The sequence below is a fragment of the Macaca nemestrina genome, chromosome 10 (assembly GCF_043159975.1).
Source record: "Macaca nemestrina isolate mMacNem1 chromosome 10, mMacNem.hap1, whole genome shotgun sequence".
Taxonomy (NCBI): Eukaryota; Metazoa; Chordata; class Mammalia; order Primates; family Cercopithecidae; genus Macaca; species Macaca nemestrina.
This window is the reverse complement of record NC_092134.1, coordinates 126,136,650-126,425,007: the sequence shown is the minus strand read 5'-3', so window position 1 is coordinate 126,425,007 and position 288,358 is coordinate 126,136,650. Positions and strand designations below refer to the sequence as shown.

The following is a 288,358-nucleotide window of genomic DNA, read 5'->3' as shown; positions in this document are numbered from 1 at the left end:
GCTGCTTCCATGGAAGGGAATTGGTCAGATCAGGAATGGGGAAAAAAGGAAACATTTTTCAATGCTATTCTTTGTCATCTCGTAAATTTTTTACTCTGTCAGTCTATTACCAACTCAACTATGAAATATGTTTTTTAAAAATATAGATGAAGATAACCCAACATTTATCTTATTTTCTGAAACCCCAGGAACCGGTTGCTGTTTCTTCCCATGTCGTGACCATCTCCAGCCTTCTTCCTGCCACTGCCTATAATTGTAGTGTCACCAGCTTTAGCCATGACAGCCCCAGTGTCCCTACGTTCATAGCCGTCTCAACAATGGGTAATTATACACATTAGTGGAATCTGGTCTTTGGAAGTTCTTTCCATATTTTTCTCACTTTTTCTTTTTGAATATATATATGTATTTGTGCCAATATTCCACCAAGAAATCCCAAGCTTCGGGGTCACAGTCCTTAATTTCAATGCCAAAGTGCACTTACTACCTATGGCGTTAGAGAAAGACATTTGGTGCCTCTGAGCTTTTTTTTCATCCATAAAATTGGAATAATAATATGTAACTTTCTGAGTTGCTTTGAAGCTTAGAAATAAAATACTTAAATCCTTAGTATGTGCTGTCTAAATGCTAGCTGCTAACTCATCTCATCTTCTTCAGGAATAGGCACAGTACTCCTATCAATCCAATTTCATCTATTTAGCCTTGGTCTTCATCTGTCACTGATCAGAGAATGACATAATTATAACTGGGTCAAAGCAAGAAAGTTTCCAATCCAACCAAAAGTATAAGTGGGAAAATTAGAGATTAACGAAAGGTCTGGAATGATGCTGTTTATTTCCTTATTCTTTCTTAGTTGTATTACATGTGTTACTCCTAGTTTGTTAGAGTCTGATTCTGCAACCTGAGACCCTCTATGAAGCCTCTTGTAATAAAGCCACTCATAATTTTACTGGTTTAGTTCCATTTCTTTTTTTTTTTTTTTTTTTTTTTTGAGACGGAGTCTCGCTCTGTCGCCCAGGCTGGAGTGCAGTGGCCGGATCTCAGCTCACTGCAAGCTCCGCCTCCCGGGTTTACGCCATTCTCCTGCCTCAGCCTCCTGAGTAGCTGGGACTACAGGCGCCCACCACCTCGCCCGGCTAGTTTTTTGTATTTTTAGTAGAGACGGGGTTTCACCGTGTTAGCCAGGATGGTCTCGATCTCCTGACCTCGTGATCCGCCCGTCTCGGCCTCCCAAAGTGCTGGGATTACAGGCTTGAGCCACCGCGCCCGGCCATCCATTTCTATAATATTAGTCATATACTTAGCTGCTATATTCAGGGATGACTGGAGTGGACTATTTTCTTTTTTCTTTTTCTTTTTCTGTTTTTAATTTTTGTTTTTTCAGAAAAGAGGACAAAAAATATACCTGCAAAGTATTTTAATGGTCTCTCATTCCTACATCCTTGTACGCTTTCTAAAGTATACAGTTGGTCATGAATAATGAGAGAGTTAGAAGTGCCAACCCCTGCATAGTTGAAAATCCACGTATAATTGTTGGCTCTCCCAAAACTTAACTATTCGTAGACTACTGTTGACCCGAAGTCTTACCAATAATATAGACAGTTGATTACACATTTTGGTATTTCACACTTATTATATATTGTATTCTTACAATAAAGTAAGCTAGAGAAAAGAAAATGTTATTAAGAAAATCATAAGGAAGAGAAAATACATGAACTATTCATTAAGTGGAAGGAGATCTTCATAAAGATCTTCCTCATGGTCTTCACATTGAGTAGGCTGAGGAGGAGGAGGAAGAGGAGAGTTTGGTCTTGCTGTCTCAAGGGTGGCAGGGAGAAAAGATAATCCATATATAGGCGAACCTGCACAGTTCAAACTCATTTTGTTCAAGGGTCAACTGTACCTTAATGCCCATCATTCCTTGTCAGCTCCATGACACCATAGCACAACAGGTGATATTATTAAACTTATTTACAGATGAGGAAAATGAGGCCCACAGAAAACAGATGAAATGGCTTCTCTCCAAATAGCAGTACTCAAGTGAACAAACTCTTCTGACCATGAGTCTATTATTCTTTCTGTTTAAGCACTCTACTCATAAACTGGAGCCAAGCTGGCCCAAATGGGAAGTAATAAGTACCCAAAACCTTAGGGATCAGATGCACCCACTCATTCTGTGATTTTATGATCAATGCAAAAGATCCTATGAGTCCTCAGGCCCATTTTGAAGAGTTTTATAAGAATATTTAACTTATGTTCCTGCCTTTGATATCCTGTTCTTCTGTGTAGTATGAAGAAGTAGACAATGTGTAAGTGCCATAGGAGACAAGTCTTTATAGAGAGTACATGAAAAGGACATGACCCCTGTTCTTCAGGGCTCTACAACCCATTAATAGGTTTAATCTCTTGAGTTGTGCAGATGGAAAACCTCTAAACATATGGCCATGGATCATCAGAATGCCTGCTTCTAGTAATGTGTTAAGTGCTTCAGCAGATGGTAGTTTGCTAATGTCTTTTTCATATACATTATTAGTGGTAAGCAAAGTATACAATTGTGCTTTCTGACTTCAAAATCATGGGCATAGAATAAGAGGTTGCCATCCTCTAAGCTTGCAAAAATGTTAGAAAATGATAATACATGATAATGACTTCTATATTTTTAGCTTTCACATGAATTTGAACTGTGGCACAGGTATTCTTCATTCTTCAGTTTCCCTGTGTAAGAATATCCTGCAGGCCTTTGAAATGGACTCAATTTTTCCAGATACCTGAATACCACTTATCAGTCTAGTTTGCTAAGTTACAGTTGACCAGGAAGAGGTCATTGTTGGCTTGGGGAACATGATTGTTACTATTATTGGTATCATCGTAAGTTCACTGCTCTTAAGACTAAATGAAAAACAATGAATGGTTCTGTTTGGTTCCCTATAACAGAACCTATGATGAAAATGCACGACTTATCTCTTTAGTTACAGAGATGAATCCCAATGTGGTAGTGATCTCCGTGCTGGCCATCCTTAGCACACTTTTAATTGGACTGTTGCTTGTTACCCTCATTATTCTTAGGAAAAAGCATCTGCAGATGGCTAGGTAAGTTAAGTTTTACTAACCTTTTATCTACAATCTTTAAAATATCTTTATCTGTCATGTATATATTGTTTTTGCAGACCTAAGTTGTATAGCGGTATATTTGATTTTAGTTTTCAGTGTCTGTTTCTATTTTGTGTGTTTTCTAAATAGACTTTGAAACATTATATTGGAAAATATTACCATTGAAATGAGAAAGCAAACGATTGCTTGTTTACACAAAGTCAGACCTCTTGCTATCAATCTTGGCATTTGAAGTAGCCCATATATAGGGATCCATTACATTTGGGTACTTTCAGAACACATTTGGAGTAAAAAAAATATCTATGTCTGTTCGGTATAATTAATGAAAAAAGTTAATAAAAATGGAGATGACAAGAAAGAATGGGGAGGAAAATCCTCTCCATAATTTTAAGCTGTTTTATTGGAAAATATTTGTATGCTTTCTGATTAGGTCCATTAGCAGTCTCTATTAGTTTTATTCCTGTTACTCAGAGTTGCAGCCAGCTTAGCTTTTCTTGCAATTAGAAATGCCTTTGATTTATGATTTCAGTGCTTCCCTGTTCCTTTGACCACTGATGCATTGCTCATCAGAGCACATTCTCAAGCAGTTTCTGTGGCCCCCTGTATTATCAGAACAATCGACCAATTCCCTTAAAAACTGTTGCTTATTTGACTACTACTTGGTTTGAGAAATTTGATTAACATTTATATTGGCCCAATGTTAAACTGCTGAATTATAAATTAACATTTTTCTCCTGTCTCAGAGGTCTTTCACTGACATATTCATAAATAAATTCATCCATCCAATAGTGATCTAATCAGTGCCTGACATGGCATATCTAAAGAAAAATCAGACATCAAAGCTGTCCACGAGGAACTTACCTACTTAGCTGGATATATGAATAGAATAGATAGATATATTTAAAGGCATAAGCTGACATGTAGCATAAGGGGAATTAAAAACAGGATGCCATGAAAGTAGAGAATAAAGACTAATTCTGAAAGTCAAAATTAGCTTCTTGAAAGTTGGCATTTGAATAAATCTTAAAAGGATAAGAAGAGATGTGGGATTGCACTGTAACTACAGTGGAGAGCTCTGAAATTACATTCCTTGAGATCAAATCTTTTTTTTTTTTTTGAGACAGAGTCTCACTCTGTCACCCAGGCTGGACTGCAATGGCGCCATCTTGGTTCACTGCAATCTCCGCTTCTCAGGTTCAAGTGATTCTTCTGCCTCAGCCTCCCGAGTAGCTGGGATTACAGGCACGCACCAGTAGGCCTAGCTAATTTTTGTATTTTTAGTAGAGACAGGGTTTCGCCATTTTGGCCAGGCTGGTCTCGAATTCCTGACCTTAAGTCATCTGCCTGCCTCAGCCTGCCAAAGTGCTGGGACTACAGGCATGAGTCACCATGTTCGGCCTCCTTGAGGTCGAATCTTGACTTCCAACTTGTGGGAATTTGTGTAAGTCACTGAAACTTCATGTGTTCATATTACAGATAGTGATACATATATGACAGTATATGAAACAGACAAAAAAATATGTGCCTTCATGGAGCTCATATTCTAGTGGGAGAAAAAGACAATAAACAATAAAGATATAAGTAAAAGGACTGCACCTTATGTTAGCAGGTGATAAGGAAGGGAAACAAAGCCAAGTAAGGGAGATAAGCAGTACCAGTGTGGGGATAAGGTTCCTGGGAGGTGAGTAGGCTCCACTGAAATAGTGGCATTGGAGCAAATACTTGAAGTACATGAGGGAGGTAGCCTGTGGGAAGTGTGCCCAGTAGCAAGAACAGCTGGTGTAAAGGCCCTGGGGTAGGAGCACAACTGGGATGTTCGAAGTGTAGCAGAGGGGCCGTTGTGACTAAAGCGGAGGAAGACAAGAGTAGAAGGAGATGTCAAGTTATACAGGGCTTCGTATGCCGTTGGAAGGACTTTGGCTTTTACTCAGTAAAATGAGCAGGTATTGCAGGCTCTGGGGCAGAAGATTGACAGCATCTGACTTAGATTTAACACTTTCATTTTGACTTTTATGTAGAAAACAGGCTGCACTGAGGCAAGGACAGAGACAGGCATATCAATCATGGTAGCCAGGAATCCAGGCAAGAGATGGTAATAGTTCAGTCCAGAGTAGCGACACTGAAGGCAGAGAGAAGCCATCAGATTCTGGAAGTATGTTGAAAATAGGAGCAACAGGATTTGCTAATAAGTTGATAGGGAATGGAAATGAAAAAAGGAGTTGAGGCTGTAATGCCAGCATTTTGGGAGGCCGAGTCAGGCGGATCGCCTGTGATCGGGAGTTCGAGACCAGCCTGACCAACATGGAGAAACCCTGTCTCTACTATAAATACAAAATTAGCCGGGCATGGTGGCGCATGCCTGTAATCCCAGCTACTTGGGAGGCTGAGACAGGGGAATTGCTTGAAAACAGGAGGCAGAGGTTGCAGTGAGCCAAGATTGCACCATTGCACTCCAGCCTGGGCAACAAGAGTGAAACTCCATCTCAAAAAACAAACAAACAAACAAAAGAATTGAGGCTAACTCCAGGTTTTTGGCCCAAGCACTTGAAAGGATGGAGCTGCCATCAACTGAAAGAGGATTCCAGGTCAGAGTTGGGGGAATATCAAGACTTCAGTTTTGGAAATTGTATTACTCAGAGATCTCTAGAGAGACAAAACTAATAGGATATATATTATATATTATAATAGGATATATATATTAGATATTATATATATAGGTATATGGGAGTTTATTACATCTTAAATTCCACAATCACAAGGTCCCACAATAGGCTGTCTGCAAGCTTGAGGAGAAAGGAGAGCCAATCCGAATCTCAAAACTGAAGAACTTGGAGTCCAGTGTTCAAGGGCAGGAAGCGTCCAGCACAGGAGAAAGATGTAGGCTAGGAGGCTAGGCCAGTCTCTTCTTTTCACGTTTTTCTGCCTGCTTTATATTCACTGGCAGCTGGTTAGATTGTGGCCACCCAGTTAAGGGTGGGTCTGCCTTTCCCAGCCCACTGACTGACTCAAATGTTAATCTCCTTTGACAACACCTTCACAGACACACCCAGGATCAATACTTTGTATCCTTCAATCCAATCAAGCTGACACTCAGTATTAACCACCATAGAAATATTAAGTTTGAGATAACTTGCAAGTGCAAGTGCAGAGTCGCCACCTGAATATAAAAGTCTAATGTTTGAAAGAGAAGTTTTGGTTGAAGATATAAATTTGAAGAGTTGTTGACTTGGCACGGTGGCTCACGCTTGTAATCCCAGCACTTTGGGAGGCAGGCAGATCACTTGAGGTCAGGAGTTTGAGACCAGCCTGGCCAACATGGTGAAACCCCGTCTCTACTAAAAATACAAAAAATTAGCCAGGCTTGGTGGCAGGCGCCTGTAATCCTAGCTACTCAGGAGGCTGAAGCAGAAGAATCACTTGGACTCGGGAAGCAGAGGTTGCAGTGAGCTGAGATTACACCACTGCACCCCAGCCTGGGCGACTGAGTGAAACTCCATCTCAGGAAAAAAAAAAAAAAGAGAGAGAGATGTTAACATATAAATTGCATTAGAGCTTTAGACTGGATGAAATTCAGGGAGTAAATGTAAAAGAAGGTCCTGCATTAATCACTGGAACAATCAGTATTAAGGTTTTCAGGGAGAAAAGAAGACAACAGAAAGACACTGACTAGAGGCAGCCAGTGGAGTAAAAGGACAACTAAGGGAGTGTGGTGGCCTGGAAGCTAGGGGAACAATGTGTATGCAGAAGAGATGATAATCGCCCCTCCATTAATGGATACTTAGGAGCATTAATGCAGTAATAACATAGCATAATACTCAACTCATAGGAAGTGTGCAGTAAATGTTAGCTTATAATAGTAATGATGGAGGAGGTGATAATAGATGTAGTAAAGCAAATAGTGGTATTTTTGAGCATTTTTTGTGGTACATACCAAAGATATTTAGGAGGGGTGGTTCTGATTCTTTCAGCTAGTTATTAAAACAGAGATTCCCATCATTTTTCATGCCATGATCCTTTTTGGCAGTCTGGCGAACTCTCCTAACAATAGTGCTTCCATTTTATGTGCCTAAAATAAAATACATAGGATTATACAACTATATTGAAATATGATAATCATAATATTTAAAAAGCAAATGTGTTGTATGCTTTTTAATTAGTACATTAAATGTCAATATGTAATAGTCTAACAATTTCATCATGGTGATGAATATGACTAATATTTCAAGATAACTGCAGCAAGTCTATTATTAAAAAATATGTAATCTCTATTGTTAGCAAATCACACATGTGGATATTATGATGGTTTGGTACCTACTTTAATCATAGAAGAGACTGCTAAGTTTAGTCACAGGTTGTGAAAATAAATGTGTACCTTTTTTCCACATTTGTTCATAGAGCCCTAAATTCTATCTTTGGAACCCCAGATTAAAACCTTTGAGTTAGAGGTAAAACAAATCCCATATATAGGAAATCGACATAGGAAAATTCATTAATGAGGTATAATTTATAATACACGATGATATTATATTAGTGTATTTTTCAAAAGAAGAAAATTGTTCTTGGAACACCCTAATAACAGGTAGATAATTCAAGTAATTAGCACATTGTGCCAATAATGTTAAAATCTCTGCTTCAGTTCTGAATATTAAATCCATTAATTCCATATAAAGAAAAAATGAGATACATGAGCCCCAGTGAGCTGTTATTCATGCATGAAATTAGCCAAAAGGTAGAGAAGGCATATGTTTACTTTTTCTCTACTTTTGGAAAAAAAAAAAAAAACTTCAACAGTGTTTTTCCTAGCAGATTAATAGGCCACATTTCGGATAATAGGCACACTAGAAGCTTGCCTATTTCAGTACATTCCACTCTTTTATTCGAATCTCCAGTGATGAATAATACGGGCATCACAATATCAGAGAAAGATTTCAGAGGAAGTAAACAATCCACTTGATCCACTATCATTGTAGAGAGGAAATGAAAATGCCATAAAACAAAACCCTATGAAGAATTTTTGCTAAAGATGGAAAATGCTGAGTTTCTATATTACTATTAAAGGCTTTGTAAAAAGTAAATAAATATTATACCCCAAATAGTTCAAATATTTATTTTAGTATCATGAATGCCCTTTGGAAAGGATTGTGAAGTGAATTCTTTTGGCTCAAATAATTGGATTTGCAACCTTGCAAAAGATCATTTCATTTCATCTTTCTGTTTTGCATTGTATGCCAAAGGGGAACATATGGAACTTGTATTAGCTTCTTTTTATTTATTTATTTATTTATTTATTTATTTATTTATTTATTTTGTTTTTTCTTTTTGAGACAGAGTCTTGCTCTGTCCCCCAGGCTGGAGTGCAGTGGCGCGATCTCGGCTCACCACAACCTCCATCTGCCAGGTTCAAGTGATTCTCTTGCCTCAGCCTCCCGAGTAGCTGGGATTACAGGCACTTGCCACCACGCCCAGCTAGTTTTTGTATCTTTAGTAGAGACAGGGTTTCGCCACGTTGGCCAGGCTGGTCTCCAACTGCTGACCTCAGGTGATCCGCCCAACTCGGCCTCCCAAAGTGCTGGGATTACAGGCATGAGCCACTGCGCCCGGCCTAGCTTCTTTTTATTAATTTAATGCTGTGGTGATAAGCTAGTAAAGACTCTCTTTACTTTTATGTCAATGTAAGAATGCTTTGTCACGCAGTAACCTTGATTTTGTGGTTCCTTTAAAACAGGGAGTGTGGAGCGGGTACATTTGTCAACTTTGCATCCTTAGAGAGGGATGGAAAGCTTCCATACAACTGGTGAGTATTGTTTTGGAACAAGCTTCTACATAGTTTAACTGTGCTGTGTGTGCTCCAAAGTCAATTTTACTATCCTTTGGGGAAAGTTTCGTCTGATTATCGTTTTGTAGTTTCAGTGATGGTAGACTTCACTGGCTGGATCTTCACAGAATATAATGGTTTCTATAAGCTCAGCGCAGTTCTGAAGTAGGGAAGACATCATGGTCTGCTCTGTGTTTACAATATTAAACAAGGGACTGACACAGTGGTGCACAGGAGCCCATACCTGTGCTGAAAAAGGGCTTAAATGCAGTAGCCACACTGAACAAGTGGTGGCTAAACACAAGAGAATAGATTCCAGTGAAGCAGCTTGAGACAGACCAGCATCTCCATTTTATTTTATTTTATTTTATTTTTTATTGTTTTGTATTTTTTGAGGAGAAAGAATCTCCTTCTTTGGTCACCCGGGCTGGAGTGCAGGATGATCTCAGCTCACTGCAATCTCTGCCTCCTGGGCTCAAGTCATCTTTCCATCTCAGCCTTCCGAGTAGCTGGGACTACACACATGGACCACCAAATCTGGCTAATTTTTAAATATGTGTAGAGACGAAGTCTCACTATATTGCCCAGGCTGGTCTCGAACTCCTGGGCTGAAGTGATCCTCCCACCTCGGCTTCCCAGAGTGCTGGGATTACAGGTGTGTACCACCATGCCCACCCAGCATCTCCATTTTAAACTCACATTTCAGTGCCTGAGGCAATAAGAGCCACCACTTCTGTTAAAAAATTATATAGCCCAGGCCGGGCGTGGTGGCTCACGCTTGTAATCCCAGCACTTTAGGAGGCCGAGACGGGCGGATCACGAGGTCAGGAGATGGAGACCATCCTGGCTAACACAGTGAAATCCCGTCTCTACTAAAAATACAAAAAAATTAGCCGGGCGCGGTTGTGGGCGCCTGTAGTCCCAGCTACTCGGGAGGCTGAGGCAGAAGAATGGCGTGAACCCGGGAGGCTGAGCTTGCAGTGAGCCGAGATCGCACCGCTGCACTCCAGCCTGGGCGACGACTGAGCAAGATTCCATCTCAAAAAAAAAAAAGAAAAAAAAAATTATACAGCCCAGCATTCAGTTCTCATGCTTACAGATAAATAAATATCAAAGCCAGGGAAGTTTCATAAGAAAACATGGCTTCATTTTTCTTTTATGCTTGAGTATTAAGGATGTGGAGGGAGGAAGTGTTCGAATTTTAAAGAGCGTTGTCAAGAGATTAAATTGGTTGACATTATACCTGACAATGATAGATGAAGATTACCAATCCTACCCAGTTCAATCAATGCCCAACAAAAGTACTAATTAAGTAAACATTTAACATGAAGCTGGTACTACTTACATGATCTAGTTTGTTTCTTTTGCAAGAAACTATGCAAAGTATATGCAAATGAATATGTCATATTAATCATTGTTAAGTTATTGCTTTCTGTTTTCTAACTCCTAAAATGGTTAATCTTAAAGAAATACACATGGGAGATTGGAAATTTTACAGAATCAATGAGGGAGGGAGAACTTTATTTAGGATATAAATTTTACTTCCCTCAGTGTAGCTGATACTCTAGTTGAAAATCTAGTTGAAACCAGATTTCTTTTAATAAGACAATATGTTGTGCCACTTTAAAATTTTAACATGAATAGAATTTTGCTATTAAAAAACAACCCAACTGTGAAGAAAAAGAAATCCATCAACCCTTGACAGTGAAAAGTTAGGAAACATTACTAGGTTTGTTCAAATATATTAGTACTCTTTCCAAAATGAAGAGATTGACTCACTGATACTTGTTTCTTGCCTGGTTCACCCTTTTAAAAGGCCCAGTGGGAGACCGGTGATGAGTGGCCCATCTAGGAACCAATCCGATTTTATGTATTTAATACTTGTGACTCATGAGAGTTAGGTATTAACTAACTTCACAGCCAGTCACAATTCATAGAATTTATGGGAGACCAGTCATGGGAGAACTGCAGCAAAAGAGAATTCACTTCAAGATCTTTCTATAAAATCAAGCACATCTTGCAGCTCTTCGCAAAGACAGTTTTGCCGACTCTAGCATTTTCTAGCTGACTGAGAATAGATATCTCAGTGAAGAATTGTAATAAATGAAGTGACAAGGTGACAATATTTTTCCCCCTAATTCTCAGAATAACTCTAGATGCAGTCACAGGGTATTTTTAAATCTATATTAATGGGTGTTCTGTTTGACAAGTGGTTTGAATATCTGAAACCAGGCATTTTAAATCAACAGTCTGAATTAGAATTAAAGTGAAACTAAACTATTTTGCTCCTACTTAGCTGAGTATCAGTGAGGTCACAGACTAAGTAGTTGATGAACTACTTATCTTGAATGAATGATATTCGAGTATTATCCATACCTCTGTTTTAAGGGTTGTATTTACAAATTGTATAGTAATTTAAAAATAATACAGAAAGTCACACTTAGTAGTGCAGCTTTGTAAGAATGTCTCTTAAAAGCTTAGTCTTCATCGGAATCAGTATATGTGTATATGTAAACTGACCTTTCTATTTTTTTTTGAGATGGAGTCTCGCTCTGTCGCCCAGGCTGGAGTGCAGTGGCACGATCTCGGCTCACTGCAAGCTCCGCCTCCCGGGTTTATGCCGTTCTCCTGCCTCAGCCTCCCGAGTAGCTGGGAGTACAGGCGCCCACTGCCACGCCCAGCTAATTTTTTGTATTTTTTTGGTAGAGACGGAGTTTCATCGTGTTAGCAAGGATGGTCTCGACCTCATGACCTCATGATCCACCCACCTCGGCCTCCTAAAGTGCTGGGATTACAGGCGTGAGCCACCGTGCTCAGCCTAAAGTGACCGTTTTTATTTTCTCACACAAGCTGCTGTTTAGCTGTCAAATGATGTTATAGAGGTTTCTTAAAATAGGCTTAAGCATAGGAAGAATAATATGCAAGAATAAGCCTCAAGATAACTAATGAGGCATTTAAGTGCTTCATTTGACTGAATGCAAAATGTAATCACCTGGTAGCAGACTAATTGACACAAAATAAGTTGAAAGAAATATATCTGATTACAATAAGGTCATGTGTGAATAAAAACTGATTTTGTCAATATTGTAGCATTTAAGCCCTCACATTTATATTTTACAAAATGGATTAATATTTAATTATAATTAAGGTGCTTGTCATATTAATTAATCCCAGTAGGTAATTTACTTATATCTATTCACAGTTTATATTACTAACTCTTGCAACTTTTTCATCTTTCCATCTGTTATCTATTAATGCACACAGGCGTAGGAGTATATTTGCTTTCTTAACCCTGCTACCCTCATGTCTTTGGACTGATTATCTTTTGGCATTTTATATTAATCCTTGGTAAGTGATTTTTTTTTTTTTTTTTTTACTGTTTAACACAAACTCTTTAAAAGTCAGCTTTCAAGAAGTAAACAAAAAGGAAAGTTTCTTTTTAACTATTTTGTATGTTCAATAACATCTAAAGTTATTAATCATGTATTGAAGTGAATTAAAGCAGTTAACGGTATAAGGATGTTAACTATAAGGTTTTCTGTTAAATTTTTTTCCTTGATGTTCTTGGCAAGCCTATTTTCCCGTTTAATACTAGTTATTTGCTTCTTCATTGAGTTAATCCATTGGCCTCTCATCTTTGCAAATAATGCTTTCCATTTTCCATTATCATCTTCATCCATTAGAGAGCTCCAAATTTCCAAGAAGGTAGAAATGCATTAAGAAGGAGAAATCAGAGTCTATACAGTTCTCTGTATCTGAGGCCTCCTTGTTTTTATAATAATGCTAACTCAGTGACTAGGAAACAGCTGACTATATGCAAGCCTCTTTGTATGATTATCTTATTTCATTCTCCCCCACAATCCTGCAGAGAGTATTTTAGTCCCATTTTAGAAATGTGGAAATGGAGGCTTAAGGAGATTAACTGTCTTAATAGCACATTCCACTATGTACAAAATCCAGGTTCCAAACTCAGGTCTCTCTGAAATCTGTTCTTTCCTCTGTAAAGAGCAGACTCCTTTAATTTCTTATTTTCTTTAATTTCTAGATCATTTTAATGATCAAATCTTGAAGTGTTCCTTTGACTTTTTAATAGGTAATAATAATAGTAACCTTGAATTCTGAGACTAAAGAATCAAGAACTATTTCTTCTCCTGTGCTATAAGATAAAAGGTAGCGGTTTCCCAGGGAACTGACAAAAAAAGTCATTGTCCTTAAATATTAATACCTAGTGTTTAGGTACTAAATTATGTATAGACAGATCCATAAATGTGGACAACTTGAAAAGGTCTCAGAAGAAAACAATAAAAATATCTCATAGACTGGAAAAAAATAGCTTATGGGGTGGTGGTGTGGGTATGAGCAATCTGGAGCATTTATTTATTCAAAAAGACAATTGACCAAATATTCTTCAGCTCCTCCAAGGACAGAATAAATACGGCTGGCAGAATTTAGGATTTCAAGTTGCACTGGAAGAAACATAAAAAAGGATTTCCTCAAAATAGAGATTGTTAATTCCAGAATTCATATCTTCTTTAAAAAAAAAAGAGACTAGAGGAAAGCTTTTGAAACAAAGTAGACATGATGTATAAGTAATTAAGTCAAAGGAATGTGCTAGATGCTGAGGACCCATTCACTGTTATTCTAAGTTCGTTGTTATTATGGTTTTTAGTATAGGGCTTCAGCACAGTCAACTCCATATTTTCAGTATTTGACATCAAATAGTTTTCAGGTATGAATAGCACACATAAATTCCATTTCGACCTTCAAAATATACATTTACTTTTAACTGAACATCTACTAATCATCCTCAAATAATGTGCCTATTGTTAAAAGACTGATAGCAAATACCCATAAAGTATCCCAGATTGCAAATAAAATGAAAGAAAGATGCATAGATCATTTCCTTGCTTAATTCTCTGAGACTTTCTCATTTTTCACAGCTCATTTTTAAGCTTCTGTAAGGTAGGCGTGTGCTAATAAGCAGGTATTCCTTAATAGGTCTCGTTGATGAACATATCTTCAAATTTCAGCAACCCTCACAAGGTCTGCTATTTATAGTACCAATCAAATAGCATGAAATCCAACTTATGGGGAGAAAATACCCTTCAGGAATTTTTAGAAGAATCACCTTGAAACTGTAAATGGTTGTCTCCAGGTGAGAAGAGAAGGTAAAACATAGAGCTCCATGCTTTCTGTCACTCCAGTAAATTTCACACATACCAACTAGTGAAAACATACTGGATATAAACTATGTTCTCAGCCCTTTTGTACAATGCCAGATACAAAAGAAGTGAAATTCATATTCCCTGCTCATTGAAATACAGCTTCTACTCACACAACCACTCCAATTCCCTGTTGGCTTCATCTAATAACTTGTGGTTATTTTCCCCTGCTTTCATTGGCTAAAGAGTCATTTTAATCCTCCTAATGATGTGTTTGTCTTCAGATTTCACCTACCCTGTTAACAACAGCTGTTAATAACAGAGCCGTCTCCCCTGATGCACACTGCCTAACACACTGTCCAACTTCCTTTCTAAACTGTCGATTTCTTGGAAATATATATTCCTGTTGATTTTCTAAAACCCATCTGATGTCACTAGTGGTTTGTTTGGAAATCAAAAAAACTCTTTCTCTCTCTCATAGTGTTGCTCGAATCTTTTCCTGGGGTGGTAACAGAATCAGTGTGGAGCACCAGTGCCCAGTTAGGTTAGTCTCAGGATTGTGTTCTGCAAGGATTTCTGACTTTCATAACTTAGAGTGTTTCCTATTGAAAGAAATCATCTAAGTCGAACTAGCTATATCTAGATTTAGTGTTAAATCCTTTTTTTTTTAAACTGCCATAACGACCCTCATGCTTTACTCAGGTATTCATCTGCTTGTTCTCAATCCTAAGCAGTTGGCATTTTAAGCAATAAGTGGCATTTAGTTGAAAATGCTCAGCTTTACTCATGGTGATTGCATGTTCTATTTGAAGAATGATATAATCCTAAAGTTCTTTTTAAGATTTGGGGATGGTTTCTGCTTACCTCATCAAAGAGTAAGCAGCACTTACAAAATTGGAGACTTTTAGAGTTTTGTTTTGTCTTATTTCAACCATTATAAATCCCATGTCCTTGCGATTGCTTTTTTGGAATGAATTGCAGTGTGGATGGCTTTCCAAGACTGTCATAACCATGACTAACTTATGCAGAATGTATCTTAACTTTTGAAGTCATTAGGATTTTGAACCTTCCTAATATAAGTGAAAGAGAAAAAATTACAAGTGCACAATCGTCTATGCATATATGCTGTATGTATGTCTGATGGGGGTTATTTATTGATTTGGAAAATCTTTTGCAATGAAAAGGCGATACCCTACATGTCCCACAAAATCGTCACTGTAACATGTGCACATATTGGCTCCTTCCAGAATGTGCTTAAGTTAAAATTGCTAGCAAAGTCTTAATCTGCATGAATTTTCCCCTGGTTTTATCTTGTTTTAGTCTTGGAATTAGCACAGCAACTGAAAATATAGGAACATTTGATCAGTGTTGCTGTGGAGTTTCATAATTCAATCCTGTCATGTTCCACAGCCTTAGGATACAGAAACTCTTTGGAATCAGCAAGATCTAAATAGAACAATGCAAATTGTATACAAATCATGATTACTTATGCCAATAAGTATATGATATGTCATACAAAACGTAGTATAATTATACATTATATTGAAAGTTCATTCAATAATGAATGTGATTGAAAGAAAAAAATGTGTCTCTCCTCTATGAATCAAGTTTCTACACAGTACACAACTGCCGAGTAGTAGCAGCTTAATATTTCAGCACTGAATTTATTCAGTGTTACCCTCTTACATACATTTGTTACTTCCTAGTTTCCTTTAAAGCCTGTTTGGATAGGAAAGTATTTTTTTGTTCACTCCTGATCACAAAATATGTTGGCAGCCTCCTGACTTTACCAGAGCTGTTAGTCATCTCCGCTGACATTCTGCTTTCCGAAAGCACTAATGTAATTGGCACTTACTACAAGAAGTAAATATGGAATTCCTAAAACTAACTAAATTACCATCACGGGGCTGAATAAAAAACACTATCAATAAATATTCCCTTAGGTTCCCAAACGTCTATAATATACAGCTATGTCCAACATGACAGTGTTTTTTGAGGGGATCAGGGAGAGGCAGAGTAAAAACTGGACTGATTTTTCCCTCTAAATGTCAGGTATGGAAGACAAAGAGGATGAGGGAGGAAAAAATAGAACAGGAACCATTGAATGGATTGTTTTCACTTAGAAGTGGGAGGAAATTAAAGCTACCTGAAAACCACAAACACCACTTGCCTTCGTGGATGTGTTGCTACATTTCCTGACCTGCATTACTTTCTCTTCATCCACAAGTCCCATCTTTTCAATCAGAACATCACAAGCCCAAGTCTAGTACGCAATTGTTAAAGGAATCATTAAGTGAAATTCTGAGGGTAACATGGCAGAGATATTTTGTTTCAGTTCAACTGAATAAGCGTTTATTGACCACCCACTATGTGTTTCATTAACGATGCTCAGCCCTGGGGGGAAGTGATAAAGTGAGTGTAGCAAGGTGTGTACCTGCAACTAACAGTCACACAATGTGAGAAACTCTCCGTTTGCAAAGTGCTGTGAAAGCACAAAGTAGTGCTTCATCCTGCTAAAAGCTTTCAGGAAGTGGAGATATCCAAACATTCATAATTGTAAATATAAATAAATATTTGGACACATTAAAGTACTAAGATTACAACTGGTTATTTACTATAGACTGTTTATTTTCTGAAAAGCGGGTGCTTCCATCAAAATTATGTGAAGACCTCTGAGAATTACTTACAAAAGTTTGCTATAATGTCATTCATACAATCAATCATGTTTCAACATTTATTATTTATAGAAGACAATAAGAATAAAATCACAAAGTGCTTCGATAGATACTGTTAGCTTTAGATAACTTAGGTGAGTTATCTTACTTGGTTGAGTGAAAACCATTACCGTAATTATCCCCCAAACAAATACAACTAACTAAAGCATGCATTAGCATTTCTTGTGTTTCAGCTTATAGACTAGTAATGATGAAGAGCAAGCAGGAATAGGTCCAGTTCTTCAGATAGCTTAAAAATTAGTTCAAGATGAAATAAAAACAATGCCATAGTAGAACTGTATAAGATACATGACCACACTGACAGCACACATTCACATCCCCAAAGAAAAATGTCAGAAAAAGTTATTTTAGTCTTTAACTAAGAAAACAACATTCCACCCTCTCTTTATTAGTTCTCCATTTCATTCCCCAATTCTTCCTTCCTGACTGTAGAAACTGGAGTGTGCAGGTGGTAGATAAATACTTCTAGACATTTACAAACTGCTCTAGCAACTTAATTGACAGCAGTTAAAAATTTCATTTCTAGAACTCAGTTCTTGGCAAATGGAAAGTATAAAGTGCAGATATGTTCATGCAATCTAGTAGAGTTTTAAAAAATGAATCTGAAATTATTATTATCTTCTCATGAAAGGAAAAGTAATTAAACAAACCTGATGTGTGTTTCATGAAAATTAAATAAAACTGAGGTACCTGATGTAATTATTTAAAGCTCTTCAAGTTTAATTATTATGTTAATCAGTTCTTTTGCCCAGATAAATTTGTCTTTTCTTTTTTAATTATTAGGAGTAAAAATGGTTTAAAGAAGAGGAAACTGACAAAGTAAGTTTTTCTTACTATGTCATTTAAAAGGATGTTTGTTATAGTAATCTTAATGTTCCAATTAAAGATTGTTTGTCTTCAAATAGAAGAGATGCTTAAGAAAGAGGCAAATGCATATTATGATAGCTAAGCACAGTAATGTATCGGTCGTTTATGCCTGAGTGGCAGTGGCCACTAGAAAAGTGTATCACAGAAATCACATCAGAAATAAGGATAATGTTTATCATTTCAAATCTGAGAGAGTGGATCATTAGTAATTTTTAAAGTCTTGGAGGAGGAAATATGGTATTCTAAATACAGTATATGAAAACCTAATATTTAACTACATCAAAGAGTTTCAAAAATCCTGTTAGTATTTTGAAATTCTGTGTTTATTGCAGGAAAAGGCTTTTACTCTATTTGATATTATAATAAATACTTTGATAATGCTGTCTCAAGAAACCTGTATAATAAATAGAGAAGATAATTAACCTAGCCTGTGGTTTTCCTTATCTATTAAACCATTGAATCAGAAGAATTACGATTGTGGTGAGTGAAAATTAACCCCCAGTTGATTTCAAAAGCCTATTAGATTATCACCTCCATGCCTTTTCTTAGTTATATTTCTACCTGTGAAGAGTGGAACTTTCCTTTATATAGAGTTTGTTCTTGATACCTGCCTATATAGAACACTGGTGAATTAGTACAAGAAGGCAATTAGGGGTCCAGCCAGGTCTGTGGCATCTATGCTTATGGAAAGAAATCATGAGTAATCCATGACATAATCCAAAAGAAAAGTTGACGTAAAAATGTTTCTAGTCAGTCTTGAGTGGCATATAATTTTATGGCATATATGAAAACAGAATAATTTTTTCTAAGTCAATTTCATTTTTTTAAATTTATTTTTATTTTTAAATTTATTTTATTGTATTTTTTTGAGATGAAGCCTCGCTCTGTCACCCAGGCTGGAGTGCAGTGGCACAATCTTGGCTCACTGCGACCTCCATCTCCCGGGTTCAAGTGATTCTCCTGCCTCAGCCTCCCGAGTAGCTGGTACTACAGGCACATGCCACCATGCCTGGCTAATTTTTGTATTTTCAGGAGAGATGAAATTTCACCATATTGGTCAGGCTGGTCTAGAACTCCTGACCTCATGTGATCCACCCTCCTCAGTCTCCCAAAGTGCTGGGATTACAGGCATGAGTCACCGTGTCCAGTCTCTAAGTCAATTTCAAAGCAGCACACATTCCATTGGCTCATACCAACTGATGTAGGAGAGATAAGACCAGACTGAATAGAGGAGAGGGTACCGTCAACTGGGAGGGATGATTTCACAGAAACAGAAAGACTTTGTTACCAAAAACTATTAGTTGGGTTGGCAGGTGAGCTAAAGAGGCAGAGTCTAGAGCATTTTGAAGATAGTGTCCTTGGACAAAAAGGAGAGACTATCAAGGCTTGCTCCTCCCAAGACCCAGGCAAAGAAAAGAAGGAGAAGCAAGACCCAGACAAAAGATATGGTAGAGATTAGGAGTGGTAGCACATACCCACATGCAAAAACAACTCACATCAATTCAGCTTCCGCCTTCCCCCTCTCATTTTCCTTTGAGTCCTCTCTCCTTCTCTAGAAGACAGTTCTTGAGAGGCTTTCCTCTCACCTTTTTATTTGCCTTCTCTACCATTTTTCTTTCACTCCAAATGCCCCACCACTACCGTGTCCCCCTGGTTCCCATTTTCTGTCTCCATTTGTCTTCATTCCATCCTTCCTTTCCTTCACCTCCTCTTTTTCTTTCTCCTCTGTAGGTATTTGTCCTTTTGGTCTTTGCTCCCTTCCAGCTTTCTTTTTCTTCTCCTGGTCATTCTCGTTCTCCCTTATGTCCATTCTTCTGCTTGCTATTCCTTCCTCTCTCTCTCTTTTTCCCTCTGCTTCTTGCTTTTACTTCTTTTAACCCATAAATACTTTGTCTGGTTTGCCTTCAGTGTACATGTGCCCATTTTCCTAGTAACAAGATGAAAGCCAGAGTTGTTAAATCCAACTTTAAGGCCAATACACAGCCCAAAGACACCAGCCAGAGATTGCCATTTTAAGGGAGTTCATTCCAGGAGAGGAGTCCCAACTTTAGCCCATTATTTTGGAAGGATAACAAGTTTGAAGTGGGACAAGTTTTGAACTAGGACTTACTCTCCCTGGATTCCAGTGAGAATTCTACTGCTTAGTAGACATGTGATGTTGGGCTACTCATTTAACTCTCTTAGCCATGGCTCTCTCAGCTGGAGCTTGGAGCTAATGTTGTCTGTTCCTACCTCAGGGATCGATTAAGCAAGATAACGCATGTGAATATTTATGAAGTGTAGCATGTTTTATAAATGAGTTATTATTATTATTATGTAAAAACATTTCAGTTTAAAGTATTCTCTGGAAGATATAATGCCCTCTAAAATTTACTAAAATATTAACATAAATGAATTCATCAGATTAGCTAATCAACAACTTTAAATGAGCATTATTAAATACTATGTATTTGCTAATTGGACATAAGACCACAGTTAGGCCGGGCACAGTGGCTCATACCTGTAATCCCAGCACTTCGGGAGGCCGAGGCAGGTGGATCACTTGAAGTCAGGAGTTCAACACCACCCTGGACAACATGGTGAAACCAAATCTCTACTAAAAATACAAAAATTAGCCAGGCGTGGTGGCACCTGCCTGTAGTTCCAGCTACTCAGGAGGCTGAGGCAGGAGAATCGCTTGAACCCAGGAGGCAGAAGTTGCAGTGAGCCTAAATAGTGCCACTACACTCCAGTTTGGGTGACAGAGCAAGACTCTGTCTCAAAACAAAACAAAAAAGACCACAGTTAGATGATATAGGCTGAGTAACATGCCACAAGACCAAGGGAAGGGTCAACTATAAGGACCCTGCCAAAGTGGAAAAGCTTGAGTTAGATGACAGAATGTGGCATTCTGCAGAAGCAGAGAGCTACTTTAGAGAGCAAATTGGTTTAGGTAGGCTCTAGAGGAGATAAGCAGCTATAGAAAACTACAGGAGATAAAATTGGATTCTTCTTCTAAAAAAAACGAAGTGAGAACTGCTGCTGCAGATGCAGAAACATAAGCTCAGATGTGTTACTTGATTGAATCTAGATATGCAAGCCTCTAAAGATGACACTCCGGTGAGACCCTGGGAGCTTTCTGGACAAAAGTTTCATCCCACTGATCCTGCCTCTGCTTTGGAGAGACTGTAGCTAGCAGCACAATTCCTTACACTTGTAAAGCTGTTGAAACTTACAAAGTTCTTTATATACCGTATGTCAACCTCGTAGCTATAACTATTGTATTTTATGGATAAGAACATTGACTCTGAAAGAGTTAGGTGATTCTCTAGGATAACACAGTCAATAAAGCAAAACCATAATTGAAACAGGTCTTTGAAATCTATTCCTTTGTTATTTTCCATATGCCAGAGTTTTCTAGAGGCAACATATATGGGGATGTTTATATGAATATGCATGTATATAGTACTGTACTGCTAGAGTAAGAGTCAAGTGAAAATCTAGAGATTTCTCCTCTCAAGGAAGCTGGATATATATGCCCTTCTTTTCAATTGCAATATATTAAGGATTGGTAACTTGAACTATAAAAAAGAAAAAAATAATAAAAAGGTAAGTGCTAACCTTAGAGGAGTAAAACTTCTATTTTCTCCAAGAAAATTAAGAAGTATGATATTAAACAATATATTATACCTATCAGCAAGAATTTTAAATTGTATATATATTTCTTTGTGTTTGGCAAAGCCCGGTTCAACTGGATGACTTTGATGCCTATATTAAGGATATGGCCAAAGACTCTGACTATAAATTTTCTCTTCAGTTTGAGGTGAGTTGGTTAAGGCATTTTCTACCTTCTGTAATGGAAAGGGCCTGGGAATTGTGGGTTTTGTGTTGGGATCAAGTCCCTGCTCACTGGCAGTGCTTGTGATGTGTTTGCATAACAAAAAGGGCGTTGGCCTGGGCGGGGGTGGGGGGGGTGGGGGGGGGTGGGGAGGGGGGATGGGGGGACGGGGGGTGCTGATCTGCTGGTTCAGAGCAAGGGCTGTCAATCCTTGCTTACTGGGCAAGGCCTCAGGTGGCACAAATGAGGGGAAGAAGAGAATAGGTGCAGGTACTAAGGTGGCAAACATAGGTATAGTAGAAGTCATCATTGAAAACCAGGGAAATCGAGAGTACAAGAAGAAAAATGCAAGCTGAGGCATGAAGCCTGAGGCAGAATTTCCCTTTCAGGGGATTTATAGAGTTTCTCATGCTTCTTAGGCCACAGTAGGGGCGGATCATGGATAAAACTGACCCCCTTTGTGTCCTGGGCGTATAACATCCTGGAGTGTGGCCTTTCAAACTATAGGACTCCCGGCATTCTACTTAATAATTTTTGTGCAGTTTTATTTTCTTTCCTTGGACAAATTGGGAAGATAAATTTACACATGATTTGTGTTAAGAAAAAGATTGCCAACATCTCTTTTTTTTCTGAAGGACACATATTTCTTTGGATCTAAAACCATGTGTCAGAAGAGATGGAAGTGAGTCTAAGATCTCAGCAGTGTGGGGGAAGATAATTAGTTCTCACTTTTTCTCTCCACAAATTTTATAGCTCATAACAGTCTAAATGGCCTCCCATCCTTCAGGTTTCTATAGCATGGCTTGAGTGTTCAGTGATTCAGGGAAAAGGGGAAGATAAAGTGATTTTTCTAAATTCTTCAGTTTTTTTGTTTTTTTTATAAAGCCTTTTAAGTGCTCTTTTCTACTAAGGTAGCTGCTTTTTCTTCATTTTTTAAAATCATTTCTCCTTTCCACTTATCAGCCAAGGACAGCTGTAGTCTGCAAAAAGCATCATGGTCCTAGTGTGGAGACACTAATGGTGAATTTGAGGATGAGAAGAATCTTATACATTACCAAATACAAAGACCCCTAACTACCACCTGTGTCCTGAAAAATTCTACACAGAGCCTGCTCACTTATCCATTGCACGCAGGTGCATAGGAAATTATAGATGCTACACCAAATGCTATACTCAAAGACGTTCAATTTGAATTGGAAATGAATGATGAGGATGGCATTTCGGAAAGTATATCAAGGAAAGGAGGAATTTTTTTCTAAGCAAACATGAGGCAAACCTGAGAAAATAAATAGCTAGATGATTCTGACAATGGTGATAGAAATTATGGTGTAGCTACACTTTTAACCTTATTAAAGTCACATTTTCTTAATTCCTGCATGCCCTTGGTGGCACAGCTAGGATCATTACCTCCGCTGGCAACTCACAGTTTATGTCTTGAAACCCAAGTGTAACTATCACTGTTTCTGAATTGTATGATTATAAAAAATTCAACCAGTCATTTTCCAGTAAACATATTCTTTTAGTTGTGAGTGACAAAAACATAGCACAAACTAGTTTAGACTAAAGGAAAGGGGGTTTATTCAAAGCATACTAAGGTATCTCACACAATCAAAGAAAGGGTTGAGTAGTTAAACCACGGAGAGGGAAGCAGCACAGTTTCAGGGATGACTGGAGCCAGGGACTAGAGCCCTGCAGGGGCCCCTCTATTTCTCTCTCTGCCTTGGTTTCACTTTGTTTCACTGAACACCGAGCTCTTTTTCTTTCTTTCTTTTTTTTTTTTTTTTTTTTGAGACAGAGTCTCGCTCTGTTGCCCAGGCTGGAGTGCAGTCGCACGATCTCGGCTCACTGCAAGCTCCGCCTCCTGGGTTCAAGCAGTTCTCCTGCCTCAGCCTCTCGAGTAGCTGGGCCTACAGGTCCCCGCTACCATGTCTGGCTAACTTTTGTATTTTTAGTAGAGACAGGGTTTTACCATATTGGCCAGGCTGGTATCGAACTCCTTACTTTGTGATCTAGCTGCCTCGGCCTCCCAAAGTGCTGGGATTACAGCCGTCAGCCACAATGCCCAGCCCAACCTCTTTTTCATAGTGAAAAGGGGCCAACAACAACCTTTGAGCACCACAGCCTTTTGTTTCCATGGTTTCCAAAGGGAACTATTATCTCTCTTGTTCGTAGTTTGAAAATTAACAGGGGAGGATTTTGATGGACAAGGCTGTGTCATGGTGCCCATTCAAACCAATCGCAGCCAGAGAGGGCAGATGCACAGAATCTCTAACTAGAACCATGTGGTCAAGTAGCAAAACCTAAGAAGGGCATTATCTCCCAATAAAGAGAGGGTATTGGGAGAACCAGGCAATAAGTGATGAGCATGCTGTCTTTAGATACCACAAAACTGTGAAAAGCAGAATTATAAATTGTATGTGCTAAATGTTCAATTTATAATATGCTGAGGGCTTCTATACATTCAATGGATAAATGAATACATTTAGCCTGACTTCATAGGATTTATAAGGGAGTCAGGAATGTGCTAAACTAGGAATCTAAAAACCTGAATCCTCACTACAGTGTGGCTACTAATTATTAACATTTTCAAAAACATGTTTTTTTCTTAACCAATTGATACATAACGAGTTGGGGGGGATGATGTATTACCTACAGATTTTTTATGTAGTGAACATGCTCATGTATAAGTTTCAATTTATCCAACTACTTTGTTGGAGTAATTCCTATGGATTGAAACTGCCCAGGCAAAGTATATGCAAAATCTGCATTTTGAGTAAATTTCCCATAAGTAGAGTGAGCTTTCCCAGTGTTTGAGTGTTCCCCACTTCCTAAAACTATACAAACAGTAGATATCCACATTTGTCATCACTGATAATGTAATATTACAAAGAAATTACTTTCTCATCTGTTAACAGTAAGCTACATCATCTTCATATAGCGCTATTAGTCATTTGTGTTACTTCATTTTCCTCTCTTTCTTTTATTGTCATGTACCTTGTAATCTTCATCATTTTGTTACTGATTTCTAATAGCTGATTTATGATTCAAGAGGTTAACATTTTGTCGAGCACTGTAAATGAAATACCATTTTTTCTCATTTTTTTATATTGGGGTTTTATTTGGAGTTTGTACAGAAGTCGTGTGTTGAAAAATAATCATGTTCTGCTTTTTTTAAGTACATTTTCTCATCACCTTAGTTTCTTTATGTATAAAATGGGTGAGTTGAACTAGATCAATGGTACCCAACTGGACAAGGACCAGTCAGCCCCCAGAGGAAATGTGAAAATGTGTGGGAGTGTTTTTGGTTGTTAAAATAGCTTAGGAGGAGGATGCTCACGGTATTTTATGGAAGAGGGACAGGGCGTTAAATGTTCTTCAATGAGTGGGGCAGTCTTGCACAATGGAGAACTGTCCTAGACCAAATGTGTTTGAGAAATATGGGTTAAATATGGGATGAGGCTACAACCAAGCTTTATAACCCATGTGTATTAGTCAGGGTTCTCCAGAGAAACCAATGGGATGTTTATATAGAATGAATATGATTTACATAGAGAGAGATCTATTTTAAGGTATTGGCTTATGAGGTTATGGAGGCTGGCAAGTCTGAAACCTGAATGGCAGGCTGGCAGGCTGGAGACCCAAGGAAAAGTTGAGGTTGCAGTTTTGAGTCTGAGGGCAATGGGGAGGCAGAATTCCTCCCTCCTTGCGGGACCCATCTGTTCTCTTCAGGCCTTCAACTGACTGGATGAGGCCCAGCCACATTACGTAGCATAATCAGCCTTCCTCAAACTCTACTTATATAAATGTTAATCACATACGAGAAAAACACCTTCACAGCAGCAGACTGGTGTTTGGCCAAGCAACTGGACACTATAGCCTGGCCAAGTTGACATATAAAATTAACCATTACACCATGATTTGAAGGTCTTTAATATTGTTATTTATTATGATGCTCTCTTCATACATTTCTTTTTTGTTGTTGTTAATTTATTTATTATTATTATACTTTAAGTTGTAGGGTACATGTGCATAACGTGCAGGTTTGTTACATATGTATACTTGTGCCATGTTGCTGTGCTGCACCCATCAACTCGTCATTTACATCAGGTATAACTCCCAATGCAATCCCTCTCCCCTCCCCCCTCCCCATGATAGGCCCCGGTGTGTGATGTTCCCCTTCCTGAGTCCGAGTGATCTCATTGTTCAGTTCCCACCTATGAGTGAGAACATGCGGTGTTTGGTTTTCTGTTCTTGTGATAGTTTGCTAAGAATGATGGATTCCAGCTGCATCCAAGTCCCTACAAAGGACTCAAACTCATCCTTTTTTATGGCTGCATAGTATTCCATGGTGTATATGTGCCACATTTTCTTAATCCAATCTGTCACTGATGGACATTTGGGTTGATTCCAAGTCTTTGCTATTGTGAATCTTAGGACATTATTTGTCATATATGTTATTAATTGGGTGGTAAGTCCTGACATTGTTTACATGTTCTGGTGGGAAAATACAACTTACTCTCTAGAGCTCTGTTTTAAGTCACAGGCTTAGACTGTATTTGGGACTAACATTTGCTCAAGCAGTGGCCCACTGGTCCAATTTACTTCCTTCTTCATTTGACAGACTTCAGGTATTACCAGTCCTCAGTCCCATTCTGCCCCCTACATCCTCAGTGTCAGGGTTTCCTTGCTGATTTTCATAGAAGTATTGTGCTCCCATGCCTGATTTCAGGGCGTATGCTGGACCTTTCATATGGCAGCCCTCAAATTTTCTTGAAATATATTGATAGCTAATTGAGGCTTAAGGGAAAAAATGCTCCTAGCTCTAATGAGAATTCAAGAGGGTATGAGATGACCGAATCACCTTGGTCTAGATAATTCCAGCAGCTGAACTTTTACTTGTTCTGTTTATATTAATGCCTAGTATTTGTATTCATTTTTATGCTGACATTGAAATATCACATTTGCATTGAGAAATTACATCATTTATAAGCATTTTGCAAATTGAAACCAATGTCTGGATTTACATATACTACCAATACAGCTGTAAGTCATACATGAAGCTATATGAGTTACTTTGTGTTTACTGAATAAATTTCTTCTTCCCTCTGAATCTGATTTTAAATCTGCTAGAAAGATTGATTATCCTTCTGATAAAAATATACACCTTTCCTTTAAAAGCCTTGGGACCCAGGGATTAAAACAGGTTCCTCATTTTTTATGTTTCACATGGGAAAGATTTTGAAGAACCAGACTTTATAACCGAAATGTGAGAGTCCAGAAGACATATCACATGTTGCTCATTCTGCTATTAATGTCTGTACTTAGTGTTTGATCAGGATACTAGTAAAGGCCCTCACCATCTCTGTCCAGACATGTGGCTGCAAAGATAAAAAACAAATAAACAAACAGGAAAACAAGCTACAGAACTGGCCATGCAGTTCACAAGAGGTGACCTTTGATTTCTGGTAGTAGAATTTACTTGCTATACATGGAACTTCTTCTGTCAACACCACTGGCACATTGTTTCTCTTCACTTTTTCCATGCCTACAGACAAGTAATCTAGTAGTCTGGTTCATCTGGCTCTGATGTCCAACCTATCCCAAAGCAAACACCAAAAGCAAACTGACACTGTTACAAACCCTAAGACCAGAATACAGATTGTGCTGTCCTCAGAAGATGATGTTGCAGGTTATGGGCTGAATATTTGTGACCCCCCAAAATTCCTATGTTTAATCCCTAACCCCCAAAGCAATGGTATTTGGAGATGGAGCCCTTGCTAAGTAATTAGGATGAGATGAGCTCATGAGGGTGAGGACTGCATGGTGGGATTGTTGCAGGACTTTTCCTTAGTTCAGCTAAAGATGAGGTCCTTGTCCATCCCACAGCCATGAAAATTTAGGTCACAGGCTGTTTGGAGGGTGAGTAAAACAGGGTTTTATTGGGTGAAAAGGAAGAAAAGGGAGAAACAGGGACTCTCACTAGGCTGGAGTCCCTGCTAGAGCACTTCCCACCGGCAGCTTGAATCTCAGGTTCCACACAGGAAGAGGAGAGACCAGGCTCCTTCCCCACTGCAAACATGGTGAACTTCCCAAGGCTCTACCTCTGTCAGCAGGCTAGTTGGAATTTCTCCAAGGACCCCCTCCTACCTGACTGTCTCAGGATTAGCCAAGACAAGATGCCTAAGAATGAAATCTACCTTGTTGGCATCTTGATCTTGGACTTCGCAACCTCCAGAACTGTGAGACATAAATCTCTACTGTTTAAACCACCACTCTCTAGTGTTTTGTTATGGCAGCCCAAGTCAACTAATATAATGTATATGCTTGTGCTTTGCTTTCCAAGACCCGTATGCTTCAAACACAGCCAACAAAACGTAGCCTGCTATTGGGTTTGGGTGACCATATTAGTTCCTATGGCTGCCATAACAAATTACCACAGTTGTGGTAGTTTAAAACAGCAGAAATTTATTCTCACAATTGCAGAGCCAGAATTCCAAAATCAAAGTGTCAGCGGGCCATACTCCCCTTAAGGCTCTAGGGAAGAATTTTTCTTTGCCTCTTTCAACTTCCGTTGGCCGCAGTGACTCCTTGGCTTGCATCTGCATAACTCTGATCTGTCTCCATCTTTACTTTCCTTTTCCTCTACTCCAGGATGATCTCATCTCATGTTCTTTAACTTAATTACAACTGCAAAGACACTTTCTCCAAATGAGATCACATTCACAGGTTCTAGGGGTTAGGACATAGATGTATCTTATTGGGGATCACCAATCAACCCACTACAGATGACTGTATAGCCTAGAAAAAAAGGGTGATAAATTATATTTAGAAACAAAACTGACAAAAGAAAATTCAAAAATGATTTATGTGGGTTTCAGGTTTATCACTCCATACTTTGTCTTCATAAAGATTTAAGCCAATGGAATTTCCATATGGTTGGAAAGAAAATAACTTCAAAGCTTTGAACTGGAAACTTAATATTTTATTTTCCACTTAGTGACAGGCTAAATTACAAAGGCTGCTAAGCATATTGTGTTTACATGCAGTTCCCGCTTTGCTGCAATTCAACTTTGGCAACTTCCACTTACAGTGTTCAGCCAATTAAACCTCTCTTATCAACTTAGAGTATTTACAGCAGGAAGGCAACACACAATTAAAGTTCTATCAGTTTAGTCAGTTTCCACATGTGCTCAAACACTCAGCCTCAATCTGGTTCCACAATTCCTTTTGTATCTGAGGCCTTTTCCTGTGGCTTACCAGTCTGTCCCCAAAGCAAGGAAACTGGGGGAAGAGTTATTGGTCTGCTGGCATAAATGGCAAAGGAGGAAGAAATTGTGGAGCCAGGCAAAGCAAAACAAAGAATCATCGCAAAAGTATTTCACAATGATTATCAATAGTGCTGTATTAGTATTTGTTGAGTTAAACTATTCCATTTGATAGTCACTATAAAAAAGGAAGGTATGGAGAAATTACTAGCCTTATCTTACAGGTAATTGAACTGATGTTAAAAAAAAGAAAGTTAACTACCCTTCCATGAACATATAGTTTATTAAGTGGCACATCAAAATATGTGAGATATTTTGAAAAAATATCTATGCAGGCATTTTCTAAAGGAAGTAGATTTCTAAAAGAATTTAAGCAATTTAAATAAGCTTATAACCACCAAAAGGAACTAACCTAAACATTACACTGATTTAGTTGAAATTTACTAAAAATAAGTTGCTTCTTACAAGAAAAATATACTCAACCTTTGAATACCCTTTAAAATGGAATGCTCCATTATAAAGTAACAATGGCAAGCATCTACCTAAATATATTTGGCAAGTAAGTGCTTGAGATGGAAGAAAACCAATTTTGTGAGTTGAAAATCAAATGTAACATAGTTTGTATGTAAGACTAACATCAACTTAGTCCAAAGAACTTGAGATACTGTCATCTTGAAAAGCCAAAAGTGATGAGAAATCAAAGGAAGAGAGAAATCTGGGCAAATTTTGTTGGTTCATCCATGTTGGCTACAGTCAGGCAACCCAATGCCATTAAGCACAAGGTAATTTGCCACCATGGATCTTCTATTTAAAAGCATCAGAAGACTCAATAACTTGATTAATAAAGCATGTGCTTTGCAAAGAACACTTGAATAAAGACACAAAGGGCATGAAAGAGATATCCCTATTCAATACTAGAACATGGTCCAATGTCTCCAGTTCTCTTCAACAGTGTTAAAAGATGCTCCAAAATTCTTCTCCCAGGAAAGTATTCCTCCAACTTTGATTCCTTGAAGTAATAATTGGGAGGAATTATGAAGAGTAAAACTTGGGCTCAATATTAACCTTCTATAAATGTAAATAAAATTTCTAATAAGCGATTTCTGCCTCACTTAATAGTCTTATAGAAAGATGCATACTATGTGGGTAATCCTGCTTATACACAGTTATGTACACTGTTTACTAATATTCCTCTAAAATTTGTATAGGAATATAACTAGATCCACTGCATTGGCTGTGCATTGTACAACTCCAGTGGACACCATTCACATAGACCACAATGTGAATGATGCCTCCAGGAAATACAGATGGCCTGACCACAATCCCCTTGTTTCCTATAAGATACACGGCGTAGCAACTTAGAAATCCCCCTTACCCCATAACATACCATTTTTGAAGTGTGACGGTTATTTATATAAAAATTTCCTATCAGTGCACCTTCTGAAATGAGGTTTATAAGAGTACCAATATATGGAGGCAGACATTTGAATGTTCTTATTCTCACTAAAGGATTTTCCCCAGCAACTACAGATCCATCTTTATGTTTGAGGTTTCATCACCAGATATTCAGATATTTATTACCAGATATTTAGTGCCTGTTAATCCTATACTTTTTTTTTTTTTTTTTTTTTTGAGACGGAGTCTCGCTCTGTCGCCCAGGCTGGAGTGCAGTGGCCGGATCCCAGCTCACTGCAAGCTCCGCCTTCCGGGTTTACGCCATTCTCCTGCCTCAGCCTCCTGAGTAGCTGGGACTACAGGCGCCGGCCACCTCGCCCGGCTAGTTTTTTGTATTTGTTAGTAGAGACGGGGTTTCACCGTGTTAGCCAGGATGGTCTCAATCTCCTGACCTTGTGATCCGCCCGTCTCGGCCTCCCAAACTGCTGGGATTACAGGCTTGAGCCACCGTGCCCGGCCTAATCCTATACTTTTTAACATGGAGATTGTTCTCTACTCCTTCCTCGTTCTTTTTTACTATTTTCTCTAAGTCTCATTGCCTACAAGAAAAAAAAAAAAAAAAAGTAGATTCCTTCAGAGAATAGGAAAAGTTTGTACAAATTTCATAAACTTAAGTTACCCTATTCCTCCAAAAATCTGAAAAACATATTTATTTTCAAATTTTTCATACCCTGAGTGTTATACATATAGCTGTTACTTCTCCAAATGACCACTAAGTTATCCAAGGTATTTATGTGTTGTATTAGATAGCTATTACCACAGTAATGCTATATGAGAAACAACCTCAAAATCTCTACAATAACATTTACTTTTCTCACTCACGGGTCTGTGGAACAGCTGGGGCAGTTCTGCTTCAGGCTATGGGTCAGAGTCAGGTCTGCCCTCTGTGTCTCCTCATTCTGGGACTAGCAGCTTCCCTGGTCATGTCCTTTTCACGGCAGACAGCAGGCACCTAAGAGGGCAAACCAAACAAGCAAGTGCATTGAAAGCTCCTGATTGGACTTGATTTCTACCTAAGATCATTGGCCAAACCAAGTTGACAATAGTGGGGTGGAAGAGTACACTCCGCCTCTAATGGGAGTCACTGCAGTGTCATATACCAAAGGGCTTGTGAGCAATAAACCAGTGTGAACGATAATCCAATTCACACCATGTGTGGAAATCTCAAATCCATTCTCTGTCCTTTACAGGAGTTGAAATTGATTGGACTGGATATCCCACACTTTGCTGCAGATCTTCCACTGAATCGATGTAAAAACCGTTACACAAACATCCTACCATGTAAGATCATCAATTGTGCCAATCCTACTCATGTCTTTTAAGGGTTGAAGGACTGTCATTGCAGATTAATCAATTTCACCAATCTCTGACCACACCCAGCTGTGGTCTGGATCTCAAGGCCACGTCTAAGATTGCATTGATCTCACTCTGCTTTGATGTCTTTAGATCTTATCATATGGAGGAAGATTTAATTATTGTGCTTTTAAGTGAATTGTGTCTGAACAAAAAGACTGACCATTTGGCCCTTTGGAGATTAGAAAGCCATAGTCAAATTGGGGACTGGATCATTTGTACTCTCATAAAATATTTTCAGTCAATTCATTGATAATGGAAAGAGGCAAATTGAAAGGCAATGCAATATATTAAAATTCCTTCTCTAACTTCTGACAAGTTATATAGTTGCTTAGCATTTTGTAATAAAAAGCAACATTCAAGAAAAAAGGTAATATAAAGTACTTACAAAACAATCAAAATACATTCCAGTTTAGATTTCACTTTTCTCTCTGCTACATGCTGTAGGAGCTAGGCACGAATGGAAAAGTGAGAAAAGGAAGGCTGAAAACGCTCTAGAAAGAGAAGTCTCTTCTTGATATGGTTTCTTGATGAAATTAGATATATTATCATAATAACACTTCACATCTGTCCACAGTTCAGAAATTACTTCTTTCATTTAATGTCCACCTACAAAAGAAACCCATGCATCTTCTCTTGTCTAGGCTTCCTTAAAGAAGTGAACTCTCTGGACATCTCTAGGTGAAATGCAAACTGTGTGCTGAGGCTACATACTATAGCTGTCCAGTCAGTCTCACAGATATTTTAGTTCCTGAAATACTCTGCACAACCCCTAAACAATCCTGGAAACAGTTCTTTCAAGGACAGGAGAGCTGGTAGTGAAAAAAAAAATAGTGGTTGGAAGATATTCACTTATTTAATTAAACAACAAACTAAAGTTGAAGAATGGCTAAAATATCAGGCTAAAAATTATTATCTACCTACCCTGTCACTGACTTATTTAACTTAATACTGGATAGAGAGGGTCAAAATAGTTTTTCCTTCCATCCTGAATTTTAATCTTTTTTTCTCCTTATTCTCTACAGATGACTTCAGCCGTGTGAGATTAGTCTCCATGAACGAAGAGGAAGGTGCAGACTACATAAATGCCAACTATATTCCTGTAAGTAGAAAAAAAAATCAGGCACCCCAGTGCTAACCCAGCCAGAGAAAGACTAGCAGGGCTATACGGATGTGTCAAACAGTTCAAAAGAGAACCATTCCCAACCCAGCAATTGAATTCTAAAAAGTTTGCATTACCCCATTTCATAATAAAGAATACCAAAAAAAGTCCATAGACTAGTAATGTTTCTATTTCTTTATAAAGGACCAGTGAAAGGGAAAGTAGAAAGGCTAAAGATCACCTATCTTGTGTTTAAATTTGTTTCAGCAACCAAATTCAAAGGGTTCCACGCTAACACCTGCACTTTTAAAATATAAAGATCGTTATTATTGTCATAAAAAGGTGTGGATGTGATTTTTGCAGCCTTCTGGAGAACAATGCTTACAATCACACAGACTAATTATGGTCAGTTATCTGATAGCCTCTTTGATTAAAAAAGGAGAAAACGTTACATAGGTGTGTGATCCTTTGCCAATTTTATCACCAGTAAATTTTCATTTTTTTTCCCATAGGCGTTGAGCAGCATTTGGTGTTGACAGTGGCTGGTTAGGTGATAATTTTGTCACTTATATTTCAGGGATACAACTCACCCCAGGAGTATATTGCCACCCAAGGACCACTGCCTGAAACCAGAAATGACTTCTGGAAGATGGTCCTGCAACAGAAGTCTCAGATTATTGTCATGCTCACTCAGTGTAATGAGAAAAGGAGGGTACGTACTTACTGAAGCAGTTCCCACTTAGCAGCAAAACCTGCCCCAGCCTCTGCCACTGATGAAATGCTTGCTGTTTTCAAAGTCAAATAAAACGTAGAGACAAAGCGCTAAATTTAAAACATTGTATTCGTGAAGCAAGAATTACAATTTGGGGGCAAACACACAGACCTGGTGGTCTTTGCAATGTTCAAAGGAAAAAAGAGAAGGTTGGAAGTCTTCTAAAGAGGAGAAATACTGCATATTGTTTTGCAGGAAAGTTCATTAGCACTAGTAAAGTTTTGGGGAGCTGGCAAGCTTGGATTGGTGAATGGATGGTGGTGGGTAAAACTAGTCTCAGAGTCGCAGGAGGTTGTTTCAGTTGCTATTAGATAACACTGGTTTCAAGTTACTAACGGCAGTTTCAGCAACCAGGGCTTACGGAGAATTATATTCCTGGAACAATGTTACGCGTTTTGAGTGCTTTTTTGTTGTTGTTGTTGTTGTTGTTTTTGAAACGGAGCCTCTCTCTGTCGCGCAGGCTGGAGTGCAGTGGCGCGATCTCGGCTCACTGCAACCTCTGCCTCCCGGGTTCAAGCGATTCTCCTGCCTCAGCCTCCCAAGTAGCTGGGGTGTTCTCAGTGCTTTATCCCCTGACCCCTCAACTCTGTTTCAGTTAGGTATGATAAGAATGACCCAAGTCATGTGATAAGAATTCACACTATGTAGCAAAAACGATTGTATTTGCTTTACGTTTCATCTTCACCACGGTCCTATCTAATTCGTCACAGGCAAATACCTTTGTTTTCCCTAAGTGAGCACAGGCTTAATTGCTTTCCTAGCCCGTTTGTTTTAAACAATTGTTTTGTCCTTGCTCCAGGTGAAATGTGACCATTACTGGCCGTTCACGGAAGAACCTATAGCCTACGGAGACATCACTGTGGAGATGATTTCAGAGGAAGAACAGGACGACTGGGCCTGTAGACACTTCCGGATCAACTATGTAAGTCACCAAGCAGAGAGCAGGTGCTGTCCTTGTGCTGCCACCTACCCCACCACCACCGGGCAAGTGCTGGGAGACCGCCCCAGTGAGCACTTGGAGCTTTGCAATGCTGCCTCCTTCAAGAGGAAAAATCCACTTTCAGTGTCATTGTTCCCCAGTTCATCAGTGATGGTGGGGATGATATGGTTGTTCTGGAGAGGCTGAGAAGATGCAGTAAAAAGTCTGCACTAGTTCATCTCAAATTAGCTCAGGATCATAGAAGACACTGTTAATCATTGCTTATCAGGCATCATTGAAGACAGAAGTGTTCTCATTACTTATATTAATCATACATGAGTATAATTAGGGTCTATAAGGCACACTTACATTTTAAATTAAATAATTAAACCATGAGTTAGTAGTTTGGGTTTTGTTGTTTGTTTTTTCTCATTTTGTTCTGGTTTGGTTTTCATTGTTTGGAAGGTACTTCTAGGTCTTATTAATCATAATTCCCTATCGCTCTTGAAGGGCTATTGATTTCTGATTGATAACACATCCAAAAAAAAAAAAAAGTCTGTTTTTCTCACAAGGCCTGCCACCTTTCTGCTGACAAGTCTCTGAGCAAACGCTGAATATTTCTGTGACAGACTTAGGCGCTAACATCCATCAAAGTCATGCCATTGACCTCAGCCTATAGAATGTAGAGTTTTTACTATTAATAGCCCTCTCCACTTGAACATGCTCTCTATGAAGGCAAAATTGAATAGGAAAGTTCTCACCGAGATGTTCTTCCCTGCTTAGAAACAATCCTTTCTAATAGTTAAGGAAATAGCAAATTGTAGCCTGTGGAACAAATTTACCCACTGCCTGTTGGATAAAGCCCATGAGCTAAGAATGGTTTTTACATTTTTTTAATGGTTGAAAAAAAATCAGCTGAGCACGGTGGTTCATGCCTGTAATCCCAGTACTTTGAGAGGCTGAGGCGAGCAGGTCATTGAGCACAGGATTTCGAGATCGCCTAAGCAACACAGGGAGACCCCATCTGACTAAAAATACAAAAATTAGCTGGCATAGTGGTACACACCTGTAGTCCCAGCTACTCAAGAGTCTGAGGTGGGAGAATCGCTTGAGCTCAGTGGGGGGAGGTTGCAGTGAGCCAAGATTTTGCCACTACACTTCAGCCTGGGCAACAAGAGCAAGACTCTGTCTACACACACACACACACACACACACACACACACAAATCAACAAAAAAATATTTTATATGAAATACTATATGTAAATTATGTGAAATGTAGATTTCAATGTCCATATATAACATTTTATTAGAACACAGCCTGCATTGTTTATGAATTGTCTATACTGCTTCTGTGCTACATCAAGCTTGAGTAGTTGCAACCGAAACTATATGATCTGCAAAAACTAAAATATTTACTAACTGTCCCTTTGTGGAAAATGTTTGCTGACCCTTAAAATAGGCAATGGAAACAAAGATTGCCCATATCAATACAACGTAAGAACTTGATACTGCCTACTTATTGATATGTACAAGAGATAAATCACTTCTTAATCATTGTTAACTGGCAGTTAACAATGTCTTTTATGACTAGGAGAATTTAGGCAAATTCCTGTATAACTCAGACTGTGTTTTGTGTTGTTTCAGTCGTTTGAAATTCACATTGCTTCCTTGTTAAGCACGTTTTTACTCAAATGCAGTGTTTCAGCTTAAGTGTCACCTCCTTTGTGGAGTCTTCTCTGGGCTCGGACACCATTAGCCCTTTCCTCCACTGGGGCAGAGTCTCAAGTAAGCTGCTTTATCACAGCACACCATAGATAGTTACAATTCTCGCTTTTTGTGTCTGCCTCCCCAGTATACTGTGAGTTCCAGAAGCAAGTGCTCTATCCCTGTGGAATGAATAAATCAGTGAATGAAGGAGTTATTTCAAAAATAATAAGGCACTTGTAAAGCATCAATAGACTTTCCATCAGAGGAAATATTTGTCAATCCGAATGCCATTTGAACTCTGTTTTTTGTTCTTAGCTATTTCAATTGAAAAGCCAGTGCAAACTGATAACCAAATACAGTACGAATCTGTCCCTAGGTTTGCACATAGGAGAAAAAATTTCAGAGCACAAAATAGGGTCTGTTCCACTGCCTAGTCTGTTGACAAAGAAGAGTCACATAGATTATTGCATGGTCAGTACTATGCTTCTTGTCCTTGGTCTTAAATGATGACCTATCTTTCAATGACAATCATGTGAAGGACTTGAAAAATAGGAATAAAACATTGAACATAGTGTTTGCTTGTAAGGAATTTACTTGTTACAAGCATCTGGTACCAGAGTGCCCCCTTTTGGCCATAAGCATGATGAATCTAAATGCTAAGCTCCTACAATGAAGGCTAAGTTGCCCAAAGAACATTGTGCTGTGCTAATTAATATATTTTTCTATTTGTTTCACTTTTTTGTTTATACCCTTCCTTATCCATTCCATTTTGATATGTGGAAACTTTCCAATTACAAAAAGATAAAATTACATAAATAAGGAACTCAAGGTAAGAGAAATTTAGGAATAGCTAAGTAAGATAAAACCAGAAGAGTTTTCTCCTTTAACAAGAAAGGAGAAAAATGACCATAACACACAACTTGTCACTTTCTACTACTTGGAACTTGGCACGAACTGAGTGAGAGCTGGAGACTAAAGATCATGAAAAACCTGTTTGTTGCCAGGGACTTTGTGCCTTGCTATTCAGGTTGCTATTCAGGCTGACCCCAGTTCCAGGACCCCTGCCTTGTAGCTGTGGAGAAACTAACTACAATTTAATGATTTCCTGATTTTAAATGATTTTAAATTATCTTGCACTTTTTTTTTTTTTTTTTTTTTTTTTTTGAGACGGAGTCTCACTCTGTCGCCTGGGCTGGCGTGCAGTGGTGTGATCTTGGCTCTCTGCAAGCTCCGCCTCCCGGGTTCACGCCATTCTCCTGCCTCAGCCTCCCGAGTAGCTGGGACTACAGGCGCCCACCACCATGCCAGTTAATTTTTTTGTATTTTTAGTAGAGATGGGGTTTTACTGTGTTAGCCAGGATGGTCTCAATCTCCTGACCTTGTGATCTGCCCACCTCGGCCTCCCAAAGTGCTGGGATTACAGGCATAAGCCACCGCACCCGGCCCACCTTGCACTTTTTAACTGAATACATTTTCACCTCAACCGTGCTGGAATATATATATTGGCTACAATGTACATGTGTTATACAAATTATGATCCGCATTTGAACAGGGCAAGCATTTTCTTGAACTTCCCTGGCAACCAAAGTTATTTGGTGGCTGAGTATTCTTAAATCCTCATGACGTTGCATAAGTAAATTATTCTGCACAATTCATTATGCCCAAGATAGTTTCTCAACATACTTCCTGAAAAGAGCAGTGAGGGTAGCCAGTGTCTTTGTAGACTTCATGTTCTGTGTGTCTAAGCCAAAATCCTTGAACATAGTAGGGGAGGCGCCGCACGCTACTGGGGATATATTAGGTGCCAAGGGTACAATGGGTGTGGGGGAGGTAATAACTTATGCATATTTAAATAAATCTTACATATTTACTGATACATTTTATTTTTGAATTGTCTTTATACATTTATTTTCTGCCTAAGACCACTGACTCTTTGGAATTCATTTCTCTTTTAATACCTGAGCTTAAACCTTAGTTCAAAACTGACAGCGAGGTCAAGCTTCCCTCCTTCGCAGTTAGGATATAGTATTGCATCCTCTGAGTGAATTCTAGGCTCTTCACAAGTTTGAGGAATGAGGGATGAATCAGACCTTCATGAAGCCTGGGTTTGGGATATTTCTGACAGTTGATAACAAGTGGAGAATATATCACTCTTACAAATTAGTTGGAACTAAAAAGAATTGATCTGGAAAGATCCACCTTCTAGTTAATATGTACTCAGTTCAGAGGGAACAGCAATATATTTGATGTATGGGTTAATAGAAGTAGGATACATATACAAGTTATACTCACTTGTATATCTGGGAATCTAGGGATTCCCAGAACCAACCATACAATTGCATGGAGCTGGATGACAGTGAACGATAGTAATGAGGTACTAGTAAATAACAATATCACAAACATGATTACACTTAATCCACACAACAACTCTTGTTATAAGTATCATTAGGCCACTTTTAGATATGAGAAAACTGAAGCTCAGTGAGGTGGTTCCTCTAGTATCAAAGCCCAAGACAAGGATTCTCATATACGTGATTTTGTGAAAGTGCATTCTTGGGGAAATTCCATAAGGGAGCAAGGGAAGCAGATTGATAGAGAAGAAGCCCTACAGATAATTCAGCTGAAGTCTCACCTGTGCTGGATCCCACAAACAATGCTGGGGCATGAACAGCACCATGGTATTGTCTCACTCTGAAAGAGGCTGGATTTTTGTACCCCACAATTAGTCAGGCATTAGCTCTGGGCTGCCCTCAGCAGGAGAACGCAACCTCTTAGGCATTTTCCGTCGAAGCCCCTCTGTGCAGTGGAAGGCAACTATCAAGAGATGGGTACTGCTGTGCTGTTAGCAGCAACTGGGAAAAGTGTGCCTCAGGCTGGCAAAGGTATCTAAAGGGCGCCAACAGCACTTTCTACAGTGTTTAATTCATTAGCCAAAGCTGATGCAGCTTCTAAATGACAGAGCCAGGATGCAAACCCTAATCTGCTTAAGTTTTGTCCTTAATTACACAGGTACAGATTAGCCTACTTATCCTACTATTTGAAGCTTTATATAATTAGCGTGTTTTTTTTTCATTACCTATTTTATGCCAGATATGGTGCTCAAAACTAGAAAGGATGGAAAGTGTATTGACCAGGTGTGGAACATGGCTCTACCTTTTTGCATGATTAACCTGTGATCGCTAGTGGAGTCCTGGGTCATCCTAACAGTGAACTGAAAAATTAATGCTTGTTTTTGGCTTTTTTTTCTCTAAAGGCTGACGAGATGCAGGATGTGATGCATTTTAACTACACGGCATGGCCTGATCATGGTGTGCCCACAGCAAATGCTGCAGAGAGTATCCTGCAGTTTGTACACATGGTCCGACAGCAAGCTACCAAGAGCAAAGGTCCCATGATTATACACTGCAGGTAACCTCATCAACTGCACAGTCTATTAAATATTAGGAGTTGATTCTGTAAGGGGAATAGCTCACCATTCCATAAGCCTTTATCAGATTTAGTTGAAAATTAAATGAATTCTGATTTTTTAAACTATGATTAATTGATGTCTTATTATATACAATATTTATTATGGCTTTCTTGTATCTATACCCTATAAGATAGATGTTATTATTCCCATTTTTAAATGGAAAAAAAAATAGAGAAGGGTAGAGATGTTAAGGGATTCACACAAGTTCATGCAACCAGAACATGGAAGAGTTAGTATTCAAATCCAGGCATGCCAATCTGCAAAGATCATGCCCTTCATATGTGATATTATCCTGCCCCATCAAGAATTCTGAGTAGTTACAACATGGACAAATACAAGGTCAAATTATAGAAAGCTGATCACAGCTGGACATTATATAAATAGACATAAAAACTAGAAAAAGAAAAGAAAAAATGAAGATATTCAGCTTATGAAGATATATTTGCTATGCTTCCTCTTTAGCATTGTCTCTTAAATTTTCAGACAGTAGAATGAAAAAGGATATAGGATGTAAAAAAATCAGGGTCCACACTAATTCCCAACAGGAACAGTTATCATTAAATTTAATTCGTTCTTCCTACTATACGAACAGAGCTCCATCAAAATCTCTCTCTGTGATACAATACTTCTGTAAAATCCTTATGCAACCTCAAAAGAATAGGGGACATAAACATGCTCCAATGGCATGTGGCAGGTGGCGGTGGGATGAAGATGGGAAGGGAAGCATTGGCAGCCATGCCAACCTAAGCAAATAAATCTACAACCCCAGACCTACTGCTTTGGCCCTTGTGAATTAGAATGGCTAGAATGAGGATGTATGTGTGTGCATTCATGTGTGTTTGTGTGGAGTGTGCATCTCCCTGGAAAGGAAGATGCTTCATAAGCTAGTAAGTTTCTGTTTAGGGCCGATATCGTTGCTGTCAATCCACTGTAGGCATTCACAGGTTAAAGGATGTGCTTTAGCAGATAAGATTATCTGTTCTCAAAATGGTTTTTTTCAAGAGCAGAAAATGAAGCTGTTCAACTCTGGGGTCAAACTCATGGATTCCTTTCATGGAAGATAGTAAGTGCAGTTCTGGATATGACTTTACAGGCGCTTACTCAGTGGCAGATCATTTTATCTGAGAAATCCTGGGAGGGAAGGGTTGTCTAGTAGAAAAAGCAACCTTACACTCAAGGTTTATAGAGTGGGATCTTTCTAGCAAACTCCATATAATTGGCTTGAACTTTCTCTTTTCCCATCATTTCACAGGAATTCAAAGCTTAGAGCCATTTGGCTCTTTGCTGCGGATTGGAGGGAAAAAAGGGCTGACTTCAACACATAGAACTAGGGACTGTGAAGGGCAGTTGGCCGGCGCATGTCCGTCCACTTCCACCTGTGCCCTGAGCACTGGGATTGGGGGACTGGCTGAGACTGGGTCCACATTTTTTCATGTGATTTTAAGGTAACTATTTCAAAGGTCCCTGTGAGATGGAAGCAGGCTCAGGACCCACTAAAAGGGCAGGTGTGCTGTAAGACAGGTGTGGGGTGGTGAACTGAACTTAGGGTTGAAGATACACAAATCTCTGTGGTCCCAGAGCTAGAGTTAGAGTATGGACATCTCAACTGGACTTTTGAGCTGGTCTGAGGGCTTAACTCTGATGGTGTTCAAAAGACAGGGTATTGTTTATGTGTATCAGCTCTCTGAATGCAGAAATCAGCTCCTGGGAGTACTCAACGTGGAATCCCTACTTTTCTCCAGAAGCAGAGACCCCGAAAAAGGGTGTGGCCAATGCAGTGCAAATCTCTCTCAGGAAGGTAGCCATGACAGTCAGAAATGTAACATCAGAAGGAACACCAACCACAACTGCATACTTAAAAATCAGTTAAGTGGAAAATATTGTCAGGAGCTTAGACTTCTTTTTTCCACGAGGGTACTATTTGTAGTTTTTTAGAAATCATCGATTTTATTTCAACAGTAAAGTAGCACCATCTGGGCCGGCCGCGGTGGCTCACATCTCTAATTCCAGCACTTTGGGAGGCCAAGGTGAGAGGATCACCTGAGGTCAGGAGTTCGAGACCAGCCTGGCTAACATGGCAAAACTCCATCTCTACTAAAAATACAAAACTTAGCCAGGCATGGTGGCGCATGCCTGCAATCCCAGCTACTCGGGAGGCTGAGGCAGGAGAATCACTTGAACCCAAGAGGTGGAGGTTGCAGTGAGCTGAGATCACGCCATTGCCCTCCAGCCTGGGCGACAGAGCAAGACTCCGTCTCAAAAAAGAAAAAAGAGAAAAAAAAGAAGGACCATCTGAATAATGTGCCATCGGAACATTCTTTTGCAGTGCTGGAGTGGGACGGACGGGAACATTCATTGCCCTGGACAGGCTTTTGCAGCATATTCGGGATCATGAGTTTGTCGACATCTTAGGGCTGGTGTCAGAAATGAGGTCATACCGGATGTCTATGGTACAGACAGAGGTAGGAACATAATCTATATGTATTTTTAAAATTTCCCTGGACAGAAAAACTTACCATTATTCAATGGTATGCTTGAAAACAATTCTCTCAAACTTCTTTGTATCTGTCTTTCCCATTTTCTTATTGTATATGTTCAAACCGCTTTGAGGCATAAAAGAAAGACACTAGCCTCCAGAAAACCATTTGGTGTATAGTGATTACACTTTTATTGGCATCATAATTCAGAGTGCATGGGTAGATTCCTAAGAGTAAAACCTCTTTGTACAGACTCAGAGTCAATTGCAGATAACAGCCATCCTGGGTAAATGCCACCAAATAGAGACTGTAGAACTGGTGCAATTTGATTTATATTTGAAATGTTGGATTCGATTCAATACATTTGTCATTAGTTTATCCTCCATGTGACTCTATCCCAAATTCACTTTTCATGATGATTAGAAGTTGGATTTAAGCTACCTGTCCCTTTTATGATTTTAAAGATTCCCAGTCCCCAACCTACCAGCATTGCCAGTTCCCTTCATCTCAGTGATGAAGATTTATTATTTTAACAACATGGAAGCATCCCCTGAAATATCCAACCGTGTTATGTGCTCCGTCTTCCTCCTCTTCTCCCAAGTCCTCCCTCCCTGAAAGCCTGAGGACGCACTTAGTCTGAGGTGGCATCCCAAGGCAACGCTGGCAGACAGCACCGCCTGTCTCAGAGCAGCCGTGGGTGTGTACCTCTGTGGGCGGAAAAATCCAAGTACAATAGCTTCTTCATAAGCCTCATCACCCAGCCATACTCGCGACTTCTTACCCTCAGTCTTACAACAATCCTTTTTCTCAAAGAGGGTGTGTGGGTGGAACACTTGGGTAGAACACAACCTGACCTGACCTGTATCAGGATATTTTAAAAATGCTTTGATCTTCCTCATGCTTTTCCTACCCACCACCACTAGATGTCAGCATCACTTCAAAAGCCCAGAGTAATGGCGGCCGTCTCAGCTCTGTTTCTGCTTTCCCACTGCCTTTGCTTTTCTTTCCTCCTGGCTCCCCAGTCTTACCTCACCAACTTTTGGCAAGGCTGTTTCAACGCGTCCATTTCTGAGCTACAGCAGGATCATACCACTTGGGAAAGAGTTATCCTCGTTAATATTCAGACTTCTCATTAATAATTAGGAAGCAAGTACAATTGGTTTCCTCACTTTCTTGGTTTCAGTCATGCTGCCTGGTAATTTAGTGTGGTGGGGACATCAACATCACTTTTTAATCATAAGTTTAAAATGTCTGGTTTCCCAGAGGAATCCACTATCTGGTGAGTAAACAGTGCTTTATTAATCACTCCATGTTTTTGGCTTTTACTTCCATAAATTTGCACCCTGATACGTGATTAAAACTCTACCTTATGTATACGAATCTCCAAGCTTCAAAGAGCCACACCTTATTTTAAGTATTTTGTATTTGATGAATTGTCTTCCCAATTTACTTAATTCATACCTTTTAAAATTTAATAGATTTTGGGGCCAGGCGAGGTGGCTCAGGCCTGTGATCCTAACACTACAGGGAGGCCGAGGAGGGCAGATCACCCAAGGTCAGGAGTTTGAGACCAGCCTGGCCAACATGGTGAAGGCCTGTCTCTACTAAAACTATAAAAAAATTAGCCGGGCGTGGTAGTGGGCGCCTGTAATCCCAGCTACTCGGGAGGCTGAGGCAGAAGAATTGCTTGAACACAGGAGACAGAGGTTGCAGTGAGCTAATACGGTGCCACTGCACTCCAGCCTGGGAGACAGAGCGAGACTCCATCTCAAAAAACAAACACACACACACAAAAACTGCATAGATTTTTAATTATGGCCTGTTTGCTTTTTACTTTTCCCAACTACAGATTCTTAATCTCTTTCACGTGACAGATCCTCTGTCCCATTTTCAGGGCCATTATCTCTCTTTGGGTGGTAATTAAGCAGCTACCATGTCACTTCCCGCAAAGCCAAGAAAACGTTTTCTTTTCTCCCTAAATGTTTTACCCTAAATTTTGGTTGTTTCATTTGTTCATGGCAGCATTTTAGGTTGATATCTCCACAGACAGAGCCTTTTTAAAGTACAGTATCCCCATCCTGGCCAACATAGTGACACCCCGTCTCTACTAAAAATACAAAAATTAGCCGGGCATGGTGGCGCCCGCCTGTAGTCCCAGTTACTCGGGAAGCTGAGGCAGGAGAATCGCTTGAACCCAGGAGGCAGAGCTTGCAGTGAGCCGAGATCACACCACTGCACTCCAGTCTGGTGACAGAGTGAGACTCTGTCTCAAAAATAATAATAATAATTAATTAAAATTAATTATTAAATAATTAAATAAAAAATAAAGTACAGTGTCCCTTCCCTGAACTCTCATGGGGAGTTCAAAGTCAGCAAAGGGGGCAGAGGTCCCCTGGGTTGCTTGCTTTTTCCAACTTTTCTTGCTTGACCCTTGATTCCCTCAGGACCTCGTGGTGGATGCTTTCCAGTTCCCGTTATTTATCTGTGTCTGTTTCTTTTCTTTCTTTTAACTTATGTCTAGAACATCTTGTTCATCTACTTTTATTTTTTCCCTGTTCCTCTGCTCACCATGGTTCATCCTGTATTTTGAATACAGATTGATCTGCCTAAGATTCTCCTTTAGCCCATTCACATTCAAATTCTGCTGCCAGGTCACAAAAGTTAACAAGGAAAGAACAAAGTAAAAAAAGCTTATTCTTTTCACATGTATCCTCCTAGAGTACTCCTTTGACACTAATGCTTTTCAAGAGAATGAAATGATTCTTCAGTTGAGCTTTGTTTATATGTATATAATCAACCCACGTAGACCATATTTCCTCCCATCACCGGTATCTAATTTTCCAGCCTTCTCTACATTGCCTTGATTCCACCACTCCACCTCACCCAAAAAATTGCAGAAGCAGCTCATAGGATGAGCCATATCTCCAGGTGCATATATCAGGGTCATTGCAACATGCTGCCTGGACTGCACTGTGACCTGCCCTCTTCCTCTTCCTCACCTGACCAGACACGCTCCATGGGCTTCTTCACACAAATAGAGGCGTATTTAGAAAGAATGCCAGACCCTGGGGGGAGGCCCGAGTCTCCACTTTACTGCTGCACCAGTCATGTCACCTCTCAAGGCTCCCATTTCTCTTCTATAAAACACGAATGATAACTTTCACTCGTTTTTGTAAAGTAGACATGATGGGAAATAATATAACCTAGATAAGTGCTTTGAAACTGTGAAGTGTCACTTATGAATAATGTTCTCCTCTCTTCTATTTTTACCGAATATTTTGTTTGGTTTTCCTCTAATACCCTTCCCTGGAGGTCAGCTGGGGCTTTGCTTTGAGCAGCCTCTCCTCCTGATCTGCAGTTTGGATATCTCAAGGACTTTCAAGGACAAGTCTCTCCAAGTCTTTATTTACTTTCCTTGTGGTCTTTTTGTTTGGTTGTTTTTTGTGTTGATACAAAATGTAGCCACTAAGTAGATGCAGATTGAAAGTCCAGGCAATCTCTGGTCTTATCTATTCCCTATGTTGACATAACACCAGAAACAAATGGATTAGGTGTCCATGTGTGATGACCACAAGTGGTAGCTCAGCCACTGATACCATCACCACAAAAGGGAATACATTTTCTCCAAACCGTGTTGAAAAATACAGGTTAGGCTGAGGTATCAACCCAGTGATGTTTGAAATATGAATTTTATTTTTTGTATGAAGTTGTTACACAGGAGGCTTCTTAAAATCCTATGGATATCTTGACTGGATCTTATTTAAATGTTATTTCTAGTGGTATTACTTATAGAGAAACTCTGGGAAACAAAGAAAAAGGAGGAACACTATGAAATTACCCTTCCTTCTTGGCAGAAAGAAAATTTTGGTGATTTTATCTTGGCTTTCATTCAAGTATAATTTTTATATGATTGTGCTCATATTATATGTATATATGTATATGTGTGTGTGTATATATATGTATTACTTTACATTCTATTTACATTCTAGTTTCTCTTTAGGATTTTACTATGTAGCCTGTATAGTATCAAAAATTACCTAAATTACCTAAAACTCTATAAATCTCATTTTAAGGACAGACTAATGTTTCATTATAGACACACTATTGCATACTTAAACCAATCTCCTTTTTATAGAACATTAAATTGGATTATTTCCCACTTTTTACTATCATCTGTGTCCACACCATTATTAACACTTTATTAATTCTGCCTCCACAAATAATAGGTAAAATAGACTGCCTCAACAAACTTGTCATCATTAAATATTATCTTTTCCTTTTAGCTTTGTCCACTACATAGATAGAAAATAATGATTTCAATTTACTTTTTATTACTTGACTATTTTTGGCATATTTTAATATTTCCTCAGTTTACTTCAAAAATCATTTAATAAGCACAAGCTAACTGCTAGGCATTAGGAATAAAAATACATAGTTTCTAACTTCCAGGGAATATTTGGCCTAGTGGCTGATGTCCTTTACTTATTTATCTATTTGTATGTTACTGATTTAGATGACTTTATCACAAAAATAAAGGTATCAATATTCTGTCATAATTCTAGAAAATATTTTTCTCTCCCAGTTTCTGGTTTACCCTATGTTTTATTCTTTTTAACTTTTTTAAATATACAGTAGATTGAGATTTTTATTTGTAATTTATTCTACTGCTCTTAATTTTAGAAATTCCTTTCTTAAAGTAATCAGAAATTAACCAATATTTTCCCCTATATTTTTAATGACAATTTATTAAATTACCTGGAATTTACTTTGGTGTATGATAAGGGGATATCCTTTTTTTTTCCAAAATAGCCCCATAATTTGATTGAATATTCATTTCCTTTAACATTAATAATGATCTAATGTACAGCATGGTGAACATAGTTCATAATACCATATTGTATACTTGAAATTTGCTAGGAAAGTAGATCTTAAGTGTTCTCACCACACACACACACACACACACACACAAATATATATACACATATATACACACACACATATATAAAAACATATATATAATCTGGGGTGATGAATGTGTTAACTAGCTTGATTGTGGTAATCATTTCATAATATATATGTATATCAAATCATCACATTGTACACCTTAAATATAGACAATTTTTATTATATTGCAATAAAGTTAGGGGAAAAAATTCCACTGTTTTTAAAAAAAACCATGATGTTCTAAGCTCTATTATTAATCAGAATACTTTTACAGTTGATTCTTTTGGATTTTCTAGTTATAAAACTGTATCTCTGTAAATAATGAAAATGGTTTCCTTTAACACCAGATCTTGATCATTAAAACTGTCATAGTATAAAATATTATGTCTTTCCACATATCTGCTCTGAAACCTGTTTTTGTCTTTTGTTCCAGGAACAGTACATTTTTATCCATCAGTGTGTGCAACTGATGTGGATGAAGAAGAAGCAGCAGTTCTGCATCAGTGATGTCATATACGAGAATGTTAGCAAGTCCTAGTTCAGAATCTGGAGCAGTAAGTGGAGAAGAGCTCACCACAAGTGCTCGGTCTTAGAACTATTAGAGGGGGACGTGATGGATGGGACAAAAGACAGCAGTAGCCATTTGTATTGACTCTGACTTCACATGAGTATTGCTTCCCAGCTCCTGGCCACACATGGGTGGTCACAGGGAGAAACAAGTACTGTAGCAGATCTTTGAGTTTCAATGCAGCTTGGTTGGTGTTAGCAACAAACAGGAGTTTCTGCACCTCCTGATGACTTCACCTCCATTCCCTCTACTCAGAACCCTAAATTATTCTGTTATTGGATCTGTGCCTGTAATATCAGGATACTACCATCCAAATCTATCTAAATACCTTGTGCAAATATTTTATTGATTACAAGGGCTGTATAAGGGGTTACCAAAAAGACATGAGCTGGATTGGACACTCCTAAAACCAAAAACAGCAGTGACAATAGAGTCTCAGGATAGTCTCAGGATAGCCTGAAAATGCCTTGATCTCTCCTATTATGTGAGCCCTTCCTTGAGCTTCATGAAGGCACTTGTAACATATTCAATGCCTTGTACTCCAATTTTGACTAGGAGATCAGATTTTGGAGGTATAAGTAATCTTGGCTGAGGTAACAGTAATCTGCCCATTTAGTTCAGTAAACAGACTGTAGAGTGTCTGACTATACTGGGGGGAGAGGAGCCAATGACAGGGTAGGGAGAGGACAGTGGTGCATGATGGGAGAATCATGAAAGTCTGGGAAGCATATGGACCAGTGGGCAGCAGGATAGGATTAGCGCTGCACCTGTACATCCATCAAGAGAGACAGAGCACACAATGGAACAGGAAGGATAAAAAATAAAGAGAGAAACAAATTTTCTGGGAGAGGGAAAGACATTCAGACCCACAGAAAGGTGGCAGCACACAGAGAAAGATGCACAGATCAACCCACATCTGCATGGGTTGTGAGATTGAGCATAGTGAGAGCAGTGGTGGAGCAGGAGAAGGTTGCCGTGACACCAGGCTGCTTACTGTCTTTCTCTGTCTCATTCACAGGAGAGGACATGATGTGCACCCATCCTCCCTTGCTTCCAGATTGTTTTAGGGGGCCCTGATAGTCATTATTCTAAAAAGAGGCCCTGCTTTGTACTATGTGGCCAAGGAGATAATTTATCTCACAGAAGCACCGGGAAGACTTAGCCTTAAAGAGCCTACAGTGTCTTTTTGGACTCTTTCACTTCGGGACATTTAATAATGGACCAAATTCAATAGAATACCAGGAAGGTCAAGACGCTCTCCAAAGGGCAGGAAGTACGGCACTTCGGAAGAGTTTCGTTGGCCCTTTGCTGGTTGGGCTGAGTTTTTTATTTTTAAGTGTTTGTTTTTAAGTGCAATAATTTTTGTGTGTGTATGATTCTTATCAGAAAGTTGAATTGTTTTCTGCCTACACCATTCATCAGCCCCATTACCCAGGAAGGAATAGGCATTGTTAGCATCAGATTATACCTCATTATTCAAAGGAGGCATGGCCACACAAGAAGAAATGGTCATTCTGCTTCAAGGACATTGAGCCAGCACTATCTGTACTCCAACATTACTGGATCTGGAGTGGGGAGGTTGGACACGGAAGAAAGGGGTTCTACCCACAGATCAACTGTGTAATCTTTTCCTATTCCAAATATGAAAAGCTATAATTCAACTTCAAAGTAGAGTAGAAAAAAAACTTGTCTTAACTGTTCTAGTTCTTGATGGTTTTCTTCCTTATTAACAGTTGGTGTTTCTTCCTTGGCCCTTTTGGACTAATGTTACTGTCCAGGTTCTTTCTCGAGAAACCACATCTGGTTCAGAAGAGTGTCAAGTCGGACTCTAAACTCCGTTGCTGTCTGAGCAATCTTGGTGCCTAGACTTTGCATTCCTTGTTCTGTTGACCTGCATACATGTGAGAGCTATTTCTTTAAGAACTATATAGGCTGTGAAAACGCACTTTCTTTCCCCCAAAGAGCTGGGAATTTATGAAGTTATGGCAATGAACTGCAGCATGCTGGGACAATTATTTAACTCCATTTTTTTTGGTAATATTGTCAAATGTCTCTGTGGATTCTGACAGAGATTTCTCTTTGTTTTGTTATTCTTTTGGTTGTCAGTTTCATTTTAACGAGTGTAACTAGTAACATTTTATTCTTTGGATTTTGTATAATTACAGTACATGATTGTGTATTGTGACATGAATGCTGTCAAAATGACATTGATGGCATTGTGAAACCTGTTACTTTGTGTCACTTCCTGATAAATAAGAGGTGATGACATGGATATACAACAGAAAACACTCTGAGTTGAAAGTAAGCACAAACTGGCTGCTTCCCCGTGGCAACTGTGGCTGTTGTAAGCCTCCATGTGTGTGCTTTCAGAAGGCTTTGCTCCTCTTCGTGCACCTGACACTGCCCCTTCCCCTGGCTTCCCTCCATCCCTGATCATCTTCATGAAGCCACAGATAGAAGATCAGCTTAATATTTTATCAGTGACCTCAGTGATGGTGAAGGATGCCAAATGAACAGCTCTGCACCCCACCGTCTCTCGTCACTGAGAAGGCTTGGCCATGGCAGACCTTGGCAGAGTTTCTTGCGAGATCTGGCCAGTGAGTCTCAGTTTCACCTTGCAGGGTGAATGGCAGAGGATGCCCATACCCTGCAGGTTAACAGCTTGGGCTCCTCAGGGATTGTCAGTTCCTACTCACCTTCCTGCTCCCACCTCCTCCTCTTCTTCTCACCCCCCACTCCTTTATTTCCCTTTTTGGACATTTTAATAACATATCGCACCACGCTCAGGAACAAACATGGTTAATGAAAGGTGGCAAAGGGATGTGTGACATTCTTAGATTTTCACACATGGACAGGCAGGAGTGAAATGTGCAACCTTGGTAGAGCTGATACAATGTATGGTAAGCTGAAATACATTTCCAACACTGCAGCTCAGAGCGTACAGAAGTCTTGGAGCCTGGAACATTGCTTCCTATGAAACAAAGCACTTCATAAATATTTTATGTTTTTCTTGAGCACCCCATCAAGGTAGGGATCGAATAGTGCCCGATCAATTTTCCCAAAAGGAAGGAGGAAGTATCCAGAGTTTAGACTGAAGGCTCATAGTCAAAACTACAGGAAGGTCACACTGTTCACTGGACCACTGTTGCTCCTCAGTTTGTAGAGCTTATGATGGAAAAGGCATCAGTCTATCAAAATACTTGATTAATCCCGATAATGACTTTGGAATTATCTCTCCTGGGTCTCAGTTAATAAACTGAAGAATGACCTAATCATAGCTAGAAACAGGTATAAGAAGTATCGGGTATGATAATTGACCCAAAGGTGCTTTGTGTCTTGTTCTGTCGTGTATGTTCCATAAAGCTACTCTAACCAGTTCTGTTTCCACACTAGGACCCAACTTTCAGCATTCAGGAGGAGAGGGTTCCAGAGCCTCTGCATTATTAATTAGGTTTTTAAAATTCATTTGAGTAGTGCTTTGTTCCAAAAGAACACAGGGCCCTTAGCGCATGCGTTCACAATAGCCTGTGTGGCACACAAAAAGATCTAAAAACTTGAGCATTACAAAACATTTCACTTTGAGTGCTATTTTTTCTTTTTGAAACAGAGTCTCTCTCTGTTGCCCAGGCTGGGGTGTAATGGCACAATGGCGTGATCTTGGCTTACTGCAGCTTCCACCTCCCGAGTTCAAGTGATTCTTCTGCCTCAGCCTCCTGAGTAGCTGAGATTACAGGTGCGCACCACAACGCCCAGCTAAATTTTTGTATTTTTAGTAGAAACGGGGTTTCACCATGTTGGCCTGGCTGGTCTCAAACTCCTGACCTCAGATGACCCACCCACCTCGGCCTCCCAAAGTGCTGGAATTACAGGTCTGAGCTACCATGCCAGGCCTTGAGTGCTATTGAGATCAAATTCCTTGGCTGCAAAAGATAATTTATGAAGTTAATGGAGAAACTAGCATTAGAATCTAATTAATAAATGTAATAGTTGACACCATGATATCCATTACTTCATATGATGATTTTATCTAACTTGAAAAGAAAAGAGGGATGGATGACAGCATTTTTTGGAAAAGCATTTTAATTCAGGGTCTACAATTTCCCACTGTAAAGACAACATTGCCTCCAAAATGTAAAATTAGAAAAGTTACTACTTTTTTTTTAAATGTCAGATTTTATAATGTATCTCCTTTCCTAAAAACTGTTCCTACTCCCAAAAAGGTGACACAGCTCTCAAAGGAGGCTGTGGTGTCAACAGGCAAAGCAGGATCAGGGGCTTTGTTTTTGAATTTTTTGCAGGCCACTTGATAGCTGCTTGCTAGAGTATTGGTTCTTAGCCAAGGAGTGAAAGTTACTGAGTCCAATCTCTATGAGCCAAAATTCTCCCTGCTTTCTAGCAAGGAGGCCTTCCTTTACACCTCAGGAAATGTCTGATGTAATGTGCTTCAAATAGCTGGCTTGCATCCTAGCTCACAGATCTCTAGTCTGGTACTTGGCACAGGGATGAAGTCCAAGAGCCATGCCCATCATTGAATATAACATTCACTTTGGCCAAAGGGGTTATAAAGCAACAAAATATAACCTGCAAAACCTGCAAACTTCCACCCCTGATTTTTCATAGCCTCATTTGGAACCATTTGAAGGAAGTTTCAGCTGTGACATCTCTGACCCCTGGCCTTCCAGAAGAGTAAGATTTTTGCTTTTAGTTTTATCTGGTGATTATCACAAGGCCTTTTCCTGGTGGGTCACTGGATTAAAGATGGAGTATAAGGTTTAGCTCTGGGAGTTGCATTAGAGGAGGAACATGAACAGACTGAAGGCTGTCCAGACATGGTCACCAGATCCACTGAAATGTGGGAAAATAACAGGTTATGTTAACAGAACCTGGGAAAACGGGGGCTATTAAATCTGGAGTAAAGGAAGTCATTTATTGAATCATTCAGTCAACAAACATGTGTTTATCTAATCATATTGGAGGAATCAATCAATCCATCCATCCAAGATTTCTTGACCACTTGCAATATGCTAGGCCCTGTGGTAAGCAAAAATATGACGACTTTTAAAAATAGGCTGTATAATCAGTTTTAATACTGTTGTTGGAAGGTTCAAGAAAGCCTTAGTCAAGTCTTTTTCAACATTTTTACTTATATCTTCCACAACTTTGTCAATATATCTTCCGGACATACCCACCAGCCATCATATTTAATGATGTTAAATATTTTCCCCAATGGCTTATATAACAGAAACAACAAATATTCATTGTTTTGGTTACTCATAAACCACTAGAAACCTGACATGATCGCTTTTGCTTGATAAGAATCATCAGACTAGTCCTGCACTCCTACTCATAACAAGACTCTCCTCAACCATATTCCTGGTGGATGGCTAAGTCTTTTCTACTGAACACTTTCAGAGGGAGGAATCGCTCCTAAGGTAACAAAGCATTTTTTCTTTTGTTTACACATCCAAGGACCTTACTGAAATTAAGAATGTATGAGTCTGTGCCCCCCATGGGCATGGAAATCTACTTCCCCATCTTGGGAAAAAAAAAAAAAAAACAGGTTCTGCGACTGCTTTGAATACCGGACTGGCTTCTCACTTGGCAGCAAAGGAGATGGCACTTATACCTGACTCAGAGAGCAATGGGAGTTTCTTTCTAATGTGTTAATCCCTTTATGTTCATATCCTCAACTTCAAAACATCATTAGGAGGTGATAATACTCATTTACCAGGTGACGAAGTTGAGAGACAATAAGGTGAAGAGGCAGTGTAGTTAAATTACAACTACAGGGTTAGAAAGTGGCAGAAGCAGGATTCCAAGCCAGCTCTGCCCAGCCCTAAACCTTTTCCCTCACGACTTCATGCTGTTTCTCGTTCCTACTTGGCATGGATAAAGTGCAGTAGGACGGAATTAATAGCTTCATCTCCAGGTAATGTGTTTAATACAGAGGGGAGGCATTCAAGTTGAGAAATGGTAAATCCCTAATCTTCTAAGAAAATCATTGATTTATTGAACCTTTCATGCCAGGCACCGTAGAAGGGGGTATGGCTATGAAGATGGATGCAACGAGATTCTTGCTTCTAGTTTACATTCTAGTAGGGGAAATCAGAAGTAAAAATAAGGGCAACAAAGTGTAACAGACACCATGATAGAAACAAAAAGCATCCAATGTAGGTCCAAGGGAAGGACAGGTGATTTTTTTTTTTTTCTGGAAGGGTCAGGAAACACTATACTACTATATTAAAGGACTAATAACTATAGGACCACATTAAGCAATACTAAAGAGGAACACTCATTGCTCATTCAGCAAACATGAAGCACCCGTGTGCATCAGTCACTGGGGCCCATATGGATGACCACTCCTCCCACCCTGCCTCCTGAACCTGTTCTTCTTGGCACCTTCCAAAGGGACCATTTCTCTTAAGATGTCCACGAATAGCTCCAGCTCATGTATCACTCAGCAGAATCCACTGGATTTACTCTTACTGCAAACCTAACAGAGCATATTGGGACTACTTTTCAAGACCCTTTGCAGAGTTCTGGCCAATGGAAGGTGTGCTTCCTGGGACTCTGGACCATGAAAATTAACCAGGAGTGGCCGGGCGTGGTGATTCACGCCTGTAATCCCAGCATTTTGGGAGGCCAAGACGGGCAGATCACGAAGTCAGGAGATGGAGACCATCCCGACTAACACAGTGTAACCCCATCTCTACTAAAAATACAAAAAAAAATTAGCCAGGTGTGGTGGCGGGCACCTGTAGTCCCAGCTACTTGGGAGGCTGAGGCAGGAGAATGGCATGAACCTGGGAGGCAGAGCTTGCAGTGGGACAAGATTGCGCCACTGCACTCCAACCTGGGCGACAGAAAAACAACAACAACAACAACAACAACAACAACAAAGAAAGAAAGAAAAGAAAATTATGCAGGAGCAACTTTCCATTCCACCCTCCCCTACCCACGTCTTTCTCCTCTCTCTCTCTCTCTCTCTCTCTCTCTCTCTCTGTCTCTCGGGGTGTGTGTGTGTATGCCTCTTTCTCTCTTTCCCTCCCCTCTACCCCAACACAGATGGCAGTGCCACAGGTAGGAGGACCCTGGGTCCCTGAATCACTACTTGGGGAGGGCATATCTGGCAGCATTGGTCCATTATGTGATCAAGAAATAGATTTCTATTGCGTTGTCAATGAGGCTCAGTGATTGCCAGTTACAGCAATCAACCTGCCCTTAACTAATATGGCAGCACAAGGATAACCTTTACAACGACGTTCCATCTAAGTTACAACAGGAAGTTTTCAGAGCAATGGTGTGCGACTGCCCGGTAAAATTCCCAGAAGACAGTTAAAGATGAAGCAGTGCAGAGCAAAGTAAACCCACAACGCCAAACAAGGGTTCAGGAAAGGCCACAGAGCAATAATGGTTCCTTTAATAAATAAACTTTTTAATGGAAATATACGAATTCTTCTTTATAAGTTGTTTCCCTCCAAGTTAGATCTCTCCTGATCTTTTGGTTGTCACTGCTTTTCACACCCCATCATAAGACCATGACTCAGGACACCCACTAGAATTTCTTACCCTTACACTAGGCCACTGCCTCTGAATCAGACTCCTGGATTCCTATTAACAATATACCCCAGAGTGGTTTCCCATCAACAAAAGCTCATACATACAGGAGCCCATGAGGCTTGGCGTGTGGAGCGATGCTGGGAAGCCCAGTCCTTTGCTTTTTGTGTGTGTCCTGGTGCGTTCCAGAGCCATGGTCACAGTTCAAAGCCAGCTGACACAAAATATTTTTGTTCAGTTCTAAGAACACCAAAATGTCCAAAGAGCAGTTTAAACTAGAAAAAGTTAACTGTAACCACTAAATCCTTTATAAATATAAAACAGGATGGTCTTAGAAAGGTTCCTTCATGTCCAAAACCAAATTAGATCATATTGTCCCTTAACCAATGAACTTGGGAAACAGCACAGGATGGGGTCCAGCAGGACATCAGAGCAGAGGGGCTTAGAATAAGGGACTGTGGATGAAGAGAGGCTTGAGCTAAGTTTCTGCTCCTGACTACATATAACTCAGTCGTCTAATCTATGAAATGACATCGTGATGGTAGCTCTCACATAGGGAGTCTTAGTCAGGGCTGTTGTAACAAAGCACCATAAACCAGGTGACTTAAACATTTATTACAGTTCTGGAGGCAGTAAGTCCAAGATCAAGATGCCAGCATGGTGGGTCCTGGTGACAGCCCTCTTCTGAGTAGAGGACAGCTGCCTTCTTGTTGTATGCTCACATGGCAGACACAAGGCAAGAAAGCTCTCTGGGGTCCCTTTTATCAGGGCACTGATCCCATTCATGAAGCTTCCACCTTTATGATATAATTACTTCCCAAAGGCCCCACCTTCTAATATCATTACATTAGGGGTTAGGATTCAACGTACGAATTCTGGGGGGACAAATTCAGTCCATCGCATAGGACATCAGAAGATAACGTGTGTAAGAATCTGAAAACAATACCAGGAATAGTTCAGTACATTACTTGCCACCTTGTTGCAAGTCAATGTCCCACAATCTCTAAGGGCCATCCTGATAGTCTTCAGCAGACTTGGTAAGAGCATCTGAAGCTGGTATCTGGCCTAGGCTAACTGGATTTTTCCATTTTGACACCTGAACCCCCTCCCCTGGCACCTACCCTCACAGTCACAGACCTTGGAATATAAAAGAGGAATATAAAAGAGGTAAAATGTGGATGACCTTGTGTCATAGGCGTGTGATGCAAAAGCGGAAGCTAGTTTTCCAGATAAGAGTCCTGATTTCCCAGGCCTGACTTTCCAATTCTCTACCAGCAAATGTATCACCAATGTGTGTGTTTTATGTCCAGTGCATGTAATCTATGCTAGCGGGTTTCCCAGAAAAGCAATGTCAGCACCTAATTTACATTCCATGAAGATGTCTGCAGCTGTACAGATAATCTGCACAAATCCCTTGCACTAAAACTATGTCTAGAAAGCTGACTAATTCTAAGACAAGACAGTCAATGTGGACAAACCTTAATATGTACGTACGCCTGGGTCAAGTTAAGAAGAGATGCTTGCAGTGAACAGACACCGCTTGTGAACACCACTTAATCCCTCTGTGAACTGGTTTCCTTGTTTGTTAATGGCAATAATAAGAGTCTCCTCCACAGGGTTGTGCTGAGGATTAAATGTAAAGCCCTTGGCATGGTGCCTGGTGGTCTGGGGGTGCAGAGTGGCATAATTGAGAAAGTATAGTCTGTAGAGGCACAGAACTCTGTGCTCTTATGCTCACTAGCAGTGTGGGCTTGAGAAGTCACCTACTATTTCTCAGCCTAAGTGTCCCCACAATAAAGAAGTAATACCTATGTTTTAGAGTTGTGGTAAAACTTACAACTGGTTGTGTAAAGCACCGGCCAAAAGCCTGGCACAGTCAGCATAGCAAAAATGCAGTATGATTCTTCAGATTTCCAAATCTCTCCCTCTCTCAGTGCATTTAGGTCACCAAACCCACCTACTCCCCTCAGTACCAAGACATCTACAGCGTGAGTGTGCCCCTTTGATTCCTCAGTCCCACATAGGCGCCCTTATCATGAGCATGCCCGCCCACAAGGTCAGCTCCCAGAGCAGCGGTAACAACCCAACCTGTTAAGTGCTGCCACACTTGGAGTCAGCAGCTCCCGTAAGAGGCAGAAAGTTTGGCCAGGCGCCGTGGCCCATGCCTGTAATCCCAGCACTTTGGGAGGCCAAGGCCAGCAGATTACTTGAGGTCAGGAGTTCAACCCCAGACTAGCCTGGCCAATATGGTGAAACCCCGTCTCTACTAAAAATATATGTTTAAAAAAATTAGCTGGGCGTGGTGGCCTGCGCCTGCAGTCCCAACTACTTGGGAGGCTGAGGCAGGATAATCGTTTGAACCCAGGAGGCAGAGGTTGCAGTGAGCTGAGATCACGCCACTGCACTCCAGCCTGGGTGACAGAGCAAACTCCGTATCGGAAAAAAAAAAAAAGAGGCAGAGGTTTTGTCTGCACGTACATGTCACATATTGGGGTGGGATACTCAGTTGGAAAAATACTAAAAGAATTTGGAAGCATCCAGGCAATTTCAGATATCTGTTTTAATTTGCATTCTGTAAATCCACTGCATTGTCACCAAGGTATAATATGTCACAATAGTCATTTTCTCATTTTTTTTCCATTTGCTGCAATGCAAATGAAACAAATTACCCAAACTTCCAAATTCCATCCTATAATAAGATTAGTTTTGGAGATGAGGCAATAAACTAACTTCCCTGTGCTGTTTTCCTAATAAAAAATGCGCTCTTACTTATATACTGCAAGATACTAGGTTGCTACAGGCTAGTAACACCCATGACCTGCTTACCTTGCAAAGAGCTGTATTTTGTGTGTGTATGAGACAGAGTCTCGCTCTGTCACCCAGGCTGGAGTTCAGTGGCGCAATCTCAGGAGAGCTGTATTTTGTGAGCTAGAAACAGTTCATGGCACCTGTCTTAGCCTCTTTTAGGCTGTGTTCCAGTAGCTCTGCTGCTTTGGTGCCTTCACTAGTGAAAGACCAATCCTTGTCCCACATGCCTCCTAAGAGCTGGAGAGGACACTGTCGTGCTTACCACACCACAGATTAACTTGAAGCAAATGTGTATGTACTCCTAGTTTGGGCCTGGCTATTATGGGCAGGGTTGAGACTAAGATCCACTAATTTTTGCCCTGATCTATTGATATTTTTGTGTAACGTCTACACCAAAGCATAAATGTGGACCTATGAGAGAATGTCCAAAGGTAATTTTTCTATCTAAACAAAATAGTGCTTTGAGGAGGTGGTCAGTCATTTGAAATTCCCCATAGATACAAATGACCTTTGCAACTGACAATTATATCTCCTAGTTCAACTGCTGCCTGGAACAACCAGTGTCCAGAGTCCACCTTCATGTGCACCTACAAGGGCCTTCATGGGACCTGGATTTCCAAGGTCCAGAGATTTCCAAATAAAGCTCCAGACTCCTCTCTGCAGCTTCAGTGCCGATTTTACCTGTGTTATATAGAGGCATACTATATACAATTTCATTGTGTAAAAAAGTGCTTTTTCTGCTTAAATTGTTGTATACACCGACCTACATAATACATGAGAGAATAAAAGGTTTGCATGGTACACAGAAGTCCAAGAAATTGAGTCAAAATTTAGTTGTCCGCTTTGTAATCTTTTACAAGCTACTTAACTAATCTGAGTTTCCATTTCTTCTCTTATAAAGTGGGATATATGTGAAAGTGCTCAGCACACATGAATTCAGTTCCTGTTGCCCTTTCCTTAGAATAGACGGGAGAGCAGAAGGCCTTGGCATATGATACCAGTTCAGAGTAAGAAACAATGAAACAGGACAGACTCCGAAAGATCTAGAGATTTCAATTTCTCGCCAGTTTGTGTGTGTGTGCGTGTGTGCGTGTGTGTGCGCGTCTGTGTGTGTGTGTGTTCATGCATGTGTGCTTTATTCCATTTTTCCATGGGCTGAAAGGGCCTTCATTTCATTTTTGGAGTAAACAGGAATGATTGAACATGGGGAAATTATATTCTATTCCATATGCAGGGCTTTCCCACCCAAGGCAGCCCAGAAATGGAGCAGGAATTGGGCCAACTGCCTGGGATTACAGTCAGGAAGGAAAGAGCCGTGAGTGCTGCCTGGACCAGGACCATCTGGGCCCCGCAGCAGTCCTGGCTCATCGCCCACCTCCTTCCAGCACCAAGCTCAAGGTGATGTGCCCAAAGCTCTTTCGAAGGCATTTCAACTGCTAAGACAACCCAGTTCATACAGAAATCCACGTTCAGGACCTTAGTTCTCTCAGAGCGTGTAATAGCCACCCCCTCCTCCAATTCAGCTTCACGTTTAATTGTGTAGTTCTTAGTAATTCTGTCTTATCAGAATTATGCTAACTTTTCATTTTTTAACCTTTCTTTCACAAATGTGACGAGATAAATCTGAACATTTGGGTATTAGAAGCTATTTCTTCTGCTAAGTGTTCCCCCCACTCAAAACAAAAACAACAAAAACAAAAAACAACTGAGCATTTCCCGAAAAACTGTTCTCAGAACACTGGCTTCTTTTTCTGTCCTCAACTGAGGATGGAAAGGAACAAAGAGACAAGCAAAGGGGCTGTGAGATGATGTGGGAGCAGGTCTTTAAAATGTAGGAGAAAAGAAGGGATTGGGGAACCAAGATGATGGAGAGAGAATGGGTGGGGAAAAAGAAACATGTCATTCAAACTGAAATTCCTATATAGAACCCAGAACTGCTGAGAATGCAACCTTTCTCTGGAAGTCACTTGCAGCAACCATGACTTTATAAGTATTTTATGCTTTATTTTAGTTTTTTAAATAAGTATGCAAGAGAAAGCTGGTGTTATAGAATGATAAAATGTTTTCCTTTCCCAATCCGTTCCTAAGGGCCCTTTGTACAACCCTACGAACATCTTTCATCCTAGTTACGAAGTTAAGGTCATGCCCTTTGGGAAAAACTAAGTGCCACAGCACAAAATTACAGTCTCTGGGAAGTCAGCGCTGCTAGTTGTAGGATGTAATTTTGTCCTAAGAAATCAGTAAAACTAGATTCAGGGATAAATAAGGCAAACTGCAATGGTTCTTTAGATTGTCTATTCCTTGATGGCAGAGACCCTGTCCAGGTTTCTCCTTGAATATCCAATTCTAAAAGTAAACACGTGCTAAATGTTTGTTGAATGAACATTGTCTCCTGCTTAGAAAAACCAGTCTTCATATAAACTCCTTTATGGACTGTCTACAATTTTCTAATGTTGTTCCACCTTCCTTATGCAAGCATTGAGAAGAAAGTGAGGAGACTCAGACCTGGTGAGATCTCCACCCAACCCCTAGTGCAACCTTTATAAAGTTAATTTTCGGAAGCAAGTGAATCCCATATTTCCTATACATTTTCTTAGAGAAAAGTGTGAAAAGAAGAGTTTTAAGTGATTAGAAGAACTCCCACATTAGCTTCCTATGACCCAGTGCCTATTAAGGAGAGGGAAAGAGATAAAATCTATTGGTCCCCTTTGATAAGCAGTACAAGACTGTCATATCTGGGATAAGGAAAACTTGCCAGCTCTCCACTGGTGGACAGTTCTGCAACCTCAGATCAGCATGCTAAAATTCAAGCAGAGCAAGATAGTCCCACTGAACTGAAGAGGCAAAGACCAGAATTCAGTTCAGCTGAAGTGCCTGAAATTTCTCAAAAGTGGCACAAGGGTGTAGGGATTTGTGCAGAGTGGCCACAGAAAGCTGTAAGTGAATCTACCTCCCATCCTTAGCATAGGCAACATCACCCAAGGCCTACCAGTGACTGCTACAAGGCTGAGAGTAGACTAGAGCTACCAGGGTAGTTGTGCAAGGGATATTAGCAGTCCAGCTCAGCAAAAGTGAGATTTGTTTGGCACCTTTTAACAACCTGGGATGTAAATTCAGCTAAGATTAAAAATATCCTGGGCATTCATCCAAAATGCAAAAAGGACCTTAGAACTAAGGAGCCTAGAGTAAAAACTGGTCTTCTCAGGCACAAACAAAGCCTAGAACTATGCCCTGACAAGATTTGCAAAGGAGAGTTTTTAGATCAAGTTCCACTAAGTTAGAGGCTCTTGCAAAAAACATTTTGCTTCCCATAATTCATTCTAACAAAGCATAAAACCAAGACTATACAATTCTAAAGTGATCAGCCGGCATTGAACTCCCTGCTAGAACAAAAACAAACATTCCTCAAGGAAAGATAACATAGTCTAGGATATCTGAAACATACCATCTGCAATGTCAAATGTATAATAAAAAATTAGGACACACACAAAGAAACAGGACAATAGGACCAATGTTAGCGGGGAAAGCAATGAACAGAAAGTGAGCATGAGAAGGCTCAAATGTTAAACTCAGCAGATGAAGATTGTGAAATAGCCTTTGTGCATTATGGAAATAAAAGTGTGTTCAAAGAATTAAGGGAAATATATTATTTTATGAGTAAACAAATAGTCTTAGCAGAGAAATGGAAGTTATATAAACCAACTAAATGTAAATTCTAGAACTTACACAATAATTGAAATGAAAAATTTTCTTGATTGGCTCAATAGAAAAGAGAAGATCACAGATTTTAAAAAAAGAGCTGGTGAATCTGAATATTGAGAGAAATTTTAGTATCTAAATAATAGGGAACATATGTATTTTAAAAATTAACAGAGATTCAGGGATCTTGGGGAATGATATAAAACGGCCTAATATATATGTATATAATAGGAGGCTTAGGAGAGAAAAAAAGAGGAGAAAAAATATCAGAGGAATATGCCTTCTAATGATGAGAAAGCATTGATTCATACATCCGGAAACTCACTGAATCCTGAATAGGCAAACTACCAAGAAAACCACATCAACTTGATAATCAAGCTGTTGAAAATGAAAGATACCAAAAAGAACCTTGAAAAGAGCCAAAGGGAAAAACATGAAAGATGGCTGTCACGTCATCAGGAACAATGAAACCCAAAAATCAATGAAATGACATTTTTAAAGTGCCAGAGTTAAAAATGGTAACCTAGAATTTTGTATTTGTATACAGTGAAAATATGCTTTAAAAAGCAAGGTGAAACTGCTCCCAGTTTTGGCCAAGGTGAAGTCAGAGGGACTAGATTTACCCTCCAGTCTGAAACAATTGAAGAAAACAAAATACATGAAAGGGCAGCTTTCAAGATATTGAACACTAGACGATGAATGCCAGTGATTACAGAAAGATAAAAAATGCATGAGGAAATCCTACAATTGTTCCCAGCTTTCTGCCTAAAGATTGTTTCTGGCTGGGTGCAGTGGCTCACGCCTATAATCCTAACACTTTGGGAGGTCAAGGCAGGAGGATCGCTTGAAGCCAGGTGTTTAAGACTAGTGAGACCCTGACTCTTAAAAAAAAAAAAAAAATACACACAAAACAAAAAGATTGTTTCCAACCTATAGTGCAGGGAGCCCATGAGGACTCCAGATCCCTTGAGTAGGGAAGACAAAGTTGATAGTGTGAGAAGGACAAGGGAACTAAAGTTCACAGGACAGTGTGGCAGAGAGGAGAGAACTATCCAAAGAGAGAGCTGCAAAGATCTTTACAGGTTCCCCATAGATTCTTCAAGTTAGTATTGATAAGGGCATACATAGGAGAAAATTGCCCAAGGCTGAGAAAAGAACCACCTGAAAGAATTAGAAGGAACAATTTCCAGAGTCTGACACAGGACCAGAAATAGTTCTCATTCCCACCAGACAAAATGAAAAACATTATAATTCATGGAACAATACGTGGAATATTCAGAAGGGATTTGACTTAATGGTGGGATAAAATTAGCCCTTGTATAAATACTGCTTTGGTTTAACCTAACAAAGCTTAAAAGCCAGATCAGAAAGGATCAAACTATTTCCAAGTAACTTAATAGTATCCCAAAACATATCTCAATAATAGTTTATAAAGATAAAAAGTGTGCAACACATGATAAGATAAAATTCCCAATGTCTGACATCAAATTAAAAATTATATGTCATGCAGAGAAATGAGACCTATAGTGAAGGCAACAAAATCAATTAAAATCAAGCTAGAAGCTACAAAGATGATAGAATAAACAAGGATATTAGGAGAGTTTTTTTTCAATTTTTCTATTATGGTAAAATACACACAGAATTCACCATCTTTAACATGTTTACATGTATGATTCAATGGCATTAAATACATTCATGTTATGCAGTCATATCATTGCTGTTCATCTCCAAAACACTTTTCATCTTGGTAAATGAAAACTCTATACCAGTTAAACAGTAACTGTGGATATTAGTCCCTTAACAGATATACAACTTGGAAGCATTTTCTCCCAATACGTTGGCTGCCATTTTTGCTCTGTTGATAGTGTATTTTCATGCACAACTAAAAAAAAAATTAATGAACTCCTATTTTCTATTTTTTCCTTATATTTTCTCTGTTTTTGGTATAATATCCAAGAAACAATTGCCAAATTCAATGTTGCAAACTTTTGCCCTATGTTCTCTTCTAAGAGTTTCATAGTTTTAGGTCTTACATTTAGGTCACGGATCCATTCACGTTAAATTTTGTTAGGTAACGCCCCGACTTCATTCTTCTGTATGTGAATACCTAGTATTTCCAGCACTGTTTGTTGAAAAGACTGTTTTCTCCCCCATTGACTGGTCTTGGTACCCCTGTGAAAACTCATTTGACTATAGAGGCAAGGGTTTATTTCTGGACTCTATTCTATTTCATTGGTCTATATGTCTTTTTTTTTTTTTCAAGTTTTGTTTTATATTTGAGGGTACATGTGCAGATTTGTTACAAAGGTATATCACGTGATGTTGAGGTTTGGGGTGTGAACACGCCCATCACCCAGATAGTACCCCATAGGTAGCAAAGTACCCCATAAGTAGCTTTTTCAGCCTTGCCTCTACCTCTGTCCCTCCCTGCTTTTGGAGTCCCCAGTGTCTACTGTTCCCATCTTTATGTCCATGAGTACCCAGTGTTTAGCTCCAACTTATGACTGAGAACATGTAATATTTGTTTTTCCATGTCTGCATTAATTCACTTAGGATAATGGCCTCCAGTGCCATCATGCTGCTGCAAAGAACATGATCTCATTCTTTTTATGGCTGCGTAGTATTCCATGGTGTACATTTTCCACATTTTCCTTATACAATCTATTGTTGATGGGCACTGAAGTTAATTCCGTGTCTTTGCTATAGTGAATAGTGCTACTATGAATATGCAAGTGTATGTCTTTTTGTTAAATGATTTGTTTTCCGCTCTTATTGCCCAAGCTGGAGTACAATGGCGTGGGCTCGGCTCACCACAACCTCCGCCTCCTGGGTTCAAGTGATTCTCAGCCTCCCGAGTAGCTGGGATTACAGGCATGCGCCGCCACGCCCAGCTAATTTTGTATTTTTAGTAGAGATGGGGTTTCTCCATGTTGGTCAGACTGAACTCGAACGCCCAGCCTCAGGTGATCTGCCCACCTCCGCCTCCCAAAGTGCTCGGATTACAGGCGTGAGCCACTGCGCCTGGCCAATTTGTTTTCTTTTGGATATATACCCAGTAATGGAATTGCTAGGTCAAATGACAGTTCTGTTTTAGGTTCTTTGAGAAATCTGCGAACTGCTTTCCACAGTGGCCGAACTAATTTACATTCCCATCAGCGATGTGTATGTGTTCCCTTTTCTCTATAGCTTCACCATCTGTTTTTTGAGTTTTTAATAATAGCCATTCTGACTGTGAGATGGTCTCTCATTGTTATTTTGATTTGCACTCCTCTGATCACTAGTAATGAAGAGCATTTTTTCATATGTTTACAGGCTGCTTACACATCTTCTTTCCAGAAGTGTCTGTTCATGACCTTTGCCTACTTTTTTTTTTTTTTTTCCTGAGATGGAGTTTTGCTCTTGTTGCCCAGGCTGGAGTGCAATGGCATGATCTCGGCTCTGTGCAACCTCCACTTACCAGGTTCAAGAGATTCTCCTGCCTCATCCTCCTGAGTAGCTGGGATTATAGGCATGCATCACTATGCCTGGCTAATTTTGTATTTTTAGTAGAGACAGGGTTTCATCATGTTGGTCATGCTAGTCTTGAACTCCTGACCTCAGGTGATCCACACACCTCAGTCTCCCAAAGTGCTGGGATTACAGCATGAGCCACCACACCTGGCCCTTTGCCTACTTTTGAAAGTACTTATTTGTTTTTCACTTGTTGATTTGCTTAAGTTCCTTATAAATTCTGGATATTAGACCTTTGTTAGATGCATAGTTTGCAAATATTTTCCCTCATTCTGTAGGTTGTCTGTCTACTCTGTTGATAGTTTCTTTTGCTGTGTAGAAGCTCTTTAGTTTAATTAGATCCTACTTGTCCTTTTGTTGTTGTTGTTGTAATAGCAATAAATTCTTTGCCAAGACCAGTGTCAAGAGGGTATTTCCTAGGTTTTCTAGGATTTTTATAGCTTGAGGCTTTACCTTTAAGTCTTTAATCCATCTTGAGTTAATTTTTGTGTGTGGTAATAGGTAGGGGTCTAGTTTCATTCTTCTGGATATGGCTAGCCAGTCATCCCAGCACCATTTATTGAATAGGGAGTCCTTTTCCCCCTGTTTATTTTTGAAAACTTTGTCAAAGATAAGATAATTGTAGGTAGGCAACTTTATTTCTGGGTTATCTATTCTTCTTCATTGATCTATGTGTCTGCTTCTGTACCAGTATCATGTGGGCTTGAAGTATAGTTTGAAGTTAGATAATATAATCCTTTTTACTTAAGGTTGCTTTTGGTGTTCAGGTTTCTTTTTGGTTCCATATGAATTTTAGAGTAGTTTTTTTCTAATTCTGTGAAAAATAACAATGGTAGTTTGATAGGAACAGAATTGACTTTATAGATTGTTTTAGGTAATATGGCCATTTTCACAATATTGATTCTTCCAATCTATGAGCATGGAATGTTTTTCCTATTGTTTGTGTCATCTATGATTTCTTTCACCAATGGTTTGCAGTTCTCCTTGTAGAGATATTTTACCTCCCTGGTTAGCCGAATTTCTAAGTATTTGTATGTGTATGTGGCTCAGCTTGAATGTTATTGGTGTGTAGATATGCTACTGAGTTTTGTACATTGATGTCATATCCTAAAACTTTACTGAAGCCTTTCAGTTTTAGGAGGATTTTGGCAAAGTCGTTAGGGTTTTTCTTAGGGATAGAACCATATCAAGAGTGAAGAGAGATAGATTGACTTTTTTTTTTTTCTATTTGGATTCATTTTATGTCTTTCTCTTGCCTGATTGCTCTGCCAAGGACTTCCAGTACTATGTTGAATAGGAGTGGAGAAACTGGGTATCCCTGTCTTGTTCGAATTCTCAAGGGGAATGCTTTCAGTTTTTGCTGGCTTAGTATGATGCCAACTATGGGTTTGACATAGATGGTTTTTATTATTTTGAGGTATATTCCATCGATGCCTGGTTTGTTGAAGGTTTTTTAATCATGAAGAGATGTTAGATTTTATCAATCATTTTCCACGCCTGTTGAGATGATCACATAGTCTTTGTTTTTAATTCTGTTTATGTGGTGAATCCCATTTATTGATTTGCATATGTACATTGAGCCAACCTTGCATCCTAAGAATAAGGCCTCCCTGATTGTGATAAATTAACTTTCTCATGTGCTGATGGATTCAATTTGCTAGAATTTTGTTAAGGATTTTTTGAATCTGTATTCGTAGGGAATATTGGCCTTTAGTTTTCATATTTAATTGAGCCTTTGCCAGATTTTGGCATCAGGATGATGCTGGCTTCATAGAATGAGTTAGGGAGGAGTCACTCCTCCTTAATTTTTTGGAATAGTTTCAGTAGGATTCATACCAGCCCATTGGTATGTCTGGCAAAATTCAGCTATGAATTCCTCTGGTCCAGGGCTTTTTTTGGTTGGTAGATTTTTTTATTACTGATTCAATTTTGGAACTCATGACTGGTATGCTGAGGTTTTCAATTTCTTCCTGATGCAATCTTGAGAGGTTGTGTGTTTCCTGGAATTTACCCATTTCTTCTAGATTTTCTGGTTTGTGTGTGTAGAGTTTTTCATAATAGTCTCTGAGGATTTTTTGTATCTCTGTGGGATTGATTGTAATGTCACCTTTGTCATTTCTGATCGTGCTTATTTGGATCTTTGTTTTTCTTTGTTAATCTAGCTAGTGGTCTATCAATCTTATTTATCTTTTCAAAAAACCAACTTTCAGTTTCATTGATCCTTTGTATGGATTTTTGAGTCTCAATTTGATTTAGTTCTGCTTGGACTTTAATTTTTTTTTTTTTTTTTTTTTGCTTGCTTGCTTTATTTTGTTCATGTTTTTCTAGTTCCTTTAGATGTGGTGTTATATCATTAATTTGAGAACTTTCTAACTTTTTGAGATAGGTGTTTGGCACTATAAACTTTCCTGGTAATAACACTGCTTTTGCTACCTCCCAGAAATTTTGGTGTTTTCTCTGTTTTTATTTATTTCAAATTTTTTTTAAATTTCTGGATTAACTTTGTTGTGTATCCAAAAGTAATTCAGGAGCTAGTTATATAATTTCCATGTAATTGTAAGGTTTTGAGAGATTTTGGTATTGATTTCTATGTTTATTCCACTGCAGTCCAAGAGTATGGTTGGTATGATTTTAACATTTTTAAAATGTATTGAGATTTGCTTTATGGCTGAGCAAGTGATCAGTCTTAGAGTATGTTCCATGTGCTGATGAGAAGAATGTATACTCTGTGTTAACGGGTACAGTGTTCTGTAGATGACTATCAGGTCTAATCGATCAAGTGTTGAATTTAAGTTGGAATTTCTTTGTTACTTTTCTGCCTTGATGGTCTGTCTAATGCTGTCAGTGGGGTGTTGAAGTCTCTTACTATTATTGTGTGGCTGTCTATATCTTCTCATACATTTAAAGGTACCTGTTTCATGAGCCTGGGTTCTCCAATGTTGGTTGTGTATATATTTAGAATAGTTAAGTCTTGTTGAATGAACACTTTTTTATTATATAATGACTTTCTTTGTCCTGTTTAACTGTTGTTTGCTTAATGTCTGCTTTGTCTGATATAGGAATAGCAACTTCTGCTCCTTCTGAAGAAGTCTCTTGAAAACAGAAGATGGTTGGGTTTTTTTTTTTTTTAATTCAACTTACCATGCTGTGCCTTTTACGCAGGGCATTTAGACCATTTACATTCAAGTTTAATGTTTGTAGGTGAGAGTTTGACCCTGTCATGTTATTAGCTGGTTACTTTGTAGTCTCTATTGTGTAGTTGCTTTATAATACCTGTGAGCTATGTACTTAGTGTTTTTGTGGTAGCAGATATTGCTCTTTCATTTCCATGTTTAGAACTCCCCAGGCCTAAAGGATATCTTATAAGACAGTTCTAGGGGTAATAAATTCCCTTAGCATTTGCTTGTCTGGAAAAGATTTTATGTCTCCTTTGCTTATGAAGCTTAGTTTTGGTGGGATATGAAATTCTTGGTTGGAATTTCTTTTTCTTTTCTTTTTTTTCTTTTTTCTTTTTTTTTTTTTTTTTTTTTTTGTGGAGTTTCACTCTTGTTGCCCAGGCTGGAGTGCAGTGGTGCAATCTTGGCTCACTGCAACCTCCACCTCCCGGGTTCAAGCGATTCTTCTGCTTCAGCCTCCCGAGTAGCTGGATTACAGGTGCCTGCCACTACGCCTGGCTATTTTTTTTGTATTTTTAGTAGAGGTAAGATTTCTCCATGTTGGTCAGGCTGGTCTCGAATTCCTGACCTCAGGTGATCCGCCTGCCTCAGCCTCCCAAAGTGCTGGGATTACAGGCATGGGTCACCATGCCCAGTGGAATTTCTTTCCTTCAAGGATCCTGAAAATAGGCCTCCAATCTCTCCTGGCTTGGATTATGCTGAGAAGTCTGCTGTTAACCTGGTGGAGTTTCCTTTATGAGTGATTTGATCCTTTTCTCTAACAGCTTTTAAGATTTTTTTCTTTCATGTTGACCTCGGAAAGTCTGATGACTAAGTGTCTTGGAGACAGTTGTCTTGTTTAGTATCTAGCAGGTGTTCTCCAAATTTCTTGAATTTGTATGTCAACTTCTCTAGCAAGATTGGGGAAAGTTTCATGGACCATATCCTCAAAAATATTTTCCAAGGTGCTTATTCTTTATTCCTTCTCTCTCAGGAATGTCAATGAGTCATAGTGTGGAGGTCTGTCCCGCAGACCCTGACCCAATGACAGATGAATGAAGTACACTGACACACAGATATTCTGCTTTGCCAGTTCGACTGAGTGTCCGGGTCACTTAGTTGCAGCCGTGGCCCTGACCAGCCAGTAAGACTTGCATTTATTCAGGAAAGATTAATTGACAAAGGCTTGAGTCAACACCACTAGAGGGTAATTGACATTGTGGACTTCCCGAGTAGAAAGCAATTAAGCACCTGTGGTAGATCAAAGATTAGTCTTAGGACCACATGAGTAAACAAGCTAGTTAGGTAAACTCCCCACATTCCTTTGTTTCTACTCTAATTTGTTTAACTAAGGGGACAAGGCTGCCTTCAGCCAAGTTTATTACTGGAGCTTATGCAAACCCCCCAGGCCTTCCAAGAAGGTTTGCATCTTATAATTTTCCCCGCCATCCTGACCGAACCCCCACATCATAGATTTGGTTTCTTTACATAATCACATATTTCATGGAGGCTTTGTTCATTTTTATTTTTTTAAGTTTATTTTTTAAAATTTATTTATTTATTTATTTTTGAAATAGGTTCTTTCTCTGTAGCCCAGGCTGATGTGCAGTGGCACAACCATGGCTCACTGCATCCTTGACCTCCCTGGTTCAAGCTACCTTCCTGTCTCAGCCTCCTGAGTAGCTGGGATTACAAGCATGTGCTACCACACATGGCTAATTTTATTTATTTATTTTTTTTATTTTTGGTAGAGATGGAGTTTCACCATGTTAGCCAGGCTGGTCTCTAACTCATGGACTCAAGTGATCTACCTGCCTCGGCTTCCCAAAGCGCTAAGATTACAAGTGTGAGCCACCACATCCAGCCTGTTCACTTTTTAAAATTCTTTTTTCTTAATTTTATCTGACTGGGTTTATTTGAAGGACTAGTCTTCAAGCTCTGAAATTCTTTCTCAGCTTTGTTCAGTCTGTTGTTAAAGCTTCCAACTGTATTTCGAAATCACTGTAGCGAAGCTTTCAATTCCAGAAGTTCAGCTTTGTTCTTTCTTTAAATGGTCATCTTTGAAGTCTTGGATCATTTTATTGGCTTCCTTGGATGGGGTATCAACTTTCTCTTGAATCTCATTGAATTTCCTTGCCATCTAAATTTTGAATTCTGTCTTCCTTTTTAGATATTTCAATCTGATTAGAATCCATTGCTGGGGAGATACTGTCATCCTTTGGAGCTATGGAAACACTCTGACTTTTTGAATTGCTGGGTTTCCTGTACTGTTTCATTCTCATCTGGTATTTCTTTATCTTTTTGAAGTTGCTGTCATTTGGATGAGGCTTTTTTGTTTTTATATTCTTTTTTCTCTTGAGGGTTTGATGGTGGTGTATGCTGTGTGTATAGTTGATTGGTTTTGTTTCTAGGTGCTTTCAGAGGACCAAGGATCTATACAGGTTCTTCAGCTGTGGCTAGTTTTCTTCATTGGAAATTGAAGGAATTTTTGCTTGATGGTGTAATTCACACTCCAATCCAGTAATATGGTGCTTAAGAGTAAAGGCTGGCAGATATGTTCTTACTCAACTGTGTGCCTCTTGTATTTCTTCAGTGTGTTCACAGAAGAGCTCTGGAGAGGAAGAGATGCAGGCGTGAGCAATAATTCCCTCACCAACTCTGTTCCTGGGCCTTGGGGGAGGCCCTTTCAATCACTGGCTCTATGCCTGCATCTCCTTAGCCCCAAGAGGGTCCCTGGTTGGCTGCAGCCTCCCCTCCTGATATGGTTTGGCTCTGTGTCCCCACCCAAATCTTGTCTAGAATTGTAATCCCATAATCCCTACATGTCAAGGGAGGGATCTGGTGGGAGGTGATTGAATCATGGGGGCAGTTTCCCCCATGAGGTTCTCATGATAATGAGTTCTTATGAGATTTGATAGTTTATAAGTGGCAGTTTCCTCTGCTTTCTTCTCTCTTCTGCCACTTTGTGAAAAAGGTGCTTAGGTCACCAGGAGACCCACAGCTTCCCAGGAACCCACTGGTCCTCTCAGCTTGGCAGAGTTAGAGTGGGCTCTGGGGTATATCTGCAAGTGCTCTGGTGATGCAGTGGGTCAAGGGCAGATCTCTGGGCAGGGCAGCTGTGCTGTGGGTGTGCAGCTTGTATGGTACCTGAGGCTCAGTGTAGCTGAGTTCAGCAGATAGCTGTGGGGTCTGCCCAGCTCACACCCTCCCAATTGGGTCTCCCTCTGGCATCTGTCCCAAGAGCAGGCCCAGCCAGCTAGTTTTTTTCCAAGCCTTCTGCGCCCAGATCACTGAGATGTTCAAGTGTTCCAGGCCACAGGGCTCCCTCAGGCAGAATTTGCATCTGGCCAATCGGCTACACTCTTCCAAGACCAGTCTTGTGGAGGAAGGGGCACCTAGCTTCGCACCCGCACCAGTACACAAACTCTCACGTCATTCTTCTCAGTGTTCTGGAAGTGGAAGCTCTTCCCCTGCTTGAGTTCAGACCACAGATCTCAGCATAATATCCCCAGACAGTGTGCTCAGATTCTGGGGAGTTAGGACCAGGTCCTTACCTTTGTTCCCCTCTGGCCCCTCGGGGTCAAGCAGCGGCTGTGCTTGGGGGTCTGAACTGCTCCCAGGCCACTGCAAAACACTCAGGTGGGGCAGTAGTATATGTCTATTTCCAAGTACCACACTATTTTTATTACTGTGGCTTTGTGGTAAGTTTTGAAATCATGAAGTGTGAGTCCTCCAGCTCTTTTCTTCTTTTTCAGAATTTCTTTTGGGGGCAGGGAGCTATTTACAGTCCCTTGAGATTTCATATGAATGTTAGGATAGGTTTCTCTATTTCGACAAAAAAACAAAACAAATCCGAAAAACAACTCACATCATTGGGATTTTCAGAGAGATTGCCAATCTAAATCTGTAGACTGGCTCAGATATTATTTTCTTAACAGTATTAAGTCTTCCAATCCGTGAATACGGGATTTTGTTCCATTTATTTGTGCCCTCTTTAATTTCTCTCAGAAATGTTTCATAGTTTTCACTGGACAAATTTCATACTGCCTTGTATAATTCCTAAGGACTTTATTTTTGTTTTATGCTACTATAAATAAAAGTTTTTAAATTTATTTTTTAACTTTTGTGTATATTTTAAGCTATTTTCCTTGTGACTAGCATGAGAATTACATTTAACATCTTGAAGTTATAACATGCTATACCAGCTTAACTTCAACAAACTCTGTTCCTTTAACAGCTATGTCCCCATCTGCTTCAGTTTTTGGTGTCACAAAATTACATTTTTATACATTGTGGATCCAGAAACATAAACTAATAAATATTTTAATAAAAATGTGAAGTTTCACTAGGTTTGACAATAATTGTTTTTAATATGTATTAGCCTCTCAATCATATGGAAAACAAGAAGTGGAATTACATGCCAATGTTACAATAATACTAGTTTTTATAATTGCCCATGTATTTACCGTCACTGAGATCCATATTTTGTCTATGTTTGTCAACAGTAACTACAAGTTACTGTTTGGTATGCTTTCATTTCAAGCTTCAGGACTCCCTTTAGCATTTCCTGCAGGGGAGGTCTATTGGTAAAAAATTCCCTCAGCTTTTGTTTATTTTGGAATGTCATAATTTCTCCTTCATTCTTGAAGGACAAGTTTTGCCAAATGTAGGATTCTTGGTTTAAAGTTTTGGGGGTTTTTTTTCCCCCTTTAAGCATTTGAAATGTATTAATCCACTGCCTTCTGGTTTTTAAAGTTTCTGATGAGAAATCTGCTGATAATCTTATCAGGGATTCCTGGTAGGTGATGACTCATTTCCCTCTCGCTACTTTTAAGATTCTGTTTTTGGTTTTGGACACTTTGGTTATAATGAATCTCAGTGGTGTCTCTTTGAGTTCATAGTTCATCTTATTTGGAGTTCATTAAGTTTCTAGAATGCTTATATTCAGATACTTCATCAAATTTGAGATGTTTGTGGCCATTGTTTCTTCCAATATTTTCTCCACTCTTCCTTTCTCCATTCTCCCTCTTGGGCTCCCACAGTGCATATGTTGGTTGACTTAATGGTGTTTCACAGGTTGGTTCTGTTCACTTTTTCTTCCATTTTTTTTCTTCTTGATCCTCATACTTGATCATTTACATTGTCCTATCTTCAATTTCACTGATTCTTTCCTCTGCCTGCTCAAATATGTCTTTGTATTCCTAAATTTTTCATCTTAGTTATTGTACTTTTAGACTTCAGGATTCTATTTCTTTTTATGTTATCTATTGCAATTTCCATTTCGTCCATACATAGTTTTCTTGACTTCCTCCATGTCTTCCCTTAGTTCTTCAGTACATTTAAGGCAGCTTCTTTAGTCTTTATCTAGTCGATCTTCCATCATATCTTTTTCAGGGATCATTTCTGTTGGTTTTTCTCCTTTGAATGGGCTCTACTTTCAGTTTCTTTGTATGCCTTGTGATTTTTTTGTTGTTGAAAACCGGACATTTGCATCTACGAATGTGGTAACTCGAGGTATCAGTCTCCTCCTTAAGACCCTGTTAGATGCCTCCTTTCCCCCAGTTTGCTGTTTTCTGCTATTGTTTTTTGTTTTTTGAATTGTTGTAGGTCTGTGTTGAATATCAACATGAGGTGTAAAGTTAAGGTCTTCACACGTTTCCTGAACCTGTGCCTTCTCCTAGGCTTGCACAATGACTTTTTTTTTTTTTTTTTGAGACGGAGTCTCACTCTGTCGCCCAGGCTGGAGTGCAGTGGCGCGATCTGGGCTCACTGCAAGCTCCGCCTCCCGGGTTCACGCTATTCTCGTGCCTCAGCCTCCCAAGTAGCTGGGACTACAGGCGCCCGCCGCCTCGCCCGGCTAGTTTTTCGTATTTTTTAGTAGACACGGGGTTTCACCGTGTTAGCCAGGATGGTCTCGATCTCCTGACCTTGTGATCCGCCCATCTCGGCCTCCCAAAGTGCTGGGATTACAGGCTTGAGCCATCGCGCCCGGCCTGCACAATGACTTTCTAATTTCCCCCTTATATATGGTTGCTTTAGAATGTACTAGTTTTTAATGTCTGGCTCCCAAAAGGAGACAAAAAATGAAGAAAAAGAAAAAATGGTGTCAGCCTTCAAAGTCTCTAAAAGTCACCTTCAGCCTGTGGGAAGGGGTTGACAATAATGTGTGGAGGAAACAACAACAATGGTCTCTGCCTCTTTGCACCTCTATGATCAGAGAACAGATCCCCTGTGTTGGGGGGACAGGCCCGATTTGCCCACCTCGGCTCCCACAAGCTGTGTGCAGGCTCTTCCTGGAACATGTGCGCATCTCATGCCACAGGGCTTGGGAGTGGGGAATGGGTGGCTACTACTGGGATAACAGCAAAATTGTTATTATTGATTTTTGTTATTTACCAAAATTAACTGCAAATTACCAACCAAGGTTTTCCCTGAAAGTTGCAAGCCATCAATGGATTTCAGAGTTTCAAAAGAGTTGCATCAAATAGATTCTGCCAGTGTAATTACTGTCTAGGTGGGTAGACAGATTTCTGGTACTTCTTACTCTGCCATCTTCACAGAATCCTCTTTTAAAACTGATATTCTAACTGTATTCCATATAACTGGCAAAGCTGAAAAATACTGAGTGAGCAAAGCAGAGATATAGAAGATATTTTAAGAAAACAAAACACTCAAGTCAGACTTTATGAAACTATAATGTCTGAGATGAAAATATAATGGAAGCAATTAAAAGCAGATAGAAGAATAAAAGGTTAGTGAACTTGAAGACAGCAATAGGAACTACCCAAATAAAACAGGGGAAACAAAAACTTGGTAAAAAAATTAACAGAGCCTCAACGACCTTGGAAAAACTTCAAATGGCCTAATACACATAAAATCGGAATCTCCCAAAAAGAGAAGGTTGGAGGGACAGAAAAATCATTAAAGCAATAATGGCTAAAAGTTTTACAAATTTAATAAAAGCTATAATTCCACAGTTCCAAGAAGCTCAACGTGAAGAACTAGAAACAAGAAAACTACACAAAGGCACACAAAAACCAATTGGCTGTAAGCCAGTAAAATAGATCTTTACTCTGGCACCACCAGTTGAGACCAGTAGTAGCAGGTTATTCTGTTTTACAGTTTTTACCCTAACATTTTTGGGATCAACATCACTGCACTCTCTCAGAGGTGCCAGCATCAAATGGCCAGAATCTCCTCCTCAGAGGTCTCTGTCCCAGCTCTACAGGGGGCTTTCCTCTGTGCTACTGAGGCACCAGGACCAACACCAGACCATGCCTCCTTCTCATGGATCCCAGTCCAAGCTTTCTAAGACTCTCCTTCCAAGCTTCTAAATGCTGATAAATGTAATCCCTTCCCTTTGCTCTGTAGCCCTAGGGGTAGGAGCTGCTTCCTATTATAGCCACCTCTGTGATGTCTTACTGTTCTCTTTTCGCCTGTTTAACCAATTCTTTACATTAAGTACTCTATATTAAAAACTACTTAAATAACAGAGAAAGATGATTGCATCTTGTTAGGTAAAATCATAAGCTTTTTCTACTTTTTAAATTTTTTAATTAATTTTTTTAGAGATAGGCTCTCATTCCATCACCCAGGCTGACATGCAGTGGTGCAATCATGGCTCACTACAGCCTTGAACTCCTGGCTCAAGCGACACTTTCACCTTGGACTCCTAAGTAACAGGGACTACAGATGAATGCCACTACACCTGGCTACATTTTTTTTTGTAGAGATGAGGTGTCACTTTGTTGGCCAGGCTGGTCTTGAACTCCCTGGGCTCAAGCAATTCTCCCATCTTGGCCTCCCAAAGTACTGGGATTATAGGCATGAGCCACTGCTCCTGGCCCACATTTTAAAAATTATTGTTGTATGAAATTTCAGATACGTACAGAAGAGCAAGTGTAGAGGCTAAGTACTAGAGATTGGAATGGGTTATGAGTTATTCTCTCAGCTTCAAATCCATCTCTTTATTCTTATCTTTGAGATTTGGGGCTTTGCCAGGTGCATGCTCAATAGACTGTGCCCAAAGCATGTGCTATAGTGAGATAGACGGCTAGAGAGGGAACAAGGGCCTTCTCCCTCCTGTTTTAGTTCCTGTTGCTACCAACATCACCCCAGTAGTGGTTCTTCACTCAATAAGTAGCAAGTGACTCCCAGAGCAGTAGTTGGCTCAATTTACCAGTTTTCTTTTCCTCATGCTCCCAGAGGCATCCTCATTGTGCCCTCTTAGAGATTCAAGCACCAGCTGCCTGCCATGCTCTTCTCCAAAGTCTAGGTCTCAGAGCCATGGATTTTCTAAACTTTTTCAATTCCTGAAACCTTTCCTAAATACCTGAGGCAAAAGCACTGATTAGGTTGTGTTCCCCTGTTAGCCTTGTGGGGTCTTTCCTCAAATCCTCAGATAGCAGTGACCAAACCCCTCAGATGTCTGGATCCAAACTCTGTAGTGCTGCTCTCTCAAGATTCTAAATTCCAGGAACCTCTTCTCTTTGTTCCTACATCCTTAGCTGATGTGACTGCTTTCTGCAATTACTACCTCTGTGATACATTCCTTTGGCATCTTACATAAAGATGTAAATTACACCAATTCTTTTCATATGCGATTTTACACACAGGTTATTTTAACTTTTGAATCTTATTTTCTTTCATCTTATCCCTTTCAATAAAGGCTAAACTATACATATGTATCGGTCCTTATGAAATGTAAAAGATCTAAACTAATTCGCCTTTATCATGCTCATGTTTGTTCCACTTTATCCAAGGGGCAGTGTTATAGAGAGACCAAGAGATATAAGATGAGAAACTCCCACATCCTTCAGGATCTGGGGAAAATTAGCTTCTAGGAAGCTAACACTCCTCATCTGTAATAACTCATATAGAGCTGTTGTAAATATCCAGGAAAGCATTTATGTGGAAGCATTTAGCAATCATAAGTGCAGTGTAAATTAGTTCCATTACCATTACCAAATATGACTAGATGGTAGAAGGAAAAGATAATGAAACGAGAGGCGAAAAGAAGAAAAATAACTGAAAAAAGTATTCTAGAGATTCTCTACCCACTCAGAAATAGAATAATACACAGTTTTTAAAAAATGTGGATCTCCATTTTTTCCCATTACACTCAACTCGAATCCTCAGCCCATATAGCACAGATCCTTTTTGCCAAGGAGACAGAAGCCAGTTATTAACAGACAGCAAATACTGTTTATTGCAGACTTTCCAGCTGACTCATGTGAAAAAGGCACTATGAAAATTAATGAATCTAGATAATTTCTCTAAATGATTTATGTTAAAATATACAACATTCTTACATAACATCTGTTTTATATATGTGAAATAATATAACATTTAATGACAAAAATTGTGTTTCCAAAAATAACATTTGTTGAAGGTTAGGTATCTTTCTTTTCTCTATGTGGACTCTTTCACAGGATTAAAATATGTGTAAATTAAGTGCTTCTTAATACCAGAAAGACTTGACACAGATAAACACATAAAATGGCCCCATTTCCTTTTAACTACTTATATCAACATTCAGAACTGAGGCTTTCATTAAGCAAAATACTGTAATGCACACCAATGCAGACTACTTCCTTTGCTAGACTTTGAGCAGACATGACCTCTTTCCCATTTGTGCTTTCTCATATATAAGAACACAGTATACATAATAAGCAGAATACAAACTAAATCAAAATACAAGCTACACAAGGAACTGCAATTGACAGAGCCACGACAAACTGTCTTGAGAATGCTCCATAGATTGATATTTGCATGTCCAAGGTATGGCTGTACTTTACAGTTCATTCAAATGTTTTAATTGTTTTAAACTGTTGGCATTAAGAACTTTAAATAAATCTAAATATTCTTCCATTGATTATGTCAGAGAAGAGACCTAAGTAAGCAGAGGCTAGCCTACAGTGAGCTACGCCCTGAATGACAGACACCATATTCACAGGCACAATCGAAACTGCTTAGATTTTGAATCATGGACAATAGTGTTGCTTTGTTGCAGTGAAGAACGCCACCACCATCAAAACAATTCCTGCTTATACCCCGGGATGGGGATCGAATAATTAATCTAATAAAGGAGACTTCACCTTGGTAAAGTAAGAAAAATATTTTCCAAGGTCAAAAAATTCAGTTTAAATTTTTTCAGTTTCAATAAAAATAATGCGCCTAGAAGCAAATCCTGTGCTCACTCAGGTTTGCATGGGTCTTTTATGGCGATAAATTACACCCAGAAAAATGAATCTGACATTCCCTTCAAGGCTTCTTAAAACAAAGCATGTTGGAATAATGCCAAAAACAATGGAGTTTAAAAACAAACAAACAAATTAGTGACTGCTTCCTTCATCAAAAGATTCCACTCCTGAATCACTAGCAGCAGCACTGATTTTTTCCTGTCGTCTTCTCATAATTTCTTGTAACTCGGAGCTGCCACTGCTATCCTGAAAGATAAATAGTTCAGACAAGATGGTTACTGAATCGTGCAGGCTGCAGGTCATATCATGAAATGGCTCAGGACAAAAGTCGACTGTGGTTTTCTTCGAGTATCTCTTTAGGAAAGCTAACAGCTCCCCTTTTTAAGTGAAGCTTCTGCACTTCACTCATATATCACAATAATTTTTCATTTTGTAAAGTCTGTTAAGGCAATTCACCCACCAGGCCTTTCATTAGAACGTGATAAAGATAATCAATAATGTATGTGTAGTACTCTAGGTTTGCTGAGAGAAAAAAGAGGGTATGTGTACAATAAGCATAATAACATGGTAAATTATCAAAGAACTCTTTTGGGGTCAGACAAGATACTGATCTGCCTTTAGAAGATTTTAACTCAGGCCAGAGTGGGCTCAGAATTCACCCAGTTTCCCCTCCATATAGTTCTGACCCTCCGATCATGCTGGCTTTGCTTTCCCATCAACTGAAGTCTCTGGCAACACAGGCGAATAATCTAAAAGATTAACTAGATCCAAGGAAAGGGTGAGGTGGTAGAAGGTGGCTGAGGAACATGAGGAACCTCAGGTGGTCAGCCTCTGCCTCAGTTCCCATCCAGAGAATAGGAAGAGAACAAGAAGCAAGAGGCCATCCTGAAGTGGGTGGTGACAGCAAATGACAATAATGATAGGCAGGTGTGGGATGAAGGAATTCAGAAATTTTAGGAATATGAAATTTTCTAACATGCCTTGACGAAGTAATTATACACTCTCAACAAAATTAAATATAGTGGTAAAACTGCTTGAGAAAAATATATAATCCTTATTAACATTCAACATATGGAAAGCAATCAAACCTTAATCCTTCAAGATCAATGTTGTAGGGAAAACCTCCAAGGGAAATATAATTTCTCTGGATTCAGAATGGCTACGGGGTGATATGCATGAAGTGATTTTACCCTGAATTATTTAACTGTTGAATTTATAGAATATACCTGTTAGAGATGATCATGGATCAATTTCATGCCAAAGCCTACATTCTTTCATTTGAGTCCAAGTATAATTTTCATGAAACTATTAAGAACTGTGAGATATAACAGTTGGAAACTACTACCTGTACACAGCACATTTTAAGTCTAAAATAGGATATTTGCAGCTTAGTATAAACCAATCTAGAAACATGGATTCTCCTGCTTTCATACAGACCATTGTGACTAAATACTTTTCAGGGCTCTCTATTTTCAGTGATCTCTACCTAATGTATCTTTCTCGATTATTGAGATGTATTACTAGACCTAACACACACAGCCAGGGTTTTACAACCTTATAACCTATACACTATTAGAATCTCAAAAAATATATATTAAGACTAGGCAAGCGTTCTGGCCTCTTAAGGCTCTTACTCACTCAGAAGCTAATTTCCACTGTTATGTCAAAATTAAATTTCCTATAGAAGTAGAGAATACATATAAAATGAGAACATTATGCTTTTTGTTAAGTGTCCAAAAGTATGTGCTCAAGCTTCACGTCATATGAGCATTTACAATAAATTAACCTTCCAGAAAATGTCATTGATGATCTCAGTGACAAATTTACAAAAGCAGAGTTAAATTTAATTCAGCTCTGCTAAGAAAGGGAAATTGGCCAATATGGACATAAACAGTTGTTCCCAGAGCTTTCAATTTGCAGAAAAACACCACCTTAGGTTGACAAGTCATACCTCTAATGCAGCTTTTTGTACAGTGATTTGGCTATAGACTCTCGCCCCTTCAGGGCAGACTGTCCTCAGTTCATCCTTATTGAGGGAGAAAAGTTGTGCACCATTTAATACTCCAAGACTATTGACAGTCCTGAAAGAAAGAAAAGAAAAAGAAACTGAGCATTAAAAATACTGCCTGCAAACAAAGGAGAAAAGTATCTGTTCCTGCCAGTAACTTCTCTTTTCTAAGTGTTCCATACCCTGGAACTCTTATTAAATGCCACCACGGTCTTTATAGTCAGGGCAATGACAAGCTTCTTTCATGATGATGACCCCAAGGCTATACAGATTACTAATTACAAGTATCAAAAAGGAGCCAATTGGGTTTAGGGTCATTGTTTAATACCAATTCCTTGCGATTTGGTGTTTCATAGAAGGAATAGATAACTTTCTAGTAACCTGGCAATTGACCAACCATTGTACCTCATTTTTCAGTCATGCTGGGTAGATGAGTTTATAATATGTCAAGGTCCCTTGAATATGTATTATTCTAATAGTTCAATGTGCCAAATACATGTGAAATGTTTATAGACTTTTAGATAGATAAATAGAACCTTTACTATGGGTTTATTAAAGGAAAAGTTCTATTAAGATTATAATTGGTGCTAGGTAACACTGTCTATTTTTTATTTGCCAGAGACACTATAACCTGCAGCAGGAGGAAAACTTGTGCTGTATGTCCTATGTGGTCTAGGAAGTTCTGCTAAGACCATGGTCCTACCTAGGTTACATCAGAGTAATCTGATGGAGAAAAGAAGCTACTGGGCCTGAAAGCTGCCGACAGTTTGCTTAAAGAACTAATAATGAACAGATACTACCAACTCGAGAATGGGGTGGCATCAAATGATAATTACCTATGCTTATTTTAGTTCTTTCTCAGCTATGAACAGCTATAGTGATTTCTTGAGTATGGCACAAAGTATGCAGTCTGTGCCCTTATGTCTTTTAAGAGTTATCTGTGACATCTAAGTAAGCAAATTGAAAACAATGCATGTTGTACACACAGAATTGCAAGGTATTCAGAGAGAGACTCACACAGGGTTGAATCCCTTTGACTGTAACCATGTCTTCACATCCTCTGGTGTGGAGTCATAAGTGATATTGATAACTGGCACGTTCTGCCGGGGCACATGGAATTTCTTCTGAGCGGCACTGCGACCAATGGTCAGTCTGTGGATGAGTTCATCCTGCACTTCCTCCATCTGAGATTTCCTTCCTAGACACCAACAGGGAGTAGGTTGTTTTTGAAAATCCCTAATATTACATCATCCTCTCTAGAAACCAATCTCTATAATCCTTTGACCCCAGGCGGACGTACAATCTAGTGTTCCTACCATCTTTCCTCACTTTTATCCTCGCCTGGTATAAATTCCATGATCAATTATTAAAATAACTCCCTGGCTCTTCTCTAGTCACTTCATTGTACTCCTCTGGCAAAACCCCAATCCTGGTTAAATCTAACTTTCTGCGTATTCTGTGCCTGCACCTGCACAGCTGAATATAACAATGCTGAATGATCTCATGTTAAATTCATGATTATGAACCTTAACTTGGCGTTAATGCTTCCTGACAATCATACTACATTTCCTGAGACTGGTGGCTCTCAACTGGGGACAATTTTGGCCCCAGAGGACATTTGGGAATATCTGGAGACACTTTTGGTTGTCACAATTGAGGAAGAAAAAGGGGAAAGGCTGCTGCTGTCACACAGTGGGTAGAAGCCTGGGATGCACAAAACATTCTATAATGTCAGCCTCTCCTACAGCAGAGAATAACCCAGCCTCAAAGGCCAAGAGGGCCCGGCTTGAGAAATCTTGCCTAAGGTCATGTAACTGCCCACTGTCTTAGACAAGTATTGAATATATTCTACTTTCTCTCTACAAACCCCTAACCCTATTCCCCAATCCTCACCTTGAGCTGATGATCTCGTTTCCTAATTTATGAACAAAAGAGTTAGAAGAAAACCTCCGTAAGTTCCCCTACCAGCACTTTCCCCATATGCTCTGCCTGCCTTCCTATTATGTTATATAGGAGCTGTCTCCCTGTTTCCAAGGCTAACCCTCCATGTATGCACTAGGCCTCAAGTTCTCTGCCTATTCAAATAGTCATTTCTCCCTTATTTATCCTGTTATTAATTTTCCTTCTTCACTGAATCAGTTCATCAGCCTGCAAACATGCTATGATTTTATGATTTCTGTTACCTTTAAACAAGCCCTTTTTACCATGTCCTTTCCCAGCTACTGGCCATTTTTCTGCTCCTTTTACAGCAAAAGTCCATGAAAAGTTGCCTGTACTAGTGGACTCCAATTCCCATTCTCCTATTTTCTCTTAATGTCATCAAAATTCAATTTTGCTTTTCCCCCCATCTCTCTGCTACACTTTGCTAAACTCCAGCCAATTCTTTCCCAGCTACTATCTCATTTAACCTATCAGCACACATTTGAAGCAGGAGATTCCTCCTGGAAACATTTTCTTCCTGTGGCCTTCAGGATACTACAGTCTCCTCATTTTCCTCCCATGTCTCTGGATTCCCCTTCTCCAGATCCTCTTCTGAATATTCTCATCTCTCCAACTAAATAATATTAAGGTGCTCTAGGGGACAATCCTGAGACTCATCTCTGCTGGCACTACCTCCATCAGTGACCACTGTGCTTAGGTCCACGGCCATTTAAAAGATGATGGTTACCAAATTATTTTTCCAGTCCTCTTACTCGGAACTTAGGTCCATATATGTTGTCCACTTGATATATTCATTTGGATATCTGCTAAATAGCTCAAATGCATGTCAATATAGCATGCCCAAACCGGAATTCCTGATCTTCTTCCTGAAGCTTGCTTTTATAAACTCTTAGACTTGCTTTTTAGACTTCTCAACTCACTTAATGACAATTCTATCTTTCCAGTTCTGGCAAAATACCATGGAGCTGCACTTGATTCTCTGTCCTATGCTATATCCAATTCATTAGCAGATCCTGTTAGTCCGACCTCATAATGTATCCAAAATCCAATGATTTCACTGTATTCTTTCTGTTGCCAGCTTGGTCTGAGTCACCAGCCTATTAACAGATCTCTCTGTTTCCACTCCCTACCACCCTACCCCTTTCTCTTCATTCTCTTCTCAATATAACAACTAAGTGATTCTTTTAAAATGTAAGTCAGGCCAGGTGGCTCACGCCTGTAATCCAAGCACTTTGGGAGGCTGAGGCAGGTGGATCGCAAGGTCAAGAAATCGAGACCATCCTGGCCAACATGGTGAAACCCCGTCCTACTAAAAATACAAAAATTAGCTGGGCATGGTCGTGCGTGCCTGTAGCCCCAGCTACTTGGGAGCTTGAGGCAGGAGAATCGCTTGAACCCGGGAGGCGGAGGTTATAGTGAGCCAAGATCGCGCCACGGTAGTCCAGCCTGGCAAGAGAGCAAGACTCCGTCTCAAAAAAGAAAAAAAAAATGTAAGATGTTGCAGCTCCTCTGCTCAAAACATTCCCAAGTGATCCTAATTACTCCCAGTAAAAGGCCCTACAAGACCTCCACCTCTCTAAAGCCACTCCACAACTCTTCTGGAGCCCTTCACTCTTGCTCCCAATGGCTCCCTTGGCGCTCTTCAAATTTAAAGGCCATTCCAGTCTCCTCTGCCTGGAATGCTTTCCTCTGCATCTTCACATAGCTTATTCCACCCCACCTTTACATTTCCCCCTGATGTATATAAAATTGCAACCCCTCCCCCAAAGCACTCTCTATCCACATAGTTTTATTAGTCTCCAAACCACTTACCACCTTCTTCATAGTTTTGTCTATCAACTTGTTTTTTTTGTTTGTTTTGTTTGTTTGTTTGTTTTTGTGAAATAGAGTCTTGCTCTGTCGCCAGGCTGGAGTGCAGTAGTGTGATCTTGGCTCACTGCAACCTCCACCTCCTGGGTTCAAGCGATTCTCCTGCCTCAGCCTCCTGAGTAGCTGGGACTACAGGTGTGTACCACCATGCCCACGCCCAGCTAATTTTTGTATTTTTAGTAGAGATGGGGTTTCATCCTTTTGGCCAGGATGGTCTCAATCTGCTGACCTCGTGATCCGCCCGCCTCAGCCTCCCAAAGTGCTGGGATTACAGGCATGAGTCACCACGCCCAGCCAACTTAATCGTTTTTTAAACTACCTCCTTTCATTAAAATGTAAGCCTGAGGAGAAAAAGGACGCTTCCCTTTTTTTGTTTGCATCTATATCCTAACACCTGGAATGGTGCTTTAATTCAATAACTACTTGTTGACTAAATGAATGAATGAGGCAGTCTGCTGACTTTTTCACTGAGACTTTGAGAATCATCATGTACAAACCCCTTAAATAACCAGATAAGAAAATGAAGGCCAAAAACAGAGAAATGATCCGTCAAAGTCACATTTCAATTAGTAGAATAATTTAGCTAGAATTGGATCTTCTGACTTTCAGCATAGGGCTGTTTTATAGCCAAAGTCATTAAAATCACCTTTGATTAACTTCCCTAGCTACTCCTTTTTCCTAGTCATTTGTGCTAATGGAAAAGATGTGTGTGTATATGAACATACTGTCATGACAAAAATAGGAAAGACATAAAAGTATGGGAAGGGGAATAACGTGTCTGTGTATTTAAAAATATGTGTGTATCTATACATAGGTACATTACCTTGTTTTCACTTTCAAGAAATAAGAACAATCTAATTAAGTTGGCAAGTGACAATAACCTCATGGTCACTCATGGAGCTTTTTGTGACCAATGTTCTATGATTTTTTTCCCCTAGGAAAAGGGTTTTAGAAAGTGTTTGGTGCCCCTGGGAAATAAGGGAAAGTGTGGATAGTGTTATTTCAGTCTAATTTTTTTAATGCCTCAAGTAGCTAGGAAATCTTTTGAAGGAGAAGTCAAAAAAAGGGAAAAGGGGAGGGAGGGAGGAGTAGGCGGTGCTAGAGAGACTGAGAGAGAATACTATTGATTGTTACATTTAAGTATACATTACATGCATTTCATTAGTTACCTTTTAAAAAATCACTACATCAAACTGTCAAACAGCATATGAGTGCGTCTCAAAGGGAAAAAAAATAAAATGATTTTTAAAAGATTTGGTTTCTTATCTACTGACTTTGCCAGTATATTGATCATCACCAGTCTGCAGCATAGTTTTCTTCCAGGAAGCACAAAAAAACCCTCTGCCTAACATGTTCCTGGGCTTTTGGTTTCCATTTCCAATGTTCTAACACACAACAAACCAGAATAACTTTACACCTTTCTGAAATAACACTCTGATTACAAAAGATTAAACTCAAATAAAAGGACTAGCATTTCAAAGGAAATGGGAGAAATACAAAGCAACTAAAGTGTTGGTATCTTAAAAGGGATAAAAGGAGAACCTTTTGGGATCCTGCGATAAAACAGTCTGAATAGCTTCTATGACACAAGGCTTCGCAGCTACTTTGAATAGGCAACACACAGACTTCCACAAAAGGGCTTCACTCTGGCCACTTGCTACGCTGTAAAAACAGGCATGTTGGCTTCTTCCCCCTGTTCATACCTGCTACTTGATAGATTTCTATGAGTATTTACTTCCTAGTTCCTTCCATTTTATTTTTACCAGATGTTTAGGCAGTAAGCAGAGAATGTGGGTAGCATGAGTAGGCATATTTTGAAAGAAATCTGGCTATCAATAAACACACACTGAAATATGTGTACTGTCTGGTTCTAAAAGAACATTAAGCCCCAACATTCATTCAGAAAACAACTGTTCTGCAATCAAGTTATCAAGAAATATTTGTTTTATAAAGAGAAATATATTTATTTAACGCCAAACTGTATTTCTGAGATATTTTAAAAAGGAACTTACATAAGTTGCAAATATATTGTAAGATTTTTATTATTCTAAGGAAACAAGTATGTGTGTTAATTTTCAGAGAGATGTTTATATTTTATACACCAATGCCACCCTTTTACTTATGAAAAACAGACTTGAAAATGATGAGTCACAATTATCAGGAGAGTTCTCTATCTTTAAAAGTATGCAAACTATGCCTCTTTCCCACTAGGTTATTCTTGGTTTCTCAGAGTGAACAAAGAACAGACTGTCCTAACCCACACACTGCTCCAAATGGGGACTGGATGCCGATGAACTCTGATCCCAGCTAGGCCTGGAGAAAGAGTCCCACCGTGTCAAAGATGACTATGCTGACGTCTGTACGGAGGGAAATGCTATAAACTTGTGGGAAGAATAAAGAAGGGAACAGTTATTTCTGACAGGAAGTTTTCTCCTTAGGGAACTCAATAAAAATATTTATAGAAATTTCTCATCTTAAAACTATGTCTTTAGTGTCTTTGAAAAAGAAAGCTCTTTTTAAAAACTCCATGTAATTTAAAAAACTTAGTAGCATATTCTATTTTATTATGATTATACACACTCACACACACAGTTGTTTTTGCCATACAGAAAGAGCTAATCACTTTCCAAAACTTCATTTTTCCTTTAGTTTTCTGGTAAGATAGATATGACAGTCATTTAAATTGGATATACTGTGGGAGAAAAATTAATGAGTAAAAGTAGGCTTATGCTTATTGCATTTAACCAGAATTTTTAGAATTGTTAAATAGTAATAGTTTTAGTGTCTTTTTTATTTTTTAATTTATCAAGAATGTCTACAACTGAACAGATGTGGCAATGACTTACTGAGGTGAGAAAAACAGGAGGATGAAAATGGGAGTGAAAGATTCAGTAATTTAATTTTCAACATAAATAGAAAGCATCCAATCTCAGCTATAAAGTTAATAGTTCCATACTGTTATCTGGATGCCAGAGATGAGTTTTAATATGATGACTAATTTGGGAATCATTCTTTTCCCAATGATATAAACAGTACTGAAAGAAATGGAAATAGAATGAACTATAGTAAAAAAGTATGTTTATGTGGAAAATGAAGGCAGAACCCTAAGAGAGGCCCACATTGAGGGAAAAATAGATATCCGTCTCTCTCTCTCTCTCTCACACACACACACACACACACTTTATATACTTTTGTCATATTGAGAAAATATGAAATATCTTCATAGCTCTGGTTTTCCAAGAGTTTTTACATATCATGTATAGATAAAGCAAAGTAACTTTATAACATGTTTAAAACACCAAATTCGGAGATTAAATTGACATGCCACATACTACAAGGTTAAACAAAATTTATCTTAAAATTACCTTCAGTTTTCAAAATATCTACACCGCTATTGACCAACAATACAAATAAGGATAATCCAAAGTTGGTCATAGTGTCTTTTTAGTTTATTTAAATATGGTTTTCATAGAAACCATTTATATGAAACATCAAATTTAAATTTATGAAAATATGGCACTGAAGCGTAAGTCACATGAAATTTGAATTTGGAGGGTAAATCTGAGACTACTATTAGCCGGTGATTATATTAACATAGTGTGATTGTACAGCTACTGTGAATAGCAAGAGGAAGAGAAGTAGGAGGGTTATGATGATGATGACGACAACGACAGCATGTAGTTAGTGACTGCGTATTATGTATCATACAGTGTCAGAATCAGTCAGGGGTTTTCAACCTCAGCACCATTGACATTTTAGGCCAGATAACTCTGTTTGTTGGGGGCTGTCCAGTGCATTGTAAGTTGTTGCTAAGTGTCCCTGGTCTCTACCCATTAGACATCAGTAGCATCCCCCCAGTTTTGACAACCAAAAATGTCTTCGGGCAGTATCAAATGTCCTCAGAAGGATGGAGAAGAGGACAAAATCGCTCCTGGCTGAGAAGCACTGAATTAGATGCTTTCTATGCATTATCTCATTAAATCCTCACGCTTATCCTATGAAGTAGATACTATTATTTTTCTCCACTTCTCAGATACTGAAGTGCTGAGAGGATAATTAAACCACTGAAGGTCAGGCAGCTGGCAAGTGCTGTTTCACTATACAAAGTCCAGGATGTCTGGCTCCAGAGTCTGCATTCAACCATCATGATAGATTGGAAAAGGAGTAGAAAGGCATGCATTAGAGAGCGGACAGAATACTTCCTGTTTCTCAGAACCACATAGATGATGAGAAACCAGGTGAAAATCTTTGCAATCTATTAAGTACCATGCAAGTATAAAGGACTATTATTTATATTTAATACAAGTAGAATCAACAGCAAACAATATTTTACTTAGTAGTGCTTTTAATTTGCAGAAGACATTTTTTGCCTCCCTGGGAAACTTACGGTCCACCGGAAGTTGTTTGTGTCTCTGGCTGTCTCGCATGATATTGACACCACTGTCACTGGAGCTGCTGTTTTGACGCGTTACATTTGCTGGGACCTTTGACACAGGAACAGGTGCTGGAGTGGAAGGGGGAAGGGGGACAGGAACAGGAGCTGGTGTTGGAGGAGGTGATGGAGCAGGGGGAGTATCAGCTGCTCTTGGGCCATATTCCATCCTTTGTTTCTATAAAAAGGCAAATAATTAACTTAAAATTAAAAAAATATAAACCTAGGCTAGGAAAACAAATTATACTTCGATAGGACATTGTTGGCTATTTTTAAACTTACTTGCAAACCCATTACAAATTTATCTGTAATCCTATATGGTATAATGACCATTAAAAATTGTATTTTAAACATTCTACATAATTTGTTCAAAGTCAAAATGTCAGTTAAGGAGTCACAAGGCTACGTCAATAGCAAATAGTAGTATTATAATAATAAATGTCAAGAAAACTGAATTTGGGCTTGGAATCACACAAGACCAGGGGAGGTAGAAAGATTTATAATTATTTTTAAATTTATGCTAATAATAATTTGCAATTGCACTGGAAGTCTAAATGTCAATAGCATAAAGCATTACTTACTCATTTTAAATGTATGCTATATTCAAAGATTTTAAATTGTTTCCAATAAATAATTTTAAAATATTGGTATTATTTTGTTCAAGGCATAACTTTTTCTGCCAGCATCTTAATGCTAATTTATTAAAATTAGAAATTTCCCTCGTTAAAATGGAAATGTCGTGAGGTGGATGGTTGTGAGGGTAATAGTATGGTTTTTAAATGTTTATGATTGCAACTCACAAATGAATACTAGAAAGGGACCTGTGGCCATTTGTATTAAAAAAGGTAGGTGTGACAAAATGCTTTTTAATAATTTTAAAAACATGATTGTTAGGCATACCTATAAAACAGCATTTGTGAATATTCCTTATTAAAACACACACAATAGTTAACACTTTAAATCTAAATAAAACAATTTTAATAGGTAACGCATTGTGAGAGGCTCCAAATTCTCAAAAGGCACTTTTCTTTTTAGAATCAAAGATACAGGGCAATTATTTGTAATTAAGGCAAAGTTTAGATACTGCACTGGCACAATTTTAATTATTCTAATTTAGGCTTAGCATATTACATGCAAAAAGACCTTTTGGTAATCTGGTCCTTTGATTAGAACAGTATTTAGTTTTAAATTCTAAAATGGCCCAAATATCAGGTAATATTGATTTTAAGAGAGTCCTCCCAATTTCCACAGAGATCAAAAACAAACAAAAATACACACCACACAGAGACACATCACTTTTTCATTAAACTATTACTCAAAAACAACACATCAACCTTCATCAGTCACCTTCATGGCAAATGACTAACACCTGTGGAAACCGGTGTGGGAAGGAGCCCTCATTCTTTTCAGCTCTTTGTTTCAAAGCTGCTACTCACCGACCAGTGGGATGGGGTCGAGGAAGTGGGAAGTGTATTATGAAAGGATGGAAGTATATCTGAAAGGAGTGTTTATAATGCTGGTAGATGCTGAGGGAAGAAGGAGGGTAAGAAGAGAGGCAGGACGGGAGGGAAGGAGGGAGTCGAGGGTAAGATTCTAACAGTGAAAGAAGGGAGTTAGGTGGGACAGAAACTGAGTTTCTAATCCCCTTAGCATTCAAGGCTTAGAAATATTCTAATGTATTCAATACTGTATTAGAATGAAAGAATGAATTGTTATTATTATTCCCCACAAAACAATCTTCCTATATTTGGGCCAATAAAATACTTAAAGCAGTCAAAATACAGCAAACATCACCAGAATGTAATACTTAGCACACACAAAAGTCTTCTGATTAATGTATACGCAATGTTCCCTTGACAAGAATGTCCTCTGCACATAATTTCATGAAGGGCTAATGAATTCTCACATTAGTGTTTCAAAAGCATCATCATTTCAATTATTGTTTTTAAAGCCTAAACAAACAAAAATGCCATGAGCCCGCTTTCCATGACATGACTCATAATTTTTGCTTTTGCTAGTCATCACATACTACTGTGAGAAAGTGAATAAACTGTGTTACTGTCACAATCAAGCTTGAAAACAAACTCACCAAATGTTCTGTGCCTTATTTCATTCATGCCATTGTTACATAATGCAACTTTATCAGTATGACCTAACAAAATAATAGGTTTAAAATACATATTTGATTAAAGAAAACCCATATGAAAATGTATGCCATAAATTATATTTACTTGCATATTTTCCTCTTTACTTAGTCCTCTCCTCCTGCCCCATGTTTTCAACCTCTGACATGAAAAGGGGGGAAGTACCTTCCTTGAATCGTGACAACTGGTTCTGAATGGCAACCAAGACAGCTCTTCCATGGAAACTGTTTGAAATTCTTCATGTGGAAGAAAAAGAATCAGCACTGACTCCTAACGTCACTTTTCTGTGTCCCTCCCTAGCTTCTCTACTCCTCTTTACCTACCACCCAACTACTGCTCTTCCTTTCCTTATGTTTGTCTCTTGGCTATTTTTTGTTGAAGCTACAGAATTAATGATTCCAGTGTATCTCAGTTTACAGAATGTCTTGGAGAACAGAAGTGCACTCTGAACACTCTTCTCCTGAAACAAAGGTACTGAAGCTCCAAATTCAAAAAAGAAATTCTGACCAACTGTTCTTGGTTTGTCTGAGACTTTCCTAGTAATTAACACTGAAAGTACCACATCTTCACAAACCCCTCAGACTCCCCAACTAGGAACTGGGAGGATTCGTCAGCCTGGTGTGGACCTACTTTTGCACCCAGCTGTCACTTCCTTACTCTTGCCTGTGATATCCCACAAATACAAAGTTCTGTTAGAAGTAAAATGCATCTTTTTGTCTCTCTTTCTCTGAAAGAAGGCAGAATTAATAGACCCCATAAGAAATTTACTTTCCTATTGATAATTAAGTTGGAATGAGTCACTTTTCTTTAGCAACTTCAGCTGAGTAGAAATTCTAAAGAATTAAAGAATGCTATTGAGAGATAAGGTCCTGATTCATACAAGATGCTGCTTCAGAGGGGAAATTATGCAAGTAAGCTCAACAAAGCCATTAAAAGTGAACTGTTCTTAAATATTTAACCTACTCTAAATTACACATTTTTCCTCTAAATTTGGTTTCTTTGGAACTCTGCAGTGAAAACTATGCACAGCTGGAACATTTGGAGGGTGTTAAGTCCAGAGACTGAATCCAAAAAATTATATTAAAAAGAAGTGCCATGAGGGAACGAATGTGGGTTACCTCTGACAGCTCGCCAAGTAATTGCTATTAGGAAAATGGAGCAAATCACATCAAATGAGAAAATTAATACAGGAAATGGAATTAAAATAATATCAATTATAATTCACATCAAATATCAGAAAGAGTAAATTAGTCTGACAGTAAAATTACATGCCCACAATCAACCAGTGAAGGAGCCTGTAAATCTATAATTAATTCCCATCACTATCTAGCCATGGAAAACTAATCATATAGATTCTATTACAGTAGAAACAGTGTAAAGTACTTCAATAGTAACTATTTGTATGCTTAAATAAAATACTAAGATATAGGTTTATTTTATTCCTATTGCTCATAAAGAATACAATGAGAATGCATTAAATACAAGAGTAATTCTTGTTTAATTAGCTGATTTTACAACAGGTAATACTGCAATGCATTATGGTGTGATTTTAGTGAGCTTTAGTTTCAAACTTTGTGAGCAGCCTGAACAAACAGAACATTTAATAAAATTATGTACATGTGCATGTCAGACAGTAATTATCAATACTTTATATATGTATAAAAATACATATATATATTTAGAGTGGGTATTATTCAAATTATCATTAAGAAGCCTCTGAGAAAATGTCAATACATGTGGCAGAATAAAAAGTAAACATCTTTGTCTAAAAACCATGTCTATAATTAATGAGCAGAGTCTTCTGAGATTAATTTTTAAAAAACAGTTTTGAAGAACTGAATATTATCAGGAGCTTGGCCTGGCTGGAAGAGTATGAAGCCATCTTTGGTAAAATGGTCACTCTGTCCAGCAGTAGTATCTAAATGTCTGGACTGAGCTTAAAAAACAGAGCACTAATAACATAGGCTGAAATTAGTAGTGTTAGTGGTTTAGTAATCACCTGTAGAAAATATTTCCCTTTTTAATTTAGGGCTATTTAAACATGTATATAATGAATGAGAAGATTTTATACCTGGACTGGATTGTAGAGACCACATAACTGACTCCTTCTATTTCATGACCAAGTGAATTGGAACACAGAAATAGAAAGTACTCTCTTCAAGGACTAGAACCCTCATCTACCAATACCTAGATTGGGGCTTTTCTCATGGTATCATATTACAATATCTCTTGCTAGACAACAGAGAATATAGGAAATGTTTTGTTGAATTCACATGACCACAGAGACTGGACATTCATAATTATTTGAATCTTGGTAGAGTAAGAATACCTATAATAATAATAAATGCATAGATAATAATTAAGAATAAATGAGAGACTTCTTTAGTCAGTCCACCGGATATATAATAAATAACATCAGGGGAGGAGGTGGTTTCTGCTCTTGGCATATAGCTTGCAAATTTAAATGGGCACAACGGTAATTCTAGTAGATGAGCAGCCACAGGGCTAGAGGTCTGAGAATCAAGCCAAAATAAAGATCAGGAAACTTTATGTGGCAAGTAGCTTCCAGGTGGGGAGAAAGCACCCTGGATATCCATCTATTGCCCGGCTAAAATACTATAAAGCCTTGGAATGCTGTACAACATTCTTTATCAAAAGACGTCTTTATCAAAAGACGTGTTATCTCTCCATAATCTCTCCTCAGCATTGACTTCCTTTCTCTGTGGTTTATTCAATCTTTTATGTCAGTATCTTTTGTGTATTTTTATTACTCTCTGTTTTATGTTTAAAACTTTGCTGAAGCCATGGGGGAAATACATTAGGTGGGAATGGTTGTCTTTACAGAGCTGTTAAAAATCACTTCAAATGTGAGGATATTAAATAGCCCGGACTCTCAGGGACACCAGGTGGCAATTCAACACCTATTCACTGGTGGTGCCTGGTATGAGCATCGCTGTCATCAGAACAGAATCTCTGATAAAAAGTGTGTGAACAATAGGCAAGAGCTGCACTTGTGCCCTTCACCCAGAAACTGCCATTATTTATATGGATTTCTTTATAGGAAATGTAAGGGCATAAGAATAAGAGTCATGACTGTGTCCATTTTTTAAATATTTGGTGACTCACAGATGTTGCATGGAAATAGTTTACACCTAATTCCCTTACTTCCACCACTTACAAAATGCCCTATTATAAGTAAATCATATAATTTGGGTTATTTTCCTAAATTATAAAATAATGAAAGATACCATGGAATCCAGGGAATGGATACATAAGGCAAAAATCAGTTTCCAAGGATTGTGACTGATCAGATCAACTTTTACCACAGTATAATGCAAAGTAAAGCTATTCTGAGAAAATACCACTTCAAATATTAATACAGAGAAAAACTATGGGTTTATACAAAAAGAGATGACAACCTTTTTTTTTCTTCTTTTTCTTGTTTTGAGACGGAGTCTTGCTCTGTCGCCAGGCTGGAGTGCAGTGGCACAATCTCGGCTCACTGCAACCTCTGCTTCCTAGGTTCAAGCGATTCTCCTGCCTCAGTCTGCTGAGTAGCTGGGATTACAGGTGTGTGCCATCATGCCTGGGTAATTTTTGTACTTTTGGTAGAGACAGGGTTTTGCCATGTTGGCCAGGCTGGTCTCAAACTCCTGACCTCAAGTGATCTGCCTGCCTTGGCCTCCCAAAGTTTTGGGATTACAGGCGTGAGCCATTGTGCCCATCCGAAATAACCTTTTGTAATCACTATTCTCTAGAACAGCAGAATGCAACACAGCACAGGCTCTGGATCCGGAGCACTGGGGCCCAATCCTGGCTTCATACAGCTGTATAAATCTGGGCAAGTTATGTCTCCTACACCTTAGTTTCCCATGAAAAAATGTGCCTCCTTAACAAGGTTGTTATGGGAATTAAACGAATTTGGATTTGCCAAGTGCTTAAACAATGCCTGGCACAGCGTGAGCACTAGCCACTGGCATATCTTCTCTAGAGTAGAATATCTGTCAATGTTGTTCTCTGTGAATGTGAAGCAAACTTAAGTAATGAATCATTGCTTGCCTTTTGGCAGCATGGTGCAGGAATCTAAAATATTTTTGTTAAAAGAAGTTTCTTTATATTTCTTCAAAGTTTTGATATCATTAGATGAGAGAGACAGATGGAAGGGAAAACAAGTGTGTGGGCTGTATCTGAGGAGGAGAGAGAGGGTCACGCTGCTCTGGATACAGCAAGCATGCAGGAAGGAGCAAGGCCTTGGCAGATGACCTGTGGACTTAAGCGGGCTTTCGGGAAGGATCTGCTTGGTGCTAGGCTTTCTATTGTTCTTTTTACCAAGTGTGTGAGATGCCAGTACTCAATATGTATTTGTGGAATGAGTGAATAAAAAGATGAGTAAGACATAAAATTGCAATCCAGTTGAGTTTTATAAGGCTAGGGTATTAGGATCAGTGGAATCTATTATATAAATATTGTGGTATCTTAATTATCATTCTGAAATAAGTTACAGGATTTTTCCTTAGATATTTTAGATATGGGTATCTGGTGACACTGTTGTAGAGATATAAAAATGACTGGCACATATTTCCAAGGATGTTTTCTTTTCCATTTTACTCTATTCTTTTTTTTTAAAGACTATATTATAAATGTTTTGAGAATAGGAATCCTTTTAGGTAGGATTTATGCCAGATAGCAGACAGCAAAGCAGACTGTGAAGCTTGCTTATTAAAATTTTACAAGGTCTTAGTGGTTTTGTTGAGCTCAGCCCAAAATTTTCAGGAGGTGTTAAAAAGCAGATTGTTTTTAATATATTTTAAAAGTAGGGCCCTCAATCTGAACAGCATACGCTTCTGTATATACACTGAAAGCCTCTGTACACATTTCTACATACACCACGTTTGTAGTTGCAATCAGAATTTTTAAGAAGAAAGTAGGATAGTGTTGAAAAGTTTAAAACGAAATAGCCAAATAGGCAATCCCTATAAGAACGACAAGTTTCTATTTACATAAAGTAGCAAAACAAACTCCTGAAACTTGTGAACTCTTAAAAAAATGTCTTGGTTGTGCCAAAGTTGACAAAAATAAAAGATGAGGTTCTGTTTAAGAAAGGAGGAATAGGTTTGACATTCTCTGAAAATACTTTCCCTGCCTATGATATATATTAATAGTTTTGGTTCAGTTTTAGACAGAAGCAACCTTTTAAACGGAAAAGTCAACTTATGGCTCAAGCCAAGAATCAGAACTAAAGAAAAAGACAGGACTGAACAGTAAACAGCAAAAAGTGAGAGATATTAAACTCTTTAGGAATCTCAGGTAGGAGAAAATTTCTATTATAGAATTTATACTATTGCATGTTTAAGTATTTTATTTTATCAAAGTTTGCTTATTTCCAGCAACCACGCACACAAAAACAAATTTGGATAATTGCTTTCAACACTTAAAATACAAACTTTTGCCTTCTGCTCACATATGGGGATCAGGGATATCCTTTATGAATAGTGCTTCTCAGAGCTTACCATGAACCGCATATTAAAATTAGTTGATACAGCCCAAGGTATGTACTCTACCATTATTTTAAGTATAGGTTTCAAGCATATACTACCTCTATAGGAAAGAAAATGAAGAACTGGTATTCATGAACCAGACAGAAGCCTATATTGTATTAGGTAAACAGACACTAAACTCAGAAAAGTAGGAACTAAGAAAAGAAAAAGGTATAAAAACTAAGAAAATTCACTTCAGAAACCCATGGGAAATGGAGGAGACCATACCTTGAATAACTCAAACTCCTTCTTTGGCATCAACAGCTAATGACAAATGATGAACATAAAATAAGTAATACATAATATATACACACATCAGGCCAGCCAAAACATAACACAGGAAATAATTTCCATTGCCATCACTTTAAGTTACTGAGATAGAGAAACTACACACAAATTCTTTATTTTGAATGTTTGCTTGGTTCATGGATTCTAGTAAGGCCAAGTCCCTCTGGATAAGCACAGGACCAACCCCAGGCGTGAATGTCATGAGGAGCCATAAGTACTGAAATAAATTGTCATGGCAGCAGAAGTATGACCACAATTCCAGCTTTGGACAATCTGTATTTTTTTAAGCCTAGATCTGATATAAAAATTAATGATTTCACTGCATATTCTATGCAGCTTCTACTCAAATTCATGACATTATTATGAGGTCAGATGTGATCTTTTTCTCAAGACTTTGAAAATTAAAGAATTCTTTCTTGGGGAATGAGAAGCCACCCCAGGTTTATAGGCTGTACCTGAGAGAGTCCATCCATTCTTTGTTTACAGACCTGACACTAGAGAGCCTGTCACAGGTCTAAAATTCCCAAATTTAAAAGCAAGTTAATTCAGATGTTAGGGCGAATGAGCTGACCAGGGTCATTGAAATCCTGAAAATGTGGCATGGGCCCTAAGAATGGACCTTCATAGGCCTTCAATGATCAGGAAAAGAGAATCTGACCTATCTAATCTGTATCATAAGTACATTTTAATCTTAAAATCAAGAGAGGAAAAATATTGTAATCCAGCTGAACAAGTACTCATGTACTGGTGTAAGGTGAGATGAGTGCAAGTTCAAGGCTGGTCAGTGGCAGATCATTTAAGAGACTGAAGGCAAGGGCTGAAGATGAACTGCTGGACACCAAGCCACAATCTCAGTGCCATCCTCTATTAAGAGGAAGCCACTAGTGGATAGGAGAGCTGTGGGTAAAAAGACAGAAATACCATTTCTTCAAATGTCAGAAATACTATAGATCGGGGGAAAAAGCTTTCAGAGAATCAGGCACCTACTGCTAAACATTTTGAACAATTTCTAGAAGTAAATCAGAAAACATATGTGTAATTTTCCCTGTGTCTCTCACCATTGCCACTTCCCAACCAATTACTCTAGAAAAAAATATATAACCAACTACATATCAAAATGATCAATACACAAAGGTGTTTAAATCCTCTTTAAGAGTGATAACTTTGTAAATGTGTACATACTACATTTTACTAAGAAATCATGCTCACCTGTATAGTATGAGTATAAGGTGGATCAGCACGCCCCAATCCAGATTCTGGAGGTCTCACAATATCCAAAATGTTATTTGGCACAAATCCAGAGTCTCCACTTGCATTTCGAACTTTCCACCATTGCTTCCGATCATCAAGTATCTGTCATGTGCAAGAAAATAAAGGTATAATTTCCATATAAAAGCCATTTTACGAAGGAAGTTCCCTAGACTTCAACAAAGAAAATTTTTCTACTTCTGATAATTAACTCAGCATCAACATAGTGTTGATTGAATGATTCTCAGGAATTACACTAAGACATTTATGAGTATACAGTAGGTAAGGTATCATTATGGTGAATCTACACAAGGTCCATTTTACCTCCAAAGAATGGTCTGCATTATTTGAAGTACTTAAGGACTAAAGTACTTAAAGGACTTAAGGACTAAAATGACTTTTGGAAAAACCCATTGTCTCCATTTTGGCGATAGAAATAAAAAGTATATAAACATCACTTTTTTTCCTTACAAAATTTATTGTGATAATTCACCTTACATATTCAAGAAGATGAACTCTCAATTAGAACCTAACAAAGAGAAGTTGGTGTTATGGTGGACTATCCCTAACATCATTAGCTCAATGACTGCTGAGTATATCTGTGCAAGGATATAGGATAAAAAAAGAAAATGTCTCTTATTGAACTATTATGTGCCTCTACATCTGAATTGATAACTAGACTTGGCTCCAAAATGAAGAAATATCAGAAGAAAGAGGGCAAGGAAGAGAGCAAAGGAAGTTAAAAAGCCCACTCCCTCCCCTTCCCACAAAAAAACAAATAAAGGAGTATTCTAAAGCTATCCCCTTAGAAGGAGTATCTGTATACCTCTTCTAAATAGATGTAGGTATTTCTCATATACTATGTCTTTAGTAATATAACACTTTTGAAGGAAAGTTTAGTTATATACCAAAAGAGTAATACAATAAAACTACATTATTAAGAGTATAAAAAAAGAAAAAATTCTATTACCTCTAAAATATCATCCTTTAGAACTGAGAGCTCACTGTTGTTCCTTGCTACAAAGTCATACTTGGATTTGGCATATTTCTTGGGTTGTGATTTGAGTGGTTCATAATTTCTATAAAAAGAAAGAAAAAAGATTATTATTCTGTTTTAGCTCTTCCTAAAGGATAAAAACAGAAAACATTAAGACAAGCCAAATTCTACCAGAAAACTTTCTGAAAAGTTACAGCAGTTTCATTTTATTACATTTTACATTATGACAAATACAAGTTACTTTAAAGTTCTTGCTATTAAAACGAACAAACTGTGGCCATGGAAAAAAACAAATAATGCAAAATCACAAGGCTAGGTGGTACTTAGAAAAATCAAGAATCCAAGTCTATAAATTCTTTGTCAACTAAATACATATACTGGATATTTTGTTAATTATCATCTCTACCATAAAAGAACTAGATAAAGACAAATGTTAGTATTTTTCATAAAATTAAAGGAGACTGAAAATAATTTCCATAGTGGTAATTTTAGTTATATGTTGATTTCACTAATTCAGGCAAGGTCTGCAATTCAGTAACCAAATATGTAAATTAAAAATTTATAACTAGGCATCGGTTTTTAGAAACACTTTGCACAGTTATCTAAACTGCAAAAAAAGACAGATATGCACTAAGTATGAGACTAGTAACACTTTCAAATAAATAAATAAATAATTTAATTCACTATAAACTTTTAAAAAGTGTATGGGCCCTATTTTTTAAAAATAAAACTTCCTCAAAAAACCAAATACCTCTTCTAATCATTAAATGAGTACTAATAGATTTAATAACTTAACTAAAGATTACTTTTATTTGTAACACAATACACTTGATGCATTAAATATTTGTATTTTCTTCATCTATTTCAATAATAAAATTACTTTAACCCTTTATTAATTTTACTTCCTAGTCTTCTCCTCCATTTACATTCCCACATTTATTTACAGATCTCTACAAGGGAAATAGCAGGTAGAGACTAAAGATGTTAGGTCATCCTACCCCATCAAGTTGCCATTATTATTGCTGTCTACCAAGTTCTCTGGAATGCTGAGTTATACCAGGGCCTGCAGGACAGTTGTAGACATAATAATGTATCCTGTCATCATAGGTTTTTGTTACTTCTTAGGTAGTAACTCCATTGGAGGAGGGAGATAGGGACAAAGAAGAAAGAAGACCAGTATAGAACACCTTATAGACAAGCATGTATGAACAGCTTATTGGCTATTTTTAGTACATTAAAAAGAAGATTGGTGGAAAAGGTGAAATTATGGTGAAGTAATTATTATATGTTATTAATAATAATAATTTTAAAACTGTGTTCCATAGATTTCCCATCCCTATCCCTACTGGAATAGCTCTGCTTTTATTTACTTTATATATTCACATTTAATCTACTAAGATTTCATTTGGGGGATAAAAGAGATTCAATTACCCCAAACATTAGGAAAACAGTAATCTCAGTGTTTTATCTTCCTCTCTTCCCCTATTTTCCTTTCTCCTATGATCTGCAAAATAATCATTATTAATAATGGAGAGTTAAGGGTCTATAACAAAGTTTTTTTTATCTTGCAGGTCTCAGAAGTGTTTACCTTAAGTGCTTTAGAATTTACAAATCTTTACGGCTCACAGCTTCTTGCCCTCTATAGGTTAAGCATGGATATGACACTGACCATAGTTATCAAACAGATAATCACAATTTGTAATTTCTCAGAGGTACCAAACTTTCTTGGCCAGGCGCGGTGGCTCATGCCCCTAATCCCAGCACTTTGGGAGGCTGAGGAGGGCGGATCACCTGAGGTCAGGAGTTTGAGACCAGCCTGTCCAATATGGTGAAACCCCATCTCTACTAAAAATACAAAATTAGCTGGGCATGGTGGCACATGCCTGTAACCCCAGCTACTGAGGAGGCTGAGGTGGGAGAATCGCTTGAAACCAGGAGGCAGACGTTGCAGTAGGCCGAGATTGTGCCATTGCACTCCAGCCTGGACGACAAGAGCAAAACTCTGTCTCAAAAAAAAAAAAAGAGGTACCAAAGTTTCTTAAGAGCTATGGAATGTAACAAAAGGTATGGGCTCAGTTTCTGATTTGGAATAATAGATGTGCCACTTGATAGAGAGCAGACATATAGACAGTTGTAATTTGAGAACTTCTCTAAAATATTAATGGCATCTGACAGCAGTAAGCTATAAAACTCAAAGGTGTGGGCTTTAAATTCAACGAATGGTCTACCTAATGGCATAGTAATTTCACAGAACAGTTAATATACTTTGTATGGCATTGTTAAGCTAAATATGTTCTGAGAAGCCCTCTGTACTTCCACACATGAGTCCTGTGGACAAATCATAACCTAATTTAGTAGGTAGACACATTGAAAACCCAATTTAGGAGTATGCTTCTGTAACAATAGCTGAGTCTCAGCCAATCCCAGCAGCCATACTTCTAGCACTCATAGGCTGCTGACTGTTCAAATTGTGTGCAAATGCCAGACTGTAACCAGTCAGCTGTTTCTATACCTCACGTCCGTTTTCTGTACGTCACTTTCCTTTTTTTGTCTATATATTTGCTCTGACCATGAGGCATCCCTGGAGTCTCTCTGAATCTGCTGTGATTATGGGGGCTCCCCAATTCATGAGCCGTTTTTTCCCCCATTTGCTCAATTACACTGTTAAATTTAATTTGTCTGAAGTTTTTCTTCTAACAGTATCTACCGCATTCCTGCTATGTAATAGAGTTTAAGGTCAATAATAATTATTTGTAACAACAAATTCCAAACCTCTGTATATTTTATATCAGACCACAATTTTCAGAGAGTTTTTCAAAATGATGACAAATTTTCTTAGCAACATAGAACATCAATGATTCATGTATTTATCAACTATCCTAGCTCCTATTAAGTCCAACTGAGGCAGAATCCATAAGAACAACTGAGATATAAAATCTACCCACCACTCAAGGTATTCAAAAAAATTCTTTCTATGGCGAACTTCTGACCACTCTAGTCTATTATTCCTTCATGGAATTTCCTTCACCATATTTTATTTAAATTTCTATTTATCAAAGGTTACTAAAAGAAACCTTATAAAATTCACGACAGCCTTCTCTGTGGTGAGGAAAAAAAATTGTTAAAAATAAATGTCCCTGACATCACCTATCCCATCCTACATTAAGTTTCATGAGACAAATATTATTGAGAATTTAGGAGGAAGAAAAGCATTTTTTATCCCAATGAACTGATACTCATTCCTTTTCCTAATGTTAGCAAATGATTATGTTTCTCTTTTTGTTCTGACAGCCAGAAATCTGAAAGACAAATCTGAAATTCAACAATAGTGTCAACTTTTACACTTCATAAAAATTCTCATCTTCCCTCTTAACTTCTTAATTTTATATTTTATTTCATTATTTAATTTTCAATAATAATACTACTTTAACTACATATAATTTAAGTGAGCTAACAATCTATTTTGGAAGTAGAAGGGGTACAAAGATATAACTAAATCAATAAACCAAAGTTACATTTCCCTGATACTCGATAAAGATCATACAAATCAAGGTAAGCTTTTAAAAGACTCTGTGGTAAGGTGCCCAAAATAAATGGCAGAGTTTATTCCATCAGTAATACTATCCCTTATAGATATGCAGGTGAAGGACAGGGAAGTAGTGACTCTGAAATACTGGATACACTCTCATGCACTTATTCATCCAATCCATCAATCAAATAAATCTACACTTATGGAGTGACCACAGTATGCTAGATGTGGTCTTAAAATGGAACCTGAAAAAAGTTGTCTAATGTCAATATGTACTCTACATATGCACTCAAGTGGTTTTCTAGCTACTTAGCTGTGGAAAATCATCCAAATTACTGAAGTGATAAAACTGAAAGAAATCTATTAATCTGAAATGATTTCTATAATATTGACATCTAAGACAGAAAGAAAGAAAAAAGAAAATATTAAGACGAGTACTAAGTTAGTTAAGAAGGATTTCAATGAAATAATGTTCAAGCTTCAAAACCGATTTCCAACTGTATCTACTAAAAATTAATTATATAATTAAAACATTCTCATATGTTGGCATTTAAAATATATATTATTCATTGCTGACTTTTCTTTGTACTCAATTTAATGTCACTGGTGCCCTTGGAGTTATACCTGTGTAATTTCTACAGCAATTACTTTAAGCATTACCTGTCACCTTCCCTGACAAAGAACAAAAATTTTGAATCTCACTTTCTTCAGATTATATTAAGAAAAGAGTGTACAGAAAAGAAATAAAGGGCATATAACTCTTGTGGTAAGAGAGGCTTTGAAGCAGGAAAGTACTAGGCTGAGTTCTCTACCCCCAGTTCATTGAATGACCCTCCTCCTATACCCGTGTTATCAACATTTTACCTCCTTTTCTCTTTTCTACATGGCTTGGCTCTATGTAGATCTCACTTACTAAAAACAAGATTGGAAATAAAAAAAAAGAGAACTTATTCCAGTTCCTTTATTTCTTCTCATCCCAATTCTCCATCTCTGCCTATATTAAATTTTTTAAGAGTGAAAATATAGAAGAATAAATGAAGTATAAAACTGGAAAGTCAAGATAAAAAGATGAAATAGCACGAATGACAAATAAGGCATTGACCCTGTTTAAATATTTAGTTTATACTCAGTTTAAATATATCTATCTAAAGGAAGGCTTATTTGTTTTCATTGGGTGAAGATAAAGATGGAAACTGTTTCCTTTAAAAGCTACAGAGCTGGAAGGATCCTCAGAGACCATCTGGTACAAACTAATGGAGGGTTTCAAGACAATTCTTTCTTCTTAATGTACACATTTTGTCAGAAGTAGCTTTTAATAAATGGAAAGTCATCCAAAGGCATTTGCACTAAATGAGAATTACAGACTGAAGGTCCAGACATCTTTTGTTGATCAAAACCAGTTCTCTAAAGGAACAACTGAAACTTTATCAACTAATTAACAGACAGAAAGTTTAAAGAAGCAGCAGACAATACAGACAGTGTCACCTCTGTTAGCACTAGATCAGACAGTTATCCACAGCTCTCAAAAGGGTGCTCATTAAATGTTACCTATCTATATGGCGATTAGAAGTTGGCTTAAAAGCAACAGCAGCTTCCCCTTGCTCCAGGTGGGATCCTCTTGCGTAAATGTTGCTACCGAACGCATGGCCATCCGCTGGATGATACTCTGATACACTGGAATGCTGAAAGACAAAGTGGGGCAGATTAAAGAATCACCAAATACTATTTGAATCAGCACTCAGGTCAGTCAACAAGATCTCTCAACTATATTGTGATAAGTTTTCATTTTCAAGTGACGGATCATTATGTTAACACATTATGAAATGGGAGTGATAACGTTTTTGTCAAAGACTTACTTATAATAAGAAAAGTCACTAGTGCAAAGGGTAATCTTGCTCTTTCTGTTCAAGAAACTGTCACCACTCTAGCAAAGTAAATATTGTCACATGAAAATCAACTGAACTCTATGCATTAAAATTATACTGACTTCTTTTTTTCAATTTTAAAATGATACACAGAATATTACAGTATTTTCAATTTTTAAAAAAATAGCAGCACTATTATCATCTTTGCTGTTAAGGGAAACACAGAAAGGCACAACTAAATGGATCTTGATAGCCACGAGTCCAGGATAAGAGCATGCTGGAGTCATTTCTTTTTTGCAGTTAAGATAATTCAGACAGGAAACTACTGGGAGCAACCAAGAGTGACAGTTGAGATTCACAGGTCCCACTGAGGACCATGGTTTCCATGGTTTTAAAGCTATAGACCAGCAATCCCCAACCTTTTTGGTAGCAGGACTGGTTTCACGGAAGGCAATTTTTCCATGGACCCCAGGGCCGGAGATGACGGGGATGGTTTTGGGATGAAACTGTTCCTCCTCAGATCATCAGGCATTAGATTTTCATAAGTGTGTAACCTAGATCCCTTGTATGTGCAGTTCACAAGAGGGTTCTTGCTCCTAATGGAATCTAAAGGTGCAGCTCATCTGACAGGAAGTGGAGCTCAGGCAGTAATGCTCCCAGGCCTGCCGCTCACCTCCTGCAGTGAGGCCCAGTTTCTAACAGGCCACACACCAGTACTGGTCCACGACCCAGGGACTGGCGACCCCTGCTACAGAGAATACATGCTCAGACTGGGAGAAAACAAACAAAAACTCCCCAAAGCCTTTACATTGTTTCTTTATATGAAAATGAGGTCTGGAAGAAGCATGATAGACACTGAAGCACTGGAATTCCTTGGCTATTTTCATTATGGATTTTGTGTATTTGTTGATAGATTCATCGGGGCAAAATAGTTGAAACTGGGAATGTTTCAGAAAAGTCTTGAACATATGGTTACCACAGTTAATTCTAATGGCAAAGGAAGCAGGAGGAAGGCTGAGTTTATCCACGGACATGGCAGGTGACGTTTATATATACAAAATCAGGATACCGTGCTTAATATAAATACAAATAAACAAGTTCAGCCTTTTAAATTAAAAAAATCTGAGCTTAATTAATTCAGTTTATCATTTCCCTGGGAAAGAGTAGAGGCGCTACATTAGATTAGGTAATCTTTAATTAAAGGCTGTTCTAAAGAGGGGAGTGCTCTGTTAGAAGCACCCACACCTTTTGCCCAGCTCTGAACATTAACAGTGAAGTCAGCAGTATGAAATCACCGGGTCCTGAGAGTGACTGGGAATACTGAAAGGGAGAAGAGAAATGATGACTAATGACTAACTGTGATGACTACCAAAGCTCACTTAGGGTTCAGAGGAAGTAAAGAAGCTGAGTACTGCCACCCATATTTGTCACTGTATGTCACCTATGTCTTTCAATCCTAAACAAAAATCATAAGATCCTGAATTACCCAAGTCTTGTGGTAAATGCATTTATTATAGTAGCAATAAAGTATAATAAAATCTCTCTTCTAGGGATGATTACACTTTTATGCATTTTAAGTTACCATTACTCGGCCTCTTTCCAACAAAATCTCAAGGCATAAAATTCCCTGGAACTGCTAGCATGTGTTTTTCATTTTTTAAAACCTCTGAATAACTACTTCAGCCATAAAATGAAATACAGTTTATAACAGGAAAATGATAACTCATTACAAGTAAGGATTCTCAATAATTCCTCTTTTAAAATCACTTATTCAGTGAAAGTAGACAAACTTATATCCTGGGAGCCCATTACTCTCTTCTTAAATACACAAATTGAGAACGAAATCACAAAAGTGAATTTCTGAGGCATACATTATAAAGTGAGTATATTTTCTTATTTAAGATATGAAGGCTATAAGCTGGAAATTTTTAGGATGTAAAAACAGTCAGCTGTAACTATAGCAACAGCAAGTGTATCATAATTTCATGTTTGATTATATTTTCTTTCCTCTAGAAAAACTGCCCTTTAAATGGAAAGAAAGTTCACAGTGATGAGGCCTGAACTCTGAAATACAGGCAGGGATATACACTTGCCAACCAAGCAGTGAGGTCATCTTAATTATTCATTTAAAGGGAAGGACAGGCATGGAATCCACCTCTTCCCTTATAATACAGCCAGAGAAAAAAAAACAATTACATTAGAAAAAAATAATTTCAAAGTAATATGTTGCTTTATTTTTAAAGTTTCAGGAATTGAACCAAACTTCTATAATACTATTGTTATTGTCCAAATAATAGTTCACAAAGGGAACAATTTTTAAAATTTAATTTAGATAAACATTTCACCTTAAAAGTAGTTACAGGATATAATACACCATGGTTTGACAATTCATTCCTTCACACCACATTTGCCACATTATAAATACCTATGATAGCCTGAGAAAATTAATCTAAGGAATTAATAAAAATAATAGGACTTTGGGAAGATCTCGTCATCATTTACAGTTTCTTCTTCAAACTAGATCTCATTCACCTAATTCTTCAGGTTCTGCCCATCCTATTTGTGTTTGGTCCAGCTTTAATCAATGTTCAATGTTCTTTTCCAACAAGAAGAGTCACAGAAACATCATTTGTAAGGAATGTGACAAGACAGCATACTCAATTTCATTCTCTCAACTTGATTCCCAAATAGGTTATACTCTAAAGATGACTAAATACTTAAAAGATAAAATGAATGTTAAGATCTCCTCAAGGTGTATAGTTTTATAAATGATCATTTGAACCTAAGGACTAGAGTACAGAAGAACTTTGGTCCTCTAGCAAGGGGGATAGGACTCCAGAGGCTTAGAACTAGGCAAAAGGGAAGAAAGAAAACAAACAGAAGACAAGAGAGGCAAAGCAACGTGAAGAGAAGAAGGATAAAATAATTAGGGACATTCAGGAAACAGCTGCTTGGGACAGGTTAGAGGATCTAGGTTCAGGGAACTGTCTAGAGGGCCTGATAAGGGGAGAGGAAAACAGAAAGAAATAAGCCAAAGGGCAGTAGTGCAATTCCCTGACAAGGAGAGAAAGTCATCCTAAAAAAGCCTACTTAGGATCGCCAGAGCCAGGAGAACAGTGGCAACAAGGGGAGGGGGAAGGTTGACAGGCTATAGGAGAGCAATTTGGGTTGGGGTTGGGCTTCACAGAGGAACACAGCAACTGTCACAAAAAATGACAGAGGCAAGAGAGAGAGGTAAGTCAGGAGAGGGTAACATTCAGACTTCGATTCTAGAACACTTTTCAGATCAATCAAATGAGAACTTGCAATCAGAATTATAAGAGAATACAGAGATAATTACACTGTCTACAAAGGGTAATGTTAAAAAAAAAAACTTTACCTCGGTGGATAATCTTTTTATTTCCTGTTTGCGCTGATGTTCTGCTACATTTGCCACAGATTCTGCCAGTTGATAAAGATCTTGTTCCATTGTTGCTCCCATAAAGTTCAGCATTGGGGGCTCCCAGCCATTGCGGAACCGTGGAACATATGGTGGAATAAACTGTTCTTTTGGCCACTCTGCTCTGTAGGAGGGAATGAAGGCGTATAAACAATAAAATCTAGGAATGTATCCATACTCACAGTTATCTTCGGTAAGGCTAGACATACACACGCACACACACATAAACAACAAAAACAGCACATAGACCTAATCTGTCTTCCATCTACCCAAAAAGAAAAAGCAAACATGTTTATGCCAGTATTTCACACCAATAAAATGAAAGAAAGATTGAAATCTGTTGCATGATCTGTTTTCACAACATTGCCCCAATTCTCTGTTAAACTCAAGTTTTTAACATGGGTATAGGTTTTTAAAAATTTGTGTAAGAAGGGAGAGTGGAGCTAGGAGTATAAGTATTTAGAGAACAAACTTCTCTAACATTTAAAGTAGTTTCAGATTCCCAACTTTCCCTTCACTCCTCTGCCATCGTTATTGAAACCTCCTGGTATTAGACGTATCTTTCAAAAGAGAAACAGTCCAGCAAGTTCTTAAGGTTTATGATTTTTAAATTTATGAAGTCCCCTAAAATGAAACAGATGGCCAGTTTTATAAATTAAATGTATCAGCTCTGTTTTAATCAGTACAAGTCAGCTAATCTGTAATCACAATCATATCAGTTCATCATTTAATGACACTGAGTGAAACTTATTTCTATAAGATCCTAATCACTCATGAACCACAAAAATAACTAGGACAAAAATGAGGGCTTCGTTTTTGCTAGAATATGTTGCTTTATCTTTCATATTTAATTCTTCATGTAATATTTCTACTATGATGAAATCAGCCATCTTATTCAGATTGTTATAGATTTTCATGGTTCTTTTTATTTTTATGAGTTTTTAAATCAGTCAGTACATTCATTTCCGAAGACTCTTAACAATCAGGATCTAAAATGACCCTTTCTGCATGTTAACAGCTAATATAGTTCGTTTTGATGTAGTTTTTTGAATGTTAATTTTCTTATTTTAAGATAGAACCCTAAACAAAGAAATTAAGGAGCCTGAGCTATATTTGTAATGTGAGGCTTGATCAATTTAATAAGCTTCATGAAATTAAAGGATACCACCTAAGCTTATCATAAAATCATAACCTATATAAATCTAATAGATTTAAGTGATCTATTTACAATGGAATATTATTCAGCCATAAAAACGAAAGAAATCCTGTCATTTGCAGCAACATGGATGGAACTGGAGGTCATTCCGTTAAGTGAAATAAGTTCACTCATATGCAGAAGCTAAAAAAAGTGGATTGCATGAAGGTAGAGAGTAGACCGGTGATTACTAGTGGCTAACAGGGATGGGGCAGGGTTGCAGGGAGATGAAAAGAAGTTGATTAATGGATACAAACGTACATTGAATAGAAGAACTAAGACCCAGTGTTAGATCAGTAGGGTGACTATAGTTGGCACTAACCTATTGTACATTTCAAAATAGCTAGAAGAGAAAAATTCAAATGTTCCTAGCATAAATATTTAAGATATTTAAGGTGATGGATATCCTAATTACCCTGATTTCATCTTTATACATTATATGAATGTATCAAAATATCATATGTACCCTGCAAATATGTACAACTATTAATAATGTATCAATTAAAAATTACAAAAATAAAAAGATTTAACCAGTTTTATACAGTATAAGAACAGTATTATATGGCATACACTGTGCTATACTAATACATAAATAGTATAAATAAATGTAAATATTTTCAATTTAAAGGCAACAACTGCAATGCTTTCAAAGAATTCTCTGCTTAACTATATTCCAACACAAGCAACTGTCGAAGTCCAAAAAATAAGTGGAAACGTTTGTATATGTTTCAATAGGAGAAAAATGGAGAAAAAACATTATGAATTGGCCCATGACTCTTAGGCTAACCCATTCAAAAACATTAGGAAGACAAATGTCTAAGTGGCCATGCTAAGTGATTTGTTCTAAGTGGTGAAATAAATAAAAAGATTTAGATAAATGAGCAAAGCAAAAATTATTTATTTACAATCATGAAATTAGAAATATTTTCTTACCTTGCCTTGCTCAGCAAGCATTAGTACTACAGTTGTTAATAATCTGTCTTCCATAATCACTTTATTGACAAATGTACAATTCTTAAAATTACCCACTCTTCCTTTTCAGTTCCATTGTGACTCTCTAGTCCTGATGAATACTTATTTAAAAGGAGCCTCTACTAAAACATTAGCATCTCAAAAGGCCTCTGCCTCCAGTTACTTCTGTCCTTGTCCTTGCTAGCCTCAACTACCAGACTGACCTTTCTAAAACATAGATGTCATTATTTCACACCTCTATTCACAAAGTTATTGGTTCTCCACAGCCTACAGAACCATGCTCCAACTCTTTAGCATGGCACTGAAAGCCTGCATAATCCAGCCCTCAACTCTATATGCTCATTTTAATACCCTCCTCCTCCTGCCCTTCCACAATCATCTGCTACCCAAAGTCCATATTCTAGAGAAACACATCTTTATCCTCTCTTCTCTTAACTACCTCATGCTTTCACTTCTGCTTTTCTCTCTACCTGGACAGGCCCCTGCCCTGCTATGGAACTGTGGAAATCCTACTCATCCTGCTAAAAGGCAGTTTAGCAAACTAATGACGAATACTGACTCCAGAGCTACATGGCATGAGTTCACATCCCTGCTCTGTCACTTACAAGTTGTGTGACCTTGGGCAAATTACTTATCCTCTCTGGGCCTTACTTTCCTCATCTGCAAAATCGGGATAATAAGAGTAATTATGTAAAGTGCATGGACTAGCAAGCACTGTGCACGCATGTGTGTGTGTGTGTGTATGTGTGTGAACTCTATGTGTACCTGTTGATTTTAATGCCAGCTCTTCTTTGAAAGCTAACTGCCCTCCTGTCTAAATCCTCTTCCTGACTGCTCCCCCTTGCCAACCAACAGCATTTTGTTTATGATTCACTCCTAAGGTATATCATGCCTTATATTACATACACTTCTATCTCTTCCACTAGATTTGTAGCTTTTAAGGGTTTAGGCTTTTTCATCCTATGACACTTAGCCCTCGTATGTACAAGGTTAAATAAATGTCTCATTAGATCCATGTAATAAACAAAGAACGGTACTTAAGGCATTATAGGTGGCAAATGCTGAACTCATATATGCTTACCTGGCTTTCATCCAAGTTGCTCCCAAAGATATCCACAGCTGCCGTTCATCACCATTGACAGTATAATTTAAGAAATCAATTGTGTCCTTAGTCAATAGGGGACTAAGTACTGAACTGGCTAGTTCAGGACCTCCTGTTGCCTGCACCACCTAAAAGAATAAACCATTTTTAGCAAGAAGATGACTATTCTTTGTGTATTTTCAAAATGTGTAGACAAAATGGCAGACATGCCAAAATAAGCACTATTTTTTAATAGTCATATTAAATTTTGATGCTGTGCAATATGCTACCGAATGAAAAACAGCTTGTCAAATCAACTTGCCCAGCCCAGCAGTGCTTTAAAATCTAAAATGAAAGTTAACAATTTAACAACTTTCACAGCATCTGCCTATGGGCTGCATATGACTATAGTTTCTCTGGAAGATACTGAAGGCTATGTAGAGAACTCTAGATCAGGTGATTTTACTATCCCTGTTTTGTTGTTGTTGTTGTTTTAAATATGTGTTTCTCTACTGGCAAATCTATTATGCTAAACTTGAAAAATACAGTTCCCAAGATGAATACTATCAAGAAAAACAATACTATCAAGAGTTAACAGTCTATGGCTGTGCCTATACAGACACATAAAAAATAAAAGGATCCAGGGAGGAAGGCGAAACAGGAATGAGAACTGGTACTCTGAATCTATGGTACTTTTCTCCAGAATTATTTTTGGAAAATTTCCCTGATTTAATATGGATAATTTAATGACAGCAGAAACAAACAAACAGGTGCAATTCTCTGATAAGCAAAATGAGGATAAGTAGATGTCCAAAAACGGCTCTAAATTTACTTCTTATGAGCTATTTTCTGGCTTAGAAAAATGGTAGTTATCTCCTAGAGCAGAAACCAGAGACCCTTTATAAAATCTTCCCTTCTCAGAGATGTGGCATAAGAAGAAAGGAGATTTTTTGAATGGCTCCAATCATCCAGGTGTTCTCAGCATGCTATGCTGTTCTAGGCCTCTGTGTATTTGCACATGCTGTTCCCAGTTCCCCAGAAGGCCCTTCCCCATTATTCAGAACTCTACTCAGGTCCCAAGTCTTAGGAAAGCCTGTGTTAACCCCACAGTGTAACTCTGATGTACTACTCCCCACCCTGCATCCTCTAAACAATTTAGGCGTATTAGTAACACATTATACTATTACACTGTAATTTATGCATATGAGTAACACACTACACTGTTACACTGTAATTTATGCATATTAGTAACATATTACACTATTACACCGTAATTTATAGCTTTTCAGTTTCCCCTCCTTGAGGAGTTGGACTAAGACTTATCTGACTTTCAACTGCAGATGATACAGTGGTACTGGAATGAATGAAAAAAGATGGCAGATAAAGGAGGAAAGCTAACCCTTATTTGAGAACAAAACCTACCCTGCCTACCTAGCATAGTAATTTTTAACTTCCAACCTTGAACACGTTTCCAATAAATATGTGGCAATAAGAGGGAAAAGTAAAACTAAAGAAAATGAGTAGACGAATATAAAAATCTCTGATTTGACAAAGAGGAAATAAAATGAAAGAAACTGTAAATGAAAGGTTAAGAGCCATCGTTCCCTCTCAAGAACGTGTGCAGGCACATGTGCTGTGGCTATGCTTGTGTGTATACGTCCATGCTGAGGCAAGAGGAGAGCAACTTGCAGGTGTAAAGCCACTACATCATGCCTGGCCAGTAGCAGGCCCTGAATAGATGTTCCTCCCCATCTCCCTTGTCCAAGTAAAATGTCTGGGGCCCTGTAGGGAGAACATTAAATGGACCAGCAAAATATTATGATTGTAGGGACCATTAATAAGGAGTAATTTTTGAGAAAAGCAGAGATACTAAACATTGGCAAGTAAACCAATGTTTTCAGGCACATAACCTGATCACAAAGACCAATTTGTATATGTCAGGGAAACCAGTCTTATTATGTTATAGCTCTACTCTGTGTAATGACTAGACATCTACATATGATCTCTCAAAGTGTGTGAAATAAATAAGAAGAGGCAGCAGAAACTGCTTTATAAATAATACTTACAAATACTCAAACTAAGATAGCATCAAAAATGTTAAAAAATAAGGAATACAAACTTTGTTAAGGAACTAGTATCAGTTTTTTTGCATATGTATCCCCTTGGTCTCCGTCTAATTTTTTAAAAGCAATTATATAGCAAGAATTTTTCAGAAATAATTAGGCAAGTAGAAATCTGATGCTCCATATATAGCAACAACATATGGAAGCATTCATAAATTATTGATGTACTCTTGGACTTTCATCTTCTAATGCCTTATTGCTTAGCTTCTGACATTCATGTTGATAATGTTACTTACTTTCCTATGTTTGTAAAGCAATACTCATTTCATATTCTACTTCAGGTCTTGTCTACTTATCCCTAGGGAAAGAAGGATGAGAGTTATCCTCCCTTACTGCCTCCTGTCAATCTTACTTGCTGGTTCTTCCCATTCTCCTAACATCAAATGCCCAGGGCTCAACCAGTCCTTGGCCTGATTTCTCCATTGAACTCCAAATATATATACTCAACTATCAATTCAAATTTCCCCATCTGGATGCAACTCAATTTTGATATGTCTAAAACTGAATTCTTCACCAACCTCCAAAAACCTGCTCTACCCAGTCTTCCCCATCTTGGTTAATCATCACTCCATCCTGTCAGTCTTAGGCCAAAAAGCTGGGAACAATCCTTGGCTCTCGCACAGTATATCCAATCTAGCAGCAAATTTATAACCAGATCAGACTTCTCACCACCTTCAACGATACCATGTCCAAGCACCATAATCTCCCATCTGGATTATTTTAGTAATGACCCTAGCTTCTTCTTCCCCAAAATTTCTAAACATTATAGCCAGGGCAATCCTTTTCTGCTGAAAACTCAATTGTCAAAGGTCTCCCAATTCCTGATAAAGACAAACAAGATGTATTTTCCTGTTATCCCGCTGATACCATCTCTTTCTAATCTTTTCTTCCCTCATTTCGTTGAAGTCACAGTATCTACGTATTCCAAGAACATCCTTTGCATGTTACCACCTCAGAACATTTACACATTAACTATTCTCTGTCTGGAATTCTCTTCTTTCAGGGATCCACATGATCCATTCTTTACTTCCTTTACTCCAACGACATCTTCTCATTAAGGCTTCCTTTAACCAACCCTACTCAAAAAGTGCAACACTCCGTTTCTCACACACATACACACATGCACGCATCTCCCTGGAGAACTCCCAGTTCTCCTTCGCTCCTCTATTTTTCTGCATAGCATGCGATTTTTAGACTACTGTATTACTCAGACATTTATTTAGGTTATTGGTTACCTCTGTATGCTACAATATAAGTTCTAACAGTGTAAGAATTTTTGTCTGTTTTGTTCCTGATGAGTTACTTTAAAGCCAAGCACAGAGGAGGCTCTCAATTTGTATTTGTAGAATAAGTACATAAATGAATAAACAAGTCAGAGACAGTTCAGGAGATGAAGGAACACCTCAATAAAAAGAACATGGGTCTCTGAATGACTTCATGGAGCAAACCATCCATGAAGAACTAGACTTCTCATGATTATTTTGTGAGAATGAGAAAAACATCTACATTATTCAAGGCACTGTATATCATATACTAGTATACATTGAAACACTGGTATACAATAAATCTTTATTTATTTTCATATTCCTAGCACTGTCAGAGACACCAGTTTCCTCAACTATAAAATAAGGTGCTTAAACTAGATGATTTATAAGGTTCTTTTAAATTCTCAAATTTTACATTCTTGATGTTTACACAAATGGCAAAGAAATAGTACCCACACAAGGTAATGAAGAAAAGTAGTTTAGATAATCCAGACAGACACTTGGGGTTAAAAAATATACTAAGAATGATTCTTTCTTAAACTAATAAAATCTCACCATATTTAATGGAGTAAACAAAAAGTGAACCAAATCTGCAGCACTAGGATTCTGAATATGAGACTTTAGTTTGGCCTGCAACATGAAGAAAACAGAAAATAGATTAATATCAAGCAAAGTCAGACACTCAGAAAGGTCCAACATAGACTCAGAGGGGGTGGTCTTTACCACCAGTTTCATTTTACATACATTCCTTAGCATGGATAGAGTGAGAATAGAAGTCATTGTTTTTCAATCAAGTCTCATAGATATATATGTTTTAAAATTTGCTGTTTTAATTGAAGGCAAATCAAAACATACATACCCCCCAAAAAATCTATAAAAACAATTTTATTTCTTAATTTGATCAGAAACATCCTGACTAGACTTTCATCTTTTTCATTTATTTCTTCTAATTCTATATACATAAATTTCACTTACCAGAAGGTTAAATCCATGTTTAAACTTTTGGAAACAGTCAAGAAATTCATCAGGAGGTGGAGGTTTTGCCCGCAGCGTTAAAACACCCTCTAATGAAATAAGCAAGAGGAGGAGATCAGAGCAAAATCCAAGAAAACTTATTAAATGGAAAAACAAAAACCACATTTATGTCTGTAAAATTTGAGGATCTCATCAGACATGCTACCTAACTACTGGGCTACATCTCATAGTCTGACTGTAAGAAACTGAAAAGATACAAAGTTCAAAATGGATTGCTCTGTCTTTAGGCACTACAAATTACTCATTTAATTCCAGAAATATACATTGTAGCCTTTCTCTATGGCAGGCATTGGGCTTATCATTGTGAAGGGTATAAAAGTGAGTAAGTGACAAGCCCTGCCTTAAAAGCTAATAATATACATGAATCAGATAAATAACAAGACAAGTACCAATCGTTATGAGAAGAGACTTACCTGGTTGGGAGATAAGGAAATGGATACTTAAAAGGTATTAGATGGAGAAAGTAGCCTCTAAGATGGGATTTGAAAAAGTTTGGTCCAGGGTGATGTGGTGGGAAAAACATCATGGTTGTATAAAACAGCATCAGCAAAAACAAGGAAAGGGGGAATTGCATGTATATGAAACAACAAACAAAAGCAGAGAAACATGAGATTGGAAGGGTAGATCAAGGTTAGATTGTGGATAACCTTGATTTCCAGGGTGAAGAGTTGTACTTAAATCAATAGAACATGGAACTAGCGTGCTTTACAGCAGAAGCATGAAGTGGCTGAACGCTTTTGAAGATTGTTCTCACAGCATGAAAAAGCAGAGGCTTAAAACTGCTTAGAAAGCAGGGTAAAAAAAAATGATAGTAGCTTGAACTGGATATGAAAATTAAAAGGGAAATAACTGGATACAGGAGATGTTGAGAAAATAAAATTGATGTTGGCTACAAGCTAGAGAATGAAATCATAGAAGAATCTGTGGTTTCCAATCTGGGTGATCAAGAGCATAGTATATCTTTCACAGAGAATTTCAAAAAGAATAAGTGGTTTATGATACCAGGAAGCAATAGTACTTAATTTCAGAATATGTGGAGAGGAGGCACATTCATGTATTCACATGTAGAAGATAAAGCCAAAGGTGATATGCTTATCATATAACTATGTGGTAGAGAAAGATTTGGAAATTATCTGTAATGTAAGGGTTATTTATTTACTATTTTATGTCTTTCCATCTCTACCATTTTGTCAGCGGAAGAATAAACATTACTTCCATAAGTTTAATTTTATATAGCTGAGGCCATTTTAAATAGCTGAACTGCAGCATACTTCAAAATTGTCTATATGTGACTTCGTATGTGACCTGAATGTACTGTTTAAAGTTTTGTGATAAAAAATTCAAATCCATTGAAACTTCTAAATATTTTAATAAGTCAACTCTTTTATTTAACAAATAATATGGTTCTAGTTTATAATAGAATAAATTCAAATATAAGAAGAATAGAGCTATGTCTTTCTTTAACAGACACTTAATTTTACAATAACTAATCAAAACTACAGACAGATGATCACTGCCTGAATCTCAGAGTCTCTGCGATTTAGGTAAAACATTCCAGGATCTTTCTTCACTATATAGCTGACTTATAACCAAAATGGACTCTTCCTGAGTTCATCTTACTCTTTGCCTAAATCTCAGGTGCTACCCCAAGACTAGAAGAAGAACCCTAGTCCACAATCAATGAAGTTTTGCTAAGCAGTTCATGAGGGTCAAAACTCTGCCTAGTACCAGAGTTCTTTTTTTTTGGACACAGAGTTTCGCTCTTGTTGCCCAGGCTGGAGTGCAATGGCGCCATCTCGACTTGCTGCAACCTCCACTAGGTTCAAGCGTTTCTCCTGTCTCAGCCTCCCGAGTAGCTGCGATTACAGGCACATGCCACCATGACCAGGTAATTTTTGTATTTTTAGTAGAGATGGGGTTTCATCACATTGGACAGGCTGGTCTCAAACTCCTGACCTCAGGTGATCTGCCCACCTCAGCCTCCCAAAGTGCTGGGATTACAGGGGTGAGCCACTCCAGCCAGTACTGGAGTTCTAACCAGTCATAAGAAGGTTAAGAAAATCCAACTTACCTCCTGGTCCTTTCTTTTTACCTTTCTTATTTTTCTTCCTTTTAGAAAGTTCAGAAAATGCTTCTGCTGCTTTTTGGAGTTTCGTGATAAAAAATTCAATGTCATCCAAAATGTGGTTTAAGATTTGCTGAAATTAGAAATTATAGAATAAAATATAAAACAAAACGTTTACCTTAGCTGTACACTGTTAGTAAATAATAGAAAGGTTTTTTTTAGAAAAAGTAGCAGTCCACATGCCAATTTCAGGTTTATTACTAATTACAAGAATCAAACTAAATATACCTGTAGCCAACATCTGACATTTACATATTTCTTTAGCTTACTTTTGCTCTATTTTCAATGTCATCAAGGAAGCATTCACAATAACTACTCGGATTATTATTTTCAATTGCTCTATTTTTCCCAGGGTTCTCCCACACAGTTAGGAGGAAAATTCTAAACTACGTTTTGTTAGAAGAGCACTGCCATTTTTGCTTTACTGATAAATGTTCCTATAAAGCACTGACAATATTATTTCATGGAATTAAAGGTACATGGATTGTTGTGATAACCTAATAGCTAATCTATGATACTAAGCATTAATAAGAATTTCCACGTGACAAAATAGAATTAATAATGCACCATGCTATCAGAGACCACTGGAATGAATCTGATTATCTTACATACTATAGTCTTAGTTGCCTTTCTCCAATATGTGTGAAACTTGACATTCTTCTAATTTAAGACTAGAAATTGGGGTTAAATAAACTTTTCAGTATCACATGTAATAGTGTGATATAAAAATGGAATTCCAAATTTCAAATTCCTTTTAGTATTTGTTTCTCAATAAGCTAGTAACATGCGTACAGTATAAAAAGTAACTATATTAACAGCATATTCTGTATCTCATTTATAGAATGAGAATGCTATAATAAAGCATTTACAGCATTCTCATTCTGTAAATCACTAGAAGGAAATGAAAACAAATGTAGCATTATCTTTTACAAAAGCATTACGATTTACAAATCTATCCTTTAAAAATGCCACTTAACTTTTTTATTTATTCTAAAATACACTGTTAATAAATGCCAATAAGACATATTAAAAAGATATTTCAATTATGAATTACAAACTATAATAAAATAAAAACTGCACCATTCCTGACAGCTAATAATTCAGCCTAAGTTCCAATGTAAACTAGTTAATATGCTGATTCTTCTATCACAGCCCAAGTCTACTAACTAAATACTGGCATAAAGGCAAAAAATGGTTAAGGAAAAAACTAATTCAAAGGGCATAACCATCACTGGAAACAGAAAACATAGTTTCCATAAAACATCTTTATTTAAATAAGCTTCATTTACTTATGAAGTTTTTTTCCTCTTAAGAAAATAAAAGCCAATGATCTAAAGGCGACTCCTGTACTTACCACATCTCTGTCAATGCGGGCTGCCATCATCTCAGGCGTTTCTTCCTGCTCATGATACTGCCTTGGTTTCTCAACTACAGAAAGGAGAATCATGTCTTTCAACCTTTTACTCACACAATACCAATATAGGCAATTAAAACATAAAAATTAGTTTAAAAGGAGGACCATTCGCAAAAGGGAACACCTCCACTGGATACACAAGTCAAAACTGTGCTCATCAGCCATGAAATGCATCCTTGTCTACACTAACAGGAGCAGCTGGGCAGAGCCTATGTATTGGTCCTCTCACCTTTATGATGTTTATTTAACTTGTAATATCCCCTCTATTCTCTCTCTTCCCTGAGTCAGCTACCTGTAGAACCAACCTTAACTTAGCATTGTTTAATTCCTACACAAGCCAGAAACATAAACCAGCAGTTAAGCTTTTACTTCTCAAAAGCTGGTCAACTTAGTTCTAATGCAACAGAGCTATAATTTTTATACATTCCAATACTGTGACTACAATAAAGCTTTGGGAGTTCTGACAGCAGAGTGCTTCTTAAAATTTAAGTGTAATTAAGCTTAAAACCCACAATATTGGGCTCATTAATTTGAAGCTACGAGCTTTAAAAGCAGACAGAAATTTTCACATTAAAAAATAAATGTCCATTCAAGATATTAAGGTTGCTCAGTTGGCTAGAGCATGATGTTACTCATGAAGTTATTATCATGAACTCCTTCCTGGTATGAGTCAGTTAATACTACCCCTAAACACAGAGAGTTGTTACAGATATTTCATGGAAGAATAAATTTTAAAATATATGGATGGAACAACAGAAATGTAACACCACAAACGGAAGTACAACTCACGATACATCATCATGACTCATGATGATCAATACAGAGAACTGCAAAAAAATATTGGAAACTTTGTATTGCTATTCTTCCTATGCACTAACTTTACCTATAACTGGAACACTTGCCAACAAAAAAAAAAAGAAAGAAGAAATCACCATGTCTTATGAAACTTAATTAGCGGCTGTTAACTACTTTAAGATAATTAAAATTTCTATCTATGAAATCTTGCCAGTTAGCTACTATTTTACACATAGTTAGCTGCTACCTTGGCTGTAGTGGACTACCACAGAAAGCACTAAGTTGAGGTTGAAATAGCTATTAGGAACTCTACAGAGGTCCCCAAAAAATATCATTTGGAGGGCACAGTGACAGGGAGATATGGTATTTCTTGGGCTCTGTCAGGTCTGAAACACAACTAGGAACCCTAGTGCCACTGGCGCTATTCCACAGAGATCACTTTTGGAAGTCAGGGTTAGATATACCTCAGGGATTCAAAGGAGAAGCAGTTCAGCCTGAGTCAGCCAGAGCCTTCAGAGGAACCAGAAAGATACTCCTCTTGAGGGGCTTTCCAACTAAAAACTGGACTGGATCCAGGCCAAAGCTGAATAATAAGTCTTCTGTTTAGTCTAGTGGTAAATTTGAAGTTCTGAAAGCCTTATCTCACTTAGTTTAAGCAGATGACACTGCAGAAAATATTTCAGATAAAATTTAATGAGAGCTCAGAAAACCCTAGGGATAAATTCTCTCTTTGTTATAAATTATATTAGGTTCGGCAGGGCACAGTGGCACACGCCTGTAATTCCAGCACTTTTGGAGGCCGAGGCGGGAGGATCACGAGGTCAGGAGATCAAGACAATCTTGGCTAACACGGTGAAACCCCGTCTCTACTAAAAATACAAAAATTAGCCAGGTATGGTGGCATGCGCCTGTAATCCCAGCTACTTAGGAGGCTGAGGCAGGAGAATTGCTTGAACCCAGGAGGCAGAGGTTGCAGTGAGCTGAGATCGCACCACTGCACTCCAACCTGGGTGACAGAGCGAGACTCCATCTCAAAAAAAAAAAAAAAAAAAAATATATATATATATATATATGGTTCAACATATTATATATATAGTTCAACATATATATAATATTATACATAATATATTATATATACGTCATATAAGATGTATTATATATACATAAGATGTATTATATATACATTATATTATATAAGGTTCAGCATATATTTTTACAGGTTTATTCAGAATGTCTGTAAGCTTGTCTTATCCTTCCTCTACTTCAGAACCTCTTCATCAAAATAGTAACAACAAAAACACCATAAGTACACAAAAAGTATAGAATACAATAAATTACTGCATTTTAAACATTTTAAGTACAAAGATCAATACAAATTTACATAATTTATGAAAACAGAAACTTATAAAATTAAACTACATAGCTCTATTTTTTTTTAATGAATGCATCAGAGTTCTTTTTTTCATATATTCGGTAGCTCGGCTTACATTTAAACCTCTGAAAAAACCTTTAAGAATACAAGAAACCTAAACAAAATAGAAAACAATTCAGAAAGAAAATGAACTCAATTTGGCAAAATGAGAACCACAAATTATGCTTACTATTCTGCAGTCAGTACTATCATAAACATTATTTACTTTCAGATTCACAGCAACCCATGAATTCTTATCCGCATTTTAGAGATGAGGCTGAAGTACAGAGAGAGAACTTCCCAAGACCACACAGGTAGACAGATCAGGTCTTGCTTCAGAGCCCAACTTTTACCCTGCACATCCAAAGAAGAGTCCGAGGTGCCTCATTTTTGGAAATGAGTTATATCGTTTAACTATAGTGCCAGATACCCTGTGTGAATCATACTTTACTGGTTAAAGAATAAGAAAGCTGGCCAGGCGCGGTGGCTCACGCCTGTAATCCCAGCACTTTGGGAGGCTGAGGCGGGTGGATCACGAGGTCAGGAGATTGAGACCATCCTGGCTAACACGGTGAAACCCCGTCTCTACTAAAAATACAAAAAATTAGCCGGCCGTGGTGGCGGGTGCCTGTAGTCCCAGCTACTCGGGAGGCTGAGGCAGGAGAATAGCGTGAACCCAGGAGACGAAGCTTGCAGTGAGCCAGTATCAGGCCACTAGCCTGGGAGACAGGGAGACTCTGTCTCAAAAAAAAAAAAAAAAAAAAAAAAATTTAGAAAGTTAAGAAGTCCCACTGGAGTAGAGGCAGAAGAATGAGGCTCTAGCGTTCATCAGATTCGAGCCTGCTGAATCACAATTTATTCGTCCTTAAAATGAAGAGACTAAACCAAACACATTTTAAGGCATTTTTTTTAGTTATAAACATTTCAGATTCTAGTAAAATATTCTAACACATAAAAAGTAACACTAATAACACAGGTGAAACACAATGAGATCTCAGTTATTATTGATGAAGCAGCAGATAGCAGCTCTCATTTTTCCACAGCAGACTTACGGAACTGTTGTTATCTGTCTGAATGCTCAGACCCCTACACCATATTTCCATTCAAACATTTAGCTACAGGATCTAGCATTATAAATCATCCAAAATTACACACTGAGAAAAGATAGCCCACCAAAATGTCAGGTGACTTTTAGCACTAGAAGGCTATCCACTGAGTTGCTTTGGTTGTTTAGTAATCTAATGATGTCCTAACTTGTCTATTTTAATGAATATATTACTAATAAGACAGATACACATTAAATTAAAAAAATGACTTTAGAGAAACATAAGCTAAAACAGGGAGGTTTTTTTAAGCAAGTGGGAAATTATAATTCAGTGTTTTTAGGAAGTTGTTTGGCAATATGTGTCAAGAGTTTTTTAAAGGTTAATATTCTTAGCCCATAATTTCACTTCTAGAAATCTATCCTATAGAAATAACCAGAGATATGGTCAAAGATTTATAAACGAAGCTGTCCATCATTATTGATAAAAAATAAACTATGAAATAATATTTCAAAATTGAGAATGATTGAAAATGATACAATAATATAAACAATTATATATTCATCAAAAATCAACTTTTAAAAATGTTATATGGCAAAATATGCATCATATAATTCTAAAAATCAGTATTCAAAACTGCGTATACAACATGAACTTTATTGTTTAAGAAATAAGAAAAGACTAGAAAGTAAAATCAACTTGTCAACAGGATGATGAAAATTACAGATGAATTTATTTCCCTACGTATACAGGTCCAAGTTTTATGCATTCCAAATTTTTCAAATTTTACATAATGATTATTTGTAAAATAAAAATATATAAGGTTATATTTTTTAAAAAAACAGTAACGCTAAGTTCTATGTTATAATTGTTTTTAAACAGAATGCCAAGGTGAAATGATGCCACGCTCATAGGGCCCACTTGACAAGTACAGTACAGTCGTATGATGGATACCTTTTACCCTTCTCCACTGCCAGCAGCCAACCACTGTCCTGACAACCTTTCCATCAATATGACAAACTTGTCCACAAAGGGACTGTAGTTAAATAATAAAAATTGGAAATAATTTTAATCGCGGTCTTTAAAAAAACCTGTACATATTTTGTTGCCATCTTTTTAACTGTCAATCAAGTGAAACTTCCTCTCTTAGCATTAAAAAAAAAAAAAAAGAAAAGAAAAAAAGATTCTAACCCTAACACCATGTTTATTAAATGGTGGGTCTGAACTCTTACAGATAATAATCTTAACAAAATTCAAGGCTTAACTTTCTTTCACCTAAGATTTGATTTTTTTTTTTTTTGAAATGGAGTTTTGTTCTTGTTGTCCAGGCTGGAGTGAAATGGCGTGATCTCAGCTCACTGCAACCTCCGCCTCCCGGGTTCAAGCGATTCTCCTGTCTCAGCCATCCCAGTAGCTGGGGTTACAGGTGCCTGCCACCACGCTCACCACATTTTTGTAGTTTTAGTACAGACAGGGTTTCATCATATTGGTCAGGCTGGTCTCGAACTCCTGACCTCAGGTGATCCGCCCGCCTCAGCCTCCCAAAGTGCTGGGATTACAGGCATGAGACACTGTGCCCAGCCAGATTTGATTTTTTTAAAAGTAACCTCAAGCTTCAGTTCTGAAATGAGCATCAGAATTTGAAAGCAAGACCTATGCCCCAACCCAAAGTAAGTGTTCAATAAGTATTAATTCTAGGAAGACTCACAGTCCCCTTGGTCGGCTGCCCACGCAGACCAGGCTGCCACTCGACTTCTAACATCCACCTGGGTGACGGTCCCAGGGGGCGCAGGGGCAGGAGCTCTGGGTGGGGGTGGTATACCAGGGTCTGCGTTGGAAATCATCCTTAAAAAGATGAAAACAAATAGAATTTTTACCATCTCTATTTCTATAACATATCAATTAACTCAACTTGTGGTACTAGTTATTAAAATTCAGAAACAACTATGTCAAGGGGCAATAAGGATTTCCTAAGCATTCCATATTATGCATATTTATGAATGCATATGAAATTTAAAAAATTAATAGTCAGCTGAAAACTAGGTTGATTTTCTTTCTGAGTCTCATGTGATTTGGAAGGGCCATGGAACAATTACAATCCTACTGTCTAGCTTGTATTTCCCTAAGATACCTTCTCTTCAAATGCCACTCATCTTTCATGACCCTGTGACTTCCAACCCAAGTGAAGCCATATCAGAGAAAGATCAAAAATATGGAGAGCAAAGGAGCAAACGCACTGACAAACTTGGGAGAACAAATGTGTTGAGACTACAGGTTATGATCTATACAACATAATAATATACTTCCATGGAAAATAATTCTTCTAACTCTTTGGGGGAAAAAAGCCTTAGAAACAAATCAATTCCACCCCTTGATTTCTTTTAATGTTTTTACCTCAGGGCATCAGGCCGCCTCTTCTGTTTCCCTCCTTTACTGTCACTGATTGCACTTTCAATATCTTCACTAATTAGGTTTGCCTGCAAGGAGATACAAGTTACCTGTAAGTTGATAGATTTTTCCGAGTCTTGATATGTAGTTTAAAACAGGAAAAGGAATTGTTCCTTGTCTGAATCAGTAAGCATCTTGATGTAAAAATCTTTTTATAAAAATGTTGTGAAACATGACTCTTGTGGTTTTTATAATGGTGAACTATATAATGATAAGATTTTAAAAACTGAAGAAATGTTTAAAGATTATCTTAAAGGGAAACTATCCTTGAATAAAGGCAATGAAGGAGGCAAAGAATGGATATGCATATGCTAAAAATGAAACTGAGTAAAAATCTCTAATTGGGAAGAAATTAAGGGGTTAGAGATTCCCACACATAGAACAGACAGAGTTCCTTCCCTTTCTCATCCTCAAGATCCACTGGATACCTATTAACCCAGCAAAACATATCTTTGGGTTTAAGGCAAATCCACTACACCCATGAGATAAACTCCAATACTAGGTTGTACCCTTTTGGGTAACCACTTTATTTTGTCACTTCAGGTAAAAGCTAACTTTCTACAAACAATTAACTTTTCCAATACTTTTCCAATAAGAACATTCAGTTAGATATTTCTTGGGGATCAATGTGAGATTCACAGATAAGAAGTTTTTGTTTGGTTGCAAAGTTTGTTTAGAGCCAGTCATTATCACTCTATATTAGAATGTTGATGAGATGCACCATCTATGTTTGTGCCTCCTTGTTGTATGTAATGTTTTCTCAAATATGTACGTTGTATTTCTTTTACAGTAAGCATTGATAATCATAAAATTTTGGAAATGATGGGATATTTAAAAGAGCATCTCATCAGTTCCTTCTAATTAATAAAACTGAGGAGTACTTGTATGAAAGGGCCTGGCCAAGGTCACATTGCTCATTAAATGAGAGTGCCAATGCATCCCAGTCCAGTGTGACTTCCTAAGAGCATTAAGTTTCAATAAGACATTACAAACATCCTGTCAAAGGCTTTCTGTTACATAGGATACTAAAACTGAAGATGAAAAGACAGTTAATTAAAAATAATAATTATTATTTTTTTTAAAACCCCAAACAAAAACTGAAGATGCCTAGGAATCATCAACTTCTTATACTGGGGCTATTATATTTCTAAGAAAAATTTTGCTGCAAAGGTGGGCAGGAGCATTGCATGAAGTCCTATAATAAAGAAACTTTAAAAATCAAAAACAATATTGCACAATGAGCCATATAAAATAAACTGCATTTTTCATTGCGTTTATACTTTTAACCAGCCAAGGGAAAAAGGTCTCATATGCAGAGTATGAAACCAATGAGTAAATGCATATGGTGCTCTGTGGTATGTGAGCTTTTGGAGTTAGGACAGAACTATATTCAGTAAATACATTTTGAATCCATTATCATTACCATTCCATATCAAATAAAGCAAACCCTTTGTTCCCAAACTTAAAATTCAGAAGCTTTACACTATGGCATAGTAACTTTTAGCTCCCGGGGGCTTTTTAGAGCACAGATACAAACGTCAAATCTGAAATGTTTTTTAACTTAGGCCTCTGGTTTATATATGTTTGAATTAAATTTCACTATATTTTTAAAGCAAAATGTTCCCTTTAATATTTATTGAATATATCTAACCTTACAAAAATTATAATATACTATGACTTTCAAAAGGCACTATACAAAAATCTGATGAATATCACTTACACAAATTACTTAAATGCCAGTTCTTTTAGAAGAAGGTTTTTAGAAAGTCATCTGTGATGTAAATTGAAATTAGAAGAAAATTATGAAACACAGTTTACAGTCAATTTTACTTTATCTATCATCTTTAAATGTCAAAAAATACAGAAAAGATCAAGTGACTGTGCTAATCTCCTAAAAGTTCTTTATAAAATAAAATTACATGGATATTTTATAATATATCATCAAAATGTTAAATCATTGCTTTAGCAAAGTACCAATTAACACAAAATGATTTCTCTTTTAAAGAAAACAACTCAGGAAATAAACACATTCAAGGTTGAAGATAACTTCTAAGGTCCAATAAAGCATCACAAATTATAATCATTTGAAATTACACTATACTTTGAAATAGAAACTTTCAGGACACATCGTGTTATTACTGGCTCATCCATTTTCATTTGGGAATTACAAATCCTGAGCAACGATTCGAATCACATAATTAAATGGTGAACTTTAAATCAATATCGTGGGAAATGTCTAAGTACTTCATTGCAGTAATCCACGCTATGTCATTAGTGCAGAATAAATTAGAATTACATGATTATTTACTGTCCACAAAGCATGATTTCTGAACAATCAATTTTTAATTATAAGTTTAAGGCATTTGATGTGAATTTAATATATTATCTATCCTTTAAAAAAAAAAAAAACAGAATGCCTCTTATTTTTAAGAGACACAGTCTCACTCTGTTGCCCAGGCTGGAGTGCAGAGGGGCGATTATAGCTCCCTGTAATCTCCAACTCCTGGCTCAACAGATTTTCCTCTCTCAGCCACCTGAGTAGCTGAGACTACAAGTATGTACAACCACACCTGGCTAATTTTTTAAACCTTTTCAGTAAAGACTGGTCTTGCCATGTTGTCCAGGCTGGGCTTGAACTCCTGGCCTCAAGCTATCTTACAGCCTCGGCCTCCCAAAGCACTGGGATTACAAGTATGAGCTACTCTGCCTGCCCCTGATTTTATTAACATCACCCTAATTTCTTTATTTACTTGCCATGGAAATCCTAAGGAAGATACTAAGGTATTTGTTTTCCTTACAAGATCCTCAGAAACTAAAAATCTAGTACCTAATATGAGATATATTATCAAAATAGGTAATTCAAAAGCTGCCAGAACGTCTGCTTAAAGAGGAAACAAAAATTTCACCATTCTCTTACCTTAACCTCATCACACTGGAAAAGATGAAGATCTGGCTTGTTCTGGGTTGGCTCTTTGCACACCAGGGCAAGCACTGAATCATAGCTGCATGAATGCATCACAGCTTGGCAGTGCTGGATTGTGTTTAAAGGAAAATTCTCCAGTTCATTCTATAAATAAAGTAAACATTTTATTTTTCAAACTTCCACCCATTTTCAAACAATCTGAAATGACTATAAACATTAATATTAGTGGCATTTTCTTGAAAATAAAATAGTATAAATTTTACACACTTGCCTTTGATTCTAAATCAATCAGGCTCACAGCTCTGTCATCCACTTGAAGAATCATATCTTGAGTCCACACTTTGCCCTTGGCATCAAGCAATTTCAACTTCCTTATTCCATCATCAACAGTGATCATAGCATCTTTCCGATCCAGGATAAATGTAGTCAAGTGCTTACGATTGGCAAAAAGGAAAAGGATTTATAACAGATACAAATACATACAACCTCTTACATTTCCAATACGTTTTCCAAAAGAAAATCAAATTAACCTGAGGTCAGCTAGCAGAGAACGACAAACATAAAGTGCTCTTAAAACTTCATGACTATTTTAACGAGAGAATAAAGCCAAGCAGGGATTTTTGGGGTTTTTTGGAATAGAAGAAATGGTGTTTTGACTCATAAGATACCTAAATCTCTTTCATACTGAGCCATGTTGAACTACATAAACATGATATTAAAACAACTTCTTAACAGCTTAAATAATATTCTCTTTAAGTATACTTTTCCCTATTTTATACTCTATTATGGTTATTTAAATGCTGAACCTAGCAGCATTTAAAGAGCAGGCTATCTGTATGGGAGCTTTAAAACTATGGACACTGATTGTAGCAACAGCACAATTCTAGCCTACAGGAGCTGTCAAACTATTCAATCCACTAAAACCACTTACTGAAACAAAACTGTTTAAATTTGATTAAGCATGCTTGAGATAGGTAGAAAACTGGAAATAAGAGCAATTTAAAAATTACTTCTCTGCTTAAATATTTTCTATTATAAGCAGAGGTCATCTAGATAAATTCCAACCAAGAGCAAATATCTTAAAAGAGAGCCAAAACTTAAAAATAACCCTTATTTAACTAGAACTAGTAATAACTTTAGTTAAACTAGAAACTAAACTGCTCACTGAAACTGTCAAAGGCTTAATTTCGAGAAGATTCTACAGTACAAAGTAGAAGCCATTATCCTTTTTTAAATGAAATAAGACTGGCAATGATAAATGAGTAGTAGTTATGATTTTAAATCATTCTTTATGAAAATAGACCACAGACTAACAAGATATTTTACATGTAACATCTGTTTTAAAAAAACCTAAACAAAAAGGTCAGTGCAACTTAAAATACATCATAAGAATGAAATAAAACCGAATTCTGATTTAACTTCCAACGTTTATGTTCCTCAAGTGTCACTCTAAATACTAGCAAATGCCAAAGCATCTTACTTCAACACGGTATTGAGATATATCTGACACACTGCTGACACTGTCCCGTGCATAATTCTTCCTTTGTTCTGAAAGAGAAATTGAAAAAGCCATGATTTGTCGCCTAATAAGCTGAAGTTCATATATTGGTATCATGTGGCTATCTCTAAAACTAGTCTATCTCACGTATAAATACAGTAGCTGACAAGTTGCCATTGTGTGGTATATCTGAAAACACTCATTATTCACAGTAAATCTAAAAACCACAAGAACGTCTAAATAATAGGCAAGAACAATTTGATCCACTATATGTTTTTAGAATTCCAAAGGTTAACAAGATTATAAATACTATAAGAAAAAAAGTTATTTCCTCTAAAGGTTTTTTTTATCAGTCAGGGACCTACTGTTTTGACAAATCAATTACAACTGGCTTACAAATTTCATCTGTTACTGCACTGATAGCAAAATATAATTGCAAATATTGTCATAGATACTGTATTATATGAGTTAGACTACATTATTAAAATCATAGACACTACAAGGAACAACTTCTTTTGCAGTATCCAAACTGGGATAGTGTTAGAGGAGATTTCAAGCATGATTCAATCACATGGCTTGCCATTAAATATTAACAGTTTTCACACATCTACAGAACACACAAATGTGATACTTAGAATCATAAATATAAGTTGATAGGAAAAATGAGAAAGTCAGGTAGAAAGTTATTGCACCAAACTACTTAAAAAGCAAAAAGAAACCTTTAATTTTCTTTTCTGAAATGCTGCAAAACCAAAAACTAACATTAAAATATAAAAAGTATGTTGGTAATATTTGGCATTTGTTACTGTCTTTTTAAAATTTGTATTATTTTTTAAAATATGGAACACTTCATGAATTTGCATGCCATCCCTGCACAGAGGCCATGCTAATCTCTGTATCATTCCAATTTTAGTATATGTGCTGCCAAAGTGAGCACTATTTGTTGCTTTCTAATCAAGCAACTTGCTTATTTGTAAATTCAGAGTTGCCCTGTTTCTTCTAAACAGAATGCTATGATGAAAAACAACTTTGAGAGGGAACTGTCAGATTTGTTCTCCCAGCTTCAGCTGTGTCACTAAGTAGGAAACTAAATTTGGGCAAGACACTTAATACCCTGGGCCTCAGCACCCTTACTGTAAAATAAAAGGGTTAAACAAGGTCAAACCTACAGGCCTTTAAGGATTTAACATTCTGACATATAGATATGCCTTAGCTTCCCCAACAACCTGTTTTCTTTGTAAATGTAAACCTATTTATTTTAGTTAATATAGTTATTCTATAACAGATAAGTTGTTTGGAAAGTTCTGCTGAACATAAAAGCTGAGCAAGTACAAAAATATAAAGTGCATAATGTACATATGCAGACTCAGAACGTTAACAAAGAATTTTAAGAAAACTTAATAAATTTTCGTTTTACAACACATATGAAAATAACTTTTCATTTATATTTACTTGTACAATTTAGATTAAAATCTCCATATCCTTGTATCAATATTACTCTGATACTCCAATACATTCCATTTTTGCTTTTGCAGCATTAAAATTACTTAATAAAAACAGAAGCACTACAAAATTCACTCTCTGCTACCTTTCTTTTTTTGTTTGGATGACGACCTGAGGAAGTATGATCCATCTGGTCCTACCAAAATAATGGCATCAAAATGAAAGATCTGGTTTCACCTAAAATTTTCTCTCCCAATATAACAAAACATAAACCTTCACTTACATGACTGTATTCTATATATTTTTAAAAAGTGAACGACCATGATTTTTCTGATTAGCTGTTGCGGATTAATCAGTGTGAGATATTAACGCATGGATAATTATCCTTGCGACAGCTGTTACGACTCTTGTAATACAATATATAATTCAGGAATATATTTCACAAAACCACATCCAGAAACAATCACTATTTCAGAGTCCCTGGCTCACCATATTCTAACACAACTGTCCATGACAGATTCACAGCAGGAGCATTCTGCTTGCTTTGATCTGACCTTAGGACAGTAAAAGAAATGGCAGTGGTTGCCGTGACACCCAGTCATGATATGGGAACTCCTGGATGTTTAAATGCTTGTCTTTTGGGTAATTTATTGGCAAATGCAACAGCTGAAGATCTGAAACACTGTGTTTCTATTTAGATATTCTCATTATGAAGTATTAAGAATTTATCCCTGACCTCCCGATTTCCTAGCATATAGTTTCCCAATCCCACAGAAATATAATTTACAGAAATGAAAAGAAAAACTATCTGATAGCATTTTTAAACAGTGTGACATTAACTGATCACTCTGATTGCCTAGAAGATATGATGTCATTTCTAATATTCCAAATTAAGAACCTGCTTTAGGAATTCCTAAGCTGCTTTCTCTCCTATGTTGTACACTAAATAAGTTGTATAAGAAACTACCTTTTAAAGATCCTAAAAATGTATAAATGCCATAAAATGGATTTATAAATAAATTAGTAGTTCCAGTGATTTTTAAGTCAATCCATAAATAAAGGTTAATATTAACATTTTAATAGGCAATTTTGAAAGACATTTCCTAAAAAGGCAATTATAATACATTTCTTTTTTATGAGAATCATATATATTCACAAGAACTGGTATAAATAGTAATTAGGCTCCTAAGCTAGAAATCTCACCAAAGCCTTAAAACAGTATAAAAAGCCTAACCAAAATCTCTCGACACTACTCAAGATGAATCCTCTAATGAAATTCACCACTGTTGCTAACAGTGGTTCTCATCCTTGGCTGCATGTTAGAATGAACTTGATAAAACAGTGTGCAACTCATCTACTATATACTATCTCTTTAAGCAGAACATTTTCCTTTCCAAATTAAGAATGTAAATATGGTCAAATAGTATATTAAATAATAAATACATGAATACATGAATAAATATGGCAGTAGGGTTTTAGCTTTCTAGTAGTACAAGCTGCTCAACTCCCAACATAAGACTAAGTCTATTTCCCCTCCTATTCTGGCCCCTGCCTCTCTTTCTCTCTCAGAATCAATTAGAGGTAGGATGACACTTACTTGCCTATAGAACCACTGGTTGTGTTTCACTATTTTGCCTATTAGCTTTTATGTTATGGTCCAGAATGTACAACTCCAAACAGACAGAATTGCATGAATTCAGTAACCAGTGATGAAAAATCTTTACATACAATTTTATTATACACTATTGCAAAAACTGATATTCAACTCCCAGATCAGAAATACTAAATGTAGGTTTCATTTAATTTGTTAATTAGTTGAACTACAAGTATAAAAAGCATCCAGGTCTTGGTATTTATACTTAATTCCCCTTTACCTGCATTGCTGTTTACGCATAATATAACGTTTGAAATGGCTAATATTCAGAGATACAGCTAATATTTAGAATTTTTGTTCTCTTTCTCTGAAAACAAAAATGTTCCTTAGAGAGTAAGGATTTGGCCACTAGCAAGAAAAAAGTAACATAAAAGCAGCTGCTGAGTACTCCTCTCTCTAAATAAAACAATGGGCTAGAACTCATATTACTTTACACTTAACGAAAACTTTCAACCACAGTAAAGGAGAATTCCTTTCCCAGTATCTTAGTGTCTAAGTGTATTTATTCCGTAGAGGAGAGGTGCTTAATGGGAATCAGTGGTGAGCACTGAGTGATAATTACAAGCTCTCAATATCAGGCAACTACAATCACAGTTTGACAAATGAGTATCTGAACCAAGATACCATTATGAAGAATAAACAAAATCATTTCTTTAAAACTACATTATTTAAGAAGTAATTTTATTGACCTGTTCAACAAATTATTAAAATGGCTTATTCCATGAGGTATAAAAGGAGTTTTAAAATTTTCAGCTAAGTTGGGAAAACTGCCAAACTGTCTTTTTGAGTCAATTGCGCTGCCACATTCTATCAAGCTGAATTTTTGACTCAAACATTTAGCTCAATTTCCTAATACTATTTAATGAATTAGAAGCCATTTACATCTTAAGAATTTAAAAAAAAAATTTTGTTCTGTTAAAAAAAAAAAAAGATTTCAATGTTTTCTCTAAGTAAAATACATACTGTAAATAATCAGGATGGGCAAAAGAGAAACAGATTTTCACTCTTAAGTGCTACTTGAATGTGTAAGAAGTTGCTTGGGCTTTAATTATAACAATTAAACAGAGAGACTAGCTCCAAACCAAGATCAGGAGATAGAGAGACACACGAAGAGAAAGAAAGCTAGGTATGAAAAGGACAACATATGGAATGGATATGTGTTAAGAAAAATTCAGGAACACTGCTACAAGACAGTTGAATCAAGCACTGTGTAGAACTAAAGTTTATAGTAAACCCAACTATACAGAAATTCACCATGCAGTTTATAAGTTACTCATACTCAATTCTTACCAATACCTCCTTGAGAAGAAAAAACAAAGATGGAAAAACACAAATATATTTTCCTACTTGTTAACATCACAAAGCAGTTTAAACTTAAGGTTAAAATAAGACTTAAGGCCAGGCGTGGTGGCTCACACCTGTAATCCCAGTACTTGGGAGGCCCAGGTAGGCAGATCACTTGAGGTCAGGAGTTCAAGACCAGCCTGGCCAACATGGCGAAAGGCTGTCTCTACTAAAAATACCAAAATTAGCTAGGTGTGGTGGCACATGCCTATAATTTCAGCTACTCAGGAGGCTGAGGCAGGAGAATTACTTGAACTAGGATGTGGAGATTGCAGTCAGCTGAAATTGTGCCACGGCACTCCAGCCTGGGTGACAGAGCGAGACCCTATCTCAAAAAATAAAAATAAAAATGAAATGAGACTTAAAAGAGTACCTTTCTATCATACTGACCCAATATTGTGTGTCCTCCCAATAATAAAATCTCAAAGTTAACTGTAGGTGTTGGTAATGACAACAAAATATCGCTAATTGGTAATTCAATGAAATGAGTTTTCTAGAGACAAAATGACTTTAAGCAGTTGGTAATTCATGAAATGATCACATTCCAAATTAAGCAATATCTAATTTAAAGAGAAGTTACCGTTCTAGAAAGTCCAGCTATTTAGTACATAGCATAATACCCACACTTAAATAAATGAAGTCCTCTGAGTGTTTGTTAGAGATGTCACCATGTCTATACATTAACACGTGCATATTTTAACATACAGACTGTAGTGGAAAAGACTCTCCCAGCTGGGCGCGGTGGCTCACGCCTGTAATCCCAGCACTTCGGGAGACGGAGGCAGGTGGATCACGAGGTCAGGAGATTGAGATCATCCTGGCTAACACGGTGAAACCCAGTCTCTACTAAAAATACAAAAAAATTAGCCAGGCATGGTGGAGGGCACCTGTAGTCCCAGCTACTCAGGAGGCTGAGGCAGGAGAATGGTGTGAACCCAGAAAGCGGAGATTGCAGTGAGCCAAGATCGCGTCACTGCACTCCAGCCTGGGCGACAGAGCAAGACTCCGTCTCAAAAAAAAAAAAAAAAAAAAAAAAAAAAAAAAGACTCTCAAGTCCCCACTTAGAACCTATTTACTAAGAACATTTTTTATGTAGTTTCCCAGCCCATAGATATCAGAATCCATGCTAGAAGCTCACAGGTTATAACAACATGGAAAAGGGACAGGCTTGAGACCCAGCCACATGGAAAAAGCAGCCCTAAATATTCAAAAGGGAGGTGAATCCGAATGATTTGGTGTGAAGGTAAGGAATGCAGCCCCTGAGTTTCACAGTGCATAAGCTAATGTGCACACACATGATCCTTTGTCACTAAGAAGATCATGTACCAGGAAGATCTGGCACCAACCGCTGTCAGACCCAAGGGAAGGGAATATTTAATATACTTTCCAGGTATTTCCCTTAAGAACAATTTTAAATTTTAGTGCTTAAAGGCTTTGACAGACAGCCTAGCTGGAAAAAAATTATAAAATTTCCAGTATTCTGATAACAGTAGCTAAATAAAATGTTACTGTTATGAGATAACTGGAGGAGGGAGAAATTAACATTTATCTTCCTAAGGAAGTGTTATGGTGTCAGGGACGATAATGATGCAGAGTCTTTCATATGCTGGCTCAAAAATTTCTTGTGTGATAATTTAAAAATGTCAAAATCGAGTTATTAAAATTGCTACATATTTTCACTATTTTCCTTGAATAAATTAATATGTTCTCAAATAAGCAAATTTATTGTCATATACAAGCATAGTTCACAATACATTTATACCACTTATAAAAAATATTTCTAGAACATTATAGGGAGTGAATATGGAATATAAGTTTTAAAATATATAATGAAAGTCACCTCTTGATTCTGTCAAAATATCACTATAATGAATTGTCTAACATTTGGAGGTAATATCAAAATATTAAATTTGAGAATCTTGATGAATCTGAGGACCCGGGACAGAAAGTGACTCTCCAGTACCACTCCCCATTTCCATGATGGCGTCATTACTTCTGTTTTCTCATATAAACTTACCACAGAGTTATTATCGTTTTTATTTTATACATGAGGAAACTGGGGTCAATCATTTGTGCAAAACAGCAGCCATTTGGTAGCAGTACCATGGTTCAGATCCTCTGGCCTCCAAAACCCCTGCTGCCTTTCTGAGCACATTCAGTGGAAGCAATCCGGGTGGCCCGTTATGGTGTCAGACCTGAAAAGTGTTCTCATGAAAAACTCTACATGAAACTTCAGATAGAGTAGCTAGACTGTGGTCAGTGCGTAAAAAACAGTGTGAACATTCATGTTCCAGTGCACAAGACAGTATCCTCCTATTACAAAGATGTTCATGAAGGCAAATTAATTCTTGGAAGATGATTTCAACTCATTTAAAATTGTAAAAGGATAAATTTTACATAAGATGCATAAACTGTGAGAAAACAAACTATATCACAAATCTCTTTACTAAATTTCCAGTTAAGAAGAGACACTGCCAGCACACACTGTTTAAGTTGCAGATGTGGTTTCCTTCCTCTTTGTGTAATACCCACCACTGTATCTCAACACACCACACAAAACACACAAATAGTGCCTTCCCTCTGAGAGTTCTCAGAAAATGCCTATGGAATGAATGGACAGATGGATGAATGACAAGGGAGAAATATGTTCATGTTTTGAAGATACATATAATCTCTTCTGGGTGACAAAGGATCGTGTGTGTGCACATTAGCTTATGTGCTGTGAAACTCGGGGGCTGCATTCCTTACCTTTACACTAAATCATTCAGATTCATCTCCCTTCTGAATATTTAGGGCTGCCTTTTCCATGTGGCCGGGTCTCAAGCCTGTCTCTTTTACATGTTGTTATAATATACGTACTTCTAGCATGTGACAATAGACGCTATATATAAGTGAAAACTATGCAGACTGGGATGCTAAACATTCCCAAAGCTACCTAAAAAAAACTTCAACTAGAATCTGTTTATTGCAAAGCGATCTTCAAAACATGAACATATTTCTCCCTTGTCATTCATCCATCTGTCCATTCATTCCATAGGCTTTTTCTGAGAACTCTCAGAGGGAAGGTACTATGTGTATGTCTTTGTGCAGTGTGTTGAGAGACAGTGGTGGGTATTAGAAACAAAGAGGAAAGAAACCACATCTGCAACTTAAAGCCATCTTACTTTTAAGCCTAATCCATTGCTAAGACTTATTTCCTCCCTATAAAAGCTTCTTGGATTTGCCCTTTTCTTTTCTTTTTTTTTTTTTTTTTTGAGACGGAGTCTCGCTCTGCCGCCCAGGCTGGAGTGCAGTGGCCGGATCTCAGCTCACTGCAAGCTCCGCCTCCCGGGTTCCCGCCATTCTCCTGCCTCAGCCTCCCGAGTAGCTGGGACTACAGGCGCCCGCCACCTCGCCCGGCTAGTTTTTTGTATTTTTTAGTAGAGACGGGGTTTCACCGTGTCAGCCAGGATGGTCTCGATCTCCTGACCGCGTGATCCGCCCGTCTCGGCCTCCCAAAGTGCTGGGATTACAGGCTTGAGCCACCGTGCCCGGCCGGATTTGCCCCAGAAATGAAAATGAACAGTCACTGTTCATTTTCAGTATAGTCTACAAAATTGTTACATTGTAATCAAGTTCTAAGTTATGTGACTTTGACAATCATCTAACTTGCAAAGGAGGCCTCACTTTGCTTTATATGTAAAAGGAGGGAAATAAAATTTACTGCTTAAAAGCTAATGATTTTCCAGGCTGGTCTCGAACTCCTGACCTCAAGTAATCCACCCACCCTGGCCTCCCAAAGTGCTGGGATCACAGGCGTGAGCAACCCCGTCTCTACTAGAAATACAAAAATTAACCAGATGTGGTGGCACGGGTCTATAGTCCCTGCTACTCTGGATGCTGAGGCAAGAGAATTGCTTGAACCCAGGAGGCAGAGGTTGCAGTGAGCCGATATCATGCCAATGCACTCCAGCCTGGGCAACAAAGCGAGACTCTGTCTCCAAAAAAATAAAATAAAATAAAATAAAAGTAAGAGTTTTCAATCCTTGGATCTAAGATTTTATACAGTTGCTTCTAATACAATATAAACATTAAAATTTACAGGTGAGTTCTATATTCTATTCTTATTTCTTTCTTAGCTCTCTGAAATTAGATTTTAGATCTGTGGTATTTGTGAGAGGATTAATACTCTTTCTCCTTATTAAAATCTTTAGGCTATTATTAGGTGTCTAATTTGCCATATTACTTATATCTCTGATTCACTTATTTCCATGCATAGTCATCAAATTCATCCTCGATATTACTACCAGAGTGAGCCAGAGCAACTCAGACCTATTACTATCCTGATTAAAACACATCAAAGGCTGCTCATTCATTGTAAACAATGCCTAAATTCCTTAGTATAATTCTTCCCAATGTGGTCTATGTTCACTTTTTCAATCTTATTTCCCAATGCACCACCATGCACTCTCCAGTTAACACCAAATTGCTTGCATCTCATTAATTCATTACACTCATTCTGCAAGTATTTCTGAGCATAAATTATATATTAGCCACTATGCCAATAAGCACAGGGAATCCTGAAGTGAACAAGACAAATATGGGCCACCTTCACAGCCTTGACAGTCCCGCTTAAAAGGGTTTCATACTGTCTGTAGCATCCTCTGGCCCCTGAAATGCCGAAGAACACAATATAACTTTCACAGCTCAACTCAAGGCTCAATTCCCCCATTAAATCCTTTCTGACCAACCCTCACCATTGCACCTCATATACACTACCATCTAAGCACATTTAGCCCTTTATTATAACAATGTGTTTACTAGTCTATTGCACCAAAATGGCACACAGGCAACAGCCATCTCTTAGTCATCTTTGAAATGAATGAAAGTACACAGAAATAAAGACTATGAAGATCATGGCATAACATACTTAATAAATACTGTACTTAATAAATATCTGTCTTCAAATAAAAGGCTGAAAGAATATATTTTATTCTTATAAAAAAAATCTTTTTCCTGTTATCTTCAAGTTATTCTCCAGACTATAAGTTCCTTAAAGTCAGGGGTCATATATTTTTGGTCCTGTTCTGTACACATATTAATGACAAAATATTTATTGAATACATTCTCTAGATCTACAATTCATAGCTATTAGACCACGGTAAGAATGTCACAATACTTAATAAACTGAAACCAACAATAATCAGATTAATAAGGCTATAAAAAGTATAGGCATGTATGGTATTAAATCCATTTTATGAAGGTCTGATTTCAGTGATAATGCCAATTCACTAAAACTATAGGTAGAAAAACAATCACAAAACCTTAGAATTGTTTATTCTTACAACAGCCAAGAAGCTGTAGATCTAGATAATGTAAAAAAGAATTCCACAATTTAGAAAATGCTGTTGGTTCCTATAGTACACAATAACAATAATATCAACAATAATAATAGCAAACACATACAGCATTTTCTGCTTGCCAAGAACAGTTCTAAGTATTTTGCATGTACTAACTTATTTAACGCTCATTTCAACCCTATGAGATACCCTCATTACACAGACAAGCAAAATTAGGCACATACAGGTAAATTAATTTGCCCGAGATCATTCAGATAATAAATAACTGAATTTGAACCTAGGAAGTCTGGTTCCAGAGTCTTTGCTATTAACCTGAGTATTATTCTCATTCTTTATTGTTAGTGGCCATCCAGACCCTATACAAATACATGCCATCCTAAACATATGTGGTAAATTTCAGGAGTCCTCGACTTTTTGTTACTTATGACTTCCATTTTATATCTGAAGTGTAAAAACATAGTATGTATATGTGAGACAATCCAGAGAGGTCGCTGAGAGTAAGATCAGGGAAAAAGCGTAATTATTTTGCAGTGCATAAAGAAATTATATAACAGCTATTAGACATACTGTAATAATACCCCCCAAAATTCAAGAGCTACGAGGAAAAAGTTCTGTCACCTGTCAGCCCACCACCAACTAGATCAGTCATAAAGATCAACAAACATTATTACAAGTAGTAAACGGGAAAAGCCACCTAGGGCATTGGTGCCATGCATAGGACTTCTGAAAGCACTGCAATACATTTCATCTGTAGTTCCAAAATGTATAACAGAAAGCAGAGTTCATAGCTTTGGTAGTTTTTATAAAAACTCTTCTTTAAAATAATCCTTATTTAGCTGTCACCACCTCATTCCAAACAATATTAAGTGTGTGGGTTCAAACCATGAGTTTGAAAATGTAATTTGTAAAAAGTGGTTAGAAACAGAATTATACCCTATCAAATAAACCTACCATAAAGGGCCTTCGCACTTGTTTTTGAACCATGTTCTCTGTCCATCTGGGAGAAGGTAGGTGATGATCCGTAGCCACTGTAATAATTTAAAAAAAAAAGGTCATTGTGTTGGGTTCAAGTCCAATATAAGTAATAGAAGCTCAACTAGAAAACAAAAATTCCAATGCACTATAATCACCATGTGTTTAAAAGAACATACTGATGGCCGGGTACGCTCACGCCTGTAATCCCAGCACTTTGGGAGGCCGAAGTGGGCAGATCACCCGAGGTCAGGAGTTCGTGACCAACCTGACCAACATGGAGAAGCCCGGACTCTACTGAAAATACAAAATTAGCTGGGAGTGGTGGCACATGCCTGTAGTTCCAGCTACTTGGGAGGCTGAAGCAGAAGAATCGCTTGAACCCAGGAGGTGGAAGTTGCAGTGAGCCGAGATGGTACCACTGCACTCCAGCCTGCGACAGAGCAAGACTCTGTCTCAAAAACAAAAAAAGAAAAAAAATTAGCTAGGCATGGTGGCAGGCACCTGTAATCCCAGCTATGCAGGAGGCTATCTAACCTCTTGTTACTAATATGCTATGTGAAATAAATAGTGCTTTATTTGAATTTTATTCATCTTTTCAGTAAACACTTTTTAAGACCCCAAACCTAGAAGAATGAGGAGTAGGAGAGGGGGAAAGAGGGTGCTGTCAATAAAACAAGTACATAAAATAATTATAATAGAATGTGATATCTAGGTAAAACTAATAGATATGACATGTAAAATCAAAGAAGGGCTAACTCTTTATCAACATATCTAAGAAAACTTTACTACCGTATTGATACAAGCAGAATCTAAATGAATGGAAAGAAGCTCTATAAACAGGCAGAGAATCAAGTGAGGAAAAGGTATGTGGAACTGACTCAAGAAATAGCACAGTGTCTGTGGAAAGATGCCATTAATGTAACATTTCCAGAATAGGCAAAAGCCATGGCAAATTGAGGGCTTTCAGTATCATGATTCAGAATTACATTTTATTATATTCTCTCAAAATAGTAAATATTACCTGTTATGAAAAAATGATGAGTAAAATATATATCACAATGGCCGATGTCAAACAGTAACATTAATTGTAATATATAAGATTAAGTCAGGGTTATGATTTCAAGTTATACCCGGACCCACTGGAATTATTTTGTTAGTTTGCCTGATCTTTTCTAGTTTTACGCAATGGTAAATAATTTGATTAGTTTATACTAAATGACATTTAACCCTTCTCAAATGCCAATATTTTACAAATAACAATAACAGAATGCACCACAGAAATTCAAAGTTTTGAAATAGATTATATATTCCTCCATGAAAAGCAATAATACATAAAGTACTAGAATGAAACATCTTCCAAGTGTGAGATCAGTATCATTATCATGAGGCTATTTGCTTTACCATCTTATTCTGCTCAGGCATAGTAAACTTTCAATGATAACATGTATTGTAACAAAGCTATTACATATTAATAAGGAATGAACTACTGAACTACACAACAAAATAAAAGTAATCTTTTCACTAAAAATATAAAACAATTAAAATCACCAAATCAAATCCCCCCAAAACATATTAAATATAAACCTTTCAACTTACTTCATCTGAGATGGGTACATTCCAAAACTACTGGGATGATTAGAAATATGACCATTCATTGTGTCTTTCACTTGTGTGTTCTAAAAAAAGGAATACACATAGATTAAAGGCAATAAAAAGGTCAAGACATCTCAGTTTCAAAACTTATTCATTCAACAAATATGTGTTGCTGCAGGAATTATAGTAGAAATACAAAGATAAAGATCTCCACCCTCAAAGAGCTCAGGCCCCAGAGGTATAGATGAACATTTAAACAAAGATCCGACTGGCATTTAAAATTAATATGTTAAAATTGTAAGCCAATTTAGGTGAACAAAAGAAAAATCTAAAATATAGTTCTGAGTCCTCAAAGCATACAGACATAATTCTACATTCTGCCCAAACTCATAATCAACTATCACTTTTATGAGATGTTATTTTGTTTACTGTTCCATTATAAAAGTAATAGAAACTCATTTAATTTTAAAAGTTGAGAAATACAGAAAAGTACAAAAGCAAAAAGTATCACCCAGAGTCCTATCATTAACAACCAGGTAACAGTTACCTTGCAGTCTTTTTGCCTACAAGTGGTTTTCTTTCCTCCCTTCCTTCTTTTATTTCTTCTTTCCTTCAAAGCACATTTGACAACATGTGCTTTGTCAAACGCACAAATGCACATGGATATATCTTTTCTCAAGAAAGTTTTCATTCACACGCTTCTTTTACTTTTCACAAGAAAATAACTTTAAAAATCAATACCAGATGTTTAACCTCAAAAATCATTTTTAAATCTATTTTACAGATTGAACAAACTTACTTCAAACAAGACAAATAATGAGTAAAATTTCCTCATTATCAAATGGAATGGCCTTTTCTTTCTTCTCGACAACATTGCTGTACCCAATTTATTTCTATTCACTCCTGGATATTTGGTCCTGTCCGGGTTTTATGTCACTAAGCTATCCTGGATTCTGTCTTATTTTTCTGACTTTTGTCTTTTCAAATATATTATATTACTATGTCCTCTCAATAACTGTGAATTAGGCAGGACACAACCCAGCTTTGTGGGCCAAGGGGGTGAAAGCATGAACAAATACTGATTATGAAGTTTCAGGTCCTGCGATGGATATTAGGACCACCAAAGTGAACCAAACGGACATGGTCCCAACTATAGGCCTACAGTCTAGTGGGGGGAAACAGATAATGAATAAATATAAAATTTTCAGTTGTACTTATTAATATTATTACAAAGGGAACATTCATCATAACATGGATGCATATAATAAGGGAACTTAACTCAGATTGGAAGAGCATAGAAAGCCTATATAAAGAAATAATATGCAAGATCTGGTCACTTTGAGTTAATTCTTTCTCATTCTTCAGGTCTCACTTCAATCACAGTGTCCTCAGGGGAAGATTTTACTGACCTTCCTGAATAGATAAGATCCCACTATCAGACACTCTCCACACTATAAACAATTTTTCAAAGCATTTATCACATTCATAACTTTTCCTTTACTTAAATTAATACTTGACTCTTCACTAAACTCTTAGCCCCCAAAAGGCATGAATTTTTGTTTGATGACTTCTGCTTTTCAAACAAGAAGAAGGGTACCAGGCACAGAATAGGTGTTCATTAAATATTTATTCAAAGAAAGAAAGAAGGAAATTCATGTTCCACTCTTCAAAGAGTTTATTGTGTTCTTAGGGAAACAAAGTTAATTCACGTGAAACAAATAGTAAGGAATTAAGTCCCAATGTATGTAGCTCTATTTTAAATCTGTTAGAAGTTCGGAGAGGGAAAAGGCCATGAAGACTGTCTACTTTCTGGAAGGACTGGGACTTGACCTAGTTCTTTAAAAATGGATAAGAATGGCCCTCAAAACACTGGAATTTAATTCAAGCTTCCCTATCCGCTGCTTAAAAGCAAGTTTATAAATTAAGAAGCAAAGAAAGATTGGCTTCTGCCCTGCACATGCACTGTACTTATAAAATTACATGTATGTTACATTGCTGTGCTCCATTTTTGTTGTTTTCCTTCTTCAGTTTATGCTTAGATACCATCAGTGGTGTGCTGGTAAACCAATTCTCAGGGTGGGACAAGGCAGAGGGCCTGATTTGTAGTGCTTATTGATTTCCATGGTATAAATATTCCCACCATGGCCAATTTCAAGCAGTCGGTGGTTTAATAGCAGCTTACGAAATTCCTAAATCCTTCACAATTGGCTCTCATAAGCCTAAAGGATCCAACTACAGCACATCATTGCTACGTTCTATAATTTGGGCCAGAACAGAGGCCTGGAATAACATTATGGAACTAGAGATAGTCTGGAATTTTAACACTATTCTTGGCACTAATTGGGCTAGGAAAGTCAATTAAGTCTCTGTCTCAATGTTCTCGTGAGTAAAACAGAGATAATTCTTCGTCTTCTGAGCTCACAGTGCTAGTGTAAAGATGAAAGGAGACAGATGTGCAAGTTCCTTCCAAAACTGAAAAAAAGGAAGTGTTCTTTCAAAGCAAGCTGCTTCATTCAGTATATATATTAAACCCCCAGGGTTTGTGCTGATTTTGATCTGGTTTGCATTTTAAAACCACAGCAGCTGGTTTTAATGAAAAGTGATAGCCACAGCATCTCATCTTTTCATGTTTAATTGTTCAAGACAATCAAATAAATGCATGGTCTCTGTTTTGTTTCAAAATAGTGATCTGTTAGAATAAGAGAACATTAGAAAAGGGGATAGAAAATGTCAATTTGCTAAATTGAATTTTAAATATAGAAACTTTTTGTCATTTGGCAATCACAGGTTCACTTATCACGGTGGGTTATGCGGTAAATATGGAGGCTTTCAAATGTCCAATGTGAGCAATTGCAGTGTATACCATGCAAAAGAAACAATCACAAATGTTTGTCTTTTTTTCCATTAGGCTTTTAAGACATATCCAGTTTATACCCATATACGCCATATACACAATTAAAAATAATGATCAACTCTAACTGAAAAATTAAGTGTCTTTATTTTTATACACTGTTAAAGCAACCTAAAAACTAAGGAGATAAAGGTTTTTTTTTTTTATCACTTTTAAGTTTAAAGATTCACAAATGCAGTTAATCACACTAACTACATAATTCTACTGAAAGTATACACTAACGCCATCATCATAGCTACCATCTACAGTTGGCTCTTGAACATCAGAAGGTGGGACTGCAGAGTCCACTTATAAGCAAATTTTCCTCCACTTCTGCCGCCCTGAGACAGCAAAATCGACCCCTCCACTTCCTCTCCCTCAGCCTACTCAACATGAAGACAACAAGGATGAAGACCTTCATGATGATCCACTTCTAGCTCATGAATAGTGAACATATTTTCTCTTCCTTAAGATTTTATTTTCTCCAGCTTACTTTATTTTAGAATATATAATACATATACAAAATATGTTAATCACTGTTTACATTATCTTAGGTAGACAGTAGGCTATTATTATATGTTTTAGAGGAGTCGAAGTTATACACAGATTTTCGACTGAGTGGGGGTCAGCACCCCTAATTCCTGTGTTTGCGCAAGGGTCAGCTATATTTGATTTTAAGTAACAGCATCAATTTCCTTATGAAAACACTTTTCGTAAGTCGTAGTTACTATGATTTTATTTTCTACAGAAAATAAAATTCTTTGGCAATTAGAAGGATACAAATGATACATTTAAGATCTAAGTTAAGCACATCAAAAACGTAACACACTATAATTTTCAAAAAGAAAGGAGGTGGAATGTATAAAAAAATGACTTTAAGAAGAAATAAGGCTATAAGGCTGACTCAGCAGATTAAATTTGTATTAGAAAGTTTTAAGATTCTCAAATATAAATTTTAGATTCCTTTTCTTTACTCTTGCTTGCATCTAGTATCAATTTTCAAATTGGCAGATGAGTATATAGTCATGACTCAATGTTAAAATTACCTACCCCATCTTGCTGTCATATAATTAGTAACTCTCTGCATATTTAACTGTCCTTCAAATGACTTGTGTTCTCAGAAAATATCACAGATGTTTTTTATCTACAGAAGTGTGTTTGGATATGACATTGAAACATTTATGTCTAGGTTTCAATTTAATTTAATTGATGTCTCCCAGTCTAAGTTACAAGCAAGTGGGAGGGGGCACTATCATTACTCAGGATTTTAACTAAAAGATCAGTGAAACTTAATTTCTACCAATACTTTGTGACACTGTCTACCAATGATTTTGCTTAAAACATATTTTAAAAAATCTTCTTTAAACCTCTTAAATCATCACACATTCTGTCTCCTGCAGTGTCTTCTAGAGCAATCACGTTTTAATATTTCTTACCAGTACCATTGGTAAAGATGGCACCATGTATTTTTCTATGCTATTTGTTCAAACATTGAGTAACAAAGAATTTTTATGTGTGAATAAACTCAAATAACTAATAAGGATATTAAGCTCTTGTAACAATAATGTGGTTAATGCCTGTGAAGGTATTACAATAATTTCTAGGCCATATAGAAGAATAGTATTTTCTCAAGACCAGTATCAGTGTAAATGGAGCAGTTTTATGCCTTTAAATCAACACAATAAAATCACTCAAAACAGTTAACTTAGTTCCTCTTTCTTTATGACAAAATTCTTAAGTTTATAAATTAGAACATAATTTTGGGAAAAGTCTATGATCAAATCAGAATGTTGTTTGCTTAACAAGTGGCTGAAGAAAACTACTTATAACAAAATGTAATATGTAACTTTAGAAAGAACTACTTTAGCACTAATTATGTTTGCTATTGTGATGGATTTCATAGGAAGGCCTAACACAGAAAAGAGCCATAGACATATCCGAATACTACTATTGTATTTCCCTCCAATTCTTGTCTATTCCCTGAGTTGCTATGATGACATCATCAGCACACGTGTACTATTGGATGCTATACTATACGTGGAAATTACTAATATCTCAGTTCAAAATATTGTTGATATTTTACCGACTTGGGAAACTATGCTAATTTTAAAAAGAATCACTTCTATTTATTGAGTTTTAACCCTGCATCGGGTATCATGCTAAATGCATTCTATTGTCTTACTTAATCTTCACATTAGTTTTTGAAGGAGGTACTATTCTTCATTCTCATTTTATAGATGAAGAAATTGAAACAAAGAGATTGCCATCTGTGTGGCATTTTGAAACTTAAAATCATATAGTGCCATGAATGACTGAAAATAATGTCTTATTTGCACCTAAGGTAAAATCCTAGGCAGAAGAGAACGCAAAGGAGAAACCGAAGGAAAACATTTAATGAGCCCCCACTTCATAAGACATTTTACAAATATCACCTCACTTTATCCTTAAAACATTATCGGCTAGTTATTGGCTCTATTTGTGGGTGAGATGACAGCCTCAAGGCGGTTAAGTCATTCGCCTAAGTGGTAATGATACGGAAGGGAAGGGAGTGGTCCCTTTAAATAATACAGAAGGGGAGAAGGGAAGTGCTGGGTAGAGGAAGGCGTGGTCACTGGTTAGGGCTCCACCCCCATGGACCTAGATGAGGACAGGCATTTTTGTTTTCCTGCCCAAATGTTGCATTTCCCAAGACCACCCTGGCCTGCCATGCCCCCATCCTGTGCCTATAAAAACCCTGAGAACCTAGCAGGCAGACACATAAGCAGCTAGACTTTTTTTTTTTTTTTTTTTTTGAGACGGAGTCTTGCTCTGTCGCCCAGGCTGGAGTGCAGTGGCGCGATCTCCGCTCACTGCAAGCTCCGACCCCCCGGGTTCACGCCCTTCTCCTGCTTCAGCCTCCCGAGTAGCTGGGACTACAGGCGCCCGCCACCTCGCCCGGCTAGTTTTTTTGTATTTTTTAGTAGAGACGGGGTTTCACCGTGTTAGCCAGGATGGTCTCGATCTCCTGGGGTGGCTCAAGCCTGTAATCCCAGCACTTTGGGAGGCCGAGGCGAGCAGCTGGACATTGAGAGGGACACATCGGCAGAGGAACACCCCGACAGGCACCAGCATGCTGCAGGCCACTGACCAGCAGAATGACCCGGAGTTTGGATTTTGGCTGGGGCAGTCTGAGGAGATCCCAGGCTACTGAGCAGCCGGACTCCAGGGGAAAACCATCTCCCTTCTGGCTTCCCTCATCTGCTGAGACCTACCTCCACTCAATAAAACCCTGCACTCATTCTCCAAGCCCACATGTGAATTGATTCTTCTGGTACACCAAGGCAATAACCCCAGGATACAGAAAGCCCCCTGTCCTTGCAATAAGGTAGAGGGTCTAATTGAGCTGGTTAACACAAGCCGTCTATAGACAGCAAAACTAAAAGAGCACCCTGTAACACACGCCCACTGGGGCTTCATCTGTAAACATTCACCCCAAGACACTACTGTGGGGTTGGAACCTCACAGCCTGTCCTCTGCATGCTCCCCTAGAGGTCTGAGCAGCAGGCACTGAAGCAACAAGCCACACCCGCATTGCATGCCCTGCGAGGGGGACAAAGGAACTTTTCTTGTTTCAGTAACACAAGAAGCTAAAATTAGAAGCAGAACTAAAACTCTGATCTGACTGACTTATATTCCTTTTTTTTTTCAATAAGTTACACCATTGTGTGATAGTTTGACCACTGTGTGCCTGCCAAAGTTTTCAGTTTTATTCACTCTATGTGCAATTATATTCTTTATTCTAATCAACATTTCTTAAAATAAGATATTAAAAATGCTAGTTTTTGGAAAGGAAGAGTATTTACTGAGAAAACTAGGATTAAATATATTTTTAATGCTAAATATCCTTTTTCCATAATAGCACCACATGCTAAATTAGTACAGTTCACACATACTTTACAAAAGCAAACAGATAAAGACTTACCAGGGCCTGACATAAACCAGCTGGGTGGGTAGATGGAAAAACGTACTCTAAAAACATCTTTTAAAAAAGTTTTCTTTGGTTTTTAATTGACAAATAAATAATAGTATATATTTATAGCATACAATGTGGTGTTTTGATACATGTATAACTATGAAATGATTAAATCAGGTTAATTAGCATATCCAACACCTCAAATATTTATCATTTCTTTGTGGTAAGAACATTTTTAAACCCTCTCTGTTAGCTATTTTGAAATATACAAAACATTAGTATTAACTACAGTCACTGTGCTGTGCAATTGGTCACCAGAACTTATTCCTCCTAACTGAAACTGTGTACCCATTGTTAAGTGAATTAAGCCAGGCACAGAGATTTCACTTATACGCAGAATGTAAAAAAGTGGTATTCATGGAAATAGAAAGTAGGATGGTAGTTAGCAGAGGCTGGGGGTGGGGGAAGGAGGTGGACCAGGAGAGCAGAAACGTTGGTAATATCATCTTTAATGAGACTGAAACGCCTGAATTCAAATTCCACTCTGGCGTATTAAATGGCCTCTAAAAATAGTAAATCGTAAAACATTACAGGTACAGCGAGAAGAGCTATAACCCACAGATGAGATATAATATTTTAATATTTAACCACCCTGTCACCACATGATTACCTTCCTCTGCATCACCTAGAGCAAAGGACATTAAGCAGCAAACAAAATACTGCAGGTGACTCACTGCATTTCCGTACAGCTCCTGAAGAGGATCAATCTTTTCTAAAATGTACAATATATCTTTATAAATGCTTACAACCTACAAAGTGGAAAATGGTACCTTTAGGCAACTGCTGTACTGAATTCATCCCACTTGTCTAGATCATAAATACATCTCCCGGATAGTACTACAAGTAAAAACTTAATTGTTAAACCACACAGGACTTTTTTTAAAAAGCATACGAATTCTATTTTTGTAAAGGTTAAATAACTCTTTCTAGTGTATTATAATGCACATACTTACACTACCCCCAAAGTACTTCTCATATATTTTATTGACAGTCACTATTTCTCATCTCAACTTCCTCTCCTCCTGCCTGCCATAATATTCTAACATTGATTGTTTTGATAAGAGAACACAGAGGTATTATATCTTATCAAGGATTATCCATTGTTTCAATTTGTCTGTTCTATTTTAGCAATACATGGTTTTACAGATCCAATGGCCAGCAGAATGATTATATGGGGGAAGGTAATTGCTTTCTAACAGAATACTTTGTTTACTTTTCTAGGTATCAGACTGTATCAAGAGCAATATGTATAACTTTTTAAGTCTATGAAAAGTTCATGACTAAGCAGGTAAGGTAAAACCCTCAATTCTTAACTGTTCCTTCTTCCTATTATCCTATGCCTCTTAACATTTTGTCCACAAAGATAAAAATGTACTCTTTTCAAAATACTATTTTTCATTTATCTTCAAGAATAGAGGAAGTCCTAATAGGCTGCTAGAAAGTGATGCAACAAAGAAGAGTCAAGACCAAACAAAAAAGTCAGTTCCACTAACTGTCTATACTTGGCTGAATATAAAAAAAAAACAAGCCAGATTGTCAGTAGGTAATCCTACTAAGAAAACAAATCTCTAGCACCTCATCCAACTCACAGAAAACCTAGGACAAACTTTCCTTGAAGCTTTCCTGCTTATAAAGAAATTTTAGGGGGGAAAAAAAGCATCTTTAAGAAAAGACCACATTATAGGCAATAGAAGACAGCAAAGTATGAAGTTCAAGGGCAACTAGATTAGGGGTGGATCTAGAGGATACAATCTCCCTCAAAGAATGACTAGACCAAAAAAGGCAAGAGAGGCCGGGCACAGTGGTTTACTATGCCTGTAATCCCAACACTTTGGGAAGTCAAGGTGGGGGTATTGTTTGAGGCCAGGAATTTGAGACCAGCCTGGTCAACATAGTAAGGTCCCAGTTCTACCAATAATAAAAAAAAATTTAAAAAAAGAAAGAAAGATAATGACTTTTAGAAATGTATAGTATAATGGGGCAGAGAGACATCCAAAAGATCATTTATAGTGCAGTGTGGCAGGTAGAAGGTCAGTATGCAAGGCCTGCGCCTAGGGCTGGAACCGGGAGATATTCAGTTCCTAACTGCCTTCCTTCACAGGCTGTGATGCAGGAGCTAAGCCAGAAGGCAAAAGAGAAGAGCAAAGGCAGGAGATGGCTTTGGACACTTAGGAAACTGTCAGCAGTTTGGTAGGAAGTTATGAGGGATGAGGTTGGAGATGAAGTGAGAATCATATCACAGAGGACGAATTACAGATACACCACATTTTTGTGAGACTAAAGTTCAGTGTTTATTTATTGTATCTATGTAAATGCTATTCACAGTATACTAAGAATACCCTTCCATTTTTATACATTTGTCTTCTATTTGTTAATAATTATCCCCCGCCCAACTTTTAGTGTTCCTATGTCCCCTCGTTAATTTTATTACTTTACACCACCAGAAGTGGAGCCCTCCTTTCAATACACTGAAGCACTACCCATTCTATCATTACTCTAACATTTCTGTCTTTCTGCAGGCTTCTTTCCCAGATGTATGACTGCTCCACTTGAACTGATTACTCTCTAAGGTCCGAACAGCTTTCATCATGGGATCCACATTCCTCACCGCCCTGTGTATCCCCTTTATCTTCCTCCTGTCTTGGAGCCTTGCTTCCTGGATCCTGGACCTCCCTCTTTCCATGCTTTTTCTTTTATATTTTGGTACGGCACATACTTCAGGGAACTTCCTGAGAAAGAGTATTAGAAAAGTACATTTTTCAAACTTTATATGACAAAAAATGTGTTTATTCTACCTTTACACATGATGGACTGTTTGTCTTGGTTTCAAATTGTAGATTTTAAGAGGTTTTTTGTTTTGTTTTTGTTTTGCCACAGAATTTTGAAGCCATTGTGGTTCTGTCTTCAATGGCCCCTGCTGAATGTTAGGGGCCACTCTGACTCCCGATTTTTTGTATAGAGCCTGTCTGTTTTCTTCTGTCTGGAGTCTAGGATCTTCATTTTTACCCCTGATGCTCTGAAATGTTATGGTGCTATACATTGGTATGGGTGTTTTTTGAAAAATTCAGCATATTGGAAACACAATAGGCCTTTTCAAACTTGAACATCATTTTCCTAAAGTCCAGGAAATTTTCATTTGCTATTTCTTTCATAGTTTCCTTACTCTATATATATCTCCTTTTTCTAAAAAATTCAGTTGCTCAGAGTAGGACCTCCTGGTCTAAGTCTCTACTTTTGTATTTTCTCTTTTGTTTTTCATTTTGTAATTTTTTTTTCTACTTTCTGGGTAGCTTCCTCTTTTTTATCTTCAAAAAACATTTTGAGTTTCTTATTTCTTCTATCAGTTCCATTTTCCAGGAGTACATAAGAAAAAGAAAGCTTCCTTTTCTTATAGTGTCTATACTTATTTTGTAATTACAGTATATTCTCTGATCTTTCTGAGTACATTCATGATAATGTTTTTAAGTTTTCTTCTCCCTTCATTGTCTCTTTATGACAATTTCCTTGTTTTCTCTAGGTTTGTTTTGGCTCCTGAATTGCTTTAAATATCAGGTGATTACTGGTTATTACTCATATTGAAGATAAAGCCCTAAAAAGCTGGCAAGAAAGTCAGTGTATATGGGTGGGGATGGTGAACAAGTGGGCTTCCCTGCACAGCAGTCCTGTTTGTAGACCCCAACCATCAGTGTCTACAGGTCTTTTGCATAGATCAGTCAGGTTCTCCAGGGAAGTATCTTCCAGTTCCACGTTTAGAGAATGAAAAGCTGACTGCCAAAACTTCGGCAGTAAGTGGAAGAAGTCAGTCAGGGTGTTTTGCTGTTTAGTAAGCATTTCATTTCATCTTTCACCCTCTCTCTGTGCCTTGGTATCCCCAACCGAGTCCTCTAGTTCACATTCTCCACAGAATAAACTACTGGTTTTACTGGAGTGTGAGGAGGCAGCTGGGATCCAAGTTCACTTTAAACACATGACTAATACGTCCTACTATTCTCAGCCTCACGCTCACTGTCGAGGCAGTTGGAGGTTCTGAAGTGATAATAAGGTTGTTTCTCAATGTCTCTCACTAGTAGCTTAGGTTTCAGCATCTGAGGACTTCTAGGTTAATCACAATTATCCACAGGCTTTACAGAGTCCCTTTGTCTCACTGGCTTTCTGCATTTTAAAAATCCCTTTACTGTTATTTTATTTGGAGGAAGTGAAATAAATGCATATACTATCATGGAATACTATGCAGCCATAAAAACAAATGATATCATATCCTTTGCAGAGACATGGATGAAGCTGGAAGCCATTATCCTCAGCAAACTAACACAGTAACAGAAAACCAAACACTGCATATTCTCACTCATAAGTGAGAACTGAACAATGAGAACACATGGACACAGGGAGGCAAAAAATACCAAGGCCTATCAGATAGAGATGGGGCAAGAGGAGGGAGAGCATCAGGACAAATAGCTAATGCATGCCGGGCTTGATACCTAAGTGACGTGTTGATAGGGGCAGCAAACCACAATGGCACATGTATACCTATGTAACAAACCTGCATGTTGAGCACATGTATCCCAGAACTTAAAGTAAATTTTTTCAAAAAATGAAACAAATGTATATGGTTAGTCTGCCATTTTTCTGTAGCATATTTTCATTGTCTAAACATTAAGAAATATTTGTCAATGAAAAACCCAAATGAAAAATTCAAGTCACCTCTAATATGAACTTGAGAGGTTCAGGTGGACTATGAAATATGAGTACAAGTTTACACTAAAAATAAAGGTACCATAACAACCAGAGTGAAAGTAACACACACAAAAAATTTACATTTGACAAAGTCAGCTGGTATTTTGGTAGTATATGTTTAACTACCTATTGTTATTATAACAGCAAACTCTGTTTTCAAATCCCAGAGAAAAAACAATGCTCTAAAGCATGGACGTGAGGCAATATCCCCAGTTAAATCAGACATTACTGTTCATGAAAAGCTCTTGCTTTAATTGCTTTTCTAGAAATTATTTAGGTGTCTAAATAAAACGTGGAATTCATCCTTAGGTAAATAACCACTACTTTATCCATTTTCATTAACGTTTTTCCCAAAAAGAAGCCCATTTAAATTGATAAGTTGGGCTGGGCGCGGTGGCTAAAGCCTGTAATCCCAGCACTTTGGGAGGCCGAGACGGGCGGATCACGAGGTCACAAGATCAAGACCATTTGGGCGAGGTGGCGGGTGCCTGTAGTCCCAGCTACTCAGGAGGCTGAGGCAGGAGAATGGCGTAAACCCGGGAGGCGGAGCTTGCAGTGAGCCGAGATCGCGCCACTGCACTCCAGCCTGGGGAACAGAGTGAGACTCCGTCTCAAAAAAAATAAATAAATAAAAAATAAATAAATAAATAAATAAATTGATAAGTTGGGAACAAATTATTTGTGAACTACTCCAAAACAAAAGCAGAGATACCTGTGCATTAGTTTTAAAATTCAAGTTGCCTGTAAAAGTAGTATGAAATTCTCTTCTCTCTTCTTGAGAGTTTACCTACTTACATAGTCATAAAATATAAAGGAAGAACAAAAAGTTAATTCCAATGTGAAAATATAATTAAGCCTATTATATTTCATATTTAAAAGTCAGTAAATATAAGCTTTGACTATGAATAGCACTACCTTTGAAAAATGTGCGATTATAATAGAAGTTCTCCAAACCAGCAGTAAAGTTCTTCATAACCATGAAATCATCCATGAATGAGGTAAATTTAGACATATCTTACTATTTCATTATTGTAAAAATAATGCTTATTTATTAAGTATTTTAATGCGTCAGCCACTGTGCAAGCACTTTACATGCATTATCTTACTTCTTATTAAGAGGTAATAAGAACTTCTTATTCCTACTTTAATGAGAATCTGAGACTTATTAGAGTTATAAGTAAAGGTAATTTGGCCATGACATCAGCAACAAGTTGTGCTTTTAACCACTATTATATACTTTCCTTTTACTAATGATAAATCCAGTATTTTGAAGTTGGCTGGGGAAATGTCAACATGGATTAATTAAAAACTAAAAGAACTTTTATACATGATTATTCAAACAAGATTCATTCAACATTAATTGGCAACTGCCAATCTTCATTCATTCACTCATTCATTTAACAAATATTTACTACGTAACCAGAATGTGCTACGTAACCATCAGTGCTCTGGCACAATCCAATACAACTTCTTAGAATAATAGAAATGTATTGTATTAGCACCGCTCAATACAGTAGCTGAGCACAAGTGTTGAGCACTTGAAATATGGCTAGTGCCACTAAGAAACTTAAGTTTTATTACATATAAATTAGTTTAAATTTAAATGCTAATAACCACATACAGACTAACAGCTACCACACTAGACAGGGTAGCTCTACATATTGAGTGCACAGTTAGCAAAACAGACAGGGCTCCTACCTTCATGGAGATTACAATCTAGTGAGAGGAGAGCACGAAATAAGAAAATGAGGTGGGGCGTGGTGGCTCACACCTGTAATCCCAGCACTTTGGGAGGCCGAGGTAGGTGGCTCACCTGAGGTCAGGAGTTTGAGACCAGCCTGGCCAACATGGTGAAACCCCGTCTCTACCAAAAATATAAAAATCAGTCAGACTTGGTGGCAGCCACCTGTAATCCCAGCTACTCGGGAGGCTGACACAGGAGAATCACTTGAGCCCAGGAGGTGGAGGTTGCAAAAAGAATAAATATGACAACTTCTGTTAATTTGTTAAAAAGTAAAAACAAAACAGATAGCATTTATAAGATACAAACACAGACTGCATCAAACCTAGCTATGAACTTCTCAAAAGTACGGGACAGATTCATTCGGAAAATGTTATCTCAGGATTTCTCTATTTAAAATCCAGGATAATTAATCTACCTTTAAAACAAAGAATTTATGCATTTATTGAAGGTGTTTTTAATGTTTCAAGACAGGTGAAACAATATTCTGTTGACAAAAAAATATGTGAAAATAATTCTGAATGAGAATGCTATTATTTACTGTATTTCAGGTAGCAGTTTGAACATAAGCAAAACAAACTAAAAGACAGTAGGGATGAAGAAACACAAAAATAAAACAGTAAAATCTATAAAACACTAACTTTAGAGACTTTCCAAGTTTAAGAACATGGACTTGACCGGGCGCAGTGGCTCACGCCTGTAATTCCAGCACTTTGGGAGGCCAAGGTGGGCAGATCACGAGGTTAGGAGTTCTTGACCAGACTGGCCAGCATCGTGAAACCCCGTCTCTACTAAAAATACAAAAAATTAGCTGGGTATGGTGACACATACCTGTAATCCCAGCTAATTGGGAGGCTGAGGCAGAAGAATTGCTTGAACCCAGGAGGCGGAGGTTGCAGCAGAACATGTACTTGATGAATCAGAAGGTCAGAGAAAAACACCTGAACTGCTATTCCACTTGGGAAGAAATGGGGCTTTTTTACACGTCCAGTTTTAGGCCAGTGTCAATTTATAAAACCCCAGAAATATTTGCCAGGAATTACATTCCTAAACTTGGGCATCTGGAATTAAAACCAAGCAGAAACACACCACTTTATAGTGAATTAATAAGTGAAAAACGGTGTTTGGATTAGCAGGCAAGGGAGAATGACCAAAGAACCTTCATGTTCTCGGATCACATTATGTAGATTTTTGTTTGGGAATTTCAGATAGATTTGTTTGCATAAGCAGGCTATTTTAGGTCAGAAGAGGAGATTTGAAGAGGGAATTATCCTAAGGCCAGCATTTGCATTTCTTTCTTTCTATTCCCACAGTTCCCATCTCTAAGCAACTGGGAAAATGGCCTGTAGACTGAAGAAGGGAAAACTTGAGGGAGAAGCACAAATTGATTAAAATGCGTTGCTTATAGGAAGAAAAAGTTTAATTTTTCTAAATAACCCCCCAAATTAGTTCTAGCTCTTGATTAAACAAATGGGATATCACTTACATGGCATAACTGCTGTCCCCCATTCTAAGCCAAATGGTGGTACAAAATCAGGGCGCGAAGGAAAACTAAACTATTACTAACTGCCGATAGCAGTGACAGCAGGAAGAGGAAGAGGCAGAGCAGCAGCAGCAGCGGCAATGGCTTACATCTAGAAAACACGGAGTGACAGGCACAGTTCTAACTGCTTTCCATGTGTCATTTTCTTTTAATTGTCACAACTGCCTCATGAAGTAGGAACAATTATCATTCCCACTTTACAGATGAGCAGGCTAGGTACAGAGTTTAATAACATGTTCACTGTCAAAGAGGTAATTAATAGTAGATGTGGGATAAAATTCAACCGCTTTCCCACATAGAGGAAAATAATGGCTAGAGTTTTTTACCCAAAAATCACATGGTCACATGACCTCTAAAAAGAACTACAAGCATTTTTTTTCTTCATTTGCCAAAAATTACAGATGATAGTCCTACATCTGTATAAAAAAGACCTGATAATCTAGCTTTACTGGTAAGTAAGAAGAAAAGGGAACTGGATTCTGAAAGTTTAAGAAGTCCAAGCGGAAGATGATCAGGATTATTAGAAATAGTATCAATATGAAGGCCAAGGTAGTACCAGAATAAAGACAATGGACACTAGAATGACAAAAGAATCACCAAATTCCAAAGGAGCATGGCATCACCTTGACTTTATTACATTAAGTTCATGCTTATTACAGAAATTTCTCTATGGGAACATATTTCCAGTTGTATAAAAGCTATCAATAAAACTAGAAATGACACTTTTATATCCAACTTTGAGGCAACATGTGTTTTACAAAGCATGGGGACATGTGAATGATTATGAAAGAAATATGTATTTTAAAAGACTTTCTGAAACTGTTTAATAAAGGTAAAATGGAAAAACTCTAGAATTTCCTAAAATCTTTTATAAAAAATTATGCCTGTGAATCTTTTATTACTTGGCCAAATAGAGATGTTTATCTCAAATCTTCTTATAAGAAAAGACAGATAAAACAATGTTCTAAAAGTAATTTTAAAATCTTACTAGAAAATACTTTAACCAAGTAAGTTAAAACAGAAAATATTCAGCAGCTCCAGCTTCTAACAAGAAGTACTCAAGGCAAAGAACAAGCAGTGTCAACTAGACGCCCCAACCCCCTCTTTAACTTAACCTCATCCACACAGTAAACAGACATCTCTCTCCTCCAGCCCCTCCATGTTGATCTCTCTTATTGCCAGCCAACTTCCTTATTTTCCTCAAATGGAGTGGAAAAATAAATCTTCATCCTTTAAAAAAAAACAATTTGGCTGCTAAGAAGCCCTGGGAATAGCACGTACCAGCACATAGTAGCACATTCAAACTAGTTAGCTGGGGAAAACATGACTTTCCCTGCTCTCCTAAGAACTGAGCTGTTCAATTCCAGATCCTATCAAAGAAATTTTTCCAGGATACCAGTTTGTAATTTAGGTGATAGGAGATTCAGTGTTTACAAGAATGGTGTTTTATCTCAACTGCCACTGTTGAAACCTCAGGGAAGGTCAGTTTTGCCAAGAGCCACATGACTGCTTCCCCATTATGAAGGAAATAGGATAAAACAATGTAGCATATTCTTGTAAATGTTGTATATGTCAAGAATGAAAATTAAAGACTCCAACTAATCAAGGCCCAGATGCTTCAGATTTGAAAAAATGAAAATGACCATCAATCTACTAATATAAATGGGCAAAGGACAGATGATCCACAGCATGGCTCACCACAACCCACAAATGATCCCTCCACCAATTTGACTGCCCCTGCAAACCTTATAGAACGCTGCTCCCCAAGAGGAGGAGAGCAAGCTTACCCACAAGGCAGTTTCCTAGAGTCCAAAGACCTATCCCTAAAAGCAAGTAATACTTCTGTTGAGAAGAAAAATGCCTTTGAGTTGCTTTTTCATAGCTATTGGAAATAATAAAAACTTACTGAGTATGTCCCAGTGCTCTTATTGTGGTATTTTGCCATAGTGAAAAGAAAACAGTATGAAGATGAGCAGCCCTGAGTGTAAATCCTGACTAACATCTCTCTGTGACCTTAAGTCACTATCCTATCTCAGCCTCGGTTTACTCATCTGTAAAATGAGAATGATTGTTATGAAGATTATATGCAAAAACACACACAGATCATTTGACATCTATATCTATCAGTTCCTTTATTTTCCTGCAGAATTATATATTTAAGAGAAAGAGAAAAGTTTTCTTTAAATATTAGTTATAAAATGAAATTCACTAAAAACCAGTTTCATTCAACCAATTACAACTCAAGAGAAACATATGACAATTAAACAGTGTTACCAACTACACACTCACGCATACAATTTTTCAGTGTACAATTCAAAGTTCACCACAATTTTGGCTTACATAATTTTTCTAGTAATCCATATTCTCTCAAATACTCCTACATATAAACCTTCATTCCTACCACTCTGTCCTGAGCATATCTTGACTGACTCACCTTTAAGTGTCTGTTCTTATCCTAAATGCCCTTTCCACTACTTTATACCTCCCATTTAGCAGTTTCTCAATTCCTCAATTTCCACCCCTTTTTAAAAGTCTTCCCTTAGGCCAGGTGCGGTGACTCACGCCTGTAATCCAAGCACTTTGGCAGGCTGAAGTGGGCAGATCACAAGGTCAGGAGTTCAAGACCGGCCTGGCCAACATGGTGAAACCCCACCTCTACTAAAAACACAAACATTAGCCGGACATGGTGGTGCACAACGTGTAGTCCCACCTACTCTGGAGGCTGAGGCACAAGAATCGCTTGAACACAGGAGGCATTTTGGCAAATGAAGAAAAAAATCCTTGTAGTTCTTTTTAGAGGTCATGTGACCATGTGATTTTTGGGTAAAAAACTCAACATTAACAATATCTAGTCAATTGGCAATTATTTATCATGTTTAATGTTTTTTAACGTGGTTATAAAGAACCACTCTAATGTATTATTTTCTATCTTCTAAACAACTCTTGAGTTGTGGCAAACTAGTACAGTCTTTTGCAAAATAATCCTCGAACTGAAATTGTGCTATAAGAGTTATATGAGTGTGCTACAAAAGAAGTCATAGAATTCTAATGACTAAAGTGTATATTATCACCAATATAAATTCCTCTAAAATTTACGCAACTGGTCACCTGACTCCACTCCTTTCTGAAGCAAAACTGATATGAAAACAGAAACTAATTTAGAAGTACAGAATTAAATTGAAAATTTAAAGAGAAATTTATTCCACAGAATTTCTATAGTCCCAATTAGATAAAGAGCCTCAATGCCAACTGAGCAGAAAAACCAATGAAGGCACTGCTGTTAGTGTAGCCATGTATCAATGATGATTTTAACATCTGAAAAGCAGAACTTTTGGTAAAAGTATGTCTATTTATATCAAGGAGGTTCCAAACTGACTCAGAGGAAAAAGTACTATGCTCTGACTCACCAAGACCACTTCCTGAAACACCCAATGTTTTTCTTGGAAGGAAGTCCATACAAGTGCCATTTCTTTCAAACACTGATTAGACAAAATTGAAGTCTATCACAAAATAGACAAAGGACATATATTTTCTAAACCCAGCCAGGTTTCAAAGTAAACATATGGTCAGGAGAAAGAAGACTTCAAAAATAGTCAAAAATTGGTAATATAAGGTATATTATAAAGAATAAACTACTACCTACCTGTGTCCATCGTTATACCATAGTCTCTTAATGATAAACAACCTTATGACTTCAATCTGCTAAATTAACTAATATCTTTGGCTTCAAAACAGTCACTTTTTAAACAGGTAATTCTTTTCTCTCTCTGAATCAACTGTGTCACCAATATTTTATAACAATTTACAAAAACAATAACACTAAGTCCATATATGTGTCAAACATTGTTGTAAGTTCTTTGCACTCATTAATTCAATTGATAATCACAACTCTAAAAGGCAGGTACTACTTTCATCTCCAGTTTACCGATGAGGAAACAGGGGCACAGAACAATGAAGTGCCTTGCCCAGTATCACAGTTAGTACATGGTAAAGCCTTAAACACAGGCAGACCAACACAAGAGCCCAAACTCAGATTCTATGCTGTGTCTGTATGTGTGACCCATCCCCCTTTAGAATGCTTGATAGTAACTTAAACACACTTAAGCATACACACACACACAATTACACATATACAGATATGTATTAACATTTCACATCTACATAATCCATGCCTAGATTCAGGTATGTCCTTCTCATCCATTAGTTTAAAAATTTTAATGAAACTAATTATATCAATAGGACTTTAGTACAAATAACACCAAGTCTTCAATCTGAAAGAACAACTACTTGGATAAGCTTTGAAACATTACACTGTCCAGATACATTTATGTCAATCTCACTTGTTTTTTAGTTTTGAAACATTGGAAATATCTCACGGATCTATAAAAACACCAAAACGATACTGCCCTGGATACAGCCCTTAGGGGAAGAAAAATAACATAACATTTCCTTCTTCAAAATAACAAGCAATTAAATGGGATCTTGCTGTTTGTTTCCTCTTGAGTAATCTAGACTAAAAAGAGTTCAAACATCTGACTCTTACAATATTTTGCTTTCAGTAGAAAGGCCATCCTTTCAGATGTCAAGTCAGCTAATAAGTATTCACTCATATTTATAACTGGTTCATGGAAACTAGTTTAAACATTAAATGACTACACATGTGAAAAAGAAATTCTTAAGTAGTTTGTGAGTCAGGCTAAGCACCATGAAATAAACCACATTTCTCTGCCGTGAAGATTATTAGGAGGCAGTATAAGAAGAACAAATTTATTCCAAAAGGGCGAAGCCCTTACAGCAGCAGCCTAAGGAAACAGAATATATTCCCACTGTTAACACCACTCTGGAGATGCTAAAGATTCCGAGGCGTGGCCGGGCGCGGTGGCTCACGCCTGTAATCCCAGCACTTTGGGAGGCCGAGGCGGGCGGATCACAAGGTCAGGAGATCGAGACCACGGTGAAACCCCGTCTCTACTAAAAATACAAAAAATTAGCCGGGCGCGGTGGCGGGCGCCTGTAGTCCCAGCTACTCGGGAGGCTGAGGCAGGAGAATGGCGTAAACCCAGGAGGCGGAGCTTGCAGTGAGCCGAGATCGCGCCACTGCACTCCAGCCTGGGCAACAGAGCGAGACTCCCTCTCAAAAAAAAAACAAAAAACAAAAAACAAAAACAAAAATAAAGATTCCGAGGCGCTCTTGGAAGCCTGACTGTCCAGTGTGAGACAGTATCATGTTGGGAGAGTATCATCCTGTTTCCTTAAAATCTATCGTTTTACACAGGCAACAAGGTGAATAAAATTCTACCACTGGAAAGTAATTCATTCTTTTGAATTAAGCATTTTCATCCATAGGAAGCACTTTTAAACTACAAACAGTTCTGGGAGTAATAATGTATTGTATTATATCATTAACATTTAAGTGTGGATTATGAGATACTTTCTCCTAGGATAAGAGGACTCTGGGGTAATGTATGAATGCCCATGAGATCAGTGTCTGGAAATCTTCATAGAGCAGCAGCAAGCTACTGAAGAAAAAAAAATGCATGCTTAATACTTTTACCTATCTCTAAAACATATATCCAGTATATAAATATGAAGAAAAAAATTGCATGCTTAATATTTTACCTATATCCAATACATATATATCCAGTATATTAATTATGAAATTATAAAAGGAATTCTAGCTTATGCATGCAATGGTTATTAAAGGTAAACATTCTATAGAGTGAGGAAAACCACACGAGAAGTTCATTCAGGTCCAGGTGCGGTGGCTCACGCCTTTAATCTCAGCACTTTGGGAGGTCAAGATGGGCAGATCACAAGGTCAGGAGATCGAGACCATCCTGGCCAACATGTTGAAACCCCATCTCTACTAAAAATACAAAAATTAGTTGGGTGCAGTGGTGTGTGCCTGTACTCCCAGCTACTCGGGAGGCTGAGCCACAAGAATTGCTTGAACCCAAGAGGCAGAGGTTGCAGTGAGCCGAGATTGCACCGCTGCACTCCAGCCTGGTGACAGAGTAAGACTCTCTCTCAAAAAATAAATAAATAAAAATAAAAATAAATACAAAAAAGAAGTTCATTCGGTATTTTTTGGACATTTATGCCTACAAGGTATTGTGCTTTGCATGATGACATATAATAAACATATTTCTCTCTTCTGGGAACATTCAGTTTAACAAGATGGATAGATATACAAACAGATAATTACAATGCATTTTAGTAAATGTTATTATGGTATAAACAATGTACTAGGAAAGTGTCTACCTATGGAAGCTGCTGGTAGGTTTCATATAGGAACAGACAGTAAAATCAGGTCTTGAAAGACAGTGAGGAGTGTACCAGTTGGCACATGTATAGGTAGTCAGAGAACATTCCAGACATACACAAAGGATATGGAAGGACATGAATTTCAGGAAATAGTGAGATATTCAGTGTGGCTGCAATATAGAATATATAAAAAGAAGATGTGAGGAAGAAAAGCTTGATGCCAGATTGTGAGGGGCCTTGTAGAGCATATAAAGGAGTTAGGACTTAATCTTTTAGGAGATAGTAAGGAGTAACAATCATAGTACTAATGTTTAAGAAAATAACTATGCAGGCATTCTGGAAGGCAGAGTAGATCAGGGAATGAAGTTGACACTTTCAGGAAGCAAAGTTGATTATTTGAGATAATTGTGTCTGTTTCTTTCATTTCTATGGGAATCTTCCCACCTGTATTCTGCTCTATGTATTTTTTTTTTAAAACTTAGACTCACCTTTGTTATTCCCCTAATGTCTCCAAACTCCATTATTCTCCAAAGAGAAACCAATATACTAATTTTAAATGTGCCCACCACTTACCTCTAAGGACACAGACCATACTTCCTAGAATTATTAGTTACAAAAGAAATCCAATGAAGGTATTTTCACCCTATTTTAGAGAAGTTCATTTTAAAATTCGAAAGACGATAAGAATAGAGGGTTTTGCTGTTGAGTTTTTTGTTCGTTCATTTAAAATATCCCTTTAATGGTGTAGTCATTGTGGAAAACAGTATGGCAGCTCCTTAAAAAAAAATCAAGCATAGAATTACTATATTATCCAGCAGTTCTTCTTCTGGGTATATTACTCAAAAGAACTGAAAGTAGAGACTAGATATTTGTACACCCATGTTCATATCAACATTATTCACAAGAGCCAAAAGGTAGATCAACCCAAGTGATGTCCATTCACAGATGAATAAGTAAAATATGGTATATCTACATAAAGGAATGATTTATCCTTTAAAAGGAAACAGACATCTCTCACACATACTACAACATGGAGGAACCCTGCAGCCATTACACTAAGTAAAATAAGCCAGTCATAAAGGGACGAATACTCTATGATTCTACTTAAATGAAGAACTTGGAATAGTCAAATTCAAAGACACAGAAAGTAGAATTGTGGCTGCCGGGACTGTGGAGGGTAGAGAATGGGCAGTTATTGTTTGGGGGCACAGAGATTCCATTCAGGAAGATAAAAAACTCCTAGAGATGGATGGTCATGATGACTGCACAACAATGTGAATACACTTAATGACAATATACTATACATTGAAAGATGGTTAAGTTGGTAAATTTAATATCAACTTTATCACAATAATTAAAGAAATCTGAGGAACAAATGAACTACTGAATGTCTGTGAGCCTATCAGGTAGAGCTACCTGGTCTGTAAGGCAAAGGCTAGAGCTTATTGTAGCTGCTTCTGTTATGGGGATGTACTAGAAGATTAACAATCTCCTTTGTGTGCGTGCACGCACACACACATGCACACACACACAGCTAGAACTGTCCTTAAAATCCTGTGTGTATATACACAGACATATATACATATACATGTGTGTACATTTTTTTAAATTTGAACTAAACTAGGTTAACATCGTATTCTACTTTAATGAAGATCAAGAAACACAATCTCTAATTTACAAAAGCAATAAACTGAACTGCATTTTGATGAAAAAAAAAAAAGCTCGCTGGTCTAGTTTTATACCAACTCCTATTTTCTGGTCCAGTTCTAACATTATCTGGCAGGGACTTTTGCAAATTCCATTTCTCACTGATTCTTAATTTTTACACAAGTCAAACAGAGTAGGACTCCTTGCTTCACCCTACACACCGATCTCACAGTGTACTGACAGGTAAAATAAGAAAATGAATACATGACATTACTTTTGAAATATTCAATGATTTGGAATAGATATGTTGTTTTATGAACACATGTGAAATCACTCAAAAAATTTTCAGTGTCTATTTTTCACTTTTTAATTGAGCTTTTAAACAATCTAATATGCATATAAGTTTGGGTAAAGCATTCATTCAACAAAATAAAACCCACTAGTACTCCAAGGGGTTTAAAAAAATCTGTTCAATAAGGTGATTTCAACACATGTTTACGGCAATTGGAGAAGAAAACATTTAGATCTTGTTTTCATAATTAACTAATCCATTATTAAATCCCATACAAAATATCAATAATTATAAAATGATGTTAATTAAAGTACTCAACACTCATTTAAAAAGCAAAATAAACACATGAATGTAACTTCCTTTTAAAAAGTTATTGACATTTTATGGCAAATCAGTTGTTGACTGCAGTAGTTAGAATACCCTCTTGGAAATGAGCCCAGGGACATTGTTGATATCTAAGTAAATTTTAATACTTAGAAATAACCTGTTTTAAATCAATAAGAGTTCTCACTCTGCCAGTACCATTAATCCCCCTCCCAACACACCTTGTGCAAGCCTCTATTTTTCGTAAGGAGGGATGTCTTTTTCCTCACTGTTCAAGACTTCCAACTCTTAGCAAACACTAACCTCAACTGCTAGCCAATATTATCCTTTTCGTAAGGAAAAACAGACTTATGATATCCAGTAGGAAGACATTAAAACCCCCAATGTTTGATATCATTAACTAAAGTTCACTAAAGTTTAAGCTTATGTAAAACATCCACAAGTATCATCATGAAATTCTTGTACAATCAGAGGCACATGTGTTGTTCTTACCACCTATTGCTATTTTTTTTTTTAATTCAAAGAAGACTAGCATTCAAGAATGACCCTGAATCTGTTTTCTTTCCTTCTGTCTCCAAATCCCAGTCTTCTCCTCACCTAAGGTTACTCTCTCTTTCTTTAATTCTGCAAACCAGTATGGTAAACATCTTGTAAAATGGTCCCTCCTACTGAGACAGCTAAGTGGGAGGGGGTCCCTGGCAAAACTCCTGCCTGTTTGCGCACTGGGGTGGAGCCTGAGGAAGTTTGCACCTTTGCAGAGGGGAGGAGCCTGGCCTTTCCTTTTCCTATGTGGAACCTGGGATTCAAAAGGCAAGGCAGGAAGCACCGTAGCATCGACTTCGGCCTTGTGGAGAGTCCCTGTTCACCCTTTTTTTCTTTTTCACCCAATAAAACCCTGCTTTACTCACCCTTCAAACTGTCTGCGAGCCTAAACTTTCATGGCCATGGGAAAAGGACCCCATATTTAACTGAACTAAGGAAAAGTCCTGCAACACTGTGGTTACTATAGTCTTAATTCACAGACATGGGAAACGTGCAACCCTCTCCCCCTTCTCTTTCTATTTATAAATTCCTTAATGCACCCAAACCTATAAATGAAATTATCTCAATTTGGAAGTTCGAATTTGATTTTGAAGAAATAAGCTCCTCTAATAGAAAGTATTTGAGTATTTAACTTCTTTATTAAATCTCTAAGCCTGATTATCATGTGTTATTTAGTCACCAGTGATCACCCAGAGAACCCAAGATCATGTGTTCTAGCACAGAACACCCTCCCTCAGCAGGTTATTTTTTTTTTTAAGTGGCTGTTTTCATTCTATCTCAGGTTTACTGCTGACACTGTAATAATGCAGATTTACTTCTCCTTCTCAGGAGCAGATCCAGTTGTAGTATCCTACATTCATTTTTCCTGCATTTTCTGCTCAGACCGTCTCCAGATCGGCTCCATCCAGACACTGAGACAGCAGTTAAGAAGGGCTGGGAAAGTGGCCTAGGGTAATCTTCTGGGGTTACCAGCAATCCGAAGAACTTAATGTAATTAGGTTGGCTTCAGAAAAGAGAAAAGTAGCCTACATCCAGGGAATCCCTGTACTCACAATCATACCAGGAATCTCCTAGGAAAATGTCCATTCCTTCTTATCCGCTCAATAAATCTTGCTGAGGGCTTACTATATAGCAGCAAGTACTGTACTTACAAAGCTGGATATAAATGATGAACAAAAAAAATACAATTTCTGTCCTCAAATGTGTTGGAAGATACAATGCTATTTCCTTGAATATGCCAAGTTCTTCCTTCCTTGAGGCCTATCACACTTGTCTAGAATAATTAACTTTTATGTCTTCGCCTATCTAAATCTTGTATCTCAGCTTAAATGGCCCCTTCTTGGGAAACCATTCCCTGACTCACCAATGCATCCTAGATTCCTATATTACATGATTTCACAGCACTCTGAAATTCTCTTCATAAATCTTTACTGTTAGACATTTGGGCCAACATTTGCTTAATATCTGCATTTCAAAAATAAAGTACTAGCTGGTATACTTTCTATTGAAGCAAAACATACTTTTTGTATTTTGCATTTTCTAAAACATCTTGAATCTCATCTTTCTTTTAGGTGAATATTACATTTTTAATATGAAACTAGAATTTTCTGTTCTTTATATTTATAAGTTTTTTTTAACAACTTATCCAAAGATATTCTTCCTTGTGCAAATTTTGTAATAAAATGACACAATTCTCCAACCTACTCTATTGTCTATGTGTACAATTTTTTTTCTGTTTTACATACTAACTAAATTTACATAAATGCCCATATTTGATATCTAGTTAGCAAACCAGACAAGCTTATATTTCAATCCTTACTAAATATAAAACTTTAGGCTTACTTAGCCTCTACAAGCCTAGTTTCCTCTTTTGTAAACTGGTTACAGTATCTCTCAAGGGTAAGAACAATCAAAGTATGCAAAGCCCCTAGCAAAAGAGCAGGCTAAATAAATGACAATTCTTTCCTCCAGGTGGGAAAAAGGCACATATTTGAGAATGTAGCCCCTGTGAAATATTACACTTTACAGTACCTAATCTAATTTCCTAAAAGGGAACAAGTCTAACTTTTTTCTTCATGCGATATATTTCAGGTCAGGGGTTGATAAACTTTCGGTAAAGGGCCAGGTTATAAATATTTTAGGCTTTGTGTGCCACATACAGTCTCTGTCGATATTCTTCATTTTTGTTCTTAATAACCTACTAAAAATGTAAAAAGCATTCTCAGCTTGTAGAAAGAAAACAGCCCAATGGCTAGCGTTTGCTGACCCTCTGCTTTGAGTTCATCATTACTCATCAATTCCACCCTTACTTTTCCTACTACTTCATCTTAATCAATACCCAACTGAACAACTACTCTCCTTACTATTTGTTATGCTTTCAGTATAACAAACACTAATTAAGTACTTGCTCATCTGTAAGGGCCTGTGAGGTAACTCACTACCTTAAAAAAAAAAAAAATCACATGCTACAAAACAAGTACAAATAAAGCCTTCCCAAGACTTCCTCTAGTGTCGCCTTGTTCTTCCCTCTCATTTCTGAGTGTATTACTAGTAGTGATTTATGCTCATGACCAGATTTCTCTTACCACAATCTTGTAATTAAGTTGGTGGTTTTAATTCCTTTGTAAGAATTTGATTAGGCTTTTTGTACCACAGAGTTACAAGTCCCCTAGTGTTCATTTTTTATTAGACTCTCTCCTTACAATTCTGAAGTACTACTATAACTCACCTTCTTCTGTTCCCCGACTTCCAACACAATCTTTTCATCCTCTTTTTGTAGTTCAGTTCACCTCCCTATCCCTAATTCTTTAATTGTTTTCTTCCTCTTTTATGTATAAGCCCCAGGAAAAAAATTCTGATTTAGGTATGAGAACGAGTTTCTGTTATTGCTCTGCCTATGATGATCTGTGCATTCTTACCCTGAGCAGTGTTGTTTCCTCATCTACCATAGGGATCAAAACAGCCTATGATGCCTATCAGAGACAGTTATTAAATGCAGATGAAATAACACATGTGAAAGCTACTTATCTGTAATCTACAAAGTAAAAGAACACTAAGATCTAAATCAGACTCGATTCAAGAATTGGCTCTGCCATTTATGAGTTATCGACCATGGGCAAGTTAATTACCCCCTCTAAGCCTCACTTTCCTCATCTGTAAAGACAGTAATAATACCTACTGTATCAGGTTTTGTGAGAATTCCTTAACATAATCCATGTTAAGCACTTATCATAGTGCTTAGCACATAGTTAAGGCTCAAAAATGTTAACATAATTGTTTTTTAAGGGAAAGATATATTCCTATTTCAGGCAGCCACAGGCCTTGTATGTAAATTATTGGGAAGTGGTGCAAGATGGGTTATCTGAAATTGGAGGGGAAGTTATAATACAAAATATGAATGGATGTGGTTCATAACATGCAGTAAAGTGAGAGAGCTGGAAAATGTCTGAGGTGTGTGCATGTACACTTTGTGTGTCCTAGGCAGCTCATTTTAGTTGAGTGAAATTTTCTGTGCACGCCTACTATTTCTCAGGTGAAATCACGCATAAGCAAAAGTGAAATTTGCATTATGCTCAAAGTGTTCCCTAATATCAATCATGCAGGAACAAAACCTTCCATTTTTCAAAACAATCATTACAGCAGAATTGACTGTATTTATTCTCACACTATGAACTCATGAAAAATGTTATCTGAGGTAGAACTGTAGACACCATCTACAAAGCCTGTGTTATTCTTCAATTTCCTATCAGTCCAAAGTCTTTCCCTGGTAAGAGCTGTCCTTTACCTGTCAGTATTGAGCCACTATGCAACATGATTTAAAGCACTTCTCAGCTGTAGCCTTGATCGTTTCGTCAGCTTTCCCTGCTGGGGACAACTTGATTCAAAGAGCCATGCCACACTTGTTTAGATCCAGTTGATCCCCTGTCCCCAAATGTCCATTCCAAGAAAGGAGTAAAATGTCTTGTAATCAATAACACTGTCATATCATTCCATTTTTTTCAGTAACCAAATATTTATAATAAGCATGTACTGAATGCAAGGCAGCCTAGGAGAAACAAGCCAAAACCACCTCTAACCCATCATAGTAAGAGACAGTAATTCAATCAGTTAAGCTCAGTCATTAGAAAGGAAGTAAAATATAACACATGTAAACATAAATATAACAGAAGATGGAACACAAAACACCCTAAGAAAATGTAGAAAGAAGAAGGGGAGACCAGGAAAAATTTAATGGCAGTCGTCAGTAAACCTTAAGGATGAGGTAGATTTTGAATATGAGGGAGAGACTTTCTAATTACACCATGTGTCAAGAAAAAGAGGCAGGAATGGAAACTGTAAAAGCAGCAGCTTAGGCCATATATTAAGATATATGACTCAAAATATAAATTACGCACTAGACATTAAATTTCTTATAATGGGAAGTGGGAAATCTACTGACAATTTTTAGCTAGAAGAATGTAGCATGAATTACGAATGGGCAAAGGGAGCCCAGTTGGCTTTTAGAATCCAGGCTTTGAATAAGTTAAGAGAATTGAGTCTTTGGAATGCTAGGCCAGAGCAGCAGGAGGGCTTTCCCCACCCACAATCCCAGGCTTTGTGTCCAAGATTGATATTCATGGCTCTGCTTAATGCAGTGGTCCCCAACCTTTTTGGCACCAGGGACTGGTTTCATGGAAGACAATTTTTCCAAGGCAGGAGTAGGGGGGTTGGGGGATGGATCAGAATGAAACTGTTCCCCTTCAGATCATCAGGCATTAGTTAGATTGTCATAAGGAACACACAACCTAGATCCCTCACATGTGCAGTTCACAATGGGGTTCGACTCCTGTGAGAATCTAATGATGTTGCTGATCTGACAGGAGGCAGAGCTCAGGCAGTGATGCTTGCTGGCCTACTGCTCACCTCCTGCTGTGCAGCCCAGTTCCTAAAAGGCTGCCAACCAGTACTGAACCACGGCCCAGGGGCTGGGGGACCCCTGGCTTAAGGGATACTAACTATGTCATTTGGTCTGGCCAATTGCATATATGGTGAAATAAAGAAAAATTACTTGCATAATGAGGAAAAGTATTTTTTTAGAAACAAGGAAGACAAAGAATCAAATGGAATCTAATACTACAGTAATAATGAGATGGCAGAGAATTGTTACCAGAGCATCAAATCTAGTGATTAGAATACCATAATTGGCAAAGTTAAATAATATTGCTCTAAATTACATCTAAATATCTGACACAAAGAATTTTTAATAATCAAGAAAATGCACACAAATGTTCCTAAAACCAAGCTCTTGAACAAATGTTGATACAAAATCTAAGACAAGCTTAAGAAACAAGAAACTCACATTTCATTCAGCTCAGATCTTACATTATCAAGTACAGAGCGACAATATTTCACAAACTGCTTTTGCATTTTAGAAAAGATATTAAGCATTAAAACTACCACAAGTTTCTTCTAACCAAATTAACAAACCTCGTTAATATACTTTGTACACACGATCCTGTATCAAAATGCCACAAATTTAACCGAAGTATAATTTCTTCATGTAGCTGGAAAGTCAATTTTTAAGTGCTTACGTGTCAAATTAAACAAGTGAAAATACATACACAAACTTAAACTCTAAAAAAAAGAAATTTTAAAATACTGAATTGCTTACATTAGAAATATCCTATATGATAAATGATCAAAAGACCATATGATAACCTACCTCATTATATTCTCTTCAAAAAATATTTATACAATTCAACTAAGCTGTTATTTAAAAGGCTAGAATTTTTTTTTAAGCAGTCTCGCTCTGTCGCCCTGGCTGGAGTGTAATGGCACAATCACAGCTCACTGCAGTCTCAGTCTCCTAGGATCAAGCCATCCTTCTTGCCTTAGCCTCTTGAGTAGCTGAGATTAAAGGCATGCACCACCATGCCAAGCTAATTTGTTTTTGTTTTTTTTTTTTAGGTAGAGACAAGGTCTCACTATGATGCCCAGGCTGGCCTTGAACTCGTGGGTTCAAGTAATCCTCCTGCCTCAGCCTCCCAAAGTGCTGGGACTACAGGCATAAGCAACAGAACCTGGCCAAAAGTCTAAAGTGTAATGAGTTCGTTTTTGTCACCTTAAAACACCAAGGTTCACACTTACCTTGATGATTCAATGACAAATGACATCACTGAAAAGTAAACTAAAAAGGAGACTTCTCTATACAATTTATGTCAGAACTATTTACATAGAAATGAGACTAAGCAGCATTATCTCTTCCATAGTCATTTCCTCTTATATACAATTTGTTTAAGTTAAATTGAAAAAAAAATTGTTTCCAAGTCTAGTTGCTGAAAAACGGAAACCTCTTTTATAACTCAAGGTACGGCAGACACAAGGGTATCTTACTAAAGGTGTGGACAGGTGGATCAGGGAACAAAATATTTCACATACCATTCCAAGAATATATATGGAGATTTATACTCCACATTAATACTGCCATTTGCCTTAGAGTTTGGCCACTAAAGCTGACCAAAGCTTTATAGCAAGGGTAAGAATACACCAGGCCATAAGCATCTTGAGGAACCTCACCTATTTATGCTACAAAAAAAGCTGTATACAATATTTCTGTGGGTAGTTAAAATTTGTGTAAATTGATAATATTCTTTACAGCATAGAAGGGTCTTAAGAAATAATAGAGACATTAAAAGAAAACCAACACATCCAAGAATGTATTTCAAAAAAGGATCAAAACAGCATAACCATGGCACCTAAACTCAAGAACCTACTACATTTCCCAAGACCAAAACAGTGACTTAACCAGTTATTTACTTTTGCTTTCTCTCTAGTCTGTGGTACAATGTTATTAGCTCTTATTTGTTTTTAAATAGCCCTGCACTTAATTACTAGTAACAGAATAACAAAAAAGTTTCTTCTGAATAAGATTAAATGTAACAAATCAATAAGAACTACTTATAGATCTTTATATCTCATACATTATATGTTTGTCACTAACTCAAGTTTGATATTTAAAACATCATAATTACAAAATTGCATATTTTGAAAGAGCGGTTTCTTAAAAGCTTCCATTAATTAACTATTTAAACATTTACAAGTTCCATTAATATACATGGGCTTTAAAAAAAAAAACTTTAAATACACATATTCAACTGCATTTTAGGTCCCAAGCAAAATGTTTACACAGAAATTTGGCAGTGTTAAATCTGTGGACTCAAAGCCAATAACAACCTAAGAAGTCTAAACCTGGTTAATAAGCAAATTTTCATAGTACAACTAACATTGTATAAACAATCCAAAGCAGTTAATATTTACAAGATAATCAATGTTTTGCATATAAGGTTAAGTTCAAAGTAATTTTTTTAAACATTTGATATATTATGCCCACGGATTCCCAGTTTGTAATACTCAACAGACCTCTTCTTAGCTATAATATGAGGGGAAAAATTATTCTCTTTAACACCATGACCTAAAGGAAAGAAATCCTTTGAATCTCCACCTCTGTAAGCCAGAAGACAGGAAGCAAGACCCTGTGGAGACTGGGTTACCACTAATTTCACCGAGTTCAGAATCCACTTGGAATACCAAATGGGAAGTTAAAAAGCAATCAAAGGGCTTACTTGGACTAAAAGTATTGCTACGCGTTTCAAGGTCTACAAATACCCTTTACAATAATTATGCCTTTGAGAGCCCTCCTTAGCAAAAAAAATATTAACAAACTCAAACTCACCTACCCACACAGTCCAGGAAATACTCCTCTAAGCAATCGTCCAGGCAATACTGAGAGGCCATTCCGCTCAGTTTACTTATGTGCCAAGTGACCTTTGGCACAGTGTCAGAAAGGGTGGGACTCTAAGCGTCAGTTTCGGCATTGTACTGTACAGAACACAATTTCTGATTTGGTTTCTCTAGGGGTTAACTAAGATTTCCTCCTCTTGTTAAGTAAGTAAACGTAGCTACTACTACACTTCCAACTCTTGCCTAAGATGAATTTTTTTTTTTAAGTTTTAAGTGGTGCAAATAATACTGGCTAGCATTGACTGAAAGCTTACTGTGTGGTTTAAATTAACGCTATATAGATAGACACCATTACTACTCCCATTTTAGAGAGGTTAATAAGTAACTTACAGGAATTCCAGATACAGAAATACGGTCAACTGAGCTCATGAAGACTTCCCACTACAGACACTAAGAAAAGAAGAAAATAAGTGTAACAAAATTAAATACATAGCTTTACTTGCAATAAAGATAATTCCCTGATGCCAAATCAAAGCCAGAACCGATGGCCCAAATGGTAAGCACAAAAGCATACACTGTCAGCTGTGGCCAACACTGGAGCTATGGGGATAATCACTGGAGTCTCTTTAGCACTTAAGTGTAGATTGAAATTGGTAACAAGATGCCCCTTGAAGGAGAAAGAATGGAAGAAAGTGCTCCCTCAAGAGAGAAAGAGCACTCTGCTGGATTTCCAGCCCCATTAAACCTTCACAACTCTAAAGCAGTCCTGATACTTATGCAGGGACGGAAGGGGAGGCTCTGGGCACACATGAGGTATAATGTTGGTACTGAGATTCTTCCAGAAAACCAGGGCTGTCTTCAAAGGTCTAACCTCATAGTTAAAAAGTGATGGTGGGGTCAGGGGAGGAGAAATTCACTCATAGTCATATTAAGACTTCAAGGGAGCTTGTCTCTGACAATCTGGGTGAAGAGGACAGGGGAAATGCTATAAATGCTGTAAGAAATTAAAATCCTAAACCTATGACACAACAGTTTTGAAATTTGAATCTTATTTGTATGAGAATCTCCTTGGTAAAAAAAATTAAGAATCTCCAATCTAAGGAATTAGATCCTGGGCCAGTGAAATCTCTAAAGCATCTAGAAGAAACAAACACAAAACTATTTTAAAGTGATGATAGATAAACAAGGCCCCATGGGATTTCTTTGGGTAGAAAAACCAAACCAAAACAAAGCCAAACAAAAAACAATCCCCACTGAAGATGAGCTTATAAATTTAGAGATTACAAAATATGTGAGAAAATGATTTACTGTGATTATTAACAAATATGCCAAACAGAAAATTGAGTGCTCAACTAATTTTTAACATGAAGACACCAAAAAAGTATATTTAAATTATTAAAGAAATGGAGAAAGAAAAAAGAGCCTATAAAGGACATAAAACTAAAAAATCTGTATGTTTTATAAAACCAAATTATATTTGCATAAAGATATGGCACAGGCTGGGTACGGTGGCTCACACCTGTAATCTCAGCTCTTTAAGAGGCCAAGGTGGGAGGATCCCTTAAGTCCAGGAAGTCAACAGCAGCCTGGGCAACATACCAAGACACCATCTCCACAAAAAATTCAGCCATCAGCCAAGTGTGGTGGTGCACACCAGCAGTCCTAGCTGCTCACGAGGCTGAGGCAGGAGGACTGCTTGAGCCCAGGAGTGAGCTATGATCACGCCACTGTATTCCAGCCTGTGTGACTGAGCAGGACCCATCTCTTGAACCCATTTCTTATTTGGAATAAAAAAGTGCTGCTTGTTGCCAGTGCAGAATTCTTGGGGCAAACGGGAAATGAGTTAAAAAAAAAAAAAAAAAAAGAAGTACATTCTCTGTATACTGCACTCAGAGTTTTCATCAGGTTTCTATAACTTTAAAAGGGAAAAGCATCACTATAAATAGAATTTTTAAAATGTATTTAGAAAACCAATAGTCAATGTCAGAAGTCAATTGTCTGGCAGAACCTATTCTACATCCACTTTTGTTCTCTACCATCTCTCAAGCTCCTGACCACTGTATGTTGCAACTCCTTATTCCTGAAAATTCTGACCCATCCCCTGGGCCATTCCTTCCCATCTCCAGCATCTCTGCAAAAAAAGATTGAATGGAAACTGTGACATGCCACCCACATCTCCTTTCAGGACTGAAGGACTGATTCCCCAACTGCTGCGGTGCTGCCTGCAGACAACCTTCAACTGTCAGCTCTTTCAGGATGGCCTCACCTCACCCAGTATCACACTCCCTTCCCAGGGAAGCCCACAACCAAAGATTGGTTGACATGTGGAAGACAAAGCCTTGGTCCCCTTTCTCCAACTGGGGACAACGGTGAGGAGACATCTCACCGTACCCAGTCTGTGCCATTAGAGCACCACCCCACAGGATCAGATCTTATTTGAGACTACACGGCAGCCCAACATCCCCCTTGGCCCAACAGTGCTTCCTTCCTTCCCTTCATCCACAGCGGCTGACCCAAGAGCACTTTCTTTTTTTTCTTTTCTTTTTTTTTGTGGGGGATGGAGTTTCACGCTGCCGCCCAGGCTGGAGCGCAGTGGCACAATCTTGGTTCACTGCAGCCTCCGCCTCCTGGGTTCAAGTGATTCTCCTGTCTCAGCCTCTCGAATAGCTGGGACTACAGGTGTGCGCCACTATGCCTGGCTAATTTTTTGTGTTTTTAATAGAGATGGGGTTTCACCATGTTGACCAGGCTGGTCTCGAACTCCTGACCTCAGGTGATCTGCTGGCCTCAGCTTCCCAAAGCGCTGTGATTACATGCGCGAGCCACCACGCCTGGCCCCCAAGAACACTTTCTAATAAACTTTCCGGAACACTAATTTCCATCTCATAATCTGCTTTCTGGGGAACCCAAACAGCAACAGAAGGACATTAGGGAAACAAACGAACATGGCAGGACACTGAAACTGAAAGGAGTAAGAAGAGGATAATAATATTAAGTCTTGAAACCAATGGAGAGAACAGCAGAAAGTACTAATATAATTTCACTGGTGAGAAAATCAGTATTAAAAGTAGCAGGAAGAAAACCCTCCAAAATGAATGTAATCAAAATAAACACTATAACCATAAAATTCCAACCCAACATTTCAAGGTATCACTAAACTTGAGACCTGAAAGAAATCTGAGAGTGTCAATTCCAATCTCTGTCATTTTTAAGATACTGTCTCTTAAAAATGGTCCATAGGTCTGCCAAATGTCAAAAAATGTTGCTGCTTGGAAATAGACAGTTTCCTAATAATAAGTTAACAGGTACAGTTAATACCCTGCTGTTAAACAAAATTCTGATATACCTTTGGCTCCTGAATTATCTATCAGTAAAGATGTTAATGAAGTCTTACGAAAGGCTAATCCGGCACAGGCTGATATATGGCAAATCGTTGTCCAAATATTAATTTTAGAAATGGCATGGACTGTAAACCATCCATAGTCATTCATATAGATACACAGGATATCAATGATGTGGGGCAATCTAAGCAAAGCTTATGAGGTATTTGCTGATTCCTTCAGTTTTCTACTATAGGGCAGTTTACCAGAAATAGTCACATGAAATATTATATATTTGGAATGTGACAGATTTGGTTACTGTACTTTTTTCCAAAGCTCTTGAAGGAAGCTGGAAATTGCACACACACACACATCTTTACTGGTAACCTTGCCCTATATTCCCATACTTTGTAACTACAAATACAGAGGCAGACAAAATAGGCTGTAACATAATCTGTCAGCTAAGATCATCAGATCCAAAATGATGTGAGGTCACTTACATAAGCTGTTAGGACAACCAAGCAGAATCGATCAACAATGTCACAATCCATTCATCTTGGAAGTATAAGCAAAATTTCACTTTCAGTTCCTGTATTGTTCAACCCCAATTCCTCATCGGTCCTTCATTCCTTCTTCTCATAAGATCCACTTTCTGCTTTGTCTTCTCTAAACCAATCCTTCTCCTAACTTTAATACCTTTTTCAGTGGGAGTAAGAAACCCAAAAGAAGTTTCTAAAGAAACACTCTAAACTACATATTGTCAAATTTCAATTACATACATGCTAAGCTAGTTAAATTCATATGGATAGAATGACTAACCAAATGCTTTAACAACTTACCTGGAGAGGGACAGGAGATGTAATATGACTCATCTTTGGGAGAATCATATCTAACTACAATTATAGTCATGCAAAAAGACAAACGTGCATGGCATGTAAATGACAGGAATTTGTTAAAATATTCAATGAGTCAGTATGGGTTGAAGCTATTGTTTGGCTATAGAGCTAGGATTAAAGGTAGAAAAAACGAAAAAAGGGGGCCAGGCACAGTGGCTCACGCCTGTAATCATGGCACTTTGGGAGGCCGAGGCGAGTGGATCACCTGAGGTCAGGAGTTCAAGGGGCAACATGGTGAAACCCCGTCTCTACTAAAAATACAAAAATCAGCTGGGCGCAGTGGTACGTGCCTGTAATCCCAGCTACTTGGGAGGTGAAGGCAGCAGAATCGCTTAAGCCCAGGAGGCAGAAGTTGCAGTGAGCAGAGATCGCACCATTGTACTTGAGCCTGGGTGACAGCATGAGACTCCGTCTCAAAAAAAAAGAAAAAACAAAGAAGAAAACAAAAATGAAATGGACATTTCTTGGTGTGAATAAATATAAATAGCAGGACCAATAGTATACGTTCTTTCCATAAGTTATTTAGAAGAGTGAGACCATAAATTAAGTGTACAGATGGCATTAGTAGTCTAAGTTAGGAAAATATTGATTTGAGAAAGATGAACTGCAAAATTATGTAACAGGGAATATAAATGAACAAAATGATAGTTTTGCCTTAAATTGGCAATGTTTAGGAATGCATTAAGGGAAACACCACACACATTAATTTGATTATGGATTTTAAACGTCATTTTCAACCTAGAAATCACTGTATAGCTCCAATAAGACACGATCTTATTTGACAATTTCAGTTAAAAAGCCACCAAGACACAAAAAAATTGGGGGGAAAAGTGATTTCTCATTTCCATTCATGTCCTATAACTAAAGATTAGTTGTAAAGTGTCAAGACCTCAGTACAAGGAAACCAAAAGCTTGTGTTTGTGCACCAAGTCTGCCACTTAATAGCTCTATAACCTTTGGTGAGTAACTTAACCTCTCTCAGCCTCCACTTCCTCACCTGTAAAATGAGACCAGTGAGACCAATTTGTACAGTCTCATTCAGATCCAATACCCCGGAACATTTTCCTAACTCAAATTTAAAAGGAGAAAACCTATTTAATTAGATTTTGGCTAGAAGACAGTAACTAGCAGTTTTACACTTCTCAACATAAAATTTGAAAAAAGAAATAACCAAATAGTCACAAAACCTAATGACGAATAAGGAAAAATTATGAGTCACTATGAGGACATCTGCAAATTCACCTTACAAATTGTTAAGTAACAATATTTACAGAGCCTCCCATTTCTGTTGAAAATTTCCCATTTAAATATAGAATCTGCTAAAACACAATAGGTACAAAGAATTGAAGCAGGGAAAATGAAAGCTTTTGGCATGAAGTATCAATATTTCCCATAATTAATAAGATTTTACTTAGACTTTCCTCATTTCACCTGGCTCAAATGGAACCCCCATCCACTGTAATTAGCTTGCTGAGTGCCTATCAAGAGTCTCATATTCTCCCAAATGAGCTAGCTGGACATGTTGGTGAACGCATATCAAAAGAATTGTCTAGAAGGTCCTTGTAAAATAGCATTTTTAAACTTACAATGTTGTCCTCAAAGCCTGTCCTTTCCACAAAAAGTTAAACTCTAAAAAAAAAAAATGACAGGACTACTTCAGCTTATTAAAAACATGAGCGCTTCTGGTTCTTAAGTGCCATTTAGAAAGGAAAAAAAACAAAAAAGGCATTTCTTATAGAAGTATCAATCCTTTCCGGAGTAGTTTTACCTTAACTCTGAAATACTGTCGGGAAATTATCACATTAGCTAGGTAGCGAGACTTAACCTCTCCTATCTGTAATCATGTGCTATATAGCAATGGGAAGGAAGCGAGGAAGGAAGGAAGAGAAAGAGGCAAATCAGTAAATACAAAGAAGGAACTGTGAATGCTGATAAGGTGTCCTCTTATCAAAAAATCCGGGGAGATGCCCAAGTTTAATTCCAAAGGATGTACCTATTGAAACACTGCAAAACATCATCATATATATGTACATATACACATATATAAACATACATATATATACACATACATACTTACTTACATATAAGTTAATTACTGAGCAAGCAGCCTTGACAAGTCAGGAAGCTTTACAATACACAGAATAAAAATGCCTGTTTTCTGAGTAGCAGTTTAGAAAAAGCTGTGCAACTAGTTGTTAAAATGATATAGCTTATGTCATCCTTCCTTTAAAAGTAAAACCTGCAATTAAATTTGCACATCAAATGATCCTTGAAGCTTGTATGTTACCAGTAAATAGGAGTGACAGAAGAGGCTTGAAAGCAGACAAGCCGTGTCAGTGACACATAACAGAAATGCAGTCATATAAACAGAAGATATTACAGCAACACATGATCTGAAGCTGAATGCCACCATGATACACCTATATTAAATTGCTAGAGGATATATCAGTTTTTAAAATGGTTTAATTTATTTGAATATCATTGGACTAGAGTTGGCCTAGGTGGCAGAATTTAGTTAGGGCCTTTGGCTGAAAATTGTCAAGGTTTACCCTGGCTGAGCAAAACATGAAGGATCCCTTTCAAGTTTATTTTCAACTGATAAAATGCTTATTCTCCTAACCCGTTCTTAACCTTTATTTAGATTATAGTTTAAGACCTCTTAATTACAATTCTAAAAATGGTATCTAATCCCCTTCTATTTTTGACATGGGGCTATGAAAAACAGATTAAACCAACAATGTCAAGAGTGGCATGTTATGGCCAAAAAGCCATGGATTTGAAATCTAAACCTTAATTATTTTCCTGGCTATACAATTTAGTGTTATGTGACAAACAAATCATCAGTATTGGCAGTAGAACACACTTGTAAAGAATTCAGGTTCATGTACAAAACAGGCTCATATCCCAACTTCATACTTTAAGGCCACACAACTTTGACCACATTACTAAATCTGTTTGCTTATCTATAAAATGAAAATAAGAGTATCTTCTTCACATATTATTTTCAAATAATATACGGAAAGAGTATAGCATAGTACCTGATTAACTATAAGTAATAAATGGTAGATTTAAAAAATCACATCTGAGTTTTCTCTTCTAAATAATTCAAATATTTCCCCCTTGCTAGATAACACTTGGGATCAGATGAGGTAAGATAAATTGTAACTTCTTTTTTTAAGAGATAAAGTCTTCCTATGTTGCCTAGGCTAGACTTGAACCCCTGGGTTAAAGCAATCCTTCTGCCTCAGCCTCCTGAGTAGCTGGGATTACAGATGTGCCATTATGCCCAACTAGAACTCTTCTTTACTCCAGGGTGACTAAGAACATAATGGTCACACTACTGATATAACCAAAGCATACTGCAAAAGAGGTTCATTGACAGTCACATTCTGCTAAGTGTTACAAATAATCATACACTCAGTGCTCATAAAATTGGGTGTTCCTTAAATCTGGTCATGTTATTTACTTAGAACCCTTCAGTGTTGTCTGAATGCCGTTATAGCAAAATCAAAACCTCTTAGTGTCACCTAAAAGCCCTTTTAGGATCTGTCCCCTGCCTCACTTTTCAGCTTTGTCTCTTTCCATTGCCTCCTTATTCACTTTGGCCCAGCCCTGGACTCCCTGGGCATGTTGCTCCCTCTGCCTGAAACTCAAGTTTTCCACTCCTTAGCAATTCTCATCCTTTAAGCCTGTTTATCTACCACTTGCTCAGAGAAGCACGCCCAGATATTTAAAGTGCTGTATGAGATTATCTATCCCCAGATCTAACCCACCCTCTTGCATTAATCTCTGTGTGAGGACATTTTTTATTTTCTCCTGACCACTTACTACAGTAGGTGATGTTGCATGTCATTTATTTTTGCCCTATCTGTCCCATTTTTGAGGGCAAGGGCCAGCCTTTGTTTACCACTGTATCCCCAGCACTTAGTACAATAGTTGGCACATAATAGGTAAAGGCAATCAAAAATATGTCCACATATACTCAAAGTGAAAAGAAAGCAAGAAAATACTATAACACAAATACCACAACAGAGTGACTCAAACTTTTCCCATTCACAGTCTGTAGGAAACCCCCCCACCCATGTCTGTAATATACAGTCATATGCCATTCCCCACTCACAAAAATAAACCTAGCACACACCAAATAGTTTTTTAATTGACAAATAAAACCAAATAGATTTTTTTAACTCCAGTAGCTCATCTCCAAACTGTTTTCCTAGATGTAATGAGGGAAAGAAAGCAATGCTGGAAAAACTACGTAATACTCAGCTAAAAGAAGGAGGTTTGTGGAGCTCAACAAAAAAAAGTGACTGTCTGGAAGCAGCCAGTTCTGTGAACCAATAGACAGAAAATTTCATCTCCAAACCCTCAAGCAGCTCTCCAGTTAGAAGGCACACTGCTCTACATCTCAGCCCATCAGTTTGGGAGGAAGTCCTTTGGAATAGTACATTTTATCCTCCATTTCTTGTGAAAGACAGCAATCTTGTTTGCCTTTGTCTTGTGCATCAGGTTAAAAGGATTTTCCTGAAAACTTAAAAGTAATAAAAGCACACTTTACTACAACAAATAGAAAGAAGTGCCTGCAGGATTTCTAGTGTTTCATCCAGCACCAAATATCAGACTTTTAAATTTTTTATTATATTTTACAAATATTATTTCTGATCATAAAAGTAAATCCATGGCAGAAAGTTAGAACATTCAAAAATATTTTAAGAACAAAAATCATGAGTCATCCTACTAGCCAGAGATAAATGCTTTCACATTTTATATATTTTTCTAGTGTTTTTTTTTTAATGCATACATAAACTTTTTTTTTTCCAAAGGCAGCTACTGTCTGTATGGTTTTATAACCTTTTAACTCAAAGTATCCTGAGAAGTCACAACAAAAAGACCATCGCACTACGATTTCTCATTGAAGCCTTCTACATCAGAGGTGTCCAATCTTTTGGTTTCCTTGGGCTACAATAGAAGAAGAATTGTCTTGAGCCACACAGAAAATACACTAACGATAGCTGATGAGCTACCAAAAAAAAAAAAAAAAAAAGCAAGAAAAAATCGTAACATTTTAAGAAAGTTTATAAATTTGTGTTGGGCCGTGCTCAAAGCTGTCCTGGGCCTCGGGTTGGACAAGCTTGTTCTACAGCCTATTTAAAACAGTTACCCCCCACCAAAAAAAATTATGTAACTAATTTTTCCTTGAGCAGTTACATTGCTAATATTTATCATAAAAATCTGCAACTAAAAAATAAAAGACAATCTAAAACTGCCATCCTTGAACATAAATCTTTATGCCTATTCCAGCATGTTGTCTTAATGTAAAATTCTAAAGAAGATGCTATGTAACAGGATACGCCCATCTCTACATTATTAATACACTGTCCAAATTTCCCTCCAGAGATGTTACGCCAATTTAGTGCATTCAGACTGCTATAGCAAAAATGCCCTATGCTGGATAATTTGTTAAAAAAACCCAGAAATTTATTTCTCATAGCAACAAAGGCTGAAAAGTGCAAAATCAAAGTGCCAGCAGATTCAGTGTCTGGTGAGGACTTGCTCTCTGCTTCAAAGATGGCACCTTTGTGTCTTCACATGGCAGAAGGGGCAAACAGTTCCTTCTCATCTCTTTTACAAAGGCACAAATCTCATTCATGAGGGCTCTCTATGACTTAATCACCTTCCAAAAGGCCCCATCTCTTAATACTATCACATTGAAGATTAGGTTTCAAATATGAATTATGGAGCGATACATTCAGACTATAGCACCCAGCCACCAGTAGAATTTTTTTTCTGTTCTCTTACACTCTCACCAAAACACTGGATATCACTTGTTTTAAAAACAAACAAACAAAAAAAAAAAACAAAAAATCATTTTTCAAGGCTGGCACAGTGGCTCATGTCTATAATCCCAGAATTTTGGGAGGCTGAGGGGGATGCATCGCTTGAACCCAGGAGTTCGAGACCAGCCTGGGCAACATGGTGAAATCCCATCTCTACAAAAAATACAAAAACTTAGCTGAGCATGGTGACACACACCTGTAGCTTCAGCTACCTGGAAGGCTACTGTGGGAGAATCACTTGAGCCTGGGAGGTAAAGGTTGCAGTGAGTCGTGATTGTGCCACTGCACTCCAGCCTGAGCAACTGAGTGAGACCTTGTCTCAAAAAAAACAAAACACAAAAAAAAAACAAAAAAAAAAAACTTTTTCAATCTGATAGAGGAAAAAATTACTATTTCTTTGCTTAGTAATGATGTTACCCTTTCTTTAAAACCATTTCTCTTAAAGTTTTCAATGTTTTCTTGTTGATTTTTCATCTTTTTCCTTTTAGATCAATAGGAATCATTTGTTAGTCATCAGTGTGGGTTTTTCATTGTATATGTATAAGGTATAAATATGCATAATATTTTTCCTCAAGACCAAAATATACACACATCTTGGATGTATGTTTTCAGTGTCAAATTCTAAGTTAAAAAATTAATGTAGACCTATTCTATATCTACACTTCAAAAAAGGTTACAGATTATGTCTTTCTGTATTATCGATAACATCCTTAAGTTAAAAACCACATCTGTTTATCTTTTTATAAATCTCATGAAGTGGTAATCCTTTCTGTATACCTCCATAGATTATTCTAATTATACTTAACCCAAAACCAAAAGTTTTTGATCAACTTTCAAGTAAAGTCATTTTACACTTTACTTGAAAGTAGAAGAAGATGAAATTTACCCATTAACCTCATGCTACCTCTCAAATCCCAGAAGATCACCTTAATTTTTACTGCAAATACAGAATTAAGTTTGAAGATAACCAACAGGTTAACTATACTTGTACAAAAGCACCATTACATCATTTATATAGATACATCTGTCATTATTCTTTATCTTTTATTGACTTTGAATATTCTAGTATTCACTGACTTAACAGAAAAATTCTGTGGCTTCTTAATATGAAATCAAAACATCACCTTTGGGTCAGTGAATCCTAAGATTTATGAACTTTCAGAATTTTCATCTCAGACTCCCAGGATAAACTGTGTACTTTATGTATAACGTATGTGTCAAATGTCACCAAAAAGTCTGCTTTCAAAGACTTCAACATTAGGTAAACATGAGACTTAGATCCAGAAAGAAGAAGTAGCTTTTCTGAATATGAATAAAGTTTATCAAAGTTTTCTGTGTTGTCAAATCATAGAAATTAATTCAAATCAGCTCTAATTGCATTTCAAATTTTGGCTGTTATGGTATAATAAGTACATATTAAATAGTCACTTTGTGTGAGTCTTATGTATTGATATTTTAGAAAGACATATGATATACATAAGTATATCTCCCACAAAAATTATCTTGGCATTGCTCTATTTTGTAAGGGAGACTGTTTACAGACATCTCAATATCTGCAAGTATGGATATCACTTTACTTTTAAAATTTTTCAATCTCTGATATGGTTTGGCTATGTCCCCACCCAAATCTCATCTTGAACTGTAGCTCCCATAATTCTCACATGTCATGGGAGGAATCTGGTGGGAAATAACTGAATCATGGGATAGTTTCCTCCATACTGTTTTCATGGTAGTGAATAAATCTCAAGAGATCTGAAAGTTTTATAAGGGGTTTTCCCTTTCACTTGGCTCTCATTCTCTCTTGCCTTCCACCATGTAAGACATGCCTTTTACCCTCTGCCATGATTGTGAGGCCTCCCCAGCCGCATGGAACTATGAGTCCATTTAACCTCTTTTTCTTTATAAATTATCCAGTCTTGGGTATGTCTTTATCAGCAGTGTGAAAACAGACTAATACAATCTCCAAAGTTCTTTTCTCCTAAAACTTAAAATAGCATACAATGCATGAAAATAATGAGTCTTCAGTTCGCTTTGTCATTTTGAATTATTTCACAATGAAAAAAATTCAACATCCACAAATCATTCACTCCTAGCTATCTTGTTAGGAAAAAAAAAATGGACTTTCTTATTCAAGGTAAATGTCCTTCTGCATTCCAATAGGATACCACAAGTCCACAGGTCTGTGTCAATAAACCAGAATAAGCCAGCAAATCTGACACTTACCTGCTAGATAACTGAAGCAATTTCTACTCGTTTATGGGGACTGTCTGGAATTTTAGCAGCAATGTGCTTTATCTCATACCACTAACTGTGTATCACCTGAAATCACTCTCAGAGATCTCAGGAAAAGCCAGGTAGCTGATGCAGTGGCTCACACCTGTAATCCCAGCTACTTGGGAGGCTGAGGCAGGAGGATCACTTGAACAGGAGGACTGAACAGGAATTCAAATCCAGCCTGGGCAATATAGTGATATCCTGTCTCAAAAAAAAAGAAAGAAAAAAAAACAAGAAAAATCTGTGCGGGTGGGCACACACATTTTGCAATTTACACAGCACTTCATTTACACTATCCTGCTTAATTCTCATACCTTTGTTACCTTATGAAAAATTCTAAAATAGGATAACACAATGGGTCTTCATTATATGGTGATTCACTCACCACCACAGTATCAACCTTGAACATCAGACCTGCAAAGATCTCATTATTTCATTAAAAGAATCCTGATTCATCATCATCAAATAACAGAAATGAAAAAAAAGATGGAAAAATATGAATTTTAAAAATTTACAAGCTCTCTCAACATACAAGTTTTATTATATATTTATCAGATGTGTCTTAAGCATTTGTTGAAATTTGTCTCACATCAGTAGGCTGATTGATTGGTTCAAAAACGAGATGCCGAATTTGGCCTTTAGGTTTATCTGTATTACATACAAAAGTATAGATACACATATTAAAAGCATACACATACCACATGCATACACTGAACAGCATAAACACTGAACAAAACATAAATCTAATTAAAAAATCATACTTAAATATAAGATCAGAAGACTTTAATATGATGGCTAGTTATTAGTCACTCATGAAAACTGAATAGACAGAAAAATTTAAGGAAGCAAATTGCCACTTCTCCTCCAGTAAGGCTTTGTGGGGAGCTGATATCTGAAGATTATTTCACAAGAGAAATTAAAGAGCTGACAAAGGAAGAAGGATTGGGTGCCTTTTTTTCAGATGAAGGACATGTTGAGGAACAAAGATTACAAGCAGGAAAGCAGCAAGAAACAAGAGGGATAATTACACTGTCAAGAGTGACAGAGTGATGGGATTTATGGAAGGGGCTGGAAATCTCAGACTCGTCTGTGGGATATAAAATTCAGTCTCTGTGGTTGGCAAGGAAGAAAATCTTAAAAACATATCCCTGAAGAGGATAGCACTGGCTCAGCAGAGTTCAAATATCTGCCAAAGTCCAAGTAGAAGGACTAGAACAAAAGCTCTGTAGTGATACATGCCAGATAGTTATAAAAAATGGTCAAGAGAGGGGGTCAGATTTTGTGAAAAAGCCTGATGTCTGTGTGGTGACAGCAAAAAATGAAGATACACACTTATATACATACACATGGAATGCTTTCTTGCCAGAGATATTAGTGATAGAGCGGGCATTCCTTAAAATAGTGAGACGGCAAAAAGGCAAATTTTGAAGTGATAATCTGTAGCTTTATTATTCTTAACTTGGTCTGAGCTGGTAATTAGCTAATCTGTTCCTGCTTTGCCTCCTGAAAGAATAAATAAAGATTTCCTGAGTGTCTAGTATGGAGTGTGTGCTATATTAGGGATAAATGAAATCATACAGTCATCCTAGAAGCAGAAATGATTACTCCAGTTTCATTAGTGATGTAGAAGGGAAAGAGAGGAAAATCTAATTCAGGCTAATTATATAGAAAGCTATTTTCATTACTGAAAGTTATGAGTTAGAAAAGACACAGCATAACCAGAACTGTACTAATTTAAAGCTTGTTGCATATGACAACTTAGATTTAAATTGTTAAACAGTTAAGAATGACTACGATTCAGTGAGCAGTATTTTTTCAGGGTCTGAAATTCACTAGCTCTCTGAAACCATCATTCCACTCAGGAAATTTTATGAATTTGTTTAGTTAAATCTAAGTTAAGTACAGGTGACTATGGTTTTACTGTTTAAATTTTTTACAAAGCCTGGGCACCTGGGTTTCTGATTATTTCCCTGGTGGATTTAATATCTACCTTTATATGTAGGACTTTACACAACTGGGTTTGCTTTAGAAGCAATGATCCCAAGTAGATTAACTCTCACTATATCCCCAAGTAGAATGACCATTTGGCATATAGTATATATCTCTAAATCAACAACTCATTTTTATTACCCCAAACTGTTTTACTTGTGTCCATCACTCCTCATACTTGTGTTTTATTTTAAACATAATTGAAACACTTTAATATTTCCTTTAATGTTGGAAGATACTAATAAATTTAACTTAAGACAACTGACCCATTGCTACAACTTTTGTAAATACAGTAAGGCAAAGTATTTAAAATTCTGACTCATTAAAATAAAGAATAAGGCTGGGTGCAGTGGCTCACGCCTGTAATCTCAGCACTTTGGGAGGCCGAGGTGGGCGGATCACGAGGTCAGGAGTTCGAGACCAGCCTGACCAACATGGTGAAACCCCGTCTCTACTAAAAATACAAAAATCAGCCGGGCATGGTGGTGCATGCCTGTAATCCCAGCTACTCTGGAGGCCGAGGCAGGAGAATCTCTTGAACCCGGGAAGCAGAGGTTGCAGTGAGCCAAGATCATGCCACTGCACTCCAGCTTGGGTGACAGAGCGAGACTCCATCCTCCCCCGCAAAAAGGAATAAATAGGTCTAGTTTCCAAGATGCTTTTATCAAGATGGTTATCCCATAATGCTTTAATAAATGATGAAAAACTTGTAACTGCAGCACAGAATAATTCCCTACCAGGTCTGATTGCAATGGAAAGATTTAAAGCCCTGTGAAATGAGTAAGCCCCTGCTACTTAGCACTGAAAGGGAATAATCAACAGATTAAAAGCATTGATGTAGCTAATTCTACTAAATCATTAGTTTTGCATTCTCCCTACTAGCTTTTTAGTGATGGAACTTTAACTCTTACCGAAAGTGTAGTCAACTGGTATTATAGAAAGAAAACACAAGTGACCTAATCCAGAAGAATCATGCCAACCATAAAACTCAGCAGACTATTCATCACCATGGCAATAACTCTCAAAGCAGACACGGAAGCCAATTCATAGATTCCATTTTCAAACCAGGGGGTTTCTTCGGGGTGTATGTGTGTGTATATAATTTATCCAGTGTCCTGTGCCAAGCTAATAACAATCCAAGATGAAGCTTAAAGAAATTATAGCAGTGGCCCTTTTAATAAGACGGGGTCCTGACTCATGGAAAGGTAATCTGTTCCTCACTACAAAGAACCTTAGAGAATGTTACACAAACACAGCAACAAAAATCAGGAATGCTCTCCTGGGTGCAGAGTCATTAATTGAATTTGAAGAGTCAGGCATTACTCCTAATACCACCATATTTATGTGAGGATAGCATGTATCTTTTACATGAAAATACAAATCCTGAAATAATAGATTTTACTATTTACATTTCAGTGAAATATTTATGCTTTGTGACTTACTTGAACACAAAATAACACTCCATTCCTGAGACTTTCAATAAGTTTATACTGAAAATGTTGGTTGCAGAGATGCTATTTCTAGAAATATTTAAAGCACAATATATGTTAATATCAAACTTTGGTAGCAAAATATTCAAGCCAATAAAAATGGGCTAAAGGACACTATGAAAACGAAAAGACAAGCCACAGACTAGCAGAAAATATTTGTAAATCCATCTTTTTAAAAAACATTTCTTGTAAGGCACTGTGCTGGCAGCAAATTCCCAGTTCTTTTGTCTGAGAAAGTCTTCACTCCTCCTTCACTTTTGAAGGATAATTTTACTGGATACTGAATTCTAAGTGATTTTTGTTTCTGTTTTCCAATAGTTTAAATATTTCATTCTACTCTCTTCTTGCTTACATGGTTTTTCAAGAGATGTCTGACGTAATTCTTACCCTTAATCCCTTAAAGGTAAGGTGAAGTTACTCCTCAACCTTTCAAAAATCTTCCCTTTGTTTTTGAATTTCTGCAATTTAAGTAAGACATGCCTGTCTGTAGATTTTTTGGTGTTTATCCTGAGCTTGGTGTCTGGCATTAATTTTGAGCTTCCAAGATTTGTGGTTTGATGTCTGTCGTCAATTTTGGAAAATTCTCAGTCATTATTATTTCAAATATTTCTTTTGATCCTTTCTCTCTTTCTTCTCCTCATGGTATTCCCATTGCGCGTACATTACACCTTTTGTAATTGTCTCATGGTTCTTAACTATTCTGTTTCAATGTTTTCATTTTCCTTATGCCTTCGGTTAGGAAAGTTTCTATTGCCCTACCTCCAAGCTCACCGATTCTTTCATTAGTCCTCTCCAATCTACTGATGGCATCAAAGGACTCAAAGGCATTCTGCATTTCTGTTAGTTTTGAATTTATTTAGTTGTGTCCCACAAATTTTGATATATTCTGTTTTCATTTTCATTTAGTCAATGTATTTTTTATCTCCCTTGAAACTTCCTCTTTATCCTATGGATTATTTAGAAACGTGTTGCGTATCTTCTCAATGTTGGAGATTTACTCATCTTTCTGTTATTGATTGCTAGTTTGTCTCCACTGTGTTCACAGAATGCATGTATGATTTCAATCTGTCTAAATATGTTGAGGTATTTTTCATAAGCAGGAATATGGTTTATTTTGATATGTACAGTGCCTTCATTAATGTTTACATAGGTATGATTAACTCTCAAGGTCTGTACCTACCTACAACCTCTTGAATAGTACTTCCAGATTAATCCTGTTTAAATACATTTTGATTTAACTATTGACAATACACTTCTAGGGATCAAGAACCTAAAATGGGTCCATACTGGCTATCACAACACTGTAAATTCACCTGTGTAGCTTCTGAAGTCCATCATCACCTGGAACCCTCTCCATTATATTAACTCCCATCTCTATGACTTTGGGGCCATCTCAACTTTTCCTTAGTTTTGATAACCATATTGATAATTACAGTTATTTGATAAACACTTTTGTAGTACACACACACACACACACACACACACACACACACACACACACACACAGTCATTTACCCATTCAGCTAACTTATGAAATAAGTATGATAATCATGATTTTACAACAGAGGAAATAAAAGCTCAGAGCTTGGTACTTGCCCAAGACCACCTAAGTGGCAGAGCCAGGTTTTAAATTCAGATCTTGATTACTCTAAAACTTCTGCTGTCCATCACTGGAAGAAGAATAAAAGCATGACTTTTCCTTTAGCACTTGATTCCATCCGGTTTAATTTAACCAATATTTGGGAGTATAAACTGTAAGCATGCAGCTAGGTACTTGAAGACAATCTGAAAAATAAAGATTCCACAAGATACACTAGAACTAGACTGTAATTGTCTGCAGGCAGCTTAAAAACTATGGGACTTTAAGATAGATAATTCTAGTTTGTGAATAAAATTATAAACTCTTTGAGGGCAGGGGCCTTTTCTTCACCCTGGCATACGACTATTCAATCTTCTCTATATTTGCTTCCTGTTTTCCTTTTAAGGTAATTATGAACCTATTGGGACCACTATACATTGTTATCAGTATTGACTAGTTTCTGACCGCTGCTCACCAATACTTCCTTTCTTTTTGGTTCCTTAAGAAAGTCTCCCATAATAACTATGTCCTCAAATTATAACATAGCCCTTCTTTTCCTTCACTCCCCTCAGAAAATAACTGCATCTCCCACACAACTAAAAAAAGAGATACAAATAGCATGCCCTCCTTTACATATAAATAAGAACATCTACAATAGCACACGAGGTCTATTAGATGTTAAATACTGCTTTAAAAATAGATTCACAAATGACATTTAAAATATTCCATTTACTTATTTCAGAAATGCATCTTGTGCAAAAAGTTCAGTCAAAAATATATATCATAGTACCTTAAATGCATGTCTTTATGTGACATAGAAATTCATCTTTTTAGATAGAATAATTAAAATGTCGTGGGCAACTGCTATCCAGGTTTTTAGCTAGCTTAACCAAATCCTCTAAACAGAATTCCTGTAGCCTTTGAAATGTTTAGCCTTTTTTCAAAGTATTTGGAAGACAAATTCGGAATATAAAACTTTAATAAGACTTCCACCATTAAAAATGTTTAATTGACTTTTTTTTTTTTTTTTTTGAGACAGAGTCTCACTCTGTTGCCCAGGCTGAAGTGCAATGGCATGATCTCGGCTCACTGCAACCTCAGCTTCCCGGGTTTGAGCTACTCTCCTGCCTCAGCTTCCCGAGTAGCTGGGATTACAGGCGCCTGCCACCATGCCCAGCTAATTTTTGTACTTTCAGTAGAGACGAGGTTTCACCATGTTGGCCAGGCTAGTCTCAAAATCCCCACTTCACCCACCTTGGCCTCCCAAAGTGCTAGAAATACAGGCATGAGCCACCGTGCCTGGCCTTAATTGACTTTTAATTGGCTTTTTTACATCATGTGACTGACTTCATGTTAAAGATTCTAAGAGGTAAAGTATTTTCTGAATAGAGAAGATTTTTTTCTAGTATTCTTGCATAAACAGATTTCATTTCGTCTTCATGTAAGGGTCAATAATTTCAATCATCCCCCAAACTAGCAGCAAGAAGCTATTCAATGTGCTGCTAGCTAACCCCTACAGCTTGTGCAGTCATATTCTGAATGAAAAACAGAAGATAAAGTGTGTGTGTGCCTGTGTGTGTGTGTGTGTAGGCAAAAGGAAGCTGGAGGGTCAATCACTATATGTATCTCTTCCTTAAAATCTGATTTCAGGATGGAATTTTTTCATTTTATCCATAAAAAGGAAACAAACTGAAAAGGTAGATTTTTTTTCTTTCAAATTGGCTACTACTTAAATAACTGCCTACTCCTGAGAGTAGATAAGTCTAAAGTTAAATTATGCATTTCATAAAACTCTAACCCTATTCCCAGTAACGCAGCTCATCAGTGACCAATTAACCCATTTTCATAAGCCTATAGTAATCTCAGCCAGAAATGTTGGCACATCTCTAGGGCTGGCTGGATAGTCTCATCTTAACGAAGATGAATGGTGTATCAAAGAAACGATGACTACACACAATTTGTCAAGGTGATCTACTGTATCGAGACCTTCATCAACAACGCATTCCATTTTGAGCCCCTTAGTACAAAACTCCCTTTAGGTTTTCCCACATAATCATGGTGATAATGACAACAACAATGAGGAGAAGATACCCGTAATAACAATAATTACATTATTCTGTGAACTTCTTTGTGCTCCTCAATGTACTAGGCATTTTATATATACTATCTCATTTAAGCCTAACAATCCCAACACTACACCCTCTTTACAACTATAAAATTTAAGGCTCAGAGAGCATGCATGCCCAGAACTAAACAGTGAAGACTACGAAACCCGGTCTTTTTGCTACATCCTACACTCACTATCTACATAAAAAAGCAACTGGTAAATGTTCCTTAAAACTATTTTTCTTTTAATAGTCAATTATTTTTTGGAGAAGTCAAATAAATGACTTACTATTTACTAAGAAGCATTTCTTAAAGATAAAAAAGAATATGATTTGCAATAAAGAGAACACAAAAGTACTTGCCAGATTACTCATAGTTTAGAGGTTACAGTGGCCACAGGAGAATGAAACTCTTGGGCTAGCTCTGAAGATTAAGGGACATGTTGTTAATCATTGTTAAGGCCTTGAATACAGTCACCTCAATCATTATGCAAGGAACAGAATAAGTAAGCTATGAGAGGAAAATATAACATTTTCTTCTAGACGAAAACACAAAAATAGCAGCTGCAACATTAGACAAAAATGACTACCTAGGTAGTCATGACCACCACACTAGAATCGAAGAATACCTAAATAATGGAGTACATGGAGATGATTTTACTAGCAGCTGACCAGCATTCCTCTCCCAAAACAGATACTGGAAAGAAATATAGTATATTCGTCCATTTTCACACTGCTATAAAGATACTACACAAGACTGGGTAATTTATAAAGGAAAGAGGTTTAAGTGACTCACAGTTCCACAGGCTTAACAGGAAGCATGGCTAGGAGGCCTCAGGAAACTTAGAATCACGGTGGAAGGTGAAGGGAAAGCAAGCCCATCCAACAGGCGAGAGTGGAGAGTGTGTGAAGGAGGAACTGTTCAACACGATAAAACCATTCCCATGATCCAATCACCTCCCACTAGGTCCCTCCCTCAACACAGAGGGATTCTGGGGATTACAATTTGAGATGAGATTTGGGTGGGGACACAAAGCCAAACCATTATCCTATAGTAATTACGTTCATTCAATAGTATCCTGGCACCTTTAAAAAACCTAGGTATATCTTTTGTGAGATGAAGAAAGAATAAAAGGACATGCGAAAAAACCTCAGCCCAGAGATAAGAGGACCACATGTTCTTGGTGGATGGAAGAGTAACAACAACAGAAATAAAGGCAGGTAAAAAGAAAACCAAACAAATGGGAAAACTCATGGAGACAGAAGAACTATCCATTCCATTTTACTAAGCATCATACCACATATATCAAGGCATCCAGATGAATGATTAAAATTCTAGAGAAGGGACTAGGGTTTTCTCCACAGCAAGAAATGTAAAAACATTGAAAATAACATAAGCTGGTTTTTAATGGAAAATTCATTTTTATTTTTATTTTATTGAAAAGGGGTCTCACTCTTTCGCCCAGGCTGGAGTACACTGATGCAATCTCAGCTCACTGCAGCCTTGACCTCCCGGACTCAAGTGATCCTCCCACCTCAGCATCCCGAGTAGGTGAGACCCACAGCTAACTTTTGTATTTTTTGTAGAGACAGGGTTTCTCCATGTTGCCCAGGCTGGTCTCAAACTACTGAGCTCAAGTAATCCTCCCACCTCAGCCTCCTAAAGTGCTGGGATTACAAGAGTGAGTCACCACGCCTGGCCAGAAAATTCATTTTTAATTACCTATAGATTAATAATTCCTTCAAAAATTTCCAAGTGATGTGTAATTCTAAAAATGCCAATGCTTTCAAGACCATATAATCAGTTTAGTTTTGTTTTCTTTCCTCCTCAGCTGCTTCCTCCTCTTCCTTTTCTTCTATTTGTTTGCCAGTTTATTCAGAAACAACATATAAGATGGCCCTGTCTTACTACTGTTCCAGGGGCACTAGGCTACAATAACATTCAAAAGTTTCATGCTTAAAAGATTCTCTGCATGTAATGAGTTAATTCCCATTTAACTCACTGTGACAATTCACAATATTATTACTTTTACCTTACATTTTTCATAATAAAATACTTTCATATCCATGATCTCAATTGATTCTTATAACATGTAAGCTGGAAGGTAAGCAGGGCCAACTGCCACACCATTCCCATTTTTAAAATAAGCAAACTGACACAAAGACGTCAAGGAACTAGGGTCACAACACTGAAGGGCATCTGCAGCACAGCCCAGGTGTTGACAGGGAGCTCCGAACACCTAGCCTGGGACCCTCATCACGACTTCACACTAACAGCATTTCATGGATAATTGCAGTATTTCTGAGTACATGCAAATGACAAAGTTTCCAAAGAAACAGCAGACTGATTCAAATATACTAATTTTTCTACAAATGAACTCACCTCAAAAATGAAAATAAGCTCCAATTCTTACATTTCTACTTCAGTCCAATGAAGGCTAAATTAAAGGGGTTCTGCATGTAACAAAATGATAAAAGTAAAATATTCATTTTGAAGCACAATATGTAACCCATAGTTGCTTTTGCTTAATAAATATAGTTCATTCTCTCCTATACTTTTTTGTTCCCTCTTTTTTTATCAAGATTCAAAATTATATAGATGGAAACAATGAAGAAGAAAGAGATCATGAAGGATCAAATATTGTCAAATGGTGCATCCCATGTTAATGCTACTTGACTTAATCCCTACAGTAACCTTGGGAAGTACTGAAAAAGCTAACTTTCTAAGATTAAAACTATGATTTGAATCCATGTCTAATCCCAAATGCCTCAAAGCTACTTCATTTTGCATCTTTTTAATATTTTTCTAGCATTTTATACACTGTAAGTAAAATAGGCACATTTAAGTACTTCTTCTATGTAGTTGGGCACGTGTATTGAGCTCAAAGACTATAAATAAACATAGTAATCAGGTTATTTAAATTGTAGACCTTTTAAAAGTACATGTTATTAAATGTAACCTATATCTGTGTAACTTACTATTGTAAAATATATGTTGAATATGTATCCATCAATTAAATATTTAAATAATCCATAATTGGGAATATTTTTTAAAACTCAAATAGGAAAAAATGCCAATAATAGGACAAAGACAAAGAATTTGTGGTTTTTTGTGTTTTGTGACAGGGTCTTGCTGTGTTGCCCAGGCTGAAGTACAGTGTCACTATCATAGTTCACTACAGCCTTAACCTCCTGGGCTCAAGCAATCCTTCCACCTTGGCCTCCCAAGTAGCTAGGACCATAGGTGTGTACCACCACATCCCGCTACTTTTTATATTTTTTTGTAGAGATAAGGTCTCACTATGTTGCCCAGGCTAGTCTCAAACTCCTGAGCTCAAGCAATCCTCCTGCTTCAGCCTGCCAAGTGCTGGGATTATAATCATGAGCCACTGTGCCCGGCCGAGTTTGTGTTTTAAACCAAAAACTACCCTAGTTACCATGGCACTTTAACGAACTATAATAATTAACAATATTAACTTTTTTATAACATGAGTCTAGCAGCAAGGAAAATGGACTTTGGAGTAAGGGAGATCTGCATTTGAATTCCCACGCCATAAGTTAACACTATGGAAATACTGAAGATGAGAATTCCATTCTTTTGTACAGGCGTTAATATAATAAAAAAATCACTTGCCTGCAGGCCACACATATTTGACAACCTGAGCAATGTCATAAAGAAAGTATAAAACCTATATGGCTAGCTAAATAGATGTCACACCCTCTATGTGCTGAACTTCTGCATTTTACTCACAGAAGACGCCCTCAAGCTTGGTTAACATCTTATTAATAAATCTTTCTTTTTCTTTAGGTTCTAATGTTTCTACTTTTTTATACAAACTTTATACAAACATTTTTTATACAAACTTTAAAATTAGCAAATCAATCCGCAGCAGGTTAGAAGCATTAAATTTGAATTTAGGAAGTTAGGGTTGCTAGATGTGGCAGAAAGAAAGAATATAAGAAAGAAATTGATATATTATAATAATAAGAGAAAAATAATACATAAGATGCAAAGAAAAAATGCATAAGGCATCCTGAGAATATGTGATATAGAACCAAACAACCAAGCATATATCAATACCCTCCATGGAGACACTATATTACAGCCCAAATAAACAGTATGCATAATGATGAATTTACATTATGCTTACGAAGGATGGGATGTGCTCAATGCTTATAAGAAAAATTATCCTAAATTGTTAAAAAAAATAAAATCTTCGTATTTAAAGTAATGCACTTTAATTCATGTAGCTAGACAGCTAGGAAATTCACTTGTTTTTAAATTTGAAAAGCACACTATTAGGTAAACCTGATAAATGAGATGTTAGAATAGTTAATAGAACAACTATTAGGGGCTCAGGCCTCATACCTAGTACCAGACAGTGTACTAAACACAACAGTGTAGGTTTTTTCTTTCAAAAAGCTCACAGCTCAATAGAAAATACTACCACAAATATCAATAAATTGTAATACTATTTGGTACTGTAACAGAGGTTAAACAAAAGACATACAATGTTTAGTTTTCTCCTTTTATGACATTATCAGCTACTGAATTTCAAAGCCTGGAAGCTTTAGTTCAGAAAGGGTTGCGAAGCGTGACTTTAAGAAGGCTGAAACAAACAAAATAGTTTAGAAAAAATATACCAAAGGCAAGACTCTGTAACATAGATTAAAAATAAGCATCAGAAGTTCCATCTCTCCTCCTCTCTACAAAGAAAAATAATGACAATAACAACAACTAACATTCACTGAGAGCTTACTGTGTTCCAGGCTCTGCTCTAAGTGCCCAACATATATGAACTCATTTAATCCTCACAATGACCTTATGAGGGAAGTTCTATTATTATCCTAAATTAATAGATGATAAAATTGAGGCATGAAGACACTAAATTATTTGCCCAAAGTGACACTGGTAAGTGAAGAACTAAAATTGTAAACAGAAAGTCTGGCTTCAGAGCCCATGACGCTAACTACTACGTACCCAAATATTAAAAACTTAATGATGCCATTGTGTTATAGAAGGTATAGTTCTCAAAGCACATCCTAGTGACTCTTTTTTAAGAGCTATTATTAAAACTGTTTCAACAGTCCTTCAACACAAATTATTTTCCATTTTTGCTCATTTACCAATATATGTTTATGATTTGGATCTATTTGCTCTATATTCCTCAGGTGCTTTTTGTAAGTACATCAAAAATTTCCCTATGACTCCTACCATTAAAAACTCAGAGACTAAGAAAGAGCAGCACTTTTCCATTTTTTATACAAACTTTAAAATTAGCTAAACAAATAGTAAATGAGGGGAATTCGCTCTTCATAGAAATATTATTTTAATCTTATATATGAACTACCAAAATACATATATTTCCTAGTGTTATTTCTGGTAGACAGTGTTTAATACATAGTAGCTAATATTTTAATCATGAATATCCAACTATTATTCTAATTAATATCACTTTTATTCTAACTAATATTAGAGTAATTTCTCAAATGCCAGCAATATTTCCCATAGGTGTAAATGATCATTTAGAAACACACCCACTCTGAGTGACTAAGAAACCCTTCTGTATATTGCAGCTATTAGTAGGCTTCACATAATTAACAAGATTTTGCCTGTAACTCCTATTCACCTAAGTTGTGAAGATTAAGGATAAATAATATTGCTAGGAAAATTTAAAGATGGGCTTCTGTCACTTAAATACCCAAAGTTAACTTACATTTTCAATATGTTTGGTGTTTGAAGGATTAATCTATACTAAAAATATCAAAATAATTCATTGAACTTACTGAAGGTCCTTCTATAATAAGGGCATTCTTAGCCCTGAAGATAAAATATTAACAAAGAACAACTTCCCTCTAACTCACTTTATCCCCTGGACCATGCTGCATTTACCTTAAAGCACTTATGTTGTATTTAATATCAGTCATTTGTTTGCATATTTGTCTCATAGTTGGAATATAAACTACAAAAGGACACAGGCCAACTTGCTTTTTTTGTAATACCAGCACCTACAAAGTCCTGGCAGTAGCAGGTGCTTAATAAATGTTTGTTGAATCCACATACAAGCATACACCTTCACTCCAAGGACTTCAGATTAAATCATTAAGCATGCCACAGTTAAACAGTCCATGGTGGAGCTAAATCTACCAACCCTGAGACTCGACTCTCAAGAGACTTTCATTTGGTCTTATTCTGACCCCTTAGCCCACAGAGGCATGTCTATGCAGATTGCTCTAATAGAGCACAGACTACATCCCTGGATTACTCTTCTAAGCCTAGATCCTTTGATCTATAATAATAGCTACCACTCACTGATAGCACTCTATGTGCCAGGTACAACACCAAACACATCATATACCTCGGTTCATGTGATCTTTACAATAACCTGAGAGTAGTAAATATTACTCGCATTTTACAGGTGAAGATGATGAGGCCCTAAAGAGGTTATGAAAAGTGTTGAAAGTCCCAAGGTCATGGGGCAGAGGCAAGATTTGAGCCACATTTGTCAGACAGTACAGTCCACATTCTCGACCACTGACATTCCTAAACAGAAGGTATGATGATTAATTTTGGGTGCCAACTTCATTAAATTAAGGAATACCTAGATAGCTGGTAAAACATTACTTCTGTGTGTATCTGTGATGGTGTTTCTGGAAGAGATTAGTGTGTGAGTTGGTGGACTGGTGAGAAGGATCTGCTGCCCTGAATGTGGATGGGCACCCATCCAATCGACTGGGGGACCAGATGGAACAAAAAGGTGGAGGAAGGGTGAATTTCTTCCCACTCTCCCATAGTCAGGACACCCTTCTTCTCCTGACCTTGGATGTTAGAACTTGAGGGTCTCTGGCTTTTGGACCCTGAGACTCACACCTGTAGCTCCTTGGGGTCTTAGGTCCTCAGCTTCCCTGGCTCACAATCGACTAACCTGGTTCTCCAGCTTGCAGATGGCCTATCGTGGGACTTATCGGCCTCCACAATTGTGTTAGTCAATTCCCCTAATAAACCCCTTATAATCCATCCATCCATCTATCCATCCATCAATACATATCCTATTGTTTCTGTCTCTGGAGAACTCTGACTAGTACAGAAGGCTACTAGTAAACAAAGCTTTTCAAAGAAGCCTCTAAAGGTCCCTTGAGAGTCACTTTAGATGGTTTTTAATGAGCTTTTAAAAAGCAATGTTTGTTGCCTTGTGGTAGTCTACTATTTTCAACTCTTACATTCTCTGACACACAGGGACTCAGGAATACAGAGAATACTAACCAAAAGAAGTTACTCCGAGGTGACAGCAAAGTTAAGGATAAAAATCATGCTCAAAGGAAAAATCTGAGCAGTCTAGAAAACTTGTGAGCAAAACACTAGAAAAAAAAATCAAACTCCTAGATGCACAATCTTATTGCATAACGGACCAAATCTCTATTAATAACTAAAATCCTTATAGGGCTGAAAAACTCTAGAGCACTTACAAGTATACACACTAAGTTCACTAAATAGGAAATTCCTAGGCTGGGAGCAGTGGCTCACACCTGGAATCCCAGCACTTTGGGAGGCCAAGGTGGGCAGATCACGAGGTCAGGAGTTGGAGACCAACCTGGCCAACATGGTGAAACCCCATCTCTACTAAAAACACAAAAATTAGCCAGGTGTGGTGGTGCATGCCTGTAATCCCAGCAACTCGGGAGGCCAAGGGAGGAGAATTGCTCGAACCCAGAAGGTGGAGGTTGCAGTGAACCGAGTTCATACCACTGCACTCCAGCCTGGGCGACAGAGCAAGACTCCATCTAGAAACAATTTTAAAAATAAAAATAAATAAATAAATGGAAAGTTCCTGAGGCAAAAAAACTGCCGCCAGAACATATGTGTCATATAGATTTAATGCTAAAACTTTCATGAGGGGCAGTGGAAACAGGAATAAGGCTAAGGAATAAGACAGTCTCTCCCAAGTTTAAACTTCAGCTCTGCCAATTAATACATGACTTCAGGAAAGGCACTTATCAACTACTCTGAGCCTCAGTTTCCAGTGTGTAAAGTGGAAACAATAATACCTCCCTGTAGTGAAATTAAGAGAAACATGGCTAATGCATCATGTCCATGACCATTAAGTTGAGTACATCTATGTGGATTGGTAATGATAGAAAAAAGGTAAATTTCTTTTTTAAAAAATGGTGCTTTTAGTGACCTGTATGTTCCAAAGCAGCCGCAGCCAAGAAACTGACCAATAATGGAGACTTGTCCTAAAATCCAAGTACCGAGGCAGAACTGGACTGCCCACAAGGGAGACCCTACCCAGAGAGGTATATCTAAAAAACTGTTCTTCACCAACGTGGACTTCATGGGCAGGCAGCTGCATACAGTCGTGGGCTCAAAAGGTCCAGGACCTTGTTCTGTGATAATAATCTTTCAATTCTTAATAACTGTATCTTTGAATTTGTGTTTTGTACATAAAGCCCAACGGGATAACAGAGCTTGGCTTAGCACTGTGGCTCATGTGCAGTCCTGCCTCTGGCCAGCCCCCTCCACTAGGGACAGAAAGTGGGTTGCAGAGAGGAAATGGCCATCCCCCTCCTGAGCCAGCAGTGAGATACCACTTTAGGTGGGTGACTCAGTGGGGTTCTCTTGCCCACCCCTAATTCAGGTACCAAGCGAATCCTGGCAGGATCGCTTGTAGGCTGACCATCTGCGGTTTGGGGTAGAAGGGGAAAGTGACTTTCCTAGCTGGAACCCCCACATTTCATTTTGCTCTTGGCCCTGCAATTTATCTAGCCTGCCCTGTCCCTGACTTTGTGATGGCAACAAAAACACTACCAAGAGGAGAGAGGTAATTGGTTAGCAAATATCATCTTTTAAAGTGTAAAGTCCACTGGGAAACTATTAGCTACTCCAGCTTAGATTAATCAAACTGTTGCCTTTGCAACGTGGCATTGAGACCAGCAACACTAAGTCTTAATGATTAAGGAAAAAGAAACTTTCTTCTAGAGTGGAGCTCAACAACCATGGAAATAGCACTTTGTTAAAAGAGCTGGCCTCTTCCTTCCTCTTTCACCCTATGAGATACCACGTGATCTCATAGGTCTTCCTCTGCCCCTTCCTTATTTAATTGGTCCTTCAAAGAAATTTATTTAAATGCAGATACTGTTCTAGATCCAAGTATACACGGATGAACTATAGTGACTGAAACTGACCAGTAAGAATAACAAAAGCTAATATTTGAGCACTTGCCAGCTAATATTTGCTGCCTAAAGCACCATTGAGAAGGATTCTCATGACTCTTTCAAGATTCCAGGCTCTTTTTTAAGTGCTTTACATATTTAACAATTTAATTCTTGTAACAAGCCCATGAAGGTAAGTTGTAATACTGTCCTATTTCAAGAGACAAGAAAATTGAAACATGTAGAATTTGAGTAACTTGCAAATTCATACAGGTACTAAGTGGTAAAGGCTGGTTTCAAACTTAAACAATTATAACACAGTATGATAAATGCTGAAACACAGATTATGGGAATAGTACAAACAAGAATTTAAGTAAACCAAGTAGTTATGGATAACGTTAACAAAAACTTTTAAAAGTCTTTTGTGAACTAGCCTAAAAACTTAACTGTCTGTGATGACGACGATTATTATTATTAATTTTTGAGATGGAGTCTCGCTGTGTCGCCAGGCTAGAGTGCAGTGGCGTGATCTCGGCTCACTGCAACCTCCACCTCCCAGGTTCAAGTGATTCTCCTGCCTCAGCCTCCCGAGTAGCTAGGATTACTGGCATGCACCACCACGTCCAGCTAATTTTTGTATTTTTAGTAGAGATGGGGTTTCACCGTGTTGGACAGGATGGTCTCGATCTCCTGACCTCATGATCTGCCCACCTCGGCCTCCCAAAGTGCTGGGATTACAGGCGTGAGCCGCCATGCCTGGCCAATTGTCCATTATTTTTAAAAGTATTTGTAAAGAAAAACTCTGTTTCAAAGAAATTAGTATAAAAGAACACTTTACAACCTAACTGATTATTACAGACTAAGTTCAGTAGATTTTAGTTTCCTCACCTGAGAAACAAAAGAACTAGACTAGATCAGGATACCAAGTACATGACGTTTGTGCGGGCACTCCCCATTCCCATAAAAGACATCAATAATTTATCATTACACTCTTTAATGCTGAGCTGAACCCAAAAATGTGGGAATTCTCAACCTTGCTCTAAACAGCCACTACTAAATTCTAAAGTCAGCATGGAAATGGAAACCAGGTATTATCCCTGAATTAGACAATCTCCACAGTCCCTATCTGACTCCAAAAATCTATGACTATGTATCAAAAAAAAAATTCTTTAAACCACAGAAAAAGAAATCACTTTTATTTTGTCAGGTGAGTGTACCAATCATTGCTAGCAAAATACAGACCTCTCATTATTTACTTTCAAATCCTTGAAAATACACAAAGAGGAATTAAACAAAGGCACTGCCCCATCTTTAAAATTTTCATAGACTATCTAGATAATAGCTCAAGTTCTCCGCCTTTGAGTAGAAATATCAAGAGCTATGAGCTATTATATGTGGTTTCCCAGTACATGTAAGTTTAAAACAACAAAGGATGAATGACTAGGGCAAATATGTGGTCCAAATGAAACTAGTTAACATTATTAAACTGAATTACTATCATGACAATAAATGCAATCATGCCATAAAATGTCACAAAGCCTGATGAGGGTTGAAGGGTTACATCATTTTCTTTAACACACAGCTTTTACGTGGGATTGCATTCTATGAACACCTTTATAGGAGAAAAAGAAGCATCATACAATTATATAATCAGGCCAGTATTGGTATTTTTGAGGTGAGTTTGCCTACACCAGTGTATTAAACAAATGTTTCAGTCAGTGATGCATCTAATAGATAACTAATCTTTCCTTGAAGCAGGAGTCAGGGGGAGACTTCCTAGAACTAAACTGCCCTCAGTAGTACTGTGTGAAAGGATTATATTGCATGCTAACCAGCCAGTCAATCCTCCTTAGCTGCTAAATATAATTTAACACCTAGAATATCAGCCCCATATTATTATCTGCCTAATCAAACACTTCTCCTTGATTTCTAATTTGTTCAAAATAGAACAAATTTTCTTTTCCACCATAAGCTTTCCCACCATAGGCTTACTCTTCAAATGTTCTCACTTATTTTAATGGCACTTCCTTTCTCCTCATCACTCTAGCCATTGGTGACTCCATCATCGCATGTCTGGATTGTCAAAATGAGCTTAACTGGTCTTCCAATTGTAAATAACTTCCCCCTTCTAAGCAACCTTCTTTTTCTAAGACTGTAAGAATTGATTCAAAAAGCACTGCTGTCCTCTCTCTCAGAACCAACAATGGCAACACATGAGATCGTACAACAGAAGAAACACTAGCTTATTAACCAAGAAGCTTGGGTGCTAGCCCCAATTCCTCCTCTCAGTAATTTGAGCAACTCAGTTTGGTTTCCTTACCTGGAAAGCAAATCCTGGATTAGAAGAACTCTGGAATCCCTTCCATTGGACAACAACAAATCTCTTATCCTGGAAATCATGGTTCACCATAATTTAGCTAATCAAACTCACCTGCGATCATCCCCTAAGCATATTCTCCTACTGTCCACTATGGTTTGCATGCTCCTGAATTATGTCAGTTACCATAGCGCCCTACTAATTAGTTCTTCTTAGAAAATGAACTCACCTTCCTTTCTTACCAAAACTGCTCTCAAACAGAGGGGTTAACAAGGGACTCCTTTCTTTGTCTTTTTCTGATATTTTTAAATTCTCTACAGTCAATACGTATTTTGTATGCAGGAAATGTTCAGAGAAAATAAACTTTTCAAACCAGAACTACAAAGTAAAATTATCTCAATACATGAAGCCTAACCTAGTAACCCTCAATAATATATCCTATTTTTCTTCCTAGAGATTTTATTTGCTGTGCACATTTGGAATATTAACTTTAAAACAACCTATATAAACTGTGGTTCTAATGTAAAGACTCAACAGTTAATAAACCGATTTTATTTTGGTTCTTTTAAGTGCATGGTCTAATTTATTAATGGTAAGCTGAAGTGGATATCATACATAGCTAATATGGTTATGAGAAAGTGCTTAATCTTAGTACATTAACAAACTTACTCCATTTCCTAGAAACCCAATCTATTTTTCAAACCAAAATGCACCATTTTAGGAGCAACTGGTTAGTTCCAGTACTACCAATGCAGTAATTTTATAAGTTAAATTATTTTTGTGAACCCATCGGAGAACCCCGTTACCATCTACAACACTGCATTAGTAAGAAAGTGGCAAATGATCAAAAAAGTAACTAGTGGGGACCCCAAAACATATTTTCCTTTCCCTCAGCCATCATTCAGCTTACAGAAAGAAGAAATGAATGATCCAGAGATATTATCCTATTCTCCAGAATCTTCAGTGACTTGATTTCAATATAAAACAGCATAAATACTCCAATTTAAGAAAAAGTAGCCGGGCGCAGTGGCTCACGCCTGTAATCCCAGCACTTTGGGAGGCTGAGGTGGGCAGATCACAAGGTCTGGAGATCGAGACCATCCTGGCTAACATGGTGAAACCCCATCTCTACCAAAAATACAAAAAATTAGCCAGGCATGGTGGCAGGTGCCCATAGTCCCAGCTACTTAGGAGGCTGAGGCAGGAGAATCGCTTGAACCAGGGAGGTGGAGACTGCAGTGAGCCGAGATCGCACCACTGCACTCCAGCCTTGGCAACAGAGCAAGACTCCATCTCAAAAACCAAAACCAAAACCAAACCAAACAAAACAAAAAAAGAGTAATGCCTCATGCATGCAAAAAGGGCAGAGAATTTGCTATCAAAAGGTCTGTGCCAAGCCCCACAACTTAATAACTCATAGTCAAGTCTCAGAGCCTCTTATCCTCAGATTCCTTAACAGCAAAATGGGAGAAAATCATAATACCAGTCGTGTCTACTGCATAAGATCACTGAGAAGCAAATGATATAATAATGTAAAATGTTTTGAAAACTTCAAAATTCTTTACAAATATCAATTAAAATATTATGAAGCAATATTCTTAAGTCAAATGCTCACCAATTTTAAGTATTCAACTATTACCAAATAAATTCACTAAGTAGGAAAACTAAAGTGATGAGGATTAGAAAGGAAAGAATTATCCTCAATAATATCAATTTTCTAAGTCTGGATTTTTACACATCTTGTTTTTTTTTTTTTTTTTTTTTTTTTTTTTTTTTTGCTTTTTTTAAGTAGGACACACAAAACTCTACAGAAACAATTTCAGTCAATTAAGTGTCTGAACACCTACACCTTTTCTTAAAGATCTCCAGGGAGAGAAATTCCACAGTTCCCTTTGTATTTTTCACTCTGGATCTGAACAACTCAGATAAAGTATAAACACGTAGCTTTCATTCATTTCATCTGATATCAAGAAAAGAAAATATGCCCAGTTGGTTTAAAATGGAATAACTCTATGGATAAAATTATATTCTGCAACAAGTTTTATGTCAGGTAAAGACAAAATATCCAATGTATAACAGACCTAAGCTTTTTCTCTTTTATTCACATATACTCCTTAAAGGGCGAAAACATCCATTGCCTAGCCCCCCTTCTCATCAAAAAAAGCCTATCTGGTTTCCTAAATTTCATAATGGAATGCTAACTTTGACACTTGCTAATCCAGAATATAAAACGTATAGTCTCTTTCCTCCACACCATGGAACATCAGCACTTTATGTACTTGTCAAATGCTAATGTTAAGCTCCAGCAAAGGCAAATACTGAGACAACTGATGCCAGAGGAAACTTAAGGCACTTTTAACTATTCTTGTCAAGATCCACCCTAGTGTTCTTTTGGAAGAGCTAAATGTTGAACTATATTACCTTCATTAGTCATAAAATGTATTGATTACCTATTTAAGGTTATGCCTTAGGCTCTCACTAAGGGCCAATATAAGAAATAATTAAAATTTTTATTCTGGTTTCCAACACTGTCCAATAGGCTTTTCAATATATCTTTTAATATAATATTCTTTATAGCACTCACTGTCTGTGGCATTTCATTGACAATTCATGCATTATAATTTATTGAAATTCTTATTTGCTTGTCTATCATTTACCCTGGACAGTATCCTCAAGGGCAGGAATGTCTTGTTCAACATTATTTCTCAAACGCTGAGCAAAGGGCCTGCACATAATAGAGCTCAATAATCATTTGCCTAATGAATCAATCATTTATTATAATTTGTTTCCAAGATATATGTTCAGTCCAAAATAGAAAATAATCTCCTTACAAGAAACCACATTTTCCTTTTGTTTTTCTTCTTCACTCTTGCTGTGACTATGCCTCACTCAAAGCAGGGACTCAATAAATACTTGATGACAATAACAATTATGATAGTGGTAGTGGTAGGAAGAAAACTTAACCTAATCAAAACAACATATATCATATTGTTCATAATATCTTTGTATTACATTGTTCATTATTCATTAAAATCAAATATAAAATTAAGTGATTATATGTTGAGATTACAGATATTTTCTTTATTTCCTGTTTTCTAACATTAGTTAGGGAATATTAGTTGTGCTTCCACACACCAGTAAGCCCAAAATAAATCAGTTCCTCATGTAAACAAAATCTAGTAGACTATAGTAATTCATCTAAGAAAAACGAATCTCCTTCCGTAGAATAGTTACACTTCAGAAACCTAAAAGCCCACTGCCTTTTGTTCCTTTTGTCTAAGATTTCAGATAACTTTCCTGTTTCTTCCTGCTGAGGACAACTGCCTCCAGAATTGGACTCTATCTTTCTAAACTGCCGGGTGCTTGGATGAAGATAAGAAGAAAATGGGGAGCCAAGAGTGACAATGATCTCCCACCCTGTAGAGGACACACCTGCCACTCCAGTGCTGAGTGAGAGTTTGCCATGGCCCTGCCCTAATTCCAACTCCAGTTTTAGTTCACAGCTGGCAAAGCAGTTGTCCCTGACAAGCAAGCTTGGCTTCATACTCCATCCTATGGCAGACATACATGCACACGCACACACACAAAATGCTCCTATTTATATATGAAGCAATGTTTATTACAATCCAAGGTGCTTTGATCCCATAAGCAGTCCAATCACTCAATGAAGATAAAAACCTAAAAAAGAAATTCCTTGACATGTGTCTATCAAGATAAACCCCCCCCCCCACTCAATCTGAGCATTTGCGTTGTACTCTACATAGGTTTTCATTTTCCCAGAATCATAGTGTTTGAAAAGTGTACATCTTTATGGTCTAATATGGACAATGCTAGACTCGAAGTACAGACAGATGAAGAGATGAATCTGACACCTGGAAATATTCACTCTGGTTCCCAGATTCAAGAAGCCTCAAGCAGTGAATAATTGCTCAACACCAACCACAGGATGGCAAAATAAGCCAGCGAGAATGAAAACAGTGGATGCTTTTCATCGCTTTGTTGAGTACTTGAAACCATAGCTATTATTCATATGATACTGAATAGAAACATACTTCCAGCATTGCTGTGTGTAAACATGTTGACTATCCATATAAGCAATTTTTAAAGACTATGTTTTAGAAACATATCTACCAATTAAGATTCTGGATTTATATTAACTCAAAAAGAAGCATCTTATGTAAAAATATCCCTTCTTTTTTTAGTATCAAAAGGATTTTCTTTCTGAACCCTTCAACTCAAGCTACAGTATACTGCAAGAACAAAACTCTTAGTACATTAGACAGTAAAAGTAAATGTTAAGATACAGAAGGACACTGTTTCTCTCCTTGTCACAATAAGGACCAAATCCTTAGTTCAGCATTCAGTAATCCACATTATCGCAGGGCGTGGTGGCACATGCCTGTAAATCCCGGCGTTTTGGGAGGCCGTGGCGGGTGGATCACTTGAGGTCACGAGTTCGAGACCAGCCCGACCAACATAGTGAAACCCTGTCTCTACTAAAAATATAATAATTAGCCAGGCATAGTGGTGGGTGCGTGTAATCTCAGCTACTAGCAAGGCTGAGGCAGGAGAATCGCTTGAACCTAAGAGATGAAGGCTGCCGTGAGCTGAGATCACACCACTGTATTTCAGCCTGGATGACAAAGTGAGACTCCATCTCAAGAAAAAAAAGAATCCACATTATCAATTTCTGCCTTCTAGCCTCAACTCCACTGATCCCAACATTTATTCATGCATTTTGGCAAAATATATGGCACTAAAGCAACAAACAAGGCTTCAACGATCCCAGTCCTAAAAAGCTCACATTCAAGTGTCCTCCAGGCAAACCAGTCAATTAGTGTGCTCCTGCAAACACTTATTCAACAAATATTTAATGGATAGATTAAATACTGGGCAGTTTCAGAAACTAGGGACATAGCAGTAAAAAAAAGGGGGGGCAACATTTTTTGCCTTTACAAAGGTCACAACCCTAGTGAAAGAAAGAATATACCTATCCCTTGTACTTTTATGCTATGTTCATGCCATTTCGCTCTCTCCTCCCTCCCTCCTCTATACTCTCCCTCCTCCTTAGTATCCTTCTTACCATATTCTACTTATACCATAGCTCAGATAACATGTTAGATGTTAACTAGACTTCTGATGAAGACACCGAGACTCAAGCAGGAGTTAAATCTGGCATGCATGTAGGCATGGGTGTGGGGGAGGTGGAGAGCCAGCAAAGTGTAGAAAATGAAGGAGGATTAAGAGATTCTGGGCAGATTTCTAAGGCCAAGGCAAAATGCCAATACAGGAAATCAGTGACTGGATTTAAGGTATAGTTGAGAATTTCATCATACAAGCAAGACAGAAGGCCAGTTATCAGACTGGGACACAAAGTTAACACAGAATCAGTAGCAATGGTGCTTGATATCAAGCAAGCAGCTCCGAATTAGAACTATTAAAATTCCCCTAAACAGCTGGCCCCTCTAGCCTAGGTTGAGCCCTTTAGCAGGAGTCAAATATTCCCAGCAATAGAATTAAAAGAAATTCAGGGGCCCAGAGTCAGAAACATTATTATATTGAACCCCCAGATTATCTGAGGGGAAAAAAAAAAGTCTTTATAATTGTAATAACCAATGGGTATGATTTCCCTTCTCTTTCCTGCTCAGGAGGCAGAGGAGATGGGCCTGAGAAATTATACCCTGACAGTGAAGATGTTAATAATGGTGATGTTGGTCATGATAAAAATAGTAGGAAAATTAATTGTAATAACAGTAATAATTGTAATGCCTCTTTATCAATCATGTAACACCTTAAAAATACCTTTGAATCCACTATCTCATTGCATTATCATAAAATCCTATGAGAAAGGAAAGGCAAGAACCATTACTTTCCTAACAACATCGACAATATTAGTTGCATCATTTCAGTTACATGATGGTAAAAGGGGCAATTGTGGGATAACCATCATTTATTTATAGCTCTGTGCCTTAAAGAAATGTGACTCAGGCAGCAACTAGATCCTTCAGAAATTAGGATATCTCTTTGAGCTGCAAATCCACTGCTGAACAAGAGACCCTGGACAGGGCCACAGCAGGAAGAAATGCACCACTCCTACCACCCCTGCCCCCTGCAACACGCCAAAGTAATTTTGCTTTGTTTAGAAACATTTTTGTGTGTCCGAAACATTATCAAGAACATTCCTAGACATTTCTTGTTACTTTTTAAAAGACTTTTTAATAAAGTAAAAATTAAGTAAAATTGTAAAAATGCTACTAGTAATGCATCATAATCATAGAAATCAAAGCTGGTATGAAAATGGAAGATCTTTAAAAATGAAGCTCTGTAGAAGGACAAGGTCTTTGTTTCTTTTTCAGAATTCCTTCTTGATAGCTTCAAATAGCTCCTACTACATTTGAGACTGGACAGATGGTGAGACCTGTAAATGCTATTGCTGTTACCATTATTCGGATAAGGCATAACTAATATTATAGTACAATCCAGGTACAAAAGCATAAGTCGCATCAGATTCAGCGGATATTATTTCCTTTTGAGGGAGACCTTGGATGCTCATTTCCATCTTATGGATGTTACAAAGTGGCCAAAAGATAACATGTACTAAAACTCTAATGCAAGCACATCTCAAAAGTACTTCTAGCGATCAAAATAATGATATATAATACATGAACTATACCAGTTCAATCTCATTCAAATCTGCCCACTTCCTCTCTCATGCTCACTCCAGAAGCTCTGTTTAAACTCAAGTATGGTGTTAAATAAATTCCACTCCTGAATTTTATTGAGTAATTTGATGCTTTCATACTACCAATAAACCATATTTTTTAAAAATCAAATTTAAACAAAATCATATAAACATTAAGTAACAATGAGAGCAATTACTGTTTCCACAGGGTCACTCATGCAAGGAAAGGGACAGCTGGGCATTTCATCCTATACCTGAGGAGGTGAAAGAAAGGCCAGAGCCAATGGTTCACCCGCCAGGCCGCCATCTGGCTTGGGACCAAACAGAACAACAGAGCCTGGCAAAAGAGTCACTGTGTTGTGCCTCCAACTGGGCATCAGCTTTATCCCAGTGGACGCTCTTTGGGTTCACAGTTTCACACCATTCTCCTTGGCACAAATTCTCTCTATGCCAGGGAAGGTGAGGACAAGATTCTGTCACCCTAAGTGTTGGCCTGACCTCAATTAAGACACTTGTTCCATTTGGAAAAAACAAAAAGAGTTTAAATGACTCTTGTTCTATAAACTCCAAGAATCCAGAACTCAAACCAAAACTGTAAGCAGAGGAAGGAAAAGATGGAGCTGGCAGGGGTCATGAGCTTGGCAGGAAAGGGAAAAGCAGGAATGGAAATCCTGAATCTCTTCCCACGACACCATTTTACATTTGAAATACAGGGGGAGAAACAAGAAGAATGAGTCACATAATAACATATTCCTGTTTTATTTAGTAGCTGATCTGAGGATTTCGTAGTTGGCATGGCTTGAAAGCAAGTGAGGAATAAGTGAATAGGTATTCATCCTTAGACCCTATCCAAACAGAGCAATAGTCATATATGCCACCAGAGATAAAGAGATCCAGAGAACTCTCAAACCATTTTTCCATAACTAGTAATTATTTTTCCTTTCTTTGAACACCCAACTTCATGTGTTCCAAGTAAATAGTCTACAAGATTTCACTAAAAATGTGAATGAAATTTGCAAAAGAAACCAACAAAAAAGTCTCTACCATATTAGCTTACAAAATTAGAACAACAATATTAGCTCTCTTTTTCCCCCAAGTGTTAGAGACAGGAATGTGGACTGGCTGAGCAATGTGTTGTGGTGTGATAAGGCCAGTGCAATCATTAAGCTCCCTGGGTATTTCTGCCACCCGGTTACTTTCTACTCCACCTCTCCAAGGTAGAAAGGGAAGCAGTGCTGCTTCCCCTCTGAAGCCTAAACCTTGCGACTGCAAATCAAAATACCACCTTGGCCTGATGTGCACATACCCAGAATGCTGACCAGTGGTCAGGTCAGCTTGATTCTAGTGGTCAGAAATGTCAGGAGAGAAGCTGAATACAGATTACATCTATCAAAGGTGTGTATAGATGACATCACTCATCTAGAGGCATACTTTCAGAGCCTCTGCAAAGTCTATCATCCAATTCCTTCTGTTTTCAAGCTGTTGGAAAATCAAGTTCTCCTTGACACTTGAAAGTATTCATCTTAAGATTACAGAATGAGCTGCTGCACCCAGCCTTTGCTTTTTTCTTGACATGAAATCTTACATGCAAAATCTATATATTCAACAGATTAAAACTGAGATACTCTTGTGGGAGGAGAAAAGGGGCAAGGTAAGCTGAACTCCTGAAACTCCGGCTTTCCTCCTCTCCCACCAAGATGGGCTTCCGACATCTCAGAAGGACCACTGATTTTTTAGCAATGTCTCTGAGCCTGTTTCTTTCATATGTAAAATAAAGACGTTGTCACTGGGTCGTTGCAGGTATTGCATGAAATGATAAACTTAGTAAAGGATTTAGCACAAAAAGCAAATGTAAAGCACTAAATATATCCAAACAAAAGAAAGAAGGAAGGAAGGAAGGAAGGAAGGAAGGAAGGAAGGAAGGAAGGAAGGAAGGAAGGAAGGAAGGAAGGAAGGAAGGAATAAATCATCTTGGAACCACCTGAAGCAGTGGTCTCTTCCTATGGGTTCCCTCCTGAGCAAATCCTAAACTGGTCACTCTATCCTAAGTACCCAAACCCACACCTCCACTCCAAAATTCAGCTTTCTCTCTACCCTCCTCCCTTCCTGTCTGCCACTGTTCAAAAGTCTTCCCCCAATGATTCCTTCCTGCCCCTACATTAACTCTTTACCATGTATTTTTGCTCCATTTCTTAAATAATTCTATATTCTTTCACCTTTATCTCACCCTCCCAGAGTTAAACATACAGAGCTGCCTATCACCACATGCCTCTCAGAACTGTACACTTTCCAGAACTGATTTGTATTTTGATTGCTCCTTCCCCAGCTAGATAGGATTACTCTTATATCTTCCTACAATTCTGAAGCAGCTCTAATCACATCTTCCCTCTGTATAAAGATATAACACCATTTTACTTGGCAACAGTTATAGTCTGACTTAATTTACTAAATTGTTGATTGATTTATCCAATCATTTATGAAGTTTTTCCTGTAGCCAGTTACTTAGGAAAAAATGTTGCTAGATATTCAGTCTGGGAGCAAGTAACAGGTGAAACTGTAGAGCCTACAAAATTAAATATCTTGAGTTTGACCACATTAGCAAAGTAGTCTAGCCAACAGGGTTTTACCAGAAAGAGAACAATGAAATAAATGGAAATATTTCTTCTTTGTCTTAAATTATATGTTCTATCAAGAAATTCAAATATAATTTGGGACAGAAAAATATAAGTAAATGTGCCACTATCAAGCCAAAAACAAATGAAAAATGTATTTCTTTATTCTTATATACCAGAACTGAATAAACAAACACAGTAAGAAAACTATGGTTTCATATTGGTGGAAAAACTTTAAAGGCTCCATATAGTTACCTTTGATCCACTTTTTTTCATAAGCATGCAACCAGTATTAAAAAGCAATGGTTCATCTATATAGTATTAACCCGATCAACAACTATTTAGGACACTATGTTAGATACTAGCATAGTTCCTTAATACATTGTACCTTATATTTTTTCAAAAATCATACAACAGTATCCTGACAGCCTTCACTTCCTAGACATTCATTTAGCTCACTATTTCTTATTTACATAGGAAGAAATTTGGAACATGACAGATCTATATTTTAAAATACATACACTTCTATCTTCAGAAAAAGATACATTCAAACCCCTAAACTACAGGACTAATAGAACTTGTAACATAAGAGTACACTTAAAATGTGTTTTCTTTTAATTCTGTATGACAAAAAAATAATTCAGAAAGAGCATTGACCAGCCTTGGGAGACTAAAGTCTACAGTCATCATAATAACATCATTTTAGTCTTTTGGAAAATAAAAACCTTTTAGTTGAATCATCTTGAAATACAAATTAAGTATTACTCAATCTACCCCCTTTGAATGCCATTCATGTTAGTTTTCATCCATAAGCTCCAAGTGAAGAATGATCATATTTCATACATTTTATGTCCCTAGTAACTGTAATAGAAACCTAATAATATTTATTAAATCAGGTTACAAAATGAAGACACTGAATAAAATGATTTCTAAAATTGTTTCCATTTTAAATACCCTCAAAACAATGGTGTAGAGTGAAATGCTCTTGATAAGAAACTTGCTGGAAGCTGATTCTACCCAAAATTAAACTTTCCTTCCGATTGCATATTAATAACAAAGAGGTAAGGTATTCATTTAAGATGAAGAGATGGGCTGGGCACAGTGGCTCACACCCGGAATCCCAGCACTTTGGGACAGATCACGAGGTCAGGAGATCGAGACCATCCTGGCCAACGTGGTGAAACCTCATCTCTACTAAAAAAGACAAAAATTAGCTGGTCATGGTGGCACGTGCCTGTAATCCCAGTTGCTCAGGAGGCTGAGGCAGGAGAATCGCTTGAACCCAGGAGCCAGAGGTTGCAGTGAGTCGAGATCGTTCCACTGCACTCCAGCCTGGCAACAGAGCGAGACTCCGCCTGAAAAAAGAAAAAGAAAAAGAAGAAAGATGAAGTGGCCACCACTTAAGCGATCAAGCGTCATCAGTAACAAGTCACACTGACATTACATGTCCCCTAATGTGATGCAATAGGAAATGCAGACCATCATTCATGTAGTACTCTTGTCATACTGTTTAACCTGTGCATTAGTTATTTACTGCTCTGTAATAAATTCCTCAAAACTTAGCAGCTTGGAAGAACAATAGTGTAAGGTACTAGCTCTCACAGTTTCTTTGCATCAAGAATTCTGACAGACTTCAGCTGAACAGCTGCCTGCTTCTCATGCCTACTCAACTAGAAGACTCAAAAGCCAGGAGATGGAATCATCTGAAGGCCCATTCACTGTCAGCTTGAGACCCTAGCTGGAGTTGTGTAACATCTTCACACTGCCTAGGCTTCCTCACAGTGTGATGACTAAGTTCCCAGTGTCAGCACACCAGGAAAGAGTAAGCCAGTCTTAAGTCACAGTATGACTTCTACCTTACTTCATTGGTCACCTGTCAGTCACACGCCCTTGCCCACATCCAAGGAGAGCAAAGACCACCTCTCAGCTGCAGGAATGTCAGCCACATTTTTAAAAAAGGATGTGAGACAGGCCAAGTATCTTAGTGCAGCTAGTTTTGCAAGATACAATCTGCCACAACCCAAATCTAATCATGAAGAAACAAGACAAATCTACAATGTAGAACATTCAATAAGACAACTGGCCTGAACTCTTCAAAATTCACAAAGACAAAAAGAGGTGGGGTACGTTCCAGATCTGTCCAACAGAACTTTCTTTGATGATGGAAATAGTCCATGTTCGTGCTGTTTCAATAGAGTGTCCATTAGCCAGATAGGACCAGTGAGCACTTGAAGTGTTGCTAGTATGTAAGGAACCGAATTAAAGTTTCATCAGTTTCAATTTTACATGTGGCTAGTGGCTACCATACTGTACAGCACTGGTACAGATTAAAGAAGGCCTGTCAGAGACAAGATAACTAAACACAACACATTGGCCTTGATTAGATCCTAGCTCAAACAAACAAAAGAGCTATGAAGGCAATTTTCATATGATTGCAGAAATTTGAAAATAGACTATATAGCTGATGATAATATTCAATGAGTGCTAAATTTTTTGAGTATGAAAGTGATATAGTGGTTGTGTAGGAGAATGTCCTCATTCTTAGGAGATATATAATCAGTGATGAAGTGCCTTAATGTCTGCAGTCTACTAACAAATGGTTGGATGCAGGGAAATATACATACATGTATACATGGGGGCAGAGAAGAACAAATTCAAATACTGTAAAATGCTAATAATCAGTGAATGGGGAGGAAGCATATATGTTCACTGTACAATGCTTCTACAGACTTTTTTTAATTTTTTAATTAAAAGATGCAGGTGAATTAAACTCTCTCCCTTCTCCAATTCTTCTTATATAAACCATATGATCAAAATTAGCTTATGTGTTAATATTTCATAATACGATATTGTTATATCCTTATATCCCCTACGTTTTCTTTTGGATTTCATAATTGACAACAGAGTGCTATAATACACTAAAAATGCCTCAAAAAACATGCTTTGATTAACTGATTAATTTTAAAAGGAACATCTATTAATTCAATTGGGAAGCTGAATAGTTTCTTGCCAAATAAATGTACATTATGCTTTGAAGGTAACAATTAGCTATACTTCCATAATTTTGATCTGAATCAACACACAACTAATTTTATGCAATAAAAAAATTATAATGACCATCTACTGTATTTAATATTTATCCATTAAGAAAGATACTAGCATTGACAAATTAAACCTTTATATACTAAAAAGTCTTCAGTCTCTTAAACTTCAGTAGGAAAAACAGAATTCCAATTGTGTTTTCATTATAAAATTATGGTTACACATAGACCATATGTTAGGTCACAAAAGAAGTCTCTAAACATTCAGAAACCGTGAAATAATATCAAGCATCTTCCCTGACCACAAAGGAATAAAACTAAAAATCAATAACAAAAGAAATTTTGGAAAATATACTAATACAAGGAAGTTAAACAATATGCTCATGAATGACCACTGGGTCAATGAAGAAATTAAGAAGGAAATTGAAGAATTTCTTAAAACAAATGATAATGGAAACATAATGTACCAAAACCTATGTGAAACAGCAAATGCAGTACTAACAGGAAAGTTTACAGTTATAAGTGCCTACATCAAAAAAGAAGAAAAACTTCAAATAAACAACACACCAATGCCTCTTAAAGAACTAGAAAAGCAAGAGCAAACCAAACCCAAAATTCGTAGAAAAAAGGAAATGATAAAGATCAGAGCAGAAATAAGAGAAATTAAGAAGAAGAAAATACCAAAAAAAAAAAAAAATAAATGAAACTAAAAGTTGGTTTTCTGAATAGTTAAACAAAGTTGATGAACTTTTAGCCATACTAAGAAAGAAAGAGAGAAGATCTAAGTAAATAAAATCAGAGATGAAAAAGTAGACATTACAGCTGATACCACAGAAATTCAAAGGATCATTAGTAGCTACTAGGAGCAACTATATGCCAATAAACTGGAAAATCTAGAAGAAATGGACAAATTCCTAGACACATACAACCTAACAAGATTGAACTATGAAGAAATCCAAACGTGAACAGACCAAAAATAAGTAATAAAATTGAAGATGTAATAAAAAGTCTCCCAGTAAAAAAAAAAAAAAAAAGCCCAAGACCCAATGGCTTCACTGCTGAATTCTACAAACATTTAAAGAAGAGTTAATATGAATCCTACTCAAACTATTCTGAAAACATAGAGAGGGGAGTACTTCCAAACTCATTCTATAAGCTCAGTATTACCCTGATAAAAGAACCAGACACAGACATACCAAAAAGGGAAACTATGAGCCAATATCTCCACTAAATATTGATGTACAAATCCTCAAAAAAATACCAGCAAACGAAATTCAACAACACCTTTAAAAGATCATTCATTATAAACAGGTGGGAAAAATCCCACCAATAGAGGAATGGTTCAACATAAACAAATCCATCAACGTGATATATCCTATCAACAGAATGAAGGACAGAAACCATATAATCATATCAACTGATGCCAAAAATGCATTTGATTAAATTTAACATCCCTTCATGATAAAAACCCTCAAAAAGTTTGGAACAGAAAGAACATACCTCAACGTAATAAAAGCCATATATGACAGTCCCACAACTAGTATCATATTGAATGGGGAAAACCCGAAAGCCTTTCCTCTAAGATCTGGCAGACAAGAAATATGCTCACTTTCACCACTATTATTCAACGTAGTACTCCTAGCTAGAACAATCAGACAAGAGAAAGAAAGAAAGGGCACCCAAATTGGAAGAGAAAAACCAAAATTATCATTGTTTGCAGATGATATAATCTTATATTTGGGAAAACCTAAAGACACCACATCAAAAACTATTAAAACTGATAAATTCAGTAAAGTTGCAGGATACGTAATCAAATTACAAAAATCAGTAGTATTTCTATATGCTAACAGACAACAATCTGAAAAAGAAAAAAAAGTAATCTCATTTACAACAGCCACAAATAAAATTAAATTCCTAGGAATTAACCAAAGAAGTGAAGATCTCGATCATGAAAACTACAAAACACTGATGAAAGAAATTGAAGAGGACACCAAAAAAAATGGAAAATATTCTATGTTCATGGAGTGAAATAATCAATATTGTTAAAATTTCCATACTTCCCAAATCAATCTACAGATTCAATGAAATCCCTGTCAAAATATTCATGACATTCTTCACAGAAATAGAAAAACCAATCCTAAAATTTATATGGAACCACAAAAGACCCAGTATAGCCAAAGCTATCCTAATCAAAAAGAACAAAACGTTTGGAAGAATCACATTACCTGATTTCAAATTTTACTATAGAGCTATAGTAACCAAAATGGCATGGAACTGGAATAAAAACAGACACATAGACCAATATAACAGAATAGAGAACCCAGAACAAATCCACACATCTACAGTCGACTCATTTTCAACAAAGGTGCCAAGAACACATGCTGGGGAAAAGACAGACTCTTCAATAAATGGTGCTAGGAAAAGTGGATATCCATATCCAGAAGAAGGAAACTAGACCCCTACCTCTCACCGCATATAAAAATCAAAGCTAAATAGATTAAAGACTTCAATCTAAGACCTCAAACTATGAAACTACTACAAGAAAACATTGGAGAAACTCTCCAGGACATTGATCTAGGTGAAAATTTTTGTTGCCACAAGAACAGGCAACCAAAGCAAAAAGGGACAAATGGGATCACATCAAGTTAAAAACCTTCTGAATAGCAATGAAACAACAAAGTGAAGAGACAACCCACAGAATCAGAGAAAATATTTGCAAACTATCCATCTAACAAGGGATGAATAATCAGAATATATACAGAGCTCAAACAACTCTATAGGAAAACATCTAATAATCCAATCAAAAATGGACAAAAGATTTGAATAGACATTTCTCAAAGGAAGCCATACAAATGGCAAACAGGCATATGAAAAGGTGTTCAACATCACTGATCATCAGAGAAATGCAGATTAAAACTACAATAAGATGTCATCTCATGCCAGTTAACATGGCTTTTATCCAAAAGACAGACAATAACAAATGCTGACAAGGATGTAGAGAAAAGGGAACCCTCATACACTGTTGGTGGTGATGTAAATTACTGCAATCACTATGCAGAACAGTTTGGCAGTGCCTCAAAAAACTAAAAGGAGAGCTACATTATCATCCAGCAATCCCACTGTGAGGTATAGACCCAAAAGAAAGGAAATCAGTATATCAAAGGGATATCTGCACTCCCATATTTGTGGCAGCACTGTTCACAATCACCAAGATGTGGAAGCAACCTAAGTGTCCATCAACAGATGAATGGATAAAGTAAACGTGGTACTAACACACAATGGAGTACTATTCATAAAATGAATCCTGTCATTTGCAATAACATAGGTGGAACTGGAAGTCATTATGTTAAGTGTAATAAGCCAGGCACAGAAAAACATCATATGTTCTCACTTATTTGTAAGACCTAGAAATCAAAACAATTGAACACATGGAGAGAGTATAGAAGGATGTTTACCAGAGGCTGGGAAGGTGGAGTGGGACATGGTTAATGAGTATAAAAAAATAGTTAAAAAGAATAAGACCTAGTATTTGATAGCACAACAGGGTGACTATAGTCAATAATAATTTAATTGTACATTTTAAATAGCTAAAATAACATAATTGGATTGTCTGCAACACAAATGGTAAATGCTTGAGGGATAGACAGCCCATTTTCCATGATGTGATTATTATGCATTGCATGCCTGTATCAAAACAGCTCAAGTACTCCCATAAATATACATACCTTTTATATACCCACAAAAATCAAAAATACATACTTTAAAAAGAAAACATTAAATAAAAAATTACAGTTAGTATTACTCATACAAGCTTATATTTTAAAATAGATAGGAGTTGCTTGCTTTTTTTTTTTTTCTAAGACAGACTATAATCATACCTGGATAGGATGGAAAATGAATGCGTATGCTAATGCTTAATAGTGATATCTGACTGGGTTCAAACACTAAACTTTCCAAGTTGGTAAAAAATAAATAAAAATGTAAAGCAAGGCAATGAAATAAGGAATACAATATTCAACAACCCTAAAGGATGGCACACGTGGGTCAATTCCAAAATAAATGGAGAAAGTACACTAATCAGGGAATGCAGAAAGAGTCTGACCATTGCCTTAGTCTTCCGACAATGTATGTTTGAGGCAACAGAATAAGAAGCAGAGGAGAGTTGACAGCAAGGCAATTTACCATCCTGCACCAGTGACTGTGCCAGCTTCATAACAAGGGGCCTCTGTTCCTTAATGGAAAAGACTCAGGGATTCTCAACTTTAAATAGTATTTATAAAGAGAAGTATGCTGCTGTCATCTAGATGATAAAATTAGAAAAAAATTAAACTCCCAAGGCTATATATGCACACGCTTCATGGCACTCTCCTTTCTCCATCCTGTTTCAGCCTGGTATGAAATTTTTATGTAGCCCTCCCATACCACAGCCAGTGTTCTACTCTAGACATCAAAACCACAAATTCCAGAATCATTTCACACACAGAACATACCTACCCAATGCCTCTACCCCTATTTATGGCCCCATAATTTTTTACAAAAGTATACAAAAATTAATTATCTCTCAAGTAGATTTCTTGCTATTATGAAAACTATGACTTGTTTTTCATTCACAACAATGCTCAGCATGGTATTGATACAAAGTTGGAATTTGAAAAATATTATATCAGTTTATTAGTATATTCTCACACTGCTAATAGACATACCTGAGACTAATTTATAAAGGAAAGGAGGTTTAATGGACTCACAGATCCACATGGCTAGGGAGGCCTCATAATCATGTCCAAAGGCAAAGGAGAAGCAAAGTAACATCTTACATGGTAGCAGGCAAGAGAGCATATGCAGGGGAACTCCCTTTTATAAAATCATCAGATCTCACTGTCACAAGAACAACACTATGGGAAAGATCCACCCCCATGATTCAATTACCTCCCACCGGGTCCCTCTCATAACACATGGGAATTATGGGAGCTACAATTCAAGATGAGCTTTGGGTGGGGACACAGTGAAACCATATCAATCAGTCAAGTTAGAAGGAGCTGAATGAGAAGTCAAGAGACAATCTGTTCAAGTCAACGAGGTTCCAGGCAAATTAAGAAATATTCCAGGATCAGCAGGAGAGAGGCAAAATATGAGACAAAAGTTACCAGAACCAAGGACTGATTTTACGTAAACTGTAAAACCAACAGGCCTTTGGAGAACTTTTCTCTCTCTAAATCTATGACTATACAGCCTAAAGATTTTATTTTCAGGACTTGATGAAACTTCAACTACATAATGTAATATCTGAACCTCTGAAGCCAGAAATTATACTTTACCAATTTAACTCCTTTCAGTCAATAACTATGTCTGACGTCAGCAATTCTGAGATGCTAGATCTTAGGGAAAGGGAAAGGTTTAGCTAAGACAATTTAAGTAAAACCTTGACCTCTTCTTCCTTTAAGCTCTCATCTTGAGGTAAGAACATCAGGTCTCATACTTTCTGGGGAATGAAGATCTAATACAAGTAATTCAATAAAAAACAAGTAGTACCTACAACCATTATAACTAAACATTATCAATGTCAAGTACAATATCACTCTCCAAAAACAGAAGCCATTAATCATTTTCCATTGAATTATTTTATATTGAAAGTCAGAATTTTTCTATAAACTGAGATTAATCTTTGTTTAATGATATCTATCAGGTTATAATTGACCTTAGAATCCCTTCAAGTTATGAGGTCATAGCCAACTTAGAATTCCCAGAGAAATCCAAAGAAAAAGGAACAGAGCCAATTTTTAGCATTTTAAAGCTTTTTCAGTTTGCAAATCAAAACTCATGTCAGGCAGACTTTAACAAAAGAACCTGAAAAAAGTACCTAAATGAAACAAAATAAGCCTTTATCCCAAAAAGTAATGCCTAGTAACGGTTCCTTCACTGTATAAGTCATTCGAATAGAATAAACGGTAGACTACAAGTAAAAGTCTCATGTATAAATACCACCAAGGGGCATGGGTGCGCAATTCCATACTTGTATTTCTACCCATGTCAACTGGTGACTTTCACATGCTATGCCAACAGATCTTACAGCAATCAGATGTTAAAGAGTTTGAAAAATAGTCCCTTGCTGAGGGCAAAAATAAGTAAATAAACAAACAAAGGAAAAAACAACAACAGATGCACCCAAAAAGAGAGAAGGATCAAGAAGCTGTACCCTTCAGTAGCTTTCAGTAAGACAAAAAATTTTTTTAATTATTAAAACAAAATAATGACATACTGAAATTATTGGGGGTACAGAAGAACTAAATAAAAAATGCCAAGAGAAACTGGAAAAAGAGATTTCTTCAGAAAAGTAAGCTGTCGTAAATTAGTGTTACAAAGAAGTGATTTTCAAAATGTCTACAGGGAGTTAAAGGAATTACAAAAGTCTTGTAAAAGGCAATAGTATTTTGGTTTTTGATACATATCTACATTTGGAGAAAAGTTTTTTTTGTTTTGTTTTTGTGGTTTTTTGTTTTTGTTTTTGTTTTTCTGGTTTTTTGTTTGTTTTGTTTTTTTTGAGACGGAGTCTTGCTCTGTCGCCCAGGCTGGAGTGCAGCGGCACAATCTTGGCTCACTGCAACCTCTGCCTCCTGGGTTCAAGCGATTCTCCTGCCTCAGCCTCCTGAATAGTTGGGATTACAGGGATGCGCCACCACACCCAGCTAATTTTTTTGTATTTTTAGTAGAGACGGGGTTTCACCATGTTGGTCAGGCTGGTCTCAAACTCCTGACCTGATGATCTGCCTGCCTCAGCCTCCCAAAGTGCAGGGATTATAGGCGTGAGCCACCGCGTCCAGCCGAAAAGTTTTAACAGAGAAAAAAAATACTCTTCAGTAATTTGTTTCAAAAGAAAGAGAAGGAAGGAAGGAAGGGAGAGAGGGAGGGAGGAAGGAAGGGAGGGAGGGAGGAGGGAGGGAGGGAGGGAGGGAGGGAAGGAAGGAAGGAAGGAAGGAAGGAAGGAAGGAAGGAAGGAAGGAAGGAAGTTAGTTAGTTAGTTAGTTAGTTCTGGCCTGGCGCAGTAGCTCACACCTGTAATCCCAGCACTTTGGGAGGCTGAGGCGGGTGGCTCACCCGAGGTCAGGAGTTTCAGACCATCCTGGCCAACATGGTGAAACCCCATCTCTACTAAAAGATACAAAAAATAAAAATAAAAAATAAATAGCTGGGCATAGTGGTGGGCACCTGTAGTCCCAGCTACTTGGGAGGCTGAGGCAGGAGAATCGCTTGAACCCGGGAGGCAGAGCTTGCAGTGAGCCGAGATCACGCCACTGCACTCCAGCCTGGTGACAGAGTGAGACTCCATTTCAAAAACAAAAAACTATATATATATATATACACACACACACGTATATATATGTGTATATATATGTATATATGTGTATATATATGTGTGTATATATATGCAGAAAAATGTTTCTGCACAAATTTGTACACAGAACAAAACCATTAAATGACACAGTGGCATAAAATGAAACCCTCCTCTAGGAACACCCTACTGAATGGAACACAGGGAGCTGACAATATCAAGTCAGTCTCAGGCCATAAAGAAGTACTTTATTACCCACACTGTCACTCTATTTTCCATAACAGTGAACTAAATGCCTTATTTTCCCAATACATTTAAAAAGGTTTATATTCACCCACCTCTATCAACACTAAATACTTGTTTCAAACTGAGATATGTCTTCTTCTTTGCTAAACATAGTTGTTAGAATAAGGAAATTGAAATGGTTGGTGGCGAAAGCTCTCCTTCCAGCAATACCTGTCAAAATACTCATTTGTCAGTTTTAAGCTATCTGGAAATCTGTTTTCCCAACAGGATTTTGCAAAGCAAAACATTTCAAGTGGAAAAATATATTACAGAATTGTCTTTCCCCAGAGAATAAAATGGGTATTTTTCGTTGTTATTTTACAAATAAAGTTTTCCATTCAATTTAGAATAATGTAAAGAAATGCTAAGTATTACCTTAGAAACTGGAAACATGCTTTTCTTCCATTGCAGTTAAGAATTCACCTAAGTAAAAACCTATAGAATATTAGAGTTGGAAGAAATCTTGGAGATACCCAATTTTTAAAAAAAACTGTTCTGGCTTATATAGTTAACTACTGATAACTAATAATGTTATTATTATTATTATTATTATTATTATAATAAAGGGAGGAAAATGACATTTAAGAATTTTAAGACTGGGCACGGTGGCTCATGTCTGTAATCCCAGTACTTTGGGAGGCCGAGGCGGGTGGATCACAAGGTCAGGAGTTCAAGACCAGCCTGGACAATATGGTGAAACCCTGTCTCTATTAAAAATACAAAATTTAGCTGGTTGTGGTGGCAGGCATCTGTAATCCCAGCTACTTGAGAGGCGGAGGCAGGAGAATCGCTTGAACCCAGGCTTGGGTTCAACCCAAGGCTTGAACCTCCTGGGCTTGAACCCAGGAGGCGGAGGTTGCAGTGGGCTGAGATCACACCACTGAACTCTAGCCTAGGTGACACAGCAAGACTCCATCTCAAAAAAAAAAAAAAGAATTTTAAGAGCAGAGGTAGCAAGATAAGTTTCCCAACAAATTACCCCAAGTTGGGTGTGTAGTATTTACTAAATATTAATTAATGAGAACGTCACTTTAGGAGTTGGGTTCTTGATACGTTAAGTCACAGAATTTTCAGAAGCCAGTTTTTTTGAAGGGAGAAAACAGGAGCTTTTTCAATATTACTCTCAAGCAAAATAATCTCCCTCTATTATAGTAGTGATCTGGCAGTCCACACACATCTACACAGGGAAAAACTTTTTTTTCCTAGCCCAAATAGGTGGATGGCTAACATTACACGATACTGATATATATGAAGTCATCTTAAGGTTAATATCAGGGAAAACATGACACAATACTAAGACAAAAGCAGAGGTCTGGCACTCTGCAGATTCTCCAGGTTTACACACCTTTTGATTCAAAAAGAACCAAAACCATTTCTTATATATTATTTTAATCAGACTACACTTTCAACATTTTACAGATGAAATTATAATCACCTGAGCTTTTAAAAAATAAAAATTAGGCACAAATACACTTATTCATAATTGCACTGGCAAACAGTTCTTAGATATTTAAATCTTCGTGAAGAGACAGCCCCCTTCTTTTCCCATATGCCCTCAAGTCAAACTTAATCTCTTTCCCTGTCACCCAAAAAATCTCACTTTATGTTCTACTAACCAGGATCGCATGAACTAACCTGAAAGAAGAAAACAGGAGTTCTCTACTGATAGAATAATGTTGGTAAAATAAATCGACATATGCTTAACAAAAAGCACACAAAATAAGAGATACAATCAGGCAAATACGATATGTCATTCTTCCATTATTAACATAAAATTGTAATTCTAATTCTACTTTTGCCAATTTTATCAACAGACTCTCAAAATAAATGCCACATTTGATATATATGTACAACACGAATAAGAAAAAATAATGAAAAATGCATTTTCAAGGATATATTAAAGAAAATCACTCAGAGTTTTATGAAAAATAAGCAAACTAGCATTACAGTTATTACTCAACTTTGGAAAAGTTACACATACATAAGATGTGCTTGTTGGCAAATATTAGGATAAAACATTTTCATAGAAATATCTTAAGTATATCTGGAAAGCAAAACATTTAAGATGTTAAGATATAAGATGTATTTATGACTTAAAATAATCTCTACATAATTATTCTGCACATCACGAGAATATTCAAGACTCTATTGAATGTCTCCCCAAACAATGAACATCTCTATATAGTAACTCTATTTTCAGTCTTTTGTCTAACACTAGCATTCACGAGAATCTGATCACAGAGCAAAATAAATTGGACACAGTACAAAATTTTCCTGAACTTTCTGACCAAAGTCATGTTTCATTATTTCTCAGATGTATTCTGCAGTTATGCTGATTTTATTCTTAGCAGTTGATTAATACCCAAAATAGTTCCAGTTTCATAATTATTTGTAATTTTCATGGGGTTTTTTTTGTTTTTGTTTTTGTTTTCTCTTTTTTGAGACTAGGGTCTCACTCTGTCACCCAGGCTGGAGTGCAGTGGCATGATCTTGGCTCACTGCAGCCTCAAACTCCCAGGCTCAAGTAATCCTCCTACATCAGCCTCCCAAGTAGCTGAGACTACAGGCACACACCACCATGGCTAATTTCTGTATTTTTTTGTAAAGATAGGGTTTCGTCATGTTGCCCACGTTGGTCTCAAACTCCTGGACTCAAGTGATCCACCCACCCAGTGACTTAAGGATCACTTGAGCCCAGGAGCTCAAGGCTGCAGTGAGCTATGATCACACCACTGCATTCCTGTCTGCGTGACAGAGAAAGACCCTGTCAAAAAAAAAAAAAAAAACAGAAGAAAGGAAAGGGAAAAAGAAAGGAAGGGAAAAAATAACATTATTCATACTATCAGAAATATTTGTAATTCCAGTAGGATTCAGGAAAAAACAATGTGCTAAAGCATGGTTTTGTAGGCCCTTTTGGGTTTAGTTAATGAAGTATCAAAAAGATCTCACTGTCTTACTCATAATACAAAAATCTCGAAAATTGTGCTCTAATGAGGGGAAAGGACAGAAAAGAGTGAGACTGAAAAAATATCATCTTTGTTGGCTTTTTATTCCAAGAGCTCAGTTTCTTTGTGGAAAAAGTTATAATACTTTAAAACAATGGTTTACTTATTAAATCTGTGAGATGTTAAAGAGCATAATCATAGCCCACATTTAAAAGAATGGGAACTTGAAAAATGGGCATGTTTGCCAGAAGGGTTTATCCTAAATAACAGAGTACATTCTGATTGTCACCATGATTAAGCGTTTTCAGAGTATTTCAATTTAGGCTCAGTAAAAACTGTGGTCAGTATTTTTTTCTTTTTCATATTGAGAGTTGGGGTGTTACTGGCACAAATCTCATGATGAAAGATGCAAGACAAAAATTCATTTATTTCATCATTTAACCAATACACACTGAGCTTCTATCACACAAAAGCACCACACCAGGCTTTGAGGCCTGTCCAAAAATAAAAATCAGATATGGAGCCTACCTTAGAGAAGCTTGATACCTGGTATCAGGTAAGACACATATATATAAATTACAGTTCACGAAAGAGAATAAGTGCCTAAGAGATCTGGAGAAAAAAAAAATTAAGTGGGGGAGGTACCAAAGAAGGCAGATTATTCTACAACAGCAGATAAACTAGAGCTTAACTGATAGATTCGATTTGTATACAGAGATAAATTAAAAAGTTATTCCAAGTACAGACAAGAGGGACACTGAAGCAGAGACTGGGAAAACTGAAGTATACAGATGAAAGTGTAGAGTACCTCACTTTGGCTAATGAGTAATCTATAGGAAAGGGAGTAGTGAGGCTAAAATTAAAGAAAGTCACCAGGTTGTGAAGAACCTGAAAAGGAAACCTTTGTTAGCAGTTTTTAAAGCAATGGACTGACATCATCTGAACTCAGCTTTAGCAAGACTGATCTGAAAGTAGTAATTAACATGAATTGAAGTAGGACAGTAGGACAGAGGCAGATACAGAGACATTCAGGAGGGAGTAGTTTAAGAAAATGGTCATATAGCCTTAAAACAGTGAAAACCTGAACAGAAGGGGCAAAGGCAAGGGTTAACTTTAATGTGAAAGCAGCAGAATTTGGCAATCAGTTGGATATGGCAGGTAAAGGAGAAGGTATCATGGATGTGTTCTTCTAATGGGCTAGAAATTCTCCTTAGGATTGCATGGCACTCCAGCCTGGGTGACACAGAGCAAGACTGTCTCTTAAAAACAGACAAACAAACAAAAGAAATTCTCCCTAGAACTGAACTATTTTTGTGGCTACTATATATTATAACTATTCATAAAGAATTCTTTGTGGTAGTTTCCATACAAAAGAAAGAGGAAAAACTATTTTGCGTAATGATTAAATTACACAATGAACTCAAACGAGATTATCATAAGTTGTCCCGTATTTCATTCATTCTTTCTTCCTCTTTTTTTTAAGCTGTTTCTTTTTAAGTTTTAGAAATGAATTAGAGAAAACATGGCTGGAAGTCACCCAAGTGACAAAGAAAACAAAACTCAAGTGTCATCTGATCATAACTTTCCTTTTGAACTCCAGGCATTAAGCCACTGAATATAAGAGTAAGCTTTACCTAAACACAAAGTGCAAACTATAAGAGATGGAAAAATTGAATGGTATTATAGACAAACTGCATCTGTCTCACAATTTTACCTTCAGATGTACTAGGAAAGAAAGCAGGTTAAATGGTCAAATAGTGAATGAATGAATTCTGCTCCGTTTTTCTATCATAGTTTATTTATATGTAGATCAGGGACTAGAATCTCACTAGCACCAAACATCATTTTAACCATTCATTCATTGAAAAATACTAAAACAAAAACTGAGTACATACTGTGCACCCATCATTGTGCTAAGGGACAAGAGACAAAAGATTATTCAGACACATTCCTTACTTCCAAGTGCTCACAGACTGGTTAGAAAGAAACACAAGTAAAATAACCCATAAGCGACATAGTAACTACTTTAAAGTAAGTATGAGATTCTACAACTTGGGCAAAAAGAAGCAATGACAAGTTTTTTTCTAGGAAAGTGATCTTTAGATTGAATCTAAAATAATGAGTAGTTTGCCATATGATGGGGTTGACAAAGAGGAAACTCCAGGCAGAGGGAACAGTATATGCAAATTTATGAAAGAGTGAAGCTATGTGTGTCCGGGGAATTGCAATTATTACGGCATGTGTGGAATAGAAGGGCAAAAAAACTGTGGCTGGCAAGGAAAGAAGGGACTCCTTCACAGAGAGCCTTCATTTGTACCACCCTAACGAGCATATGGGGAACCACTGAGGAATTTTAAGCAAGGTAGTAACATGATTAGCAGTGAGAGATGGAAGAGGACAGTGCTCTGTCAGCCATTTGCAAGTAAGAATCAAAAAGATTTGATGACTGGTCACATAAGGGTGGGACAGAAAGATGGGTAAGAAAAAGAGTCCAGAAAAAATTCAGATTTCTAAGGTTGTCATTAGGATAAAAGTCACTCCAAGTAGAGAGACAGAAAGAGATGAGGGGGCCAGAGTAAAAGCAAGAAATTTATTTTGGAAAATGTGAAGTCTAAGGGGCCTGTGTGATATTCAGGTTCAGTCATAGAGTTAGAGCTCCCAAGAGAGGCATCAGCTGAAGAACTGAGAGTAATTGTTCTAAACGAAACATTGAGGTCACCTAGAAAGAGAATGAAACTTAGAATGTAACATGAAATGAGATGAGGGCTGAGAAAATAATTCGAGAAAATCCAGAAACTTTTCAACTTGTGAACGTTCTGAGAATACACAAAACCATGAACTGAGGCACACACCAAAAAAAAAAAGCATTGGCTCTCCCTGCTGCCAACAGATGGTGCTAGAACTTACTTGAGAGTTGCACTTAGGAAGAATTTGGGATACCTATTCCATCCCAAGTAGCAGAGCTTCTGAATTAACATCTAAGTGTAGATGGGTAACAAAGCAGAGGTAGATGTTAATCAGGAAAGAACAGCACCACCACAGAAGCCAAAGGAAGAGAATATTCTTTTTATTTAAAAGAAGGCAAAAATCATTACAAACATACATTCAGGCAGCAAATAGGTCTACAAAGCACCAGAAACCCTAAATGGTAAAAATTCATAGGGAATGAAACTCAGTTTATGTCCTCAAAGAGTTTCCAGGTAAATGCTACAGCAAAATCAAGTAAAAACTGAACATTTTCCTTCCGGTTTAGGTTTTAGAAGATGGCAGGTGACCTACAGACATAAGCTCAGCATCAGACCACAGTAGGCTGGCTAACGTAGGAGAAGTGAAGAGGAAACCATAGACATTAAGCTTCTCTTCAAGAATCTTACGTGGAAACAAGACAGAAATAAGGCAATAGCAAAAGGATGTTAAGAGACTATGTTCCATATATGCAGAATACCTCACCAGGACACATCTGAACTCCAAGAGCTTACTATATAAACACTTGGACATAGGTACATATAAGAGAGAGAAGAATCACATTTTAAACTGACTCCATAATACATTTTGCAATAGAGGCCTGAATTATTAAAATTACATTCTAATGTTATTAATTGTGATTATTAATGGTTCTCTTACTATACTCTGGTTTAAGTCAAGTTGAAAATTAGAAGGCAATCATGAAGCAACAAAATTTCAATCATCCTCAGAAGAAGGAAATGAATAGGGATATCCTGGTATTAAACATATGCGTGGGACCAAATTATGTGTTAAAGGGAAATAGATACATGAAATATTTTAGAACTGGGTTTACCAGCCCCTTCAAGAGATGAAGGAGAGAGATTAAAAAGAAATGAAAAATAAATATAAAAAGCTTTGGGATAGGAAAAGAGACATGATGCACTAGAAGCAAGTAAGTATTCTAAGTACAAGTACTTATTAGAAAGAATAACGTGATATTAACAAGTCTAGCTGACATAGTCTGCATCAGTTTTATCATTCCAGCAAATAATCTCAGGACAACATTATTTTGACAGCATATGACGTGAATCAAACGCGTATCATAGGATGAAAAAAGAAGTTCCTATCTGTGTCTAGTAAACAGAGTGACAAGGTGGCAATCAAGGGAAGTCAATGTCTGACCAAACAAAAGTAATTCACGTTGGTAACTATAATCCTCTCTCATTTTTGCAGTAGCAATTTATAAAATTTATAACAAAGGCTAGAAATCTTTTGTGACTTTAATAAACATAATCAATTTCATGCATTCATAAATATTTGTTAAAAATGTTTTAAAAGCTTCATCTTCTTTGGATAGTTGAGCAACTGTCACCAGAAGTGTACAAACTAATTTACTGCAGAAAAGCAGGAAAATGATTCCACCATCTTTTACCAATATATTCAAATACTACCTTTGAAAACAAATCTTCAAAAATAACTAAATTTTAGTGTATCATCAATTAAAAAAAAAAAAGATTCTCTGGTAATGGTTTGCTTGAGCCACAAATAAGAAGGAATAACCAAAATGAGGAAGTAATGAATGTTTTCTTTTGGAAAAGAGGTGCCCGTATGCTACAGATTTGGTAAAACTGCAGAGATGAATTTATATACCTAAATGCTTCCTTCACCCCACCCCCCTCCAACTTGCATACAGGCCTAGTGTTATTTAAGCAAACAGTAAACAGCTATTACTCTTCAGTTAGGTAGACAGAACTTGGAAAATTATTAGATCACAAGATTGCCACAGGGATGCCAACCATCTGTCTAGTAAGTATGGATGACTTCCTCCTCCCTGTGATCCTGTATTCTACAATGCTCAATAGGCAAGGTAAGGGAAAGGTTACAGGTTTGTTTGTATATACACATATAAAATCGTGACCAAAATATTTGGTCCAAATTACCAAGAAGGTGGGAAAACTCAGGGACTTTATTCTTCCACAGCCAACAAACTAATCAATGATTTGACAAATATTTATCTAAAGCCTTCTTTGTGCACAGAAATCTTTTTTTTTAGTTCAGTGTATAATAGCCCAATCCATGCATGCTGACTTAGTATTTAAAAGCAATTCTTGACCTTGCTATCAAACAATTAAGCTCCCTGCAGTGCAAATAAAGAAGTTTTTTGAAACAGATAGTTATGAATCTTTCATTCATAGTAGCTAACTAGGAACACATGAGCCAAACCCATTGTGAGTATCATTTCAGTGGTGTGTAATTTGAGAGGTATGTTAGAATGCACTTGGCTCCACTAAAGAAGGGGGAGTCCACATTTTCCTTGCTTGTAAGTGAAATGCAAAAACAATTTTGCAACTTGGCAATTCATATGGCAGTCTTAAAGTTAACCACATTCAAAATTCAAGACAACAGAATTTTCCCCATCTCTAAGGTTTAACACTTTACAATCAGCCTAAGGTGTTAAATATGAATTCATCTTATGAATAATGGCTTCTTCACTCCCAAAAGTTTCCAGGAAAAAATACTGAATACTGTATATAAAAATGACATAAACCACACTTGTCTGGTCTGATCTTAAATTGAACTTAATAGTTTAAATACTCTTTCAAAGAGAGTACTGGTATACTGTAATTTTCCCCAAAGCTCATAAATAGCCAATGTTCCTTTGTGGAATCATTGTAAAATACACATAAATTGGAAATAGACTTATTTTATAAATCTACAGTACCAGTATATGTAGAAAAACAATACAAAATGTTAATATATTTACATTTGAATAGGAAAAAACGTGAACCTCTATTAAGGAAAGAGGGGGAGAGAAGCCAAAAAGATTATCCTTTATTTTCCAGATTTTTGAGCCCTTACCTAGAACCTGATGCTTGTTAAGTTTTTATGCTTCTTTTCATTTAGGCGTCTAACATCACACAGTCCACAAAGAAGATAAAAATGTTGTCTATCTTGTCAATTAGAGTATTCTCATTATTTAGTACTAGCACTTAATAGGCACTTAATTTCTTTATTGACAGATAAATCTCATTAACTGAAACAAAATTATTTTCTATTAGATAAAGTTGTCTATCCAGGACTGTTAGATCAAGAAACTAGATTGGGTTACATTAAGCCGATGGGCCTGCTAATGATTTAGCAAAATTCCTGTCCCATATATGTGTATTACAAGAAAGAACACTGGAAAAAGCTGAAATGAATTAAACAAGCTCTAACACCACTACAACAAACAAACTCACTTTCACATACAAAGGACAGTTTCATATGTATTTTATTATATATTCCATATGCATTTGTGTGCATATTTCTCTCCAACAATTTTTCTTTTAAAAGAAATTTTTGCCCAGGTATTTTCCTTTCCAGTGATTGGTATGGTTGACATCAGTAACAGAAATAGCAGGAATAATTAGAAGAGGAGGAAGGAGCAGCTGAAATGATCATAGCTAGAAGCTTTTAAATGTAATTTTGGGGGGAAATAATACACTTCTGGCTGAACTAGTTTCTCTAGCTTTAAGAGTTAAGCCATGTTCTCAACTCATCGCCTACAAAGGAGCAATCCGGTACTCTTCTGGAAGAGAGAAAAAACCAGCTGACTTAGGTGAATGACTACTCTAAAAACCATCCCCTCAAGTTCACATGCACTCTCTCAGGAACTAACACAGACCTAGATTAGCCCCCACGCATCAGCAAGCATTTGTTACGCCTAATACCCAAAACCCAACTGATGTCCGCATTAGCCCAATAATGTCAATGTTATCTAGAAATGTCTGGCTCAATCTTGCAAGAATAGGAATTTCCACATTCAGAACTCAGTCTTTTATTTTGCAGCTATTTATTGAACACTTACTTAATATACACTTAAATCAAATAATATATTGTTCCTTACAGCATAGAATCAAAGTTCCCTAGATGTAGCTCATGAAGAGCACGGTGCTGGTAAAAATGGCTTATGGGTTCTTGAGAAACGTAGTGTTTCCCCTTTTGCTACTGCCAAACTATTTCTATATCAGATTCTACCACCGCTTGTTTTTCCAATCATTTTACCACTCTATCTATTAGTTTGGAATCTTATTGAAAATGTCATATTTCCCAATAACAATAGTTTGATTATATCAATGCCTTTGAAAACCATACACATAACACAAAATGTAATTGGTAGCCATTGGATTAAATTATCCCATATTTTTAGGTCTTTTATCCTGTAGTCCAATGAGAGCTGACAAAATCATTCTTCAACAATTCCATTAACTGCCTGGCAGAGAGAAAAGATGAAAATAGCTAGAGATAACAGATATAGATGGAGGAAGGACATTGGAGGTAAGATGAAGTGACTTTTATATCCATTTTAAGATTCTTTACGATGCCATGGAGGAGCCTATGTGAATTGTTTTTTACATTATATAACTCAAGATATATTTTAATTCAAATTCTAAAATTCCCTACAGTGAGAAGGGGTACCTACAAAGCAAAATGAAACACACACACACACACGCACACACACACACACACAAACAACCAAAACAAAAAAACCAGCAGCATATGTCCTAATATATGAACAAAGCCACAGTGGACATTTCTAATCGGTATAAAAACTGAATGGTGTTAAGATGCATTCCAGTTAAAGTTAAGCACTGTTAACACATGTATTCTGGACTAGATTTCACTCTCTTCATAATGAGATTTTACTATTTCCAAAATCACTTACTTAGTACCCAAATAAGGTAAAGGCGATGAAGGCTTCAATCCCTCCTTTGTTTCAAACTCCCTAGCAGCCTAAACTTAACCTTCACTGTCACAACCACTATGAATGTCTCTTTTATTCAGACTTCTCTCTCCATGACTGAGATCTCACCAGGCAATAAGAAAGAGTTAGAATAGTAATTGGAAAGCTATCAAAGTTATGAAAAATATACTTTTCTATTAAAGCCATCTGAGGATTTAAAAAGGGTGTCAGAAACGAGCTAAAGGAGGGGGTACAGCTGGGAGGAGGAGAAGAGTTGGGGAAGGCAGTGATGAAGGAAAGCCCACATGGTTATTTATCTGCTTCAAGAATTGTAAAAGACTATTTTCTTGACGAGACCATGGAAAGTAGCAAGTCTTCAGATAAAGCTGAAAATGTGAAATGTGGACCAAGTTTATGGATGTTGTACTAACTGGGGCTGAAACTGTTTGTTTCAACAGTTTGGGTAAGAAATGTAAAAAAATTAAAATAACATAAAAACAAATATGCTTTAAACCATTTATTCTGTAATTCTGCAAACATAGCAAACATACAAACACACACAAAAAATAGACTTTATTCCTAAATTTAAATGAAGCTATAATTTTTCCAATTTTCCTTACACATTATTGTTCAGGTTAGGCCATCATGGATTATTCATTTTAAAATAGAAGTGATAATACTTTAAGCAAATCTGAGAATTAACGCACACAAAAATCTTTAGAGGGTGATTTTCAACAATGATTAAAAACACTCCGACACGCACTCTTCAGGCATACGTGTTAATCCCACACCTTTGCATGCATGAGTATCATGTGAATAATGCTGCAAGTACTGGACCAATGACCAGATTTTTATCACAGAAAGGATTCCATTGCTATTAAATTATTCAGAATCTAACAAGGCCCCACAAAGGAGCTAAATAAAAGAACTACTGACAAAATTAATGTTCTGTCAACTAAAAGGATCTTGATGTGTAAAAAACAAAACAAAACAAAACAAAAAAAAACACACTGTACTTTTTTGAAAACAGACCACACAATAGAGGTTCTGAGAATATAGATAAACACTAAAACAATAAAGACAACTCAGTCTGAAGATAGGGTTTCAAAAATCAACATTCCTGGACTAAAGAATAATATTTTTAAACTCCCAAATACATATAGTTTGTCATAAAACAGTTGAAGTTTTGAAAACCCACTGCAAAGGGAAATTGGAGATTACATACACATGCATATAAACATGAACAAGCTGTTCATGCCTTTATGGGGGGAATAAAGATAGTAAATCTACTTAGAGGTAGTGTTTTCATTTCTTCCATATATGAAAGAAACTATCAAATGCAGTTTGCATGCCCAGGCAGAAAATGAGTCATTAATTCACCAAGTTACTCACAAAATGAATTTCAAGAAATCCAAGCCCCCCAAAAAGAAGGCAAAGCAAGATTTTAAAATGTAACAGACTTTTTTTTTTTTTTTTTTTTTGAGACAGAGTTTTGCTCTTGTTGCCCAGGCTGGAGTGCAATGGCGCAATCTTGGCTCACTACAACCTCCTGCCTCCCGGGGTTCAAGCGATTCTCCTGCCTCAGCCTCCCGAGTAGCTGGGATTACAGGTATGCACCACCAAGCCCTGCTAATTTTGTATTCTTAGTAGAGACAGGGTTTCTCCATGTTTGTCAGGCTGGTCTCAAACTCCCAAACTCAGGTGATTCACTAGCCTTGGCTTCCCAAAATGCTGGGATTACAGGCGTGAGCCACCGTGCCTAGAAAAATATAACAGACTTTTCACTAGCGAAACAGTTAAGTGTATCTTCTATTTCTATCATCAAAAGTATATCTTTCTTTAAATTCTAAAAGAGTACTTAAAATCATCTTATTATACATTCAGGTCTAAAATAACCATCAACTTTAAATGTCAAAATTATTGTAGAAAATTAGATAAATTGTAATCAATGTCTTTTCAAAAGAGAGAGATTTTACATATATTTTTATTTGCAGCTTTGTTTTTCCACTTCAGATACTGGAAACATTCTATTGTTGCATTAAACTAACAAATATCTCAATAATATACAAGTATTTCTATAATAAGGAACAACAGTAATATTCTAATGGTGTTAACAAAAGATAATTCAACAGCTCTCAATAAGGGACTTGAAAAATGTTTTTCCCTCATTTAAGTACAAACTTCCTTCTATCAATCTTTTTTTCTATTTTTTCTTTCTCTTTTTCTTCTCCCCTTATATTAAAAACACAATTTTTCAATTATAGAACTCTGATCTCTTATCAAGCACATAATTCATTTAACAAGTTATTTTTTAGTACATTCCTAAATAGTATGTTTCAGGTTCTGTTCAGAAACTATTTATGGCTTAGAATTTTAGGTAGGCTTAAACAGGACTAGATCTGGTTTCATAGATTATTACATTCTTTTGTTGCTATGCTACTAAATGTAAGAATGGTTTGAAACAGGACCTCCAATTTCACCCAAAAACATGCAAGTTCTCTTTCTTAAATTCCATATAATCACTTGAGTGTCACAGGACTGAAAAAGCACACATGAATTTGTTTGCTACATAAAGAGCTACATTTAGAAGGCCATGTGACTAGAAGATTCATGCAATTCTTAAACAGGTTTAGTATCTTTATTCTCTTCTGCTACAATGTAATGAATACTCTTTTGTATTGTTACTTACAAAAATGAAAAATAACTGCTCATTCAGTTCTAATACTCCTGTAAACTCTGAATGTGGGAATGTGCAGAACTTCCCACCACTCCCATCATGCCAACCTATTCCACAGACGTCAAACATGCTCATCTTTCCACCTGGAGAGAGATGAGTGTCTCGCTTTGCCTCAAAAATTCATTCTATGAGACTCAAACATCACCTTCCCCAGTAAAGACTTTTCTGACTCCCTCGGCCACAGTGAGGCTCTCCTTTCTGCTATGTGCTGAGATTGGGAATACACACACACACACACACACACACACACACACACACGCGCACACACTTTTCATTTAACATCCCCCACGGATAATAGTACCTACTTGACATTTCCACCTCTTAGATAAGAAAACCAAGGCAGATAAGGTCTGATTCCAAAGTCCATTGTTTGTTTGCTTTTTAATATATACTTCCTTCAGCTCCACACTGTACTAAAACAGGTGTCTGGCTACCTCCATTCTCTGAGCCTCCTGACAACAAAAGGCAGAGATCCTATCTTACTCATTTTTGTATTCCTGGTGTCTGGCACAGAACAGATACTCAACAAACACTCAATAAAAAATGAATGAATAAACAAATAAAATGTAGTAATGTTCAACTTCCTATGTGAGGAAAACTCATCCCCTTTTAAGTACTTCTGTAAAAGTATGATAGTAAGTGCTAACTTCATTCAGCAAGCCTTTTGTGAGTGTGTCATATACAGTGTGTTGGGCTTAAATACCCCGGGGAATTTAACTGACTCAGTTCCCTGTCCTTGAGAAGCTTTAAATCCAATGAGGGAAAGAAATAACCAACTGGCTAATGCTACCATTACTTGTTTTATTTTGTCTAATTCCCCACAAATTTTTCTCTTTAAAAGAATCTCATTCTTTACAACCATGTTCCACCACCACATACCTCTGGTCAGTAGGATATAGATAAGTCAACAGAAAACAGAGCTAGAAGAATCTTTGTGGAGCTTAAATACACATTCTTTTTAGCTATTCTTGTTTAGCACAGTAGTCATTTGAGCAGGTATACAGCACAGTATTAAAGAAAAGAATATAATTAAGGACACCCTGATACCATCCTTGCCCTTTTTCTTTTATAAGTGCAGCATGACCAAGTGGAAAGGGCATGGATTTTGGAGTCAGGTCAGGGTTCTCATCCCAATTCTGTCCCTTTCTCCCCATGTGTGACACAAGTCGCTTTATCTTTCTGGGCCTATTCCTTTATCTGTAATTCAGAGATAAAGAAGCATGCCTTAAAGGGCTCTTGTAACAGTAAGGGAGATAATGTATGTAACACATGCCACACAAAAGGTACTATTATTATGTGAGCTGCTCCACCTGCTTCTTGAAGAATACTGGTTCTAACTTTAGTGCAACAATATAAATATTTCTAATCCTGTCTTACTCTGTTTTCCGTTGCTTATAACAGAATACCTGAAATGGGTAATTCTAAAGAAAAGGAATTTATGTCCTACAGTTATGGAGGTTAAGAAGTCCACGGTCAAGGTGCTACATCTGGTGAGAGCCTTCTTGCTGGTGGGGACTCTCTAAGAGTTCCAGGACAATAGAGAACATCACAGGGCAAGAGGGCTGAGTGTGCTTTATGCGCTCACTCAGTCTCTCTTCCTTTTCTTACAAAGCCACCAGTCCCACTCCCATGATAACCCCTTAATCCATTAATTCATGAATGGATCAATCACTTCTTAAAGGCCTCACCTCTCAAAACTGCCACATTGAGGATGAAATTTCAACACGAGTTTTGGAGGGGACAAATAAGCAAACTATAGTACACCACAATATCAATGACACAAAATGTATACCAAAAGAGAGGTACATTTGACTTTTGAAAAGACAGGTTTGAACTAACATGGGTCCACTTATACCCAGATTTTTTTCAATAAATATATTTGGAAAAATTTTTGGAGATTTGTGACAATTTAAAAACACTTGGGCTGGGTGTGGTGGCTCATGCCTATAATACCAGCACTTTGGGAGGCCAACTTGGAAGCATTGCTTGTGCCTAGGAGTTCAAAACCATCCTGGACAACACAGAGAGATCCTGTCTCTGCAAAAAATAAAAATAAATTAGCCAGGCTTGGTGATACATGCCTATAGTCCCAGCTATTCAGAAGGCTGAGTGGGGAGGATCACCTGGGCCTGGGAGGTTGAGGCTGCAGTGAGCCCAAGATTGTGCCACTGCACTCCAGCCTGGGTGACAGTGAGATTGTCTCAAAAAATTTTTTTAAATAAATAAACACAATAAAAACACAGACAAACCATGTAGCCGGGATAACAAAAAAATTAAGAAAAAAGGTATGTCATGAATGCATTATATATATATAAATACTAGTCTACTTTATCATTTTATGGCAGTAGCCATAAAATTTATTAGAAAAAATTAAAATTTATCAAAACTTACACACATACACAACACACAGTATCATTCACAGTCAAGAGAAATGTAAACAAATGTAAAGATGCATTAAGTTCTAACAGCATACAATTAACTGTAGTATATACTGTACTACTGTAATAATTTCATAGCCACCTCCTGTTGTTATTGCAGTGAGTTCAAGTGTTGTGAGTATCCGCTTAATCCACTGTGTGATGTTAATCATCTCCGCGTGAGCGGTTCATCTCTCCAGTAAATTGTGTATCACAGTAAAAAATGATTTCTCGCTGTTCTCTTGTATTTTTCATCCTGTTTAGTGCAATACCACAAACCTTGAATGAAAACATGCCACTAGAGATGCCGGAAATGCTCCCCAGAAACAGAGAAAAGTCATGACATTACGAGATAAAGTTGAATTGCTTGGTATGTAGCATAGATTGAGGTCTGCAGCTGCAGTTCCCAGCCCTGCCTCTCCATTCCCCGCCTTTTCAGACATAGGAGTCATCTTGTAAGCAGACAAAAACTTATAATATCAATAAGTACAGTACAGTACTGTATTTTCTCTCCCTTATGGTTTGACTAAGAAAATTTTCTTTTCTCTAGTTTATTGTAAGAATACAGTGTAATATACATATAACATACAAAACATGGGTTAATAGACTGTGTTATCAGTAAGGTTTCCAGTCAACAGAAGGGTTACTAGTTAAGTTTTTGGGAAGTCAAAAATTATACACAAATTTCCAGCTGTGCAGGGGTCAGTGCGTCTAACCCCTGCATTATTGAAGGGTCAACTGTACTTGAAAAAAAGTCACTTGTAGCAGGAAGAATAGCATGGGAAAAGATTCAAGACCATATAGTTAAGTCTCAGATTTCTAGCTGGTGCATACATCAACTGCCTCTTCTCAACATACACCCTGCAAATCCTGTATTCCAGATTCTTTTTTCAAAAAATCAAACTATTATTTCCTATGATAAGATCTAAAAGAACTGACAGATGTTACTCTATACTAACAATTCCATTTTCACGAAGAAGAATCTCTGAGTTAGTTAAAAAAAAAAAGAGGAAAATGAATTATGTACAATGTCTAGAAATAAATCTTGGCACACAGTACACGCTGCATTATATATTAGTTTCTAAGTCATTTCTCAACTGTTTAGGTAAGTAATTTTGCAGAACATGTAATAAAAAATTTAATAAAAACATTTTCCTTTCAATTCCAAACCTAATTTATAATTTAAAAATCACATTTACTTGTGCTGGTACAACTAGGAATCCATAAGCAAAAAAATTAAGCTAGACACAGACCTTATACCTTTCATAAAAATTAACTCTAAATGGATCACATACCTAAAAGTAAAATGCAAAACTATAAAACTTCTAGGAAAAACACAGGATAAAATCTATGCAGCCTTGGCAATGAGTTTTCAAATACAACACCAAAGCCTATCCATGAAATTCGTAAGTTGGCCTTATTAAAATTAAAGACATCTGTTCTGACAAAGACACTGTTAGGAAAATAAAAAGACAAACCAAAGTGGGAGAAAATATTTGCAAAACACATATCTGATAAAGTGCCTATATATAAAATGTATAAAGAACTCTTCAAACTCAACAATAAGAAAACAACCCCATTAAAAAGTGGGCAAATGATCTGAACAGACATCACACCACAGAAGATGTACAGATGAAAAGGAGCATGTGAAAAGATGTTAACATCATATGTCATTAAGAAATAGTAAATTAACGTTAACAATGACATATTACTACACACCTATTAGAATGGATAAAATCCAAAAAAACTGGCAAAATCAAATGTTAGCAAAGATGTGGGGCAATAAGAACTCACATTCATTGCTGGTGAAAATGTAATAGTACAGCCACTTTGGAAAACAGTTTGGCAATTTCTTACAAAGCTAACCATAATCTTACCACAGGATCCAGCAATCATACTCCTAAATATTTATCCAATGGATATAAGAACTTATGTCTAACCAAAAACCTGCATGTGAATATTCATAGCAGCTTCATTCATAGTTGCCAAAAACTGGAAGCAATCAAAATATCCTTCAATGGGTGAATAAACAAACCATGATATATCTGATAATGATAGAAAGAAATGAGCTATTAAACCTCAAGAAGACATGGATGAACCTTAAATGTGTATTGCTAAATGAAAGAAGCCAGTCTGGTAAGGCTGTATGATTCCAATTATACAACATCTGGAAAGGGCAAAAGTAAAGAGACAGTAAAGATTCGTGGTTTTCTGGGAGAGGGGCGCACAGAGGTTACGAGTGAAGCCCAGGGGATTTGTAATGTGTTGAAATTATTTGGTATGACACTATGATCCTTTAAGGATAGCTACATCAAATTAAGCATTTGTCAAAACCCAAAGAACTTCACAGGACAAAGAGTAAACTTTAATGTATGCAAATGTAAGCAAATCATTTAGAAGGTCAAGGAATCCCAAGGTGGAATGCAGATTGTAACAAAGAAATCTAACTGTATTATAAATGTGTGCTACAATCTCACTGAAAAGGATAGGAGGAAAGATGCTTAGCTGACTAACTCTACAAATAAGTAGAGGCTGTGAGACTAAAAGCAAAAGGAATAGTACATAAACAGTGTACTCTTGATGCTAAAGTTGTTTCCCATAGGAACACAGGTTAACAATTTGAATGCTGCTATACATCTATGAAAGAAATGAATGAATAAGCAAATGTATGGCAGATGGTGCAAGCCAGGTTTCTTCTCACTGTTGGAGTAAGTTTCCATATAAACAAGGGGAGAAGGCTAGAATGATACCTGTGGTAATGAATTAGCATTACAGATAAAATGTAAATTCACAGTTAAACATGGATACAAACTGTTACATAAAAATATCTATAGATATGTTCATATACACACATGTATTTCCTGCTTTGTCACATGAGAGAACCTAGAAGCAATGACACTGCAGAAGCAACAAGCACACCTAGCACTCAGATCTTGGTTTCTAACACCATTCCCCAACAAAATGATCCGGATTCCTTGGAGAAATGACTGATTCTAGGACCGTGGCAAGATGTATACAGATGAACCTAGAGCATCTCATAGTACCAGAAAGTAAGGAAATGCTTCCAAAAAAACAAAATTCACATTGATGGTAGTATGTCAAAGAGGCACTGGAGCCAAGCTGTAACAAAATAAAGTAGCATTGGATTATAACCCAAAATATTTAGATAGATAGATTTTATATTTATATAATATATATACCCATGAGTCCAGAACAAAATAAATATGATTGAGTAAATAAACACATGCGGGAGAAGAGACAAATCTCCCATGGAGAAAAACATCTAAGTAATTTATATAGATATTCTGCCTTCAAAGGGGGAAACATAACTTTCTACTCCTTAAGTATAGGCCATACACAGTCCTTCCAAGAGCACAGCATGAAAAAGGCAGAGAAAATTGGAAAAACCTGATAAATACTACCTCAGCCAGGTGATAAAGATGAGTATCACAGTGACAAATCATGTTGATAGTATATACCCTTGATATCAGATGAAAATGGCGTGTTACCTCTGTGATCTTCCTACCAAAAACCTATAATCACAGTCTAATCATGAGAAAAAACATTAGATAAATTCCAACGAAAATGCATTCTACAAAATACCCGACCAGTACTCCTCAAACATCACCAAAAACAAGGAAGTCTAACAAACTTTCACAGCCAAGAGGAGCCTAGGGAGACATTACAAGGAAATACATTTAGTGGTGTTCCGGATGGTAGGGTCCTGGAACAGAAAAAGGACATTAAAAACTAAGGAAATCTAAATAAAGTATAAACTTTGTTAATGCTAATGTACCGATACTGGTTAATTAACAGTAACAAATACTAATATAAGATGTTAATAAGGGGGGAAGCTGGTATGGGGGTATATTGACACTGTATTTGTAGCTTTCCTGTAAATCCAAAACTTCTGAGAAATAAGGTCTATTTTTTTAAAATCCCATTTAGGAATGCATCTAGAAAATACAGAAAAGGTTGTAGTGAAGCACTGAAGACCTTACACTTTCTTGCATATATTCAACTTAAAATGTTTGCAACTATACCAATGCAGAATTTTTCTTACAAAAATATTTTCAATCACTAACAGCTGCAAACAATTTCATGTAGTATTAATAATTCCCAGGAGGGATTTACTATAGCCAGAGTACTTTAATTAAAATTTCACTTTTTCCCCCTGACATACCTCTACAGATGTCCAAAAGTTTGTACCCTATAATTAACTTACGTTGTTTTGTGATGACCCATGTAACTACCAAGTATGTTTCATACAACTCGGGAAAGCTGAGTTGTATATAAATATTACATAAATCAGTGCTTAAATATTCATCCAATAGAATTTCAAGTATCTAAAGAGACAACTTTTAAAAAGCTATCATTTCCTATTCTGGATACTATGTTTTCTTATACAAACCTTGGTTCAAGTGACCTGCTACAGAATTAAAAGAGGTATGTAAAAGAAGGGAGTAGAGAGAAGAATAAAAAGCAGTAGGGGAAAGGGTGTGAAATAGAGGGTAACAAAACAACTAGGATTGGGAATGTAATAAACACAAAGTAGACAGTAGCAAGCCAATGCCATAGCATAGAAAAGAACTGGTATCTGAAAAGAATCAGTATTGATAAAACCTTGAAAGCGGGAAAAAGCTAGAAATAAAAACAAAATGAATCTTTATGTTTGATCACAAACAAGCAAAATATTCAAAATTAGACACTAGGTTCCTGACAGGAAACAAAAGAAACATCACCCCATTAAGAGTGGGGCTATTAATAGTGTCAGTTAAATTACACTTGCTAGAAATTACTATATATAATATTCAATGACATTGAGAAGTGAAAAAAATTACAAAGAGAATGCACCAAGTCTTGTAAACAGCAGTTATCTCAGAATAGTAGAATTAAAAGCAAATTATATTTTCCTTCTTTTTTCCTGCTATAAAGTGAATGACTTGTGGTGCAATCTTACGAAGTCTCAATCTGTGTACTCTGCACTAAACGCATTCTATTAACACTATTGTATTTGTGATACATTCTACCTTACCCTTTATGTGACAATTCTATACTGTTTTAACTTTCAAATTGTAAGTAAAAGTGTGAATTCGTGACCAAAAATTTTCCACACCAGTAACTTAAGAACTACAGCAATATGTTTAGAAAACTGCGATCCCAAACAAAAAATTCTATACTAGGTGAGACAGGATGACATTGACTTTAATTCCAATAGACTCACTAGCACATGATGTCCATTACTATTGCTCACTTTCCAGAACCCAAGGAGCTGTGGAAGAATAGAGTCCTTTCAATGAAAATAAACTAGAGGAAATACACAACACAGTTACTTTGAGGGGTTTTTTAATTATTATCATTATTTTCAATATAAAGAAGCCTGCCAGGAATCCTAACTCTCCTATTTCTCAAAAACGACAAAGCCAAAAAATCACACTCTTCACATACACATCTGAAACCAAGTTTTATCTGAACTCATCCTAACATATTAGCTCTTTTACCAATTCCTCTTTACTATCTAAGGCAAGAAACCTTGAAAAGAGAAGCAGTAACACTTTTCACTGAAACATATTTTGTAAAGGAGGGTTCTAAATCCTAATGCTTCACCGCTCTAGATGTCTACGGATTTCAAATCCTAATACCACGGCGTCCTGCCCCCCGCGAGATTCCAACAGTACTACGGGCCCTATGGGAGGAAGAGGATTTAAGAAACACCGCAGGAGAACGATCGGTGCAAAGATTTTGCAAACAGGTAGTCCTAGGAAAGAAAGTAAGAGTGAGAACATCGGAGAGAGCAGGGGGTACATGGGTGGGGAAACCCATTTCAAATGCATGAACTGACCACAACCGGAGAAAAGCCGTCTGTCTTCCCAAAAGTAAAATGGTGAGTAAAGTGGAGTAAGCTAAGAAAGTCAACAGCAATTAGGCATTGACAACGATTCCGAAACAATGAGCTATCTTAATTTGAGGGGGTGAACGAGGGTGGGACCCTGTCCCAAAGGGTCATTTTGAAAAGAACCCCTCCCCATTTGAGGCGTGTGGGGAGAGCAGCTCAACAAATCCCAAGTCTAACATAATAAGCCGAGATCGGGATACTCGGTCTGCAGTCGCCCCACGGACCAGATGAGCGCAGGTGTATCTGCGGAAGCTCAGGTTACCATGAATATCACTGAGCCACGGCGAACCTTCCCTGCCCAGCCTCCCGGAGCCCTGGGCGCGGGTCTGCACGGGCCCCGCGGCTTGCCCGGACCCGGCGAGCGAACGTCTCCGGCCGCAGCGCCCTCGCGCACCTGGCTGCCAACACCAGTTGAAAGCAAAGTGAAGGGAGGCGGACGCGGCTCCTGGCACCGCTCCGATCCAGCACACAAAGGCGGATTTTTAAAATCGAGAGAGTCAAAGCCGCCGGACCCCCGGACCAGCGCCTTTCGCCAAGGAGCTCTTACCTCGGATCCGCCCTCGGGGCCACGGCTTTCCCCGGAGACGCCGCGAGCCCAGACGAGGTGGGAGGGGACGGGGAGAAAGCCCCCCAATCTGATTCGCGCCCAGCCAGTCGTCCGCGAGCCGCGGAGCCGCCCCCTGCGCCCAGCTGAAGAGCAGCGATCTCCGAGGCGAGCACAGCGCCGGCCTCGCGCCGGGCGAGACCGCCTGGCTAGCTGCTGCCTGTGAAGTCTGGAGCCGCCCGCCCGCTCGCTGCCACTGCCAACCGCGCGCCGCGCATGCCCAGTGCCCGCGCGAGGAACCGGGGAGCGGGCGGGCAGGCGAGTGCGCGCCGCGCAGCCAGGAGCGGGATCCGCTCTCCGGGTCTTGCTGGCAGCCGACCCGCGGAGTTCTGGTCTACTCCACCGCTGGAGGCGAAGCGGCCGGTGAGGCCGGGTGGGCGGGAGAGGGACCGGAGGAAAGGAGACGGGGCGCTGCGCCAAGTTATCAAGGCCGCGATCAAAGTCGGACCAAGGCAGCGAGCCGACAGCGGGTTTTCCAGAAGTGCCCTAGCAGGACCGACTAGCAGGCAGGAGGCGCGGGAAGGAGCAAAGAGCGTGTGGAGAGCTTCGCCCCCGGCAAGGATGGACGCCCCGGGCGGAGAAAGCGCTCGGGTTGCAACACCCGGGGTCTGGCTGCATCTCGTAACCCCTGCCCTATGGCGGCAAACAAGCCGCCCCTAATGACCAGCCAGCCTTCGTCTTCCTCCTCTGGCCCTCGAACCTATTTTCCCCTTTTTGTCGCTTTCCTCTTTTTTTGTTGTCTCTCCAACCCATGCGGTAAAACTGGTGGTGCCCAAGGCCCTCCATCGGGTCCCTGGGACTCTCCCAACTGCCGGTCCTTAGCGCCAGCCTGCAAGCCCAGACCCGCCTCGCCCGGCTGCCTGGGAGTCTATTTTTCTTGTAGCTCTTGCCAAAAGCCCTGATGTGGTTTGAAGTAGTGGAGGCTTCTTTCACTTTGTGCTTCTCGTGCCTTAACCAACCCTCGTAACCTCCTCTGAGTAGCTCATGGAGCCTCTAAAGGAGAAGTCCATCTTCTCATAGACATTGTGTTTTCTCACTCTTAAAACTCCTCATTGTCATAGCTACTCCCGCAATCCCCCCATGCTGTCCTAATTTCGAAGTCAGTTGACTTCCAGAAGTCAACGAAAGCCTATAAATTAAACTTGGTTAAAAGAGATTGGACCTGCTTGCTTTGTGAAGCAAATAAAAGCACAGTCAGGGAGAAACGAGATAACATGCCAAGGTGGACATTAAAACCATTCTAAAAGTTGGAATCGATCTAACGGCTAAGTCCAGTCCCCTATTTTAAGTGGGAATCCTCTCTCTGATATTTCCACCAGACCACTATCCACTTGAACGTTTCCAATGTTGTAAATTTCTATTTTTTTATCATTACATATAACCATGATTATTTGTTGAATATTTACCTATGCCAGGAACTGAGCAATTTACACACATTATTCCTAGTCTTTAAAATGAGATAGGCCTTATTATACCTATTAAACACATTAGGAAAATGAAACCCAGAAGTTTCCTTCTTTTTGCCAAAGCCAATGCTGACTAACGCCAGAATTAACAACTAGGTCTGCTTAACACCATAGCCTGTATCATTATGAATATCAAATCAACTTCTCTTATACTACTCGTCTTGATTCTGCCCCAGAACCACACAATATGAATCTCATTCTTTATAGACACTGCAAGCCTTGAAATAGTATGAGCAACTATTAAGTAACCAACAGATCTAATACATTTCTTCAAAAATTCTCTTTTAAGTGTTTTTCAAATAACAGTGAGCTGCCATAATCACACTACTCACCTTGCTTTGCATGTGTTTTGCTTTTTCATTCTCCTCTCTAAATTGTGTGCTCAGAATACAACATTCAAATACAGTGGGGCAAGAACTGAGTTCCAGTTCTCCAGCTGCTGATCAGCCACCCCTTTGATCCAGGCACAGACTACCTACATTCAAAAAGAACACCCAAGTCTATTTCACATGAACTAAATTAAACTATATCTTCCACCTTACGTAGTCTATACTTCTATGTATTTAAATCTTCATTTTTGTTTTATTCTTATTAAATTTTATGGTGTTTGTTTTAGGACATAATTTCAGATAAATACTAGTGATCACTTTTAACAAAACATTTGTAAATTTAATAAATATACCTTATTTGTCTCCATTTATGTCTAGTAAGAAACAGTAACACAGAACAGGCTTTAAAAAGAGCCTGTGATATTATAAAATATATATTTGGTCTTCATCCCATTTTCAGACATATAGCTCCTAAAATCCTTGAAATCTCCAAAGTGATGAACATCTTTTTGTATTTTAATGAATTGGCTGATGACTGGGGGATCCAGGATAGCTTCAGGATGGGGACTGGTCATAGGAGGACAAAGGCGTGATTAGTGTGTTGGGACTTTCAGCCCCACCCTCTAACTTCTGGGGTTGGTTAAGATTAAGCTGATCACCAGTGGCCCATGACTTGATCAATCACACCTACGCAATAAAGCCTCCACAAAAAAATAAAATAAAATAAAAATAAAAATAATGGGTTACATGCTCTTCCAGAGAGGGGAACATGAATAACAAAACACCTGGAGATTCCTGGATGGCAGTGCTCCCAGAGAGGGCATAAATCACCCTATGCATCCCTTCAACTGTATTCTCTGTAATATCCTTTATAAGAAAATGGTCAGCATGTTTCCCTGAGTTCTGTGAGCAGGTCTAGCAAAATAACCAAACCCAAGGAGGGAGTCATGGGAACCCTAATTTCTAGTTGTTCAGTCAGAAGCACAAGTAAAGCCACCTGGGGCTTTTTTGATTGGCATCAAAGTCGGTGTAGTCTTGCAGGACTGAGCCCTCAACCTGTAGGATCTGACATTATCTCCAGGTAGATAGTATCAGAATTGAATTGAAGACACCCAGCTTCTGTCTGCTGCAGGATTGATTGGTTGGTTGCTGGTAGGGGAAATTCTAAAACACTTCTTGGTAACCAGAGCTTACAGAAGTCTTCTGTGTTGATTGTTGAAAAAGAAAATAGAAAAGAACACTTAGGTTTGGGGTTTCTTTTCCCCTATATCTTCAGACAGTCCACCGCCAAAATAGATTTCCAAGATAACAGTCATTTATGAACCAATACTTTTCAAGCACTTTAGTTCATGCAACCATACCATAAGCAACATGCAGTTCATGAAGGTTTTCTAGATGCTTTGCTGAAATAAACATTTACTGTTTCTGGCATCCCAAATCTACTGGTCCAAGAAACCCTTTCAAAAAAAAAAGGAAACTAGTTAAATAAGATCTGTTTTCAGATTAACCCATTCTGGTATTAGTGATCCCCACTAAAACCATTGTTAATAATCTGGTTTATGCTTTTGTTAAGAATCTGTGTCAAACTTACCTATTTGGAGTATCACTATACACAAGTTTTTCCTTTTTGAAAATCTCATTGGTTTAGGTTGGCATTTGGGATGAAAATGATGTAGGAATGATGTAGAATGGAGATAGATACCTGGAGTGAATGGGGCATTCAAAATATGGAGCAGACCAGGCGCATTGGCTCACATCTGTAATCCCAGCACTTTAGGAGGCTGAGGCCAACCGATCACCAGAGGACAGGAGTTCGAGATTAGCCTGGTCAACATGGCGAAACCCCATCTCTACTAAAAATACAAATGTTAGCCAGGCATGCCAGCGCATGCCTGTAGTCCCAGCTACTTGGAAGGCTGAGGCATGAGAATCACTTGAACCCAGGAGGCAGAGGTTGCAGTGAGCCAAGATCATGTGACTGCACTCTAGCCTGGGCGACAGAGCAATACTCTGTCACAAAATATAGGAGCAGAGTCTACAGCTGGGTGTAAATGGTACATACAGAAAATGTGGAGCAATTATAATGACCGAATTTTATCTGGGGAGTAAGAGCTATCTCCACATTACCCAAGAGTCAGAAGAATTCTTCAAACATCCCTGTTCACTCCCACTCCCCAATCTGATGTATGAGTATAATTTAGGGACTGCTGTGTATACCTTTGTAGACTCACAGCCTTAAAGCCATATAACGTAAAACATATCCATGAGTAAATCTAGAAAAGGTACACTGTAGCTTAGAATATTATTATTATTATTATTATGATCTAAATCTTCTAAGTATAACTTGGTAGACAAGTAATTTCAGGTTGGCTACCACCATTGTTATTATTTCACATTGTTGAAAGAACAAACCAAATTGCTTGGATTATTATATTTGTTCTCACTTTAGGAGGTGCTTGGGCTTGCTTCTTACTTTGTAACTGATATTTATATTTCTTGTTAGTTATGGTTCTTTACACCCATATGAGTTAACAAACTCAATTTGCTTTAGCCTTCAAATGTCAAAATGCCCTAATTTCTTTTGTAATATGTAACTAGAAATGTATAGAAATTTTGAAGCATGATAGGAAGTATTCTTAACAAGGAATTTTTTTTCCAAATATAACCTCTATTTTCACCAAAAAGAAACTATATTAGTTAAAAATAAATAAATGCATATATAACATTGCTTACCCATGGATGATATCTTTTGCTTTTCCATCTTTTTTAATAATCAAGAATTAGTTTTCCACAAAGGGAAGAAAATCCAACCAGTGTTACTTGAGTAAAAAGCACTGAAGTTCTGAAAATAACTTGAATCTTTTGAAGAATTTAATTAGTGTGAAATGGTCATTCATTCAACAAATGCTTTTGGACTCAACTAATAATTATAATTTGAAGTAATAATTTAGTTCAATCCAGCAGTGTAGCTGAGGTAGAAGGGTAAATCAAGAGAGAACTTTGAAAGAAGGAAAAAGGGAAAAGAAACCAAATGAAACACATGGAAAAGGTAATGAAAATCTAAGAAAAAAGAGGAAACAAAATAAAATATAGAGGACACTGGGAGCTCCTTCAGGCAAAAAACTCCCCATCTTATACACTATTATACTTAAATGTGTGTAGAGAGTTGGCATGTATTTTTTAAGCTTCACACAGAAAGGTAAATTAGATAATTTGAAAAGTTCTCCAGCTACACATCACCTGGATCCTGCATAAAATATACTTTGATATGCATTGTAGGACTCTGAGATAGTAAAGGGAATCTCTCAGGGTCCAAAATGAAAACAAAACCAAACAAAATTGCTGAAGCAGGTGGGGTGGGTAGTAATCTTTTAAATAAGACTTAAACTGGCTACAAGGTGAAGAAGCTAATCTTTTAAATCCCATATTAGCTGACTCTGCTGGAAGGAAGTCAGTATGGTTTCAGGTCCTTGGATCCACAAGTTCCCAAGAAAGATAGACAGAAATCCTCTTTGAAGAAAAATAAGCTCAAGTTAGTGTCCCAGAATTTCCCACAAATAAACATCAACCAAATAGGAATTCATAATCAATGATCTCAAGCCATATAAGAAAATTCTGCTGACATGAGCATTAGCAGAATAAATAAACATAATTTGATTTATGAGGCAAAAAAACTAATTAGCTATGATCTGGCTGTATAAAGAAATGAAAAATTAAAATCATAAATAGAAACCTATCTAAGATGACTAGGCATACATGAAAAAGAACCCACTAGAACTTTTGGAAAGGAAAAATATAACTGCTAAAATATAAAACCCCATAAATGAGTTAAAGAGTGGATTACACATAGTTGAAAAGAATAATGTAAGCTACATATGAAGAAATTATGCAGAATGCATCACAGAAGGTGAAAAAAGAGAGAAAATAATAAACATTAAGAGATATGGAATATAGAGAATGTTAAGAGATTACTCACCTCTAATTAGAATCCCAGAATGAGAGAGCTGGATCCTGCATAAAATATACTTTGATATGCACCGGAGTAAAGGCAAGAGCTAACAATGCTCCAAAATTAATATAGAACATGAATCTACAAAAAGAGGAAGTCCTGGCTATGTACATGTATCAAGTAGGATACCTGAAAAGAAAATGAAATAGAGGCAGTACATATACATGTATCACGTAAGATACATGAAAAAAAGCAAACCAATATAAACTACAGTGACATTTCAAAACACCAAGGGAAAAGGCAAACTTAAAATCATCGAGGGGGGTAATATTACCTACAAAAGAAAAACAAGTAGACTGAATAATTTTCAGCAGCAACATGGCAGCCAGAAGACAGTGGAATATCTTCAAAATGTTGAATGAAAATAACCGTCGACCTATAATTTAGTGTTCAGAAAAACTATATTTTCAAAACAAAAATGGAATTAAGACATTTTTAGATTAAAAACTATTCTTTTTACCACCTTCACTAGATGAACTTCTGCAGTACACTTGCAGACGAAGGAGACTGACCCAGTAGGAAATACTGGAATACAAGAAAAAATGGTGAAGAAATAAGCTGATAAACATCTGGATTAATATAAAGAGGCCTGGTCTGTACAAAATAATATTAATAAACAATATGAAATTTGTGAGGCTTAAAAGACACAATTTAAATGCTGGAGAATAACTTACAAGTCAGAAGGAGGATAATTAGAGTTAAGTCATTCTAAGGTTCTTGTATTGTTTTGAGGAGGTTAATATATTAATTTTAAGTGTTCTAAAGAAAAATATTCACAATAATATTTTAAGAGAAATGATCCATATGGTACTTCACAACCTCCATTTTACAGGTAACACACACACACGCACAAAGGTCATAAATCGTAGAGTTAGTATGTGATGAAGTTGGGATTTGAATTCAAGCAGAGAACATGGTTTTGACCATTACGCTCCACAATATTGTAAAGACTCTAAAAGAACGGAAATGTGATGTAGAAATTCCAAACCAGTAGAGGAAGGGAAAAAGAATAAGAAGTAAACAAATATTAACAACCAGTCTTCCTCTGTAGGCCATTAAAAAGCAAGAAAAAAGAAATGTAGAAGAAAAGGAGACATAGAAAGAGCGAAGGTAAAGACTGATGAGAAAAACATTCAAACGTAAATAATCACAATATAAATGGGCTAAACTCTCTAGTTAAAAGACAGAGTCAAAGCAGTTTTTAAAGATATAGCTATATGTTTTTACAAACATAAGAACATGGAAAGCTTAAGATATATCAGTTATGTAATAATTAAAACTAGTATAGCTATGTTGACATCACACGCAATGGACTTCAAGATAAAAAAACATTATTGTGGCTAGGAAAGGTCATCACATAATGATAAAATCTACAAGAGGAAATTGGAAAACCTATTATCATTGTGTAGCTATTTCAACACCCATTCAACCACTATTATTTATATATCTCTATATCTATCTCTATCTCTCTCGATATATATGTAGATTACTTACATAGAGACCTATATCAATATATATATATCATATGTATAATACATATGTGGCATATAGCAATTAGAGAATACACATACTCAACAAACCCATAAGAAATATTTGTAAAAATTAACCAGGATACCTTAACACATTTCTGAGAATTTGCATCATCTAGCAAAGGGTTTAAAAATCTTTTTGTGTGAAGGACCTGATAACAAAAGCTAAGGTTTTGGAGGTCAGTGGTCTCTGTTGCAACTACACAACTCTACCACTATGTAGCTCAACAGCAGCCATAGACGACCCATAAGCAAATGACCTTAACTATGTTCCAATTAATGTAAGACACATTAAATTTGAATTTTATGTAATTTTTACACACCTCAAAATATTATCCTTTTTTTGTGGTGTTTGACCATTTAAAATGTACAAACCATTCTTAGTTTGCCAGCTGTAGAAAAACAGGTGACAGGCCAAGTGTGGCCTATAGGGCGGTGATTCACTGACCTCTGATCTTGACTCATCTGTTTGTAAGGCAGGAGAGTTAGAAATCAATAGCAGACTAATTTTTTAAACTTTTAAGTTTAAAATGAAATTTTAATTAATTGTACATTTTAATTTCTAAAGATTAATTTAAATGGGATTTAAAAACAGACTCCCTGACGGGCATGCTGGCTTATGCCTGTAATCCAAGAACTTTGGGAGGCCAAGGCGGGCAGATCACAAGGTCAGGAGTTCAAGACCAGCCTGACCAATATGGTGAAACCCTGTCTCTACTAAAAATACAAAAAAATTTAGCCAGGTATGGTGGCACATGCCTGCAATCCCAGCTACTCAGGGGCTGAGGCAGGAGAATCACTTGAACCCAGGAGGAGAAGGTTGCAATGAGCTGAGATCCCGCCACTGCATTCCAGCCTGGGTGACAAAGTGAGATTCCATCTCAAAAAAAAAAGAAAGACTCCCCAATAATGTATGACTAGAATAAGAAATCATAATAATAAAATTTATAAATACGTAAAACTGCAAGAAAGAGAAATAAATTCTAGTATATTCTGTTAACAAAATATACTATAGCAATGAACATGCGGAAGCAACCACTGTGTTCCGCAGTACAGATTACTCTTCGAAACTTAGAGTTGAGTGAAAAAAGTCATAGAAGATTATGCACAGTAAGATACCCTTTTAAGAGATCTCAGAAAAGCATAACTAAATATTTATTATTTAGGAGTAACATATGTTTGACAAAAACTAGTTTGTAAACAAAGGAATGTTTATCACAAAATTCAGGATAGTAGTTAGCTCTGAAAGGCAGGAAAGGAATGAAATGAGGAAGCTAACATAGGTAAGTTGCAATAGTATTGTAAGGTGGGTCATGGGTGCTCATCTTAATTACTTTTCTTGTTCCTCCTGGGAGATAAATCGTAGAATTACATACAGTAGGGAGGACCTTAATGCAGGGAGACAACCATGGCTAGGGAAAGGCTAAAAGAGATGAGACAGAATGACAGAAGAAGGACAATGGAATTATTGCTCTAATTTGTGGTGAAAGTGCTCCAGTCATATTCTCTTATTTACCTGGACTCAGGTCATTCCCTATTATCTCTGACCTTTGAATGACTGATGAGCTCTGTCAATTAAAAATAAATAAATAAATAAATAAATAAATAAATAAATAAATAACTCCCTTCTGAAGAAGAGCGCAGATATTCTGTTTCCAATTTTAAATGTGAAAGTTTGTTTTTATGAAAAGGTTGATTTCCACCAGAAATTTTAATGTTCTGTATAACTGAGGGAAATTTAATTTTTGAATTTGAGAGTTATTGATCCAATTACTAGTAACAGCTGAATGCTCTTTAAAATGCAAAAAAGACATTTGTTTTACCATTTTGAGAGAATGGTGCTGTTTGTTCTGCAGAACTGGAAATTTGCCATTTACAAACAGCACTTATCTCACTATTTACAGCTTTTTCTAATCAGATCTAGGCTTTTTATTTTCCTACTTGTGCCTAAGGGGGGAAAAAAAAAAAACAACAGATGACAATGAAAAGGGAAGAAAGTAAAATAACCATGGGGGGAAAAAATCTTCAAAAAACTATCTATTTAAAATTATAGTAGAGCTTTAAAATGTAATTCTACTATACAATTGAAAATGAGGTGGTGACATTAACTACTAGCTAGGATAGACAGCAAGATATATATTCATTAAGGTAGGGGGAGACAGCATGTTGCAATACATTATGTAGTATGAATTAACTTATGTAAAAAAGAATAACAAATAAATATAAGCCAACATTCTACCAGTATTTTTATGGAAGAGAGGTGACAGTGTAATAGGAGTCACTTTCACTATTTCAGTTAATTTATTTCTATAATTGAATTTTAAGCCATGGACCTGTATTATTTTGTAGCAGAGAAAATTTAACTTAGTAATATTTTATTATTCAGTGTGGATTTTTCATGTTTCTCAATTCTTTACTCCTTCTAGAACTCGGGCAGATTTTTAAAACTCCCATCCCTAATGTCCAAAGTTGCATTTTTGTATCTTTAGGATTGCTGAGCTAGAATAATCCTTAGGCTATTTAACAATTCCCCCTGGGTAAGCTCATTGGCATTGCAAACACAGACACTGTTTCCTTTAGTTGGCACCCAAACTTTCTTCTTCCTTAACAGCAGAATCCTCAGCAGGGAAAATAAAATGAAAGAAAACTCCTATTATGAATTTGGAAAGTTTTAAAATGCAAATTCACATTTATCAATAGCTATCTCACTGAGATCACTTGTACTCAAGGTAACTCCAACAACTTTAAAGATCATGTTCCTGATGACAGCACAGAAATCCCAGTTTCGTTTTTGCTTTTTTTTTTTTAATCAAAAATTCATTGGTTGCTAAGAAATCCCAATTTGGGAAAGGCAAGAGCAAATACATCCCACAGATTTTAAATGTAACTTCATCTTAAAGGACTCAGAAACACATACACAACCCCCAACAAACACACACAGAGAAAGGAGAGAATCTCTAAAGTGTACTATAAACATTTGTTGGCTTTCCAAAAACACTAAGTTTCGTATCACTTTAATGAACACTTTGTAAATGCAAAGCTTTCAAAGAATTGTCTTTACTTTATCGTATGAAGGATGCATTTCTTTCTTTCCTCCCTTCCTCCCTTCCTTCTTCCTTTCCCTTTCCCTTTCCCTTTCCCCTTCCCCTTCCCCTTCCCCTTCTCCTTCTCCTTTTCCTTTTCCTTTCCTTTCCTTTCCTTTCGTCCTGACAGAGTTTCACACTGCCATCCAGGCTGGAGTGCAGTGGCACAATCTTGGCTCACTGCAACCTCCACCTCCTGGGCTCAAGCGATTTTCCTGCCTCAGCCTCCCAAGTAACTGAGATTACAAGCATGTGCCACCATGCATGACTGATTTTTGTATTTTTAGCAGAGATGGGGTTTTGCCATACTGGCCAGGCTGGTCTCAAACTCCTGACCTCAAGACACCTGCCCGCCTCGGCCTCCCAAAGTGCTGGGATTACAGGCATGAGTCACTGCACCTGGCCAAAGGATGCATTTCTGATGTTATTAACCGCCCTCATCATTCTGGACATTCATGACTGTACTACAGAGGTACACAACCTTTAACCAAAACCCTTGCAACCAGATGTTTTTAATTTTGTAAAGGGAATGTGGTGCTTATACCATATATTCATCCCACCCCAAATAAGGTCTGTAATTAACACTTTATTTCTGCAGCAAAACATATTCCCACAAATTAGAATGAACTTCCTAAGTCGCCTCACATCAGTTCAGATAAGATTTGCTGCCAAACAAGTACAAGTTAGGCTTTGCTACCAAATGGAATTTGAAAACAAACAACCCAAACAAACAAACTTTAAAAAAAAAATGAGTCTTTCGATTTGGCACTGCAGATAAGTCACTGCACACTTATATAGCAGTGACTGAAAGGGTGCCTGAGTTGTTTTGTCTTGAGCGTAGAGGTCATGGCTATCATTTTGAGGACTCAAGGTCTGTTTCTCTAAGTCTTCCTGCCTCTATGCAATCTGGCATCCTTCCATCTGTTTTGTTGCTATGATTTCCTCTACCACCTTTCCTGTCCTGTTAATTTATTACTATTAATCTGCTGTGACTTAATGAAATAGATAGCAACATTATAATTATGTATGAAGTTAGAGTAAGTAGGTTTTACATAAGAAGCCCAAAATTGTTTTGTAATAAGATATATAAACTTTGCTCATATTCATGATAAAACCTATTTCAACAATTTAGAGGCTTTTTTGTTTGCTAGTGATTCGCACCTGTATTTGCAATTTTTGAGATACTTATCTTTAAAAACAACCCGCCACTCCCTACTCTAAGAAAAAAAGAGAGAGAAAAAAAGAGAGAGATACGTTGTCTCATTTTATAGATGTCATCTATTTTCAGGATCTGACATCTTATAAAACCATATTATTATAATATATGCACGTATGACATTTTGGTCATCGAAAAATAAGCCAAAGTTTAAAACTTATTCACTCTAGCACAAAAAAGATTATGACAATAAATAGTGAAGTATTTGTAAAATATTAAAAGTAGAATCTCAGCATGACTTTTGTAAACAATAATAGTCAATTGCCAACATTTTTATTATTGCTCAACTTGCAAGTGCTTCCATATTCTGCCTCTGCCTTCTGCATTTATCCTCCTTTATTACTGCTGTCAGTATGAGCCTTTCCACAGCTCCAACATGTGGAGCCCTCAGTGGCAATGCCCACACAGGCCATACTTATCACTGCAACACATAAGAAATCTAAGGAGGAGGCCGGGCGCGGAGGCTCACGCCTGTAATCTCAGCACTTTGGGGGGCCGAGGCGGGTGGATCACGAGGTCAGGAGATTGAGACCATCCTGGCTAACACGCTGAAACCCCGTCTCTACTAAAAAAAAAAAACACAGAAAATTAACTGGGCGAGGTGGCGGGCGCCTGTAGTCCCAGCTACTCGAGAGGCTGAGGCAGGAGAAAGGTGTGAACCCGGGAGGCAGAGCTTGCAGTGAGCCGAGATCGCACCACTGCACTCCAGCCTGGGCAACAGCGCGAGACTCCGTCTCAAAAAAAAAAAATTCTTTCTTTTTTTTTTTTTTTTTTTTTTGAGGAGGAGTAGAGGGTCACGAATGGAAATCAACACAGGAATGTCCAAGACTCAAGGTTCCCGGAGGGAAGTAGCCAATGCTGGTCAAACATCAGTACCAAGTGTTAAGAGAAAGAGGTAATGAAAGCCCTACTCCAGAAGAGTACCGGGAGAAGTAAGAACAAAGAAACCCAATCAGGTGACTCAAGCATAAGAAAGCATCTTGAGGGCCTCTGACTCACCCATTTAGCAAAGGTCCAAGTACCTGACAAGCACAGGGATGGGCCCTGGGGATACAAAAAAAAAAAAAAAAGTACAAAATGGTCCCCACCCTTCAGGGCACGCAGTGTTGTTAGCAATCAGACAGACATAAACAAATAACGACAACCATATACCATGTCATACCAGTACAATTTAATACCAGGGGCTACCTGAGCACAGGGAAATGAGTGCCTGATGCTGCTGTGCAAAACCAGGGGTGACATCACAGAGACTTGCTGTGCTTCCTTTCACTGAATGGCTTCCAACTTAAGCGCTCTGACATGCATCCGCCACAGCGCCTTAGCACTTGCTCTGCCCTTGCCCTAGAGTGCTCTTCTTCCAGATTGCTACGTGGCTCGCTCACTTCATTCAGTTCTCAGCTCAAGTGTGACCTCATCAGAAAAGATTTCAATGACCAACCACCCTATTTAAACTATACTCTTACCCTGCCTAAACCCATACACACACACACACACACACACACACACACACACACATGCTCACTCTCTCTCTCTCCCTATTGTATTACATTACTTTTTTATCACAGCACCTATTACAATCTGACAACTCGTTGAATTATTTATTGTCTGTTTCCCTCATGTAAATTCTGTGAGAGCAGGGATATCTGTCAGTTTTGTTTATTGCTATATGTCCCCAGTGCTGGGCAGCGTTTAATGAATGAATAAGGAGAAATTTGAGCTGAGTTATGAAGAACATGTAGCAGTTGATCAAGGGAATGGGCAGGAGGTGGAGGCAGGAACACAGAACATACATAGGCACAAATAACAAGGAGTCAAAGCACTGTTAAAGGAACTTAAAGAGGGAAATAAAATAATCAATTCCTGGCACTCAGTGTGTTTATATTACATGTTGTTAAATAAATGAGTGAATGAGTGAATACATGGTTGAATTAATAAACAGGGTTAGGCTTTAGAAAGTGTGTAAGGGGGCCAGGCATGGTGACTTACGCCTGTAATCCCAGCACTTTGGGAGGCTGAGTCGGGAGGATCATGAAGTCAGGAGATCGAGATCATCCTGGCTAACACGGTGAAACCTCGTCTCTACTAAAAGTACAAGAAATTAGCCAGGCGTGGTGGCAGGCGCCTGTAGTCCCAGCTACTCGGGAGGCTGAGGCAGAAGAATGGCAGGAATCCGGGAAGTGGAGCTTGCAGTGAACCAAGATCGCATCACTGCATTCCAGCCTGGGTGACAGAGCGAGACTCGGTCTCAAAAAAAGAAAAAGTGTGTAAGGGGGCAGGCCTGGAGCTGGGTGTGCTGTGGACTGTCTTACAGCTTCCAGGGCTAACTCAGGTGAGGTGGAGTTGCTAGGGTCCTGAATTCAGAGATCCCTTGATTGACAAGGAACATTATGGCAAGCCAGTGGCTGAAGTAACTGAGGAGGAGAAGAACGATCAGGAACTCAAGGAGACTCAGCTCATAAAAGCTGCTCCAACAATGTTAACAAGCTCTGTGTTTGAAGACCCCATAATCAGTAAATTAACCAGTATGATGACGAAGGGAGAAAACAAAGTACTAGCGAGATCCTGCATGACTCATGTTCTAGAAGCTATGAGAAGTACCATGATGCTTCTGCAGAGGAATAGCCAACTATTGAATGCAACCCCTACACCAGTGGTCCCCAACCGTTTTGGCACCAGAAACTGGTTTCCACAGACAGGGGAGAGGGGTGTGATGGGAGAGGGGTGGAAGGGATTGATGATTTCATCAGGCATTGGATTATCATAGGGAGTGTGCAACCTAGATTCCTGCACGTGCAGTTCACAATAGGGTTTGTGCTCCTATGAGAATCTAATGCTGCTGCTGATCTGACAGGAGGTGGAGCTCAGACGGTATGGCTGGCTTTTTCACCTTGCTTGCTCGCCACTCACCTCCTGCTGTGTGGCCTGGTTTCTAACAGGCCATGAACCTTACCACGCGTCGGTGGCCTGTGGGTTGGGAACTCCTGCCCTACTCCGTCTTCCACTAAGCAGTGAAAAACTATGAGCCTGTGATTGGACTGGTACCCACCTTCAAGGGAGGCCATTTCTCCTGGATCCCTGGATCCTTACCCTACCAATGTCACCACTTCCTGGCCATAAAGTGGATGATCACTAAGTGGCACCAGGGGATGCTGATGCCAGCCAGAGAAGCTGGAGGCTTTTTGCAACCAGGGCCCCGTGATCAAGAGGAAACATGACATGCACAAGATGGCCAAGGCCAACCATGCCCTGACCCACTACTGCTGGTGGTAGAGGTTCCAGAAGGTGTCCAGGGCCCTTCACTGCAAGAAATACTATGAGCCAGTGCCGCTTCGAAAAATAGCTGTAGGTTAAGGATGTAGTTCCTTTTTAAGGGCCGGCAGGCCTCATGAGAAAGATGGAGCAGTATATTTATTGCCTGGTAATCCTTCTTTCTTTGAGGCTAAAATTTGGTTTCTCCCTGTCCCCCTTTCCTTGTAAAGAGAGAGCACATTGTCTTGGAAACGTTGTCCAAGAAACTTAGGACCCGGGCTTCTCTTCGCTCAGCTTGGGATGGACCTTTGGATGATATAAAAGGAAGCAGTTTTAGGTATCAGTTAGAAAAGATTTATTAGAAAATTCTCACACTGAACTGGTATACCATGTGGTACGGTACTACCATTCACTAAAACTGTTTGGAGGGGGAAAAAAGAAAGTGTGTTGGATTGGATAGATTGATGGAAGGGAAGATAGGAAGTAGAGAAACCTCAAAGGCTAGTCTTCTATAAAGAGAAAAATAGGGCTCCAAAATGGCTTTAGCCCCTTCCCCGCCCCAACCCCACAGAGAACCAAAAACAAATATATAGTGCTGAGATTATCACTAGCAATATATAGAACTCAAATATGAGGAGAAGATAGTTCCTGAGACCACAGAAAAGTGAAACAACTTTGAGCAGAGAGTAAGAAAATCAGACTTCCATATCCAGCACATGCTTCCTCCTTCCTGGCATCAAAAGTGTGGAACACCTCCCTTACTTATGGTTTCTACACTGGAAAAAGTGAGATAAAGGTGGGCAGCAAGCTTCTCCACCATCCGGGGTTCCCTAGCAGGAAACCTGTCCCTGCCTCAAACCACAGGAAGCATATCAGGTGTTGTAGGTAGAAATATCCCTGAAGGCTGCCAGACACAAGGAAAGGAAGAGGAACTACCATCCCTAGCCCTGGAAACTCTGCTCTGTAACTTGGCCAAAGAAAATGCCAAAGCTGAGTGCGGTGGTTCATGCCTATAATCCCAGCACTTTGGGAGGCCAAGGCAGGTGGATCATGAGGTCAGGAGATAGAGACCATCCTGGCTAACATGGTGAAACCCTGTCTCTACTAAAAATACAAAAAAAAATTAACCAGGTGTGGTGGCACGTGCCTGTAGTCCCAGCTACTTTGGAGGCTGAGGCAGGAGAATGGTGTGAACTCGGGTGGCGGAGCTTGCAGTGAGCCAAGATCGCGTCACTGCACTCCAGCCTGGGCAACAGAACGAGACTCTGTCTCAAAAAAAAAAAGAAAGAAAGAAAATGCTAAATCAGAGTGTCCAATCAGCGGCACCATGCAGCAGGAGCTACATTCCACAGGTTGGTTCCCCTAGGCACAAACCCCTAACCATCCTTTCCATATTAATGGGATATCCTCTTTCAGACCTCCCTCATTAAAGACAGGCTATGTGAAAGTACACAGTCAAAGAATTAAGAAGAAAAAAAGAGTGAAAAGGAATAAAGATCACCCACAAGATATAGAAAATTACCTTGACAGACCAAATCCAGGTATTATTGGTGTTCCAGGAACAAAAAACAAATACCACATGCTTGCACCTATAAGTGAGAGCTAAATGATGAGAACACATGGACACATAGAGGGTAACAACACATGCTGGGGCCTATCAGAGGGTGGAGGGTGGAAGGAGGGAGAGGATCAGGAAAAATAACAGTGGGTCCTAGGCTTAATACCTGGGTGATGAAATAACAATAACATTGAATGTAAATGGACTCAATTCTCCAAGCAAAAGGCAGAGTGGCTGCGTGGAAAAAGAAACAAGACCCAACTATATGCTGCCTTTAAGAAACCCACTTCACCTCCATGGACACATATGGACTAAAAGTGAAGGAATGGAAAAATCATTTCATGCAACTGGAAACAAACAAACAAAAAAAGCCGCAGTAGCTATAATTAGATAAAATAGACTAGAAATCAAAGGCTTTAAAAACAGACAAAGGTTATTATAATGATAAAAGGGTCATTTCAGCAATAGGATATAACGATTTTATAATATTTATATATTCGTATATCTGTGCACCCAATGCCAGAGCTCCCAACTGTATAAAGCAAACATTAATAGATGAAAAAGGAGATACAGACTGCAATACAATAAAAGTAGGGGATTTTACTCTCCATTCTCAGTAATGGACAGATTATTCACACAGAAAATCAACAGAGTTAAACTACACACAAGACCAAATAGGCCTAATTGATATTTACAGAGCATTTCATCCAACTGCTGCAGAATACACATATTTTTCATCAGCACATGGAACATTCTCCAGAATAGACCATATCTCATGCCAGAAAACAAGTTTCAACTAATTCAAACAAGTAGAAATCATATCAAGTATCTTTTCTGACCACAATGAAATAAAACTAGATATCAATAAAAAGAGAAACCTCAGAGAATACACAGACACATGAAAATCATACAGCGTTCTCCTGAATGACCCACCGGTGGGTCAGTGAAGAAATTAAGGGGGAAATTTAAAAATTTCTTGAAACAAATGAAAATGGAAATACAACATACCAAAATCTATGGAATACAGCAAAAGCAGTAGAAAAAGGGAAATTTATTGCAATAAATGCCTATATCAAAAATGTAGAAAGACTTCAAATAAACAATCTAAATATACACCTCAAGGAACTACAAAAGCAAGAACAAACCAAACCAAAATTAGTAGAAGGAAAGAAATATAAAGGTCAGAGCAGAAATAAATGAAATTGAGACAAAAAATACAGAAAATCAATGAAACAGAAAGATGGTGTTTTGAAAAGATAAAAAAAATCAACAAACTTTTGGCTAGACTAAGAAAAAAGGGTCAGGCACAGTAGCTCACACCTGTAATCCCAGCACTTTGGGAGGCTGAGGCAGGCAGATCACAAGGTCAGGAGATTGAGACCATCCTGGTCAACATGGCGAAATCCCATCTCTACTAAAAATATAAAAAATTAGCCGGGAGTGATGGAGCACAACTGTAGTCTCAGTTATTCAGGAGGCTGAGGCAGGAGAATTGCTTGAACCCGGGAGGCAGAGGTTGCAGGGAGCCAAGATCGTGCCACTGCACTCCAGCCTGGCAACAGAGCAAGACTCAGTCTCAAAAAAAAAAAAAAAAAAAAAAAAAGAAAAGAAAAAAGAGAGAAGACCCAAAGAAATAAAATCAGAAATAAACAAGGCAACATAACAACTAAGACCACAGAAATGGAAAGAATTAGAGACAATTATGAGCAACTATCTGCCAACAAGTTGTAAAAACTAAAAGAAATGAATAAATTCCTGCACTCATAAAACCTACCAAGATTGAACCATGAAGAAACAGAAAAATAATGAAGGCCTGAACTAAAACCATGAGAATAGAGAAGAGACATCACATTTGAGAAGCAAGCCAAACTGTCATATGATTGATGTGGAGGAGTCAAAGGGGAAAGAGGATTCTGATATGGGTGTCCAGATGGGTGGTAGTGCCATTGGCTACAGGGTAAAACCAAGCAAGGGGACTGCAGTGGGGAGAGAATCCATTCTGTGTTGGAGATCTTGGGATTGAAGTGCCTTTTTAACAGGTGAAGACAACTAAGATGTAGTGTAAAGTGTAGGCCTAGGAGAATAGTCAAGACAGAAGACAGATTTGGTATAGCATGGATCTCTTCATCTTCAGAGTATTCTATTAGAACAAGAAGACAAAATGTAAGGACCATTTAAGAAATCAAGAGGCAGAAAGAAGAAAAGGAGCCTCCACAGAAAACTGAGAAGCAGCAGCTACTAGGGTGATCAGATGAAAACTATGGGTTCAAGCCCCCATGAAAACATGCAGTGTGCTGTCTAGCTCACTAGTCCCATTGCCCTGGCCCATAGGAAAGACTCAAATACATAGGAAAACTGAACCAAGTAAAGCAGGAAAGAGGGAGGAATGGAAAGGACCTTGGGAGGAGTGAACTGGTTAACAGTAAAACTACCAATGTAGCAGGAAAGATAGTGATATCTAAGTATTCAAAATATTTTTTATTTCATTTTATTTATTTATTTTTGTTTTGTTGTTTGTTTGTTTGTTTGAGACAGAGTTTCGCTTTTGTTGCCCAGGCTGGGGTACGATGACACGATCTCAGCTCACCGCAACTTCCACCTCCTGGGTTCAAGCGATTCTCTTGCCTCAGCCTCCCAAGCAGCCGGAATTGCAGGCGTGCGCCACCATGCCTGCCTAATATTTTGTATAAACAGAGAGAGGGTTTCTCCATGTTGGCCAGGCTGGTCTCGAACTCCTGACCTCAGGTGATCTGCCTGCCTCAGCCTCCCAAAGTGCTGGGATTATAGGCATAAGCCACCGTGCCCAGCCTTTTTTATTTATTTTTTGAGACAGGCTCTTCCTCTGTCACCCAGGCTGGAGTGCAGTGGCAGAATGACAGTTCACTGCAAGCTCAAACTCTTGGGCTCAAGAGATCCTCTTGCCTCAGCCTCTCAAAGTGCTGGGATTACAGGTGTCAGCCACCACACCCAGTCCAAAATATACTTTATTAACATGCCAGACACTGTTTTGACCAGGTTACATAGTTTAATTGAGTCAATTCTTATGACAACCCTGTAAAGTAAGGATTATTATTATCCCCCACTTTATAGATGAGAAAATGAGGCACAGAGAGGTGAAGTTGCCTAAGGTGACACAGGAAATCAATGAGAGAGGCAAGATTGAAACCCAACTGTCCTGCTTCAAAGACAACATTTATTTGCACAGATGGAAGAGTGTGCTTTGTGGGGGAGTTTAAGTGTGGGCAATTTCAATGGAGTGGCAGCTTTGTGGCCTGGGAAGGTGAAAGGAAGGTGAGGAAGTGGAGAGAGCAAAGGTAAACTGCTGTTGCAAGGAGCTTAGCTAGGAAGAGAGGATAGACTAGTAGCTGGAAGGGAACACAGGAGTGACAGAAGCTGTTTTGTGTTTTTAATGAGCAAGTCTGGAGCATGTGGGCTCGATAGATTCTGTTTATATTACACTGTAGAATTTGCTCAAGGAAAACGAGGGGGTTGGATAAAAAGACAGATTCCTTCCAGCTCTGAGTCTACTATTCCACAACTTTGAAATTCTTTCTCAGTGAAGCCAGATGGAAGATTTTACTTGATAAAATTGGTTGGAAAAAATAATTTACTACACTTTTAAAGAGGTATTTAAATAGAAACCCAAAGACCTATTTAGTCTAATATCCTTTTAATTCATGAGCTTTTAATGTTTTCTCAAGGTGATCTGTCACATTTCTTGGCCTAAATAGAAATCTAAAGTTTTTATTGTCTTTAGATTTGGCCTAATGACATGTTTCTGCTTTCCTGTCTAAGGTTAGGAAAGAAAGAGTCAAGGTCATCTTGGGTTCATATTCTTTTTCTCCATTGCCTTTTCCTTTCTGTCCTCTGCCCCTCTTTCCACACGAAGAAAAAATAGTTAAGTGCAGGCAGTTATAAAAAAGCCATGTTGGCCGGGCGCGGTGGCTCAAGCCTGTAATCCCAGCACTTTGGGAGGCCGAGACGGGCGGATCACGAGGTCAGGAGTTCGAGACCATCCTGGCTAACACGGTGAAACCCCGTCTCTACTAAAAAAATACAAAAAACTAGCCGGGCGAGGTGGCGGGCGCCTGTAGTCCCGGCTACTCAGGAGGCTGAGGCAGGAGAATGGCGTAAAAACCCGGGAGGCAGAGCTTGCAGTGAGCTGAGATCCGGCCACTGCACTCCAGCCTGGGCGACACAGCGAGACTCCGTCTCAAAAAAAAAAAAAAAAAAAAAAGCCATGTTTCTCTCACAATACATCTTAAACTAATGTAATCACTCGCGTAGGTGTTTTCTGCAATTTTCTGTCTACTAAACATCCCTTGAAACACCTCAGCTTTCTCCTAACCTGGTATCTTTCACTTATGCTAAACTTTTTCTTTTCTCCTTCTCTTCCTATGAGCAAAAGAGAAGGACAGACTAGTAGCTAGATAGACTAATAGCAGTGGATGCATGTCAATCCCAGAAATTACCCCAGAGCCTCATTTTATCTCTACATCACTGCACAAAGCCCTTTGTCAGCACACCTGCTTCAATTATACGTATTCCTATTTTTTTCATACTTTTTGCACTTTTCCATCTCCAGTTGCTCCTTTTCCTACCCATACGTCAGTTTTCAATTATCCCCTAGTAGGGCTATAAGAAGGGGAGAGATGACTGCAAAAAATATAGTACTCATTTTTTCCAGCTTTCAGATGTGTTTTGGCACCTACCAAAACTGGTATATACCCAGTTTTGGAAATTCACTATACTTCAGACAAAGTAACATTACACTTAAAAGACATGTCTCAAAAGGAATTAGAGAGCTATTCACTTAGCAAATCTTTGCTCCTTGCTCATTTCTATTCTGGGCACTCCTCCATACAATGGATGAATAGCATTATCTCTCAGATAAATGCAAATAATTTTCATAGAAAGATCTTTATATTTTTCTCTAAAGTATGGTATCTTTCTAGCTCACAATTCCCTAGAGCCAGGTGATAATTAAAGTGTTTCAGGTTCAAAGGCGTTCTCTCTGAAATTCCTGATGAGCTAGCTTCAGACAAGAATAAGGGTAAACAGAAATGGTGATGATATCATAAGAGGATCAGGTTATAATGTTAATAAGTTGGAAATGAGATGTGCCTGATATCAATAATTGACTTAATTCACATTTTCCCTGACACATGTAAATCCAAATCCCAGCATTCATAATAGTAGTTACCGTATTTTGGCAGGCATACGTACCAAGCTGAGATGAACAGAGCACAAATAGTCTCTTGTCGGTACTGTAGCCTATACCAGAGTGGCACCTCATTATAAAGAGATCGAAAACATTTTGTGACAGCAGGAAATCCTTCTCTAGAAATAATAGCAGAAATCTCAATATCTCTAATTCGAAATAATGATTTGCACCCTTTATCTTTACAGGATGGGCTTTTGAAACTATAAAATATTTTAGAATACTCAGTATCTGGGACAATCTAAGTACTTCTTTATATAATTGAGCAATGTTTTCAAATATTGACCACCCTGATGATTCCAAACCATGTAATTAGCTTAATCAAGTATACTTTCCTCCATCTTACTCTTGGTAAAACATATTTTTACATCATTTAATACAATTAAAAAGCCATTCCTTTTTCTATTTCTCCTTATTTTTTTTTTCTTAGTTAATCAAGAATGCTGAAAATCTCATTTTTAAATCAGGAAAATTTTCCATTGGAAAATCTTCAATTTTTAGGCTATGGAACATTTTAGCTTAAAATAATTAATTGGCAAATGACCGATGCAAATGCTTTTTATTAAAAATTTACTTCTAGTTTTACAAGGGCTAAAAAAACCCTAGAATATGTGCTTTATACCATCTAATAGTTAAAATTCTTCTGTATGTGAGAATGTGAAAGTCTTCTGTAAAAGGAAACATTTTCCCTAAATGAGTTTTTGAATGAATCAATTTCCTCTATTCCCGGTCACAACAGTTTTTGAGTTTTTGACAAGTCTTGTCTCCTAGAGTTTCTGATACTCTTTCCAAATGTTTAGTGGGAAGAAGCTTCTCTTTGCTTTTTCTGGTAGAAAAAGCCAGAACTCTCAGGCTGCAGTTCTCTCTCCTGACCTCCTGTCCTTCCTCACTCCTAGCTCCCAGAAGGCCTGCCGAAGGTTACCAATTGGCTTTAATCCAACTCTAACTTTTCACCTGAGGGCTTGGAGAGGCAACCTAGACTTTTTAAACTTTTTTCTTTTGTTTCATAAAACACAAGATTAAAAGATTATTATAAAACATTGCCATTTGAACACCTAAATGGCCTTGGCCATGCTTATATTGGCAGAATCCATGAGAGCACTGTGGTCCCAAGGCCCTTTAAGAGGTGGGGTGTTATTTCTGAAATGGATTTGAACCATATGCAATACATATAAGAAAGTTGCATTTTCCCGCCACAGTGGAAAACATCTGTTTTGCTAGTGGATTTGACTCTATTGCCAGAATAACTTTCCAGATGTTTTGAAACTCTAAACAACTGCTTCCTTTCTGATCTGCTCTGGCTCAAAAATTGATTTGCTAAGAAAACACATAGGTCTGTGACATAAATGAAAACAATAATATTTATCTTAACTAATCCATATTACCAAAACATTTTAGACATGGCCTTGGACTAATGGTATAATATAGATTCTTCTTCTTTCTAAAATATGCATACAGACATGTATACACATAGGCTCTTGGAAGGGAATATAGTGCAAACAGGAAAACATTCCCAATCTTCTTAGTGTAAATAACTACTGGTGGTAGACCATTTATGCTCCTGTCATTTTCTCAGCTTTTTCATTGACTTAACTTAAAAGACACCCTGGTAGGATATGAGCATGCCCAGCACATATTTAAACCTCTTCCCTTTCATGACTCCTGTATAGCATGCAAAGTATTTTACATTATCTCACTTTTAGCCTTCTGTAGTGTCTACTTCAGCCATTTCTTCCTAGTTAACCTCTAGCCACTGTTTTGTTGTCATTGTTTTTTGTTCATTTAATGTTTACATAATTTTAAAAGATGATTTTTATGTTTTTTATAATCAACTGCCAAACAATACAATATTTCTTTTTTCTGCCTCACTATACCTCACGATTTCACTTTGTGATCTTTATCCTAACCCTGTTTGGATTTAAAACCTCTACATTTTCATTCAATTTATGTTTTTAACTCCTTGACTTTTTCAAATACTCAGCTTTTCCCTTTCATTCTTCACAAAGTCTTCCAGCAGATCATATTCCCATTTCCACTATGATCCAGAAATGCAAATGTTTGAAAGTCAAATTCTAAGTAGAACAGAACAAAACTATTGTGTATTAAAGTTCAATATGTACTTTCCTTTATAAATATTTCCCAACCTTTTGTATGTGTCTTCATTTTACATTATACCTAAGTTTCTAAACACCAAGAATCTGCTTTGAATATTTCTTTAGATTCTAAATTTGGTCAGTCATTTCTAATAAGCACACTTTTTTTTCATTCATACTGTAGAATGCAGCCCACATCTTGTTCACCTTTGTATTACCAGTGCCTAAAGCAGAGAATCTGGCAGACACTCATTTACCATTTATTAAATAACTCGAACACTTGCTTGGCAGGGATTTGATGTCCCAGGCACTGTGCTAAGCATAGATTATATGCTATGTGATGTGATCTCAAGAATTCTGTGCAGTAGACATTATTATTCCTATTTTACTCTTAAGGAAATAGAAACTCTGGGAAAGAGAGAAATAATTAATACAAATTTACATGGGTAGAAAGTTACAAATTATTTAGTTCCAAAGACAGGCTCTTGGAATAACATGAAAAACAAACATAAATCATACAAACACTTTTCTTTCCCATTTTCCTCTATCATGGCTGGTCCCAGGAAAAACTTTAAAATGGAGCAGATTTTCAGTACATCTTCCCTTTCCCCTTACTACCTAACTTTTAGTGCCCAAACCCTTTGACTTATCCTTCCAACCAACCTCAGAAGCTTCTACAATGGACACTCCCTCCAGCATCCAGGGCCTACCAGCCATGGTCTGTATCCCCACCTATCTTCAGCCATACTAAATTCTGGTTTTTCCTTCATCAAATCTTGGGTCTTATTGCTTCATAATACTTAAGCTTCAGAGATTGAAAAGTTGCTTATTAGGCAATCTTTCTTCCCCAACATTGAAAAGCTAGAAGAGTCTGTAAGAATTATCTGGTCATAATTTTATGGGCAAAAAAAGTCATTGAAATGACTGTAATCAAAAGGAATGAACTTACATTAGGCTGAACAGAAGCTAAGGACAGCACCTTGGCAGGATCCTCATTGTCCACCTCCAATCAGACTTCACTGCACTAGGCTGACCTCTATTTCCTAAGAAGAATCCTAGCTGAAATATACAATGACTTCAAATTTTCTTATGTAACTTCCATGTTGAAGCCAGTATCAGAATTAAATTCAATGGTAGGGTCTAAAAGTGAAAAGAGAAAGACAATTACCAGCAAACTCATTAATTATTATGTAAATCTGTTAAATTTTACACATACAGACAAACACACACACACACAAACAAGGGTACAGTCCTTGGAAATTATGATGTCTGCTTTTTGCACACTTCTGTAATATATGTTTTGTTTTTTTTTTTTTCAGATACAGGGTCTTGCTCTATCACCCAGGCTGGAGTGCAGTGGTCCAATTATAGGTCACTACAGCCTCGAACTCCTAGGCTGAAGAGATTCTCTCACCTCAGCCTCCTGAGTAAGTGGGACTGCAGGTGCACCACCACACCTGGGTAAGTATTTTTATTTCTTAGAGACGAGGTCTCACTAAGTTTCCTAGGCTGGTCTTGAACTTCTGGCCACAGATGATCCTCCTGCCTCAGTCTCCCAAATCACTGGGATTACAGGTATGAGCCACCACACCTGGCTAACAATGCAATTTAAATACATTGACTTATGGCTCAGCATGGTGGCTTACTCCTGTAATCCTAGCACCTTGGGAGGCCGAGGTGGGCGGATCACTTGCAGTCAGGAGTTCGAAACTAACCTGGCCAACACGTTGAAACCCTGTCTCTACTAAAAATATAAAAATTAGCCAGGAGTGGTGGTGGGCACCTGTAATCCCTGCTACTCAAGAGGCTGAGGCAGGAGAATCGCTGAACCCAGGAGGTGGAGGCTGCAGTGAGCTGTCACACCACTGCACTCCAGCCTGGGTGACAGAGCAAGACTCCATCTCAAAAAAATAAAAAGATAAAATAAATAAATAAATACAATGACTTAATCATTAATTCAGTTAAATAGTTATTGAATACATACTGTATAGAAGGCACAAAAGAGAGATTAGAATTTATAAGGTAATATAAATCATGTTCACAAATGATTGAAATGTAAATGTGTAAGATCATTGTCATAAAAGGACAAAGTATTTTGAGTAATCAGAGTAGGGAAGGATTACGAGCAGCTAGCAGAATCAATGACGATTTTGACATATTAATCTTTATATTTTACCTTGTATTTTACTTACAGAAATAATAACCAAAGTATTTGAACATGTGCTATTTTTTCAGGCATTGTGCAGGCAGTTTATAGCACTATTGAATCAATTAAAATTGCTTCTGGCTGTAAGAATCAAAATACTCTATTACAACTTGGTTAAACAACAGTGAGACATTTAGTTATTTCACTCAAAAAGAAGTCTGGAGGCAGGCAGTTGAAGAATAAGAGAAGTGATTCAACAATGTCATAAAAGACACAGGTTCTTTCCATTATTCCCCTCTGCCAATTTTGTGATTGTGGGATGACTAGGGGACTTTCTCTAGAATCATGTATGACACATCTTCATATATATGTATAATAAAATCATGAAGAAAGGAGGTACTCTCTTCAAGGGCGTCTCTCTGTTACATGGGAGGAAATCTTTTCCAAATGTCCCCAGCTAACTTCCCCAGGTCTTTTTGGCTAGACATGGTTCACATACCCATGCCTAGAGCTGTAGATAATGAAGGAGAAGAGGACTGCCATAACGTAGTAACCATCACACACAATGCCTCTTCACTGTCTCCCAAGACTCCAGTGGAAATAAGCAATATGTTTGCATTGATAATGGAACTTCTAAATTATTGCTTTACATACAGTTATTAAGATATTTTCTATTTGTCAGCCATGGTCAAAATTTAGTCCCACAAAAGTATATTAATCTTATTTTAGTGGCCAAGAAACAATAAGCATTCTACAGATAGAAATAGTGATTGATTAAGGTAAAGTTTTTTGTTTTTTCGTTGTTTAGTTTAGTTTTGTTTTGATTTTGTTTTTTTTTTTTTGGTTTTGAGACAGGGTTTCACTCTGTTGCCCAGGCTGGAGTGCAGTGTCTCCATCAAAGCTCACTATAGCCTCGACCTCCCAGGCTCAGGTGATCCTTCCACCTCAGCCTCCCCAGTAGGTGGGACTATAGGCATGTGCCACCATGCCCAGCTAATTTTTTGTTGAGATGGGGTATTGCCATGTTGCCCCGACTAGTCTTGAACTTCTGAGCTCAAGTAATACATCAGCCTTGTCCTCGCAAAGTGCTAGGATTACAGATGTGAGCCACTGTGCCCAGCCAAGGTGAAGCCTTGTTTGATGTCTTTGTCATTTGGCCCAATCTGTGATTCTAAAATTTTGCTGAGTCAGTTGGTTTCAGCTAGGAACTAGTGAATGAAAACTAACCCATGTGAAATTATTACTGAAATGTCATAGAAAAGTTCATGGCTAGTGGAATTAAATTAATATGGCTAGCATATTTGAAAATATTGTACCTGTCAGAGTAACTCTCTGTTTGAATTTACTGTGTTAATTTCTTATACTTCTCATATTTTGCTGGAATACAACTTTCCACTTCACTCAGAACAAACATTAAAGTAGTATGTTTATATACTATGTGTAGTGTGAGAAAATTGTTTTAACCATTTAAGAAAATAGAAAATCCTTGTTTTTATATCATGTGACTATTGAAATTGCAATATGAATGTTTTATTTAAGGGCTTCTTTATTTATACTGCAAAAATCTGTCTTTCTGTTTCTTTCTCTTTCTTTTCTTTTTTCTTTCTTTCTTTTTTCTTTCTTTTTTTTTCTTTCTTTCTCTCTCTCTCTCTTTCTTTCTCTTTCTTTCTTTCTCTCTCTTTCTTTCTCTCATTCTTTTCCTTTTTTTTTTTTTTGAGACAGAGTCTCGCTCGGTCACCCAGGCTGGAGTTTAGTGGCACAATCTTGGCTCACTGCAACCTCCGCCTCTCGAGTTCAAGCAATTATCTGCTTCAGCCTCCCGAGTAACTGGGATTACAGGTGCCCACCACCATGCCCGGCTAATTTTTGTATTCTCTCTTTTTTCTCTCTTTCTTTGAGACAGGGTTTCTCTCTGCCACCCAGGCTGGAGCACCCTGCTGCAACCAGGGTGAACCAGGGCTTGCTGCAGCTTTAACCTCCCAGACTCAAGCAGTCCTCTTGCCTTAGCCTCCCCAGTAGCTGGGGCTATAGGTGCATGCCACAACATTCAACTAAATTCTTAAATTTTTTATAGCGATGGGGTTATGGTGCCAGGGCTTGTCTGAAATTCCTGGGCTCAAGCAATTCTCCTGCCTTCACTAGGTGTGGTAGCTCATGGTTACAGGCACAAGCTACTATGCCTGGCTTTATTGCAATATTTCTGAAATTATACTTCAGTCATCTATTATTCTACAACAAACCACCCAAAGCTTACTAACTTAAAACCACAGTTTTCTAGATACTGGTGAGGTTGTGGAGAAAAAGGAATGCTTATACACTATTGGTGGGAGTGTAAATTAGTTCAACCATTGTGGAAAACAGTGTGGTGATCCCTCGAAGACCTAAAGAGAGAAATACCATTCAACCCAGCAATCCCATTGCTGGGTATATACCCAAAGGAATATAAATCATTTTATTATAAACATATATTCATGCATATGTTCATTACAACACTATTCACAATAGCAAAGGCTTAACCTAAATGTTCATCAATGATAGACTACATGCAGAAAATGTGGTACATATGCACCATGGAATACTATGCAGCCATAATAAAGAACGAGATCATGTCCTTTGCAGGGACATGGGTGGAACTGGAGGCCATTATCCTCAGTGAACTAATGTAGGAACAGAAAACCAAATATCACTTGTTCTTACTCATAAGCGGGAGCTAAATATGAGAACACATAGGCACATACAGGAAACCACACATGCTAGGACCTGTAGGAGGGTGGATGGAGGGAGGACAGAGAGGATCAGGAAAAAGTGACTAATATCTACTAGGCTTACCACCTGGGTGATGAAATAATGTGTATGACAAACCCCCATGACACAAGCTCACCTAGGTAAAAAACCTGCATGTGTACCCCTCAACTTAAAATAACATTTTAAACAAAATAGTTATCATTTATTTTGCTCATAAATTTAGAATTTTGGAATGGCTGTGTTGGGATGGTAAGTTTCTGTTTTCCCATGGCATCGGTTGAGGCAGTTTTCTGGGACAGAATCCACTTGCAAGTTAGTTCACTTACATAGCTAGTGTCTGCTTTAACAAAGATACCACAGAATAGGTGGCCTAAACAACAAGCATTTCTTTCTCTACAATTCTGGAGACTGGAAGTCTGAGATCAGGGTGCTAGCTCAATTGGGTTCTTGGTAAAGGCCCTCTTCCTGGACAGATGGCTGTCCTCTTCTTTTATCTTTACAAGTTGGAGTGAGAAAGAGAGAGAGAGAGAGAGAGAGAGAGACAGAGAGACAGAGATACTGATGGGTACCTTGGCTCCTTCCCACATGAGTTTCTCCATGTGGACCTCCCCAGGAGATTGCTTGAACTTCCTCACAACATGGCAGTTGGGTTCCAGAAAAAAATATTCCAATGGGAAGTTGAAACTATCAGTATTTTAGGAATTGGGCCCAGAGCTTCAGCTTAGCATCAATCCTGCTATATGCTAATGGTCAAGCAGTCACACAGACTCTGCCTGGATTTAAAGCAAATGGACATAAATTCCTTCTTTTGATAAGAGGATGAAAACTAAATGTAACCATCTTTAATCTCTATAGACTGGAAAGAGGATTCTTTTTTATGTTCAAGGTTCATTCCCATGGAAAATTTTTCTTCTTTATTATATAATACTGTCAAACTGTGAAAATGACCTGCTTTGTAAATAAAACCAATATAAAAATATCACAGAGTTTAAAAAGTTTATTTATTTTTATATCACAATAAAAATATGGCAGAGTTTTATTGTGGTTTACTTAACCACAATAAAAATATAGCAGAGTTGTAAGGTCCAAAGTTATACTTGAATCAGGATTACTCAAACTTGAGTCAGGATTCAAGTTTCATGTATAACTAATGCTTTTCTACTCAGAAAACTGGTCAGAACAAATGTGTCACCAGGATACAATATTGGTGTTGTATTTATTATGGTAATAAAAACAAAGTAAGAAATGTTCCTTGCTATATTTTTAAATTTTGATTAAATATTTTTATTGGGTAGACCATTTTTTATTTTAAAAGGCAGTATTTTAATTCTCTTTCTGTTGAATATTCTTAAATTGCATTTTGATAATGTAGTAAAAAGTAAACAAGAATAGAAAAATTTTCTGTGTAGCGTTAAATGGAACACAGCAGATCACTTCTGATGATAAATGAAAAATTTTATTATGTAGTGAGAGAATAGTACTAACTCAATATAAGGCATAGTGAGGTCGTTTTCAATTAATTTTTTGTTTTTATGAGGATGATGTTCTCAGATTTAATAAAATTGAAAGAGTTCATGACACAGTAAATGACAAATCTTATGGCATTTTCTTCTATTTGTTGAAGAGGGGAATTCCATTTTATTTCTTTGATTTGTGAGAAAACTCTATGTTCTCTAGTTTCACAGGCATCATTAATATTGTTTGTCAGTTATTGTCCAACAACAATGTGCAAGATTAGGCTTCAACAGGCAAAACAATAAAATGAAAGAATAAGAAAAAAATGAGTAGGGATTGCTAGTGTCTTTCCTTCCAAGGATAAGTTATTCAGAGTTTCTGGTGCTATTAGGAGACTACTTCCTCACTGAATGTTTTGATGGTGCTATGCCTCTGGGGTTTTTCACCTGAGCTTTATTTTGTCTATTCAATGGCTTCACAGTCTCCGATGGTCTCTGTCCTCCTTCTCCCTGGAGAGTGTTGGTGTTCTGCAGAGTGTTCCTCCTGGTCTTCTATTATAATTCTACATTTCCTGATCATAGTTCTCAAGACTTTTTTCTCTAATCCAAACTTCTTTACTGAGTTCCACACATATAAGCCACATTACTGTCTGTATATCCTACAGGAATCTCCAACTCATCAGCCCCAGATTAAAATCATCATCCTTCTTCCAAAATCATTAATTAAGAGTTGCTACTCTTCACCCATATTTACTAGGTCACTAAGTCCTATCAATTCCTTCTCAAAATATGTTCATGCTTGCCCCATCCTTTTTATCCTCACGACCACTAACATATTTCAGGCTTTTTGCATTTATTCCCTAGGTTGTTACAAAGGTCTCCTTACAGGTCAAACCACATCTAGTTTCACTCTAAGCCATCTCTCAAACTGCTTCCAGACTGACTGTCCCCAAAATACAAATAAGATAATGTGACAACCATATGTAAAACATCGTCCTTCATTGTTTACAGAGCAGGGTCCAATCTCTGTCATCAGATAGAATAAACTCTCCATGATATGTCTTCCTCTATTATCATCTCCCTCCAATTTCCTTAAAGATCCATCATATTGTTTCCTGCTGCTATACCTTCATGCATGCATACACACATAAACACATATCACATATATACATATAATGTATACATATATAAGTGCACGCACATCACATACATACATACATGTAATATGTATGTATATATACATAAATGCACGCACATTCTTTCTAAATGGAATGACTTCCCTCTCTTTATTGGTATATAGAGTGTATCTGCCAAGATCTAATGTAAACATGACCTTCTCTTTGAAGCTTTCTGTTACCCTTCCACCTCTACAGCCAGCTACACAATTACCACTCCCTACACTGTGCTGCTAAGTGTGCCTAAATCAAACATGACTCTTATTATTGCACTGACAAGATTGTATTTCTATTATCTTTTGCATGTCTGTCTTCTGTAGAAAATTACAATTCTTTTTTTTTTTTGAAACAGGGTCTTACTCTGTCACCCAGGCTAGAGTGTAGTAGCATGATCTCGGCTCACTGCAACCTCCGCCTCCCGGGTTCAAGTGATTCTCCTGCCTCAGCTTCCCGAGTAGCTGGGACTACAGGTGCACACCACCACACCCAACTAATTTTTGTATTTTTAGTAGAGACAGGGTTTCACCATGTTGACCAGGCTGGTCTCGAACTTCTGACCTCAAAGTGATCGAACCCCCTCGGCCTCCAAAAGTGCTGGGATTACAGACATAAGCCACCCCACCTGGCTGAAAATTACAATTCTTTAAAGATAGGAAACATGACTTACTTACTAGCAGCATCTAGTGGCATTACCTTCTACAAAACCTTTAAATTAAGCTGTGTAGAATGAATGAAATAAAAATATGAAGATAAGCTACATTAATTATAACATGCTTATTAATTTCTGAAATTACGTTGCAAGAGTAAGAACCACATTATACTCTGACAGAGAAAAGGCTTCAAGTTCAAACATCCAGAAGAAGTAACATTTGAAATCCAGTCACAATTTAAAAAAACAGTCTCTCAGGTTTTAATACTTAATATCAGATGCTTTCCTAGGTAACAATTAAAGCCAGAAATTTTCAGAAAACATGCATTAGAAAAAAAGTAAAATAATTGGTATTAGAATAATTGTAGAGGCAGAAAAGACTAAAAATCATTTGTTATGATATGAAAGCTTTGATATTAGTAAAATAATAATGCAGAACAATGCGAAACACATAAAATAACCCAGAAAAGGAAGAACCAAAATTATATATAATAATAGTAATAATAATCACTACTATTTATTGCTTATGACATGACAGGCACTGTGTTGCAGCTCTACAATCTTACCTTTCTATCCTCACAGTAATGTTGAATGTAGATATTATTATTATTATTTTTTTTTTTTTTTGAGGCCAAGTCTGGCTCTGTGGCCCAGGCTGGAGTGCAATGGCTCGATCTCGGCTCACTGCCAGCTCCGCCTCCCGGGTTTACGCCATTCTCCTGCCTCAGCCTCCCAAGTAGCTGGGACCACAGGTGCCCGCCACCTCGCCCGCCTAAGTTTTTGTATTTTTTAGTAGAGATGGGGTTTCATCGTGTTAGCCAGGATGGTCTCGATCTCCTGACCTCGTGATCCGCCCATCTCGGCCTCCCAAAGTGCTGGGATTACAGGTGTGAGCCACCGCGTCCGGCCGATATTATTATTTATCTCATTTTGTAGATGATGAACCTGTGTCTAAGAAGGGTTGATCAACTTAATTTACCAAGGTCACATAGTCTAGTAAGTGACAGAATCACATCTTAAATTCTGACTTGGGAGCCCAAGCTCTTATCTATTACATACAAAGAGACAATTTCTTACCCATGTTTGACCATGCTTCTCCAGTCTCTTACGAGGAGAAATTAGGAATCATATCAGAACCAAGCTTTATAGTAATTTTGGTAGTTGGATGAGATGAAATTTTGTGATCTTGCTCTTGGGATCATAAGAGCAACAGGTGGGAATGGTCTTTTCCCTGAAGGGAACATGCTTCCCCTGTCGATCACCTATCCACTAACTAAATCTCAGGCTCACAATGAGGATTGGACAGCTGACACTAGATGGACATAGGAGGGAAGAGATGCTTCCTTTCTCTTGGGCCAGAAAGTGGTTGATTTTTGTCTCCCAGTAAAGGACACACCTGAATGGCTTTGTGGGAATTGAGGAGCTGCCCTGACACACAGATCTAGTCAAGGTGTCTGCCTGATCAGAAATGGGGGACAAGAACAGGGATTGGTGTGAAAGTTGTAGTTAATTCTCAGGGTTGTATCCCCTCTCCATAGTTACCAATACAGTCTGATCTCACCTCTTCTATGACGAGTTAAAAAAAAAAAATGGGAACAAGCCTGCGGCCTTGCTTTCAACAAAGCAAAAGAGTACAGAGCAGTACAGCTTCTCCTGGACCAGTGTGGAGGTAACAAAAGCAGTGAACAAGGGCAGGTAACTGTGCCCAGCAAGGCTGATGTTTCATGAGGGTCAGAGGCAACAGAGCAGCCCAACAGATACAAAGTACAGAAGGATGGATTCAACAGATTAATAAATGGCTCAGCATACATTGATCATTGAAAGTAAATGTGATCTTATTTTTAGTTGCAGACCATTGAGGCTTAGACCTCTGAATCACATTCATCGTACTGACGCCCTGCTTTAAGATCTTCTGTGCCTCCCTACTATCTTCAAAAGGAAGTTCAAGGTCCTGATCATCCCACAAACAAGGCAATTCATGAACAGCCCATTGCTAATGTCCTCTCTCACCAGCCTTCTGACCCCACACAGAGGCCCTCAAATTCAAATGTACTAAATTATGAGCGTTTCTCCAAATGTGGGCTTTTGTCCTCTTTTGCCTTTGAACACACGATGCTTTCTCTGTGTCTAATTCTTTTCCCCAAACTGGTTCTGCCCCTAAAACTCATTCTTTGCAGCTCAACTCAAAAGTTCCTTTTTAAAAGAGCCTTTGTGACTAGAATGCAACTTATGTGACCTCTTCAGTTTCCTATTAAAATCCTAAGAAAACATATACTTTATTATTTATTTATTATTTATTTATTTATTTATTGAGATGGAGTTTTGCTCTTCCTGCCCAAGCTAGAGTGCAATGGCGTGATCTTGGCTCACTGCAACCTCTGCCTCCCAGGTTCAGGCAATTCCCCTGTCTCAGCCTCCCTGGTAGCTGGGATTACAGGTGCTTGCCACCACGCCCAGCTAACTTTTTGTATTTTTAGTAGAGACAGGGTTTCACTATGTTGGCCAGGCTGGTCTCGAACTCCTGACCTCAGGTGATCCACCCACCTCAGCCTCCCAAAGTGCTGGGATTACAGGTGTGAGCCACCGCATCTGGCTAGAAAATGTATACTTTAGAATTGATCACTCCATATTGTTATGCTATGTTTACATACCTGCTTCCTTTTTGCATAATGTGCTCCTAGCGTGCCTGGCCCATGGTAGGATGCAATAATATTTGCTGAGTGAATGAATGACTGGTAATTCTCTTGATCATGCATAGTAGCTGCTGTGGTCCTCAGAGATTTGCAAGTGCTGTTTCTTTTGTGAGAAGTCATGTATCCTGGAGGCTGATTCTTCCTTTAATTTGCAAATTAACTTAACCAAAATTGAAATTAGTGAGGAGGGCATAAAGGACTTAAACATTCTGACAATATTTTATCTTCCTTCTTTAGCTGCAGTCATTGATGTTATTACTGATTCTTTCATGTATTATATTAACTAAATTGATCATTCTTACAGCATGTTCAAATGTTTAAAATACAGATATCTTGCTTGTGGCTCCCTAGATGGTTGCTAGAGGAGGTGGATCTTTCTTTTCACTTGCTCACTGATTTTCTCACAATGGACACTTTCCTAGTGCCCCTTTATCACACATGCACACAAAAAGGTACACACAAAAAGATCCCCTTAAACCAGGTACAGTATTTGAAATAAATGAGAGTATTTTAGGAAACAAAAGTTGGATTAATTCTCCCCATTCATACCAACTGTGACTTCAACACAGCTCTTTGTAAATAAGTCTTTCACAATCATGTGATGTCCTGGCACGGTCATCCTATTCATGGAGTAAAAGAATGTATTGATCTGATTCTTGACCTAATAATCAAATTTCATCAAACTTTTATACAAATTTGATTTATAGCAGTCAAGAATAGAGATTCGTGCTTGCTTTTTAAACAATATGTTTTTACAGAACAGACTGTTTTCACTAGAAGTTCTGTTTCAGATTTTATGATCTCTCTCTATATATGCGTATTTTTTGAGACGGGATCTCCCTCTGTCACCCAGGCTGGAGTGCAGAGGCACAGTCACTGCTCACTGCAGCCTCAACCTCCCAGGCTCAAGTGATTCTCCTGCCTCAGGCGTCTGGGTAACTGGGACGAGAGGCATATGCCATCATCTCCAGCTAATTTTTTTATTTTGCAGAGCTAGAGTCTCCCTATGTTGCCCAGGCTGACTCAAACTTCCGGACTCAAGCAATCCTCCCCCTTGGCCTCCCAAAGTAATGGGATTCGAGGCATGAACCACCACAACTGGCTTGATCTTTCTATTTTTAATTACTGGGGGAGAGCACCCACTAGCCTCTTTGTCTCACTGCGTTCCAATTCTACTATTCTGCTAGTATTTCATTGCATAAAAAAGGTTATGAATAATGACTCATTAATGAGGTTGACAACCTTACACACTCCTTCCTCACAATTGTGGAATGGAAGCTTTGTGTTTTTATGTAGTTACATTAACAATCTACTAACTACTTTACCACTGATTTTGTATTCTTCTCACTTCATGGTCTGTGCAATTTTCGCCAAATATGTGTCCAAAAATGTATTTAAAATATTATTCTTTTTTCAACACTCACCCAAGTCAATGTTAACAGGCTCTAGATGCTATTAGCCTCCATACCAAGATTTCATTTGCAACAGTTGTTTAAATTATTTTTTGATTATAAAGTATTTCATACATTTAAAAAGGGATAGAGACAATTAGCACAGGGAATGCTAGACACCGTTAGTCATCAGAGAAAAGCAAATCAAAACCACAATGAGGTACCATTTCACGCTCAATAGGATGGCTGTAATTAGAAAAGACGGACAATAACAAGTGTTGGTCAGGCTGTGAAGAACTTAGACCCCTCACACATTGCTCGTGAGAATGTAAAACAACGCATCTGCTTTGGAAAACAGTTTGGCAGGTCCTCTAGGTTGCACATAGAATTACCATATGACCTACCTATTGCATTCCTAAGTAATATAAACATATGTTCACATAATAACTTGTATACAAATGCTCATAGCAGCATTATTCCTAACAGTCAAAAGTAGAACAATCCAAAGGTTCATCAACTGATGAATGGATAAACAAAATGTAATATACCCCAAAATGGAATATTATTTTGCCATAAAAAAGAATGAAGTGCTGATACATGCCACAACAGAAATGAAACACTGAAAACACCATGCTAAGTGAACAAAAGCCAATCACAAAAGACTACATATGTATGATTCCATTTATATGAAGTGTCCAGAATAGGTCAATCTATAGTGATCAAAAGTAGATTGCTGGTTTCCTAGGGTTGTGAACGGTTGGGAGAAACTGGGAAGTGAATGCTGGTGGATACATGATTTCTTTTTGGGATGATGAAAATGTTGTAAGATTGATCATAGTGATAGTTGCACAACTCTGTGAGTATCCTGAAAACCTTTGAATTTTACAATACAAATTGAGTAATATATATGGAATATGTTATATTTCCGTAGAACTGTTAGGAAATAAATAAAATGAATAATTTTTAAAACCCTAAATAATTACATAGGCAATATGTAGTAGACACTCACTAAAATATCTCCAACATTTAAAACTATGTTTGCCAGGCCGGGCGCAGTGGCTCACGCCTGTAATCCCAACACTTTGGGAGGCCAAGGTAGGAGGATCTCTTGAAGTCAGGAGTTCGAGACCAGCCTGGCCAATATGGCAAAACCCCATCTGTACTAAAGATACAAAAATCAGTCAAGTGTGTTGGTACGTGCCTGTAATCCCAGCTATTCGGGAGCCTGAGGCAGGAGGATAACTTGAACCCTGGAGGTGGAGGTTACAGTGAGCTGAGATCATACCACTTCACTCCAGCCTGCAGGACAGAGTGAGACTCTGTCTAAAAATATATGTTTATATAATATATATACTTTAATATATATGTTTGCCAATTTTGCACCAGATTTTTTTAAGAAACAAAAAGTTACAAAATAAGTTGAAATCCCCTATCTTCACTTTGCCCATTTTGCCTAGAAAGAGCAACTATCATAAAGTTGGTGCACATCATTTCCATCTATATTTTTGTCCTTTTCATGTGTGTTATTATTTTTCAGATGGAGTCTTGCTGTATAAACCAGGTTGGTCTTGAACTCCTGGGCTCCAGGAATCCTCCCACTTCAGCCTCCTGAGGAGCTAAGACTACAGGCATGCATCACTGCACCCAGTCCATATTTTTGTCCTTTTACTAATTATATGTATGTCTATAAATAAAACATGAGTCTATTTGGAATGTTTTTTACATTTTACATAAATGGCATAATGAAAAAATAGACTTCACAGCTTGCTTTTTACACATTGTGTGGTGTTTTAAAAGTTTAAATCTGTCCATATAAACATATGTAGATCTAGTTTATATACTTAAATTCTGTATAGTATTCCATTGTGCTAAAATAACACAATTAATATCTATTGTTCTAGTGGTGAAAATATAAGTTGTTTCCAAATTTTCATCACTACAAAAAATACTGGAAAAAAACATTTCTTGAATATGTTTCTGTGGGCATGTCTACATATATTTATCTAGGGGTATATACCTGAAATTGGAAGTTTCTAGGTTATAGGTTATGATCAGTTTAAATAAAGTACAGTATAAGCTTATTTTCAAATCTTATACCAAATTGCATCCTTGCTGGCAGTGGTTGAAATATTGAAATATTATTACCTCCAACCCCTGATCATCATTTAAAATTATCATTTCAAATTTTTTGTCAATTTGATGGTAATGAAATAATATCTCATTGCATTTTAATTTTATTTTCTTGAATTATGGTGAGATCAAACTTTTTTTTCATGTATTTGTTGCTATTTAGGTGTTGCTTCTGTGAATGTTTTTCTTTTCCTTTGCAAGGACTGTTTATATAGTCTGGATAATAATCCTCTGTTAGTTATACATATTTCAAAAATCTTTCCCAATTTTGGCTTGTATTTAAAAATTTTAAATAGCATTGTTGTCAGATGCAAATTTTAAATTTTTGTATCATTAAATTTAACCATCTCTGTCCTAATGGCCAGGAATTTTAGTGATATGAGCATATTCTGCTATATTTTTTCTAAACATTGTAAGGTTTTGGTTGTCATATATGGATGTTAATCCACCTGAAATTTATTTTTTGTATTGTATAAAATAGATAAATACTTTTACCTTTTTCCTCAAATCGCTACTTGTCCCACAGCCCTTGCCCTACTGATTTATAAGTGTTGTATATCAAGTTTCCTGTACAGATTTTTGTGTTTCTGAATTATTTATTCTTTCCCCTTAGTCTATTTGTCTTGCCTTATGTTAATAAAGTGCTGTTTTAATTGCCGTACCATATAAGTCTTGCTATCTTGTTTTTTCTTGTACCCTATCAGCATTGACCAATCACAGAATCAGAATAAACTTTAGAAGCAGTATACTTAGGGAAATAAATTTCTCAAAATGATAGAAAGTTGGCACTGGCTCTGGAATGCTATTTGGAATAATTTGCAGTGGTACCTGTTAGTGATATGTGCAACTATCTGAAAATGTTTTTAATCACAGCCAACTGCTGTTATTTTAGTTTATAAAGATAACTGTCTTTCAACTTTGAATACTGCATCTATTAAATAGAAGAGTTTTCATCTGAAGTTGTATAGAATACCATTAAAACACTGGCACTATAAGAAACACATAGAACCTTTTTTAAGCTTCTTATACATAATATAACACTATGTGTCCATGAGAAAATCATTTTAAAGGCAAGATAACTAAATTCTGGAATAGTAAGGCATGTTAATCATAATATGAAATCTGTCATGCATAGCAGACATTTATATATATTCTGTCTTTAAGTTTTACTGCCAAAAAGTGTTGAATATAAGGAAACATACTGATAGAAAAAAATAAGAACATGAAAAAGGTCTTACTACAGTAGGAGTTAGCACTAACTAGCAACATTTCTAACCCTCAGCTTTCATAATGCCTGTTGGGATATTTCATCTGAATAGAACACCACAAATTAAAGCACGACATTTCTCAGATGATTTGCCCCCCTATCAGTTTCCCCTCTTCAGCTTCTTTATTTCTGTCATGTGTACCCTTGTCTTTACAGTTTCTCAATTATAAAAGCTTGGTGTTATCTTTTATTTATTTTACCTCCGTATGGTAAAATAATGGTAGGCAGAATGGTCTATGGTCTATGGTAGGCAGAATAATGGCTTCCTCCCTTTCCCCCAAAGATGTCCATGTCCTAATTTCTGAAACCTATGAATATGCTACATTATATCCAAGGGGGGTATTATGGTTGCTAATAAACTGACCTTAAGGTTAAAAATGTATCCTAGATTGTACAGGAGGGTCCAACGTAATCACCAGCATCCTTTAAGTATGAAGATGGAGATGGAAGAGTCAAGGTCAGAGTGATGCAGCCTCAGAAAGACTCAAAAGGAAATTTCTGGCTTTGAAGATGATAGAGATTCAGGAGCCAAGGAATGCAGGCAACCTCCAGAACCTGGAAAAGGCAAGAAAACAGATCTCCTACATTACCCGGCAGGAAGGCAGCCCTATTGAAATCTTGATTTTAGCCCAGTGGAACCAATTTCAGGCCTCTGACCTTTCAGGATGGTAAGATAATAAACTTGTGCTGCTCTAACCCATCTAGTCTATGGTCATTTGGTAGAGCAGCAATAGGAAACGAATACACAATTCAATTACCAATCATATCTTCATTGATTCTTTTTTTTTTTTTTTTTGAGACAGGGTCTTGCTCTGTCACCCAGGCTAGAGCCATCTTGGCTCACCGCAGCCTTGACCTCCTGGATTCAAGCAATCCTCCCACCTCAGTCTCCCAAGTAGCTGGGACTACAGGCACAGGCCACCACACCTGGCTAAATTTTTTGGATTTTTTGTAGAGACAGGGTTTCTCCATGTTGCCCGGGCTGGTCTTGAACTCCTGAGCTCAAGCCAACTACACACTTCAGCCTCCCAAAGTGCTGGGATTACAGGCGTGAGCCAACATGCCTGGCTGATTGATTCTTATGTTCTACTTCCTCTCAAATGGCTTTCTAATCGGGATAAAATGTCAGGCCCCACTTCTGGCCTTCCTTTGTTAGCTTCTGGATGTTGCCATAGATTCTTAACAATGATATAGGGCAGTGGTTTCCAACCTTTTTGGCACCAGGAATGGGTTTCATTGAAGACAATTTTTTTACAGGCCCCGGGGGGTGGGGGATACTTTGGAATGATTTAAGTGCATTACATTTATTGTGTGCTTTATTTATATTATTATCACATTGTAATACATAATGACATAATTATACAACTCACCATAAGGCACAATCAGTTGGAGTCCTGGACTTGTTTTCCTGCAACTAGAGAGTCCTATATGGGGGTGATGGGAGACAGTGATAGATCATCAGGCATTTGATTCTCATAAGGAGTGTGGAACCTAGATCCTAGATCCCTCCCATGTAGAATTCACAATAGAATTTGCACTCCTATGGGAATCTAATGCTAGGGCTGATCTGACAGGAGGTGGAGCTCAGGTGGTAATGGGAGGTATGGGGAGCAGCTGTAAAAACAAATGAAGCTTCACTCACTCACTCACTGCTCACCTCCTGCTGTGTGGCCCAGTTCCTACCAGACCAGAGACCGGTCCCAATCTGTGGCCTGGGGTTTGGGGACCCCTCATATAGGGGATCTAGTCCTAAACTGTGTGTCAGGTCTAGCCTATTTCTGCTGTTAATTAGCTTGTGACCTTAGGCAACCTCTCTGCTAAATTTCCTTGCTCTCCACCCCTAATACACACAAACACACACACACACACACACACACACACACACACACACACACACACACACCAGACACCAGAAATTGAGTGAGTTGACTAAGATGATTATTACATTTCTTTCTAGTTCTGCTTAGTATCATTTTGTAGTCTGTCTCTTGCTTCCTCGCATCTTCTATACATCAATCCAGAATTCTTCTTAAAACCTGTTTGGTATAAATTAAATTCTTATGTAGAAGCATGCATTGACTTTTCACTGCTTAGAGATTAAATAAGTCCCTATTAGAGACCTCTAACCACCTGCCCACTCCCCATCTCTCTGCAACAGTTTTTCTTTTCCAGGGTTCACTACTCACTGCAGCAAAACAGGTCTCATTCATCCCTGAGACATGATCTGTTCAGGCTCTTCCTGCTTCCTGAAATACCCATCGCGTCTATATCTAGTTATCAGAGTCCTGCTCTTTCTGTAAAAGACCCAGCAACTACCACTCCCCTGGGACTGTTCCTCCCCCACAATTGCTGCCTACACTGTGTTTCTCAAACCAAATTATCATGAGAACTTACAAATGATCTAAGTTTTCCAACTCAACACTGAAGATTGAAGATGGTAGAGAGATGACAGAAGAGGGATTAAAAAAAAGAGAAACTAGTTCAAAAGAGTAAGGCTTTGCCTTTCAAGTCTCCGGAAGGAGTGGGGGAACAAATGTGTTTGGAATTGATCTAATATGACTTGCGTTATTATTTCTTTATCAGTATGTCTTGTCTCCCAAGGTATAAGCCCTTAATGATGGAGTCATTTCTAAT

General features: G+C 37.6%; 2 protein-coding genes, 1 long non-coding RNA gene, 1 other non-coding gene and 1 pseudogene across 14 annotated transcripts in view; 2 read left to right on the top strand and 3 right to left on the bottom strand.

Annotated features, from left to right (window-relative positions):
* Positions 1-51,529, top strand: part of LOC105481666 (protein tyrosine phosphatase receptor type O) — a 273,785-nt gene extending 222,256 nt beyond the window's left edge. The window contains exons 14-27 of one of the 2 annotated variants that reach the window (XM_011741385.3): positions 189-321; positions 2,967-3,087; positions 8,834-8,902; positions 12,188-12,271; positions 17,604-17,639; positions 21,408-21,489; positions 31,415-31,505; positions 32,603-32,679; positions 33,257-33,391; positions 34,251-34,373; positions 39,332-39,486; positions 41,874-42,009; positions 47,402-47,522; positions 48,555-51,529. In XM_011741385.3, coding sequence (XP_011739687.1) covers positions 189-321; positions 2,967-3,087; positions 8,834-8,902; positions 12,188-12,271; positions 17,604-17,639; positions 21,408-21,489; positions 31,415-31,505; positions 32,603-32,679; positions 33,257-33,391; positions 34,251-34,373; positions 39,332-39,486; positions 41,874-42,009; positions 47,402-47,506 — 1,347 coding nt within the window. In that variant the 3' untranslated portion in view covers positions 47,507-47,522; positions 48,555-51,529. The remainder of the gene's footprint in view (positions 1-188; positions 322-2,966; positions 3,088-8,833; positions 8,903-12,187; positions 12,272-17,603; positions 17,640-21,407; positions 21,490-31,414; positions 31,506-32,602; positions 32,680-33,256; positions 33,392-34,250; positions 34,374-39,331; positions 39,487-41,873; positions 42,010-47,401; positions 47,523-48,554) is intronic. The other variant, XM_011741389.3, reaches the window with a different exon arrangement.
* A 25,924-nt stretch (positions 51,530-77,453) lies between these two features.
* LOC105481614 (EGFR pathway substrate 8, signaling adaptor) lies at positions 77,454-246,493 on the bottom strand. Of its 10 annotated transcripts, none has more exons than XM_011741354.3 (21): positions 246,265-246,493; positions 141,444-141,523; positions 139,824-139,900; positions 129,075-129,142; positions 127,866-128,027; positions 127,589-127,738; positions 124,618-124,700; positions 123,932-124,068; positions 118,915-118,988; positions 117,507-117,633; positions 115,376-115,464; positions 114,956-115,030; positions 111,013-111,161; positions 107,705-107,888; positions 104,009-104,142; positions 98,905-99,013; positions 97,896-98,039; positions 88,673-88,895; positions 81,493-81,673; positions 80,419-80,548; positions 77,454-78,713 (listed from the first exon to the last, which is right to left on the bottom strand). In XM_011741354.3, the coding sequence occupies exons 2-21, from the start codon at positions 141,500-141,502 to the stop codon at positions 78,600-78,602; spliced, it is 2,469 nt and encodes an 822-aa protein (XP_011739656.1). In that variant the 5' UTR covers positions 141,503-141,523; positions 246,265-246,493; the 3' UTR covers positions 77,454-78,599. The 10 variants fall into 10 exon arrangements, with proteins under 10 accessions (XP_011739656.1, XP_011739673.1, XP_070928264.1 ...); XM_011741371.2 differs by lacking the exon at positions 246,265-246,493 and adding an exon at positions 246,112-246,238; XM_071072163.1 differs by lacking the exon at positions 246,265-246,493 and adding an exon at positions 188,908-188,930.
* Positions 129,926-130,029, bottom strand: LOC112426865 (U6 spliceosomal RNA). The gene has a single exon (XR_003018236.2). It is a non-coding gene; the product is annotated as a U6 spliceosomal RNA (small nuclear RNA).
* Positions 246,494-258,753: 12,260 nt separating the features above from the next.
* On the top strand, positions 258,754-261,247 carry LOC105482349 (small ribosomal subunit protein uS7m pseudogene; annotated as a pseudogene).
* A 24,224-nt stretch (positions 261,248-285,471) lies between these two features.
* LOC105481610 (uncharacterized) lies at positions 285,472-287,855 on the bottom strand. Its single transcript, XR_987048.3, has 3 exons — positions 287,670-287,855; positions 287,095-287,148; positions 285,472-286,279 (listed from the first exon to the last, which is right to left on the bottom strand). It is a non-coding gene; the product is annotated as an uncharacterized lncRNA (long non-coding RNA).
* Between the last annotated feature and the right edge of the window lie 503 nt (positions 287,856-288,358).

Coding starts and splice junctions, on each gene's coding strand:
- LOC105481614 (XM_011741335.3), bottom strand. CDS start 173,578: ATGAGCTCAGTTGACCGTATTTCTGTATCTGGAATTCCT. Junction 141,524..173,539: donor TTTCTGTATCTGGAATTCCT/GTAAGTTACTTA, acceptor TCCTTTTTTTAG/AACACACAAGTGAAAGACAC. Junction 104,143..107,704: donor TAAAAAGATTATCCACCGAG/GTAAAGTTTTTT, acceptor TTTGTCTTTCAG/CATTCCAGTGTATCAGAGTA.